The sequence below is a fragment of the Diadema setosum genome, chromosome 8 (genome assembly GCF_964275005.1).
Source record: "Diadema setosum chromosome 8, eeDiaSeto1, whole genome shotgun sequence".
Lineage (NCBI taxonomy): Eukaryota > Metazoa > Echinodermata > Echinoidea > Diadematoida > Diadematidae > Diadema > Diadema setosum.
This window is the reverse complement of record NC_092692.1, coordinates 20,933,229-21,221,586: the sequence shown is the minus strand read 5'-3', so window position 1 is coordinate 21,221,586 and position 288,358 is coordinate 20,933,229. Positions and strand designations below refer to the sequence as shown.

The 288,358-nt window shown below is 38.9% G+C and overlaps 7 protein-coding genes across 10 annotated transcripts; 3 read left to right on the top strand and 4 right to left on the bottom strand.

The window, feature by feature from the left end:
* Positions 1-7,749: 7,749 nt before the first annotated feature.
* On the bottom strand, positions 7,750-18,932 carry LOC140232148 (hexosaminidase D-like). Its single transcript, XM_072312294.1, has 14 exons — positions 18,862-18,932; positions 17,907-17,961; positions 17,093-17,205; positions 16,477-16,564; positions 15,796-15,874; positions 14,511-14,596; positions 13,914-14,100; positions 13,426-13,569; positions 12,573-12,708; positions 11,521-11,603; positions 10,859-10,955; positions 9,890-10,012; positions 8,768-8,866; positions 7,750-7,920 (listed from the first exon to the last, which is right to left on the bottom strand). The coding sequence occupies exons 1-14, from the start codon at positions 18,930-18,932 to the stop codon at positions 7,761-7,763; spliced, it is 1,521 nt and encodes a 506-aa protein (XP_072168395.1). The 3' UTR covers positions 7,750-7,760.
* Positions 18,933-21,071: 2,139 nt separating this feature from the next.
* LOC140232147 (zinc finger MYM-type protein 1-like) lies at positions 21,072-23,437 on the top strand. Its single transcript, XM_072312292.1, is given in 2 exon segments — positions 21,072-22,473; positions 22,476-23,437. Coding segments are annotated over 2 exon segments (2,364 nt in total).
* Positions 23,438-34,437: 11,000 nt separating this feature from the next.
* On the top strand, positions 34,438-49,408 carry LOC140231554 (target of rapamycin complex subunit LST8-like). Its single transcript, XM_072311692.1, has 8 exons — positions 34,438-34,646; positions 44,294-44,345; positions 45,002-45,164; positions 45,737-45,812; positions 46,284-46,358; positions 46,816-47,021; positions 47,824-47,966; positions 48,649-49,408. Exons 1-8 carry the CDS (start codon positions 34,533-34,535, stop codon positions 48,765-48,767), a joined length of 948 nt encoding a protein of 315 aa, XP_072167793.1. The 5' UTR covers positions 34,438-34,532; the 3' UTR covers positions 48,768-49,408.
* Positions 49,409-56,253: 6,845 nt separating this feature from the next.
* LOC140231444 (intraflagellar transport protein 27 homolog) lies at positions 56,254-65,598 on the bottom strand. The gene is made up of 7 exons (XM_072311569.1): positions 65,504-65,598; positions 63,844-63,923; positions 63,032-63,091; positions 62,584-62,643; positions 60,986-61,100; positions 58,941-59,050; positions 56,254-57,881 (listed from the first exon to the last, which is right to left on the bottom strand). The coding sequence occupies exons 1-7, from the start codon at positions 65,538-65,540 to the stop codon at positions 57,780-57,782; spliced, it is 564 nt and encodes a 187-aa protein (XP_072167670.1). The 5' UTR covers positions 65,541-65,598; the 3' UTR covers positions 56,254-57,779.
* Positions 65,599-84,285: 18,687 nt separating this feature from the next.
* On the bottom strand, positions 84,286-173,565 carry LOC140231435 (uncharacterized). 3 transcript variants are annotated; one of them, XM_072311558.1, is made up of 19 exons: positions 173,426-173,565; positions 159,701-159,762; positions 123,260-123,326; positions 121,918-121,949; positions 119,664-119,709; positions 112,126-112,268; positions 109,815-109,886; positions 106,279-106,340; positions 105,534-105,651; positions 103,063-103,090; positions 101,561-101,689; positions 100,655-100,753; positions 98,718-99,443; positions 95,655-97,328; positions 95,113-95,207; positions 94,168-94,294; positions 92,312-93,763; positions 88,589-88,659; positions 84,286-86,597 (listed from the first exon to the last, which is right to left on the bottom strand). In XM_072311558.1, the coding sequence occupies exons 1-19, from the start codon at positions 173,487-173,489 to the stop codon at positions 86,109-86,111; spliced, it is 5,556 nt and encodes a 1,851-aa protein (XP_072167659.1). In that variant the 5' UTR covers positions 173,490-173,565; the 3' UTR covers positions 84,286-86,108. The 3 variants fall into 3 exon arrangements, with proteins under 3 accessions (XP_072167659.1, XP_072167661.1, XP_072167662.1); XM_072311560.1 differs by lacking the exon at positions 109,815-109,886; XM_072311561.1 differs by lacking the exon at positions 109,815-109,886 and having other exon boundaries at positions 92,405-93,763.
* Positions 173,566-181,823: 8,258 nt separating this feature from the next.
* LOC140231376 (serine/threonine-protein kinase/endoribonuclease IRE1-like) lies at positions 181,824-225,660 on the bottom strand. The gene is made up of 19 exons (XM_072311501.1): positions 225,458-225,660; positions 224,611-224,743; positions 216,623-216,729; positions 211,898-211,970; positions 211,235-211,406; positions 208,874-208,932; positions 206,535-206,781; positions 204,709-204,790; positions 203,177-203,303; positions 201,557-201,843; positions 196,405-196,622; positions 195,764-195,893; positions 193,823-193,979; positions 192,099-192,292; positions 190,424-190,562; positions 189,788-189,915; positions 185,855-185,978; positions 183,925-183,992; positions 181,824-182,991 (listed from the first exon to the last, which is right to left on the bottom strand). Exons 1-19 carry the CDS (start codon positions 225,578-225,580, stop codon positions 182,743-182,745), a joined length of 2,817 nt encoding a protein of 938 aa, XP_072167602.1. The 5' UTR covers positions 225,581-225,660; the 3' UTR covers positions 181,824-182,742.
* Positions 225,661-237,943: 12,283 nt separating this feature from the next.
* Positions 237,944-287,997, top strand: LOC140231495 (testis-expressed protein 2-like). 2 transcript variants are annotated; one of them, XM_072311629.1, is made up of 7 exons: positions 237,944-239,404; positions 256,684-257,565; positions 267,636-267,892; positions 276,123-276,248; positions 283,203-283,403; positions 285,896-286,016; positions 287,339-287,997. In XM_072311629.1, the coding sequence occupies exons 1-7, from the start codon at positions 237,962-237,964 to the stop codon at positions 287,420-287,422; spliced, it is 3,114 nt and encodes a 1,037-aa protein (XP_072167730.1). In that variant the 5' UTR covers positions 237,944-237,961; the 3' UTR covers positions 287,423-287,997. The 2 variants fall into 2 exon arrangements, with proteins under 2 accessions (XP_072167730.1, XP_072167729.1); XM_072311628.1 differs by lacking the exon at positions 287,339-287,997 and having other exon boundaries at positions 285,896-286,462.
* The last annotated feature ends 361 nt before the right edge of the window (positions 287,998-288,358 follow it).

Below are 288,358 nucleotides of genomic sequence, written 5' to 3'. Positions count from 1 at the left end.
ACATGCTTTCCACATTTCTAAGATGCACACGATAACAACGCATCATTAAAAAATATATATATCTGTGTCATTTTGGTTACAATGAGAGAAAAAGTAATATTCTTGAAAATTCCCCTCACTTCAAGCCCATTTCTATTGTGGGCACAACTTACAATTAACAATTTGGTAGTACATCTGATTACCTCCTTTAAATTTCTTAGTCTAACTACAACACTTTTTGACACTCCAAATGTTCACTTAAACTCTTGAACGCAAATCTACCCAAAAATTGAGGGATAGATGTGCTGACATCATTTCTACATGCTCTGTCAAATATTTTTTACCCTCAAAATACTGCACAGCAAACCATAGTTCTGATTCAGTCTGAGCAGAATGAATTTCTCATTGTTATCATTATCAGTACTATCAGGTCTATATATATATTTCTTTTTTTCCTTTTTTTTTGGGGGGGGGGTTTGGGGTTGGGGTATTGTATGATTATCATCTTGTAGAGTTTTTTTTTTTCAGACTTTGCTGTATGGTGCTTGGTATGGGTATCTCAAAGATTATGCTTTTCTGGAGATAAATATCAGTGGTAATATCATTTTCTGCTAGAAAAATATCACTGCCAGTGATAGTGAGCCAGACAGGGCCTACTGTGAATTATAGATAAATACTTTAGCGCTGGAGGACAGTTATTGTTTGGCAGCAGGGGAGGCTGTGCACTACAAATAAAGAAAAAAAAATAGTTGTAGATGTTTGAGTTCATCACTATCAAATACTTACAACCCTGCAACTATGGACCAACAGTTTAATGCAACTTTAGGCTTTCTAAAGGCTTGCTTTCATCAGAAACAAGATGCAGAATTAAAATGGCTTCTTTTGACATTAATATACACTACCTACTGCAGTTTTTGTCAGCACAGCTTTCCCAATACACATATGTATACATAAGCCTCTTGAATCAATTGTCAAAGCTACTTCATACACTTTAACACACTGACATACATTTCTCCAAGATTACTTACAAATATACAAACTATTTTTGGTAACGCTAGGACTTTAGCTGTATAAAAATATGGGTCAGTTCCTTTTCTTTTGCTCCTGCTCTCCAAATACACACTTACACAAAAAGGTAATGCTGTCATTGTTTTTTTACCTTTCAAAATAATCATAAACATTGTGCAATATTTGATATTGCTTTGATCTCAAGCTCAGTATAAATGTGCTGTATTACAATCTGCTTGTAATCACTGCAAGACTTTTGCAGAACATTCAATTATGGAGTACATATTGGCATATCATCACAAAAAAAGAGAAAAAAGTATAACCACAGTATTTGGCTCCGCGATGCCCATAAAAAAATTTGGTCAGAACGCTTCCACATTGCTTCGATGTTCACATTTTATGCAGGCATTAGAAAAGTAACCCTTTTCACATCTGAAAATCATACTGCAAGTTCTGTGTGACTATAGCATCATTGATACTGTTTGGCCGACATCATTTTCATAGAGCTCTGGCATTCTTTGCTGGTCCATACAGCCAGTCACTCACACCAAATGCCATACTCCATTATTTACAACAAAGTCAGACCAGTTTCTCTGAAATTTTGCCTTTCTCAATTAGACTTCATCAAGCAATACAGGTGACTGTATTGAAATGTTCACTTCTCACTGCAATGCCTTGGATCAATTTGATCTCCACTTGAACCTTAACCTGAGAAACCTAAACTAGAAATGTTGCTTTGGCGACTGGTATGCCTCCGCCATAATGCATGATTTTCCCAATAGGTCTAGATAGTACATGTGGACAATGTGTGATTACATTTTCACAAAATTGGCAAAATATTGAAATGACAAGTTTGTCACAAATGTGTTGAATGTTCACCTTCCTTGACCTAGGATTTGGATGAATTAATTGGATGAATAGGAGAGCATGTATCTAGGGATTTAAGGACTTTAACTTGACTTTGACCCATTCATACAATTAGGCATTGAGTAATTTTCAAGGTACAGGTGTGGAGAAAAAGTGCAATTTCTGAATTGAATAGTAAATTGTTACCATTTTCATCTGGCCCTTGACCATAAAATTCATAAGATAATCACTTTCAGGTAGAACATGCATAATATGTACTAAGTTTCAAGATAACTTGAGCCACTTCGAGATATGGAGGAAAAAGTTAGTTCAGCACTTTCACTTGATCTTTGACCTTTTGACCTTTGAGGCAAAAAAAGAAGAAAAAAAAAAACTTTCCAGAGAATTTCTATTAGGTTACACATGCATACACCAAGTGTAAAAAAATAATAACCCTGCTGGCATTGCATAAATATGAGGAAAATAGTAAAATTTTGAAGTGTTGCACTTGACCTTTGACCCCTGACATTTGACCCCATGAACCCTACATTCTCTAGATAATCACTTCCAGTCAGTACATGTATATACTATGTTCCATGAAGATACCTTGAACAATTTTCCAAGGCACAGAGAAAAAAAAAAAGTTTTGATATTTTTACTTGATCTTTTGACCTTTGACCTTTGACCTCATGACCCAAACTTTCACCAGAGAATCTTAATTGGGTAATACATGTATACACTAAGTTTCAAGAAAATATCCTCAGGCATTCAATAGATATGGCAAAAATAGTGAAATTTCATGTATTTGACCCTGACCTTTTGACCTTTGACCTTTGACCTCATGACACAAACTTTCACCAGAGAATCTTAATTGGGTAATACATGTATACACTAAGTTTCAAGAAAATATCTTCAGGCATTCAATAGATATGGTGGAAATAGTGAAATATTATGTATTTGACCTTGACCTTTTGACCTTTGACCTTGAGCATGTGCACCCAAAAGTTGATAGGCACAACTTCACCCCCTAATACACATACATGCCAAGTTTCATTAGGATACCTCAACAGGTTTTGATAGTTACCTTGTCCACAAAATTCATTACGGACGGACGTACGGACGGACGGACGGACAACCCAAAAACATAATGCCTCCGGCACCACTTCGTGGCGGAGGCATAAAAATCCTTCCCAAGAATCAAGTGAAGAGGGCACACAAAGGAGAGCTACCACATTTACAGGTTCAACAAAATATTTAGACAAGGCATATATTATTGATAATGACATCATGATGATATAATAATAATGACATCATGGTGATATATAGAAACTTTCTCACTCAATATATGAGCTGTGACACCATTACATGGTTCAATCTGAAAGCACACAGCTGAATCCTATGCAACAAATCATATCTTAATGAACTTCCAAATCTGGCCATTGTCAAGAACTGAATATAATGACTGTTGGTTTGTTTGGTTTTCTTACTAATCAGGATGCCATTGTAAGAAGCAAAACAGTACATGCTCATGACTTGCCATGTGGTTGACGCAACCAATGATACATTTCCTTGGATCAGTCAACTAATTCTGATGAAGTGTTGAACTCTATAATATAATAAGGTTCCATGGAACATGAAATGATAGATGCCATTTTGTTTTACTGTGTGCCAACCTGCACTCCATTAATCTCCATCAGTTGATGATCAAAGTGTGATTCCTTGGATCAGTCAACTAATTCTGATGAAGTGTTGAACTCTATAATATAATAAGGTTCCATGGAACATGAAATGATAGATGCCATTTTGTTTTACTGTGTGCCAACCTGCACTCCATTAATCTCCATCAGATGATGATCAAAGTGTGATTCCTTGGATCAGTCAACTAATTCTGATGAAGTGTTGAACTCTATAATATAATAAGGTTCCATGGAACATGAAATGATAGATGCCATTTTGTTTTACTGTGTGCCAACCTGCACTCCATTAATCTCCATCAGTTGATGATCAAAGTGTGATTCCTTGGATCAGTCAACTAATTCTGATGAAGTGTTGAACTCTATAATATAATAAGGTTCCATGGAACATGAAATGATAGATGCCATTTTGTTTTACTGTGTGCCAACCTGCACTCCATTAATCTCCATCAATTGATAATCAAAGTGTGATTCCTTGGATCAGTCAACTAATTCTGATGAAGTGTTGAACTCTATAATATAATAAGGTTCCATGGAACATGAAATGATAGATGCCATTTTGTTTTACTGTGTGCCAACCTGCACTCCATTAATCTCCATCAATTGATAATCAAAGTGTGATTCCTTGGATCAGTCAACTAATTCTGATGAAGTGTTGAACTCTATATTATAATTAGGTTCCATGGAACATGAAATGATAGATGCCACTTTTTTTTTTACTGTGTGCCAACCTGCACTCCATTAATCCCCATCAATTGATGATCAAAGTGTGACACAAAATAGCCATGTGAACTCATTTAAAAACAATCAAGCAATCATGCCATGCTGACAAAGATTCATGCTATTGATCATGACACTGTCTCATATTTCACGGACATGCTTTGAAATGCCTATCTAATAATAACATATTAGAACTTGAATACTTCACTACAGTTTCACAAACATCTGTGGGAAACTTTGTATACCCTTTTGAATATGACACGACATAAAAGAAAGCTTGCCAAGATTGGGAAGCTTTCTTTTTAAAATTTTCTTTTTAACTTTTTTTTTTGGTATTCTTTTTAAAACAAACTACTGCCACCACGCAAATAGCATTCAACATTACAAAATAACTAAATAATTATTTCATGCACCATTACAATGTATTACAGACTCTCATAGGATAGGTTATCACCAACTTAACGGAATCTTTTGTTGTGATAATAAACACCTATTCTCATTTGGCACTACACCACACATCATACACAGTGTACAGTCCAAGATACAAAATGACCATGCAGTAGAATGAGTAAACTTGGTTTACTCGGGGGGGGGGGGGATGCATTCTTCACAATGACTCCAAAGAACATGATGTTTGTGACAGACTGAGAGAAAATGCAACATTATTCCTTGTCCGTTAAGGAACCTGCTCATTTTGCCTTTCCTGAGCAACAATTGTCTAATTCCAGTTCTATGCAGTTCCATTCTGAATTTAAGTCACAAGCTACATTTTTCTATTGTCACTCTAATATTTCAGATAACCTTCTGTGCAATCTGCAACACATTTTTCCTTTTACTTTTAATATATACCACAAGCCCAATAATCTAAAGACTTTGACCTGAACAATTGACCCCTGATTTCAGCACTAGAGTGTGCAAGGACCAAGTTTAATTGAATACTGTAATTTTATTGAGCATTTTTTAATTGCAATGCTTGCAAAATATAATTCTAGATGCCAACTTTTGTCTTTTCCCTCTACAAATTTATCCTAAAATCTACACCAGTGACTTGTATTATCAGACATTGGAAGAAGTGAAATCATTGTGGACTTCTGTCCGTACTGTAAAGGCTTTTCAAAATCTGACTTTCCAGATATTGACAAAGTGAGGTACCTTACTATGACTTTTTGTGATACACTTGATTTGACTTTTCATCCATTTTTCTCAACATTATTGCTTGAAATGAGAAAAATTGACCCTGTGATTGGAATGACCAAAATATCCACTCAGCTCATCTCTGCACGGTCACATACATATACCAACCTACTCAACATTTCACAATACTTTGGGTCCTTCTAAAGCTATAATTGTAACAAGGTATGAGGGCATAAATGGACGGACAAACAATGTGAAAACATTATGCCCCTGGCAACAACAAAGTCATCCTGATAGAAGGACAATATTCCTTTTGAGACAGACACATGACACACTTTGTTAGCTTGTACCACAATCTATTTCCATTGGCATTCAGATCAATGGGATTCTAGATCACAGCTTAGTTTTAACCCTAACTAGGCCGGGCTTTTATCAAATTAATATCCTATGTATTCTATCGTTTTATGAATTTCTTCTGTATTTCTTTGTTTTTTGATCTTTTGTTTTTTTCATTTTTTCCACAAAATTCATTACAGAAACTATTTTAAGCATAATTACGCTAAAATTAATTGATTTTAGCCATTGAAAGTGAAAATAATAATATCTTTTTGAATAAGGAGAGAAAACTCTATTTGCATAGACTTTGTACACAAAATCATGTTTCGGAGCCATTTTCAGTCTGACAAGCATGTATAAAAGGTCGTGCCGCGTCGTAACAGTATGGCTGATTTTTGCGAAAGTGGTGTCATAACATGTGCGAGACTTGGGAAGCAAAAAACTTCGCACGGCAAAATGGTCGTGGAAAATGTCGAGGGGGGTTGATTCAACCCCCCCCCCCCCCCACCCCCACCCCCGGCCTTTTTAGGGTTAAACTAAACATGAGATGAAACAAAATTCAAAGTACTCACTATCCTACCACAGTACAGTGTAGTCTTGTTATTTAAAGCGGTCTAGACTAGACTCAGACTAGACCGTCGGACCAGTGCCAGTGTGAAGTGTTGGTATAGTTTTTCTCACAAGTTTTCAGTCTAGAAATGCTTTCTATGTGAAGGTATGGAGTATACATTACATGGATGTGAATTATCAACAGATACATAAAGTGTAATCAAAGATGAATTAAACTGAGCAATAAATGAAATAATACTGTTTTTGTTTTTTGTTTTTTTGAAAAAATGGACACACAAACTGTTAACACATTTATCTTATTGAGAATGGAATTCATTGCTCAGTTGTACATCACATTTAATCACTACATTGTATAGATATGCCACACTGAAAGAAATTAAAAAGAATTGGCCACTAGGTGAGCTTGTTGCAGTTTTCTTGTTTTTCTTCAAATAAGAAAGTGATAAAGGTGCATACTTTCCCATAATCTACAGTCTTTCATTTCTCCATAATTCCTATGCTCTCTATCTCACATATGTTTTTCAAAGACAGACACAGACACAGACACACAAAAATATAAAAATGCCACAACTATACATAAATAAACAATGCAAACAATATCTGGATGCCTACAAGAAATATTTCTTACAATGACCAAAAAGAGAGGAGGAAACAATTTGAGTGTCTAGTCAAATATTTTTGATATCTTGAAAAAGAAAAAAGAACTACTGGATTAGGATACAAAATACACAAACACACACACACAAACACACACATACATACACACACTTAAACCGCACTGATACTTGCAGAACATGAGTGTGATTGTGGCGGCGTTGTCCCTGCTAAATGTGATGACTACTGGATTAGGATACAAATACACAAACACACACACATACATACACACACTTAAACCGCACTGATACTTGCAGAACATTAGCGTGATTGTGGCGTTGTCCCTGCTAAATATGATGAAAGGATCTTTTCAGCACAAGCTTGATTATCATTTCTTGAAATGACACAAGGTGATAGCATTAAAACGTGCAATAGTAAACCCCTACTCTCTCTCACCATCATCTACTATATGGACAATATATATTCAGAAACTTGATTTACATGCAACTGATGTTACCATGGCAACAAGCCCAAAGACTGTTTGGTGATAGGTAGAAAAATGCACAAATGGAGATGGCCTACTGCCCTACAGCCTACATGATGTGATTTTTTCCCAAAAAAAAGAGCACTCTTTATGGTCAAGTACACATGAGGGTCTCACATGTAGGCTCTACAAAGAATATCCCATTTCCTCTGCATCACTTGGAGTATGAAAATTACAGTCTTATATACAGAGAAAGAGACATGCTAATTTACATGACATAATTTTCTCTCACACCATGCACTATGGTTGACAGGAAGTAGGTGCTTCCCCTATCTCTCATGTTGTTGCTATCTGTGCGGCTGTGTATATTGATCATTCCTCCCTTGACAAGAGGCTCACTGGTTCTGCTCCTTTGTTTCTGCTAGTCTCCTCTCCAGGTGTTTGATGAGTGGCATGATGCAGAGTTCCAGCCACTCATTGATGGTGGGTGGGTGGTAGACCTCACTCAGGGCTTCCTGGGCTCTTGTCTTCAAGCGCGTCGCCCTGGCCAGGAGACTATGAAAAATTAAAACCAAAATGCAATCAAAAATTTTTTATAGATTTTTTTTCTTTAGAGGAATCAATTGCATCTTGCCTTAATGTAATTTCATACATTATCATTTTTTAAAATAATCATTTTGTCTAATGATGCTCCCAGAAGATAGCAGGTTCTGGGTTAGGATTAGGATTAGGATTATGGATCTAGATGTGGGTTTACAGGTTAACGGTCAGGGGAAATGTACACATCAGGAATGGTGCATTAATTGAGACAAGGTGTCAAATCACATGAATTACATCAATGGGCAATATACCTTGCAAAACTAGTTTTCTAAAAACACATACACTAATTCTATTATGAAAAGTACTATATTTGTCCCCATCTCAACAAAAAGTCAGTATATCTAGTGGGCCAAACCTGTTGAGTGCAATACAACTGAATGGATGCTCGAAGCATGTCTATGCATTGTCACAATGATTGATAACACACAATAGTCAAACTTGTAAGTCTTGAACGTATGACAGTATATAGTCGGTAATGTGATAATTACAGTGAAAAAAAAAAAGAAGATAAATCTGTGATTGCATTTAGACAAATGAATGTCATTATGATTTCTATTGATTAGAAATATCATTTCTAATATCACTAGCAGTAGTAACACAAATCATAATGTGTAATAGAAATATTAAGACTTCAAAATAAAGTTGATCAGATATGAACAGCATCATCAAATTAATGCTATACATGCAAGCTTCTATACAAGTCATATACTGTATTCCAGACGCCCAGAAACAATTTTTCACCACAAGGGCCATAAGCTTTGTCAGACCAAATTACCCCTGGACGAGATTCAACTTCCCCTACCTGAGCACTGGTCCCATCTCGCTGTCCGTTAAAGCCGGTAACATCAAACAGGCTTTCTCCGCAGACACAGATGCCTCCTCTGCCTCCGTCAGAAAGGCACTAATGTGTTCAGACACAAGAAAGAGAAACGACAGGTGTACTTTTAGATACATAATCCAAGAGAAAATGAAAATAGCAGTTTGGTTTCCATTGCCAATAGAACACTGAATCTATTTCTTTTCTGCTCTTTTGATTTGTTTCGATTAGAATTGATTTGTTTTATGTGACCGATAAGAAGCAATGAATGCCCATAATAAGCAAGCAACCACATGACTGATGGCTTTAAAGGGATGGTATATTTTTGGATGAGACGAGGTTTCAGGTTGCCAACCCTTTCTGGGAGAATTAATTTGAAACCACTTACGAAATATTAAAGAGCATACAATTCTTAGAGGAACTCAAAGATTATTTGATGAAAATCAACTTTGAAATGGCTGAGATATCAAGAAACAAAGACGTCCAAATAAAAGGTGGTACTCACCTTTAATTAGGACCACTTTGTTTAATGTCTCACTTTATTTGTGTCCACTAATGCGACTACCCTGGTCACTGGCCATTGCCATCTATTGTTCTAGATTGTGCACATACGATAGGTGGTAACAATCACCAATTTCAACTACAAAGAGATCAGCAGTTACAATCCATGCACGTGATCAGTGCACGGTGTGTCAATCATTCTCTGTCCCCAATCTTGCACATGTGTGTTGAGTGTATCGAAAGAATGTTACATGGTTGCGTTCTAAGAGAAGGCTTGTTGGGGTAATGTCGGGGTAATTACCCTAGTTGGCTAGGGTACCAGCTGGGGTAGAATTTGGCAAAGTTTCCATGACAATGTCTGCACAACATTTTGTGGGGAACATTTTAACTGGCAGGGTAAATAAAGATTACCCCGACGTTAACTGGACGTTGCTGCAGGAACTCTAGTTTCAAAGGCTCTGTCAAAATAGGGCTTTACTCTCTTATCCCTAACAAGCATCTTACATCTGCCATTTTTCTACATTATGCAAAATCTCTCTACAATAGTCTTTGTCTCCCACCCTGTGGTGTAACCTCCACATCCCTTCCACCATGGTCACTCCTCACCTTTGGTTTGGCAACTTGAAGAATTGTTGGCCCTCCTTAGAGGACTGTAGCATGGCCAGCTGACGGGCACACATGTACATCGCGCTGCCGGGGAAGGTTCCCATGGGAACGTCCACTGGCATTCTGGGAAGGGAAGTGAGCAAATGGTAGATGACAGATTGTGATGTGTGATGATGCCCGAGCTGGCAGAGGGGTGGGGGGATTGGAAGGTATTAGGGTAGCGCATGCTGGTCGTAATATTTGCTTGCATTTGCAATAGAATTTCTTTCCTTGGTAGGGTTATAAGGATTTATTAGTATGTGTTTGTTCAACATCCACATCATTTTCACTTGGTCTTCAATGGTGGTGTTGTGGATCTGTCCACACTGCATTCAATGTTAGCTGAAATGTTGATGAACATTCACTGATACATACATCAAATTGAAATAGCATCTGTCTCTATGCAGATATTCCAAAATCCCATGATATTTCATCTATAGAGGGCAATTGCCACTATACTATATGTTAGAAAAAATATTTGAGTTATTTTTCATTTTAAGGTTTTTGTTTCTAGAATGACCATGAATAAAACAATGATTTTTGCCTCTTTCACTTGCTTTCATTTACTACAGCAGAGCAGATATGGTGTCATATATTTGGGGCAAATATGACAGTAAGGGAAGGATTTCTGGCTCGTTTGCACGTTGATACTCATAAGCATACTCACACATGAGCATATCATGTATACGTAAAGAAGGTATAATTTGTGATTGACTTCTGAGAAACATCAATAAGAGACATAAATGGGAAGAGTGCACTTTGTTTTTAAAATGCAAAGTAGCCTACTGCAGAGACATGGCATGAAACCATGCACACCACAATAAAAAAAGAAAGAAAATGAGAGAAAGGGGGGGGGAATTAAGGATTAAATGGAAGGAATGATGTTAGGAAGAGAAAGAAAGAGAAAAAGAAAGAAAAAAGCCAACTGACTCTGAGATGGGCATGCTGGTCTGAATCTCCAGGTCAAGGAGTTCTGGAAAGCCAAGCTTCTGAGACACAGCTTGGTGGATCTCCTCCTTGAAGTAACCTGGTAATGGAAGGAAAAACAAGTGAGTAAATATCTAGACATGGTATCTTCATGGTCATCATCACTAGCATCATCAATTTCACCATCCTCCTTGTCCTCAACATCATCATCATTATTGTTATTATCAACAACATTAGTGTCATCATTATCAATATCATAATCATCTTCAACATCATCATTATTGTTATTCTTAGCAACAACATTATTGTCATCATTATTAACATCATAATCATATTCAACATCATCATCATCATCATTCATCATTGTCATCAATGTCATCATCATAATGAACACCAGCATCATATCATCACTCTCATCATCTTCATCAGTATCATTGACATTGCCGTCATGATCCTCATCACCACATCTCCTGCACATCCATCTTGATTCTGATTAACTGCAAATAGCTTGACCAAAGACTTAGTTTTTTTCTTAGTCCGCAATAACATGGACACGTCGTCTCATTGTCTTGCAAGACAAAGGTAAAACAGAGGGTATAGAGTACCTCTAGTAGTGAGGCAAAGTAAAGGTAATGGCAACAAGAATACAACCCTGTAATACTGACCTTGAATAAACGTCTCAAGACAGAAAGCCAGCGAGGGCAGTCCGACGGGTAAGAGCTCACAGAGCACAGTCTGGTGTGTGTACCTGTTGGATGTAGGCATTCCAATGGTTACTAGCTAACATTGAAGGAAAGTTGCCATAACAATGCATCTGGTACACTTTGGGGAAAAAAGGTATAAATTATTTTTTCATTCTGCTGGAATGCAGATATAAGACATTCTGATTTTTAATGTATTGATCACAGTCTCTTCATATATTACTAGTACCAAAGTCATATGAATTTAAACAACCATTCCCTCTCACCCCTCACCCCGTCCCCCTGTCCACTGCTTCTCATCTTGTGTCAAAGCTTCTCTTACAAGCCTTCTTTGATAGTTTTATTTCATCACCTCACACACTCCCCCTCACATTTCTCCAAAGCATATATGTTCACTGCCCTTTGGCCTTCACTCAATCCTCCTTCCCATAATATTCCTTGATAATGCTCTCACAGTCATTTTCTTGTAACCAGAGAAAGAATTAGAACAATTTGACTGGTGTCCAAATGACTGGGATGTCTCTGCTTCTCAGGCAGTCACTATATGTACCAAAATGTACATCACTCTATTATTTACATTTTGACAAAGTTTACTGATCTTGACCACAAACCAAGGTCTGACTTATTAAATATCTCTGCACAAAGGAAATTCCTTCAAATTATTTCAATCAATTCCACCAAATTACATAATCAAGGGACTTATGCATTTTTTATTTATTTTTTTTTTTTGCATCATGACAATGAACTGAAGGAGGGATGGACAAGCCATAAACATACTGCTAATGGGTGATTTCAAGTTCGGTGCTAGTGCTGGTGTTTGTGCTATCTCAACACATGGACCAGCGAATAATCCCTCCACCCTTCGGTAAAAAAGGCATGAAGAGAACTATAAAAAATGATGCCTCTGGCGACACTTCTTGGCGGAGGCATAAAAAGAGAAAACAACCACTATTGACTAAAAAAACAGTGAGTCATCATTAGCATTCTGCCTCTGGATCTCCTTTCACTGCTCATACCTCTGCCATCCAGTGAAAACGATGCCTTTGAAGTCAAGTTGCTTGGGGACTGCCCTCTGGAGTTCGTTGACCCACAGTTCCTGGTTGCGGATGTGCTCCAGCTCCGGTGTCAGGAAGAGGGTGGGGCCAAAGGCACCTGAATGGAGAGGTGCATGTGATATGATGTGCAGATGATGCAGACACCAGTTTACCATGAGGAACACTCCATATGTTTCATCAAGACAGGATATCAGTGGAATGATGGAAATTCATACATACAGGAGTATAAAGATAAATCCCTTTCCTATTTTCCCATCTGCTCTTTCTTCTGATCATTTGCTTTCCCCTTTTTCTCTCCCTTTTCTTCTTCTCTTATTCCTTCTTTCCCTTTCCTGGCTTCTTCTTTCCTTCTCTTTATCATCTTTACACTCCTCTTTCTTCTATTCTTTTATCATTACCAGTGAAGGGTACTAAGCCGTTCCATACTGAATTCTGAAATGCCCATAGATGTAATACCCAGGTCACCACGTTCCCGTAACGGAACGGCTTAAATCCTCCTTTCCTTCTTGTTGCAGTACACACATACACATAATTTTCAAACTTAAATTGGAAGCACAATAAAGAGATAGTATGATTAGCCTACAACATAATCCTACATACAACTAGAAATTCCCTTGCAACAAATATAGGCAAATTTCTGTATCAATCAATCTTTCCTAGGACAAGTAACCATCACAACTTTGATAATGTTACTATAATTCCACCTGTCTGAAAAAATTCAGGAAGTTCATTCAACTTTTCATATTTTCCTTTTGTGAAATTCTACACACACTTCCTCATTTAGGAAAGAAGAATGGAGTCACTCTTGTCTTACCTTTGAAAGCTGAAGCAATCCAGACATTCTTGAAGACACTGCCGTAGAGCTGCCAGACTTTCTGGGGTGTGGTCATGTTAAAGCTGGCCATGGTATCCAGGTAGTTCCATACCATCACATCCACCATGTCACCAAGATTCGAGTCTGCGGTAATTATCATTAAAGCTCTCAGACAATATGATTTCTATGAAATCATGTTGCACGTCTACGCCACTGACCACTTCATCCTAAAGCTATAAACACACCTTACGTAAAAACTGCACAAAACTCAAATGGACTAAGGCAAATATGAAAACCCCAAAGATGTATGTATATTTATACATGTGTATGCACATGTGTACATACAAGTGTACAGGTGCATAAAATCAAATAACATATAAGGCATTGAAACACAAGGTATTTCACACACAAAAAAAAGCCACTAGTTGAATATCCAACTGATAAAAAAGCCAAAAACAGGGATCAGAATTTTGTTTTTTTTTTCTGACCTTTGACCACACCACAGTCTGCCCCCCTCAGCATGTCATCCCACATAATGGGCCTGATGTTGGGGCATCGCTCCTGGAGGTAACCCAGGACTGCCTTCACGTGGCTGAGGAACAGGCCAGAGGGCTTGCCATGGAACGTCTCCTGTATCCGCTCGATGCATTTCTGGCATCTTCGCTTCATCCACACCTGTGGAGATGTTCACAAAGTTGCCACAACACTTCTTTAAAATTTTTCTTCATGTGTCATGCACATAGATCCCCAGGGAGCCTTCATTCATTGATTGCTAAAAGACAAAAAGCTAGAAAACCAATGTACAATCACGTACACCCATCTGCAGGTACATTCAAACCTCATGATTAACTTTGTTAAAGAAAGCAGGTTGTGTCTAACAACCAAAAAGCTTGCTGCATAGCAACTCCTACTGCCAAGGATTTAAATGCACTTGACAGGAACAGCTACATTACTTGATCAGCTCATACATATTGCTCTCAGGGGAGGGTTCAGGAAAATCCATACTAATGCGAATGCGCTGTAAGCTGATCCATTTGCTACAATGTGATTTCCCTGCAAATCAAATGCCGTGCAAAGTTTTTCACCTCGTCTGCTCCGATGTGGAAGTATTTAACTTCTGGGTGGTACTCCAGGACCTGATCCAGCATAGACTGCACCAGTTTGAGTGAGTCTACAGAGTGGAAGAACACGAAAAAATTAGACAGCTCAATTTTAGTGAGGGGTATTGGACCCACGATCTGAATAGTACTTGTGGTTCAATGGATAGGACCACAGACTCTCAAACTTGAGGTCCATGGTTCAAGTTCCCTGGCTGCAGTGGCTGTGCCCTTTGGCGAGAAACTTTATCCTCAATGCCTAGTCCTTCAGAGGGAACTGAAAACTGTCAGTTCTCCTCTAGTAGTTAAAAGCTCCACTGAAGACACACCTTTCAGGGTGTTGCTGTATTTACACAGTTTAAATGTAGAATATAATGCAGTGGGGAAAATTTCTTGAATTTCAGGCTTTACTAAACTGGCCTGAAGTCACTGATAGGGTGTATGAATATAAGCAGATAAAATTCCTTGAATTGGCTCCAGGAGCTAGTTTCTACTTCTTCAGTACGATCAATGTTGATGTTTGGTCATTGGCACTACAATGTTATTTTACTTTTTTTCCCTTGTAATGTAAGTATACCATGTCATGCCAAATGGGCTCTTATTCAAATGTATGGCAAACGCATTGCTGTTTGGATGATAATCCCCACACATTTCAATTCCCAACTATGCATCATAAGTGATAGCTACTACATTTGTATCATCTCAAGATCAGTTGCTTGACTGGGTTTACTTGATTGACAGATATATCAGCATTCAGTCACAGTCTTAACTACTGTAAATGTGGACATTTTTGCAGGGTTTGAAATATTGTGCATTTCATACAACATGAAGCTCGCGCTGATATAAAAAGAGGCCAATTTTTTTTTTGCTTGATATATTAAAGGTATTTAATATCATTCCATATCTTGATATCAAGGAAGGTGTATTGTTGGGGTACAACTGCTATGTTATTTGTGGTTTTCATCACATTGGCTAGTCCTGTAGTGCAAGTGTATTTGCTGTCATAATGCAGACTAGTTAACTTTTATTGTAGTGCTACCAAAACCCTTATCTGCCCTGGCAAAGGTGTGCTGCTTGAAGATGCTTCCTCAAACGTTGTGACCGTCCACAAAATTAAAAACACACAAAATATATCTTGAGTGGCCAAGCTGAAAAAATTACTCTCACAAAAATTGCCACTTTTATCGTAACATGAAAAGCACATTAGGTCGTTGCTCTCTTGTATTGCCTGTGAGTTAGTCTCTGTGCAAGTCACCTGTAGCTGGGTTCCTACCTGGATTGGACGGGCAGACACTTCTTGCATCCTCTGGATCCTCCCGTAATGAATGGAACTGAGCATGCTTCAACACAAACTGGAGATCAGAAAGAAAGGACATGATCATTTGTTCATGCAAATTTATGGAAAACATTCAATCATCTAAAACTTTCCTACCACACTTTGACACCATTGCAGAGGATTTGGGATTCAAAAGATGGCATTTATAAACATATTTGCAACATATGATGCATCATGCATTACCCTGGGGTACCGTAGTACCTCAGTTTACCGTGTTGTGTAGCACCACCGCACGTCAACTCGAGGACAGCCAGAGAAAAATGCATGCACTGTGTGTGCGTGTACATAGTCATTTCCATGCCACTGCATGTTGTACTATGCGTGCATGGCACGCTGTGCTACCACTAGCATGTGCTTCAGTGCAGTGCAGTGCAGTGGCTAGCGCGCGCTAGCTCCAGCACCAAAATAATTTCCTCTTTTTGGCACCCAGGTTACAACCTTTTTAAAAAAAAATATATAATAATTCAACAAAATGGCTGATTTTTATTTGGTACTCTGGGATACCATTTATGTCATCATATTTCAATTTCATTTCACTTCATTTATCAAGTTTCCACACATGTGTAATGACTGGAAAGTACAACACAAGAGTTCAAGGAGTTGGAAAGCACTACTCACCTCTAAGTGGCCAAAAGTCTGTATGAGAGGAATGTACTCCAGACTAAGCCCCTTGGCTGCTTGTTGGAGAGATGCAATATCTCCTAGACTGGAGAGGTCAGAGTCAGGATTGCCACAATGTTGAGAATTATCTTATCATGATGATATTGCAGAAATATTTGGATGTTTGTTTGCTTTTCCATACAAGTGAGCTACACAGACAACTTCTAAAATCTGATATCCTTAACTCCAGCAATTTATAACTTGTTCCACTTTCCAATCATACTCATAAAAAAATAGATAAAAACTAAAACTTTTGCACAATTTTATTGTTAAAAAAGAAATCTAGCAACCAGATCGTAAAAACATAGTTGGGAGATGATAAGCATGGGATTTTATGTGCAGTCAAGAATGATTCAGAAAACCATACAACATACAACATGCTACAAGTACATGGAAAATTTGAGGCTTTGATGTCTTCAAATCTAAAATTCAGGCAGGAGATAGGCAACATGTCTAATCTCACAAGTTTCCAGCCTTATCAGATTACTTTATAATTTTCTGAGTTTGAAAATCTGAAACCCTACAGGTGAGAAGCTGACAAGTAGTGCAGGGGATATAAAAACTACAGACATACCTATAGCATTCCTCTCGTTTGGAGATGATCTGAAGATCCCTGCTGAAAGGGAATGTGTCTTCATACTCCACCAGGAGCCCAGTAGCTCCCCACTCCTTGAAGAGAGGCAGGATCTTCAGGGGTGAAAGGTACGAAATTTCTCTATAAGAGACAGTAAAACTGAATGGTGAAAACACAATCTCTATTTGGTAGTTATGCCAAAGTGATTCTACATGTAAGTCATTCATTTCAGGTAAGACACTCCATTCACTCATGGTATAAAAATCTCAGAAATCATCACAAACTGACTCTCAATGTTTGATATCCAAATACACAATGGTATGTAAATTACCTCTCAAATGCATGCAAAACTTCATGAAATGGGAGGTCATTTAGTTCAAACACCCTTGTTATGGGCTACGTTACCACTTGAATCTAACTTCTAAAATGTCTCATGTTAATAACGTTGGTATTACTAGCTGATGTTTTACACATTATTGTTTGAAACATCTGCTGTAGGAATATTAATTCTTCAAGCTTTGTCTTCATTAGCAAACAGTTTAGGTCTTCACATGAATGCTTCCTTTCTTCATGGTACAAGTATGTAGTAAAAATGAAAGTGGAAGTCAAGATAATGAAAATGTAAGGCTTGATGACGAAGCAGAGACTGAATAAAACACTTCCACCAAGATTTGGCTTTGTCTTTTGTAATGATGTATGCATCTCTGATTGTGAGCCATCTCTAAACATCCTGATCTTCAAAAGAAACATTCATTAATTCATCTACACGCACAATTTTTGTTCAAGTACACCATAGTGGATGCCAAATCTTCACCTTGAGAAGGTAGTCTATCTTGGGTGGTGCACCCTTCAGGTCCACATGTACCAGCCTGAAATTGAAATGTTGAATATAGAGATTTTAAGTTATCAATCACTGAAATCATTTAGAAAGAATGCTACTGCTCTACTCAACAGAAAACACTTTTTTGAGAGTAAAGAATGGTTCGACAATGTATATCACTCAATACCCAATATCTGTCAATTTTCATTTGATACTGAAGGAAAGAAATTAAAAAATGCACATAAGAGGTTTTCATTTCATTTCACTGAATGAAATGAAATGAAAACCTCTTATGGGCAGCGCACGATGCTGAGGCTTCCTACAAAGCCAGGCTGAACAAACGGGTACTTGTAATGGGCACACAGTGCCACATCACTTGATAATTCTACCTGCTCATATATTTGTATTTATTAGATCAAATGCACTTAAAGGACAGGTTTGTCAAATTTCCATAAGCATCGAATGCTATGCACTGCATTCAGAGAGTGTAGATTTTTTTCTGAGGTTGCAGATACGAAGGGTTTACTTGAATAAAATAAAGCATGATTACACATGCTTGTATTAATCTACACAATATTAATCTTGAAGTAACAGATACAGGGGAGTTTTTTTTTTATTAAATTGCAAACTGTGGAGCCATCAAATATGCAAGATTAGCACATTTCTCACACAATATGACTACCAGATCAAATTAAAGATACTTTTTATTTTTGCAATAGCTGCCATGTATAAGGGATACCTAAAAAAGAAAATTTACTCTTTTTAATGCATTGATTTGGGCCAACATATATACACTGCACATTGTTTAGCAGGACACAAGCAATAAGAGATGAAATATTAAGTGAAGCTCAATAGGTGAACCATAGATTTGTGCCATGAATTTATAGATCTATAGGGCTATGTGAAATGATGGGTCTTTGGCAAAACAAGACACCCATGATATGCCTACCTTTGGTAGGAATCTGGTAAAGGTGGCTGGACCTGTGATGGTGTCCCATAGATGTCAATTTCTGCATCCATCCCAGGTTTTCGAGCTGTATCAAAGTGAGATGGAATGGAGGGAAACATTTGGTTTCAATGCATAAATGGATAGGTGCTGCAGTAGGCAATTTGAGACACCAACATCAGTTTGACCACAACTACCAGGGAAAAATGACATTAACACAAAAAGTGTCGCCACTTTTACCACATATAAAAGAATTAGAGTTACCCTCCTAATGAGAGCATGAACAGAGCTTCTAAATCACCCAGAATGTGATAGCTTTAATTGTCCAAAATTCCTCTTGTAATCACTGCATTCTTGAAACTCAAAAGTAACTGTCGAAAACCATTAGAAAGTTTGGGTACATTCTCACAAATTGATGCTGCAGGCATCATTCAAATGAGAAATATAAAGCTCTTGTATTGTTTATTATTATCATCATTAGTGTTAATTATTATTATCATTATTATTATTATTATTATTATTATTATTATTATTATTATTATTATTATTATTATTATTATTATTATTATTATTATTATTATTATTATTATTATTATTATTATTATTATTATCATCATTTCATTCATGACATACTCCACTACCTAATCTCATGACTGTTCTGCTAGGTACCAATGACATTTCTGATTAACTCCATTACGATATCTTGTAATGATATCTTCATAGTTTATGTGCATGTATAATGCATAAATAAGCTCTCACTTTATTGCTCATTCCCATAATTATAACATCTCATCACATATTTCTAAAGAAATCAAACATGTTTGGCTAAAGAAATCTTTGCTCACTACTTGCAAGCTGGGCTGGGATATTGAGCACAATAGGGCCTAGCTACCTATGTATGGTAGGTCAAAATTTAGGGTGATTTCAGCTAACGACAGCTCTAGCATGCTGGTGATGGCGAAGTATGATGGAATTTTGATAATAATTTTTACTCAGAAGATCACAAATTTTTCCAATGCATTGCTGGCATCATGAAGGAGATAATGACATATACAAGGCTGCAAAGAGAAATAGTAAAAAAAAAAAAAAAAGGGCCCACTCTGGCACTGTACCATGGTGGGGTGTATGGTAGAATGGTGTGCATGTGTAAGGAGGGGGGGGGGGGAGGAGACAACTGCAGCCAGCATATTTTGGACAATCTTCAGCTGCTCAAACTGCCAAATTTGGGGTGCATCACAAATATAAAGCATGGAATTCAAATGGAGCAATGTATTGCTCGGTTACAATTAAGACAGTGCCAGTGGCCGAAAACTCACAACCCTTGACCTTGGCAAACACGAATAGTAGTAAGGCTACTACTCATCGACCACCTATTTTTAGATCGACCACCCATGCGCAAGGGCGCCGGAAGTGGGGGGGCAGGGGGGGCACTTGCCCCCCCAAATAAAATTTTGGGGGGGCAAAACGAGTTTTTGCCCCCCCAATGTGCCCCCTGAAAGGTAACAAATGATACATCAGTTATCTAACGTCACGACCAAAATGAACAATAAAGGCACTTTTTGTCTAAAAATTGTCAATTCATAGATGAAAAATGAGAAATTTTCGCCCCTGACGGGGTACCTACACATAAGTAAATTTAGTGTAGTTATATAGATGGTAGCTTCGCGTTTTTCGATGAGTGTGCCCCTTGAAGCATACTTTTAGTAAACCCTTACATTTTTCCTTTTCTTCTAAGCTTTCTAGCAATGTAAGAATATTTCCATTACTAAAAAAAACCACTAAGTTTTATTCGTATATAACATAGTATCAATAAGAATCCATCAGTACCAATGATGCGAACAAAGATTTAAAGGTAGGCATAATGTAATTAACTTAGAACAATCCGCATTCGAACTGATGCCTCCAACACCTAATTGCATCGCTTAGATTTCATCTGTTACGTACGAAGGCCCAATGCACAGTAAACAGCTGTGAGATCTGGCTTGTGCATAATCGTGGTGCCCGTCTAGTGCGCGCAACGGTCCTTTTGGCGGGAAAGGATTCGATATGTGACACCAATCAAAATAACGTGATAAAAGGTTAATTATCAACAGAGAAGCAGGTTTGCCGGTTCATTCCAGTGTTGGTTCATGCCAGCATTTGTAATCTTCAAGAGGCTCACATCGTTTTTTGATTTTCAACAATCTCATTTGCTGTAACTGTGAATCCTGATCATGAAGAAGCACCAGTCTGGGTCAGAAGGGAGGAAACAGAAGGAGCAAAAAGAACTCCAAGACAACGCGAAAGGATCGCGATCCCTCCTAGCATATTTCCCCCGAGTAAACAAGAAAGAGCCAACAGACACTGCAGAATCAACCCGGGCAAGAGAAGATTTATCAGAATCACCCACAACCCATGAAAACCCTGCCATAGATGATAGCCAGCAGGGACAAAACAGCGAAGGTCCTTTCAGGGAAAAACCAAATCAACCGACTTCAGCTAACTTCAAGAAAGACAATCAAGGTAGGCGGTTTCGCCCTGAGTGGTATACCTCATACCCATGGTTAGAATGGGAACAAACTGCAAACAACGGTGACGGAGCGGCATTTTGCCACGTATGCCGACAAGGATGCCTGTGAAAAATTCCTGGTGGTGGAAGGGAGGAAGAAAGTTTCAGCAAAAACGGGTTTTCGAATTGGAAAAAGGCAACTCAGGCGTTCCAAAAGCATGAGCGAAGTGAAAGTCATCACCTACTCGTGTACAAAATGAACCAGATCTGGCATGGGAGAAACATTTCTGAGAGGCTTGACCATAGCGCAAAGGAAGAGATGAAAAAGAACACAAAGTATCTTCATGCGATCTTCTCCACTTTGCAGTATCTTGCCAAACAAGGATTACCAATTCGAGGACACACTGACCATAACAGCAACTTTCATACTTTGTTGACACTGCGATGTAGGGACATTGAGGGTTTCGATCGGTGGCTCGAAAGAAAGTCGTCATGGACCTCACACCAGATACAAGAGGAAATGATTGGCATGATGTCCAGATCTGTGATGCGCGAGTTGGCCGAAGAAATGCAAGGGAAGGTATATGCGATCATTGCTGATGAAACCACTGACGTGTCCAAGTTGGAGCAACTTTGTATTTGCGTTCGCGTTGCAACAGATGAATTGCTGGTAGAAGAGAACGTCCTTGGTATGTACGCAATTGATGAGTGTGACGCAGAGTCAGTTCACAAGACTATCAAAGATGCTCTGATAAGGTATAACCTCCCCATCTCTCTGTGCCGGGCTGCAAGCTTTGATGGAGCAACAACATTCCAAGGAAAAAGGAGTGGTATCGCCAGCCGTCTGCAAGAGGAGAATGAGAGAATCACCACCACACACTGCCACATGCACTGCATTAACTTAGCAGTCCAAGACATGGTCAAGAATGTGCCAAAGCTCCGTAACTTTCTTACCACCGTAACGGACTTGATCAACTTCTCCAGGGATTCCCCCAAGCGATGTGCTATAGTCAGAACAGTTGCAGAAGGACTGAGTTCGCCACAAACACATGTAAGGCCACTTTGCCCAACCCGATTCACAGTCAAATTCAAGGCCCTCAGCAGTCTCAAAGAGCAATTGCAGGTGGTGAAGAGTCCCTGACAGAAATCGAGAACAGATCAAGTGATCGAGACATGCAGTCACGAGCCAGTGGATTCCTTAACGCAGTTTCCACTTTCGACTTCACGATTTCCCTCATCATCAGTCTTGCTATCTTTGAACTGAGCGACCGACTCAGTACGGCAATCCAGGGATCTCGTGTGTCTGCCGGACAGGGGGTCAGGCTTACAAAGGTTGCTATCAACAACCTGAAGACACTGAGGACAGAGACGGCGTTTGATGAAACGTGGAGTAATGCAGTCATCTACGCAGAACGGGAAGGACAGGATGACCCGGAGCTACCCCGACAGCCTAAAGCACCACGACGATATCAGCAGAGTGATCCTCATATCTTCAAAACTCCTAAAGATCTGTACCGAAGTATGTGGTTCGATGCTTTAGACCAAGTAATCAGTGGGCTAGAAGATCGGATTGCATCAAAGTGCATCCCGGTCTTGTTGGCCACAGAAGACCTCTTGACGACAGCCTGGTCCAAAAACAAGGTATCATCCGAGTCCCTAGATTGTGTGGTGAAGCACTATAAAGATGATTTGGATGGCCCTCGTCTTGACGCACAGTTGCGAGTACTAGAGAATTTGGCGTCGGAAACCTCGACACTGTCCACAGTGTCAACACCTTCTGTTGACAAGATCATCGACACTCTTGGAGCGACGTCAATGAAGCCGATGATTCCAGAGGTCATGAAGCTAGTGAAGCTGTATCTTATACATCCCGCTACCTCTGCCTCAGCTGAACGCTCCTTCAGCAGACTCCGTCAACTCAAAACGTATCTCCGTTCGACAATGAGCCAGCGAAGGCTGAACTCTCTTCTGATCTTATCCTTGTATAAGGACAAGGCAGACAAAGCTGACATGTATGACCTTGTCAATGAGTTCATTTCTAATGGAGACAGCAAGAGAAGAAATACATTTGCTCATCTTAAAAAGGACTAAGGTGTGGGCAGTACGACATTCGAAGTTTGTCCGTTATTTGGTATTTGTTTGTCATTAGCCTTTTCACTGTGTGTTCTTGCTATCTCCATTAGAAATGAACTCATTATTATTTTGTTTTATGTTTCATCTAGATCATAGATGTAATCTGTGGGGATCCCGGGGACTGTTGGGGTGAAGTGACTTGAGACAAACAATATGCATTATACTTGTTAGAAGAGTGATTGTATTTTATTTTGTTTTATACAGGCACATCTGAATCATTTTCGTAGTGAGAGCTAGCCCATATATATTCTTATGTTCTTATAATTACGACAAGAAACAAGATACAAGTTTGATACGATATTGTTTTCAAAAAGTTTAAGTGGCGAAGTATAAGATCCTACATATTTATCTCAGTGGTGCACCAGCCGAAGAACATTGTCTATTACAACTAGATATTAGCCGTTGACAAACAGTGATCTTTTCATTCTTTTGTCGTTCCTGGTATTCATTCAAGTACAGTAGATGTGCCACACTGCTACTTCATAACATTTCCTTGAAAACACGGTAGAATGTATTTTGTTTTCTTATCACGTAATGTAGCATAATCTATAATGTTATGCTGTAGTAATATTTAGGTGATCCGAGTATCCTCTCGGATCACCTTCTGTATCTGTACGGATTCTTTCTTCTTCTTCTTCTTCTTCTTTCTCCTCAAAAGTTGTGGACAGGTTAGCTCAGAAAGTGCTCTTCCTATCAATATCAAAATTATACCATACATGTATCATCTCCCAAAGACGGCAATCGAACGAAAATCAAAGTGATCAGTCGACCGTGACGTCACTATGACGTCATTATATGAAAACACATTCTCAATCATATCTCTTTAATGGAATGAAAATTTTCAATGAAATTTACGTCACATATATTTCAAGTCAAGCGCATTCTACTCATATAATTAAAATTCATATTTTCTCTTAAAACGTGCGCGTACGCGCGCGTTGAAATATTTGTATGCTCAAATCGAGCTCAATTTTTTTTTGCACACGTTTTAGACCAATTGGAGCATTTTTTGAAAAATTGAAAAAATTGGACGGACGCGTACGCGCGCGCACATATACGCACGCACAGCTCATACGCAATAGAAATTTCCCGTTTTTTCATATTTATCGGATGCCTGAAATGTCAAGGAATATTTCTACCAAGTTTCAAGTTAATCCGACTCAATATGACGTCACACGGGCCCGTCAAAGTTGAAATTCCGCGCGCGCGTCAATGGCGATATACAGTGCAACAATGCAAAAAAACCGCCAATTTTGAATCCGATTTTACTCGTCAGGATGGACGGTGACCCCCCATTTTCTTTACATATTCTGAAAGCTGATGAGTTGTACATGTCATTTCATGGGTTGACAATGCTGGAAAAATGATGAAAAGATATCAAATTTCTTAATAAATAAAAAAAAATAAATTTTCAAAATGACGTCATCAAATTTTAAGTTCACTCAAGCGTATCTCACTTATACTTTTGTTGATTTTCGTCCAAATTTCACTATGTTGTAGCTTATTTAATGGTCTTTCAGTCACATAATAACAACATTTTGATTGGATGACGGCATCACCTCGTAAAAAGGGATTAAAAGTAACATTGTCAAATTTGACCAGTTTACGTGTTATCTCTATAGGAGTGCAGTTTTTCTGGAAATGAAAACTGACATGACTATCTTTATCGAGCACTAGCTCACCTATGCTTCGGTGAATTTCTCCCATATTTTAGTATGTTGTAGCTGAGACTTTGGGCTATCGTTAGTGTGCCCTTCGTTTTTTCATACGGAGTCGGCATCACGTCCAAAAACTTGGTTGAAACAAGGAAAAGTAGAAATTACGCGGTGCGTAACATATGTCCCCGCCGGAAGTAGCATTTTGTAACAAAATGTGCAATATAGGTAAAAAATCAAGGTCAAAGGTCAAAGAAGTCAAAGGTCAAAATTCTGTGTAGAAGTTTTGAAGCCCTCACCTAGTGCTATCACATAAAGCAAACGGAATCGAAATCGGGTTAGAAATGGCGAAGGAGTAGCATTTTGTAGCCAATGTACAAAATAGGTCAAAAATCAAGGTCAAAGGTCAAAGAAGACAAAGGTCAAAATTCTGTGTAGAAGTTTTGAAGCCCTCACCTAGTGCTATCACATAAAGCAAACGGAATCGAAATCGGGTTAGAAATGGCGAAGGAGTAGCATTCTGTAGCAAAATGCACAATATAGGTCAAAAATCAAGGTCAAAGGTCAAAGAAGTCAAAGGTCAAAATTCTGTGTAGAAGTTTTGAAGCCCTCAACTAGTGCCATCATATAAAGCAAACGGAATCGAAATCGGGTTAAAAATGGCGAAGGAGTAGCATTTCGTAGCAACATGTACAATATAGGTCAAAAATCAAGGTCAAAGGTCAAAGAAGTCAAAGGTCAAAATTCTGTGTAGAAGTTTTGAAGCCCTCACCTAGTGCCATCACATAAAGCAAACGGAATCGAAATCGGGTTAGAAATGGCGAAGGAGTAGCATTTTGTAGCAAAATGTACAATATAGGTCAAAAAATCAAGGTCAAAGGTCAAAGAAGTCAAAGGTCAAAATTCTGTGTAGAAGTTTTGAAGCCCTCACCTAGTGCCATCACATAAAGCAAACGGAATCGAAATCGGGTTAGAAATGGCGAAGGAGTAGCATTTTGTAGCAAAATGTACAATATAGGTCAAAGGTCAAGGTCAAAGGTCACGACTGAAATTCTGTGTACAAGTTTCAAAGCTCCCATGTAGTGCTATCATATAAAGCAAACAGAATCAAAATTGGCTCATAAATGACAGAGAAGTAGCAAATTGAAGATTTTGATCACACACGGACGCACACACGGACACACGGACGGACACACGGACGGACACACGGACGGACGGACACACGGACACACACACGTACGGAGCCCGTTTCATAGTCCCCTGCTCGAACTCGTTCGGCGGGGACAATTAAAGCTTATCTTCGATGTATTGAAATATTTCTTCCTTTCTGCAACTTTCTTTGCAATAACTCAAGAAAAAATACCCTATCACCACCATATTTTGCACATGTTTAGTTCATGTCACGTACATTATTTCACAAAATAACAACTACTTGATCAGACACCATCTTGGGTATGTAAGTTAGGGTCAAAGGTCATAAATGTTTTATCCTGTATCTTTGTGAAAACATGTCCTATCTTTCCCATATTTTGCACACGTAAAGACCATGTAACAAGGATCATTTCACAAAATAACCATTTTTGGCTCAGAGGCCATCTTGTCTGTGCAAAGTGGGGTCAAAGGTCATATGTACTTCTTCCTGTATCTTCGTTATGACGTGTTATCTCTATGGGAGGGAATTTTTCTAGATGTGAAAATTGACCTGATTGTCTTTATCGACGACTAGCTCACTTACCCTTCGGTGAATTTCTTCAAGATTTTAGTATGTTGTAGCCAATTTAATACTCTTTAAGTTTTGTTCATCAAAGTTTTAATTCTAATGATGTCTTCACCTCGTGAAAATGGATATAATGTAACCTTGTCAAATTTAACCAGTTTACGTGTTATCTCTATGGGAGGGAATTTTTCTGGAAATGAAAATTAACATGACGGTCTTTATCGAGCACTAGCTCACTTACTCTTCGATGAATTTCTCCCAGATTTTAATATGTTGTAGCTGAGACTTTGGGCTATCGTCGTTTTTCGCTCCATCTCTTCATACGACGCCGAGATCACGTCAAAAAACTTGGTTGAAATCAAACTTATCTTCGATGTATTGAGATATTTCTTTCTTTCTGCAACTTTCTTTGCAATAACTCAAGAAAAACAGCCCCTATCTCCCCCATATTTTGCACATATTTAGTTCATGTCACGTACATTATTTCATAAAATAACAACTACTTGATCAGACACCATCTTGGGTATGTAAATTAGGGTCAAAGGTCATAAATGTTTCAACCTGTATCTTGGTGAATACAATCCACCATGACCTATCTTTCCCATATTTTGCACACGCAAAGACCATGTTACAAGAATCATTTCACAAAATAACCACTTTTTGCTCAGATGCCATCTTGGCTGTGCAAAGTTGGGTCAATGGTCAAATATACTTCATTCTGTATCTTCGTTATAGTGTATACCGAATTTGGTACCAAAGATGGCAGACCTGACTCTCTTTTCGTAATGAGAATCCAAATATCACACGGCCAATGTCTCTAAATACAGATGAAACCTATATGGTCATGCCTATTGCGATCAGGACTCGAATCATTGATTAAAAAAAAATCGGATCACCTAATTTGTCAGTCTTGACAAATTCCGAGTCTAGTGCTTAACTTCCCGTTGTCACAAAAAAGTTCTTTCTCCTCAAATGTTGTGTAGAAGTTAGCTCAGAAAGTCCTCATCCTATCAATGTCAAAATTATACTATATATGTATCATGTGCCAAAGACGACAGATCTAATAAAATCATAGTGATCAGTCAACCGTGACGTTACTATGACGTCATTATATGAAAACACATTCTCATTCATATCTCATTAATGGAATGGAAATTTTCGATGAAATTCACGTCACATATATTTCAAGTCAAGCGCATTCTACTCATATTCTCAAAATTCATATTAACGCTGAAGACGCGCACGTACGCGCGCGTTGAAATATTTGTATGCTCAAATCGAGCTCAAAATTTTTTTGCATACGTTTCAGACCAATTGGGGCATTTTTTGAAAAATTGAAAAAATTGGACGGACGCGTACGCGCGCGCACATATACGCATGCACAGCTCATATGCAATAGAAATTTCCCGTTTTTTCACTTGGATCGGATGTCTGAAATGTCAAGGAATATTTCTACCAAATTTCAAGTCAATCCGACTCAATATGACGTCATAAGGGTCCGTCAAAGTTGAAATTCCGCGCGCGCGTCAATGGCGATATACAGTGCAACTATGCCAAAAAACCGCCAATTTTCAATCCGATTTTACTCGTCAGGATGGACGGTGACCCCCCATTTTCTTTACATATTCTGAAAGCTGATGAGTTGTACATGTCATTTCATGGGTTGGCGATGCTGAAAAAATGATTAGTAGATATCAAATTTCTTGATAAAATAAAGAGAGTTAATTTTCAAAATGACGTCATCAAATTTCAAGGTCACTCGAGCGTATTTCACTAATCCTTTGCCAATTTTGACTCAAATTTCAGTATGTTGTAGCTTATTAAATGCTCTTTCCAAATTACATTTACAAAATTTTGATTAGATGACGGCATCACATCGTAAAAATGAATTCAGTGTAACGTTGTCAAATCTGACCAGTTTACGTGTTATCTCTATGGGAGTGCAGTTTTTCTGGAAATGGAAATTGACATGACTATCTTTATCGAGCACTAGCTCACTTACCCTTTGGTGAATTTCTCCCAGATTTTAATATGTTGTAGCTGAGACTTTGCGCTATCGTGAATGTGCCCTTTGTTTCTTCATACGGTTTCGGGATCACGTCAAAAAACTTGGTTGAAATTAAAGCTTATCTTCGATGTATTGAGATATTTCTTTCTTTCTGCAACTTTCTTTGCAATAACTCAAGAAAAACAGCCCCAATCACCCCCATATTTTGCACATGTTTAGATCATGTCACATACATTATTTCATAAAATAACAACTACTTGATTAGACGCCATCTTGGGTATATAAATTAGGGTCAAAGCTCATAAATGTTTCATCCTGTATCTTGGTGAATACATGTCCTATCTTTCCCATATTTTGCACACGTAAAGACCATATTACAGGGATCATTTCACAAAATAACCACGTTTTGCTCAGATGCCATCTTGTCTGTGCAAAGTGGGGTCAAAGATCAAATATACTTCATTCTGTATCTTAGTGTATACGGAATTGTGTACCATAGATGGCAGGTCTGACTCCCTTTTCTAAATGAGAATCTAAACATCACACGGTCAATGTCCTTATTAATACAGATGAAACCTGTTTGGTCATACCTATTGGGATCGGGACTAAAATCATTGATTTCCGAAGAGATCGGATCACCTAATTTGTCAGTCTTTTTTTTGTTTTTTAGTCAGTCCATGATTTCATACAGGCATGTCCATGTTGTATTTAGGCACAACTGAATCATTTTCGTAGTGCGAGCTAGCCCATATATACTCTCATGTTCTGATAATTACAACACGAAACAAGATACAAGTGTGATATGATATTATTTATCAAAAAGTTCAAGTGACGAAGTATAAGAGCCTATATATTTATCTCAATGTTGCACAAGCCGAATAACATTGTCTATTACAACTAGATATTAGCCGTTGACAAACAGTGATCTTTTCATTCTTTTGTCGTTCCTGGTATTCATTCAAGTACAGTAGATGTGTCACACTGCCACTTCATAACATTTCCTTGAAAACACGGTGGAATGTATTTTGTTTTCTTCTCACGTAATGTAGCATAATCTATAATGTTATGCTGTAGTAATATTTTTTTTTTTGTTTTTTGGTCAGTCCATGATTTCATACAGGCATGTCCATGTTGTATTCAGGCACAACTGAATCATTTTCGTAGTGCGAGCTAGCCCATATATACTCTCATGTTCTGATAATTACAACACGATACAAGATACAAGTGTGATATGATATTATTTATCAAAAAGTTCAAGTGACGAAGTATAAGAGCCTATATATTTATCTCAATGTTGCACAAGCCGAATAACATTGTCTATTACAACTAGATATTAGCCGTTGACAAACAGTGATCTTTTCATTCTTTTGTCCTTCCTGGTATTCATTCAAGTACAGTAGATGTGCCACACTGCTACTTCATAACATTTCCTTGAAAACACGGTGGAATGTATTTTGTTTTCTTCTCACGTAACGTAACATAATCTACAATGTTATGCTGCGGTAATGTTTTGTTGTTTGTTTTTGTTTTTGGTCAGTCCATGATTATTTACTTATGGATATTTCTTGGCATTTGATATTCATCAATTACTAGTTATTTTCACTTTTTTCCCCTGAAAATATGTTAAAAAGATTTGAGAGGCATTGAAAAGTGCGTTCCAGAAAAAAGAAACTCATAAATCAACTTCGGGGTTGTTTTTTTTTTCAGAAAACTGTAATGATTTATCAGAAAAGGTTTATAAGTACAAAATTAAGTTTATCCTCTTTCTTTTGACACCTAGTTACAAGATGTGTAATGTATTGACCCTGGACAAGCACGGACCATTTGAAATAGTGATGTCAGAAATGATTTGCGCAGAAAAGCGGTTTAATGGCTTATCGGTGTCTGCCACGTCAGAACAAAATAACGTTTTGAATTTGAAAAGACATTCATTAGCATTTCTTTGGTCTCCTTTGTCACGTTTCTTCTGCTTAGACTTCTTAGTCTGACAAGCAAGGGTTTACCAGTCTGAACTTGGTTATATCAACTCAACATAATTTTTGACATGCATGAATTAAAGTAGTTGTTCTCATTCATGATTGGTTGGGATATTATTTGTTTGGTATCAAGTGCAAGAAGAGAAAATGTTCTTAATGATAAAGCATGGAGTCTGTTTTAATTTTGTGTGGCAATGAAGACATCTAAGACATCTCACCAGGCTGATAAAACAGATTTTCTTTTTATTGTGACGCACTGTATAATGAAGGAACATTTTCCTTTAGCTACACGTAAGCATGATATGACAAAATACATGTGTACAATATGGGGTTACTGAAATGACGTTACTTGAATAAGCTTGATATTGAGAATAGTACTTACAACGTACACTTGCTTGTTGAATCGTTGGATTAAACATTACCTTACATGCCTTACATGATTACATCTGTACAATCACTTGAAGAATAATGTGTACTGGCTGATTAAGATGATATTACTTTCTGAGAAATTAAAAAACGTGAGAGAAACGAAAAATTGCAATGATTCTGAGCTTTCGCTGTCGTCGTTAGTGTGTATGTTTCTGAAAGGAATTTGCATGACAAAAATGACTTCTGTTATTTTGAACCAATGATAGCGTAACACGCAAATATCGGACGTGAAAAGCTGTATAAGGTGCTCACTCGCCTTGCCCGCAGGGCACTCTGTATAATGAAAAGTTTTCATAAGTTACGATCATAGTCCTTCGCAGTGATTTTTTACTATGTTTAACTCCCTAGAAATTTGGGTTTTTTAAATGCTCTGTAAACGCATTCTTACTGTTTTTACAAAAAGTCCCTACCGTGGGAGGGGCCGGGTATCCCCCATCCCACACCCTCCCCCTCTCGGTCACTTCGGTCCCTCGCCGAGGATCTCACACTGTCACAGAAATGTGCCCCCGTCGAGATTTTGCCCCCCCCAAAACTAAAAGTGTTCCGGCGCGCTTGCCCATGCGCAATGGCTTTCTCGCAAATTAACTCAAAAGTACACATGGGACGGTGCGCAATATGCTGATACATTCGAACATGAATACAAATCAAGAGAAATTAGGGGGATTTGGGATACAGGTAAATAACAGGAGGAAACGGGAGGAAAAGGGAAATTGAAGAAAATCCTCATTAGTAATACACGTAATTATTGTTAATCATCTACATCTCTACATCTGTATTTGCCATTCACTGGATTTACATGCTTTTCAATAAGAGAATGGGCGGTCGATTGAAATGATGAGCTTGCGCCAGTGCACAGTAAAAAAAAATGTCACTTGCTTTTGTCGCCAAGAATTCCGCGCATACGGTGCAAGTTAACAATGACTGAGCCCGGGATATGAATCAGCAGTATTTTTAGTGAAATAAAATTAAGGTGAAACTGAGGGATATTTTCTAAATTACAAGGTATTTAATCAAAAAGTGGTTGATGAGTAGTAGGTCCAACTATATCACAAGACGAAACATTATGTTGAATGACTTAGATTTTATAGGTCATTGTTATAATCTTTGCCAGTAAAATGGCTGCTTGTATTCCATCATGAGCTACCCATGTGCTAAGAAAGTGGATTGGCAAAAAATTATTTAATGAATATGCTACCATCAGTAAAGTAGATCTCGTACAGACGAATTATAGATTGGGTAGCGAGAATCCTGCGATCTCATTGGTCGAGAGCTGTTTGTGGATGTTGGCCACACGCTGCCTCACAGTGGTAAACATGTTATCGCGCACTTGTAGCAAGAGTACGCGCACTTGTAACAAAGGTTCATGCACCAAGCAAGTGTTCGCACACTCAGTACGAGATGCCTATTGGCTAAAAAATCATGCATCTGCATCCAGTACTTTTGCCATGCATCCAGTAATTAGATGCATGGTTTTGAAGTACTGGATGCATGATTTGGGGGCTTTTGTCTATAGTAAACCAAAAGGAAATGCATCCAGTAGATTTGCCATCGGGTAACATTATCGAAAAACAGATTTTTGGCAAGTACCACAGGTAAATTGTCCCCATTCTATACATATGACGCACATGTCTTTTCATGCGTCAGTCGGAATAGTGTGCATGCGGTAACTGTGGAATTTAGCTTAAACCCACTTGGCTTCGCCTCGTGGGTTAAGCATTCCATAGTTACCTTAGGCTGCATTCACATAGAAGTATTCGGTATTCGGTATTCGCTATTCGCTATTCGTTATTTGGGCACCGAATACACCATCACCCGCACCGTCAAATCACCATCCCATGCAGTGAGGATTTCTTCCTCTTACATCCCAGCAAATCTTATTAACAATTTCTAAACTGCATCAGAATGTCAGTCAACATGCTTATTTTTGCTAAAGGGGAAATCCAGACCAAAAGTGTCATCATTTTATAAACGAGAGACGGTATACGCTGCAAGAAAATCGAACAAGCTCGATTCCCACTTTGCTATACTTTTCGCAGCTATTCGTACTTTCGAATAGTGCCCTCCTATGTGAACCGGCGTGAGGAAATCCTATCGTTCGATTCAAGCTATTCGCGTGCCCTCGAAAAACGAGCCCGAATACCCGAATAGTATACTTCTATGTGAACGCAGCCTTATGGCTATGCATTTTCCGACTGACGCACTCAGACCAGTGCATATTATATGTTGTATGTTGTCTGTCATCACAGTCGTATCACAGTCACATGTACTCTTTCCTGTACAAAGAACAAAAAACAAAAACAAAGCCATGTCGTTTGTGAGCAAGGGTCTAACAAGTTAGATGCATAATGCCACTCAAATTCAAAATTTAGTCAATTTAGTGCAAGCCTTCATCTTCTTCCGACGGGTTTCGTTTCTGCAGTCCTCAAAAAAGAGTTCGGTAATTTAGATTCTAACAGTTAAAATTTAGTTTTATACGTGAGCCATGATCTAGGCTACTCCTTTTTGAGTCATTAACCTCATTTACAAACGTGTCCACATGTAAAATATCTGCTGTTGCTGATTTACAACTGTAAAAAATATGCAAAAAAAAAAAAAAAAGCCTAACATTTATTAGGCCTACTACTGGCCCTGCCATACAGTATACTTATAATTCAATACCTCAAGGCTCAATATCACACGATCTCAACAGTACCAGATGATGATCAGGTGCAGTAGTAGTACCAAGGAAAGCAACCTGCCTGGCCTTGAGCTCTTGCTAAACATTCAGGTTCAGTCTTGCACCTCAGACTTGTCCTCTAATCCTCCCAAGTGTGAAATATCACCACCCCTTGGCCCCGCAGCCCTGTGGATTTCACACGAATCTCGCTCAACCTGTTTACAAACACCAGACTGGTATAAGGTTCAATTTTCTGTGCACACACTTCTGAATGACAAAATATCACCAAGAAAGGATACCATTCTTAACCTGCTCGGTAAATTCGGGTCGAGCGATCGATTGAGCTACAGTGCGAGTTTTGTACAGTCCTCTCTGCTTGCTCCGATCCCGAAGATCCCTTCCAATGCTGGAGCTAGCTGTGTTAGTATATTAGTAAACTGTGCAGTGAGTAGTGGCAAAAGAGTTTAGAAGCTAACGTTAAAATGCAGACACGCTTGTAGACGTCTCTACCGACACGCTACCTTTTACAGGCCTTTCCCACTGATTGCGTCGGCCGGAAAGAATCTGTGTTGTATAATTTCGACAGCCGAAAAGTGATTAGATATACTCAGCATGGGAAACCCGAGTGATCAAATCATTTTGGCCACAGCTGGTTACGATCAAACCATCCGATTCTGGCAAGCACACACGGGGATTTGCCATCGCACTGTGCAGCATCAGGATTCAGTAAGTTGTCCAGTGACGGTGACTGAGTGAGCTTTACCAACACACAAAGATTGCCTATTGGCTGTGAATGAAAGATGATGGTATTTTCCTGACATTGACGTTGAAAAGAGGATTCTAAACTTTGATTTTCATTTTTCTAGACTCTAAACTAGTATCTAGTAGACTCAAATTCAATGGTAAAATTAAATCTATGATCTAACAAGTTACTTTTGACTGTAAACTACTGGAAAATGAGCGAGAAAATACATGTAACGTTAGGGCAAATATGCAGAAAAAAGAAGGATGATCAGTGATGATCATTCAAATTTAAACCGGTAGAGAAACTTAAGCATTGATCTGAACTGAATTTGTAAAATCTGTTGTGCGGCGCGCTGCAACCAAAACACTGCTGAGTGCTGTGATGGTTCGTATAAATTTGGTCGCGACGCCTCGCACAACATGGTAAATTAGATAAATATATGCTTAACTCACTTCTAGAAAGTGAGGTAAGGGAACTTACCTTGCTTTGGTAATTCTGTGTTACAGCGCAGGGTCACCGGAGAGACAGGTAGTCGCGGATGCCAGGTCGTTCTAGTCCCTGGCTGGCATACGCTGGTATACGCTGTGTCGCTGGTCGCTGTGTCGCTGGTATACGCTGTGTCGCTAGTCGCTGGTCGCTGTGTCTGGTTTCTTGTTCCTTTTCCTTGTCTTGTTCCTTGTCTCTCCCTCTCTAATTACCGCATCCCCTTTTTATACCCTATTAGGAGGACGGGTTGCCCATGCTGGGCTAGAGAGGGGAGATACCTGTATGCCCATTGAGTTGCCCGTAAAACCCTATCCCTTGGGGTGTATGTATGTGTGTGTGTGTGTCACGGGTCATTGCCCGTGCAGCATAATTGCCGGTTTGGAGCCAGGCATATTATGCTGCACGGGCGAACATATAAACATATGCTTATATGTTGCCTTATGCAACACTCCCCCCGGCCCTATAGATTGGCAACTATACTTAAATTATCCAAACAAACATTTCAACCCAGTTGCCAATCTCAAAATAAACAATTTCTTTTATCAGTCCTGGAGATCTAAACGGGTTCACTAATGAAATTATCCATGGACTGTTTTTGTTTTTTCACAAACCCCCCAAAAAATAACCACATTATTTTACACAAAAACTTAAATTATTAACCCATTGAGGACGAGTCCCGAGTATATTCGGGCAGGTGTCTATGAGAAATGCGTGTTGTAGCAAAATCAAACCGTCCTCAATGGGTTAAAATATCGTGGTTTCCCTCAAAAATCATAAAAAATGTCTTTAGCCCTGAAATAATTATTACTTTGCCCTCGGAGTATCAATTGTGGCCTGGTACTTACGAAAGAGGTCTACTTCCGAGTAATATCCACTGGCCAACAATTAATCCTATCATCTTCATATCCCTGCCCACCGTATTATAAACGTCTTCTTTAATAATGGGTGGTCCGGGATGAAGAGATTAATAAATCAGATTCGACAAAATAATACTTCAGCGGCTGTATCAACAACTGCCTTTAATGGCTTACCTCTTACATCTGGATTTCAAGGTTTCAACTTACAATAACACCATCAGGGTAATTGCCCCCAATGGACGCTTCTCTAGCATCCCCATGGGAGCTCGTACTCACAGAGTCTGTGGAAGGCGGAGGCCATGGGGGGAGCAGCCATGGATGCGTGACAATGGCAGGCTGCTCACCTGTACCTACCTGGGACTGTGGGCTAGGAGAGTCAGCGCCACCAACACTCCTTGACTCTGCGTTTTCCTTTGACAAGGAGGCAAGGAGAGATGGAGTGAAAGTGGACCGAGAATCTAAAACAGCCTCACTGGCCCCTGCTCCCGGTTTTGATACTGTCTCAGCATTGCCCTCCACGTTATTGCAAGATGTCCCCACCGTCAGGGTTTGAGGGCTCTTATCCCCGACTGGAGGGGAGACAACAATTGTGCCCGGAGCTATGTGGATCGGGGTCGGGCTAGCTCCTCCGATCCCTGCCCATTTCCCTGGTCATCGCCACATACGAAGGAGACGGTTTTTCCCTGTCCACCTTCGGGGCAGTCCCGCTTAAAGTGGCCTGACTTGCCACACTTAAAGCAGTGGTTATCCTGGCCTGGTGACCGGAAACCGGCTCTGGCTGGGGATAACCTACCTGGGGATGACCTAGGCATTGGAGCATCTCGTCTGAATTGAAGGGTTGCAACCAGTCCCTGTACTGTTGAGTTAAGGGTACGTACTTGCGCCTCCAGCGAGTCTAATCTGTCATTAATGGAACACTGAAAGGAATCAAACCTTTTTTCAAGTTTAGTTATTCGAGTTTCCGGTTTGTCATCTGAATGGTTGGAAGGGATTGTAGATGAAATAGGCAGGTCTACCTTTCTCACATCCCTTTCCAGGAAACTATCTGCGACGACCAACTGCTTTATTTCCTTCCGCGGTTTTCCGTAGATGGCTTGCCTGGCATGTTGAAACATGCGTGTCACACGTAAGGCATCATCAAGGTTTAGTGGTTGATGATTTAGTGTGTGTTGCCCGGCTTCGCGATCGATAGATCCCTGGCAGAAACGCAACACCAGCTGTTTCTGCACAAAGTCATCTGGCAGATTGGGGAAAGCCTGAGAAGCTAGAATTTGAAGCCGCTCTGCCCATTCAATGCAAGACTCATCTGGGCCTTGTCTCGCATAGTTGAACTGGCCTTGAGCAACTTCAGGTAGCTCCTGAGGGGCAAACCGTTTCTCCAACTTGAGAATGATATTGAAATAATCTATGGCTGGCTCCCGCTGGATCAGGGAGGCATAGTATTCGCTTGCCTTCCCATCCAACGACCAGCACAATTGATTCTGCCGTTGTTGGGGACTCCAGTTACTCTCATTGGCAAATGAGGTGAACTTGGCAAAAAATGCCTGCCAGCTCCCTGTACCATTGAAAGTAATCGTTCTCGGTAAATGTGTCCTGGGAGCGGGCTGAGGAGGTATTACTGGAGTATCGGAAGGAGAGAAACGAGAGCTAGGCTTGGGCCTACTTGATCTAGTACCCGGCTCGGATAGGTTAGAACTAGCGGCCGGTGATGTCTGACCTGGCCGAGGCGCGTTGAACCTAGGAGCCGGCCTAGGAGCCGGCTTAGGAGCTACAGGCTGTGGCGGGGTCAGCCGTCGCACGGGTGGTGGGGAGGCCGGCAGAGGCTGCTCACCTCTCCTCCGTTCCCCATAACTCGGCTGAAGTACATCCTCGCGTAAACAATAGGAAGGAGATCGATAATACTCACGATCGCTGTCCCGATAGCCAATGAAGCGAACAGGATATCGATCACAAGTGTCAGTATATCGATCATCGCATTCATATTGATCATGTGCAAATTGATATCGATTGTGGTCATCCGGATATCGATCATGATGATATTGCCATCGATCCCGCTGAAATCGATCGTCATCATATCGGTATCGATCATAACCACAATCGATGCGATCGTATCGATATCGATCGCCACCCTGATGGAATCGATCATTATCATATCGGCCCCAATCGTTACCCCGATACCTTTCATCATCACGATATCGATTACGGTTGTCATAATGTTTAGGTGGACCCGTTGGCCTATATGGAGACGGATTGCGTTGGGGCTCACGAAATGTCTCGTAACGAGGTTCATAACTTTCCTCGTACCGAGAATCATACGTGGCCTCGTGATGTTTGTCATAATACGGGCGCCTGTCCCCTAACTGACCCAACGTCGGGTCCCCTTCAATTGTCTTTACTCGGGGTTGTATAGCGGTATAGCTTGTGCCACCCTGAGGTTCGTCATGAGCATGATCAGAACCCTGATCACGCTCACGGAGATCCTCTCCCGGCGGCCGCTGTGCGCACTGAGGCTCGCCAGTGTGACTAACACTAACAGGAGCAGTAACGCGCCCGTCATTCGGCTCCGGTTGGGCTTGCTCTAATTCCCCCTCCCCTTGCTGGGTCTCAGTAACACTCTGTGCATTTGTAGCGGGTTGGTCGGTAAGGTTAGCAGTCACTGTTGCCCGCGGCATCGCTATGGGCCTAGTTACTTGCCACCTACCGACGTCAGGAGGTAGGGATTGTCTCCCTTCTCCGTAAGGCACAGTAGAGTTTTCTGATCCCCTTGGCGGAAGGGATGCAGCCCTCGGATACCCTGGTGCCGGGAAACGATCATACGGGTACGGAGCAATCGGCGGAGAGCCAGATCTGCCCAGCGCACGAGGCCTAGGGGATGGGACTGGAGCTGGTGTAAAATCCAACATTTGAATTATATCCACTAAATTTCGAATATGCGGAATCGAACATATAGAATCGGGAGTTATATTTCCCGTTGCCTCGCGTAAGGCGAGGATCCGTGCTGCGGTTCATTGCCAATGCCTGGTACTTGTAACAGGTCATTTTTGTTGCACCAATTAATACGGATTCTCTCCATCGTCAATAACACACGCAGAGATAACTTTTACTATATACAAAATACTAATTCTATCAAATTAATAATTCCCGGATCGCTTTCGTGCAAACGCAACCCTGTACTTCCCGGGTCACTAATGCTAAAGCTATCCAGGCTCATGTAACGTAACGTATACACAAAATATTATCCTTGGTAATAATAATCCTTGGTAATAATAATTCCGGTTCGCTTTCGTTCAAACGCAACCCTATACTTCCCGGGTCACTAATGCTAAAGCTATCCAGGCTCATATAACTTAACGTATACACAAAATATCACCGATAGTGAAATATATAATTCTGGTACGATACGAATAACGTAGCGTACGGCTACCCAATATAAATACCACAATCTCTTCTATAAAATCAGTAATCACAGATTCTCATACAAACGCAACGACAACGCTATGCTTCCCGGCTCGCTAATGCTAATAAAGCTATCCAGGCTTATATAGCGTAGCTCATACTCAATAAAACCGATACTGAATCATGTAAGTATGCTATGAAGCGCATAAACGTAGCGTAGGCTACAAAATACAAATATGTCACAATCTCTTTCCTCTATACGATACGCTTCTCTGCTTACCGGTATATAACTCGGCGTAAATTAAGAAATACGTACCGCCGGTCACGCACAATCGGTAGCGTTATGTATCAGTATATGAGTATGGCATAAAATACGAGTTCACGAAACAATATACAAATTTCACTCATTCACCTTTCTAACTTACCCGGAGGCGTTCGAGTCATAAACAAGACAGAAAGAAACTCCGGACACAAACACTTCACGAAATACAAACTCATATACTCTTTTGGAAAATAACGCAGCAACAAAGTTTCTTAAGGAATTCGAGCGATTTTTCACTCGTCTCCCCCAATAACTTCTGCTTATTAATTTCCAAATCACAACAAATAAGCAATTTATTGCTTCTTCTCTGGCTTAAGCCAAAATTGAAGCAATTTATCGCTCTTTTCTCTCCTTTAAGCAGAGATTGAAATAATTATTTCGCCTTTTCCCTTGCTAAATATACAAAGGGTTAAAGCAATCCTTCGCTCTTTTCCCTTGCGTATATTTGCAAAAGTCTAAAGACTCCCGGCAATATAAGAAAACATGTATTTACGAATCCAATCCAAATAGTATAAGCATCCAAATTGTGTCATTGCGTCAATACTTGCCCAACATACAAGACATACACTGATGCACACAACTCGACATGAATATACTTTTCACATCAGTATTCACTGTTCAACATCAATATTCACTATTAACATCAAACTTCACTGCAAAGTAAATATAGCGTAAATATAATCACAAAATACATCATCACTAAAATAGCAATCTTATATCACATTTTATATAATCAATAAATGCAGCAAATATAAATGCGCGGCCAGTAAATGCATCAGACAGCGCGGCGTAACCGATGCAAATTTATTCAAACACGCCGGCTGAAAATTCTCCGCGAGCGAGGAAAGAACATGCAACAGGGACAAAAGAAGAGAACGTCCAATGTGCACCAGCCGGAGTAGCTTCCCGGAGACCACTCAATAATGCAACAATTTCCGCGGCAAAAGACGAAAAGAGCTATATAGAATTTGAAGCGCGCAAATTACTGCATACTCCGCTAAGGTTGCAGTGGTTCACTAATAATAAGAAACACCTGCGATGAACACTTCACGAGAAGCGAGAAAAAAATATCTAAAACACGTTGCACAAACTTATCCGCAAATTGAACGGCAATTGCTCAACACTCGCTTGCACAGAAAATGTTCAAACGAAGGTTGCCATACCTGCGAAAGAAAAAATAAGGTGCATAAACGCAGGTCCGTTCAACGAATGAATTCGGACCGCGGTAAAAACCATGAACTTCCGACTGCGTCACACATAATCTAAGATGGAACTACGGGCAGTCCAACATGGACAGTAATTCCCAATATACGGAAATCATTCGAGTTGCAATACCAAAATACAACTAACGAGCACGATAACGAACAATTTCCAAAAAGACAATTTACAGAAGTACTGGCGTCATCGAATATGTACGAGAAGACCTTGGCCGGAGTCCTCGAATCGTACAAAAACTTAATATAACGGATACGTTTCGTAATGCAATAACCTATGCAAACATAATTCAACTTGACGAAACGTCCACTAAATTGTAGACCAAAATCAAACTCATGTACTGTAAGGACACAAGTTTCCACAACGCTAACAATTTTATTACAAATACAAAAAATATTACGACTACCGCAAATACTAGGCCAAACTAAAGCTAAGCTGTAACATCCGGGTTATCCCAAGGACGTTACACATGCTTACTTAAAGTGATATGAAAAAAACCTAGAAAATAAAAATTGGGCAAGCGACTAAAAAATAGCTCGCCCGTATACAAATATTACTACTTTCCAAAATTACAGTTTGGCCACTACAAAAGTTAATTGAAACTGTGAAATCGGCACTGCCTTAATATGCCGTTTCACGAAAAAACGGCGCGAAATTTAATAATAGGATTCGCGCCACGGCATTGTTGGCATCCTTTGGAATGCCACACCCGACGAAATAGCGTCTGCTACGGTAAACTCCGCTCACCTCTAAAGGTGAAACAATACAAAATATACGTTAAAACAAAGCAAATAAACACATATTAACGAAAATTAAGTAACGTAGATCATTTACTTACTTATACTTGTGCCGTTTCCGAGCAGAATATTTGTTCAAAAACGGAGACCCTGCTCGCAGTGCCATTTGTTGTGCGCAGCGCTGCAACCAAAACGCTGCTGTGATGGTTCATATAAATTCGGTCGCGACGCCTCGCACAACATGGTAAATTAGATAAATATATGCTTAACTCACTTCTGGAAAGTGAGGTAAGGGAACTTACCTTGCTTTGGTAATCCTGCGTTACAGCGCAGGGTCACCGAAGAGACAGGTAGTCGCGGATGCCAGGTCGTTCTAGTCCCTGGCTGGCATACGCTGGTATACGCTGTGTCGCTGGTCGCTGTGTCGCTGGTAGACGCTGTGTCGCTAGTCGCTGTGTCGCTGGTCGCTGTGTCTGGTTTCTTGTTCCTTTTCCTTGTCTTGTTCCTTGTCTCTCCCTCTCTAATTACCGCATCCCCTTTTTATACCCTATTAGGAGGACGGGTTGCCCACGCTGGGCTAGAGAGGGGAGATACCCGTATGCCCATTGAGTTGCCCGTAAAACCCTATCCCTTGGGGGTGGATGTATGTGTGTGTGTGTGTCACGGGTCATTGCCCGTGCAGCATAATTGCCGGTTTGGAGCCAGGCATATTATGCTGCACGGGCGAACATATAAACATATGCTTATATGTTGCCTTATGCAACAGAATAAAGAGAAAATACATGTAACGTTAGGGCAAATTTGCAGAAAAAAGAAGGATGATCAGTGATGATCATTCAAATTTAAACCGGTAGAGAAACTTAAGCATTGATCTGAACTGAATTTGTAAAATCTAATGTCTGTTAAAAATGTTATTAAAAACCTGCACCAAGTTTCAAACTTTGGTGCCAAAATTCGACCTCGTGCAAAATCATAGGTTTGTAGCTGGCGGTCGAATTTTGGACAGCATTATGGTGGAATTACGGGTGGCTTGCTTTTCATCACACATGTTGCAAAAGGGAGGTCTGTGTTCATCTTTCTTAATCTTTAGGGCTAAATTTATATGCAGCCTATTCATGAGTATAAAAGATGATGATGAATTTGTGTGGATAGGTAAAAAACCTGCACCAACAAGGTTTGACCTCCCGTGCCAAAATTTGACCAAGCTCAAAGTCCAAAGAATCTACCCAGTAAGCAATCTACGTACACTGTAGGCCTATAGGTTTCTACAGTGTACATGTAGCTGGGGGGGGGGGGGGGGGTTGAATCTTGGACGGCATTTAATGGTCAAATTATATGGGCAGCTTGCTTTACTGGTTATATGTAAGTGGGTCTCTTCACCACACTGGGTTAGCAACCTGTTCTGTAACTATACACAGCCCAGTCGCTGTACTTAGCGCGACAGGGCTGTACCGATGTGACCCCCAGACATGAAGAGAGTTTAGCGATCGCATGCGATCGCATTTGAATTTTGATACTTTAGATCATTTTTTTGTCACCTCAAACTCATCTAATGCCAATCTTCAATAATGAGACTTTAATTCATATCTATGCTATCAATATTGAAATTCACATTTAACAACTTACCTAATATGATGATTATATGCAGCATTTGTGAACGGTACATCGTCTTTCACGCTAGGCCATTTTGAATATCGGGAGGTTACATGATCTGAATGCCCTTTCAAAAGGTCGCGCTGTCGACCGTGCTGCTACACTCAAGCAGCACACGCACGCAAAAGATATCTCTCCACAGCAGACGACGTTGGGCAGTACATTTGAAGAGTTTGTTTGCAAAAACCGATAAGTCCATATTTGCCAAATGGAGATATTTGCGATTAAAGGTCAAGAAAAATAAAGAGAATAATAAGAAAAATTTTGCTTCTTTTGACCATAACTTCAAAAATATACCTTTATATGTAGTGACCAATGTATCATTTAAAAGGTATTATTTTGTACATTATGACAGAAATTGTACTTCAAAATCTTCAAAAATGGACTTATCGGTTTTTGCAAACAAACCCTTCATTTGTACTCCATACGATATAGGTTCTGTAATACGTTTCCAAGCGCACACACCGTGCTCGCTTTGGAGCACTTCCGGTCATGCATGCACATAATTTGCAGAGGTCACGGCGCCATTTTGAATTCTGCAACGATGAACCCTGACGGTCAGGGATTCCGCCAGAAAGTGCCGTTTTTTTTTTTTGTTCCATGGACTTATCGCGAGGGCTCTCTATGGACTTACGAACCTTCTGTAATACAAGCATGCTTATAACGTGAGTAACATGTACATTTTTTAGAAGAAATGTATAAATTTTCATAAGTTTTGTAGTTGTGTTGTGGTTCCCCACTTTGAAGGTGCATGCCTGGTCTGTCAGACGCTGTATTCGCAGAGCGTACTAACAGTGTCTGGTCAGGCTACCTGTTCTGTACAATGAATGAGTGAAGTGGGATCTTTCACATGTGTCAAGTCTTGATGTTAGAATTGACACAAATTGTACACCTGTATGTCAGCTATTGATCTGTACACTGTAGCTCCTAACTATTTTATTATTTCTTGTTCCTTTTTGCAGCAAGTAAATTATCTGGAAATAACACCAGACAGAAGTCTTTTGGCTGCAGCAGGTAAGCAGAAACATGGGTTGATGCTTGTGGACTGTATATAGAGAAATGATTCTGAACAGCAGTATGCTAAATGTTTGTCATTGGAAATTAATGGGAAAAAAAGAAAAGAAAAGATAGCTGGCATTTTAATTACAGATGTTCAGCCTTATCTAACAAAGAGGGGTAGAGCCTAGCTAATAAGGACATACAACTTTGTAAGTTTGTTTCTTTTTTTAAATATTTTTGAAATACCAGTAAGTTTTGCAACATGATTGGGTTCATTTTACATTGTATAGTTTCCTTGAAAGTGTTGTGTTGCATTGTACAATTGTACATGTTATTTCACCAAAAGGCAAACCAATTATTTATCCCAACCATCAGTAGATCTGTACATTTCCTATGCAATTAGATGAGAATTAGAGAAGGCAGCATATGTAATGGGATGGATGGACAGTTTGGGTGTTGGATGAGTACGTGAAATCTGCCTAATTAATGCTGTCATTGATTTATGAAAGTGTTGTCTGCACAAATTAATGTGCATTCTAACATACATTTATGTGCATGATTGTACGCTCAAACATGCCTAATACCAATAGCTAGATAGCTCACAATAAGCTGTTGTGATTTTGTAGGCTGCTACATTAATTTTTTTGTTCTGTATCATTCCAATGTCATAGGCTACCAGCACATCCGCATGTATGACATCAACTCCAGCGAAACGACCCCCATCATAAACTACGAGGGCATCCCAAAGAATGTGACAGCGGTTGGCTTTCAGGAGGAAGGAAAGTGGATGTTTACTGGTGGAGAGGACTGCACTGCCAGGATATGGGACCTTAGGTAATTAACCTGTTGAGGACGGGCTGAATTTTGCTATAACACGCATTTCCCATAGACACCTGTCCGAGTATACTCAGGACTCGTCCTCAATGGGTTAAAAGTGGCAGCTTGTCGTTGTAGTGGTTCATGCTTACAGCTTCTCCCATCAGTCTATTTACACCAAATTATGTGGTGAAAATTTCTTCATATCCAGATTGACATAATGAACCCCAGGAAAATTGTGTCCCTCTTGAATCTCCACCTTCAAGAAACTACTTGCACTACCCAGAATATCAATCTTCCACAATGTCACACCCTGTGGGCAACAGTTCTCGTCATCTATTTTCCTTGTGTCTCAGGTATAAATCAATTGCAAATAAAGTATTTGTAGTTCACATCTCCTGTGAGTCATATGTTTGGCAAGTTATAACAAAATATACTTCTCATATGTTTAATCAAAATGTTAAAACCACTATGATAAAGTCAGAGTGCATGTGCTTGGTTGTCGATACATATCTCCCTGTACTTGATTTTTTCCCCCCCTATATTCATTTCTTATCAGTTTCCCTTTGTTTGCACTGGTTATATTCCAGGGCACATAATCTTCACTGTCAGAAGATCTTTCAGGTCAATGCTCCTGTCAACTGTGCTTGTCTACATCCCAACCAGGTATGTCTGTCTACTTGTGATTAACAAGTTAGCAAACACCTTGCCACTTCTGCTGAGCAAATTTGTGCAGATGATGAGAAACTGATTTTTTAAGCACAATTGCCATACTACTGTACAACACTTGTGCATTTAATTCCATTCAGTAGCAATATAACTATTTGTCATACTTCTTTCCTGTTGTCTTACTAACTTTCAAAGACTGAATATATTAAGTTCACCTGTAAGAATGTGTAATTTGTATCACATTTCTGCTGGTGGAAAAATTAATTTCATGTGGATTACCTCTATATGTCTCTGCAATTTGGCCATTCTCTTCAATGTCTAATTTAGTAGCTACCTGATTTCACTTAAGGCGGACCTATGTATCCATTTCAAACTTCCATTCTTTTAATTTCTTTTTTTTTTTGTATGTGTGTTCTTTTTGTTTGTGATTCACATGATTTATTTGATTTTGATATGTTGATTTGACAGGGTGAGCTCATCGTTGGTGACCAGAGTGGAACAGTACATATATGGGACCTGAGGAGTTGTCACAACGAACAGCTGGTGAGTCCCATCACCTGACCCCAGTCTACCTTAGCACCAAGTACTAGCCCATTCACAGGGTGACTGTTAAGCACTAAACGGCACTTTGCATGAATATTACAGTAAACAAAATCAGGGACAAAAGTTTTCAAGCCGAATTTGGCAGTTAAAACTTTTATTAGAGAGAGAGATCAGTGTAAGTAGTAAGTCATTTTTGTTTGCATCGTTTTATTAGGTAATTTTTAGGTGAAAATTAAGAAATTATCAAGCATGGAACAGAGGTCTGGCATAATGCTGCAGCTACCTAATCAAATATTTTCAGAGGAAATTTTTGTCTGCTGTGATCAAAACCTGTAGGTTGAACTCTACCTAATCAACATTATGGCGTGTATATCACACAGCTTGGATAAAGAGTCTTCACTTAATCTGTAACATGTAATGAACTGTTTTGTTGCTGCCTTTGTGTTTGTTTATTCAGGTACCAGAGCAGAATGCCTCAATTCAGTCGATAGCCATTGATCCCGAAGCAACGCACATGGCGGCTGTCAATAACAAAGGCAATTGTTATGTGTGGAGGATCACGAAGGGACAGGGTGATGGTGCCCTCTCTCAGCTACACCCAAAGACAAAAATTGCTGCTCACAAGAAGTACACCCTCAAGTGCAAATTCAGCCCGGATTGCACGTGAGTCCCACTAGATTGTTCTCTACTCTATTTTTCCACAGGTTTTGCTGTCATTTGAAAAGAAATATTTGGTTGGGGGAGGGGTGAAGAGTTGGTGCGGGGACAAAGTAGAGGTTAATGGTACAAATTTTAGCTTGAATTGCAGGGGACTTCAGTTTTTTCTTTGGTCACCACACGGTGTGAATCGGAGTGGTTTTGGGTATTCAAGATGATGTGATAGTATATCATGTCAGATTGCAAATCAAAGGTTACCTGGCAAAACTGATAGAATGTATCAAATAAATCATTATCAGCCTCAAGCACAGAGGAAGAGGAAAATAAAAACAAACAAACAACAAACTGTCAATCATCAAATCTGAGAGCAATCAGCACCATAAAGGAGAAGAATAGATAGATAGATAGATAGATAGATAGATAGATAGATAGATAGATAGATAGATAGATAGATAGATAGATAGATAGATAGATAGGTAGATAGATAGATAGGTAGATAGATAGATAGGTAGATAGATAGATAGACAGACGTTGGTTTATTTCATCATGAGGAAAGTACATAGCAGCCCAGAGGCTGAATTGCGTGTCAGTGATGTAAATGTTCAAATGAAACAAAACAATACAATAATTATAGGGAAAGAGAGAGATCAGAGAAGGTGAATATGGGAGACAATTAAATCTTTGTACAAACAAATATGACACCAATGTGATGCTAGTCTTTCTTCTTTTCTTCTTCTTCTTCGTCCTCCTCCTCATCATCATCATTGACATCATGTTTATATGTACATGTATGTATTGACACTCACAGTCTCCTGGCAACCACATCCGGGGACAAGACTGTGCGCATATGGAGGACGGCGGACTTCTCCCTCATGACGACGTTAAGCGTAGAGATGCAGCAGTGGGTGTGGGACTGTGCTTTCTCCTCGGACTCCCAGTACATTGTCACAGGTATGCTGGTGTTATAAGACTTCAAATGGAGTTCCTCTGCATAGGGTGACCACACCAAGCTGATGGCTGTCTAGTGTACATACTGCTTGTGCAGAGTTCACATATTGTGCAAAGAATTGCTTGAATTGCTTCTAAGAACTTTGATCACTGGTTTTTGATTCTCGTTTTCTGTGGTTGAGCATGTAGCATTTTCATTAAGGTAAAGTGAATAAATGGTAAATGGTATTTTTACTGCTCTGCTAGTGTGACTAGTCATGAGTGGTTCATCATAAACGGTGATTTTTGATAGTTAAACATAAAAATATGGAGATGCTGATGTTGATATTTTAATTGAAGGTGATGATGGTAATGATGATGATTATGAGGAAGAACATTTGACATATGCAATAGATGCAGTACTGTAGAGTGCAAGTAAGGTGTAATGACACAAAGCAATTTGTACATTTCATATATGGTCCAAATACGCACCTGTTCATATAAGGTCTAGTTTTGAATTGTGATTCTACCAATAATTTTTGAGATCCACACTTTGAATTAAACATTCATGGTTCATACTTGTTGACAGTTGGCACATGATGTTTTGCTAATTTCAGCCATTTTAGAAAACTCTGCAAACCAAACACATACACACAAACACCCTGCCAAGCAATCACATCTGTCTGTTTCTGTTGTATTTGTTCAGCCTCATCTGACAGGACTGCAAGACTGTGGAGTGTTGCTGAGGGAGAGGTCAAAAGGGAATTCACAGGACACCAGAAGGCCATCACGTCACTGGCTTTCTGTGATAACATTTCCACATAGACTTGGATGTGAGTGGAAGAAACACAGTAGCATATGGCTGGGACTACACGAGGTTACTCATTTCATCCCTCAAGACTCTTGCCTGGAAATGAATGAGAAGGGAATGTTCAGACTGGTTGCAAGATGACATCTGCGTACCCGTAAACTACCATGATGATGTAATGTCATTGTGAGAATATTCTGTACCTATAGCAATTCATCACAAGATGTAGATTGTCACCAGAAGTGGAGAACATTGTTTGAAACTCAGTTGTGTGGATGGGATGATGTTGGACAGCATGTGCCACTTGCTATTATCTAGTTATTGATGGTGATGATAATGATAATTCCACTTTTTCAAACTGCAGGCAGCTACTCAGATATGTAGAAATAACAGAATGAAGACATCTGTAACAAAAAACTAGTCTTAGAGGCACGCAATATTAGCATAATTATATGCCAGTACACAGCATCCATTACATAATAATATGAAGTAGCCAGTGAACTTATTCAGGCAACAGGTTTATGATGTGGAAGAAATACATATTTTGTCATCGGTTTAAACCCAGAAGCCAAAATCTAAGGAACAAATGCACAGGTTCCTACCCATTTTGGAGATAACAGTTATGGTCCATTATTTAAGCCAAGTTGTGATGCTACAACTATTTATGGTACAGTCTGTAGTGTGACTGACAAATTTGCTAGGATTCCTTGGGGTTAGTACTCCCTGCTAGACTTACACTTCTTCATAACAAAGCCACCATTGACTCCTTCATTTAGCCAAGCAACGCTGCTAGCTCACTAGTGCTGTTTTGCCAGTTGTGTTCAGTGTAAAGTTAGCACCAGCTAAAGCAAGCAGTATTTGTGATTATAAGAATACACTCCATGATATTCATGTTGACTTCAATTACAGTATTCATCGCATAATCGGGACAGGTTGGGAGTAGCAAACACAGCCCCTTTAAGCGGGTGCCCGATTTCGCGATGAGCACTCACCATACACTAACGGCATACGACATGTACATGTAGTGCGCACACACACACACACACACACACACACACATGCATACTGACGTACTGTACATGTACATGAATACACAACCACACTACCCCTCGGCGCGACCCTCTAGCTCTCCCTGCATTCTCGCAATGATGTAGAGTAATCGCAACCGGGTTCTTCTGTCACCTCTCTCCGAACACAAAATATGTTGATTAAAAGCTAGCACTTTCTTAAACATTCGTAGAATTCTTGGACACGTAGGGCGTTCCGTATAAATACATATCCACAACCATGGGAAATGATTACCCAGAACTGATGTGGGAACGTCAATGAAATGTCCTTCAATCATTCAATCATCACGGCTTGATTGTTTACTTGCCGCGATCACTGCACTGTACATGTGTTGTCAATATGTAGCGATCTAGCTCGCCATATATACACATGTACAGAAAAGCGAAGGCGGGCAGCGAGCTGAAATGTAGGTGCACTGGATGGACGGAGGTCAAAACACACCAGTCCGAAGCTTGCTTTGTAAGTTCGATGTAAACGACAACTGATAGGGAATCTTTGAAATATTGTTGTGGTATTTTGGTAGATTTTTTGTGTAAAATATCAACAAAATCAAATCAAAATCAAAAATTGTCCCGTTTATCAGAGGTCCCCGCCTGATTATCCAGTGAAAATATCGTGCATTGGAAATGTTTCTGGGAAGCGTATGTCATTTAAGCGAGGTTCCCGATTATCAGATGCCCGATTATGCGATGAATACTGTAATAGGATAAAATCAAATGAATAGAAAAGTGAAGTTTCTTCAAAGTCGGGAGAAACAAACGTAAAGTATTACCAGATTCCCATAATGTAAAAATAAGATCCCTAAAAACACTGGAGAATGATTGTTAAATGGCAAAGTTAGGTACAGTGGACTCCCGTTATAACGAAGTCCTCGGGACCGACAGTATTCTTTCGTTATATTGAAATTTAGTTATAACTGAACAAATCAACAATAAAAGACAAAAAACAGAGTGGATAATGTTGTGGTCTGAATTTTTACTTCATTGTAACCGGAATTTTGTTATAACCGTGTTCATTATAACGGGAGTGCACTGTACATGACCAGTCTCTGTGTTACAACAGTTAAGTCAGGCACACACCTACACCTTAGAAAATTCCACCCCCCCCCCCCCAAAAAAAAAAAAAAAAAGAAAAAGAAGAAGATATGGTTGATTAGTAAGAATTTGATATACTACTTTTCAAAATCAAGATTTGTATGTTTGCTGCCTCTCGTCCCAAAGTCCACAGGCTTAGAATCTCTTTATTTGTTTACTTTCACAAGTGTTTTCTGCTGACATACAGTCTGTACATTTGAAAAAGAGAAACATGAAATTCCAACTGCCAGTATTGGCCAAGTCCAAGTTTTTATGTCTACTTTCTGTCCTCTGCAGGTGCCGGTGGGTTCTAGTGCTATCACACATACACCCATAATTTCTCTTCCTGTGACAAGTAATTGCATATACACATGGACCCTCACGCTTGCTTCTGTGTTTTGTATGCATGTTTTGGCAAATCATGAAGTATGCTGTGTAACTGACATTCTTGTATATTGAACATTCTGAAATTTACTCCAGTTGGACACATGCTTTTGAGAAGCATGAAAACTTGGAAGTCCTTAATATGTGACCGTGCATCACAAAACGAACAAAAAGTTGCACCCCTTGATTTTACGCGAGGACTCAAAAAAAGTCAAATGGGTCAACCAAGTCAATCTTGAGTTTTTCATATTTTCTGAAAGAGCTATCCTTCTACACTATTCTTTAGTTTGGAATCATAACATGAATGGGAAAGTGTGTTTTCAGCAGTTTTTCTGCACCCCTTTTTGGGGGGAAGAGTAGAATGATCATGTATGTCTTAGAGGCCCCTTTTCATTTCTTAAAATCCTTTGCACACTCTTTACTTTCAAGTCTAATAACTTGTAAAAGGATAAAGCTACTGCTTTGAAAGTTGACATTTATTATAAACAGAATGTGTTAATCAAACATGCTTAATTTCAGCTTAATCTGATAATCCCTTCATTGTTATGCCTCCGCCACGAAGTGGTGCCGGAGGCATTATGTTTTCGGGTTGTCCGTCCGTCCGTCCGTCCGTCCGTCCGTCCTTCCGTCCGTCCGTAATGAATTTTATGGACAAGGTAACTATCAAAACCTGTTGAGGTATCCTAATGAAACTTGGCATGTATGTGTATTAGGGGGTGAAGTTGTGCCTATCAACTTTTGGGTGCACATGCTCAAGGTCAAAGGCCAAAAGGTCAAGGTCAAATACATAAAATTTCACTATTTCCACCATATCTATTTAATGCCTGAAGATATTTTCTTGAAACTTAGTGTATACATGTATTACCCAATTAAAATTCTCTGGTGAAAGTTTGGGTCATGAGGTCAAAGGTCAAAAGGTCAGGGTCAAATACATAAAATTTCACTATTTCCACCATATCTATTGAATGCCTGAAGATATTTTCTTGAAACTTAGTGTATACATGTATTACCCAATTAAGATTCTCAGATGAAAGTTTGGGTCATGAGGTCAAAGGTCAAAGGTCAAAAGGTCAAGTAAAAATATTAAAACTTCTTTTTTTTTTCTCCATACCTTGGAAAATTGTTCAAGGTATCTTCATGGAACATAGTATATACATATACTGTACTGGAAGTGATTATCTAGAGAATGTAGGGTTCATGGGGTCAAAGGTCAGGGGTCAAAGGTCAAGTGCAACACTTCAAAATTTTACTATTTCCCTCCTATCATGCAATGCCAGCAGGGTTATTTTTTTTTTTTTATACTTGGTGTATGCATACATGTGTAACCTAATAGAAATTCTCTGGAAAGTTTTTTTTTTCTTCTTTTTTTGCCTCAAAGGTCAAAGATCAAGTGAAAGTGCTGAACTAACTTTTTCCTCCATATCTCGAAAGTGGCTCAAGTTATCTTGAAACTTAGTACATATAATGCATGTTCTACCTGAAAGTGATTATCTTATGAATTTTAGGGTCAAGGGCCAGATGAAAATGGTAACAATTTACTATTCAATTCAGAAATTGCACTTTTTCTCCACACCTGTACCTTGAAAATTACTCAATGCCTAAATGTATGAATGGGTCAAAGTCGAGTTAAAGTCCTTAAATCCCTAGATACATGCTCTCCTATTCATCCAATTAAACCTAGGTCAAGGAAGGTGAACATTCAACACATTTGTGACAAACTTGTCATTTCAATATTTTGCCAATTTTGTGAAAATGTAATCACACATTGTCCACATGTACTATCTAGACCTATTGGGAAAATCATGCATTATGGCGGAGGCATACCTCGCCAAAGCGACATTTCTAGTTGTTACTACAATGGTTTACATCAAGTTTTTTGGTCCCATTCACGGCACAGGTAGCACAGCTTAGTAAAGATTAGGCACTTGAATAGACCCTGTACTTCATAGCCTCTTTTCTCAGTTCAAACTTTCCAGAGTGTGCGCTTTCTTTCCAATATCTATATAGGTTAGGAGAATCCTTTTGAATTGAGTTATATATGTACATCATTTTAAAGCTTAGAGTCTGCTCTTTCAGAATCTGTCCCTAACTAAAATCCATGTCTGGCAACTTTTTGTTGGTTTTGTGGTGCAGGGGTCACATATGATGTATTTGGCACATCACCACACCCTACTTCCTTCAAGAAGATAATGCACTGTGTGTCTGCAGGGTGCATTGTTGTAATGCAGCATGCAACCTCGTACCTAATTATTATTAATGTTTTATCACTGGTTTCATGCAAATCGGGGAGAATGGGGGATGGTAACAATTTATACCATGGTGGCAGATTTCACTTGGACATGAAGCATGTAAATGTAATGCATTTTAGAGTAGAACATGTAACAGCAACCATATTTGAGAGTATGAGCGAATTTGTATGTATGGATACAAATGAAGTGCAAACTTGTAAGATATACATTTTGATATTGGAAACTGTGTAAAGAATGACACTGTGTTGTGTTAGCACCTGTAAGAATTGTTTGGTTATGGTGAAATACAAGTTTATGAACTGTATGCAATATAATCGGCGCTATGTTGCCTGGAAGTGTTGGTTGACTGGACGTCAGAAAAAGGCTAGTTTACCAATGTATTCAAATTGTATGCATATAAGAGTCCCCCCCCCCCCCCCCCAACACACACACACAATCAGAAAGCATGCCCCATATAACACCAACTATTGAAATGCACAGTCCATTCCAAGCCTTCAAATGCATCAAATATGTACTAGTTGCTCAGGTCCATATTGAGAAATAACCATAAATTTGAATACATGTATCTACCGGTGAACTGGCCTATCGAAATGTGCAGCTCTGATTTTTCAAATTCTGATTAGTCAATAGCCATGTTGCATTTAATTTCTTGAGATTTACAGTTGGTCCAGTGTTTCTTGCAACAGAGCCATGGTGATGTAACATTATAGTGGGCCTTTGCCATCACATCTCTGTCCTATGTCCACAGTTGCATGTATATAGTATGTAACAGTGATGTCCACACACACATTTGTAAGTGTATTTAATTGTAATAATGCCAAAAGAAGCATTTATCATAGATGAACATTGTTTCTAAGAGCTGTTAATAAATGGTGGCATATACAAGATTACGGGATATGCCATAATAAAATGTCACATGCAACTTGTGTTGATAAAACTTTGGTCCTCTGAATAGCGTATTATGAGTCGAGAGGAGTATCATCTACCCATTTCCAAGTGAATAGCTCTTTTTGAGCACATGTTCTTTAAATGCTTTATGGTGTGGTTTGGTTTAGTTATGGCTAATTTAGTATCAGATCCATATTTTGGGAGCACTGATACCTGTAGGAAAAATGTCTTTACCAATATGTGTACAGGCAAACCCTATTGTAATGAGATGCTGGAGTTGGCAGGATTTTCTTGTTATAACAAAATCTTGTTCAAACAGACGTCCCTATGTTACTCCAGTCCGATCTCTCTTATCTGGACATGTTGGGACCGGCGCTCATCCGGATAAGGGATATTATTTATTTTATGTCATTTTAGATGAAAATTTGATATGAATATATGCCCTAATATATGTTAAACATGTTGAAAATAATGTGTAATTCATGTGAGTCTATGGAGGAATTTTGTTTCGAGTTTGAAATCCCCCCTTTCCCCGTAATCATTAATTAAAGGACAAGTTCACCTTAATTAACGTAAGAATTGAGAGAATGCAGCAATATTAGTAGAACACATCAGTGAAAGTTTGAGGAAAATTGGACAATCGATGCCAAAGTTATGAATTTTTAAAATTTTTGTGTTGGAACCGCTGGATGAGGAGACTACTAAGGCTCGTGATATCATATGAGTACAACAGTATAAAGAAAATGTAAAGAAAATTCAACATATTTTCACTTTTTTCGCATAATAAAAGAGCACTTGACTTGCCTCTTTCTAAAGGCAATGGGAATAATATTACCCATAACATATGTCAGTAACAAGTCAAGGGAATGTGTACTTTTTTCAAAAAGATGAAGTTTTGTTAAATTCTCTTTATATTTTCCTTAAATTGTTGTACGCATGTGACATCATACACTGCAGTAGTGTTCTCATCCAGCGGTGACTGCACAAAAACTTCAAAAATTCATAACTTTTGAACGGATTGTCCGATTTTCCTCAAACTTCCAATGATGTGTTCTACAAGTATTGCTACATTCTCTCAATCCTTATGTTAATGAAGGTGAATTTGTCCTTTAATAATAGAGAGATCCGGATAAAAGGAGGCCAGATAAGAGAGGTCGGACTGTACTGTACACACATGCTGGACCGTAGACTCTTGATACACATTATGCCCCACTTTTGTTAGCATCAAACAAAGAGCATATTGAAAAGTGATTTTGTAGGCATGTCATTCTAAACTCGCATTTTAACCACCTGAGCCCTGTTGCATAAAAGTTGAGATCAAACTTAAAGTCAAAAAATCAAACACAAGTCGCTGAATACACTGTTCTGGTAGGCTGATACCTGACTTATGTTTGTATCTTCTCATGCAGCAGGGTCCTGTTTTGGATATAGATATATAAATTCAGATTTCCTTGGGCCTACAATGATATCTCACACTGTTTCCAAAATAATCATGGCATACTGAGTGACTTTTGCCATAAAAATGCATGTTGAAATTCTTACTGGGGAAATCTTGCTGACACAATGACATTGATATATTGGTCTTATGCACACAATTTCATATTGTCAAGCAATCAGATGCCACTGTGTGAAATAAGGCTCCATGTTGAGTATTGCTCACGATGCCTTCATGTCGGGGCAGCTATGCCCGAGAGCCATGAATATTGTACAGTGTACTTGGAGGTTGAAATCTTCACATCATACCTTTATACCCACACTACTTATTGTGTTAACAATATCTTACTAAATGACTTCTACAATTTTTACTGACCTGAAAGAAAGATTAGTGCATATACAATGTATTTACTGGATTACAACACCTTTCATTGAATAGTTTATTACACATTTACACACTTTATACATTATATGTACATAGTACACACTTATTTACAATTCAAAGAATTTGCACAAAGAAATTTACAAAGTAGTAGTGACACACTCCTACTGAGTAAGGTCAAAGCATGTAGAAAAAGAGTATGAAACTAACGAAGGAAACCCTGGGAGTGATTTACGAGGTGTTATATTATGTGACAAAGGGGAAAATCAAGGATTGATACTACTAAACATTGGTGTGCTGACTGATGGTACATTTGATGCAATCAGTTTCTAACCTAATTAATACAGAAATACATTTCACCTCTCACAAGTTAAGTTTTAAATGTGCCTGCATAAGGCCTTGGCTTGAGTGAAGTCACAAGAAATCTCCCTTTTTTACTCTCAATCAACGCGTAACACTTGCAGATGTCCACTTCGTACAAGTTGTCACCTCTTCTATTGGTTTATTTCAAAGAATTGATGTCATGTGGGCAAGGGTTACTGCCAGCTACAATGAACTCCACATTCAGGTTTGTAACTTCATCACATGGGCACTCAAAATGTATACAGCACCAATTATCTTTATGAATAATGGCAGCTGTTTAAGGCCATGCTTTTTTTTTTTTTCTTTTCTCCTATCCAAGGATTTTGAATTGCCTTTAAAAGAGTACAAGTGGTCGCTGGATTGCAAATTGAATATTTGTGTTCTGTGGCTTCAGATATTAACTGAAGTGCTTGAGAAATATCTGCGTTATTTGTTATGCAATATGAGCTAAAACAATTAAAGGCAGAGCTTATTTTCACTTTTTTTGGCACAACTCAAACATGTAGTGGACCACCACTGTTTAACTATCATTTCTGATACCTGATAACACATAAAACAACATACTTAACCTTGGGACATTCTTGACTGAAAATTATACTCATCTCCATAGTTTTGTGCAAAACTTGTCATAATGATACATCAAAAGATGTCAGTTCATGTTTGCATGGCATTCAAGGTTTGGTGGTCCACACTACAGTCAATCAAGTTTATGTCAGTGGTACATGGCAATGGCTGGGAGACCTCCCAAGCCAGTTGCATGCATTTCTATGTTTGACATGTATCTGTATAATATAGCAATCCATAAAAAGATGAATGTATTTAAAATCACAATTGTAAACCTCAAAATGCTGGAAAGATACTTCACAGGTACTCACTTTCCCAGGACTACTAGAGTAAAACAGTTACACTGTTTTTCTGGTGTTTTTCAATATCCATACTGAAGCAAAGTATTTCAAGGTGAGATTGAATGTTAACTGAATTTTACATGGCCAACGGCTGTCCAGTCAGGAAACGCAGTAGCAGTAATTGACTACAAGGCTTGGACAGAAGAATGCTCTAACTACATCTGACACCCTCTGTAGGTCTTCGATCCATCAACAATACCCAAGCTGTATGCTATGACAAGGACCAACTTTTGTTCTTTCCGTGCTTGCAAGGTGTCAACAGTCATAGGAAAAAAAGCTCTCATCACGACGCAATTGTCTTCATGACCTCCAGCCGCTCATGGTAGAGTTTGTAGAAAGCATTGGCCAGATAGTAGAAGGGCGCCTCCACATTATCCTGCTCTCTCTGTTGGCCATGGCGGAACAATTTTGGAAAGGAAATGAAAGGAAACGGAATTAGTCTTCATTCCAGAGTGCCATGGGGGAAGGGGGGGGGGGGGGAGGAGACTATGCAGAAATGAGATCACTGCAGCTGAAAGTGTTGACCCTTAAACAGATAACATAACATTTGGCAAAAGGTCCAACACTGTCTTACTGAATTAGATCGTTTTATCCTCGGTTGACCCATAGAAACATGAAGCATGCCAAGACTATAGGACATTTGAAGTGCTTGTTGATTCTAACTTGTCATATTTTGGCAGGGAGGGTGATCTGAATAAAACTTTGACATGCACTGTTCTGACCCAAATTAGTATCTTTGGATATAATTCAAAGTAACTGGGAAGGAACATAAAAAAAAAGAGAACACAAGACAGAGTAAATTCATCGGGGGCCTTCTAAGACATCGACCTTCCACATGAATAATAACACTGATGATATTTGATACAGTACTCTTGCACTATGCAAGTTTCACAGTGCTCCATAAAGTTTCTAGGTCATTGGGTAGATAAATAAGTTGGGTATGTCACACAAAATGCTCTACAAAGCAGAGAAAAGGTGACATGAACTTCCCAAACATGAGGAATTCTAACACAGGCAAACCCAAACTTACCATGTCATTAGATGTACTGAAATTATGCTCCCTAAAAGGCCTAAGCCAAACCTTACACAGACAGTCATTATCTTTATTCAATTTACTGTAAATATCACATATTTCAGTTTTCACAAATTTCATGTTTGACTAACTATTACCAAAATTAAAACATGCCAATGTTTATAAGATATTAATTTTTGCACACAACACTCTCGTCAGAACATGAATTTGTGTAGTGTGCAAAAAATTACCAATCACAAGAAACCAAATGCACAGAAATTTCACTTTTACGGTGTTTTATACATGGCCGATACATGTTATATCATGAGCTGACAGTCTGAAAGCTCTATATATTGTGATTTGCCTTTAGGAGTGGCTAATATACAGGGTTAAAAGGCAGGAGTAAATCTGGGAGGGAAAATAGAGACTTACTGCTGAACATTCAAAGTACTCCAGTCCTTTGCTGTTGGCCATCTCCTGGGCTTTCTCCTTCATAATCACCCTTCTGTTGTCCAAGTCAATCTTGTTGGCCACAAACACACCTGCAATAACCAAGTGGTGATGAAATGCCTAGATTCAATTTTCTGACACAAAAGACAGATAGATTGTCTGACACTGTGTCAGACAAGTTGAATACAAGTACCAGTTAATGCGTATTTCTTGACTGATTTTTCAAAGAAAAAACACCTTCTTTCCTCCTTTTATTTTCTAAGCCTATGAGAACTGGGGGCAGACAGTACGAAAGACAATTTAAAAGGGTGACATACACGATTTTTCTTTAATAATGCCCATGGAGTAAAGACCTTTCATGGCGATAAACTAATAAATTGTAATTGTAGTGATTTAAAAGCTTTTGCTGATTTCAGTTGGCACTTTTCGCATACACAGAGTACATCATGAAAATGAAGACCATGAAATATATATACTCTTTATAATTACATGTACAAAGTAATGTGATCTTTACTCAAACTGGTATATGAGATCACTCTGTTTTTGGATATGAGTATTCTATTTGTGACCCGCGACAACGGTTTCAGGCAAAAGTCGCAAGAGCAAATTTCCTCCTAGGCAGGGTACAAAGATCTTTACCATTATTTTTGTCGATTTGGGTTTTTTGCAGAAATCAAATCTTTGATATGTTTTCTACATCTACACTAAATTTCATAGCATAAGACTACGTTTTTCCTATCGAAAATGGAATTTTAAACACCCTATGTTGGATCGCACTCGTCAGTTTCGAGCTTCTTTCGAACGCCACGCCAATATCCCCAGCGTTGCAACGGCGCAAGGTCTCGCATGCGATTTGCTGGTGCGTCGCACACATTTACATAATTCGGCTTTCGAAGACACCAGTTGCAGCGTTTGGGGAATGCTTTGTCCACGCATGCATGATTACATGCTCCATTGTTCTTGCTATAGTGGTTTATACGCTGTAGTGCATGCTCTTCTTTTGGCTTTCTATCCAAACTATTCTACTGCAATGTTCGACAACGGAAGTGAAACAAATATCATTTAGCACGACATAATCGTGTGAAAAGAAAAAAGAATAGTCTACTTGTACATGTAGTAAAAATTATGACAGCGGACTGACTCAAGGGAAGGTCGATGAGAGGAAAGGAGAGGTCACATGAAACCAGTTAGGCCTATATTCACATACTACACATCAAGATCGCACGAAACTAATGAGTCGTGTTTGTTTGTTTGTTTGTTTTAATATAATTAACACCACCGAACAAGGCAACATATGCACGGAATGTAAAAGCAAAACAAGCAGGAAGCGTGACCTTTGCCAGCACTGGCATTTTTCTGCCTACAAAAGGGTCGCCAATGATAAAGTCAAATCAACAACAATGAAAACGCGATTTGTAAATGTGTGGATTCGCCACCCGCTCCTGTTACATGCCCATGGTCATGGCGTGTGGATGCCATTGCGTAATGCGTGCGCCCATACACATGTACACCATACGTGCAATTATCGTATCCGCCATCTTGAAAGACGTAATGGTAAAACAAACCCGAGCGAACCGCATTGTTTTTTGGCTCTATACGCTGAGCTCCTAGGAAGGGTGCCCGGGAAATTTGACTCTCTCAGTGAGCCAATCAGAAGGCGATGTGGTTGCTAGAGGCGGAGCTTAACATCGATTGGCACCATCGTACGGATGGGTGATTCTCACCTCGCATCGCCGCTCGGACATTGTCTTTGAGAAAGAGGTGAATCTTCAAAGCCCGTTTTCTCGCAATTTTGTCAGGCTAACAACTTAAAAAGTGCATTTTATTTCGCTTTCCATGCCCACTTATGGTGCCAAAGAATGCGTTTTATATCAATGCAAAGCTTAGGAAATGGGCAATGTGATTCAGTGAAAAAATGATTTTTCAAAATACCCGACTTTTGCCTGAAACCGTTGTCGCTGGTCACATTTACATGTTTATTGCTTTGGGTTGGAGTTGGGGGATGGGGGTCAGGGAGGGGTACTTGCCTGGTATGTGCTGGCCAGCTTTGGCTTTAACTCTTTCAATCCACCGGTTGCAGCTACTGAAGCTTGTTTCATTGGTTACGTCCATCACCACCATCATCACAGATGGGTGATCCCACTGGTAATCAACAATGATCATAAAAATGATAATAATTGTGCTGAAATTGCTGCGAATTATGATGATAACATTAATCACAATGATGATATTACAACTACTGCCGATACAATATACTAACAATGATACAACATCATACTATAATTCGAGCAACGTTTGTCTGTCTGTCTGTCTGTTCCTCTACTCCTCCCAGGTCCTTGGTCCGATCTCCACCAAACTTAGTGGGTGGATGCAGGTTGACCGCGAAATTGCCCTTGAGGGGTTCATTTTTGGAAAGGTCAAGGTCACTGGGGTCAAAGGTCAAATAACTTCAGACACCCGATAGAGGGCGCTATGTAGGCCTACTTATATGGGGATTCCCAGGTGTACGCCAAAGAGATTTTTCTCCTCAAAATCTCTATGGTGTACGCCTACTTAAATATAATCAGACACCCGATAGAGGGCGCTATGTAGGCCTACTTATATGGGGATTCCCAGGTGTACGCCAAAGAGATTTTTCTCCTCAAAATCTCTTTGGAGTACGCCTACTTATGCTTCCAGCAAGTTTGGCCAAGATCGGACCAAGGAGTAGCGCAAAACAGATGTTTGACGTCTGTTGACCCAGTGACCTTGACCATTTCTGGGGGAATCCCCATGGAGGATTTCTGACACTCCACGGGTACATTGACTAGTACTAACAATAACAGTCAAATAATTATGATGATACAAGAACAATAGTAATCAAAGTTATGATGGTGATAATCATCCTCCTCCTCATCATCATCATCATCACCATCATCACAGCATCACATACCTAAATATAATAACAATAATACACATCTAACTGTCTTATCAAGTCACATATTCCCATCTCCACGTCTAAATTTTTATCTAACGGCTGAACTACTATATTGGCTCACAGCGTCCTCTTTGGTATCTCGTTACTTGGTGTCAGGTGTGTTATGAAAATTGTAGTTTTTCACTTCATTCAGGTGCCAATCAGATTAGTCTTTGACTTTCTTCTGTACTCCATGATAATGCATGAATGCCTTCCGGTATAGTACTTTGTGTAAACATACACTGAATACACTATTCAAACTAAAACAGTTTACAGCAAAATGTGAAATAATATAGGCATGGAGGAATGTATTCAGGAAACATTTTGCTCATTCATCTTTTGGTACCATGGTACTTCACTTGATTATTCTCATAGAACGATACAACTGTATACAAAAGGACAGATTTCTTAAACCACAGTTAATGTTAATCCACATGCACTTCACATGTTCAACAAATCAGAATGTCTTTCAGCCAGTCTTCTACTCCGTGTACTTTGAAAATTCTCTCTGGGCTTTGTATCATTAAAAACAAAAGTTGCAACACTCACTTTAAATGTACACGATACATATTTAGCCCTCGAGTCACCACCGACTTACAATACACCTGAGATTTTTTGTTTGGATTAATTCTTTCATTTTTCTTGGGTAATGAGGTATGCTAGACTTACAGTTTGCTGCACATAGTCTGAGAACATCTCCTTGCCTGCCACATCGTAGATGTACAATTCCTGGGAAACAGAAGTAGAAGTGGAATGAACCAACAGAAATGGCGAAAAAGGTATAACTTGTCTCTCACAAAGGACCGATTATAGGTGTTGTTTTGCATCCAGTAAAAATTACCAATAAACAATTCATTGCCGTTTTGTCCATTTTGTTAGACCTAAACAACATTTCTGCAAAATTTCAACCATTGCTACAAAAATGATTCACACTGCAAAGACAAGACTGAAAATAAAATATAATACCTGAACTTCCAAATAGCATTTTAGTGATCATGATCTATATGAAACACACAATTGATTGTTGCATAAGTCTTACAACCAATAATGCATAGATGACAGCTTAACGAGTGTCACTCCAAATATCGATTCCATCCAATAGCAGGTGCATTCTTACCACGCTGTCATTGGTCTCTGGAATGTTGATGTTCTTCACACACAGCTCGACTCCAACAGTCTGTAAACGAAATCAAGAAGCATGCAAGTAGTACACGACACAAGGAAAAAAACAGACTTGAAGGGAAATGAAACCCAAAATAATATGCATGTGGATTGAGTGAATGCAGCAATATTAGTAGAACATATCAGTTCAAGTTTGAGTTCAACCATTCCATTCAAAAGTTTCGAGTTATATTTTTTTTTTTTTTCTCCCAAGGGAAAAAAAAATCATCAGACCTGCCCTTGATATGAACTATGAGTGCATTTTTGCATGTTCTAACCAGCAGATAAGTTTTGTCCATGCCCAAATATTTGAGAAACATGAAAACTAGTGAAATTTTGTGTTAAAAAAATGGAAAGCTGCTCAACATCTACATCAGAGTTGCTAATTCATCTTACCCTCTAAATTTTTACAGTTCATAGCTTTTTTGAATGTATCTAATTGTTTTCTCCAATTTTCACTGATTTTGTTCTCTGATTTTTTTTTTCTGTTTTCATGCAAAATAACAAAATGTCAGGATGAATTTCCCTTGGAGGACTAGTTTGGAAGGAAGCTGCACTCTAAAAGATGAATGAACTCATTTCCTGCAAAACTGAACAATTCTTTTTCCTTTTTTGTTTTTGTTTTTGTTGTAAAACACTGGAATTCCACATCTGAATATATCCCAAGGTTAATGATAGACAGAGTAGCTAACTATGTAACTATGTATATCATGAAAGGTTGTGAAAGTGAGATTCTTATAAGGTAACACAACCTATCTCATCATTTACCATAGAGTATGCCTTGGGAAAGTGTGACCCATCGCTGTGAAAGACTTGGGTCAAAGCACTCTTGCCAACTGCAGAGTCCCCTGTGAGGAAAATCAGACAAACAAAAGTTCCATACGACATCAAACTGAAGGGATTGAGGAGTAACTAAGAAATCCTGCACAAACACATTTACACATGCAATGGAAGTTTATGTAAATGAATCTGGTGGGCTGACAGCCCAACCGGATGCTGTGTTGATAGCATAGCAATGGTGGATACAAGCATACTCTACAGACCTGTGTAGGTATGACTTTACTGTAGTACTATACTAGTCGTAGCTATTGTAAATGCTGTTATTTTCGTGTACAGATATTTTAGTGAATGAGGTCACAGATATTTTTGTAAGATGTCGCTTTTTGACACCAAGGCTATACTATAGATCTAGTATAACTATACACAGCCCTGTTGCCTCTCAGAAAGATGCGCTGTATGGCATCTGGGCCCCGTTGCTAGAAACTTTGCGTTTAAACGCAACTTGCAACTGATTGTCACTGGCCAATCAAAATCATTGTTGCATGCATGTCTTCTTGATAGGGCAGACCCTGAGCCAATCAGAATGGTCAGTGACAATCAGTTGCAAGTTGCGTTTAAACGCAAAGTTTCTAGCAACGGGGCCCTGGTCGGACTAGGTCTCGTGTTCATGTACCCTAGCGTGGCATGTGACAACATTTTTATTTCATGTGTTGTTAAATTCACAACCCAACAGTGCAGGGACTCACAAAATTTAAGAACGTTAAACCCTAACGAAAATATGGGCGTTTTACAGCAGCAGCACTTGCATTAACCCCGGGGTGCTCCTTGTAAACAGTTATATACTGTGGGAGCTGGTCGCAGTTTAACACTTGCATCATCTTAAAGTAGTAGTATTACGATGACGACAAGTCAAGTTTTAATCCAGTTACCAGCACGGCCGAGTAGTTTTTTTTTTTTTTTTTTTTTTTAATGAACAACTAGGTCTATTGACAATTGTCTAGCAGAGCTACCAAGTCTGGCATTATCGGGAAATAGGTCCCCACTCCATTCACCGCCATTCATTTCGTCATAGCCGGGGACTTCTTTCAAGTTTCAACCTCCATAGACTTTGCACATAATAGTGGTGATGCGCCGGAGATGCACACGCAGAACGAGAGGGGAATGATATCACGATTTGGACCCAAGTCTCATGCATTCTGTGCGAGACTCACACATTTTTAGGGTCCGTCTCACGATCTCACGCATTGTAAAGTAAACTTTATACAGTAAATTAAGGACTGCGAGGCAGCATTCACTTTTGGACTAATTTGGTATTCAAGTGCATGTAATTAACTGCTCCCACGACTCTCATCTCAATTAAATTTACTCAACGACTAACTATACACAGCCCAGTCGCCGCTGTACATTTATTCGCGTAGCGTATTAACAGCGTCTGGTCGGGCTACTCAACGACCAACGTGTAGACCTATAAGCACAAAACGGCAAATCAACGATAACAGAAAACTCAATAAATCGGACTAAGGCATTCACGTTCTGAGGATAGTCTAGTCGATAGGAGACATGTTTTGCAATATATGTCGATGGCAATGAGCAAAACCAGGTCAATTGAATCTTTCGGTTATACATTTCGTATTTTTACTGGTCTTACCAACTATGAGACATTTTGCTCGAAGAGTAACCGGCATTTTCGCAATAATATGCGGGCTAGTATCCCTGACAACACAACGCAAATGCCACAGTCGATTTTCGGGTGCTAAGAATGCACAGACTGGTAAAAAGCTTGTCGACAGACAGGCAGGCCAGTGCAAGGAGAGGGTTGAACAATGGACATCACGTAGGTTCTTTACATATAAAACGGATACCACTCTCTTCACCAACACGGCTGCCAAAGCCTTGGTAGCAGAGATACACTCAGCAAAAAACAGAAAGTAAACACTTTTTCGAGGTCATATTTTTCATAGAAGATTTTTATGAAAATCAATGTTTTATATACCATATTAAAGGTAATTTAATTGGCTATTAATTCAATGGGTTAATTAAAAAGAAAACTTGACGCATGAGTGAGCACATTCGTTTTTGTCCTCCAAGGCACAAAATTAAAAATTGCAAAAATTGACGTTTTCTTTCATTTGCAAATACCCTTGACGATAACATTGACAACAAAGGACCAGTTTAACACAATGAGAGACATGAATGAAATAGGGAAATAAGTTTTTGTTTTCTTTATCTCTTTATAACTTCTAAGAAAAACAAAGTGGGAAACTAAAGGGGAAAAATACGAATTTTCTGTGAAGTCAAACTTCAAATGACATAGGGAATAAAAAGCATAAAGATGATTAAATGAGCAGAATTTCTTTATTTAATGTAGTGATTTAAAATCCATGTGACAATTTCAAGAACCAAACATTATTTACAATTTCCTGATTTGAAAAAAAAAAACAATCAAATATGTACCATTTTGTTAATTATTACTGCTTCTCTTATTTCATTTGAATTTAGATTTGACATAAGATATATGCTTTATTTTCCTCCATTAGTTTTAGCCTTCATTGGTCTTTTGGGCTTTAAAGATATCATAGATATCAAAGGGTTTATTTTGCAACTTAATTCATGTTTCTTTTTGTGTGAAATTTGTTGTTTGTTCTTATTGTTCTATGGAAGAGCACATACGCATGAATGACAACTTGTTCAGTTTTGCAATTTTTTACTTTTGTGCCCTGGAAGAGAAAAACAATGGTGTTCACTCATGCGTAAAGTTTCTCTCTTTGTTGACCTACCAGGATGATAGCCAATTAAAGGGTGTGTACAGTTCTGGTCGAGGTGAGGATTTAGTATTTAACGTTCTGCGAGATATTCAGAAACCTCTCTATGAGATGTCAAAGAGCATGCAATTCTAAGGGGTATCAAAAGTTTATTTGATGAAAATCGGTTTTGAAATGGCCGAGATATCCAAAAACAAGGTGAAACAAAGAGGTCCTAATAAAGTTGTGGCCTGTCGCCTTTTATCATTATCACTTTTTTTTGGATATCTCAGCCATTTGAAAACCATTTTCATCAAATAAACGTTGAATCCTTCTTAAAATTACATGCTCTTTCATATTTTATAAGAGGTTTCTCATTATCTCACTTAAGAATGTTCAAAACATGAATCCCCACCTTAACCACTACTGTACAGTCCCTTTAAATTACCTTCAATATGGCATATAATACATTATCTTTCAGCCAAATATTCTATGACAAATCGAAACTTGAAAAAGCGTTTACTTAGTTTTTTTTGCTGAGTGTATGTAACAAAAATAAGCAAATTAACTTGATATATAAGATCTCCCTCTTAATGAGGCATGTCAACTCTAGAATACGATCATGAGCAGGGTGTTAATCTCTCAAAAACCAAACCTATGAAGATTTGTAGGTAATTGTCTGTAACTGCATGTTGTTGAAGGGAAATTTACCTGAAACGTACATGTCATACCGTACGGTACCCTGTAGGTATGTGGATTCATTTTCATATACCCTACAAAAATACTAGTAGGCCTACATGCAGTATACATGGGTAAAGTTAGAGGAATATTAGTTCATCTGTGAAAAAGTTATAGTTAGAGTTTTTTGACTAAATCCATGTGCTGTCATTGTTGGATAAGACGACAATAAGACGATACAGTAAGGCAACGATATAACCAAAATATATCGAGAATTCAACAAAATTCCATTTCCTATGAAAAGTACACATTCCTTTGATTTGTTACTGATGTACGTTAAGGGTAATATCCTGCCCCCTGCCTTCTGAAAGAGGGAAGTCTAGGTGCTCTTTCATTTTGCTAGAAATCCTGAAAATACATTGTATGTTTAATTCTCTTTGTATTATCACTATCTCTGTATACCACTGTGACATCACAAAATCAATTGTTGAACATAGTACACTGTACGTCTTCTTATCTAGCGACGATGGCACATGGATTTAACCAACACTTTACAGATTAATAACTATGTCTCATTTTTCTTGAAATTCATTCACGTGTACAATTATCATTTCTGCATTGAAGGAGTCCACATATGTATTTGGGGGCAAATTCTGTTGGTTGGGTATTTCATCACAGTCAAAATGAACTCTGAGAGAAATTTTCTATGCAACGCAAATGTACGTTGTTGACTTGTGTTGAACTGTAATACCCTGATAATCATTTTATGTGGCAAAAAGAACATACAAATATGTTCCATACATGCTATATTCTGCTATTTTTATTCAGATGACTTGGATACATCTGCAAAAAAAAAAAAATAATTTCCAAACCAAGATTTTGTCAATTACATCATCTGTCATTCACTGATGAATAACTAATATGAATAACAAAACACATTGGAATTCCATAGTTTAAAAGTATGCATGACACAGCTTTCTCAGAAATAATTTTGATAGCAGTCAAACAGTTATTGGAATATATTCGCAAATATATGTACAGTTTGTATGCGTGTGTATGTATGTGTGATTCCCAGCAGAGACCAATTTTTCAACTCGTGCACCTTTTCCAAAAAATATTTCAAAGCTACGCACTGCTTTCTCTTTCCTTATCTAACATGTATTATGTATGTATATATATATATATATATATATATATATATATACATATATATAACAAATAACAATAATAATGTATGTGTGTGTGTATAACACACACACATACATGTTAAACACTAGTGTTTCAGTGTGAATGCTCTCTTAAACTGCTTTGATCATTAATGATGGCAATATTCTCTCTCCACGCATCCATCTTTCCATGAATTCCCTCAGCCTAGCTATCTTGAAGGGAAAATCTGGTCCAAATATAAGTCTGATAAAAAAGAGTAAAATATAACGAGTTCAATGATAAAAATTTGACTGAAATCGGATGAAAAATAAGGAAGTTATAACATTTTGAATTTTTGCTAATTTCTGCAAAACAGTTCTTGTACAGTGAATAAGAATATGCAAATGAGTGAGCTAACCATGTCATACCCTCACAATTTTCTATTGATCATGTACAACAACAACAAAAAAGATGAAAATTCAATGGTTTTGTCATTTAAGTCTGAAACATGATGTTATTCCTGGTTGAACAACTTCAGAATACTGATCAGTTCGATATACCAGGATTTGAGCCTCAGGCTATATTGCGCTTGAATGAAAAACTGGAAATTTCAAAATCTTTTGAACAAACTATATGGCAAGTAGTGAGGGAATGACATGCTCACTTTTTCATTTGCATATTCATATTGACTGTTCAAGAACTGTTTCCTGAAAAATTAGTGAAAATTTGATATGTCATAACTTCCTTATTTTCACCCTATTTCGATCAAAATTGTACTGTTGAACTCTTTCTTATCAGACAAACTTATACTTGGACTGGATTTCCCCTTGAAGTCTAAGAAGTTCTTCCTCAAGACAATAACACACAAGCTGACACCACAAATAAAGCACATTTTATATGGAAACAGCAAATATTGGTCATTCAAACAAGGTCTATTTCGAGCACACACCAAAAAAAAAGAAAAAAAAATATGCGTATTAAGATTCATCTATACATACACTGTCTCATATTGGTTTGACATTGTGATATTCAATCCTAGATAACCAATCCGTTCTGCAAACCCTTCAACCTTCGTTAACTCACAAACATCGTCTTCTATCACTTGGCATTGTTAACACACACATTCCTACTGCAAAACATTCAGAGTTTCTTTACCTTTTCAACATGGCTATTAACATTGCAAAACACTACTTTTTTTTTTCTTCTTTTACTCAACAATGCCTTGTTTGTAAACTGACGACACATATATAATTTCTTTCTTTTTTTCGTCTGTTTTCATCTTACAATGGAAGCACATTACGGGTTCATGAGAAAATGTTTTGTCAGTTGGAAAAGTATTGGCCAGTACTTGGTTGAATATATAGCTTTGAATCTCAAGAGTGCCTGAATATAACATGAAAAAAGGCGCAAAGGGCAGTGCATTTCAATACTGATGCATTGAATGCACCCACGAACTAATTACACTCGTGTGAATGTCGAAGTCTCCTGCGGCTGCCGTCGCACGGCATTAGAACACGTGTGTACGCTAAAAAATATCACTCTCATCTTCAGCGAGTTATTACTCGTTTCACCATGAACACCAGTTACGAGGTGCTTGTAGCACACTATTACAAAGTACCTATCCTTTGAAGGGGAAATACAGCAAGTCAAGTCGATGAAACATTAATTATCTCAAACATTTAGTTTTCCTCCACTTTTCTTTGTGTTCCATAATAATTGCAGTTAGAAGCATGCAGCGATTATACATACATAATGTATATAGTTTTACCCACAGCAATGGCAAAAAAAAAAAAAGGTCAATTGCTGAACTTGTATTTCTAGAGTACATGAATAATTGCCTTTTAGGTGTAAAATACTGGGCACCAAATGGTACATGTCTATGCACTGCACAAAACTGTTTATCAGACATTTTCATATAAGCAAACCGATATCCTCAGAGGTATAACACTACTGAATTGCCTTTGTTTTTATTTTTCATAGAGTATTACAGTCAGTACTGACATTGCTATCCGAGCAGCCTTTCACGTTAAAACCTGTACCTGACAAAAAGTGAGATTTCCAATGAACACGGGGGAAAAAAATATTGGCATAAAACAAAACCAGCATTTCTCATAATCATTCCATACATGTCTCCCATTTAATTCTAAATCCCTGCAAAATAGGGAAAATCTATAAAGACAAGGTTAAGAGAAAAGTGAATCACAAAATGAGATTTACACATTGGACAATTTGTATTTATCATTACCATAAATAACCTACAGTTGTAGGGTTGCTCTTTGACACTAGGTTCTTCCAACACTGTAATTGCTAAAATTCACTTGGAACGGGGAGGGGAGTGTGGGATATGAACATGAAAGAGGGGAACAGTTAGGGACCCTTTTCAAATTATTAATTCCACTTTGGGGCATCAATGGCACTATAAATCATTTGTTTATGGCATCTACAGATGCACAGGTGATGGCACTATATATGTGTGACTAAGAGGCATTGGGCAGGATAGCATAGGACAAAATGAGGATCTTCTTAGAATCTTCTTAAACTTTCAAATTCAAAATAAGTTCAAAATAAGAAAACAATTATTACTTCACTTAGACAGGAAAAAAAAAATAGAAAGAAGAAGAAAAAACCAAACCCCAAGATAACAATTTTCCTCAAAAACCTGTATCTACAAGACTGGCCAAATTTCAGTTATTTTTACCTCTTTTTTATTCAAGCATTCAGACATCACTGGACATCAAATGCAGACATTGCTATATGTTTACTGAAAATGAAAAGGCAACCAGAAGAGGGAAGAAGAGATATTAATACTTGTTTGCATGTCCAGAGTATGCTTTATGCGTAGGCTACCAGGCGCAAACACAGGCTAGAGGCCTGATCTGGTTGGTATAAATGGGACAAAAGAAATAAAATGACAAAAATAAAAATCATGTTTGTTTGTTTTTTTCATTTTTCTTTTTTTTTTTTCTTAGAAAAAGGCTGGATGTACTTGTGGTCCACATTTTATGGATATCTTCACTTTGAAGTTTATATGTTGTCAGGCACACAGGGTATTTCAACCTTTCTTCAACAGCAATGAACTAAAAGTACCAGTACCACTTGACACTATTAAGTACTTGTGATGGAGATGAAGTTTGTGATAAATGCTGGATGGTGGGATCTGCACTTGCTTGGAAACTCTGATTAAGATTGGACGCAATTTTGTCTCCCCAGTATACTCTTTGTATCAATTCTCTACATCAATCCCTTTTAACAACAACAAAAAGAAAAAAAAAGTACAAAAAAAGTGATTTGGTGAGCAAGATGACACAGAAATTGTTATTTTTAAAGACAGACTGGAGGCGTAACACACAAGTATTTGGACTTCAGACTAGTAACAGGCACATTTACAGCAAATCGTTGTTACAACAACAGAAACATTTTCCCGTAAGTCATTCATTCTAAATGTACAATCAATGATCTGCCAGTTCTTGCGGCAATTGTACTATTTTCAGGTTTTGGTAGTTTTGTAGTTGCTTTGTGTTTACTTGTTTGTGTTTTGTACATAAGTTGTAAATCAGATTTCTAGTAGGTTTGGCAAGTTAACAGCACTCAACATTTTACACAGGTCTGTTTTTATTTTATTTTTTTCCTCACTTTGGCACCTGCCCATCTCTCTACATCTCTCCTCAGTTGGTAGCTAACCCTAATGCACATGAGCATGCTAATGATTACAGCAGCATTTTACAACAACCACAGCATTAAATCTTCGGGAGAAAGAAGAAACCCGTTGACACTCCTAACGGACGAATTCGCGACCATTCTGTGTTGTGCCTCGCACACCTGGTTCCTGTGTGTGACATTATCTTCTCTGACTTCTCTCTCTCTCTCAATCTCTCTACCAGTAAATCAAGTTTTACGGAGAGTGAGGTACAGAAATGAGAAGGTATCACTTTCCAATGTCAGGCCAGGCTTACGCATCCTTTCTATTTCAAATTTCACTGTCAAAGACACACACACAAAAAAACAACAACACCATATACCCTTCTTTAATGAGTCTTTGTGTTTGACCTCATCAGTTTGGGGTGGTAAGGATTACTTCAGTTTGGAAGCATAGGTTGTTATTCTTACTTTTATGCAGGCCTCTTCTTATCACATGTTTCGTACTTTTTTTGTCTTTTGCTTGTTTGATTATCACAAATACAACAACAATATAAGAGTTATAGTAGTACATACAGCATACTGTTGATAAACTATCAAAAAATGTCTTACTGATAAATGAGTGCATTGCACCACTGCTATACAGCTACCTCTATATGCATAGCCTGTGCTCTTCCAAGAAACACTTTGCACACTATGTTTTTCCTGTTATTTTTCACTTGTAAACTTTTTTTTTTTTTTGGTATTTTCCCTTTCTTTCTCAAACGTTCATCAAATCACATCATAAGCTGTACAAGTGTGTCACACATTGAATTTCAAAGACATATTTCATACTAGTATTGATGCTAATTAAATTGCTTTTAAACAAGGCAGGATTTTGTCTTTCAAAACATTCAATACATCTTCCAAACTTGCTCACAACCACACGGCATTAAGTGCATACATTTTTATAATGAAAATTGAAGTTCCACTTATACAAAACAACAGCAATAAGAGAAAAGACCAAAGTAATTCTTCTAAAATCTACACATACAAATACATTTAACAAGTTAGCAAATACAGTAAACTACAGTTAACTTTTGAAGTGTTCATGTTTATCATGGAGTAAATAAAATGCAAATCTTTGATGCAATTGACAAACTATAAAAAAAAAGAAAAAAATACGAGAGAATGTAGGCTGAATGCACATACCTTTGTCAACTTGCTCAATGTGCAAATGATGTTAAATTCAACTCGTTAACTTTCAGACACTTCACTGTCTTAGCTGCCAAGACTACTGAAGGGCTATTTGCCAAATCATTCACCTTAAGCTGCATCAAAGTTTGATTCACCATGAGAAAGACATACACTCGGCTAGTTCTGAATACAAGTAAACTCTCCTGGAAAACTACCCATCTACCATCTGATGCAGTCCATGGGTGCACAGAGGTGACTCGACAATCGAATATATTTTGCGAAATGCCGAGACAGCCACCTTTGTGAAGGTGCTAATGTTGCAGCGGACATTTTCTCATGTCTGCGCTTTTTTCTGTCTTTGGAATATCTTAAATATACTGAGCAAAATGTCTGCCACCTTTCATTCGCCCGTTTGTCACAATGCATCAAAGTCTTTGTACAGAACAGGAGACAACGATAGAAATAGGGATAAAAATAAAAGACACGATATAGTACCTGAATGAACATCACTGCTAGCTACTTGTGCTACAACAAAATCCACCTAATAAGCTGTGGCTGAGAACGACGCGCAGGATGGATAACATGTAAAGCTTACAACACACTGCACACTGGGGCAACTTCCGTCCTGCCTGCCAGTGACAACAAAAACCTACACACAGATATCATATACACACGATATTTGAACAAGAAACATGCATGTATTACTTTACTCAGTACATTCTCATTCTTTTTTTTTTTCTCTAAACCATGCTTGCAAAATATTTGTTTGTGATAAAGGAAAGACTTAGAAATCAATCATAACCTTTTTGTATTTTTTTTTCATGTTTTTTAACTTTTTTTATAGTTTTTTTTTGGTTTTGTTATTTTTTTTTTTGGTTTCTTTTTTTTTTCTTCCTTACAAGTTCTGACATCCTGTGTGTAATAGCACCGTCAGAATGGAATCCCCTGTACAAATGATTTATGGGGGTGGGCAAGTAGAAATGGTACACGATTATCAGCATCTTACTATTTAAGACAATGCAAATGCTTTGCTTTTTTTTTTCGTCATATTTAATCTTTTTTCCCTTCCCTCAACTTGAGTTTCATCCCACATTGGCAACTAGTGTTTCCCATGGGTTCTTCATGGAATGCATTGCAGAGAAACAAAAATATATATATGATTTTTTTTTTTCACAATCAACAGCATTCTTGTGTAATTCTGATCCTACAAAACTCTCTCACTCCTTCATGTGTTCAGTTTTCCTCATTTTTTATCTTTTTGGCAACAATTTTGATTAATGTGTCACATAACAGTAATCGCCTAGGGAATAGCAAAACATATTTCTTATCATTTCAATGTAATGAGCTGCAGTCAAGCGTGACCTTCATAAAATGCCACAGAAGCATAATACCAATAAAATGCACTTCTTTATAATCTCCTTTTTACTTTACACCATACATACATATCACTTGATAAACTTGGTGATTCTTAAATGGTTTGAAAAATATCATACAAAAAGGAGATACACATCACAATCAAATTCAGAAAATGCTTGAGAATGTCTTACACACTACATATTGCCAGCTATAAGTAGGTCATTGTGGGGATTACATAATACACATTTATTCAATTTGAATGAAAAACAAAAATGTACAATATAATCACTCCATGGAGAATGGGCAATGGCTTTGAAAACACACACAAGTTTATTGACAGCTCCTAGTTTAAAGGTTTCCTTGTTTTACAGGTACCCATACAATAATGTCATAAAACACATTCTCTACTACTCCATCCATTCACATGTCATTTTTCTACCCTTTGTTTTTTTTTTTTTTTCATCTTCTCTACATTGAAAGATTGAAAGAAGTAAAATGGTAAGATATTCTTCCGTAGTGACCCCATATTGATTTCAGTGAACTAAACCATCATAGGTGTCATCAAGTCCACAATGTTCACACACACAACTTCTCATGAAATAATACTTATACATTGGTTGTTGGCTTGCTTTGTTTTTTGTTTTTTTTCCTGTATTTTCAAATCATTTCAATTACTTTGTCATCATTTTCCATAATGGAAGATAATTTCTTCTGGTTTTTTTTTTTTTTCCTCATTGTGGACACAGAACAAGAACACCCGTAGCAAGTAAAGAAAACATAATAGTAGTTTAGTCTAGCTTCTCTCTTTTCACTTTGCTTTAAACTGCTAAACAGTATCCTCAAGACACCATGATTGCATCAAACCTGCTCTACTAGCAATTCACAGATGAACTTGAGACAAAGGTAAAAATAAAAATTACTGTGTCCATCAGATTGATTTCAATTCTCTACACTGACACTGATCAAATCTCATTTGTAACATTCATCGATAAACAAATGGTCATATAAAGTATATAATACAAGAACTTTTTTTTTTTGCTTTTTCTTTTTTTTCAGTGTTTACTTACCAGTACAAAATTAAAATCGCACAGGATTCAACAGCCATTGTTTTGTTATAATATAAGTATATATAGTTTTCTTACATAGATTGTTTGAGACTCAGTGAATAAGGCATATAACAAATATCAGGTAGATATTATTTCATTCATTATCATTGGCATAAAGGACAATTGCACCCGACATAAAAACAAAGTCGGTCCTTACTTACAGTTTTAAGTTTTTTTTTGTTTGTTTTTTTGTTTTTGTCTTTTTTTTTTTGTTTTTTTCTCATCTTGTACTTCACAAGTTACAAATTGCCTATTCCACAGTTTTTTTGTTTTTCTTTTTTTGTCTGTATAAGGGCACAGATACTAGTACTACGGAATGCCTGTTGAATACATCTTACACAATGTTTACATGGCTCAAAACATGAGTTTAGAAGACTGCCTTTTTATCTCTTTCCACAGAGGCACTGTTAGAGTTTGAATTACATATACAAAACACAAGCAATGGAAGTGTACAATTCGTTGTTTTTAACTCTCATTCTCTCTCTCCCTCACTCTCTCACTAGTTGTTTTGTTTGTGTTGTTTTTTTCACATCAACTTAACAATATTTTGGGATAAAATGGCCTTAATAGTGACATTCGCTGCAGTACCATTATTTTTTTAAGTTTTTTTTTTTTTTTTTTTTAATCAGTCATAGAATGCCATTTTGTTATCAAACAGCTTACATACTGCATCATTATTTGCACACAACTCTCCTATGGCATATTTTTGGTGGTAAGTAACAAACGTGTTGAATAGCAGTTGTATGATAAATACTGTACTCTGCTACAGTGCTACAGCAACAGCAAAGACAAGCAAGGAGATAGAAAAGGCATAATTTAGCCAAGATACTACAGATGCCTCCTGTACAGATATATCCTTTAAAAATGACATACAAACCTTAGAAATACAAACAATAGCACTGGTTTTATTCAAGTGAGAGAGAACAATCAACTTTGTGAAAGCATAGGTGACGGGCAACCACACTAAAACTCTTTGTTTTCAAAGAAAACGGGGGGAAAAAAACCCAAGAAAGTCTGGAAGATAAAAACAAAGGCCAAGTTGGCAGCACATCTTTGTTGGCAGGACATCGATGGACACACGGTGATCAGTCAGTTTGTAAACATACACGAAAACTATCGGACACAGAAAGCTCTTCCAGCCGCATAGGGCCAAGGAGAAACAACCTAGCCTCCCTGTAGATGTTGCAGGAGTAACCTCTCATCCTCAACAAACGAGAGTCCTTTGAGGCTATTTTTTTTTTTTTTTTTTAGTTTTCTTGTCTAACTTTTTTTTTTAACACTTGGTAACACTACAAGGAGAACTGGTTGATGAAACATGGCATAGAAGCAAGCAAAGACTCTGAAAAGGACAGCCCACAAAGGAAAAATAATTCAAAAAATGAGTTTTAGCAAGATAATATACCCTGAGATGAAGCTGGGGGGATTGAACTAAGCCTTCAGTGGACATTACGACTAAACCCCATCTCTCAACAACTGCAGATCAAGCAACAAGAAACAAATCCTAATGATATAGAGTATGGCCGTCAGCAGTCAGTATTCCCCCTTTACGAAAATAGAGGAAATCTTACAATTTCAATGAAAATACCTTTACATTTTGCATAATAATAATGACAAATACGTCATGCTGAGTTGCAAGTGACAAACAGTAGGAATGCGTGAACCAAATACGTATAGGAAAACATCTTCTTGCTAAATTTATGACAAAGTACTGCATTTAGTATGATGCTTATTTTTCATATTTGAGAAAAATTGATTTCAATGAACACAAAAATAATGTTATACATTTACCATCTCAAAATTTTACCACTGGTCCATAAAACATTGACATGAACAGCACAACAGTGAAAATAAAAAAAAATGAGCAAATACTCCTAAGAAAATCAAATCCTCACAAAAACAGTATTGTAATTGATGTTTGACATGAAGAAATAAACAAGCCCACAACAAGTCAGAAATTATTTCCTTGCACGATTGGGAGAATTTAGCATTATTGTCCCTGTTTTGCAGGCATAGCTCATGCAAATACATTTAATATATGTATATATATCTCAAAATATATCACATTATTTTCAAGATGTTTTCAAAACAAAAACTGACAACTGAATGTTGCTACAGATGTAATACTATCACATTGTATTTACAAATCTAGAAGGCAGAGGCAATTTCAGAGCTGTCATTTATTTTTTTTTCTTCATATTTCATAATTTTTCCCTTAAGTTAAATCTTTTAAAGAGATAGTCCATTTTAAAAGTTGCAATGTTTGGCGTAAACACCCTTTGGTATGTGTACTGGCTACTCTCTACATTTCTTTAACTCTTCTCACTGTAATGCAGATATTTTGTCTTCCATGCACAAAAAAGAGATAACAAAACAAAATTGGTACTGCATAAGATGCATTTCTTAAATACAAACTTTCAAAACCTGCAGAATCTTGGCAGCATCTAAACAAATGACAAAAATACAGGCCAGTGGCAATCTAATGACTTAGAGGAGATGAATCATTGTCTTTAAATTTTTCTTTTTCTTTTCTTCTCTTTAATATGACGAAGACATTTCATGAAGTTCTAATGAAAGAGAGGTTATTGTGCAAATGATATCACTGTAACACACACAAACACACATGTATATATATACATATTCACCAGACGAAAGGTGGGTTTAATACTACAACACTGGCAAAATAGGCATGTATAATTATGTCCATAAGAGCTGCACCTTAGTCAACTACTGATGTTCACATGGAAAAACATATGGCATCCAATACAACATACATAATTCATTTGTACTTTAAGGGGAGAGTGTGAGAGAAGAAAAAAAAAATCACCCTGTAGATACATTTGCGATGGACATTTCGTTGCGCTGCAGTACATATTTGGTTTCATACTATACTCTCCCTTACACTTTGCAGAAAACTTCCTATTGCAAGTTCTCTATTAATTGTGAATTGCTACAGATTGATGCACAAGAGAGAGTGGGGATGGCTTAAGAATGTGTGTGAGAGAGAGGCAAATCAGTGGATGTTGGTAAAGGACACGTCAAAGAAACTCCCGACCACTTTGACATTCATCTGTTATTGCATAATACAGCTTCGTTTCTCGATAAACTCGGTGTCCCCATCGTACTTGGCAACTTTTATCCAAAACAACAGAGTTTTACAGCACTACTAACAAGGCAAATGTACGGTTTATTATTTTCTTTTAATGAAAGATCACTGGTCTAAGAATGAGGAAAGTCAGGTAAGTCAGCATAATGGCTTGTGAGAATACCCTTGAGAAAAAAAAAGAAGCAAGAACACATAAATCAGCAATTTCTTATTATCGCCCATTGTGGGGCAAGTACAGAACAACACACATGAACACAAAGGATGCATTCAAACATGCATTTTGGTATGCAGCCTTCCATTAAAAAAAAAAAAGTTTCACAAAAAACACTTAAATGACATGCATTATGAACATATGGCATATAGAGTGAAACAGAATTTAAGATAAAACCACGCAGAAAACTGGATTTTCATGAGATCAGAAGTCCCACACGGCAGAACCCCTGTACAGAAAGTGGCATAACGGGTATTTCTCCCCCTATTTTTAATTGGTATATGTTCATGATGTTATCACTTCTAATTTTTAGCCAAAATGGGAGAGGGGTATTCATAAAGAAAACTGTCATCAATTGTCAAGTTCCAAAGAGATTGCACAAGGTTTACCAGACCAAAAAAAAAAAAAAAAAAAAAATGAGATGGAATACTTTGTAAGCTGAAGCAAGATATGCAAGAAGTCTTGACATAGTCGTGATGTATGAAATGAAGCCACATCAGCACGTCTACGACCTCCCTGACCCTCTCTATTCATTGGGCAGGGGGTCAAGCGGAGAAAGGAGAAAGAAATGGAAATCATGTGGGACAGCCACAAATGAATGACCGCACAAGGAAAAAGGGAGATGGGCAAGTCCAAGCAAGCAAGTCTTCCTGTGTGTAAGACTGCAAACAGTCCTACTATACATTCCAGCAGGAACATCTGCACATCCCAAAGAAATGTGCCGACTCTGTCCACACCCTCCAAAGCCTGCTTCCTTGGAGTTGGAAAAAACAACAACAAAAGAAGCCTTAGTTCTCAATGTACAATTTTGTGCAGACACATATGTATTCATCACATTCTTTATGATTCTTACTGTTTTCGATTGGTCTATTATTAATATTTTAATGATTTCAAGATTATAATTTGGCAGAAAGGGAATTGGACTGAGATGACAATTTTCATAATACATTCAAAAAGGACTTGGTTGCGGGCAGGGCCTGCTGACACCTATTTAAGCAGCAGATCACGAGACCAAATCACAATGATTTATTTCACCTTTTCCTGACAAGTCAAGACGATGGCCCAGCTAAATAAGTCATGTCACAACAGAGGCTCTTCCAAACGGCGAGAGAAAACAAAGGAATAACACAGAAAATCTGATCCCTAACAAGTACACGTGGCGATGTCTAATGTTTAATACTGTAGCGGATTCCTGACAGAACAGAATAAGATAATCATCACAGAAATTCACGAACGAATCTGAATGGGAGTGTTCCTTGTGCACACATCACATCTGTAAAGCCCCTCCCTTGAAGAACATACCAAGATGGCAAGTTTTTCAAAAAAGTATCACATAATAAGAGCCATGCATGAACACACACAGACACACATACATACATCCACAGGGAAGGGAAACCATACAGTGACTATGCCAAACACCAAGTTTTTTTCAGAGGTCTTAAACCAAGTGGTGACATGCATGAGAATCTTGTGAAAGACACACAGTGTCATGACATACTGAACGTGTTTCACCAAGAGCTACGAATGGCATCATGTACTTGGGATTGGGGGTCACATGTCAGAACTGTTTCAGTTGGAAAATAACCCCCTGTGCTACTACTTCATACAACATGTGTTGGCCAAGTAAAAAGCAGAAGAAAGGTATTATCACTTGCTGTTCATATCCTCTTGGAAAATGCCGTCTCGAGAAAATTCACTCAAGGTTTTCAGCACAATGTCATTAATGGCAAAGTTGTTCAAAACCAGCTGATTTGCATGAAGGGAAGTTGCACTTGAAAGAAAATGTTTAAATGCATTGTAATCACCATTCAAAATTGCACCTAGATATCACGTGTAGTACATCAATAGAGGTGCCGAGTGTATTTCAGAGCCATACAACTGCTTTTCAGTGATTTTTTTTTTTTTTTTTTTTGAGATGAAATCTGTAAGAATTGGCAACAAACAACACATGGTGTACTGTAGTTTGAACAACTACGCAAGACTGGTGCAAATGCAGTGCGGAAACAAAACCTAATGGTACATTGTAGTGGCCCTCGATAAGAAATGTGAGGTCCCTGACAAAATGAAGTCATTTCAATGGGTCATACATCACTTTACGACATCAGAAAAAGAATGATTCCTAGAGGCATCTGCATGATCCTTTCAAAAGGACAACATTTTGATACAATTTGAGCTATTATTTGGTGCATGTTATTCACAACCCACAGGCAACACATTTTTGATTAGCTGTGACAGGCAAGGTTCTGAACATTTCATTATTTTACTGGCACTCTACAAAACTACACGACAAAACACACATACCCATTTTCTGATGCAATGACCTAGTATTCCGTGAAGCCCTGCACTGTAACACAGCAAACACAGCAGAACATTTCTGTGAATTTCAATTGCCAATTTGATGAGCTATCTGTGGCTCAAGAATTCATTGTTTTTCTTTTTTTTTTCCCCGATGAGTTCTCATCCCTTGTATATTAGTAGTTACCCTGAGTGAGATCTTCAAATTACGCTTGCCTGATGCCCATTCCTAAAGTGTTCTCTCCATTCTACGCGGTGGCAGCATCAAAACCATTCTAGTGCGTGTGTGCCAGATTTCCATCAAACACTGCCTTCATGAAAACAGTTTATGGACTAACACTTGGAAGGAAGATGGTTCAAAGTCTCAATTTCAGATGGAAAGAATGATGGCTGATATACAGTGAATGCCCCTTTAAAGCTATTTCATTCTGTCTTCTTTTTTTTTCCAACAAAAATGTCACATATTTTGTGAATTTCGGCAAAGAAGTTTCCTACAGACAACCTCTTAAGTATAAGTGAAGTTAGAAATAACCCCTTGCAAGGAGAATATCTTGAGATGGGACACTTGTTTTATACACCTACTTTCAAGGGATGAAATACTGAATAGTTTGCCCGTTGGAGAGAGGGCATACCCAGAGCATTCTGTGATTGAAATGTGATCCAGCCAGGATGAGGCAGGGGGTTTATTTTGGCTTTGTTTGTCATTCTAACAATGACAAGCTGAGAATTTGCTTCGCTCCATCATCTGAAGTATCGGCTCACCCTGATTACATTGTGCACGGTACACTGCACGACGTTGATGGTAGATGGGAACTGCTCACTCTGGAGAGCAATGCAGGTTGAGGAGAAGACAACAAATGTAAAGCCCAAAGCTGCACTGCAGAATATCACCATAGCAGCTAAGTGGACAATTAATGATGAACGGAATTGTTTGGCTCCATCCACACCACAGACTGTACGAGCAGAATGAGTACTCCATACAGCCACTACCCATCTCCACAGAGTAAGACACTCAAATAATACTATTCTGGTTCAGTCAACCTTTGCTTCATTCATGATACAAAATATCTATTGGCAAGTAGAAATCACTTCAGTGTCTACATCAATGCACAGTCATCCCAAGATTTTCCCCCGTTTCCTGAAGGCCAAATAGCATCAATGCACATGCCCCTCCACATGAATTCACAGAAAGTGGTAACCATCACACACCACTAACTCCTCTTTTAGGTGTACAACGTCCCTTCATCTGAACATCAAGTCAAAAGATTGATTTCGTATTAGTTTGAGCTAGATGAGTGTTGTGTCTCAGATTTGACAGGGGGAGCATGGTCACCTATGCATTTTTAATACCTAGGTACACATCCATAATACATGTTGATATTTGTTTCTTTTTGCATTGGCATTTGCTCAGTACATCACAATTCAAAATAACTACCCCTTTCCCCCCTCATTATATCAACTCTCTTTTTTTTTTTTTTTCTTTTCCTTTAGAACCCTGAATCTACAGAGATACAAAAAGAAGCTCCTTTCAATGGTTGTTAACCATGACAATACACAGCTAGACATACATGCTCACACCAGAGGCAGCGATGTGAGAGACATCTACCATCCACTGCGGCGGCATTTGACCCTTTTAAGCAGTTAATCACGAGACTGGGCAAGAAGTTGAGCGACGCACCCTTTTCAGATCACAACACGGGGAGAACAGAACAGCATGAAGGCATTTGCTAGGATATGAGATAGATGTAAAAAGGGAGGGGTGCCAAGGGGGGGAGAAACAATGACAAAATTATACTGTAGACATAAACCTCAGCTGCAATGGATCGGAATATGTGTCTTTCCCTGACTTGGGGATCACTAACAAAAGAGACGAACATTGAAAAAAACTGAATACATTCCCTTCAATATCAACAATCTGCCTCCACTCTCCATTTCAGACATATGCTTTGTATTGTTCCTTTTTGTTTTCGTGCAAAGTATTATTTTTTTCCGCACAAGTTTGCAACATTATCATATCAGAAAAAAAAAAAAGCGATAGAAATACATGTATATGTGCTGACAACAAAAATGTGTTGATACTGTTCAAGATTCTCATAAACAATGAAATATATATATATATATATTTCTATATTTTTAGCCAAATACATATTTATACACGTACGTATCACAGTCTCTCTTCCACAAAAAATTTATAAAAGTAGAGTACAAACAACATCTACCATTTGATCATCAAAATAATGCAGTCATGTAGACTATAACAAATAGACAGCCAACAGAAAAAAAAAACAAGGGTATTAAACACAAAAATGATACACCCTATTTGCATAAGTCATCTAATCATGAGTTTTTGTACTTTTTTTTTTCTAAACATTTTGTCTTCAACATTATACCTCTTCTTTAAAATCTTAAACAATGGAGTGACTGGATTGGTAGGCACTGTGAAATACTGATCCCAAATATTCGCAGCTTTGCAGTTGGACATTGTAAAATGCTAATGATACACAGTCACCAACACTGACAACACCTACAGAATAATAATGCAATATTAAATGAGTACCATGATCTCTTATTACTTATCCACCAGTCATGTTAGTCATTTTGTTGTTGTTGTTGAAACACTACTCTTCACATTTTTCACTTCTGTTCATTTGGAAACAAGTCTCTTTACAGGATACTAGAAATAAAGTGCAATATTCAAAATAGACAAATGAGGCTTTACACTGTTAATCCGAGTGAAAGACAACTCAGTTTTTCACTTAACAGCTGGAGATAATCAATTTCAGTAAACAGTTCAGCCAAGACGTATTACACATCAAAAATGTACACCTTAATAGTCTTTGACATTGTCTTTGCAGTACTTGCTGGATGCATATATCCTCTGTGCGGCACACAAACAAACAAAAAAAAAAAAAAAAAAAAGAAAACCCAACAACAAAGCGTATAATCTCCTGGAATTTCTTGAGATGGAAAGAACCTCCCAGTTCTAGCAATATGTTTGGTGTGATGATGCACTGCCTTGCTGCTGCTGAGATGCCGTTGTCGTAACGCACGTTCCTTGCAACAACTGTCTACAGCCGCAAAGCACAAGGAAAACCAAATAAAAATTGCACTTAAGAATCGGTAGTGAAGACAAGACGACAATGTAGCTCTTTGACATAGCAGAGTTTGTTGAATTTTTATCCTTTCAATTTCTTTTTTTTTTTCTTCAGCTCAACGAAACATGCAGATTTTGACATACTTGTTTTTATTACTTCCTTGAAGAACAAAAACATGAAATGCATCAGTCGATGATACACAGAATATACATACATTCACACAAGCTTTGGAATACAAGTGTAGGTTGCACCGTCCGTCTCAATGATTTGTCAATAAAAGTTTACAGTTGTCCCGTGTTCTCAAGTGCGCTTCGAGCGTCCTCTCGCTAATCTCCGTATCTGCCCGTCTCAAATAGCAGTGGAATCAACCTGGAGTACTTTGGGATATTTCATGACCACGAGCCACGCTTGCTGCTTCATTGTCTCTGTATTTCAATTGACAGGAATGACAAGTCTCTTCAAGTCTGCACGTATCTCTATTGAGAGATTGGTTTGTGGAAAAAAAAAAAGAAGCCAATACAGACATGCACTATATCCATCCTGAATTCATGCAGGTGAGAATTCCATGAGGATTGTCTTACTCCTCTCACATCAAACTATGTTCTGTATTCAGAGCACACCAAAAGAAAAAAATGCGTAGCTGTATTCGAAGCAGTTGAATTCCTGTCAAGTAAGGGGTTGGCACGTGGCTTAATCTCATTTCCAGGATATTCCAGGATCCATCAAACAGTTGTCACTCACTGTAGAAGTTCTCTTTCTTTCTTTTTTGTTTTTCTCTTTCCAATCTCAAATTTCCATTGTTCCCAAATCCATTGGGCATTTGCCACATGCATGTGACAGACTGTAGCATATGTCCCGTTTAATTCATTGCACATGTACTTCAGAGACTTCAAGAGACTTGCGAACTCTTTTAAGAACACAAAAAAGAAGTCAACAATCACATGCTTGGTTTGTTTCGCACAGCGAAAACAACCTCCAGATACCAGTGAACAGGGAAAAATATATAAATATGTACATTATTGTCACATCTGTTTAATAATAATTTCTTTGGCAGCTTAAAGTTGCTGTTAAATCAGTATAAAGTTTTGATCCAAAACCCCACCACCGAATGCACACATCCGTCATGCTTGGAAGTCTGGTAAGCAGTTGTATGGAAAAGAAAGAAAGAAACAAATCCAACGACATAACAATACACACGGCCAGTTTGACTTTCCAAACCGAACTTTTACACAAGAACTGTCAGTCATTGCAGTGAGTACAAAGTCATCAATATGAAAAAACAAGGTATGTTACTGACTACAGTAGTGTCCCGAGCACAACTTACTTACAAGTACAATACGATAAAATTTGCATAAGTTACTTATGCATACAACGGATGGATGATGATGATGATAGCATTCACATGCTGAATAGTCTGCACACTGTGCAGATTAACACATACACATTTCTATATACACATCATGGCTGATTTTGTGTGTCTGTGTAAGTGTGTGTGTTTTGCGTTTGTGTGCACATGTTTCTTGGTAAGTTGGTTTTGAGTTACGTCATCGTTACTCAGTGGGGAGGTCACTCACACGTTATCAAGTGGCATGTTTTAGCACCATGAAGTGTACTGATGACAGCTAATTAATGGCTGCCTCTCTATGTTGTGCTGTGACTTTCAGACATCCCCAGATGTGACTTCTCTGCCTTCTTCTCTTCTATCTCTCTCTAGTTGCTGCTCTCCCTCAGGAGGTTTTCTGGCAGGAAGCTGCTGAATGAGGAGGCACTGTTGGAGTCTCCGGCCATGGGGCTCCAGCCCATGGACCCGCTGGGGCCAGGTGACCACAGCTGGCTCCCTGGCATGGCGGGGAGGCCCGCATTCCAGCTCTGCTTGCTGCTGTCCTCCTTCCCAATAGAGGCACTGGAGGTGGTCGTCGGCAGGACCCCGTTGAATTTGCCCCCACCCTGGGACCAGCCTGAGGAAGGGGTGGCAGAGGTGGCAGCAGGCTGCGGGAAGGTGGCAGCGTCGCCCCCTGTGGAGGCGAATTCGACGTCGATGCCGGGCAGGGTGGTAACGAGAGCACTCTGAGCCTTGGCAGCATCCTCGGCGAACCGGTAGGAAACCATGATAGAGCCCTGGTTGCGCTGCTCCTGGAAAAGCTCAACCTGTCCACTCTGGTTGCAGATGCTCTTCACAGTTTGCAGGGCTACCTGGAGCTGCATTAACACAAACACACACATATACACAAATCGTGGGATATAGTACTATACGTTGGGCTCAAGACATCTATGGCTAGCAATCAAAGAGTAATGGGGAGAATCAATTCCTTTAGCCAGGCCCATAAAGATTTGGCATATATTTCAAACCAAGACTAATATTACCTTAGCACAATAACATTTCACCTTCAAGGTGAGTAAATGACTTCACTCATTTCAGAGCAAATCAGTCAGACTATTTTCAGTGCATCACGCAATTCCAAAGGGTGCATAACAGAATGCAAACCTGCTGACTCACAGACAACCATCTAAAATCTAAGTAGAATTTGACTACCTGTAATCACAAACCTTAATCAATGAGTAAATGAATCAAAGTTCAGATGAAAAAAATCGACATCACTCTACTCCAATCAAGATGGAACTAGGCTAGATTTGCCAATAGAAATGCAAACAGCACATGTAAATAGCTGATAATCATAGTCATAATCCAATGCTAGGGATATACAATCCAGGACTACCATACTGGAAATAATGCAGTCTAGCTTTAATGTTGACAGTTTCCCACTCCATCTACAAGAAAATTGAGATCAACTCCTATGTAAAAACAAACCTGCCAAAAAACAACAGAAAACTACAACAACAACAACAAAAAAAAAAAAACTAGAAATGTCGCTATGGCGACTGATGCCTCCGCCATAATGCATGATTCTCCCAATAGGCGTATAGTACAATGTCTTCACAATGTGTGATCCATGACAGTTTCACATAACTGGCAAAATATTGAAATGACAGGTTTGTCAGAAATGTCTTGAACTGGGTTTGCTATAATTTTCTAAGAGTGCAGGTACACATATTTGGGGAATTTTGGGAAAGTTTATGCAATGAGTAATTTCCAAGGTACGAAGAAAGAGTGTGATGACGGTACAAAATAGATTTTTTTTTTTTTTTTTTTTTTTTGGGGGGGGGGCATTGAAACCTGGCCTTTGACCCTTAACCTTTGACCTTCTGGCTGGAAATTTCCCGGAGAATCTCCATTAGGTAATGCATGTATTAAGTTTTGAAACTAATAATGCAAGCATTGCATATACTAGTATATGAGGGAAATAGTAAAATTTTGAGGAGTTGACCTTGACATTTGACCCCTGACTATTGACCCATGACCCCTAAATTCCCTAGATAATCCCTGCCAGACAGTACATGCATATGTACCAAGTTCCACGAAGATACATTGAAGCATTTGAGAGAAAAGTAATAGTATTGCAACATTTTCACCTGACCGTTGACCTTTTGACCTTTGACCTTATGACATGAAACTCTCTCTGGAGAATCTTTACGCAGTAGTACATGTCCACACCAAGTTTCAAGAAAATACCTTCGGGCATTGCATAGATATGGGGGAAATTGCAACATTTGTAGCATTTGACCTTGACCTTTTGACCTTTGACCTCTTGCCAATGTCACTAAAATCTACTCAACTAATTGTCCCATCATACATCATCCTTGGACCAAGTTTGGTGAAAGCTGCTTCATCCAGTTTTGAGTTATCACGTAAACAGATAAATTTTAGGATTTGACCTTGATCTTTGACCTTTGACCTCTGTCCGATTTCACTGAAAAACTAATCAAGTAATTGTCCCATCATACATCATCCTCCAACAAAGTTTGGTGAAATTTGCTCCATCCAGTCTTGAGTTATCGCGTAAACGGATACCATTTCATGATTTGACCTTGACCTTTGACCTTTGACCTTTGGCCGATTTCACCCAAAATCTAATCAAATAATTGCCCCATCATACTTCATACTTGGACCAAGTTTGGTAAAATTCCAGTGAATATTACTCAAGTTATCGCGTAAACGAAAGCGGACGGACGGACGGACGGACGTACGTACGGACGGACGGACGGACAACCCGAAAACATAATGCCTCCGGCACCACTTCATGGCGGAGGCATAAAAAAACCCTTCATCTCATTTCAAGCATTTTACTTACATCTGGGCCAAGTCCAGAGATGACAATGGTGTTTGACCCAGACATGCCGTTACCAGATGACCATGAAGATCCTGCATGACAGCAAAAGAGATGAGAAATTACATGCTACATAAGGAGAAAAATACGTAGAAGGAATTCTACTTTGCTATCACAGGAAGTATCAACTTGAGAAATAATCAAAATGCTAGCATCTGCAACTGCAACTCAGGCTTGTTGTGACAGTGCCTGAAATCAAACAGGATATACAACTTTATATTCTAACAAACTGGAGTTGACATATTCTAAGTACAGATACAGTCAACCTTGCCCAAATGAAGCCAAACTTTTCTGTGACTAACTGTCACTTACATGGGCATTTCAACTTTTTGTGAGATTATTAACCCTAAAAAGACTGGGGGGGGGGGGGCCTAAAAGGCCCCCCCTTGACATTTCGCGCGATTACTCTGCAACACGCAATGCTCTCGCTGCGATGCTCTATGACTTTTTTCTTTCGAGTTTCCCGCACATTTTGACGCCAAATTTGTGACGCCCGGGGGTACGGTTCTGAAGTTACATAACTTTTTGTACATGCACGTGAGACCAAAAATGGCTCAAAAATGTGATTTTGTGTACAAAGTCAATGCAAATTGAGTTTTTTCACATGGTTCATATAAATATGCTTATTTTTACTCTCAATGGCTAAAATTAATTTGTTTTAGTAGTATTATGCTTCAAAAGGTGTCTGCCACAAATTTTGTTTAAAAAAACAGCAAAATCAAAAGGTCAAAAAAACAAAGAAATACATAAGAAATTCATAAAACAATAAAATAAATAAGAAATTGATTTTGATACCAAATTTTTTTTTCAAGTACATTTGCAAAGAATGCCACAAAGAATAATTAGACCAAAAATGAGCACTTTTGGAGCTTTATTTACTGATTTAGATCAAAGAGTCTGATTTCTCGCATAAATTAGCATAATTAATCAAAATAAAATAAAAGAAGACTATTTTGGAAAATTTAAATATACAATCTTGCAGATTACATCGCACACTACCATTGTGCAAATTTCCGCGGCGATCGCGCAATCCACGGCCGAGATCTTAAGGGGGGGGGCCCTCCCCCCTAGTCTTTCGAGCTAGCAAAATAGCCCAGTCTTTTTAGGGTTAAAAACCACTAATGAAACATGAAAGAGCATCTGAGAAGAATTCAACGTTCATTTGATGAAAATTGGTTTTGAAATGACTGAGATATAAAAAAAAACAAAGTAAAACAAAGTGGTCCTAATGAAACATGGGTCCTACCTTTTATTAGGACCTCTGTTTTTAGCCATTTCAAAATCAATTTTCATCAAATAAACTTTTAATTCCTCTTAGAATTGTATGCTCTTTTATATTCCATAAGAGGTTTCTCATTATCTCACAAAAAAGTTGGAAACCTGAAGCCCAATCTCAACCAAAACTCTACCATCCCTTTAAACCCAACCACTTTAAATGAAAGGCATATACATCAGATGGCCCCTGTACTAAAACAGCTGATTATAGATTGTCCCACTACATATCATAATGATATAATTCATAATAAGACATTTAATAGCCGACAATCTATCTCAAGAGTATCCACTTATCACTGCTATCAACATACATTATAAAGAGTAATGGGGCAATAAATAATGATGCAAGCAGAAACTGAAAATAAAGCTGTTCACTGCATGTAATGAAATTTCTTTATTGCAATGTTCAGTGATAAGTATCTGGAATTTTCGAAAAACTATGTATTGTGCTTATGACTACAAATGAATGAATTCTATCTATGTTGCATACCAGAAAGAGGACAGTGTTTCTAACACCCTTGGTGTGGATACATCAAAAGGATGCACAAAGCTAGAAAATGGGCTGAGCTAAATGCAGTGGTTATTTTACATTTTTGAGAAGGCAAACTGTTCAATACCCACTAAGAAATTGTGAACTCATAAGAATACATGGTAGGGATCTACGGAGAATGTGTGATTTAACAAACTCAATCATAGTCTGAACATGACTATAACGTATTACACATCTATTAAAAGGGAGAATTCTCTACTTTGATAATCTGAGCTCTCCTAGCCCATAATATGTGTCAGCATCACATACACCCTAGTCTATCATGAACCTAACATTACTGGGGATCAAACAATGACACCTGGTTCTGCTGATAGTTAAATCAATTAACTTTAGAGCAATGCCCTATTGTCTTGAATGCCTTAGCCTTCTCATATGACCAATATGTATTTCTCCACAAGTAAGGCCCTTCCACGACATTTAGGTAAATTCTAATCTTAACAGCTGATCTATGCCTCGTGTAGCCTACCTGGGCCAGGTACTTAAATGTATATAATATTATATAGGTTTGTCTTATATACTGTATGAGCTGAAATTTTCGCGTTCCGCTATTTTTTCAAATCGCTGCTAGTCAGACGTTTTCGTGCATGGTTCCTTTCTGGGTTGCAAAGGTATAATAATCGTCACTTCATCTTTCACAAAAGTAACAAGAATGGGTAACAAGTGACATTACAGGTTGGCCTATTGAATGTTTTTACTTGGTGATTCTATATAGTCTACATAGACAAATTGTGTGTTCTGGATTCAAAGTACTGCACCAGCGTGTTGTTATGTCCCAGACAGTGCTGCATCATGGCCCATACAGTGTGCTAGAACTACAATATAAATACTAATGGTGTGCCATGGAGCGCTGGCATAGCTCTTGTGTTTGTGTGTGTGTGTGTGTGTGTGTGTAAAATAATATTTTTGAGTGATGTTGCTTTCCCATGTTTTTTTATATTCACGCATTGTTATTTTCACGGTGCAAAGGCGATTTGCAAAATTCACGAAAATAAAACCAACGCGAAAATTTCAGCTCGTGCAGTAACACAGATGAGATCGGGAGCAGGCAGACACAATGATGAAAATGGACAGATGGACAGACAGAAAGACAACCAAAAACATAATGCCTCCAGCATCCTCTGGGTCAGAGGTGCTATAATTGGCACAACATTGGCACACTATAGGTCACATGTAGTCAACGATGAAAAGAATGCGAAGTTTGTCATGCCAAGAAATGCACAATGCTGAATAAATGAGCATCACATATGAGCACAGAGGGATGAGGATGTGTGTGCGATAATTCTCGTGGAGACTGGGTCTCTGCAATGACAGACGGTACAAAACTTGAGAGAAAAGAATATGTCCCTTGAGCCGGCAGAAAAACCCACATTATGGGGGCATGTTAGTTGCAATGGCTGGTTGAATTTAGAAAATAAATAAAGAAATAAATAAATCAAATACATAGCACAGCTTTGAGTACAAGATGATCAGATTTACTCAAGTTTGGCAGGTGTTTGGTGAAGACGAAACAAAAATGAAATGCGTTATAACTACCTTCCTCAGAGGAGTATTCGATGGATACATCAAACCGGGAGACACATCATACTCTCAATACTGGCCAGTGGCAATTTGAATGGAGTGATGGATGACTCATAATTTCAATCAATCCGTAATTAGATTCTGAATCATCGAATACACTTCTAGAAGAGGGTTTACAAATGCTTACAACAATAAATTGCAAATTAATAGACAAAATTTATAATGATTAAAGTGATTGGAAAGCAAATTGCAATCCCAACAAAAAGGCAATTTGAGGAATAAAGCAAGATATATTGGGTAGAGATGGTTTGTTTGGTTTTTGTTCCATAATTTCTTGTACTCACTGTGCAATACTGCATGCCCCTGCATTTGTGGGTTCTTACCCGAGGGAGCAACTTCAAAAATTCCCCTCCAGGAACTACTGTGAGGTTGCTCACCCAATCCTGGTGGTGGACGTGTGGAACGCTGCTGGTTGCCTGGGGCACTATTCCACAGCTGATTGGAACGCGATGCTCCCGGGAATCCAGAGTTGCCACCCTCTGGGTAGTTCCAGCTGGACTTGCGGCCACCTGCAGGAGGGTTGGACCAGGATGACTGCGGCTTCATGGGCCGAGTCAGAATGCCGGATATGTCATTATCCTTGTTGGGCTGATCACGTCCCGGTGCCTTGGCAGAGGCAAACATGCCTGGAGTGGCAGATGGATCATTGGAGACGTCGAGGTTTGACGGAATCCAGGGCACGCCTGGGATGAACTCTGGCACGTCGTCGCCAATTGCAGCACTGCTGATGTTGTTGTCACGCTGAGGAAAGTTCCAGCCAGAGTCGGAGAAGGTGGAGTCAGCACTGTTTGGCAGGCTGTCAGATGGTGTTGGCGAGTTGCTGCGTGACCATGTGGAGCGTCGTGAAGAGTCAGACAAGCCAGCAACGGATTCAGAACGATTCTGGCGTGGGAAGTTCTTGCTGCCTGGCTTGCCGAAAAACTGCTGCAGGCGGGACTGCTGGGGTGGCTCTCGCATGCCACCAATGTCAGGGTTCATGCCACCAATGTTGCCCAAGAGATCCGACGACTGGCTGGTGGTGTACATCTCAGAGTCGCTACACACTTTAGGGCGGCTGGGGAATGGCCTCGACACTGGAGGCCGCTGCCCCTGCAAGATCTGCTGCTGGACAAAGCGGGCCATCAGCTCCTGCTGCGAGCGATTTGGCACTCCACTACCAATGCCTTTCCCGGCAGTGTGAGTCCCACCAGGAGGCAGCCCCTGCTGGGCCTGGGCCTGGGCAAGGAGCTGTGGGTAACGCTGGGCAATGTTCATGATCTGCTGTGGGGTGACCTGCTGCTGCTGCAGCAGGTTCTGGTTGACGATGCCGCTCTGCACGGCCAGCTGCAGCAGAACCTGGAAGAGCTGCTGCTGCTGCTGCATCATCTGTTGCTGCTGGGAGTTGAATGGTCCCCGCACCGGCTGACCCAGATTGCCAGGCTGCTGGCCCATCAGCAGGTTCGGCTGTTGACTCACACTGTTGAACCTCTGGGAACTGCTGGCTGGCATGTAGCCTGGTGTGCTCATCATGCTGCTAGGCTTGTTAGCAAGGTTGCTGGTCAGGCTGTTATTCAGCAGCATGTTGGCGTTGGCCAAGTCGGTGCCGGACGACAGCATTTTGTTGGGGTCGCTGAAGGTATTGTCTCCGATGACCAAGTTGTTCATGGTACGACTCATCTGGCGCACAGGGTCATCCATGTCACCTTGAGGCATTTTGTTCTGGTCCATCATCATGTCAGATATCTGACGAAGTTCAGCTGGTGAGAATCAAGAATGAAAAGTACATGTTTAAAATCATCTGCTTAATGTTAAATTACCCTTCTTGTCAGATCCAATATTTAAATGTTACAATACCCTCTCTTCCCATTTTTCAGCACAGCATATTAAGTTATTCCTGTCAAATAATGTATCACACAATCATCATTACTGACTGGACTATGTGTACAAGAATACGCCATCACTACAGTCGACCATGCCTCAGTCGAATCTATTTGGACTGAAAAAATAGCTTTAACTTAGAGAAAAATTGACTTATGAGGGATTAAAATCAAAAGAATATAAAGAGAAGAGGACTTGAAAGACCTTCCACTTATGCAAGGTCGACTTAAGCAAGGTTGACTGTAGTAATTTTGGAAGAAACATTCTCCTCCCGCACACTTACCAAGGGCAGACTCGAAATGGAAGTTGTGCTTGCGCAGCCCCACCTCGGCCATCTCTTTCGGGAAGCCATAGTCCATCAGACGCTTCAGCTTGCTTATGTAGTGGTTGGATTCACGCTGACCAGGTGGCTTTATTGAAAAAGAGCAAGAAAAGAAATTAAGTTACACTGCTAAGAGAACACAAAAAATGAGGTTGTTTCACATAAACATTACACTAATTCAATATGAAATTTTCACTACTAAACAAAGTCCTTTCTATACTGTACTAGGACAAATTGTTGTCTCTACAGAGGAAAGCTAAATTTGATATTGCATCAAATTGTTTGATTTCTGTATGAAAAGTTGTTCAACTAGGGAGAGACACATGACACCTGAGGAAGTGAAGTTTGCAAGCTGTAGTTCATTTTTCTTTCAGAAATTAAAGAAAAGAAGTCCACTTTGGAACACAGAAGGCATAAAAAGATAAATTGCAACATCTTCCTGCCTAAAATATAATAGCATATGAAGGATAGATCATCTGATACAACAGCCACATTCTGCAGTGCCTTTCAGTGCATTTTCAATTTGTATCTTTACAATGTCACAATTGTTAATTACATGCAGTCTTCATGGAAGCACAGACAGGTGTATGAAAAGTATTCGCCACAAGGTAAACTATTTCTTGCCCAAATGGACAGAATTGTGTCATTTTGTGATGAGCAGGAGAGTTGTGAATACACACTGAACCTAAGTCCATGTACAGCTAAGCACTTTGTGCTGAAGCACACTCCTTTTTGTTTTAAACTATGACATGCAGTGAAAGAACTAAAAAGTTATCACTGACAATGTCCATGTCCTATTGCTGTCATGCTCTTCCACGAAAGATTTACTTTTGCTGAACTAAGATCATTCAAGGCAATCCTCAACAAGCCATCATGTAGTAAAGACCATGACCCTACTAAACTTACCCGTGATTTTTTGGGACCAGTTCTCCATCCAGAAGTGATGGAGGACTCGCTGTTTTGAGAACGAGTCTCCCATTCCTCATCACCCCAGTGACCGACTGTGGCAAAACACAGAGAGCATGCTCCACATAAATCAAACTGCTTACATTTCAGTACAACACTCGAGATTAAAGGCCTTACACTCTTGTGAGGTAAGTCACTATGGTGAAAAATGGGAAATTTTGTGGTGTTTCCCATGACACAAGCTCAGCATGGCTGATGAACAATACAAAATTTACATCAAACTTCACAAAAATAAGAGCAATTATACAAACAAAATAGGGATATATCATATAAATGGTTGATTTAAAACATTAAATTTATTTTGCAGTCATCAAATTCATGTTTGGACATTTGAAATGAAACTATACTGACAAACAATGGGGAGAAGAATAATTCCCTATCTATTGTTACAAAGATCTTCTTTTTCCACCCTTCACATTCATGGGTATGTGTATTTTCTAGTCACTTAAACTGCTTAGTCCAGGGAAAGTAAAGCAACTTACTTGTGCCAGTACTATTGTCATCCTGCCAGTTTTGTTGCATAGAGTCCTTATTCTGAGTACTGACATTAGTACTGCTGGACGGGCCCCAGGAAGGTGTGGAAGACTGATCCCACTTGTTCCCTCCACCATTGCCCCCTGGTGCCCCACTGTTCCACATGCTCCCACTGCCACTGCTGCTGGCACGATTGTTTGGGAAGTCGCCCCAGCTGGACGGCTTACTCTTGTCCTCCCACTGGTTGTCTGGCTTGAACTGGGATGGTGGGGCGTGTGGCATCATATTTGACATGGGCATGGATGTGTCACCTTGTGGGCCGGCCGATGGTGGTCCTTGCATAGTACTGTTCTGTGGGTTGCCGCCCATCTGTGGCAGGTGGCCGCCAGCTTGGCGGCGTGTCAGGCGGCGATTGTGCTCGTTAGGATCCCCCCAGTGGCCGGTGCCATTATCAACTTGCATGGGAGACCTCTCCATCACTGCAATGTCACCCCAGCCAGTTGCCACAATTTTCTTTGGCGGTGGCAGGGGCAGAGACTGGGAGCTCTCCTCTGTTGGTGGCTGTGGGGTGTTGCTCGATGTGCTGCTGCTGGATTCCATGGGGTCCTTCTGAGGAGGACTGGATCGCTCAGTGCTGAAGCCAGGGGTAGGTGGTGTTGCAGGTGGTGCACTCTGTGCTGGAGGAGGTGCTGGCTGCACTGGAGGGCCACGTGGGCCTGCAGAGCCAGGAGGAGCACTTGATGTAGGGGGTGGTTGTCCCCAACCAGAATCCTGGCCATCAGTGCGCTCTTTAGATGCACCCCATCCAGATGGGGTGCTACTAACTGGTGGTGTGACGGTTGTGGGAGGAGTGTTTCCCCATGATGTTTCAGTGGGTGTCGGAGGTGGGTTTGGTCGGCCCCATGCTGACTGCTTGGGCTGCTCAGCTTTTTCCCACTGCCTGTCCTGTGGGGGCTGATTGGACCAGCCAGAGGTCCCAGCCTGGGTTGTGTTGGTTGACTGAGCGGCGCGACTGTCCCACTTGAAGTCTTGGTTGACAGGTCTCTTGCCCCAAGGCGTCTTGACCAATGCTGCAATAGACGCCTGGTCCACGGCAGAAGGCTGTCCAGGGTTCATGTTGCGGGAATCATCAGATCGCTCTACTCCTTTGCTTGCTGTCTGGGCCCAGGAGGAGCCTCCAGAAGGTTTGCCCCAGCCAGATTGTCTGTTTTCGGGTTGCTCTTTCCGCGGACCCGGCTGGCCTTGCTGTGGAGGTTGGTTGCTCCAGCCTGATGGGCGGTTGCCCCATCCGGGTGTGGTTGGAGTTGGTGGGCCATTGTCTTTGCTTCCATTCCATCCAGAAGGTGGCCCTGAGGGTGCTCCAGAGGGTGGGCCACTGGTGGGTGTGGTTGGAGGTCTATCACCCCATCCTGGGCCTCCATCATTGCCAGCTGACTTGCCCCAGCTGCTTGTGCCAGTTAGTTCACCAGACATGTTTCCAGGGTTTCCCCAGCCACGAGCACCAGTTGGTGCGCCGCCGCTGCCGCCACCCCAAGGTTTGTTGCCAGGTGCTGCAGAAGAAGTGGTCTGATCAGAAGGTTCTGCACCCCATCCAGTGCTTGTCCCACTGTGTGGAGCTCCCCAAGCTCCCGTACCAGTTAGAGTGGGAGGGCCTGGTTGGTTGCTACCACCCCATGAAGAGCCTAGGTGCATTGAGACAAGTAAAACACAAACATTTGTTGCTGGATTATGTCAGCTGGTTTAGTTTGAAACTAGAAATGTCGCTACGGCGACTGGTGTATGCCTCCGCCATAATGCATGGTTCTCCTAATAGGTCTATAGTACAATGTCTTGACAATGTGTGATGACAGTTTCACACAATTGGCAAAATATTTCACACAATTGGCAAAATGACAGGTTTGCCACAAATGTGCTGAATGTTCACTTTCGTAGAACTAGGTTCAATTGGATGAATGATTAAAACGTCAGAGTGCAGGTATTTGGGGGAACTGATGATTTTTACGTGACTTTCGACCCTTTTATAAGTTTATGCATTGAGTAATTTTCAAGGTATTGAGAAAAAGTATAATTTCAGTATCAAATGGTAAAATAGTATTATCTAAACCTGGCCTTTGACCTTTGACCTCACAGTTCCAAAGAGAATTACTTTTAGGTAGAACATGCATAAATATGTAAGTTTCATGATAATACCTTGAGTTACTTTTGAGATATGGAGAAGTGCAATTTAGCACTTTCACTTGACCTTTGACCTTTGACCTTTTGGCAAGAAACTTCCCACAGAATATATATTGGGTTATATATGCATACATCAAGTTAAAAAAAATCCTTCAGGCATTGCATAAATATAAGGAAAGTAGTGATATTTTGAGGAGTTGACCTTGACCTTTAACCCCCTGACCTTTGACCCATGACCCCCAACTTCCCTAGTATATATACATGCATATATACTAAGTTCCATGAAGATACCTTGAACCATTTGCAAGATATGGAGAAAAACATGAAATTTCAACCTTTTTTTCACAAAATAACCTGTGACCTTTGACCCCATGACCCTAAAATCCAAACAAAGTATCATCCCCCCAGGATATACCCTCATACCAAGTTTGATGCAAAACCACCACACGGTTCTTGAGATATGGACAAAAACAAAACGGGACGGACGTACGGACGACCCGAAAACATAATGCCTCCGGCCACTTCGTTGGCGGAGGCATAAAAAAAAATGTGTACCAAACCCACTTGTTACTCAAAATGCCACTGCTGCAATATTAACTTCACAGGAAAGTGAATAAAACCTGCCTGGTTGTGGTGATATAAAGCTGCATGGTCATTCTGATGTGTTGAGGTTAAAATGTAAAGTTGAAGTTTCCTTAACATTAAAAGTCATTTTTTATTGCCACTGTACTTTCTAATGCATAAACAATACAACAAGCTCTAAGGCATTTTACACACGAAAGAAAGCTTACAAACTGATGAAAAAATACAAACCATCATACTCTCTAGAAAAGTGTTTTGGAACCTTAGCCAGCAATTGAAGGAAGGACATATTACTCAGATGTTTCCTAATTTACCTGGTTTTTGCCACCCAGTGCCTCCATTCTTGGGTGCTGGTGGGTTTCCCCAGGAAGATGTGCCAGTTGACGGGTTGAATCCATTGGGTGCTGCTGGCCCAGGCATTCCCCATCCCTGACCATTGGGCCTCTGGCCAGCTCCATTTCCTGCTGCTACTTTATCTTTCTCCAAGTCTCCCTGGGTGACAGGCGGCATTCCCTGGGCAGCAGTGGTGGCTGGCATGACCTGCTGCTGCGAGTCTTGTCCGTTACTCGTCATGGGGGTGCTGCTGCCATTGCTGCTGCTGCTCTGTGAGGTGGTGGGCACAGCAAGGTTGCTGGCCGCGCTGGTGGGCATGGGAGCCTGCTGGGTATTCATTCCGTTCTGGTTGGCACTGCTGCTGTCCCAGCCGGAGTTCTGGGACGTAGATGGGTTGCTGGATGAGGTAGTAGACGGCATCGAGACAGGATTGGCGCCCCCGTACGACAGGGACTCCTTGCTGCTGCCGCTGGGCTGTGGAGTGGGTGGGTTGCCCCATACGGAACCCCCACTGTGCCCATTGCTGTTCTGAAAGAGGCCGGGCTGGAACGAGGAGGAGGTTGAGGTGGAGGAAGCTGAGGGCAAGGAGCCCCAGCCACTGGTAGGAGTGGGCCCACTGCCTGACCCCCAGATAGAGCTCATCACACCAGCTGCTGGTGAGGCGTTGCCTTTGCTGCTCTCGTGACTCATAGAAGGCTGCCCATTACCTGTGTAAAATTACAAGAATAGAAATTAAAGTTTTATTCATAGTCTGGCAATTACATCACATCATATCAACATAACTGCAATTCACACTACAGCACACTCCAATTAAAACAAACACGTTTATATCAAAATTCTGGTTACAACAAAGTAAAAATTCAAGCCGCAAAAATATCAGCACTATGTTTAAAAATCATTTACTTGTTCGGTTATAACCAAATTTCAATAAAAAAAACAAAAAAAACAAAAAAAACAAAAAAAAAAACAAAACAAAAAAAAAAACTGCCAGTTCCAAAGACTTTGTTATATTGGGAGACCACTGCATTAGATATCTGATATCCACACTTTCAAGAAGTTTTTGACAGTGTTGGAAATCTTGTTACTTAAAACTGATGCACAAGAATTTTGTGTTGCTGCAGCTAACTTTCAATTGCTGCTGAACATCACTGGTTGCAACTGCACACACAGATCAAAAAAGAGATGGCATTACATCACTACTCTCTCAATTGCTTGAACACTAAAATTATTGGTTGATGATTGAGCACCTTCACACTTTTCTGCCCTTAAAAAAAAAAATAAATAATAATAATTGCTGCTTGATTACTGTAACGCCAAATATTTTGTGGAGGCTTTTATTTTAGCGAATTTCACGAGGCGGTGCTATTCGTGAAATTAAAGATACGCAAAAATATTGACTCTGATCCCGATGTGAATGTGACGTACGCATGTACACTTCTCCATTCAGTACAGGACTCCACAATCGCGAATTTAAACACTCGCGAAATTGTCAGGAATTCCCGATTGGTGAAAATTTAGACTCGCGAAATATATGGTGCATACAGTATCACAAGACAATAATTTCATGAGCAGGGTAAAACTTGTAAATGTTTCTTATTTCATGTCAACAACAACAACAAGGAAAAAAAGAGAAATTTAGTCCAGATTAACATTCAGGTGAAAGAGAGCCTCGTGAAGTGATAATTTCAACACCTCAAATTTTCACAGGTGGTTGACACTAATATCACCGATTCTAAAATAATGTGAATTTTTAACATTTGCTAATTCTTTTGAAACATATTTTGATGAATCCTCTGCCAGCATATTCATAAATATCGTGTGGAGTTGTACTTCAAAGAAGATTTCACCTGCAGCAAATTTTGACAGGAAGCTGTGTAAAATCACTTTTGTGTTTTTTTTTACCCATGATGAAACTTACTTGTATCCATAGATGTCCATCCACCAGAGGTGACTGCCGGCCCATTGGACCACGGCCCCTTCTGACCATCATCTCTTGGCCACTGACTCATGTTTATTGCTGGAAATAATGATGCAGACAATGCTAACAATAAATTTCAATGTAAGCTATCATGATTTCTGTTGTACGTTGAAAGGTAAAAATTGTGCACCCTGTCAGTAACTTCCATTGCACCATATTGCCTTTCTTGTTTTTCTGAGAGCAAGTAACTTGAAGTTACCCACCCCATGACCCTAGATCGCAGATTTAATGTTTTGTAGAATACAATGAAGATTAAAATGAATAAGTTCCACAGCATACATATCTCTTTATCTGTGTTTCCCTGCATTTCAGACATAAGCACACCACTGCTGTAATATAAATATTATTGAGCAAGGATTAGAATGAGCTCATGGCGCTGAATGACCTTTGCCATACCAGTCAATCAAGCTATATACAAAGTCTGACCTCCTTCAACTCTGGAAATTGTGCTCTGCTATGAAAAATATGCCAAGGATTTACAACTGCAGCTACATGACTACATGATATGCTGCAATCTGTTACAAGGTTTAGTCTTTGTGAAGAGCTTTGCCAACAGAATCAGCTGAAGGACTTTGCATCATGGAGCAAGGGAAAGAAGGACAAAGTTCAGAAAATGTTGAAAACTAGGTAACTGTTAGGTAAGTGTTTATTGAATCTTCCATTGTCTGTTTTTTTTTTTTCCTTCTTCTTCTTTTTTTTTTTGGGGGGGGGGGAGCTGGGGGTACAATCTTAGAGGCAGTGTTTTTAACTAAAGAAGGGGAAGAGAATGCAAGGACAAATTAGTGAAGTTAAAATGGCATAAGTAGCAGAGGGGGAGGGGTGGAATGGTGAAATTTGCAAACACACCTGTTGAATTGTTGACGCTACTGTCAGACTGCTGGTTGGTAGGCTTTACCTGCAAGCCCTCTAACCCCTGACTGTTATACTGAGTGAGGCTTCCTCTGTTCTCTCCTGAAACTTTGGCTTGGTCAATATCTGCTGGGGCGAAACAAGGACACACAAGAAACTCGACTTGTTGAGCAATGCAAGTCTTTTGAAGAAAAGAGGCTTAGGCAGGGCACACAGATTGAGCAAAGATGAAATTGTAACAAAGGAATGTCTCTTTATAAAACAAATTGTGTAACATCACAATTCAATTGTTAAACCTGAACACTGTCAACTGTGAAGCATAAGGGCTTTGCTCAGTGCTTACACCACTCTGATGCCAAAACCTATAATATGAACAATACCTACATTTAGGGTTTATGGAGAAATGATTGCAAATAATGCAAAATATGAACACCCCAGCACATATAACACTTTGCAAGGACAGCTACAGTCTGTACTTATTACATAATGCATTCTGGAACAGAATAACAGAGGTTACAGCAAGCAATAAAAGTGGTCAGAACACAACAGAAGCATAGCATTACATGACAGGTCTTGCCAACAACAGCTTATATATGATGCTACATGGCACAAAGAAAAAAAATAACGAACAAATCCTCACAGCCCAGCATTGCCAACCAATAAAACCCTGATGCTCCCCTGCCTATTCAAACAGGAAAGGGAAGTTAACAACATTCACAATTCAGGTACATCATTTCATGAACCAAGGATCCATTTCGCATGTGTCATACACTACAGCATGCTTACCTAGTACAGTCTTAAAAGGCAAAATGTCACAGACAATAAAATAAACACAGTCTACAATCCAACAATCCAACTCAGAATGAAAGACTGTGACGCTGTCCCTTCCCTTTTTTTTTTGGGGGGGGGTGGCAGAGGGTGGGGGTGGGAGGGGTTTGCTCCAGTTTTATCTAATTACGGCAATGCATGTTAGAATCTTTATTCTATGACTCACAAACTATTATGATTTTTAACTATTTTCATTTTTTTTTTCTGGTCTAAAATTAAAACTCTTCCTTGCTATTTTTCTCTACCTATAAAAAAAATAATAACACCCCATTATCAATCAGACATTAGGACATATTAAAGATACTGTCTGCTCTTCTGAACAAATATGTGCAAATTTCCTCAAATGTCATTCTGAAGATAGTGTTACTTCTGGTCAAAGGCACTACAGGGTCTCTTAGAGCATCAAATGACATTATAACAATGGCTAATACTTTCTCTCTTGGCCAAGGCAAGTGCCCTGGGCAATTACTTTCGCATATTTCATATCTATTCATATCCAGTCCCATCATTCACCCAATCGATCTGGGAAGGACAGGCAGTATAGGGTTTGACAAACCACACAAATCCTTTCTATTTCTAGGAAACACATTTGTGAGATTTTTGTGACAATTCATGCATGCTTGTGCTACACCTTCATTGTCACTTGTTCAATTAAATCTATGAGAGCTCACCTTTGGCTTTTTGCTCCTTGCAGGCAATCTGAATGGACATAGGAAGACAGCATAGAGATAGTAATGGCAATGTGAAGGAGAAAGAAATACATTGTCAGTGGCTGTGCTCTTCTATGAAAATGTCACAGGAAGTATGCACTCACATTTCATTTTATGTATTGCTGATATATATCTTTGTGTGTGTGTGCGTGTGTGTGCGTGTGTGTGCAGGGTGGGGTGGGGGAATAAATCAAAGGCTGATACAAACTGTAGGAAGGCTGCCTTGTTTAATATCATACATATCAGCATAACTCATCTTGAAAGGCAATCACTAGGAATAAATGGAACATAAATTCGTAAGAACAGTCCAAACACTTTAGATGTGTTGAATAGACTATTCTGGTTCAAGGTATAACAGTGAATTTACATCTACAAGGGACTCATAATGCAACCTGTGTACGAGAATACAAATATCCTCTTTTTCTATAGCCTTTTCACGCACAAAAAAAAAAAAAAAATGTACAGCATCTCTGATTCTCATCACATTAGCATTTAGCAAAAATACAGTGTACTTTCTTTTCATGTACATTATAAAGGACTAGAAAAAACAAAACCAAAAACATACGCACAGACACAGTCACGCACTACCACATAAACACACATACATGTATACCAGAAGTTTCTGCTGGACACGCGCACATACACATACACATAAACACACACAGTCAATTAATCTGTAGGCCTATGGGCATGAAAGATTCACATTGCACACAATCAGATAGCCCATTATGTCCTTGTCCACAAATAGAAGGGAATCCATTATCGGTGGCGTGCCTCTGCACCGCTTGTTGGTAGGGTTTCCATTGCAGGTGGATAAAACAGCGCCTCTGGCAGCCTTATAACCGAGATGAAAATACAATTGGCAACGGGCATAGATGTGTACTGACATCTTCTGTGCCACTTACCACAGTTCACTGGTGAGCTATAGCAACAAGGTTTCCTCTTCTTTTTCCTTTCATCTGTTTCAGTCTTTGTGTACATCTCCTGCTCTCTCTTTCTCTCTCACTCTCTTTCTAAAAATAAATCCAGTTCATGCACTGATGCAGACTCTAATGAATTCTAGCCCCCTTCCTCCACACTTTAAATGCCTACATGTACGTGTACTAGGGACAGGCATGTACGTGCATACGTCCCTGTGAGTGAACTTGATAAGGTCGAGGTGTAGCATTCCTGCTTGCCCTGTATAGTCGGCTATCTCGGATTACTGGGTGGTCTTGCAGACCAGGTCTCACTTCGCACAAAATTGGATCAGCCATCAAAGGAGGCCTTCCCTCCTCCTACATCCAACACTCTCCTGCTATTTCAATTTACAGACACATGCACACACAAACACAAACACATATTCTCTCTTTTCTTCTCTTGCTGTTGTCCCCCCCCCCCCCCCCCCCTTCTTCTAACAACACACTCAACTGCACGTATCAGTTTTATGGCAATCTCAAAGAACTTGACATGCATGTCATAAAGCACATCCCAATGCAGGGCAATTTGTCTATCAGTTGTAATAAAAAGCACACCCAGCTCTGAACACACACACACACCACTTATTACATATGTAGGTAAAATTATAAAAACAAAATACTTAAAGCCAAAACATAGTTCTGGTATGCCTGCAAAAGTTGTCAAAGTACGTTCCCAAATGTACACATATGCCTGAGAAATCTGTGGAATAACGCTGTAATAACAAGATATTTGTTGGGTAATGATGAAAATGCGAAATATTAACCAAAAATGTTTGCATCTCAGAACCTACCCGATCGGGGTCAGGCTAACTCAGGCTAACTCAGACAACTCGACCTCACTTTGATGGCGGGGTCGAGTTGTCTCTCTGAATTGTACAATGTTGTACTACTTGTATACAATGGGAGCGGTTTGCGTTCTGGTTTGTCGCAGTTATGGGCCGTGTTGATACAACACGCGCATCAAAAACCTCTTTGGCGCGCCTACAAAATGAACATGCGCCTATGTATAGAATATGGCGATCACAAACTGTGTATAAATTGCCTGAAATAGGGCCGCGTTGTCTCTGTGACCGAGTTAACCCGGATCCTTCTGGGATAAAAGTCGGCATACCGACTTTTAGTTTTTATCTCAAAATACTCCGAAACAACTCATCATCCCGGCAAATCGCGTCAGCCAGGTAAGTTTCTTGGTAGCCACAATTTCATAATGGGTTTCACTTTATCCAGACAAACACAATGATCAAACAGGCATCACACGACAATCATACACTGCAATTTCCTCCAAGGTGTTGGGCTTTGATTGCTGACAAAACTACCAGTAAAACAGAAGAAACATTTAACATCGACAATATGCTGCACACAATGGAAACTATGCACAAGGCAATCAACACTATGCAAATGTGTTGCATTTAGCCCTCACAAGTTTTGTTTTGTGGTTGTTTTTTTTTTTTTTTAATGTGTCTGTTCCTTTACCTCATTTATACAATCTGGACGCAGTGGTGAGATCCCGTTCTGAGGGGCTACTTTGTGCTGAATTCCTCCTTCAGTGGGACTCGAAGAGACACTTGTCCTTGAACTTTCAAACTCAGCCCTGGGGAGAGAAATACAGTGAAAGGGGAGAGGGGGTTAGACAAATAAAGGGTGGCCATTAAGGAAAATCCTCCTGAACCTATGTAAAGGCATTGAACAATCTATTCAACAACTGGACAAGTTCACTTGTCAAGCTAACTGTCCTATCATGTTACAACTAGGTTCCAGCTGATCTGATCACTGATAAATAGCAATGTCTCATTTGGACCATTTATAATAACATTGAACGATGGTGCATACATGGTCCCATGTAAGGGTTGAAAGTGATTTCACCTACACTTCATGTTGAAAAGCTTGTGTGTTGTTGGTTTGTTTGTTTTTTTTTTTTTTACAGAAAACCAATGATATGTTTGCCTGTTACAGGCAAAAATTTGTAGCATTTGATATTTAACTTTCGAGCTACAAATAGAAGACTCATCTGCCCAGACACATTACGGTAAGCCTGCATAGGACCCTATTCCAAGCGGTCACATCTGATTAAATGTTATTACATTTTACTGTTGTTGTTGTATTCAACAAAATAGTAATTAAACAATAATATGAATGCATAATACTCCAAAGGGAAATGTTGGGGAAAAAAAAAGAAACAATACAGGTTAAAGTAAAAGAAAATTATTGGAGGACTTACTGATCCTGATACTTTTCTTGCCCTGATCCACTTCCCTGAGTTTCCTCAGAACTTCCGTTTACCTGGAATCAGAACAGATAGCAAGATATATTTTGATCAATACTCACCCTGATCATACACTTACATGAACCAAAGGGCAACTGCTGAACTATAGAAAATACAATTGAGTTATAATGTATCACACCCTTTGATCTTCTCATTCTGTGCTCAGTTTCAAGCAAACAATATCATACTAATACCAGGAATCCTGCCTGAGATCTGACTTTAATCTCAGAGAAAAGGTTATATGATTTCTTATATAACCTACTTTGCTCATATTTTTCAATCTGAGTATTCAAAATGGTCTTCACATGGTATTTTCAGGTAAAAGATATATGCAATGGATTAATATTAGACTTTCCAGCTAATTTCGGTTCATTTCCATTGATTTCAAAAAGATGCTTGGTGTGAAAATATAACATTCCTTCTCTACCCACAACAAACAATCAGATTCATATTACCTAGCTTTTGAGTTATGTGTGCATGCCATGTACATACATTCAAGGGGAAGGGAACAAACATAGGTTGTGTGGAAGGAAAGAGTGAGAGATAGAGAAAAAGACATTGTGACAGACAGACACATGGAAGGGGAAAAAAACAGAGAAGCATGGAGTTGTGTAGGGAAGGGGACAGGGAAAAGGGACAGTTGACAGGGGGGGGGGGAGAAAAGAGAGCAACAGACAGACAGACAGGCAGACATACATGTATCTAGGGGGAGGGGTAGGGACACAAGAGATGGGGAGATGTAGTCTGGGGAGGGGGTGTCTGTGCTAGCATGACTCATCCATTAGTCCCTGTTTCCGCTGGGAGAGGGATGCAAGGAGATTACAGCACACAAGTAGAGACATGGGGAGGAATCAACAAAAATAAGGGAAGTTTTCCTCAGCATTTGTTGGGCCCTCGGAAATGGACCCGGACTCGGGAGGGGTGAGCTCTGAAAAGATGCCTGATGATGTGCACCAGATATGTTGTAGGATTAGACTTCACTTATTTACATTGTATGTAACCTTCCAAAAGATATAAAGATACACAGTTTTTAATGGCAGGAATTTAGTAGAGCATGTAGGATATAGCTGCACAACCTGCACACATCTGATTTACAAGATGACCTCTGTCCTCATGCATTTTCATGTTTAAATTTGGCCTGTGGGTATCTTAAATATCTTGGGTGATTTTAGCAGAAATGGTAGATAAATAAATTAGTATAGCCCACTGTCCACAGCAGTGTTAAAGGTAGGGGATACCTTTTACAGACCTCCCAAAATGCAGCAAAACATTAGATATGAACCTCAGGGGACTTGTTTAGGCCACTGCTGAGAAATTTGGAAGTCAACAGTTATCTACAATTTGAATAATGCACAAAACTCAACTACTCAGTAGTTCTGTGTGTCAGCCACACTTAAGCCTTTTTGTTGCAGTCTTCTGTATTTTTTATCTATAAACACAAATCTAAAAGTATAAGAGCTGATGTAATAACATATAGAGTGTGTGGCAAGAATGTATATAGAAATGTTTGTAAGTTTTGATGAACTTTCTTCACAAAATATACATGATGGACACACATGCAGTGCATGGGTCTGCAAAGGTAGCCTAGTAATGTACTGGAATTTACAGTGAGCCCCGGAAAAAAAAAAAAAAAAAAAAATTAAATTCAAAATCTAACGGTCAATAAAAATGTACTAAATGTTACCTTCCACTTTCAATACTTTATGGGAGTTTCTAAAATGATACTCTCTTCAACATACCACTGTATTTATACAACTCCTCATTTGAGGCATGCAAATGGGATTCCCTACCTTTAAGGAAATGTTACTTGTTTATAGTATGATATAGGCCTACATTCTATTTTTGAATTGATACACACATTTCTGAAGAAAATGCTTGGATATTCACAAATAATTCTTATATCTAAGAGCAAGAGCAAGAAATTGATTTGCCTTGACATCTGCTGTTAATCTTAGTGTCACGATTCTATTTCTTGTTTCGCTGTTTTCTTTAAGCACTGCACTTGTGCGATATGCTCATGGAGGAACAACTTATTCTCAGTTTGTAACATTTTAGTGTTTTTATGTAATTGCACAAAAATAACTGTATGTGAATGGATAGAAGTTGCTGGAGGCAAAATGTACTCCTGTTCACATAATGCACAAGTGAATATCTAAATATGAGCTATCTTCACTTTGGTCTGACAACTCAAGTTGATTCCATGGTGTCATCAGTCAAAAATGTGCATGGTACTACATTCAAGATTCTTTACTGCCCAAATTATAAGTAATACCTGCTTGCTTGGGTAGCATATTCACAGACTAGCTTCTTCCTTTGATTAACCATGGCTAGATTTCAACCGCCATGGGCTCTGCAGTGAGCAGTGAATGCATTTAGCAGACTGTGGCACATTAAATCATTCATATTGACAAAATTACCCCTTCTGATGAGGAAATAATTTGATGCCCACGCCAGCACTACAGTTACTTAAGGCAATTTTCCTTGTGTAATAACGAGTCGTGTAATAACTCCATGATTGGATCCTTGATATTTTTATGGATAAGACAGTCTGTGAGACAGATGCGGTCCCGCACTGAAGAATATCATTAATGTAGTAACTGCGTTTAGTATCCACATGAACATCATTGGCGTCAGAGCGACTGATGCTTCATATTCCTTAAGGATGGATAAGCATGAAGGCATGAACTAGAGACAGAGCTTGAATTTCATGGAGACAGGACAATATGTCTAGATTTATATACAGGAAAGTACAGAGGTACATACAACATAACAGCACTTTCAAATACAGTACCAGGTACATCACAATGAGACAAACACAATCATTAACACAGACATAAGAGAAAATGAATACGACGAAAGGATGTAAACACATTCTATATCCTTGAAGAAAGACAACAGAAAGTGAGGGGGAAACAAGATAAAAGAAATTGAAAATGTCTTGTTCACTAGACTCAAAATGATGCATCATGGACTATCTACTCAACATTACAAGTAAACCATGACTTGTTGCTGGGAATTCACTATTTTCAGCCGAAGTTTGGCAAGGGCTAATTCAGAAAGAGACAACCACATTTCATTGACTGAAAAAAGAAACGAAAAAAGAAATTAAATTGAGGCTTTTACATTGCATATTCACACAGACAGTGTACTGCCAAGACTGAATGCAATGGGGGTCATACCACGAAACCAACACCCGTAAGTCATATGGCCCACGAGATCTACATTGAAAATTTGACACTACGCAAATACAGCCCATCAGTTTGACACCAGGCAAAAAAGGCTCACAAGACCTACACCGACACTACGTAAAGAAGGCTCAAGAGACCTACACTAGGCATAAGAGGCCCACGAGACCGACAGGATGAACACCGCGATCTATAAACCCATGAAGAGTGCGCAATTGTACAGGGTGTCCCGATAGTGGCATTAGGAAGATGTTTGCTTGTTTTGTTTTCTTAGAAAAAAGGGCTACACAGGCAAGTTATTCTTACCCGACTCTCTGCTTTGTCTCCCACTTGATCGTGAATACAATCGCGCTTGCTTGCAATCGTCGCAGATTTATCCTGCAAAAACAGTTTAATTACGTGTCAGCATATAATGTCAGCGTACTGTTAAGATTTTACATTTATCATGACATCATGACAAAAATACATTAAAAAAAATAAAATGTGATAAATCTTGTTTTGGTGAGGCATTAATACCTACTACTAAACACAGAGTTATTGTGTCATTTTTTTGTTTTGTTTAATAATTTACATCTAAACAACATGATTGGTAAAGAGCAAGATCCCCCTCCACCCCCCCCCCCCCATAGGCACTATTATGGCGTAGCATTTATCAAGCAAGAATACTCTCAAAATACATAATTTCTATGTCAATAATGTCAGTCTTTTCTAGAGCACTGTGCACACATATCACTATATGAATTAAACAATTCCATTACAGATATTTTTGAAAATAATTTCACACAAGTGGCAAAACAAAACAAAATACTTATTTCATTTCCCAACAATATTTTCAAAAAGAAGTGGCATGTTGGGGCATGTCAAGGCATATTATCAACTGTCTCTGATCTGGTTTCAGAGCAAAACATTTGAGGGTAAATAAATACGGAGTAGAGTTGGAGTTATAAAATTGCAAAAAGGAAAAAAAAAAAAAACGATGAGCAAATGTATATTCAAATTAAGGGATCCTTCAATTAGGGAAGGAAAACGCTCATTGCTTTAGCACCTCGGTATTAGCTCATATGAACGTTTTCTGCATTTGCATATCATGTGTGCATGATGTGTCCCTTTAACCAAACAGCAATTATATATTTGTCAGTCCTCGACACTTCGCTTGTCTGCCCCACGAGCGCCCAAGGCACTGACATTATGACATGTCGTTGTCCATTATTGGAAAAGCCACTGCATATGCCAGACGTAGCATGAATTGATTTGTTGCGCGCCGATCTCACAGTATGACGGAGGGGGGAATGGGAGGAAGAGAGACACACAGGGACAGAGCATGCAAGAGAAACAAAACCAAGCATCGACAGTCATCGCACACCATATGCAGAATATAAGCCCTACGCAAGAAAAGTAGCATCAAACAAAGACCCCAACCCAACCCCTTTCTTCCCCCATGCCCCTCCCCCCCCAAAAAAAAAAAAAAAAAACAAAAAAAACAAAACAAAAAAACCCACCAACATTGAGTTGCAAATATTCATTCTTCTTTCTTTCTTTTTTTAGATGTAAATATATTTGATTTTGATAAACAAAGTAGGTCACTGGGTCTACTGTCTTTTTATGCCATGCAAATACACAAATAGATTGCTTCTGCGTAATTTTCATTTAACGCTACCTGTAAATAATAGAACACCACATCTTAAAAAAGCATATTTGTGATACAAATAAAGCTATCAACAAACAAAATGCATTTTCAGATGCTTCCTTTACATGAACAAATCTTTGCAGAAAGAAAATTTTCTCACTTACATGCTATTAGCGGCAGAGAGTTGAGAGCATGCCCAATTCTTGGCAACATTGGTCACCAAAAGTTACAATGGCATTAACCACATTTGTAAGGCCCCCTGGACATGCATTGTTTTGTTGGCACCAACCGTCATTTCATGGCATTTCATGCTTCTTCATCTTTTTAAAGCTTCAACTTTCATTCCCATATGCCTTTCTAATGTGTTCCCATGCCCACACATGCATTAACACAAATGAAATGCAGACATGAAGGAGAGATTATTCCCCTTCGTTATTTTTCTGTTCCCTTGCCATGCAACCCTGCACTTCGGAAATGGCCTGAGGGTAGAATTATCTTCTCCCAGGCACACATAGAATGCAACAATACCACTTTTTTCCCTCTGATTCTCCATTCCATTTAGTTGCTCAAGTCAGTTCACCTTCTCGCTTGCTTGCTCGCTCGCACTCTCCCTCTCTCTCTCTTTGATTCCCCCCCCCCCCCCCAATACTTATCCCCCTCTCTTCCTTTTGAGCATGCAGCCATCTCAGGCTCTGTAGAGTGTGCCATGGCTAGATTTGACAGGGCCGGCAGACAATAAAAACGGGAGAATTGCGATGGAGGGGTCCTTCGTCAATGAGATACGACCTGCTGAAAGCATCAAAGGGACGCACATCAGGGGGAGTAGAAATTCACTTTAATGTGATGGAATAGCTCTCAAATGTGTACGGTCAGGGATAAAAGATTTGAGATGACTCACTATCTGCTTCAGATTTGACTAAACTGAATGGAAATGACTCTTAAATTAGCAAGACCCGTCTCACTTCTTACTCGCTTCTCAGACTATTTTACCTTGAGGATGTCGAATATGTTAGGTAGGCCCTGACCGAGGCTTGAATCTGTGACCTCATTGGCGGGGGGCCCTCCGTTCACAGTTGCCCTTTCCTCACAACTCTGGCTTGAAGACGATTCAAGTACTCTGCTCTGGCAATTATCTGGAAAGGCACGCAAAATAGAAAGAGGGAATAGATGTAAGTTTAATACATATTAGTTTAAAAAATTAAATACACACTGACAGAATCAGATTGACAGTGCAATTTTCATACGTGTATAATATATGAAAGAGCTCATGCATGAATAGGAGAATTTCAAGTTGAACAGTCCTACACCCACTCTGCATTAAGACACTTAAATTGACCTCAGCCCCACCCCCTCCTGAAAAAAAAAAATATATATATATATATATGATTAAAGGGATGGTACGGTATTGGTGGAGATAAGAATTGGGTTTTTAACTTTTTGCGAGATACCAAGAAAACACTTGAAATAGTACAGAGTGTACCATTTTAAGAGGTATTCAAAGTTTATTTGATGAAAATCGGGTTTGGAATGACGGAAACATCCAAAAACAAAGCGATCGTAATGGAATGTGGGTCCCACACTTTATTATAATCACTCTGTTTTGGATATCTCAGCCATTTCAAAACCAATTTTCATCAAATAAACGTTGAATTCCTCATGGAATTACATGCTCTTTCATATTTCATAAGTGGTTTCTCATTATCTCACCAAAAAATGTTAGAAACCTGAAATTAGGTCTCAACCAAAACTATACGATCCCTTCAAACTGATATTATTTTCATTGACTGCCACTTCAAAATTCATGGGTAATATTTCAATGGTAAGTAGACTAATGTTAGTATAGAAAAGTTGCATCGACTCACACTTCTCAAGCATTGCTGGAATATCAATTCACATCAAAGTCTTATGGGAAACAGTTGGCATCCTGTGTTTTTCCTAACTACAAATCAAAGATGCCCAATATGAACACACGGTACATGCTCTTGTTCACTTACTGCAAGATATGGTCTTGCTTCTTATAATCACTATATAATTATGCATTTTGTAAATGAAGACTGAATTACGGGATGCCCTTGAGAGACCACTCCGTCTGTCTGTCTGTCTGGGTAAATCAATATTCGTGTTTAATCCACGCACACCAACACTCAATGTGAGCAAACACATTGTCGGGTTAATATTTCACCTCAAAGCCTTCAAGCTGGCTTTCCCATACTGCACCATCGTGATCAGAGCAAACCAGTACAGCTACAGCCAACCATCCTAGGAGCGACTAATCATCCCTGTTCCAAACTGGTGTAAACAGCACAAAATCCAGCTCAGACATGGGAAACATGTCTCTGTCCTATCTCTTTCTTTAATCAACTGAATGAATGCAGTGACCTGAGATAAGGAATTGAGGATTAATGGCATTACAGTGATGATGGTTCCCCTCCCCCCGTGAAAAATGTAGATTTCGAACAAGAGGTTACATCTATATCATATCCCTTCAGCATGAACAAGTACAATTGTACATACTTGGTCATCACTGCTTTTATCTATTGCCAAGTTTTCTTCTTTGCTATTTATCTGCAAGAGTACCAACCAGTTACAAAAATAATATTAACACAACAAGGCATATTTACGGTTGTTGAAATGTGTGTTTGTAGTCATTTTATCATCCCAGATGATTGGGGGGGGGGGGGAATTCTTCCATCTTTGCTTTTACAGTTAGCCATGCAGTGCTGGGTATCATTCATACATGAGCACTTTTGGTATAAACTCAACCTACATCTCCACAGCAAATTATTGATCAGCAGTGAATGTAACCAGGTGTCTCTTTTTATGGAAATCCATATACAGCTTTGTGAATGACATGTAGGGATCCCAAAATGATAGGATACTGTGTACTGTGAGTCAGAGGCACAATTAATACATTAGCGATTACCTCAAAGAATATACAGGATATCTCATCCTACTACATTAACAGCAGTCAATGTATTTTGCACATCTGTCACATATTTAGACATTTATGTCCTCACTTCTTCCGTGTAAGTTGTCAATTTCAAAGGGCACAACATTACTGATTCAAAGGCTATTGTGAAAAGTGATCCTTCACCCACTCTGAATTAAAAATGTTGGGACACAGATGGTGGCACGTGGGTTTGAAACCAGACTGGAAAAGTTCCCTTCTTCAAAACCCTCTAGCTTCCCTTTAAAAATGCATCTCAGGCAAGCTTGCCAGTTGACAAGGGGACATGTTAGCTGTAAACTCTGGCCTGGATGGGGCCAAGGTGGGGGCTGTATCCCTGCTGTAAGAGGATACAGGTTGATAATGACTCCCAGGTTTGGATTTCATGTATCTATGTTACGAGAATCTATACGAGAATGCTGCACTGCTCCTGAGCATCGTCTAACCACAGCTTGGCAGAGTTATAAGTGCAAATGGTTGTTGTAAATCCTGAGGATATCAGGGTTGTGCAAGTAAATATTGGATTAAAAGACAGTGCCAAAGACCCAAGTTTTACAGTGAACCCCAGAACTGTTATAGGTTTTGCTCATGTTGTTTTGATTTATTCAATCTTTCCAAAAAACAAAAACCTACTGGTCTAACATACCCATGTAACAGTCAACTCAGCATGATCTTCAGAAGTTTGTGCAACCTTTCTAAAGCATTGACAAATTACATTTTTCGAACAATTCAAGAAGAAATAAGATTAGTGTCTTTTGTCACCCAAACAGTTCTCAAGCCTTACAGACTGTATAGGCTACAACATTGAATCAACACTAGTTATAGTTTAACACTAGGTTACATATCAAGCATTTGCCCTATGGACATGATGGTAACAGCATATGCGAGGGTTAATGTTCATATTTGCATGTAAATGCTCGAATATCAATATAGTGATCTATCAGGCACTGCTGGTTCATTACATCTTCAGCTACAAAGCAAGGAGCCAGCATTTAAAAGGCTATCAAATTTCCAAAATATCATATCAAAGAAACACTCTTAATATCTGATTCAAATCCTTTTTGAGTGTGGCAGCAGTCAATAGTTAGATCACTTTTCTGCCATTTTCCTTTGAATGCCTCAGGTGCCACCCAGTTACCTCAGCTGACAGAGTCTTATCAAGTAGGACCTACATGATCCTCCGTTGTGGCCATGTAAATACTGTGATGCACGCCTATACCACAACTACAATGTACATTCATCATGGTACATTAAAATGAGCATTTGTACTTTTTTGATGCTCTGATGATTTTCAAAATAAAGGCTGGTATTTCAAATACTGGAAGCAGGCAACCCCCATTCAACTATCAATCCCAAATAAATACTGGCTTCATCTGCAGTATGGCATCATCATACCGTTAGTAGTTGAATCAATTAGCACAACTCAAGAAGCATTGAACACTAGCGAGTGAAATTTTGCATAATGCTTTTTTCCACTCTAAATAGTTTCTTCCATCATTGATTTTTTATATGTTTTTAATGTGGTTCAAAATAGAGAAACTGGTATCATTTAAGTGTATCAGTCCCTATAGCAACCTATCAGTATACTATGTCTATGACACTGTGAGACAATAGGCCTAAGAGGAATACATTCTTCTAGCTCCAATCTAGCTTGTTGTCAAGAGATTGTGAGAAACAAATGAGCTTCATTTCACTTTCATATCAATAAGAAAACTAAGTCATCAAGAATTAACAGCAAAGAAACCCACAATTGACTGAATTAAATAGCTGGATTGTGACATTGTTTTGAGCTACAAAAGAGTATATCATAGAGTGCAAGAGGCATGTTGTTGATGTACAGTTGAAGCTTGTTGTGGGTGCTGCATAACACTTTTGCCAATTTACTTATTCCCAACACACAAATACATCACCAGTGATGGTGAACTAAGTGTATTCAAAGCATCTCATCAAAACAACATATTGCATACACTGAGATCTAAGCATAATGCAGAAGTGATTCACTTTTCATCTTGTCCATCCATTTGTTTAGGTTTCATTTTCTGTGAACTTCCTAAATCCCCTTGCGAGACTCACTGCAGTTGGCCCTAGCTTCAATAACATAATACTACCTTGTCTCCCCTATGTTGAGGGTCTAGACCATCTTATTCTTGTTCTACCACCTTGTGTTTAATAAAATATGACATATACTCCATTGCCTTCTTTGGCTAAAATTGGAGGTTCTTTTTCTACACATGATCATATTTGGCAGATGACCAAATTCTGGAGTAGCGCCTCCACTCACATAAAACATGGACATACAGGTCTATGAATCAGCTCATAAATGCTTGATTGTATACTTAATGTCTTTTACTACAGTGTATTTTATGTAGGGTTTTTCAAAGCCACTAAGGACACTGCAACAGTATGACTTAGTGGAAAGATCTAAAAGATATCAGAGTATTCACCTTTTTTAAAACATATGTGCTTTAAAATAACATGAAACAATATCAATCAGACTCTTTCTGTAAAGCAACAGCCTCACATAAAATGATGTTGCATTAGTTGTATTTGATAATACATCTGCCATGTGTAAACCTACTTCAATGGGAATTATTAACTGAGGAATATGTCTTATGGTTCTTATTGTTGACATTGTCTTTTGGGGGGAGGTGCTGCTTTAGTATTTCAGGAAGTGTGGACACAAGAAGAGATTTACTGTCAATTCAAATGGTTTAAGATCCATCGTTTCCCCATTGACCTATGACTGATCCTAATCAAGAGGTTGTCTTGTCATACGTCAATACGCATGTCTAATGGCAACAGCTCTCATTGGGATAATCACTCCAAGACATGATATCATTAGAACTGGGTTTCGATCAGAGGAGATACTGGCATCATGCCAGCCGGGTGTTAAATGCATTATCACCAAACTTGTGCACACTTCCCCACAGACTTGACCTGGGGAAAAGGAAAGTTGCAGTGTTTATCCCTCAGGACACTGAAAACAACTGCCTCACCTTAGATATTAGAGACCCGAATAGCCTATGCCAGGAAGTGTGATATATGACAACACAACTGATGCACCCTGATAGTTAGCATGGTCTACTTTTATAGGTCATATTGCCTTGAATAGGGAGAGAAAATTGATATAATCAACTGTCAGAGAAAAGCAGGTTGCTATCAAAACTAGAAAAAAAAATCAATTTCAGCCAAATGTTCAATTACATCAGCAAAAATGTTGTACATTACACCCATTTCATGTCAAAGATTTTGACTGGAAGAGCTTAAGGAATCTAATAATATTAGCAGTCTTTGATACATGACTGTCATCCCCTATGCAGTACTGTATAATGGACAGCATGAACAAGAATAACAATTTACTATATGTATAGGAGTATGTTAACTATTTCGAAGAAGAGGATGCATATAAGAACAGCATCATTGTAATACATGTGATACAGCAACAAATGTGGAATTTCATATTCAGAGCTAGTAACTAATATGCCAGTTAACATGTGATGACAAAAAGACTTCTCAAGTACCTATTTCACATTATGAAAATCACTTTCTCATGAAAAAAAAAAATGTACAGTTCTCTTTGAATTTTCACAAACTGCTTTTGTTCACTGTTTTCATTTGAATAAAACTACCCCTGCCCCAAATTATCTTACAATGTCTGCTGCTGGAGTGTGCATCATCCTTTGAGTGATCCATAGTGTAACCTCTTCATACTAAATTAATGGGACTGTACAGTTCTGGTTGAGGTGAAGGTTTAGCTTTTAACGTTTTGCGAGATATTCAGAAACCACTCTATGAGATGTCAAAGAGCATGCAATTCTAAGGGAAATCAAAAGTTTATTTGATGAAAATCGATTTTCAAATATCTGAGATATCAAAAAACAAGGTGAAACAAAGAGATCCTAATAAAAGATGTGGCCTGTAGACCTTTATTATTATCACTTTTTTGGATATCTCAGCCATTTGAAAACCAATTTTCGTCAAATAAACGTTGAATCCTTGTTATTACGTGCTCTTTCATATTTCACAAGAGGTTTCCCATTATCTCACTTAGGAATGCTATAAACCTGAATCCTCACCTCAACCAGTACTGTACATTGGGAACTGCTCAAGTATGTGACAATTGTCCATCCTCTGTCTATGCAGAACATGCCAATTCCATTGCACATATTACATCTTTTACAGCAGGAAAGTCTATGAAAAATTATGAAGTCTTTTTGAAGATAGCTTGCACCTGTAATTTGCTACCACTGGCTCAATCATGTTGCCACATGCATATCATCTGTGACATGGTATACAACAAAGGCTTTCTGTACCCAGTACACACTTCCTCAAGATTCTGCGGAATACCAGACGTCTATGGTTCTCTAAGCTCTGCCACTGAACATTTTCACTAAGGGCATTATTTTTCCTCTTAAGAAAATATTCTTATGCAATAGATGCTCAACCACTGATGCACATACAAGCATATTTAATAAACATTTCTGAGTCAATTTGTCATTCAAGTCAAGAACTTCGGGGGGGGGGGGGGGGGGAACACATCTCATGTGACAGCATAAATACAAATCATAATTTACTCATGTTTTGTCTTGTTTTCTTCTAAGATGGGAACCATTAATAATAGAACTTCAGGACATTCTTACATGTTTAATACTGATTTTTCACTTACAGTTTCATTTCCTGTAGTGCTACATCAACCACAGACCCTTATGTGAACTAATCTCTTCAATGCCATCGATAGACTGGCAGAAGCAAACGGAAACACACACAGGATATTTGACATGACATTCGGAAACTGGGAATGGCAGACCCAAAATGGCAAATACGACTGAGCAAGAAGGGGGGGGGGGGTGGGGTAAGCATAGGTACTTGATAAAACAAAGCCACATGCAGCTACTGTAGCTAATGTATCTAACATCACATGCTTGGGCATCTCCCAATAACCCCAGTGATAACCTCATTATTTTTTTTTTAATCTTTTTCCGAGGGGGGGGGGGGGGGCGTGCAGCCGAGAGTCACATATTCCTTTTTTTTTAATATAAATTTCGAAAGTTTTATTGCCCAAGTCTAGCAACAAAAATGACAGCAGAAGGTCACAAAACACTGGCATTGCTAAGAATGATTGAATCCATCCAAACTTGTTCACAAAGACCATGAGCATACTGTGGGCAGGGTAATTTCTTATCTTGAATGTGACAGTCACTCTGCTGAAAGGTCGTGGATGCAGAATATTAATGAGGGTTAACACATTGCATCCCTTAGCGCATTTGTCCTTCATTTTCCTCTATTGCCCCTGGCCTATGGAACTCCCTCCCATCATTTCTCCATGTAATTGAAAATCTGAACACTTCAAAGCTTCACTCAAGACTCGCATTTTTCAGCAGACATTCAATTACAAACTCTCCTAGAGGAGTCTAAACCTTTGCATGTTTGTTTTGTTTTGTTTTGTTTTTTGTTTGCGGAGTGCCATACAAATGCTGTGAATCATCATCGTCATCTCACAAAATCATACTGGTTGCAATTCACTGGCACTTGGTAATACATTATCTCAGACTATTTAGTCACGGCAAACTCATTTTCTCACCTTTGAATGTAAATGAAAAGGCATCCTTGAACACATGAAAAAGTATCTGCACAGACAAGAAGAATGGAGAAAGAAGAAAATCATTCATATTAATTTTTCATTTTATGAGACCAGAGATCTAATGCATGGAAAGATGCGGTTGATCAGAAGTCAGAAAATCAAACATAACTCAGGTATCAGCCAATCAGAATGGAGTATTCAGAGACTTACATGCATGTCTGATTTTCTGACATACGTTTGATCTTAGCTTTAATGCCACAGGGCCCAGAATGCATATCATTTGGACATATTCAGACACATTCTACAGACTAAGAATTTTAGAGAGGATACTTTTTTTTAACTCTATTGTACAATCAGGCAAATTATCAAGGCATTTCAATATTGAACAGCATTGGCAGATAATGCAGGGATATAACACCTAAGATGATCTCAATATACCAATATCTGCATACTTTATCAAAATGTAAAGAATCTCAAATAAAACCATTAAGTTCACCTTCATTCTGCAAAGAATGCTTGGCTACTATTGTGTAACACTACAACAATGATATTTACAAATTAAGTTACATTCACACGATATTCCTAGACTTTAAGAATAGCTTGACATTATAATCTTTGATAATTAGCTTGTAGTTTAGCCCGGGGTAGATGCACTCAAAAAGTTGGCAACCTTGAAGGTACAGTTTATCTTTGGGAGCAGTGATTTAAAAAATGTTTGAGTTACCACATTTGATGCATACAGTGTACATGTGTAGGCCAGCTGTATTACGAAACATCCTGCCATATAAAAATCTTCCAATAAAGCCAAAAACATAAGGAGATACCACTATTTTTCTCACTAAACGATAACTGTAGATGGTTAAATCTAGAAACAATCTTATCATAACTATTGTTCACATTTTGTATAATCAACAATACTTAACATTTATTATAATGATTAACTTTTTAGACTGGTTGTTTCTATCCCTAACTCACATTTCAGAACTATTTTGAAGCACTATATATAAAAAGATGGGTTTTTGTTTCATAGGCAAACGGTAAACAATGCCTTTAAAGATTACTGTAATAGCGGAAATTTTCGCGCATGTCGCACAACCAGAACATTAGTGCGAAAATAAAAGCACATGAAAATTTTTGCTTGGCAGATGTTCAAGTAGTTGATGTCTTGATTCCACGGAATTAAAAACACACGAAACTCTTCTTAATGTAGCAAAAAAACCTTTCCTACCCAGCCGAGCACGAAAAATTAGTTGCACAAAAATATCTACATTTACAGTAGTTGATGACTAGAACCGCAAGATATCTCAGGGTTTATGTTTTGGCCGAGTTGCAGGAGGTCCCCACTTGAAATTTAGCATCATGGACACAATAATCGTTGAACTTTATACCCCTTTCATAAACTCATCCTCCTATTATCCGCATAAGAATAATGCGGACAATTCAATAAAAAATGCGTTCACAAACTCTGAAAATAATCCGCATTATTTTTACGAGCGCCCGTCCAGAAAAAGGCGGATAATCGTCATGGTGACTGCACACCCCCCTTCTGCGGGAAAGACAGGTGACGTTTGACCGCACCCCGGCAATTATCCACGTTATTTGGGTTTGCGTTCATAAACTCAAAATCTCGTCCCGACGCTGCTATTATGCGGATAATAGAAGGGTCGAAATAATGCGCATTATTCTTTCCCTTCTCCGATTTTACGACCAAATGTTGCGGATATTATCCGCATTATTGAGTTTATGAAAGGGGTATAAGTTAGCGTGACCCCTCTGTGAACCCTTCATGAACCTTATTCCCCCTCGACTTCTGGGTCAACCTCGAAGGCATGTTGTACACTACTGTATCATCACACATTATCTGGTTTATTGCTAGCACTGCTTGTATAATTACAGCTGTATGGTCTGTAATCATAGTGGGACTCGCTTGAAAATTCAATCTTAAACATTAGGTGTCGTGTGGACGCGTGTTGTCATTTAGAACTACAAGCTAATCATTGAAGTTTAAAATATGGAAGATTACAAACATCGGGTGAATATAACTAGTGATACATTTCACTTCAATGATTGTCATCAGCAATTTCAATATTTCAATTTGCACACACTTATCAGAAATTGCATATCGCTACTTTTAGATGTCATTCATACTTCTCTTGGACGAAATCTTACTAGGTCTGCACTAAATCATCACTTCTGCAAATATTGAACTGTATGAAGCTATACATTGTTAAATGCCAGACTAATAACAACTTACCTCTTCATCACTTTGACCTTTGTACTTCTCAGCTGTAGGAAGAAGACAAAATTAAAGGTGGTATGGTCACAACTTCATTCTATAGCTTTTCTCAATACTTTGTACATGTTTACTGTTCGACAATTAAAATAACGCTTCGATATCTTGTTTTTTTCTTAGTTGCAATATGTGAGATTTTATTTATTATTTTTTGTATTGTAAGATTTACACCGATTCCTCTAACACACTGTATTGGAAATAATAGGCTTGTCACAAAATCACAGAAAGCATGTAATATGTTGATGTTTTACACATCATATGCATTCATAATGCCATTCCATGGATGCATGTACAATTATTTCATGATTGATCTGTCAGCTTGTCCATTATTAGTGAAAAACAAATAAAAACCAAAAAAAAAAAAAAACTTGTATACAGAATCATTGAAAACTTTTAAAAATCTCTATGAGAGTGGTGCTATCTGGAAAAATTGAGTAGTTTGTAGCAAATTCAATTTGACAAGGAACAGCAAAAGATACAGGTACCAGCAGCTTGGAATTATAGCCTGAATACAGCTGTTTTTATCTGGACACGACCACTTCAGAGGATGTGTAAATATATGATATGTACAGTGTACGTATAGTATACACGCACAAAACACACACACACACACACACAAACAAACAATTGTTAAAAACCTCTTATAAAATATCTGTAATGATGCTGACCAAAACACTCCTGCATACCAATCTTTCTAATCCAGATTTTGCATTATACACTGTAAACCACACTCATCTCTTAAAATTAAATTCTAAGTGAGTGGTAATACAGTATCTTTAGTCAACTCTGCTATCATAAGTCATTTCTACCAGGGTTGGACAACTGGCTTTGACTGAGGGAACATTTAAGTGACATTATGCAAGAAGCAAATACCTTTTCATATTTGGGTACAGCATTTTACTTTGATTCTGAGAAGAATTTGATTTTCAGAAATAACTTATTGAAAGAAAATGCAACTAACAATAATCTAATGTTACTTTATTAAAAGCATACTTTTCCAGTTAAATGAAAGTTGGCCATATAAACTGTGATCTTTATATATATGGGTAATTAACCTGACATACTATTATTATACACTAAAAGCATGTGTACTCTTTGAAAATTTGGCCTATGTTTTCTACCTTTAGTTCTTAAACAGAATGTAAAATTTGATTTTAGTTCAAGACTGACAAATCCTAGATTTCCAGTTACTAGAACTGCACTAGAAAAATGCAAATACCACACCTTTAAAAAGGAGTGACATAATGTGAAGATAACAGACTCATAGAATATTCCCATGAAAATTTCATTTCAAGAAATGTACCTGGTACGCGCTTCAGAAATATGCTTGTGATATCCCGAAGTCGGGCTGCATGGCTTCTCTCATCGCTCTGTTGAAGAGGAAAGAAAAAAAAAAACACATAAAGAGGCAAATTTTAAAAAACATTCTTATGAAAAAAAAGTGAAATAGAATTAAAAGAAATTAAACAAGCACAAATCATACCTACTTATTCATGAACACTGCTCTCAATTCACTGAAATTCCTTTCAAAAACTCACTTTCCAAAAAAGTTTGCACACATGGTCAGATAATGGAAATGGTATCCATGCGTCCATTATTCACTGTGTGTATGTAATGCACCCACTGTATACCTGTATGTGTGCTCATGACAAATACTTTGTAAATACAGTTGATCTTCTTTTATTGTTACAGCTTGACATGCTATCATACATACAGTGTACATGTCTGCAAATCCCGTACTGGAAACAAGTCATAGTACAGAGTAAAAAAAAAAAAAAAAAAAAAAAAAAAAAAAAAAAAAAAAAAAAAAAAAAAATCCAACAAACTACTGTACATATGCCTACTTTGCTGCATAAAATCAAAATTGAAATTCAACCTCCCATTTAGAACTTCAACTGACAGGATGCATAAAGACAGATGGTCATAGGAAGAGGATGTACATAATATTATGATGAATAGGATAGTGTGTTAACATACAAACTCTACTGTAGAAAGTCTTTACATATCAGAAACATGGAAACTAGATTATAAACTAATCGATGAAACTACTCTCTTTACAACAAAATTGACATGGGCTAATGCCAGCAAGATAATCTCCTGAGATTGAATGAAGGAATGCATTTTCAAAACTGTGCACTAGTCATATTGTATAAGCTGTCATTTTCGCGGCGGTTTAATTTTTGCGAATTTCGCGAATCGCATTTGGATCGCGAATTTAACAACACGTGAAAATGCCTCCATGCGCTGTGTTAATAGAGCATTAACATAAAAATTGGCGTTGATTCGCAAAAATGTCTATGACCTCATCATTTGCAAAAATATCTGTATGCGAAAATAACAGCATATACAGTATTGTAATGCAAAATTTCAACACTACAAAAATCTCATGTCACCAAACCCAAGACATTGACAATATCAACAAACAAGTGACAACATGAAGTAATGAAGAATTTGCTTTAGTGAAATGAGGAAATGCTCTAACTGTGTTATATATAAGTTTGAAAGGCTTCAATAACCCTAATCCGAATCATAAATTTTGAATTCACTGACAGTAAATTTGTCTGCACGACAATGGCTTCTTTGAATAAATCAAAACGATAAAGATTTAAAGTCATGCCAAATACATGAACAATAAAAACGGACAAACTGTCACACAAAGGGAAGATGAATTCAGCTCTGTACCTAATTCACGCAGTACATGGACCTTATGTGAATGAGCAAAGATGTTTCGACAACGCATTGCAAAAATATGCCTGTTTGATGGCGAACGTTCATTCAGCTTTCAATAGACTTGGCTTGGCAAACAGGGGATTTCCAATGAGTGTTCTATGTCAAACAAGATGGTATGTCTCATTGGACTAAAAACACATAGAAATGGGGGAGGGGGAGAGGTGGCAGGGCAAGGCAACCAGACAGCAGCAGGCACTTAATCACCACACACACTAAAAAGAAAAGAAAAAGAGACTTATCCTGTCACACCCCCCCCCCCCCATAAAAAAGAAAAGAAGATAGCTTACCAAACTAAGATAGGCACAATGAATAATGTATTAATGTAATCCAGGTGAAAATGCAGGTTCACAAACATAAACACATCACTGGCATTCTTGTAGAAAACATCTACCAAGAGCCAATACAAGTTTCCTGTGGGGAGCGAACTGTCACCAAGTCCTACATAGCGGAGAAACGCTGTGCGCCGGCAAAACAATCAGCCATGTTTGTACATCTACACTACTACACACCAGCCTTGGGCCCTGTACTGCAGACATAAGTAGATCTTCCTGTCTCAGTTGTCGTCGTCGGTCGGGAGAATGCGCACGCACACTTGCATTGTATACATGCTATGCTCAACACTGGCTAACCACACCACGCACACTGCAACTCAGCCCCGTCTCTCTCTCTGCCATGTAAAAATGCACAATCTAACCTGTCCCTACACTGTGTACACTGTAGGCACGCTCTTGCTATTTAAATCCCATAGTCACTACCCCCTCGTGAGGCCCCGCATAAGTAAATATGCACCAAACCTGTTACACAGCACTGGCTTGGATCTCTCTCGTGCTCCCTCCCTCTCTCCCTATCTCTCACTGTCTCTCTGGCTCTCTCTCTCTCTCCCTCTCCCTCTGCTGCAGCATGAAAGCGGAATTGCGAGCTCTAGTGTTTCACTACAGAAGCAGACCAAAAAAGGCATTGGTCTGACAGAGGCAATTCAATAGCTGCACCAAGAGAAGTAACAGGACTGTACTAGTCTTGGACTCAGTTTAATGTTTTATCAGTATGCAAATGCGAGGGCAAGGTACTAGAGCCAGAAATGGGTAATTCCTCAATGCAATTACAACCTAACCACACAACAATAATTGATACACTTCGGACACTTCGAGGTTTCTAGTAAGACATTGTTTACTTTAGTATCTCTTTCATATAGATGACTCTATTGCAGGTTACAGCAACCACCTGGGGTAAAAGCCCCTTTCAAACTGTGTGATTATCATATTGTTGGGACTACATGTAAGTTTAAGGACAGCCTCTCTATAATCTGGCTGCTTGTTTGTGTTGCCTTCAGAATCTGTCTTCGCATAGATGGTCAGGTAGGCTGTGCAAGGTGTCCACATATTACCACATTACTGTAAAAATGGAAATTTTCTCACATTTCGCACAACCACAAACTGATGCAAAAAATGAAAGCATGTGAATATTCTTGTTTGTCATATGTACCACTGTGTAATGTCTTCATTCCGTGCAATTAAAAACAAGCAAAATTCATTTTGCTCGGTTGAGCAGGAAAAATTACTCGCACAAAAATTTCTACTCTTACAGTATCAGTCAAATGGGCACTGCAATTACAACAACAACAACAAAAAAAAAAAAAAGGTACTTCTCACCTCTCTATGTATTTGAACATTGGACCCATAACACAAGCAAGTGTCCATTCATACCACTAGTAATTACTGATCCAACTACCCTAATAGCAAGCAGGGAAAGTGGGTTGTTGCACCCTGCTGGTCATAACATAGTAATATTGAATTTCATGAACTGCCCTTTCCACAGTCTTGAACACAAACCAGTCTGCTTTCACTCTAGCTACCTTCAGCTCTTTCCACTTTATCAGTAGGGCCTACCCATTATCTTACTTTGAGGACAAACTTATACACTATAGGAGGAGAAATAACAATCCTCTGTTCCCGGCTAGATGTGGGTCAGGGTCATGTGCTATGGGGTTTGTTTATGCTTCACCAATTTCCTCTTGATTACCCCCCTTTTTTTTTTTTCATTTCTGTGCCTGTGTATGCCTGTGGTGTACTAATTGCCATGAAGAAATCTTTGCCTCAAATGAGGACCATTGTACACACATATGATTATAAAAGCTTACCATGGGCTTAAAGATACTGTTAAAGAAGGTTTAAATGCTCAACAGTCACACTAAATGTATCCAAATGATGTAACTAGTGGTGTTACTGTTCCTATAAACAGTTTTAGTAAATGTTTATTAGCGTGGTTATTTTGGTCGCAGCCAGACATCTCGATAGTGAAAACAATGTTTTAAACCTTTGCACTCTTCAGTGGTTTTCCACACAATATGCAATGTGTATACACTAGCTGAGCCAATATCATAAGTTTGACAGTTCATCAACTTACTCCATCACAAAGTGAATGAAGGGTGCTACACACCCATCATAACACATGCATTGCTTAGCACTTCAGTGCATAGTAGTAAAATACATACCCTGATAACTCTTGTATCCGTTGTCACTATTCTAACGAACAAGTCCTGTTCTACAAATATGCAACTGATTCTTGTAAAAATAAAACAAATGCTAAAAAAAAAAATAACCCCATTAAATTTCAGACACACAATAGGGCAGATTCTGTAAATGTCAATTTGATCCATTTTTTTTTTTTTTTTTCTCTAACAGCAGCAAGACTGCCGGATATTGCAGATTGTCCATCAGATAAAGTTGCATCCATGTAGGCCAATCAAAAAGGCAATAACTACCATGGTAACAAAAAGTCACCTTTCATCACTGAAACTGGTTTGACACTTGAACAATTGCAATTTTTTTTTTTTTTTTTTTTGGGGGGGGGGGGGGGGGGGGGAATATCAGACCCGGTAGCATGGGGGAACATGGATGGCCCAATTGAATCAACTAACACAGGCCTGCTTGAGTAGAATTGCCTGTCAGCAAATAAGTGCATCACAGCATTTACCGGTACTCATTGGTAACGTTTGATTAAAGTCAAGAATGTTTGGCTGTGTGTGTACGTTTAATAACATACAGATCAATGATAAAGCTGTACACAATCCATTACAGGGATTCTTGAATTATAATCTGAGTTGGGCAAACCTTCACACTGCTTAGTATCTTAATGCTACCAGGTCTTTAGTATGTTGCAAATGCTAAACATAAATGAGTTTGATATCAAGCATATTTTATCTTGAACAATCCCTACAAAAACAAGCTAGATATCTGCTGCAGTAGTAATATTTCTCGCAGTTTGGCTGTACCTACATACTGGATTACTGGTAGTTTGGTGAGATATGATCTTGCGAATGGCTCTGTCAGAAGGTTTTCCATTTGTTGCTCAGCATGATGGTAAGTTCTCAGTAGAGAATCTTTCAATGGTCCATGACTATAAGACGGAAGAAGCACAGCAGTCTCCTTCCCACTCCTAGATCAAGACATCGTCATTTGACAGCCTGCTCATTAGCATTTTCTACTGTTCAGATAGTTTTCCTCTGAAGGCCCAGTTAACAAGCTAATCACAATGTGTGTACATGTAGTTTTCCTCTGAAGGCCCAGTTAACAAGCTACTTACAATGTGTGTACATTCATCTGTGTATACTCGTATACTCATTCATCTGTGTATACTTGTATTGTGTATACAATACCTCAAATCCAGTTTGCATGCAATAGCTGGGAAAAGGCACTCAAAAACTGCAAGGGGTTCTTGGTCTCAAACATTCTTTGAGTTACATAACAGTGTTCTCTGCCATAATTGAGTAAATATGCATGCATTTACATAGGCCTTGTGACACTTAAGGGCTTTTTACACTTGTAAATTTTTGCTTAGCCCCGGACCAACGGTGGGGCTAAGGGGGGGCCTTAGCCCCACCGTTGGTACAGGACTATCCTTAGCCCACTTTCTGTTTACACTCGTTTTTGCCAAAGTGGGCTAGCCCCACCGATAGTACGGTACTATCTGGCCCTGCAAAATAGCAGGGGTTAGCACCGCAATTGCGGTGCCAAGCAAGTGAGTGTAAACAGAACGAAAAAATAATCCTGGGCTAAGCGACGGAGACGAAGTCCGACCATCACTGACCAATCAGAAACAAGGTAATCAAGTGCTGCCGGTGCGTGCGTGTACGTGTACAGTACACAGCGTAATTATGAATATTCATGTGGTTTGGAAAGTCCGGGGCTAAGAAATACGAGTGTAAAAAGGTCAGTTTTCTCCTTAGCCCCGGACAAGAGATAGTACGGGACTAATTGGCAAGTGTAAAAAGCTGAAAAAATTGGTACGGGACTAACGATAGTCCTGGGTCAGAGAAAGTCCGGGGTTAAGAAACACAAGTGTAAAAAGCCCTAAAGTATCTCTGAATTTCTGGTAGAGTTCGTGTGAAAAACAAGCGAATCCATTTGGGCAGTGAAGCAATATTCAACAGGTGAAGTACAACAAACAGGGCACAACCCTGGACAAGGCTATCATAACCTCTAGGTAAGTAGTTTCTTTATATTTTCGACACACAGGGTCAATCCATCAAGATTATGGTATCAAATGACCTTTCTGTCTGAGCAGAGAGTAGAACTGTTCTTTCCCCTACTCATACACGCATCCAATCCATCAAGTTTACGATATCATATGACCTTTTTGTCTGAGGAACTAGATTAGAAGCGCTCTTCTCCCACCCCCACCCCCAATCAGAATAGAGAATAAAACCATAATCTATACATTTCTTTGAAAACTGGACTGCATGTGACCTTGAGCAATTGTTAAACAAAATCTAATTGGATAAATGCATACTGGTACTTGCCTATAAATGTCCTTTACACTTAATAAATCATTTGCAAAATTTCAGCATATAGGAAGAAGAAAATACTGCATGGAAATGAAAAACTTTTGTACAAGCCAGAACTGACAAATCCAGGCATGTTTTGCAGGTCAACACAATTAGGCCTACATCAAAACAAATTGTCATTTGCATCTAGGCTATCCATGCAATACGTAACTTTTCACCAGGTGCATGAGATGGTATACTGCCCCTGAATTTGGTACTGACCTACTACCGTGTAGGTATGTTTGTGTTGGCAATCAACTCATTGTAGTGATTACTTACAATCATGTAGGGCCTAATTCTCACTGTAATTAGAACGGAAAAGGACTGGTTGGCTATGGCTCGCATAGCCATTCAATCAGTCCCTTCCTTTACATTACGATGCTTTTGGCAAGGTTCAACCACTACAGCACCTTCAGTTCTCTTGGAAAACATTAACTCATTACTATGGGCCAACTGCAGTACAGCAATTTTTAAAGCATATTTGTACTAAATTCAATGCATGAGGTGCGAACTCTTTTTGATAAAATATTTTCCCCACATAACATAATGATTTCCTTCTGTTGTTCAGACAGCTAAATTGGAATACTTCTTTAAAATTTTTTTTTTTTTTTAAATGGGAAGGCACAGTCCCCTGACAATGTACAGACTGCTTATTCATTAGACAGTGAATTACAGGGCATTGCAATACTACAGCGTAACTAGTATAAAGACATGGTGAGAGAAAGAGAATGAAGCATTAGAGAGCTTGGAGGACAGAAGCAGAGGAAGGATGAATATAAATTGGTGCAGTGATACGACCTGCTATCATTCACCGTGACTGGAAATTGAGGGCAGTGTGATCTGATTCTGTACGATTGGCACATCAACACTCCACCATGGCACAGAACAGACGGAGGAAACTTCTGCTATATATGTAACTGTACATAGCGTGAAATTCTGTATAATTTGCAAAACACAAATAATGGAAGGGGGAGGGACTTCCTGCATACTCTATATTTTCTTTGCATCACACCATCACAAATTCACCAAGCTTTTCAAGTGTCCTTCCCCATTATATGAAAGAGGGGAAGTTCTGTTCTCCCATAGCACAGTGCAAACTGTAGAGTGACTATGTGTAAGCCTTTTAGACTTATTTTCCTAAAAGACAATTTCTTTTTATGGCAAATAATTAACACAACCACTTCGAAGATGAAGTACCACTGGGTCCCATTCATGAAAATCCTGTCAAAAAGCAAATGACTATGAAATCCTATGAAACCTGCTCTATGAAAATAGGCCACATTTGCAGCTGACACCATGATGAGCTCTTTTTATTCAGATTGTGCTCTTTTGCAGCTACTGTAATAGTGGATATTTTGCTCAAGTAATTTTTGTGCTCCACCAGGTAAGATGAATGTCACAATTTTCAAATTCTGCGGAATCCAGACATTAATTAATAGGCCTAGTACATATGTCAAAGCAAAAATATTTGCATGCCTAAAGTTTCTGCGCTCGTTTCTGGTTGCACGAAATGCTTGAAAATTTCCACTTTCACAGTATATCAGCCTAATATCTGCGTATTTCAACACAGTCCTATCTAAATTGACATGATACATTCTGCTCTATCAAATCAGAGCAGGTGTACTTTCAGTATGAGAGCCAGCACTTGCAAGACACTATGGGAACTCTCATCAAAGCATAGCAGCTTCAGCTTAGGCAATAGCTCAATGGCAATATTTCATAACCCCCTGCAGTTCAAGGTCAAGCTATAACACTCACCACATAAGCCAGACCATTTAGGGTAAAGGTTCTAGTACACACCACTACCAAAAGAAACAGAAATTTATTGACACAGTCATTTGTCACTAGACAATATTAGCTGTCACAATATGGAATGTCGCTGCAAAAATTCAGTGTATGTTGTTGATACTGATGTATTTAAACTAAAGGGAGTATGATTCACATTTTACCACCTGGTTGTTTTGACTTATGTACAATTCACTGGGTATTTCCATTGCACTATTCACTGCTTATTTTATTTCACATGGAAAGGCAGAGTACACAGCATCATATAGACTACCACTACTACTTCCTAATGCTTCTACTGTAGCAGCTATTTATATGCTGAAGGAAAGCATGGAAAATGGGAATAACTAGGAGAGGAAATAGGCACAATTACAGTAGGGGTCAATGCCAGAAATCAGTCATGACAAGTGAGTGGGTTGTTTGGAATGATCTGGTATTGCAACTACAACTTCAATGAGGGAGATGCCCTGCTGTATGTATTATGTGAGGAACTGTTCACATCTGTATATGCAATTCAAATGTATGGGGTCATATAGCAATCTAATTCCTGTATAAGAGTACAATCCATGCAGCAGGAACCACAGAATGTATGCTTGCAAAACTTTGAACTATTGAACCTGGGCCTGACCATACTAAACAGAGTCAATGTACAACAATTGTAGATACAACACTGTACTTTGTGGGTAAACACCTAATTCTGTGAGGGTCCACCAGTAGTGTACAATGGAGGATTTGCACTGATCACAAGCAATGGTTGATCTTAGACAAAAACTTAGTAAAACTCCACTGGCACATCAGCATCTTCACCACTGCTTCAAGCGTCGCCACTGGACAAGGCATTTATCCTGAGACAAATTTGTATGATCTCTTCTGTCAGCATCACACACCAACAGTAGAGAAACCATAGACAATGGCTGTGAGCAGGAGAAACAAGCAGGTTGTGGCGAGTCCCAGGTTGTACTGAAATCAATAGTGTTATTGTGGAGAGCACTGTAATGGGTTCAATGATGGCATATTGATTAGTCGGCTTCCATTCATATTCAGCCAGCTATATCTTCTAAACAGCATACATGTATCTATGCATGTGCTGGAAAACAGCTTCAGCTAGGGAACATAATCTCTTGCACGGAATGATTCACTCTTGTTTCTATGCAGCTGTCTCAGTTCCGCTACTTTGTGGAAGATTTTAGTGCACATGCATACTGGATAATGAAAAATCAAGGCTTGGGAACAGCAAACAACAGATTAAAACCTTACAACTACACTTCCCACATATAAGCAAGGGAGTATGTGAACTATCATGATAAGAACTTAAACTTACAATATGACGAGACAGAACATTGTCAGTCAAGCACATTGTCCATCATACATATTTAGGGATATTGGTTCTGGATGAATGAATCCACTTCTCCAACTCTGCCAGGAGATATGAGCATGATGAAGTGAGAGTGTGACAACACTGGTTGATGGACAGTAGTTGATCTTACACCACAAGACTAACAAAAACAAACACACAAACAAACAAATAACACCACCAAACAACCACCGGACATGAAGTGGCCCAGGCAATTTAACCACAAATGTATTCTACAAATTTGACTTTGTAGTTGTGCATTTCCTTACTTTAAAAATTCATGAACTTTAATAGAATACTGAAACATAAGTTTGCATCGCTGAAATGCATGAATGTACAACAGAATCAAATTGAGCACCCATTATCACTTGCCTATCATCTTCCAAGTTTTGTTCCTGTGCAAGAACAACATAAGCGCAGCAAAGGCACATTGTTGTATACACAACTTGGCAGAATGCAACATACATGTAATACCACGTGCATGCATGTCATGGCTGCCAACTGTGAGGCTGAACACATGAACGAATGGGAGTAAAATTTGCCAAATTAGAAACTTTTACAAGTCTCATAATTTACAACTGACAGATATTCTTAAAAATAGAAACAAGGCCCACTGAAGCTTTTCCTTTCCTGAAAAAAAAAGCCAATATTCCGATTAAATGGCACAAAAAGTTGGCAAGGCTGGTAAACATACCTTTGCCTCAATTGCAAGTTGCTTTTCCAACAGAAAAGAAAATCTGTTATCATACATAATGCACGAAGTATGAGTCCAGCATTACTACTGTTTGACTGGACATCAGAAGTCATCAAGATAATATTTAAATGTGAGCAATTCTATGCCACTTTATATGCTCCTTATGGATCTTTGCAACCTTTTCCTATATTTGGTGCAATGACCAAGACATTTGAATTGGCTTAGACATTAATGCCAACAGTCATGGTGAAAAAATGCAAGGTTTAAAAAAAAGAAGAAAAAAAGATGCTTATTTTAGAGGAAGATTAACCACTGCCATAATTAGAGTGACAGTAATTCACAAGAAATGCTGCAACACCCGCATGAATATCACCATCCTGTGGTGATAGAAATTTTTCTCTGAATGGGGAATCCCAATTACACACTTCCACAGTGTCAACATCCAACATATTGCACAATAGAGTATTGTGATGCAAAATGCATTGTCAACCACACCAGCTTGTGAGGAAAACTGAGTTATTAAAGATCAATTTTTTCCACTGCAAAAAAAGAAAAAGAAAAAAAAAAAGAACTCTCATTCAGTTGAGCGCATTGGTGCACATATGTTCTATCAAATAATGGAGTATATGTATGCCATGATTCAGAATGCATACTGTAGTACATGCAACTGCAGTTGAAGTTGTATTATTGTCAGAGGGGTTGGCAGACCCATAAGCTATAAAAAGTGCTTTTTAATACCAACAGAGGGAGACGGTACTCTTCCCCTGAAAAACATTTTTTTTTTTTTTTTTTTGCCAATGAGATATACAAGCAATCATACACCCAAGGCTCTTATTGCAATTGATATTTATAGGAAAATGCACCAAAAAAATGTCTGTTCTCATCTTCAGGAAGTAGTAATATCATGAACATCCAGCTTAGGCATCTCATTTGAAAACCAAAATCATAAATCATTAGGCCTATAACAGTCACTGCAGAAATGTTTAATATGGTAAGCTTTTTTATGAAGTCGACTCTATAGTAGCAAGAGAGCCTCTGTCGCAGTCTATTTCTGACCAAAAGAAAACACAGGGCAATGACACCAATGTAAGTTCCAACATATCGACATGCATACACCATATCAATTATAGTGCTGGGATACAAAATGTGCGTGGGTGGAAAATCCTTGCATTACATTTTGCTTCTTGTAAGCTGCCTACAACATGAAGTATACACAATGACTACTGTGACATCTCTTTTGTCATAAAGGACAAGACAAACACAGCACTCATTTTTTTTTCCATAATTGGGGGGGGGGGGGAGGGGCAAATGACAGTATAAAGAGGAACTATGTCATGGCTGTTATGGAGAATGAGTTTTATAAGTTCCTGACAGCTCTGCTCTCACAAGGGTGAAGGCAGTTGCCGTAAAGATTGAGGCAAATTCCACTGAACTGTAAACATGAGGCGGGAGAACAAGTGGTGTGCACACATACTGTGATCGGTGGGTGTAAGAGGCTCTAGTTGGGGGAGCCGTGTCCCACAGTTCCATTAGTGCAGCACACATCAAACCTGCATATTTTTCCCATTGTAACCTGGTAGTCTTTTTCCTGTTGACAACTTCACTGTGACTGTTTTTTTTTTTTTTTTCCTTCAAAAAAGTACCAACAGCCTCACATCCCTATTTCTGGTCACTGCATTATTATGCATCATTCTGTGCTTATTGTATTAACAAGTGGCCAATGAGACTAGCTCCCACTACGACACCTAACTTGACTTTGAAGTAGAAAATTTCTATCTCCTGACATTTTTCTGTTAGCATGTGACAACAATTTCTGAAAGCACAATACGTCTGTCGGACAAACATTTCATTTCGATGTGAAATACAGAAGAAAAGTTAAATTGCAGTCAACATAATCATGAAGATATCATAAGCCTTGCAACATACTACTATAATTGTCTACTTGGAACCCCCTCCTTTTTTTTTTCTTCTTCTTCTTCTTTTCTCTCTCTCCCTTTGTTTGCCATTTTACCTTTGGGAGCAGTGATTTTCAAAAAAGTTCAAGATATCACATTTGATGCATATGTGTGGGTCTGTTGTATCACAAAACATCCTACCATATAAAATTTTCGCAATAAAGCCTGAAATATACAGAGATATCATTGTTTTTTCTCAATAAACCATAACTGTAGACGGTTTAGTCTGGAAACATTTTTTTATCATCATCTTTTTATCATAATTATTGTTCACATTTTGTGTATTTAACAACACTTAGCAACGATCATACGGATTCAAATTTTTTCAGTGGTTGTTTCTATCCCTAACTCACATTTTAGAACTATTTTAAAGCACTAATGCTGGGTTTTTGTTTCATCTGCAAATGGTAAACTATGCCTTTAAAGATCCAGGTTAAATCATTTTGTTATATTTTTCTTTTTACTTGTCTCAAAAAGAAGTGTGTTTGCACAAATACTTGCATTTTACAATTCCCAACATGACAAAAATAGAATGCCATTACAAAGCAATTCATGTGCTTTTTCAAAGCTGGCTCTTTCTTTCTAATGCAACACAATAGAAAACACTCACAATGGTTTTTCACACACTGATCACAAAATATGTTGATGCTATTGATTTTTGCTGGTGACACAATGGCACTAACAGGACTACTTTAACAATGTAGGCTCTGAAACGTGATGTCCGGCACATCCAAACTGGATCAGTAATGTTGGGAAAACAGTCACAATTTTCAGCCATGACATGTCATACAGCAATAGCCACATTTGGGAGAAAAAAAATAACACTGGTGGCTGACAGAGCAAGACTACAATTCATATACTAGTATGGTCTTCACTTCAGAAACAACATTTTACTATTTTTAGTTCACAGATTGGCATAACAAACACAGAGAAGCACAAACTAATGGATGGAATAACAAATACGATAGTGAAATGTACACCAAATGTACATGGTCCAGACTTTCTCCCTCTCTTGCTCTATATGCTGATGACAAATACAGGCATCCGTTTCTTAGCAGAGGTATGCTATGTCACAAATGGAACCACTTTGGTTTCAAAAGTAATTGAAACTTGCTCTGCTGAGCAATCTGTTCTTCTAATAGGCTGAAAAAGCTTGTACAGGATCAATGATGAGAAAAGAGGAAGATGTCTTCGTCTACTGGTCTGAGTTCATGTGTGACAGGCACTGCACAGCAAGAATGACAGATCTCTTTGCTAGCAGACAAACACAGCAATATACACTGACAAGACACAACACAGCATTTTACAAGGCCTTTTCTCAAACTTCTAAAAGAACATAAACCTTGACTTACCTCAGTCTTGCTGGATTTTCATCTGAGGTGGTAATCCATGATTAGAAAAGAAACACAAGTATAACCAGGTGAGATAACTGGTATGAATTGCACAGAGGAGTTCATTTATGGCGCAGAATACCACCGCAACAGCACAGCACAGCTCACTTGGATTTAAACTGCCTGTAAGGAATACAGTGATCAAGGGTCCCCTTCTATTCCCAACCCCAACTGCCCCAGCATTAGCATACACAGTCTGCGTCTATGGCTTCACATCAAGAGTGCGGTAGTGTTTCTGTGTGTGCCATGCACTATCAACCCTGTGTGTTTCTGTGTGTGTTGTGTGTCAGTGTGTGTGAGCTTGCATACTATATGCATACATGGTGTTGTGCAGTGCACACACAACTCCAATGCGTATTCTCACTAAGCGACAACAACGGGGTAACAGATCAGAATGTACGAGCATAGTATGTGTGCAAGCCAGACAGGAGCCCTGTCCTGCTTGCATTTGCACAGCAACTACGTCATGCTTTAACGAACCAATGAGGTTGGAGCACTTAATGCCAGAGCTCAAAGGCATGAGCAGACTGTCTGAGGTGCCCTTGAAGAGGGGGACCAGCAATATACCAGGTTCCAGAATGACAAAAGAGGACATTGGCACAAACCCACAGGACTTCAGCATGGGGGTCATGGGGAAAAGGGGAAGGGCAGAGGTTGCTAAACTAAAGGGGAAAAAAAGGGGGAAAAAAAAAAATAAAATCCCACGAGAGTGATCTCTTGGTTTACTTTTCAGTCCAGCCATCATTTACATACTCTGAAGGTGGAAATTTCCACACATTTTGCACAATTAGCATCTAGTGTGAAAATAAAAGCCTGTGAATATTTTTGCTTGCCATATGTTCCTGTAGCTGATGTCTTGATTCCGTGGAATTAAAAACAAACAAAACACATCTTACACGGACGAGTGCGAAAAATAACTTGCAAGAAAAATATCCACTTATACAGTAGGCCCTATATACTCATAAGTAGGCCTACTTGTAAACATACTACAATGTACGTTGTTAACTGCAAAAACAACTAGTTCAAAACAAAAAGCAAGCGTTATCATTATATAGTGGACTACTGTTCGTATGTGTGACGGAGAACCGTAATGTGCCTTGGTGAAACCAGGGTGGGGTGGAATAAAAGTGTCCATTCGGGACATGAGAGTTGGAGTTGGCAAACATGGCGTAAACAGCTGTAGTCATTCGGTGCTGATCCAAGAATGTTTTGTCGGTGTATGACAGATGTTATGTCGGTGCTGACGGGTGTTCTGTTGGTGCATGACATGTGGGGAACATGTCCGGGAAATGAACATACAAACAAGCCGTCTTTTGGTAGTATTTCGGTGTTTGTTACATCGTTGTAGTGATCGATGCCCGTTGGAGGTACATATATGTGTAGTGTTCGCACTCATGTGAAATGTGTACACAGGGTAGCGAACGTAACAGTGTCGTTCGTTCGTAGTAGCGGTATTGTATACTGCGTGACATTGCACGGTATGTGTAATGGGGCTGCGTTAGCAGTGGTTGTGAATGGAAGTGCGATTCGCGAAGCGATGCGATGAGTATGTTTTGCGCACTTGTACTGGTCTTCTCGCTAGCTGAATTCCAGGGTTGCAGCATTGATTGCTGGAAAGGAAGGGTACGTATTATCGTTTCCTTTATGTCATTTTATCAGATTAGTGTGTCACTTTCTGGTTATTTGGATTAGCATCGTTAGATGTGGCTTTACGAGGAAATTGGCCTCGAGATATACGAGTGTTTGTCAGGTCTGAATTGCTTAGACTATTCTCGTAGTTCGGTACGCAGTGGAGTGTACTGTAGGAAGTTGCGTTAGCAACGTAGTCTTGAAATCTAGTCGGAAAGCTAGATGTGAATAATGGCAGCCAAGTTCGATGCTGCAGAGTTTGTGAAAGACGTCACTCTTGGTAGATTGAGAGGGTTAGTGAAAGCCCAATTGATTGAGGTTGCAACTCATGTACATGCTGATATCAGAGAATGTTGTCGAAAGAAAGAAATTTTTGCAGTTCTGGTGGAGAAGCTTGAACTGGGTGGTGTAGAAAATGAAAACACAGACCAGAGTGAGAGTACAGATGAGATTGAGAGTGCAGGTAGAAAAACTGCTCAAAGTGCTACTACTATTACTAGACCTAGTGAGATGAGGGTAGATTCCACACAACTAGAACTGGCAAGATTGGAGTTAGAAAAAGAAAAAATGAAGGCAGAAAATCTGAGACTCGAACAAGAGTTAATGCAACGTCAAATTGAGTTGACCCAGGCCCAGGCCAGTATCGTCCCAGGGGATAGGCCTAATGTTACTATGTCGAGACCCAAGACGCCCGATATTGCAAAAATGGCAAACACGGTCCCCCGCTTTGATGAAGAGGATGTAGACTCTTTCTTTTTCTCCTTTGAGAGAATAGCCAGGAATTTGGAGTGGGAGAAGAAATATTGGTCTATGATAGTACAACAAAAGCTCACAGGCAAGGCACATTCAGTAGTGTCTGCTCTCTCGGATGAGGAGGCAAATAACTATGACACAGTTAAGGAAGCAGTCCTTCTTGCCTATCAGTTAGTCCCAGAAGCTTACAGGCAAAAGTTTCGAGGATATAGGAGAGGTTCGGGACAGACCTACGTAGAGTTTCAGAGAGAAAAAGAAATCATGTTTGATCGATGGGTTCGATCAATGAAAGTAGATCTCACTTATGATAATTTGAGAGAGATAGTGTTGATGGAGGAGTTCAAGAAATCGACACCTCCAGATTTGAGAACATATTTGGAAGATCGAAGAGTACATGATGTAAGGAGTGCAGCAGTCACCGCTGACCAGTATGAGTTGACACATAAAGTGAAAACAAAAAGTCCTGAGGGAAAGAGGAAATTTGATCAGTCGAGAAATCCTGACATTCAAAAGTGGCACAGTAGTCATAGTGAACGCAGGGATAAAGTAAAGACTGAATCACAGAAAGAGCTACCAAAATCGCCACGGCCTCAATACAAAGAAGTGAGATGCTTTTTCTGTGGGAAAACAGGTCACATCAAGTCTGAATGTAGGCGATTGCTGGAACAAAATGAAGCAAAAGAAAAACAAAAGCAAAGAGCAACACATGGTTTAGTCCATGCAGACACACGTACACAGAACAGTTCAGATGCTGAAACAAAAGAGAAACAGTACCAAGCAGCCACCAGTGGTTTTGTTAAGTCAAGTGTAAGTGATGAACAGCGTCATCCAGATGTTGTGAAAAGCAGTGTCTCAAAAATGACAGATACATGTTCAAGTGGTCGTGTGGATGAAAAGTACAAGGACTTCATTTCCAAGGGTACAGTTACCATTGCTGAATTTAGAGTACCGGTTGTCATCCTTCGTGATACTGGAGCTACACAGTCCCTCATGGTAGGAGATGTGAAGAGTATGCCCATAGAATGTAACACGGGTAGAAAAGTATTGATACATGATGTCAATGGAGGAACTCGGGCGGTCCCTCTTTTCCGAGTGAATTTGGATAGTGGACTGATTTCAGGAGAAGTGATTGTGGGAATTGTTCCATTTCTCCCTATGGATGGAGTTTCCTTTTTGCTTGGTAATGACCTTGCAGGAGGTCGAGTGAGTGTCCTTCCGGTTGTTTCCGAAGTCCCAGTGTACGAGCAGGAAACTGAAAAACTTGTCGATGAATTTCCAGAAGTATTTCCAACATGTGCTATCACGAGGTTTCGAGCAAGTGAAGCAGAGCGTGAGAGAAAGGAGTCTGAAAGTGAAATTTCTCTTGGTGACACATTCTTTGGAAAGGTGACTAGTGAAGGTGAAAGAGAACAAAGTTGGGAGGAAGGTGTGTTCAGTCAGCCAGCTTTAATCAAAGCACAGATGGAAGATGAGGAGTTGTTGAAGTTGAGAGAGGGTGCATTGACTGTAGATGAGGCGAAGGGAGTGCCAGAATGTTTCTATGTAAAGTCTGGTGTTTTGATGAGGAAATGGCGTCCTCCAGATCGTCCCGCAGGTGAGGACTGGACGATTATCGACCAGATAGTTGTTCCTCCGCCGTATCGAAAGGAAATTCTACGTCTTGCACATGAAATTCCAATGGCCGGACACATGGGTGTCAAGAAGACTTTGTGTAGAATCAGAACTCACTTCTTCTGGCCCAAGATGAGAAAGGATGTGTCTGAATTTTGTCGAACGTGTCATGAATGTCAAGTGGTAGGAAAACCACAACATGCCATTAGATCTGCGCCGTTGATTCCTATTCCGGCTTTTGAGGAGTTATTTAGCCGTGTGATGGTAGAAGACGTAGGTGCAGTTGTGAGTGAGAGTGTCGTACACAGTGCTGAGAAAAGTGCAGAAGAGTTTGAATCTGATGCTCCAGATTCTCAGAGTGTGAGTTTCAAGTCGGGAATGATTCCGCGAGTAGAGAACTCAAAGGCACTAGAAAATCCAGAGTTACTGCTCAATCATTTGTCTGATTCGGAGAGGCATGATGTTGTCGACATCTTCCAGGAATTTCCGGAGGTTTGCAGTGATAAATTGGGCTGTGCGAAAGACACTGTTCATACAGTAGATGTTGGTGAAAATGCACCCATTAAGCAGCATCCATATCGGATTCATCCTGCTAAGAGAGAACAGGTGGATAGGGAGGTAGATTTCATGCTTGCAAATGGAATCATAGAGCCTAGTAACTCAAACTGGAGTTCCCCAGTAGTGCTAGTCCCAAAGGCAGACGGAACGTCCAGGTTTTGTATAGATTACAGGAAGGTCAATACCATAACCAAGACTGATTCGTTTCCGCTTCCTTTGATTGAGGAATGTATTGATCGGGTAGGAAGTGCTGAGTATGTCAGCAAATTGGATTTGATGAAAGGGTATTGGCAGGTGCCATTAGACAAAGATGCAAGAGAGATCTCGGCGTTTGTCACGCCCTCCGGGTTATACCAGTGTCGTGTCATGCCCTTCGGGATGAAAAATTCCCCCGCAACTTTTCTACGGATGATGAATCGAGTTATTGCTGGTCATGATAACTGTGTTGTCTATATAGACGATGTGTTGGTTTTCAGCAATACGTGGGAGGAGCATGTTGCTCATCTTCGAGAGCTGTTCCAGAGGTTGTCACATGCAGGACTCGTGGTGAATCTGGCCAAATGCGAGTTCGGGAAAGCTTGTGTGACTTACCTAGGTCACAAGGTAGGCCGAGGTAGAGTCGCACCACGAGATGCTAAGGTCCGAGCCATCTTGGACTTCCCAGTGCCGTCATCGAAACGGGAGCTTCAGCGCTTTTTGGGAATGTGCGGATTCTACCGGAGATTCGTCCCCAACTTCAGTCACCTAGTGGTGCCCTTGACGGACTTGTTGAAAAAGGGTACAACGTTCTTGTGGTCGGCGAGCTGCCAGGATGCGTTCCAGAAGCTGAAGGCCGTCCTCATGAACGATCCCGTGCTCATCGCACCAAACTTCGAGAGGAGCTTCCAGCTAGCTACGGATGCTAGTGACCGAGGAGTAGGAGCCGTGCTACTTCAGGATGACGACAACGGACACAGCAAACCCGTGTGTTTCTTCTCCAAAAAACTGAATCGCCATCAGCAAAAGTATTCAACTGTGGAGAAGGAATGCCTCAGTGTCGTTTTAGCCGTGCAACATTTCGAAGCGTATTTGGACGGTGGAAGAGACATCGTGGTGTACACTGACCATAACCCATTGACATTCTTAGAACGCTTCAAGCACAAGAATCAGCGTCTCTTCCGTTGGAGTTTGATTCTCCAACCGTACCCACTGAGAATTGTGCACATAGCAGGAAAGGACAACAAATTAGCAGCCGCTTTGTCGCGAGTTTGAAACTGTGCGCGCGCTGATAATGTTGCCGAACGATAACAATCTCAAATCTACAGTGAAACCTACATCAAGCTGAACATTTCAAACAATGTGTTTATGTATTTTCGTTCAGTTTTCTTCCTTTCCCAAGGATCTGTGAAGGAAGAAATTGTATTTATGCTAATCATGTTTGTTTTAAGCGAAAACAGTACATGTGAGTGATGCTAGGAAGTATGAGAAAGTACTAGTACACGATATTTTGTCTTATAAGGAGACATCACTTGAAAATTTTTTTGATGTGTTACACGCCAAGCATTGTATGATATTTTGAAAACCCAACATTACAGGAAGCGCCAGGATACAATATTTGTGGTGTGTAAGATTACAGTGAAAGTTGTGCTTCAGTTGCACACTTCTATTTTGATTTTGTTCAATGTACCCCAAAGAGTCAAAGGATTCATATTGTATGTACATGTATACCGATACGTTGCAGAGTTAATGCTAGCAAATGCAAAAACAGTATAGCAAAAACACAACCGGCCAGTCACAGGAAAACTGTTGATCAAATTTTGAGTTTTATGTCAACCGATCTGTGTTAAAACAAAAGAATTTGTGTTGTTTTGTATAAATGAAAAAGTGTTGAGTGACAGTGAGGCATAAAGAAGCCAAGATGTTATAATGTCACTTTTGTAAATTAATAACCTGTATATGTATTTCGTTACAGAGTGACAGCGTCACATTTGTGTGTCGAGTATGATCTCGATATTTTCCAGAGTTTACACATATATTACATCTTATCGCGTGACAGTACATATGTGTGAAGGGACAAAAAGAAATGTCCTATGTTCAAAATTTTGTTGTTGTTTTGGCTAACGTATGACCCAGAGTTGACATAAGTATAAGATGTATTAGCAAGTACATGAGTAGATGTACACATGTGTTGACGAGTTTAAATACGATTTTGTTATAATCATGAAATGTGTGCTGTTACCACATTCAGTGAAACTCCAGTGAAAGTTTGTGTTGGAGAAACAAACATATCTTTGCAACAGTCAGCACAATTTCATGAAGAAAGTGTATTTTTGGATTTCACATTTAAAGATGAAGTGTATGTGTTACCAAAAACAAAATACTATTCATGCCTGAAGTTATGTAAGTTTATTGGTCAAGTATGTGAGGATATAATTACAGTCGAGACTACCAGAAAGCACAGTCTCAGTCAAAATATTGATACTACTGGAGAAATGATTGATTACATTTGGTGTAATCTTTCCAGATTATGTGCACTCGTATATGTGCACCCGTTGAAAACAGTTTCACATGTGTATTACTGTAGACTGTTGATTTGTGTATTTACATGTTTTGTAGGGGGCTTGTCAAGTTTTCATATATTGTTCTAAAAGTGGACAATTGATGTCGGAGTTAACTGATTCTGATGAGACTCAAAATCAGTGATTATAAGTGTAGTATGCCAGGTGAGGTTTTAAGAAAACAACACAAAAACTATTTGAGTTTGTAATCGTGTGAGCTGAATACGTGTAGTAAGCAAGAACAGTGAAGTAAGCCTTACAACGAAGGTGTTTATAGTCGAAAAGTTACATTCATAACTTTCCTCTTGTTGGGGGGAGGTGTGACGGAGAACCGTAATGTGCCTTGGTGAAACCAGGGTGGGGTGGAATAAAAGTGTCCATTCGGGACATGAGAGTTGGAGTTGGCAAACATGGCGTAAACAGCTGTAGTCATTCGGTGCTGATCCAAGAATGTTTTGTCGGTGTATGACAGATGTTATGTCGGTGCTGACGGGTGTTCTGTTGGTGCATGACAGTATGTAGCCATGCACTAGGGCAAATCTTACTTTCAAGCTGACAAGTATTATAACTTATGGCACTATCGTATCCAGTACATGACCTTCATACTTAGAAAACACAATGAAAGGACATAGGGCTCTGTGATTACATATTCATTTGCTTGCCACATGTTTAGTTTAAGGCAAACTAAAACGGAATCCCAATGCTCTACAAAAAGAACTAGAAACAAATACTCACTTGCCAAATGGAATAATATATGAGCAAACATGTATATTAGGAGTATAGGGGTTAAGTCTAAACTACTAGGAACTGTCGGATTGCAGCAATAAACAAGAAGTAGGGCTCCTACATGTACTGGTACATGTCTGGGATGGATCTAAAATGTCAGTAATTGATATATGTTCACTTCTTTCCCACTCTGGTTTCGCCAGTACCTTGATTCTAAAAACGAAACCAGTACCTAGGTTCTACAAACGAAACAAACAACAAAAACCCCACACTCTGTCAATATCAGTGCTTAAACGTATTGTTTACCATTGGGAGCAGTGATCTAAAAAATGTTAAGAGTTAACACATTCGATGCATATGTGTTTGTCAGTTGTATCACAAAACATCCTACTCCTACCATATAAAAATTTTGCAATAAAACCCCATATACAAGGAGATATCACTGTTTTTCTCTATAAAATAGAACTGTAAATGGTTTAGTCTAGAAACAATTCTATCATAACTATTGTTCACATTTTTTTTACATTTGATGCAATATTTGGTACCCTGGGGTACCAAATGAAAATTCGCCATTTTGTTGAATTAATAATTTTTTTTTTCCAGCTCTGTACCCTGGCTTACCAAAAAATGTGTCAAAATATTTTTTTAGTATTATTATGCACAAAAATGTTTTTTTTTATTTGTGATTATACAACAATTAATGCATGCAACTGATAATTATTTTCTGCTCTGTTATAATCTTAACTGTTTGATACTATTGTACATATTATTGTTAGTACTGGCATTCTCTAGTTTACCTCTTCTATTGAGTTTCTTGTGTTTTTTGCGAGATTTGAGTAGGTCCTTGTATCCGCTGCTAGCACGGCCATCACTGCACGCAGACGCCATGACTATGGCCGTTGCGCTGGCGTAATGCTAGCATTCGTGCTTATAATTACGTAGCGCAGTGTACGTGTAATAATCAATTGCAGACGAAGTTGCCAGTCTACTACCCCGTAAATTAATGAATACAAAATGAAATGAGAAAATCATTTAAATGAAATATTTTTAATGATAACATTAGAAATCCACGTAAATATTTTATTAATCTAAGAAATAAATTCCAATTATCTAAATTGAACCTTTTTCTTTCACATTTCATCTCTTATTATCGACCATTCGCGCACACATAGAAGATTATAAAGATGGCAGCCCCCATGATCAAATTTTGAAGAAATACAGTTGATTTTGGGGTGAATTTTCTGGGCTTTCGGTGATTATTTTTTTTTCTGAAAATAAAAGTTACGGAAGATGATGTTTACAAAACGGTGTGGTGCTAGGAATTACCTCGAAAAACACCTATGGTGCTAGTTCACATTGCGACGACTTTGCCGTATCCGAATTCGGAATCGGTGTATCTGAGTTCGGATACGCATTATGAATAATGGGCATGAGATGGCGCTATACAACGCGGTACTCTGGGTTACAACGGTACCCCGGTGTACGGCGTGCCAAATTGTTCTAGAACTACTAGAACAATTTTAAAGGATTAAAGCTGGGTTTTTGTTTCATGTGCAAATAGTAAATAATGGCTTTAATGTATAAAACCAAGACTCTTCTAAAGGGAACAAAACTGATGAAAGAGGCAACACTTCCAACAGGTATGTACCTGATGCTTGGCTTTCCTGCAATGGATAGATGCATGATATACAAATACATAGGCCTACCGGCTGATAAATTGTCAAATTTTTCAACAACAATAACAACAACAAAATTGTAGGGACCTACTTGTAATTGTAACCTTAGATTGTGAATTATAGCATAATTTGGGTATTTTTCCTACATGAGTCACCATTCTTAGCCACAGTAAGTTACAGGTTGCTGCTGATTTTAAGTTTTGTCTTTTTGACAAGAAATGTAGATTCCTGGCTATATCACTTGCTACGCTGCCTATGCCTTACATAAAACGTGTCGCCACTGATACTTCCTATTGCTCAATAAACTTGGTAGCTGTGAATGTCTTCTAGCTGCTAACTTCGTTAACAGTGGGTCAGCAGCAATGAGGCAGTGAGCCCTTCTACTCGTCAGCAAACCACACACAAGTGCTTTTCTTTTTCCTTCTCACAAGGAGGCATGCATGGCATGCTACCACTAGGTACTTGTAGTGTGCTAAGATCATTAATGGGGGGGGGGGTATAACAAAGAGCACAATGTTTATTAAAGTAGGTCAGTGTGGATTATGTAGGCTCACCTACATGTAGTAAGCAGTATAGACATTTTGTGTAATAAATATTGTTGATTTAGCACTGAAACATACTAATGTAATATGGACTGGCCTTGAGGGGGATACCACATTTATTGCCTGAACTAGAATTGTATTGCCCAAGTCGAAGACGAGGGCAATACAACTCTAGTGAGAGCAATTAATGACGTATTCCCCGGAAGTAGACAGTCCATATCATTATCATTACCCATTTCAGGCATCTTGAGAAACAAAATAAATCATTACAATGTAAATTTGAACAATTTTTCACTTGGCGCCAGCTCGAGCTCTACACCACACTGCATGCTGCATCCCTACACACAGCTCAGGTATGTGGCGCGCGTATAACAGCTAACTCACACAGGCGCAGGGATCGTCCCCTAATTTTACGTGTCAACCTATGGGAATTTGCCCTCTGTCGCGAAACTCGGGTATGCGGCGCGCGTAGAAATTGCAAGGCTCACAGTACAGTCACTGTAAACAGCGATCGTCATTTAGTTTTACGTCTTAACCTGTGGCAATTTGCCCTTTGTCACGAAACTACTCAGCGAGAAACTGTCATCAACAGCAAATTTTCCTCACTGGGAGCTCAAGTGCCCGGGAGCTCAAGTGCCCGGATGCTATATTCCCCTCGTTTTTAACACGCAAATCCCATAGGCGTTTGTTAAAGCGGGGAATATTTGCTCCTCTTCTCCCTGCTGGTGCGTAACCCCGCGCATAAGATGAAGGGAATACAATTTCGAAGAACCACAGCTCTGATGCCTGATACGGGTAATAATCCTTGATATCTTTTTTTATTAGAGTTCAAGGTGTATTAAAAGGAGTTCTCTTGAGTTAATTGCAATATAGGATTGATTGCATTACGACTGTCAGGTGACTTGTGCTGACCAAACCATACTTCTTATATACTGCGTTGTGCCTACTTCATCTCTATGCACCCCCCCCCCCAACACACACACAAATGCCCAATTTCCAAATTGAGACAACCAACTTTAGGAACTTACAGGTGTTTAACGAAAATCAAGCAGTGTTTGATAAGTTTGTTTCACTGTGACTGGCAACATAGCACGCAGTTCTACACAACTGTGAGCTATCCACATAAATTCCTAACATCTATACCATATGTGATTTTTTAATGTACAATCATTTGAGAAGCAAATCCACAATTTCCTGTTTATGTTTTTCTTGTCTTGATTGTGGTTTTAAGTTTACCTTAATGTGAGATCCATCTCTGCTCATGAAAAGTGTGAAGTACTCTACATCTTTATATCAAACCAGGGAGGTGAGACGTCACCTCCTTGATCAAACCCTGATAGCCCTCATAATAATGTGCTATCGCTTTAGACATCCTGAAATTCACACCACTATACTGTAGCCACCACTTGTCACCACTTCTCTACTGGTGTGGGTTTTTTTCTTTTTTGTTGTTGCTGTTGTTGTTGCTTTGTCAGACAGGCACATACAAGAGCAAAAAGTCTCCCCATGCCCAGTTGACTGTTCCGAGCAAATTTCACCTAAGGCAGGGTTCCTGGATAAAAATATCTCGTGAGGATATCAGCTTTTTGCAGGGCACTTTAAAAAGTTTCTTAAACCAGAGGAAGTTGGGCATGTGTCACATCCTCTGACCCAAGCCAAGGCGCAGCCAACGTTTGCTGCTTTTCCATTCCAAATTGCCTTTTCAGACCAAAGAATTTTGATGAGTGATAATTATGACAATGTAGCAAACATGTGTGCTTTAGGTTGTAATCATGAGTCCAAGAAGCACATACAAGGTACTGCCAATGCAATGTCATACAAATGGCAGTATGTTCATGTATCTTACCATCAAGAATATTGCAGCTATTGATATAAAGCAAAGGGACAAGAACAGACTAAAAATAATTTATGTCTTATCTAGACCAGTAAGCAATACTGTACATGCTGTTATTTTCGCGTACAGATATTTTCACGAATGACGAGGCCATAGACATTTTCGCGAGATGTTGTTTTCGCGAACTGACGCCGACGCTTACGTTAATGCACTATTAACAGGGCGCATGGAGACATTTTCGCGTGTTGTTAAAGTCGCGATCCAACTGTGATTCGCGAAAATTAAACCCTCGCGAAAATAACAGCTTATACAGTAAACACTCCAGACCAATGAACTTCTTTCTAGTATCTTCTTTCCAGTATCTGACATACATGTATTGTATATGATCTACAGACAGGTTTGGTTTGTGTACACACTCATGCTTTGCACAAACATTTTGCACGCTGCAGAACACTAGCTAAGTGGGTGTCAAGACCAATGATGTCAGAGCATCTTGTATTCTCCCCACATGAAAAGGGTAAATGTAATAACAGGCACAGAGGGAAAATTTGTAAATGGCACTTTTTATTTTCGGTAAACAAACACTGATGGTAGATACATGGAATTACACTGCCCACATAATGACAGTCAAAGAATACTAGGTATCATTGAGCTTCTTTGGAGTCATCTACAACACTGGTTGGAAATTATCCTACAGTATGTTTCATCCTCTTCCACAAGCCAAGCTATATTAAAGGGACTGTACAGTACTGGTTGAGGCAGGGATTCATGTTTTGAACATTCCTAAGTGAGATAATGAGAAACCTCTTATGAAATATGAAAGAGCATGTAATTTTAAGAAGGATTCAGCGTTTATTTGATGAAAATTGGTTTTCAAATGGCTGAGATATCCAAAAAAGTGATAATAATAATAAAAGGCGACAGGCCATGCCTTTTATTAGGATCTCTTTGTTTCACCTTGTTTTTGGATATCTCAGCCATTTCAAAACTGATTTTCATCAAATAAACTTTTGATACCCCTTAGAATTGCATGCTCTTTGACATCTCACAGAGTGGTTTCTGAATATCTCGCAAAACGTTAAATGCTAAATCCTCACCTCGACCAGAACTGTACACACCCTTTAAAGGACAAGTTCACCTTCATAGACATGTGGGTTGAGCAAATGCAGCAATATTCGTAGAGCACATCATTGAGAGTTTGAGGAAAGTCGGACAAATTGCTCAAAAGTTATGAATTTTTGAAGTTTCTGCTTAGTCATGGCTGGATGAGAAGACCACTATTGCTTGTGATGTCACATGTGTACCACGATATGAAGAAAGAATTAAGAAAAATCACAATATTTCCATTTTTCTCGCATAACAAGAGAACACTCAACTTCTCCCTTTAAGAAGGCAGGGGGAATAATATTACCCTGAACATACATCAGTAACACGAAGAAAAAAATGTGCACTTTATTAAAAAAGTAAAGTTTTGTGAAATTCTTTTTATTTTCCCTATATTGTTGTACGCACGTGACAAAATATACTCCCACTCTTCCACAACGCATTTTCCCTTAACAGGGATGTCCATGCTTACCCCACGCGCCATCGTAATGATTTCCATTTGAATAACCCTAAACTCCTATTAGCTCAAAAATCAATTCGGCATAACGGGCCTGATATTTGGAATTCACTCCCTCTCCACATAAAACAGTGCACATCTCTTTATTCCTTTAAGGCAAATACAAAGAAATATTTCTTGGCACAATATCATACTGTACAGTAATCATTAAACATGTACCTCTTATACTCAACAACAAGGCAATATTTTGGTCCACCCCCTTTTCCTTTTCTTTTACTTTGCTGCTTGACCCGTCGCCCATATTATAACATATTCAATCATTTTCTTAGAAGTGCTGACCATCAACACTTTCGCGCTTCATCACCTGCACACGCACTCACAGGCACCTCTCCTGTTTACCAAGTAATTGTATAAAACTGGATTTACACGCATTTTAACATGGCCCATCCGTATTAGTGTTCAAGTACTACAATAAAAAATGGTAATTTAACTCTGGCTGTCCGTCTGTTCAAGCACGGCTTATAACGGCGGCCCTCTGCATCATATGTATATATTATATATTGTACTGTGAATCAAGTCATTATTGGCCATATAAACATTTTGTATGTTATTTAACGTTTCATTTGTCTTTATATACAAAATATGACTTACTATGTAATATGTCAATAATTTTCAGAATTGAATTTGTGTAATTGAACCTGCCTTTGTTATTTTTGTATTCTGAAAGAAAATATGAAATGCAGAAAATAAAATCTTTTCAAACAAAACATCACACACTGTAGTAGTCTTCTCATCTAGAGTGACTGCGCAGATACTTTAAAAATTTGTATCTTTTGAACGGATTGTCTGATTTCCCCCAAACTTTCACTGATGTGTTCTACTAATATTTGTTGCCTTCACTCAATCCACATGTATATGAAGGTGGACTTGTCCTTTAAAGTCCGGACGATTTTGAACAAATTTCACCATAATCTACATAAATCAAGGACCATAATGACTAAGTTTCATTGAAAAATACCCTCCCAACTCGTCACAATCGAGTTTTTAGCATCACTAATTTTGAATCGTAACTGTTCAATTTCTGTACGCCGGCGAGAAAGATCACGTGACGGCGTGAGGTATTAGAATCACATTGCTTTTTGTTTGGAGCGTCAGCTGGCTCGGGGAGCCCTGCTTGAGCAACGGCGACATGGGCCGAGCAAGCGGTAGCGTTCCGCGTGGTTCCGGCCACGCAGCGGAAGCACGCGGCATGATCGAAAATGCCGATGTGTGAGCATTTGGGTGTTCTAATAAACCGGGCGATGGCCAGAAGAAGAGTTTTTTGCCATTCCGAACCCAGAAAATGAGCGGGGAAGGTATATATCCGCGATGCTACCCGATCATGATCCTGAATGCTACAGTACGCAGTCCCATTACGCTATGTGTATGGGGCTGCTGGTCGCAGTTACCAGCAGCGGTACTATGATGAAGCTGGCGCTGGCGTTTCTTCCGCGGTTCAAGTTATACTGTCGTAATTTACCACCGTCAGACATACTCAACAGTCTCGGACAACAAGAGAGGCAATAATTCTGAAATTGACAGACTGATTTCAGATTGTTTACACTCAGAAGTTGAAAAAAAAAAACGATCGCGGATTGTGATAGCATTTGGCAGCAGCAGACGTACATGTATGCCTGATCACTCTGATGACAACAATAGCCAATGAAAATGATGGGGTAGACACTAATAAGTACGGCAGTATTACAATACATATGATATTTCAATAAAATGAAAATGTTAGAACATTGCAATTATTTTACATTAATCTTTGACGGATGTAATATAGATATATACCGAAGATCATTTGAATAAAGGAATACAGCATTTGGCAACAGCACTCCTAAAACAGTGTACGGACTCCTGCGGTAGCGCCAACTAGGCAGACCTCAGCAGGCATGCAGATACCGCGCCGCAGTCAGCAGTGCAATGGGAGATTGATGCTAGCTGGGCTGCGCTCGCGGTGCTCCGCTGAGGAAAGTGAGTCTGTGACGTTATGCGCAATGCATACTGGGACAGATAGTACGAAGGGCTGCTCGCGACGGATTCGAACATGAAGAATTGCCTTATTTTTCAAAAAAATCATAGTAAATGTATCTGATGGTCTTTTCTCGTCGGGAAAAGGGTAATAGGTTCATGAAATATTGTTCTTTACATGGGAAACGGCTGATAATCGTCTGGACTTCCCCTTTAAGTACTTGAGAGCATTCACCATCTCGGTGGAAGATGTAAAGTGAATTGAGTTTGAGTTTTATATGGAGAAAAGGATTAAACAAAGACATGAGCATGTTGATAAAAAGGGACCCTGGGGAAACAAGACTTGAAAAAGCTTTCATGCTTGTTGAAATGCAACATTTGAGTTACAACTGATGGTCTTACCATTTTGTTACCATGTTAAAGTGCTGAGTTCTTGCTTGACTGTACATTGATATCAACTACAAGAAGGAAGGAAAGTCATGAAATAGTGCCAAACAAGAGGTTTGCAAGGATTAGTAAATAAAGGATAAGAGAGCTTCAATGAAGTAGGGCTCCTAAAACCTCACGCTTTAATGTCTTTGTATCATGTGGAATATTCATCATTGATATCAATGACTTTTGTCACTTTGTAGGGCAAAACCTTTTCATGTTTGTGTGGAAATTATTACGAATCTTTGTGATACCAATATATCCACCAGCATCAAGTGTTTTTCATGATTAAAATGAAAATCTATTCAGGCAGTTTTCTATCACGTAAGATAGAGAAGAGAAAATTTATTCAGTGGATGAACTTGATAGCATGTGATTTTTTTCTTTCTTTTGTGCATGACAAGCACTTCTGTAACAAATATGTAGGTGAAAAACCACACTACATGATATTGTATGCTGGCATTATAACATTCTTATGATTTGATTTTATCACTCTCTACTATTCCTGATAACTGCTGTTTGTAACTTGTAATTTTCTACTCAGCCCTTTTTATATCAAACTATAAAATACCTGTAACAAAACTGAACTCCGTTAAAAAAAAAAAAAAAAAAAAAGAAAGTTGGGTTTACAGGCTAAATACATGTAAATGTCAATGTTTGGAGAATATAAATACTCAGCTTGATCACAGATCAGATCACTTGTATCCTGATACCTAAAGGTCAGATACACGGGGACCATATCAAGATTTGATAGAGCAACTAAGCCCTCTGGTTCTGTTTTCAATCATTAAAGCACACACACACATACACACACACATGCACACAAACACAACAAACAAATAAAGCTCAGAGGGAGTGCTTTAAAATCATTTGGTCTATATGCCTAAAGCTTTATAATCCAAGTCCATCGTATCAAATGTATCAAGTTACCTGGCCCCTGTTAAGGATAAAACTTCTTTGATGGGACTACAAACTTGTGGCACTTAAATCATCATATTGATTCAAATTGTAATGCAATAGCCTTCCCAGTCAATGAACTAGCCAGGGAAATGACAGGTGACAAAAGCAAAAATGCTGGAACTCTTAGCATATAGAGTTAGGTTATGTGTGTGAAAAGGCTAAGGAATTTTAGAGGACAAGACACTGCTTCTAATAATCTAAAGATCCAGAAGCTAGAATTTGTTGCAACTAAAATGAGTTTTGCAAAGGTGTGGCAAGCATCCAGTGAGCTGTGTCAAACCCACATATTATATTACCTTGGGAAACTTAGCCTCTGACCTGACAATTCCCCCCCCCCCCCTTTTTTTTAAGGAAAAAAAAACAAAGCTTACCATGAACAGGGCAGAAATGTATGTTTCTCTTCTAAACATGGGAGAGAACACTATTACATGTACAGACTTACAGGGACACAAGCGCAGCTAGGGCAAAGGAGTGCAAGCACTTCCGCCCTGCAGCACATATCAACCTACGACCCTTGATGCTTAGGTAGTTCAGCCTCTTTGCATTAACTTCTGAGGCAGTCCCTTACACAGATCAGCAGCGGGCGCAATCAGACGGATATGGATGTCAGAGACAGGCAGCGTATTGGGTGAATAGAATATTGCTGTTGCTATGCAGGAAACGGGTTCAACTGATCCGAGCAGGGAATAAGTGAGGGTCTGGCTTCCAGGCTTAACAGCTAGAGGGCGCTATACATATTCTGCTTTATGCCTGTTTGGTATTGCAGCTAAAGTAATATTCATAAAAATTTGTTTTGAAGTGGTTATTCCATTCTACAACACCAACACACATGTAAACCTTCTTTTTTTCAAATAAAACAGGCTATTTACAGTATTGCATCATTTGTTCTTAAATCTACTAGTTGATACAGTTCATTCATGTAATTTCCTGGAGGACATTTTGCTTATGAGATAATCAAATGTTGCCTGTGGAACATGACAAATATAACTTTGGATTCAGTCTGCCTCTCTTGTGCCTTAATGTTTGTATTACTTGGTAAATTTCATCAGATGTCTTCAGGGTATCAACTGAGCTTCTTTCAAGCTTTACAAGCATTCAAAGATTCAAAGCAAAACTGGAGTATTCCTCAAATTTTCAATTACCACTACAAAAGCTTCCTCTAAAATAAATCTCGACTATCCTCCGCCCCCCCCCCATTACACTTTCATGCATGTATTAAAACAATAACAGATACAAATAGAGGTACATATGTTTTGTAACATCAACTAACAATAATACATTGCATGTGTTAATAACTCCAAGTGATTTCAGATACTGGTCTGTGTGACAGTTTGACTTTTTTTATTCTGCGGATCGTACTATTAAACTAAAATTTACATTGTTTGTTTTGCCTTACAGCAACATGCCCATCTCTTGCTACCAATTATAACCGAACTAACACACACACACACACACACATAACAAAAACAGCAACAACAACAACAACAACAAAGTACAATAAAACCTTACCCATCATAACTGACTGAATGACAAATTCCTCTCCTGTAAGGTCTGAGGGAGATTTTGGCTACAAAGCAAACCCTGGTTGGTTACCAGAGCAACTACAATCATACAACATTTGACTGCCTGGGGAACATGATGAGGTTTGACCCACTACTGATTGGGGTCACTATCATCCCACTTCTCAATAAGCTTCTGGAGTAGCATCTAACAAAAATCTCAGAGTTGTCATAACAGGTCTGGACTAAAGGAAGTAGCATCCCAAGATGTAAAACCCACTTGCCTGCTTGTTTGGGGCAACTCATACTTCCTGTTGGGCAATGCTGCACACTGGCACTGGTGCAATTGTCTCTGACCAGTAAAAATCACTGTTAGACTTGTAACTTTTCTAGGAATAGACCACTAAAATATGGAAAAACTGGGTACCTACTGGTCCGACAGGTCGGACCAGTAGAAGAAAAAATGGGTTAGTGTGCAGCCCTGTGTTGGGCAAGTGATAACAGGCATTTTCCTATCATAAGTATGGAGCCCTTGCCCAATTCCCATTCAAGCAAGCAAAAGAATTACTTTTTTAGATATCTTGCAAATATATTGCATGATGACGAAAAAATATATTACAAAAGGAAAGATAAAATTGGCTAAAGAGCAAGTTTAGCAGGCTGCAACAGTACATTGTAAATGAACATGTTCAGTAGCTCATGTTCATTCATAGTACACTAGTTCATAATATTTACAATGTTTTAAAATGATAAAATGTATCAAGTACCCGACAGCCTAAAGAAATATACAGCAATTTCTGTCAAATCCAGAACTTTCCAAATCCCTTCCTCTTCCAACTCTGGAAATAGTTCAAATCCTGACTGGGCAATGTGCCCTCAATACTCACTGAATTATCTATCAGCCCATATTGTGGTACTTCCTTTCAAAGACAGAGAACGTCTGATAGATCACTTTAGTTAGCAAATACAGTACAAGCCAACCCTTCTGGAATGATGTTGTGACTCAACCACATGAAGAAAAGTAGGCAATTGCAAAAGTATGAAAAAGAAAAAAAAATAAGTGGGGACCAAAAATTCTTTCCTGTCTGGTTGTTTTATTTCTCAGGATGCCAGTCAATAATGACAAGTGGTACTGCATGCAGCACCATTCACTGACATTATAAAAAGCTGATGTAATATGTTTGTAACAACACTATGTCCTACTCACAGTATCTCTACTCTAGAGAACAAAATAATAGTTCCAATAATATCATCCATAAGACAAGCACACACAAATGTATATATGGCAGTGATTTCATCAATGCTTCATTTTCCTTCACCTTTTCATAATTACCTCCGCCAAGGGAGGAGGTTGTGTTTTCATCGGCATTTGTTTGTTTGTCTGTGTGTAAAATAACTTAAAAGGTTGTAAACAGATACATTTGGATGAAACTTACATGAAAGGCTGAGAATGAAACAAGGAACAGATGATTAGATTTTTGTAGTGATCCAGACCATATCTCTCTCTCTCTCTCTCTCTTTCTCTTTTTTCGGGGGGGTTCAAATAAATTTGCTGGAAGTTTCCAGTTTTATTATTCACAGAAAGGTCCAAATTACCTACACTTGTACTTCTACTTCTACAATATACCAGCATATGAAAGGAATTTTATTTTTAGGGTTGCAAAAGGGACACAGTATGAACTTAATTGATGTATCACACACCTTTCCACAATATGATACATACAACTGTGTATATTGTAACTAAATTTATAGATACAGCACTTTTTTACACAGTATATGACTTTGACAGCTGTATATGATTCTATTTTTGACATGATACAATGATATTATACTTTACAAAATCAATAATGCTTGTAAGATTCAAATCACTGAAAAAGGAAGTAAATGTGATGAAAGATGCAAAAAAAAAACCACACCATTTTTTAATACATATGCTTGATAAAGGTAGAAAAAATTAAGAAACATCTACAGTGTATAAGCAATTTCAGATTTATTTTTTTCTGTTGCTAAAAAATGATATCTTTCTTTAACCCTCAGTCTCTGTCAGATAAATTTTGATATCACATATGACTTATATATCAAGTTTTTACAAGTATGATAAAATTCTGTTTTTTGTTGTTTCTTTAGTCAGAAAACTTACTGTTACATTAAGTTGTATAATCAAAGATGCATGTAAACCATTTCACAGATGGTAAAAAGATATCATCATCACGTGAAGGCAGACAAAAGCTACATGTGCTACAGTAGTTGGTGACATAGGCAGTGCAGTACAGTCACTTGCGGCAGGAAATAGTGCTAATTTACATCCACAGTATGAATCATAGACTATTTGATGGCTGCTCTGATCCAGAGCAAACACAGGGAAAGAGAACTGAAAATGAAAGAAAGGGGCAAAGAGACTGTGAAACAATAAACTCTTATGATAACGTAATATCATTGCATACTGCGCAAGGCATGCATGAAAATATGATTTACACTGAACAAAATCTATAGGAGGCCCCAATATTCGAAATGCAAAATCGCAGTATCATCTGATAGAATTATGCCATTTACTTCATAAGCACAAAATCTCTAAATTGGGACTCAAAAGACAATTTTGCAAATGGAGAATTTGTGATCATGAACCACTGGAAAAGCATGAAAAATAAGGTGGTGAATTCCTACCGTCGAGACAGTATGATTGCATTTGTGTTACGAAAGACAATTTCTTTGGTGTGTTGTTTACGGGTATAAGTTGACTAGTGAAAAATAAAACCACAACAAAAGTATTATGTAAATGTACATGTATATAGTGCCTCAACAATCACAAATTTCTCATGCAAATGGTGACATCATATCATGCTATTACTATCTCACACAATAGTAGTCACCACAGCAGCGACCATAGAAGACCTAGCTCTGCTGCTTTTGTAGATTGATATGCATTAACACATTAGCGTAGTTTGCAATGGTCAGAGTGCTCAGTAAAACAAAGCAAACTTGTGATAACATACTGTATTTAGCTTCATATAGAAAATGTTATATATCTCAATGGCATTTTGAATTTACAATTGTATTCCTGGAAAGGGTGACACAGCAATGTAGTCTGTCTCATGTATGGAAGGAAATATACTTGCTGGTAAATAACCCCCACAATAAGTGTGCTGTGTGCAAACCATTCAAAGCCGGAGGTAAACCTGCTGTACTCCACAGAAAGGCAAATCAGGAACATACACACAGAAGCCATTTACAAGAAGAAGACAAAAAATGTAAAGATGCAGGAGCTTGAAAGGTGGAAACAAGGGCTGGTATGCAATATAATGAATAGATTTCATTTCTTGCATATGCATCAATCCTATCTTATCCCAATGATAACCAATTGGATTCCAGTTATCAAATGTATGTTGCATGGCAATAAAAAGTAGAGACCTGAGCCAGTATCCACACCAGAATATGCAAACAAGGTGAAAAACATGCATAATCTTACACTGTAACCTCCCGTAAGAGAGATCTGTAATACCTCATTCACAGCTACTCAGATCTATACCTCCTCTCTTTGTGGATTCATTACAACCTGCCAATCAGTTAATGGTGGTGTAAGCATGTTTAAACTAGTATCATATGGCAGAATGAAAGTGTGGACATCATGTTTTCCCACAACCAAGTTTCACGATCAGCATTCTTCAAAAATCTCTCCTTGCCACTTTCTTTTTGTGTGTGTGTGTGTGTGTGTGTGTGTGTGTGTGTGTGTGTGTGTGTAATTACGAACCAAACAGAAGTAAAATACTGCTTTGAAGCAAATCCTAATGCATATAAGTCCTTTCATTTGAATGCTACTGTATAATGTCAAATCTAATTGTAATTGGGTACAGCATATCAAATCCCGGTATGGATACGGTATTCTGGAGTAACATCAGGCAAGAGAGCATACCAGTTTATGTACAGAAATTTGTTTCTAATAACTGGCCTTTCTCTTGGTATTCTCAGATCCAAATCACGCATGCCTATATTTTATTTGTTTGACTTGCAACTCAATATCTTCTTTCAATTCACATATCTACTTGAATTTTCTTCATGCCTATACATGTATGTGTACATAGGCTACACCAGGAGTTACAATGTAGTCCATGTACGGTACATGTATATCACTTCCCAGATAAAGAACATGCCATATTATGATTCCTTTGTACAATCTTGTTTTATTCATATTCATTCACAAACAAAGAATTCTACTCAATGTCACAGACACATGAACATGACAGCTCTTTCAAGGTCATTTGAACCTCGGTAAAGAAATCGAAAGTTATTAACCAGAGAGAAACTTGAGCCAGCAGTTATGAAATGATACTGAGAACTTTGTGTGGACCTCCATCCAGTGCAGAGTAAAATTCCATTTTCAAGTTTTATTTTCACTGTGTAGAGGAATCTACTTTGGTTTTGCTCAACCTCCCTCTTTTGTCTAAATTTCCTATCATATTCTTTTTCTTTTCATGGATATCCCTAATATGCATGTTTGACTAACCTCATCTGATCAATGTTGTATTGCCTAGTATGTCGGTGCTAAGGATAATGAAAACTTTTGAATTTATGTCATAATTTTTGTAAGTTTATCTGGGTTAAATTTAAGATAAGATTACATAACATTAGAAGCTATCAGAAGCTTACAGGGATTACTACTATTTTTTTTTTAAAACAGAAATACTTACCTTTGAGGATTTGTTTGAAGTGTACTGAAGAGCTAGCTGCAGATAGGCTTGCTTCACCTCCTCTGAAACATATCAACACAAAGAAGGCAAACAAAATAATCATCCCTGTGATTTATGCTACATATTATTATTATTATTATTTATTCGACTTTCAATCACAAATATCGATATTAATTTTTTCGAAATCAGAACATACACTGTGTGGCAAGATCTATAATTGAAAAATGCATTTATGGGTGCCAACTCTGGTGTTATGGGCATTCACACATTTCATGTTTAAATTGCCCTTTCAGCGAGCTGTCTCAGTTGAATACACTTGTAAACAAATTTATATTACAGTCCCTAAAATTGTGGCATTCAACAGGGTCAGGTTCTGTTAATGTTAATTCCAACTCTCTTGTCAGTAGCTGAAAGAATATTGTGGCTGAGCTACAATGGGCAAGAAAATCTGTTAAACACAATGGACCCCTAACAACCCTATCATCCTTGTTTCCTGCCATCTTGTGTTTTCTCTCAATATGATAAAGAAGCACACTCCATTCAAAACTGTCCCACTAAGCTTTCTTAAAACTATGACACACTAAATATATATATATATATATATATATATATATATATATATATACATATATATCAGGTCATCAACACAGGGCGCCTGGTATAAATGTGTTCAAATCGGACTGCAACGCTACATGTACAATTGTACTTCGCCAGATCCAATTGATCCAATTTCCGGCACTTGGTTTAGATCACATATGAATAGGTAGGTTGCTAAGGAAACTTACATGTACATGGAAGTTTTGCCGTGTGTATCTGTTAAGACCATACCCCTTGCTGTCTCCTGTGGTTTTAGTCCCTACTTTAGGATGCATTGCAAGCCATACAGAATGGTCATACACTGAAGAAAATGTATTCTGAAGTACATACCGGTATATCAGTGGAGTTTACTAGAGCATTTAAATGGCCAATCTGGAAAAAAAAAAATGGTATTCTGAAAAGTGCCTCAACTGAAAAGTCCCCAAAATGAAATCATTCTCAACAAACGAACTACATCTGTCAGGATTGTCAGGACATCTGCCCACAGAATATGACCTGTAAACGTCACAATTTACACAATATACATGCATGGGAGTCATTCATATTCTAGCAGCCACACAAAAAGTCAGGCTTTTGTTCAGTCTATAATGTAGATACAGATGTGCTGGAGTTACAATTCAGTGCTCTCCACCACTCAGGCAGCCGTTTTCATCGTCCGTCTGCTTCGGGTGCACTGCCTTTATATTCTGGGGGCCATGGGCTTTACATTATCATAAAATGGGCTTTCTTGAATCTCTGCAATCTGATTGGTCAATTTTCATGCACTGATTTTTACTGATCCACACTAAGCCATGCGTCCGGGAAAATCTAAACACATGGCCATACGTCTGGTAAAATCTGAATGCATGGCTCAAGTCTTGTGTAGTGTTGTAAGTGTACCGGACACATGACGGGAAAAAGGTATTTCATGAATTTATGGGTCCATTTTATAGTACGAATGATGCACAGACCTATTTCGTGCATCGATCAGAACTGGATGCTCTTGTTTAACTTTGACCCCGCTTACAGTAACGGGTCGGCCCGCTTTGCCGTCCTCGGACTTGCATTTTTGTGCGTTTACACTGCCTTGCGAGCAGCGGCCTCGGAGAGAAATCCCCTCCCGCGTGTTTACCATTCGTCGTTTGTGGCGCGCTAATGGACTGGGACTGTTGTAAACGAAAGGGTTACTGTATTCTGTTAATAGACAACATTACTCCGACGTTTGATTACAGAATTTTAATCAGAAAAATAAGGGTAAAGAAATCAGATGTACAGATCTATACCTGTCAAGAAGGATATAATCTTAAAAATTATTGAGACAGCAGCCGGTTTTCTACGCAGGATACTGGTCCCAGCTGAACAAAATGACACAACGGAAGTGAACACAAAATAAAACCAAAGATCGTACATAGTGTACGATCTTTGATGAAACCAAACCGGTGCGTGACATCAGCGCGATTTCTACAGCTAGCTGAGAGGGCAGGTCGCGCAATAGGGTCCGCTTGCGTTTACACCAATGAAAGGCCGGCCTCGAGGTAGTCTCTGGCCGCCATTTGGTACCGCAATTTGGTACCCCATTTGGTACCGCATTTCAACTTTTGTGCGTTTACATCAACCGGAAGGCCGGCCTTTCGGTTGGTGTAAAAGGGGTCTTTGGAACAGTCTAAAGCCCACTTGCTGCACTTGTGGGTTTAAACAGTTCCAAAGTTAACCTCGCATATCCGCTTCTCACCGATCCACTCTGTCCTGTGCATCACTTGTATAATGACATGCTTCGTTGGGAATCTTGCTAGCAGCCACTCTACTCACGCAACGGATGCACATTATGAGGTAACTCTTATCATTTCGCATTCAAAGTTACAACACAAAGTGTGCGTAGCCAGTGAATAAGGCTTGCTGGAATTAAAATAAAAAATATAATTTCTTATGTAAGCTGTTCATCAGGTATGGTAAGTGACAGCATCATAGATGCATGTCAGAGTAGGTCTTAAGCCTGCCGCACACTATACGACTCACGACTATACGACTGACAGACAGCGTCTGAACTAAACACACATGTTTATTCTGAGGCTATTGTGATTTATTTCGGATCCAAAGTCTGTCAGTCCTATAGTCGTGAGTCGTATAGTGTGCGGTGGGCTTTAGACTTGGTCTAGTCGTCTTAATTTCTGCATTATTGACTAAGATTTTGTTTCTTTATTCAAATTTATAAAATTCTTGTGTCAAGTTGTTTTTATTGCAACTGATTTACAAATTACCCTAGATCAACGTTTGTTTCATTGTGATCGATCCTATCATTGTATCAATCATTCTTCTTTCGTAGGAGACAGCTAGGCAGTGTCACAAATTCATTGCAGCCAGCTTACTGTGTCGGGGTTTGGACTATGTGGGGGAAGCGTGGGGCACTCTTGGATGATGTGACGAGCAGTCTATTCCACAACATCACAAGGGCAGACTGCACAAGGGCACACTGCAGAAGGGCAGACTGCAGAAGGGCACAGACGTGCAGACCCCAGTGGTACAAGTTGGTGTTGAACCGACCAATTCCAGTCAGAAGTCAATTTAGTGTAGTTTTCTCCTTGCAAGGCACAGCAGTGCTTACAATTGTCATTAAATCATTACCTCTGATATTTTTACCTCTGATATTTTTACATGTACCTCTGATGTTTTTAACACTCGGCATTATTACCTCTGACATTTTACCTCTTGACATTTTCACACCCATTTGTTATCAGTCCCTTCATAGACATAGGGAATGGGTTACATTGTATGTGCAAATATTGAAAAACACGGATCATGCGCCCCTCCGATTCACTGCCAACCACCTGTCGCTGCCTATGCCAATCTTTCTGGCCAAAAGTGCTAGGTTCTATGGCTCTTAGGAGTCGGAAAAGCAAGCACGCCATCGAGCGTTCATGATCATGATGATGGACTCTTCTAAAGAAAATTGAATGTGCTTAGTCTAGAGTAAGCTGACCAGAATTCCGTCACTTAATGAAGCTTTTCTGCAATATTTATTAAACTAAAATAATTTATACAAAATCATTAATGCACAACAGTGTACTGTGTTTGCTGGATAAGCGGTATCCCGACTTTGGTGATGACAAACAAAAATACAAAAAAATCTACTTAGGGCTTTTGTTGAGATCAAAACTTTTTTTTTCACTTTTCTACATTATTCTTGATAGAAACTTTAAAAAAAGAAAATATGTTTTCCCGTTTCCTATGATATTTCATGTTTACCATAAGTTTTTCTGGTTGATGCAAACTGCTCGTCAGGATTCTGAATGCTATTTCTGTGTGCAGGACCCTAATGTGAGGAATAAATGAGTGTGTGTGTGTGTACACTCTCACACACTAACCAATAGCCAAGTACCGGTGTGTCTCCATTCAAACACACTGTACAATTCAATGGCCAAGTACTGAATAATTGCATGAGATTGTGCTATTGTGTGATGTGTGCAGGATTGCAATTGCTGGTATGGCAATGCACACCAACTTGTGATCGCGCTGTGCTTTCGTTTTAAGACTTTTTTTTACAATGTCCTCAGTATGGGCATAGGCAACGGTGATAAGTAGGTAATAAAGTAAAACAAGGCAAGTGCCATAATGTGTCTCGCCCATTCGCGTACAAGAAATTGTACGCAAATGGGTTATAACAGATAAAAAAAAAGAGATATAACAGATAAAGAGATATAAAAGGGTAGCCCGACCAGACGCTGTTACGCTATGCGAAAACAGCGTCTGACGTGCGCGGCATGCAGCCTCGAAGTGAGGAACCTCAACACAACTACAAAACTTAGGAAAATGTATACTTTTCTCCTTTAAACAGAATACTTTACTCACGTTAAATGCATGTTTCTATTACAGAAGAATAGGCCGCCATACTGGGTCCATGGAGACCACTTGCGATAAGTCCGTGGAACAAATAAAATTACACTTTCTGGCGCAATTCCTGACCGTCGGGCTTCGTCGTTGCAGGATTCAAAATGGCGCCTTGACTTATGCGCATGCGTGACCGGATGTGCTCCAGAGCGAGCGCGTGTGCGTTGAAAGTGTCGAACAAACCTTGGCGTCTGCTACACAATAACCGTGGTATGGAGCTCAATGCTCGTCGCCCGACCAGACGCCAGCCGCCGCCAAGCCCAGTACATTTTATAGCTGTATACTAGTAACCGTGCGTACGCTGCTTGAGTGTAACAGCACGGTCGACAGCGCGACCTTTTGAAAGGGCATTCACATCACGTGACCACCCGATATCTAAACTTGGCCTGGCGTGAAAGATTGTGTACGGTGTGGACATGCTGGATATGATGATCAATTTCGGTAAGTTTCATTTTGTACATTTGAATACTGATAGCATCAGATGTAGAGTAAATATTGAAGAGTATACTCGATGGGTTTGAGGTGACAAAAATGAACGTAAGTATCAAAAGTCAAAGCTATCGTGATACGATTACGTCGCTCTCCTAGTGGTTGGTGGTCGCGCGCGTACAGCCCTGTCGCGACGTACCATGTACAGCGACTGGGCTGTGTATAGTTAATAAAAGGGTAAAAATTTATGGCAAAAAAGAAACGTGCCATAAAAACTTACCAATGGGCCCTTAAAGTTTGTTGACCCCTGCCTGTGACCTTTGACCTTGTGGTGACCATCCACTCCCTAAAGGGGCATCTACCATCCAAGTTTGGTCACAAACGGACCTATGGATCAAAAGTTATGACCCATAATAGAAACGCACCATAAAAACTTAACATTGGGCTCTAAAAGTTTGTTGACCCATGCTTGTGACCATTGACCTTGTGGTGACCATCCACTCCCCAAGGGACATCTACCATCCAAGTTTAGTCACAAATGGAGTTATGGATCAAAAGGTATGACCCATAATAGAAACGCACCATAAAAACTTAACATTGGGCTCTAAAAGTTCGTTGACCCATGCTTGTAATCTTTGACCTTGTGGTGATCATCCACTCCCCAAGGGACATCTACCATCCAAGTTTGGTCACAAACAGACCTATGGATCAAAAGTTATGACCCACAATAGAAACGCACCATAAAAACTTAACATTGGGCTCTTAAAGTTTGTTGACCCATGCTTGTGACCATTGACCTTGTGGTGACCATCCACTCCCCAAGGGACATCTACCATCCAAGTTTAGTCACAAATGGAGTTATGGATCAAAAGTTATGACCCATAATAGAAACGCACCATAAAAACTTAACATTGGGCTCTAAAAGTTCGTTGACCCATGCTTGTAATCTTTGACCTTGTGGTGATCATCCACTCCCCAAGGGACATCTACCATCCAAGTTTGGTCACAAACAGACCTATGGATCAAAAGTTATGACCCATAATAGAAACGCACCATAAAAACTTAACATTGGGCTCTAAAAGTTTGTTGACCCATGCTTGTGACCATTGACCTTGTGGTGACCATCCACTCCCCAAGGGACATCTACCATCCAAGTTTAGTCACAAATGGAGTTATGGATCAAAAGTTATGACCCATAATATAAACGTGCCATAGAAACTTAACATTGGGCTCTAAAAGTTCGTTGACCCATGCTTGTGACCATTGACCTTGTGGTGACCATCCACTCCCCAAAACTTAACATTGGGCCCTAAAGTTCATTGACCCCTGCCTGTGAGCTTTGACCTTGAGGTGACCTTCATATATGGTAAAATGTGAAACTTTGTATGACCCCTCTTCCCTTGAAGTTTGATTGCAATTGCACGGTTCGAAATTGGCAATGGTCTGCTGGCCATTGGTCACCCAAAATCACATCGGACTAGCTAAAAATCGTAAAATTCTGAAGTTACTAGACCGTCTGGCTAGCCAAAATATTGCTTCAGTGTCAAAATTGATTCTAAGTAGTCCGCCTGGCTAGTTAAAAAAAAAAAAGTTAAGTGCGACCCTTGAATTGAAGCCCAGAGTAAAGAGTTATTGAAGTTTTTGTAGCGTTACGGACAGACAACGGACAGATGGACGGATGGCGGACGGACAGACGCCGCAGGCAATCCCTTAGTCTCCCCTCACCTCCGTTGGGCTTGACAAAAATAGTGTCACTTGATTGCAGAACAGAACATTGTCTGCAAGACGGATTAATTCAGAGGTTGATATTGCACTGCTCAATGGCACATTGCATAGTCTCATACATGATTATATTAAATGGGTTAGTTAGTGATTGGCTAAACACAGTCACGTGATGGAGGTACATTTGTTATGTTTGCCCATGGGCAGAACATTTTTGTAATGTTCTCCCATGGGAAAACATTTTCACGTAACAAATGACAGAAGGCCTAGGACCGTATGCCCACAGTGAATTTGGCTTTGCGATCTGCACGAGTAATCGAATGCATTGTGCTGGTGGTTGACGTTAATGTATTTGACGTATTTGACTAACCCATATAATATAACAGATGATGACTTTTGTTGTCGCGAACATGTACCAAACGTTCCACCCTCAGGGTTTGAAATGCTATTTCGGGTGGCTATAAGTCCCTCGACTTCGTCTCGGGACTTGTAACCTCCCTCAATAGCATTCCAAACCCTTCGGGTGGAACATTCGGTATGTTCCCTCCCCCACCAGTCATCATCTATATAATGTGTGTTGGTTAGGCAAGTGATTCTCGGAGCTGGAAAAAGAATAATTTGCTTGTGCTGGCATATAGACCTCACTCCGATTTCACTGTTTTATTTTTGGTAAAAATTGTGCGGCCTTATTGCTGGCGATTATGGTATGGTGACTACAAAAATAATTAAAATAATTTTATCTCGATGTTGATTATGTTAAATACATCGAAGAATTTCAGAAAATCCAAAAATACGGGTTCGTTGAGGGCAGCAGACAATTTGTGGCACTGGGCGCAGCCATTAGCTCAAATTGCGGTGTCCCAGCCTACCCCCCCTCCTCTCCCCTACCCCACGGGCAACACGTTTATTGCGCACTTGTAGCAGGAGTACGCGCACTTGTTACAAAGGTTCGCGCATTAAGCAAGCGTTTGTGCACTCAGTACGAGACGCCTATTGGCTAAAACAACCGTGCATCAGTTTTTCATTCCATGCGCGTGCTAATGTAGGGAGGGGGTGGGGGAGGGGGTCGGCCGGGACACTGCAGTAATGGCGCTGCCCATGCCGATAATACACAAACCGCCTCACAGAATATGATAATCAACCAGAATCCAACCGGCCTGGCCAGAATTCAGACGGGTGCTATGCGCATTCAGTGCTCCTGAAAAATGCACCACAGCATACCTTGTTGGTGCAAGGTTGTATCGCGGATGCTGCAGTGCCTGTTTGTGGACAAATTCTGGCAAGTTGGCACTTGCATTCAACCCCTATACATTTAGTCATTGCATCGGCCCATATGGAGGTTTTGTTTTTCTTTTGCATTTCTGCTGTTACATTACCCCCACACTCTGAGCTTGCGATGGGTGAAAATCTCGTAAAAGAACAGTGTATTTCTCTATTTTTAGTGCTTTTTCAGCAACACTGATCCTTAACACTGGACTTAATTCCCACGTGCTTTGAAAATGACACATATTTTGCATTTTTGACAGCATAATTTGGGATTTTTTATGGATTTTTTTTAAAGTGACTACGGGACATTCCTGAATGTGAACGACAGTGCCAGTGTGTGAAATGTGATATGTATGTGCTGTGACAATAGAATTTGCTGGCTTGTGACTAATGGTAAGTAATAAGATGGTTTTGGAAAGGGTGTTGGTTTGGCCATACTGTTTGTCACAACATCCTTTCAAAAACCATCTTACAAGGTACTGCTGAAGGCGGATGCAGACAAGGACGGCAGAGGAAAAACTGGCTCAAAAATATAAAGGATTGGACCAGGATGACGATGCCAGATCTTCTCAGGAAAGCTGCCAACCAAACGGCCTGGGCTCCATTTCATTAAAAGTTGCTGTGATCGCAATTCTTACTGGATTGTAATGCCATGACGTGAACCCAGCTTCCTGATTGGCTGTTGCCACTAGAAGTTGCTATTCTAGCAAGAGTTGTTATCCCAACATCTTTTATGAAATGGGACCCTGGAGAATATCTCCTGCATCTTCCTCATGGCCCCCAAACAACCATAATGGCCATGGGACTGAGACCCCATTTACACATGGGCCGGCTTTATCGAGTCGGCCTCACGCTGGCGTCAAGCCGCCTCCAAAAAATTTCGAAAGTGTGTTTACACATAGCAGATTGGTCGGCTGGACGCCGCCTTGAAGTCGGCTTGACTACCCCCCTGTTTACATATACGGCGGCTTGGCCCGTCTGTTGGGTAAGACTTATGAGTCTGACTGGGTGGGACTATACGAAGTAAAACAATACAAACCTTACAAATACAGTTACACAAACGCAACAAAACAACAACAACAACAAAAAAAAAAGGATACAGAACGACTGAATAAGCAGAAAACTCATCGATGCAGTACGGCAGGACTCCAGTGAAGCAAAAAAAAAAAGAATCACAAAACAAAAGCACTCATCTGATTATTTCTACAAGTTGGTCATTCAAAGTTCAGATTTCTGACGCATGCGAGGTCAACAAAATCACGAATGATGACATGTCCGCCCTACAGTATTGCACAAACCCACATGACTCTCGACTCTCAAAAACCGGCGTCAGTCCACTTTGTGTTTACACATACGTGAAGGCGGCGTGAGGCCGCCTGAAGCCGACCTATAACCACCTCCAGAGGTGGACTGAAACTGGGGCGGCCTCAAGCCGCCGTCAGTCCACTTGTGTGTTTACACTTACGTTCGAGGCGGCGTGAGGCCGGCCTCACGTCGTCAGTCGTATGTGTAAATGGGGTCTGAGTGAGTAATAGGTGGACAGATTCTGGCAGGCGGACAAATATTGGTTGACTTACTCTAGTGACTTACAAGTTACAAGTAGTCCCACTTTCTACATAGAATAGAACAGGTCTGTCAACATTCCCACATTCAAATCAGGGAGATTCCATACAGCAATCAGGGAGATATCTGTGTGTTAAATGCATTTCAAAGGGGCGAAAATTATTCCTAAATCAGGGAGATTTTAGTATTCTCTTATTCAGACATGAACAGACTTTGACCTTTCCAGGGAAACTCCTGCAGAATTAGGGAGACTTGGCAGCTCTGATAGAAGTAGTAGTTGCTCACATGTATTATGGAAAACTGTAACAGTATTTTTGCACCTGATTCGGCAGTTTCAATGATGAATGAAACTGTCGCAAACCAGGATAAATAGTCTTGACCATCTGTTACATACATTTGTTTTTCATTATTAAGTACAGTGTTTTCCTAACTTTACCCTTCCTTCATATTAATCTATTTTCCCTTTTATTTTACTCTTATCTGATCTCAATTACCTGTTCAATCTTATTTTCTGCCATTACTCTGTTCTTTGTTTACTCCTGGTTATCTTTCCCTCCATCAACCCTTGATCCTTTCTTTCCTCTCCAAAATATCTTTTCTTCTGTTTCCTTCTTAGCAAATGTATCTTTTAATTTCCTTTTCAGCCTGTATAATTCTGATCCCTTCCTTTTCAGTCAGTTTTGATTCATTTTTCTTCTATTCTATATCATTCTATATTCTTTTTCCTTTTCAGTCTGTTTTTCCTCTTCTTTCAACATTTATATTCCCTTTCTTTCCTTTAAAATGTAGAAGAAAAATGAATTGAAACTGAATGAAAAGGAAGATGAAAAGTGATAGGCAGAAAATAAGATTGAACAGGAAATTGAGAAAATTTAAGATTAAAATAAAATGAAAAAAAAATAGAAAATATGAAAGAAGGGTAAAGTGAGGAATACTTGGCATGAAAAAAAAGAAGAAGACAGAAGTTAGAAAAAAAAAATAAAAAAAAGCACACTGAAGCAAACACACTCAACCACTGAGGGAAAGGGAAAAAATTATCTTCTTAAAGATACAATAGAAAAACTTGCTGTGATTGCCACATTCAGATGAGAACTAGTTTTCTACTCGACTAAGCGACCAACTGCACCACTGCGCACGTGAGCCGAGCCCTTGCTCAGTTGCTGCTATGATGTTTTAAATGAACATGTTTTGTACAGTGCTGCCGATTTGCTTCAAGTGTGCATCACAGCACAGCGCAACGCTGCAATTGAGTTAGGGTAAAATCCCCAGTATTCGGTCACTTAAGCTTTTTTGCAATATTTTTCAAACTAAAATAATACATACACACATCATATCTACAGCAATGTATGTGAAATATATCAAATTTCTTTAATCTCAACTTTCATTTCGTTAAATATCTCACAGAATTGCACAAAATCGCGAAATATTTCACCTTGAAAATTCCCCAGTATACGGTCATCGGCTCCAGTATTCGGTCACGCGATGTGCGCGTTCAAAGTCAATGCGTGTTCAAGGCAGCTGAAAAACGCGCGCGCGCGCTACCTTGTTGGCGCAAAATTGCATCGGGGAAGTTGCGGCGACCGTTGGTGACCGAATACTGGGGCCTCGGCACTTGCATTCAACCCTTGTACTAGGGTGTCGGATCGTGCACCAGCGTGTAGCATGTGAGTAGTTTAGGATATGCTGAATCCGATGGTGTGGTTAGTTTTTCGCTAGCTCCACGTCTTCGACTGTGGATTTTGCCTTGAAAGCACCCCTTGCAATAATTTTTCGGCTGCAGCGAACGTTCAAGGCGTGGCTTCGTATGCAAGGATCCATGGTAACTTTCGCGTATTTGGCGTCATGCATATTTAAATTCAACACGCAACGCAGCCACATGGCGTTCGCGGCGCGAAGCTGGATTGCGTGTGCATGATGTGTGTATGTAGAACGCCTGTGTGTGTGTGTGTGTGTGTGTGTGTGTGTGTGTACCATACGTATACATACGACCGCGTCTGTTGCAGTGCTACTCTTCGCTATCGCCGCATCCGCAGCGCAGCCAGGCTAGGCAGCGCAGCAGCAGGAACATGCGGATATGCCAGCTACGTAGCAGGCATGCTGTTAATGGCATAGCCGGGCACGCGCTGTCGACCTAGCTAGCTTGTGTTGCTACAGCGCTACACCCCGGTCGACAGCATGATTGTGCAACGCACGATGTTTGATACACACTGATTCCACACCACAGTTTACAAATGGACAATGCTAAATGCCACGTGCCTTCGTGTAGACTCAATACATACAACCACAGTCACAAACAAAACACTATTGACAACACTGACTCTCGCTTTTCTCAGACAGCCGATGTGGCAGTTATCGCAAACAAATAAGTTGTATGCATACGTAGGCGTAGAGCCACAGCTCGATCGTAAATGAGCAATTTCTTCCCAGGCCTACGCGTGGAAGACACGATTGAACGGGAAACTGTGAGTACGATCGAGTAGACCTATTACGAATACCGATATTTGTTACTGAACTTCAAATCGAGGTTTTTTTCAAAAGATTACTATAGCCTGTAGGCTCTTTAATGCTTTTATGGATGGTGGTAATTTGGCATCATTTTCACGCAAGAAGCTGCTGGACGACATGCTTCCTGTACAGCGCTGGCATCACTCACATGCATGGTCACGGTGCGTGCATGTGCGTGGCGATATCCGCGAGCTGCATGTACTGATACTGCAGCGCGATTGCGAGGCTAGCTGCCCGAGGTAGCACTGCGCGGCTAGCTGGCGCATAATTCTCGCACGCCGACAAGAGCATGCTTTCGCGCTAGCTTTATCGCGATGATTTGGGGGTTGTGTGGGTCTGTAGTGTAAACAACTGCGCTGTGTGGCACGGTAAGGGTAGCGAGCACATACAAATGTGTACACACACACACACACACACACACATACATACATACATACACAAACACCACATGCGGTGTGACGACATTGCGGGGGAGTGGCTTCAGCGCTTGTTACGCGTATTTTCTAACCGCTGTACGCTCATTATCCGATCGCTCGAGATCCACACGCGAATGAAACTTTCCGGTGTACTGATTTGGACACATTTTGGAGCGTTCTCGGAAAAAAGTGGGGTAATATTGCTGTGATTTGAAAGTTAAATTTCTCAAGATAGAAACATCGTTTCGCCATGAAATTTGAAATGTGTCTTAATGATGTAATCCTCTTTCATATAAAATAGTTCACAATTCGTTTTTCAGAGAATTTCAAAAGTTACAAAAATGCTCCAGACACCCTACTTGTACATTGGGACACTGTATCGGCACGTACGGACATTTTGTTTTTCTTTTGCGTTTTTGAGGATACCATTACACTCCAAGCTTGCGATATGCGAAAAATCCCGCGAGAGAACGGCGTATTCCTCGATTTTTAGCGCTTTTTCGGCGACCCGTACTCTTAAAACTGGGCCTTATCCGCGCGCGCTTTTGGAAAGTAGCGCCGACTCTGCACTTTTGACGGTAAAATTTGGGATTTTGGATGGGTTTTTGGAGGGGGCTAAGGGAGTTTCCTGTTGTGAATGAGTGTGCAAGTAGGGACCTATGTGAATTAGTGTGATTTGCGTGTGTTGTGACAGTTGAACTTACTGGCTGGTGACTAGTGATAAGTGACTGAATACCGGTGCCTGACCGAATACTGGTGCCCTTACCCTAGATCTACAATAACGTTACAAGCCAACATGAGCAAAATTATAAGCGTAAAAACAAACTTTGGTCTCACTCAGAATACAAATGGCAGAAGACATAGGTTCTCCTAACGTTACTATCCTAGTAATCCTAGAAATAGGATCCCACCCGATTATTTTTCTTGGTTGTGGAACATTTAGAGTGAGTGCACGTTTGGAAATCAATTGACAAGGACTAAAAATAAAGGTGGTGTAAACTCTCTAGCACCTACCGCTCCTTCCACTGTATATAGCCCGACTAGCCCTATTCAAATTGCTATGATCTGCTCTGAATTTTACATTTTGCCGCACTCTATTCCTACACACATGTATGCCCATCATCATCATTACGTAGCTAGGTTGCCTACATCCAATCTCTGTGCAGATTGCACATATCTCTGCTGCACTGTACGGTATGGGTAGCAGGCGGCACAGCACAGGCAGCAGCAGCACGCACTATCATTATAGCACAGCATACCACTTGCCATTGCCTATTGGCATCCAGCGCTGCAGCAGACATGCGAATCAATCATCTCGCTCCGACACACTCTAGCTTCACCAGTGTTCTTGGTTTTTACTTACGTTCTGAAGAATTGCTATTCACGAGAACAGATTTTAAAGGAGCAAGGTTCTCTTCTGAAGCCATACGGGGGAAGAAACTGTCTGGTAGAATCAATTCTCCGCCAAATTTCGCAACTGTTCATGCAAAATTGCGGCGAAGGATTTCGTCTGTCACGTCCAGGGAAGGTACAAAATGGAGTAATGGTGATACGCATGCGCAATTGAGTAGAACGCGCATTTTTTTTTTTTTTTTTGCTTTTTTTTTTTTTTTTCAATGATCGATCGCGGGAACTAGTGATCGTACTGCATGCTCGTCACGGCGATTGGCTGCATGCTCTAGTCATTCTAAGCTTACGCTAGATGAGTGGAATGTTCACAGTTTGAAAACATCGCAGTACAAGTGTTTTCCTATCCTTTGTTTGGTACTGTCTGTATGTTTTTCAATGGTGTATTTTGGTAATGTTGTTTTTGACTTTAGATTTGAAATTGTTTGGAATATATAGAGAAATTGAATAGATAAATTCCTTCAGAGTGTATTTGTAGTCACGCTCTGGACAATGTGATACAGTATATAAAAGTGCTGTGAAATAAATAGTTCATAAGAGTGCTAAACACGTACAAAAATGTGATTATTGTATTGTATTGTATCTTTATTTCACATCTACCCTCATATGAAAATGGTAGGGAAGGAAATTCTGTCATGAATGACTGGCATTCTATGTTTATGTTTTTATGTTTACATGTTTAGCACACTGTAACATTACCTTGAGGGCTGACATAGAATATTTTCATTGGTGTGAATGCCAAGTGGTGAGAAAAAATTTGAAAATTTTGATCCATTAATAAATTCTGTAATGCGATTTCATTGTTTTCTTCCTTTGTTCTTTTTTAACAAACAAATATCTCGAGGATACAGGTAATGGAGGTATCAAAATCATGACAATTAGCTGACATGCTGTGGATGGGGACATAGAGACACACTTAATTCACAAAATATTTCACGAACCAAGGAGCTAAGCCAGCCTAGTAACTCCTGGCTTGTATGTACAAGTGTGTTGGTACAATACTCCAAAGTCCACATTGACAGTCGCTAACTGAGCTCAAGTCAAACTGACATGGAGAGTTTCATTAGACCTGAAAACAAACCTGAAAATCAAGAAACAAAGTCTTATAATCTTAAAGGGATAGTTTACTTTTGGTTGAGATGACTATTCAGGTTTTAGCTTTCTGCAAGATAAATAGAAATGCCTTATACAAAATATTAGAGAGCATACAATTCTAAGGGGAACTACAAGTTTACTTGATGAAAATGATTTTGACACGGCTGAGATATCCAAAACCAAGTGGTCCTAGTCAAAGGTGGGACCCACCTTTTATTAGGAGCTCTTTGTTTCAGGATATCTCAGCCATTTCAAAACCAATTGTCAGCAAATAAACGTTGAATTCCTTTTAGAATTATATCCCCTTCATATTTCATACGAGTGGTTTCTAATTATCTTTCAAAAAGTTAAAACCTGCATCTCCATCTCAACCCAAACGATACCACCCCTTGAACTTGTTATTTCCATCACAATATGAGATAGAATATACAGAGTAATGTCATCAAATCATTATTTTTCTATTATCGGGTCTTAAAAAGTCTTTTTCCCAAATTGATTAGGAATTCCTTCAGGAAGAAATCCATTCCAAAATTTTATCAGTTTCAAAAAAAAAAAAGAGAGAAAAAAAAATCCCTGCAGAACAGTGCAAAATGATCAAAATTGGATCAGAAATAAGAAAGCTATGAAATTTTGAAATTTCAAATTTTTTTGGAAAACATTTCTTGACCAGTCATGAATATTCAAATCAGAAAGTTGATGATGTGATGCTGTCATATTTTCTCATTCTTATCATAGAAATGATAAAATCTCATATTTCAGTTGTTGATAGATATAAAACTTGCCTTAAAGCCACCACAAAAAAAAAAGAACAAAATTTGGGTTAACTCTGATATATTGTGGTATGGGAATGTGCTTTTACCTGTAGAGTATTACTTAAAAATAACAATTTTTTCCAAATTCATGTGTAACATGCATGAAAAATTAGAAGGGAATGACATCATCAACTAGCTCATTTGAATATTCATAAGGACTGGTCATGAAATGTTTTCTTAAGAACTGTGAAATTTCAAAATGTAATATCATCCTAATTTCTTGCCCGATTTTTGTCATTTTTGGAACATTCTGTCGGTATTTTTTCCTCTTTCTTTTAGACTTTATCTATTTTGGGGGTGGGTCTCCTCTTTTAAATTAAAAAAAAAAATCATGTCCTTTGCACCAAACTAATCTGAAGTTGGTACAATATATAACATTGCTCTAATGATCCCATGAAATATTAGGGGAAAAGATACACGCAAAAAAGAGTATCAGGGCAATTCTGCTATTATCTCCACTGATTTGCATATCTAATTGTGACCCAAACCTTAATGTAAAACTTCAAATTGGGGGGGGGGGGGGTCCAATTTTGAAAGTAGTATGAATTTCGCTGTTATTGTGTGAATGAAGTAGGATTCGTCGCTATGAATTTGAGAGGGGAATAGTGCGCTAAACTTCCTGCTATCTATGTGAAAAGCTCTGCAAGATCTTGACTGTATAAATTAACTGTTTGCAGGCTGAAAGGGACCTAAAAATTCAAAGATAATGAACATTTTAGACATTAATAAATCATGCTTTGTGTTCTTTTGTATGATGGCTGCCTCCCTTTTTTGTATGTTTTTGATAAATGATGGAAACAAATATATAATATGCATCCTTTACGTGGTACATGCGAAGTACCCTCTATCGTATTTGATCAGAGTGAACAAAGTGGGTTGACATCCTTTATACAAAGAGTCCCAGAAGTAGGAGTAAAAGTTTCATTTGCCTGGATGACTGCATAAATCGTCTATCGGATGTGCAGCTGAAGACTGCCGAGGGGTTTGCAAGGGGGAATCCCTGCCAAGACTCTGTACTTGTCACCATACGAGACGAAAGAAAACACAACTTTTACACCTCATCGCATGTCTTGTCAGATGACTGCTGTATTATAAGACTCATGACACATCCTCCAAGATGTACATAACTATGCAGACGTGCAATCTTCGTCAGCTAGCAGAGTTGAAAAAAGCCATCATGAAGGATGCAAAATACAATGTCTTCATACACCGTACAGTGTACAATTGTGAGCACTGAGAAATGCTTGGAAGTCTGTACCCATTATAGTCGACATACAATTCACAGTTCATGTCCAATGTTTCATCTCCAAATTGCTTTTAAAATATATCACTTGAAAATTGAAACAATAATACACCCCTTTTTTTAAAGTGACCTACATTTTTTTTTTTTTTTTTACAACTGTTTATATTAAATGGTCTACATAAATACTGATCAGTGATTGGACATTATGCCATCACATGACTAATGCAGCAAGGATTGGATTTGTTATGTTGCCTGCAGTGACATCACACCAGGTAATACAATTCCAGGATTTGACTGGCTGCTGAGGGGACTGGGACTAGAACGAAATAATGTGTATTAACATAGACCATATAATATGATATATATCGCCTTATCTATCGTTGTAAAGTAATACTTGACAGTCCCTTGGAAGTTACATCTTTCCCTCTAGACAACATTCTCTCTCAGCTGTGTACTCAGGGAATATAAAACTCTGTAGGGATGTCAGGGCCCTGTTTTATCAAAAGATATAATCGATTATACATTTCCTTACCACACAGGCTGCAATAGACTTATGATAGAAATCAACTATAATAATCAATTGTAACTCTTTATAAAACAGGGCCCAGGACTGTGTTATAACACCTCTATAAAAGCAACATCTGGACAATATCAATGCCTAGCCATCCCTGTCTATGGATACATCATAAAGTACACTACCAACCTGGTTCATTCGAGATCCTGGCACAGTGATGCTGATAACTTCACACTTATCAATTTTTTTTTTTTTTTTTTTTTTTTTTTTTAGGCCTGAATTTGCACATACTTAAAATTCTCAAATATTTATTATTATTATTATTATTATTATTATTATTATTATTATTATTATTATTATTATTATTATTATTATTATTATTATTATTATTATTATTATTATTATTATTATTATTATTATTATTATTATCATTATTTCTTTTGCAATAAGACCAAATGGTTGACATTTGGGGCATGATTGCCTTTGATCTTGTGCCCACAAAATCCATATTTATTCTATGCTTGACGTACAACATCACAGGCGCGGTGGAGCACCCCAATTATCTCGCAGAAATCCATCGGCAGCCGAGCCTCATTTGCATAAAGTAAACAACATGTACTCGCGTAGTTGAGAAAAAGTAAACAACTTCTCAAGCTAATAACAATTTCAGGAAACCTATTTTCGGATTAAAATTGAGTTAGTTTGAATTTGAAAACATGTCCGAATATGCACATATAACATATTAAAGGATTTGACAATGATAAAATGTGAAATTTTAGCGAAAACCTGGCGAGCAAAATTACCAAAAATATGCCTCGAAAATCATCCTAAAATTCACGAAGTGTGATTGCGGAACAAAAGCGCCATTCAAACAAAGTACACCGAAATTTATTAATCTGCTTGCATTTTAAATTTCATACCATAATATTCCCGGCCATGGTTGTGTCGGAAAAAAACAGAAGGTGATGTCAAAAATGACACGAACGCAAAGCGTACAGGTCGGTCCCATGTATAATTAATCGCGTCACTGTGGCGTTGCATGTCACAGCACACACAACGCATTGCTGCATGCAGCGTGCGCGGCAGCAGCTCAGCAATCACCGCCGTGCGACACTCAGCAAAATTGACTGCGTCACATGCAAACCAACAATGAGCACGAAATCCTGAATCTCACGTACCACGCATGCCCAATATTACGGGAAAAGAAATGACGTCATTTTCAATTGTTTCGCCGACTACAATTTTCTATTCCAAACCCTGTAGAAACAAGTTGATTTCTCAAGAAGTACAGGTGGTACAAAGCGAAAACTTTCACCATATATGGATTGAGGCCTGATGAACTTATGTTGCCAGTTTCGGACACATTGGAGCCCGGCCATAGTCCAGTCGGAAAAAAACAGAGAGCATGTTTTGCGAGAGGTGATTTTCAAAACGCTTTAATATCTCAAGTTCTAGTGCAGCAAATTTCATAATTTTTTCATCAAAAGGAAGGTTTTTAAAAACTTAGATAGTGTGGGAAGTTTGAGTTTACTAGCGGCACGCATAGCGGCACAAGGAATAGGTAAAGATTTGACTTTTTCATGCACACAGTTTCGGGCAGCCGTGGATGCCCGTTGGAAATTCAAATAGAACGGGGCGATAATGAGATGCAAATTGGGGTGCTCCACCGCGCCTGATCAAAGAAGGAGAAAATTCCAACGATTACTTCATAGTGGTGAAGGCATACAGTGGTATTCATTGATGATTTCATCTGACTGATAACATCCAGCAAATCACTTTATATACACATATTCTTCATAAATTTACTTATTCAGAATCAAATATAAAACTTTTGCACGCTTGAGTTCTATGTTTGTTGATCTCAGATTACAGATATGAGATCTTCTAGCTCCTACACTCAAGCTGATTGCACACAGATACCCTCTGAATTTATCATGTGCAGGGCAGCTGCCACAATTGCCAGCACCATTCAGACCTGAAATATATCTAAACTTCTGCAATCTTATGCCTTTAACTCCCACTTTTCACCAGCACACTTTAATACTTGCTATCATGACTCTTTAATTACGGAGCTTTTGCAGTGCAGTCAAATGTATATATAGTTTCTGCACTCAACAAATGATTTTTACTATTATCATTATTTCAAGTTACTAGCAGACAATTCATACATCTATTTCAGTAATACTGTAAAAAATACCTTTAGATTTTTCCCTTTGTTAATACGTACAATCACCCTGTCACAGTACAAACTGTCTTCGGAAAAATAAATCAACCATTTGAATATATAGAGCTATTCCTCTTTTGTACACTGTAAGAAATCTACACTGGAAAGAGGGAGCACCAGATATTGTACACCTGCAAGTCATCAGCAGGTCCACGGCTAAGATATTTCAATCACATACCGGTAGTTCAAGTCCTTCCATCGTATAAAACTGTTACCTTGAAGCGCAAGGCACTGCTAAACTATGTTTTCGACACGTCCTACCTGGCATATCATAAAGTTGAATAAATCAGTTGCCAAGACAGAACACTTCACTTTCCAATATGTAGCAAACACTCACAGATTTGTGTTCCAGCATACTAGTAATAAATTGTGACACAAGTAAGACCAACATAATCTTCATTGTTCTTTCTTCAACAGATTTATGACATTTTAAATAAACACAGGGTGTGTTTTACAACAAAGATAAGAACAATTCTTTTTGAAATGATATCAATATGTACAACAACGTGAATCTCTGTGCTTCAAACAAATTAGGTTTGAACATATCTGTGAAATCATGGAGTCACCAGCATCTAAAATAATGCACATCCATACACTTGGATACAAATTGTCTGTTTACATAGACAAAGGTTTGGACATTGTTTTATTTTCTATGTATTGTATACGCCGAATATTTCGCGAGGTTTTTATTTTCGTGAATTTTGCGAGTTGGGAACTATTCGCGAAATTAAAGACATGCGAAAATATTGACTCTGATCCCTATGTGAATGTGACATACGCGTGTACATTTCTCCATTCAGTGCAGGACTCCACAATCGCGAATTTAACCACTCGCGAAATTCCCGATTCGCGAAAATTTAGACTCGCGAAATATATGGCATATACAGTAGTTTATGCCTTCCTCCCTTTAGACACCAAAATTATTCCAGTGATTCAGCCTTACACAGATAGTGTTCCTATTTCAAAACCACATGATTCAAATTTGTTATAAAATACTTTGAAAAAAAAAACACATGTCAAAACTATGAAAATTGGATGCACTTTGCAGAATTGTGAAAAAAAAACAACATAAATTTAATCCAACCATAACGGTGAAATTTTCAAAGAAAACTAATCTTTCAATGGAAATTTTAATTGCATATTTCAATTAAAAATTGGAAAGTATGACAGAAAATATTGAAAGTCATAATCGTGCTTATCACTACAAGGGGCTTTATAATTATGCTCTGGACAAGTCTCCGCCCCCCCCCCCCCCAACTCTGATACATCAATGTTGGCAAGAGCGTGTGTATAATACAGTCTTCACCATCTTTCACCATTTCTGTTGCAATGCTCATTCTATATCGATGATTTGTAAGAGGCATGACGTTTGACCTACAACTTGTACATAGGGTTAAAATGAAGTCGACTTTACCTTGCGCCTGAATCAAAATAAAAATTTAAGTAGGCTAATCATACTTCTCTCATCTCAATTTCCAGATACACACACCACTGTGCCATTGACTTGGAATAAAAACAAGAATGACAAAATCCCCCCTTGCGCAAATGCACATCAAACATCAGACCCATTGTCAGTAAGCACAATTTATGGAAAGATCTGCCTTTGTACAAAAAGCTGCCTTAACTAATGCAAAACATGATGCAAAGTCATGGGGATGATAAAACCATGACACTTCATTATATGGTCTTCTGCGAAAACCTCAAAATGGCCGTAAGGGTCGTGTGACTGCAAAATCACAAAGGGTATTCTTTTATTTGGTTCTACTCCACGTATGAGTTCTTTTCAACAGAATGGTTAATATAAATATGTTGACAAAGGACATGGCATTAAGTGACTACACTAATTGATGTCTGTCTATAATTTTGCTCAAAGCTTTTACTAGCCTGCGGTTTTCTCTTTCTTCACTCCATGATGAGACATAATCCTATCCCTCTCCCTCCCCCCCCCCCCCACCCCCAGTTACTTGATATCTTCTGCATTGTACATGAATGAGACAACTAACTCACATCAAAGGAATGTCGGTGCTTGGTCTACTCCGTAAGGGCCTATGCAACATATGACAAGTGAGAGTAAAAATCAGTCTGTACCCCAACTACTACCTCAAGGTGTTACTACAAAGTCCAAATCAACTTCCGTCACAAGAACAACAGTGCATCTACAACAAGCCATAAAGGTATGTGCATGTGTGCATATATATATGTATTTTTGAATGTATGTATATATATAATTATATATATATATATATATATATATATATATATATATATATACACACATACATACATACATACCGTACAATAGGACAGTAAATATCAAGTCATTTTACATTATCCAGTGGCGGATCCAGAGGGGGCGGACTGGACGCACGCCCCCTCTTTTATTTTTTGTTAAAACAAAAGATATACAAAGAAAAAAATGGGGGGCACATGTGCCCCCCCCCCCCCTCTAATTTTGTAAAGGCACCTCCCCTTCAAGGAATTCCTGCATCCACCCCTGTTTTCAAATGATTCTTTTGACATGCAATTTCTTTTTCATAATTTATCAGGGTACAAAACACACAAAAAAGAAAAAAATCAGCGTAGAAAATTAAATCACATGTCAGCATGAGAATAAGGCTACAGCTCAATGACCATTTTTCATTTGATCTCCCTACCAAATCAAAGTTATCACTCAGAGTAACACATACAAGCAATGCGTGAATAATACTGCTGCTATATTCAGTATCTACCAAGGCATGGTGTACATACAATACACTGTTCACATTGATACCTTCTGGCAAGACAACTTTTGTACAGTGTAAAAAAAAAAAAAGAAAACGACATGGACATACAACAGGCTTCCTTCACAAAACTGATGAGCTGCACGATAAATACATGTACATCTAAAAAGTAAGTATAATGCTTCTTGGCAAAAAAGGCACTGAGACAAATATATTTCCATTTCGTTCTCCAGGAACGTTGGGGGGGGGGGGGGGGTAAATCATCAGCTCCTGTACCTCCATTGAATCTCACTCCTCATCAAGATGATGTAATCAACTAGTCTGTCATCCCTCGCAGCTGACACAAAGCGGAATCTTTCCATTAAGGAGATTGCTAAATCAGCAGTCAGTGTACTCCATCGTGAGTTTCTTTTCTTGTGTTTTGTTGTTGCTGTTTTTTTTTTTTTGTACACTTGAATCTCCTTTCTCTTCCTCCACTTTCCAACTTATCTCCTTCCAATCAGCCATGGGAGCAGCTTTTAACATTGCACTAATTTGGGATCCATCAAAGAGTGGCACAATGTGACATGACAGAATCACCTCCTTCTTCCATATCCATTTTTCTAAAAAACATTCTTTATCTAATTCTTTCTTTCTTTCTGGTTGTAAAAGTTTTTGTCGTTTCTTTATCTGTCCAGACTCGTGTCGGCTTGTTTCGATGGCCCCGGCCCAGGGTGGTGGGGTCCCCCTCTCCCAGCCTCCTCCGCTCGGTGGTAGTACTTTGACAGCACGGGCTCCCCGCTGCATGCTGACATGACGGCGTACACGTGGGGCAGTAGGAGCGGGAAGCGCGAGGTGAAGTACTGCACGAACTCGTCTGGCACCTTGCCCAGGGTAGCCTTCACCTCGGGAGGAAGCTCACGATAGTGATGTTTCTGTCACATGGATTAATGAGGAGGAATCAGACAGATCCATCAAATGGAGAATTTGTCTCGTACATTCAACTCCTTTATACAACATCTCGATAGATCCTTGTCATTTGATTGGTTGTTTGTTATTGATCATTCATCCCATTTTACCATTACGTCATCATTCGTGCCATTGTGGCTCCACTTACTGTGCAATGTAAAACGTGTGCATTTGCAGTGTGTATGTGACAGTGCACTAGCTTAAAACACTCAATGAGCACTCTCTCGATCTCAGATCCCCCACATTTTCTTTTGTTTCTAGATTCACAAAACATCAAATGAAAAGGATCTATTTTAGGTGTTATATAAAACAAATCATACATGTTTTTCATTCGTGCAATGGACAGAACAATTCCTTCAATGAAAAATGTAATTATTGATCCATTCAACCCGGCTCCACCTCGCTGAATGGATCATTTCATCTTTCACCTCATGAAATATTCTGTCCATTGCACTCATGAACATTCATTATTTGTATACTTTTCTGGCATGTACATATCATGAGCTGGTGTTTTTATAAACTTCTGCACAATAAAAACAGAAATAATAGTAATTATTAAAAAGTGATATGTCACTTCAGTTCACAGGAATGTTTTGGTTTCTTGCGCAAGGTATGTGATACTGTAAAAGTGAATATTTCTGTGCAACTAATTTTTCACGCTTGGCCGTGGAAGAAGAGTTTTGTGTGTTTTTAATTCCGCAGAATCAAGACTTCAAGTACTTGAACATATGGTACACAAAATATTTGCATGCTTTTACTTTTGCGCTAGCTTCTGGTTGCGCAAAATGTGCAAAAATTCCAACACTGCAAAACTTTCCACTTTTACAGTATATCGGTGAAAATATAATCTTATCTTATCTACATTTGAAAGAAATACTGAATAAAATCAAAACACTTACTTTATTTCTCATCGCTCTTAACAGATCTCGAACAGAATGTCCTTTGTACGATCTAAATTTTCTTAAATCTGTAAAGAGGAAGAGAAAAAACAGAAAGTTTTCTAGGATAGCATAATAGGAAATGACAAACATCACAATTAGCAATTCAAAAAAGCTGACATACACACTACACTATATGCACCACAATGATGTCCTGTCATTTAATGAGCACAATCCCTGGAGTATACCAACAAAACATTGGAATTATCCCATTGTTTTTTAACTGTACAAAGCAACATCTAGCTCCATCCAATTTTATGACCAGGCTGAGTCAAACCCAAACATCCTGCCCTTCCCCATTTGATTACTTAGAATTGTTGTTGAATCCAAATCCAAGAACACTACCTCCTTTCTAACATTAGTCCCGCCTTTGTTTCTATAACCAATGTTTTGCCCAAGTGAAAACCTTTCATAAACATCAAGACTCCACCCCATTCACCCATTCATAGTATGTTATAACCAATGTTATCATGGATGTAAGATGTATGAAGAGAATTGTGTGATTCGAAAAGACTTGGAATCTGAAGCTCGAAGAGAGAGGACATGCTATAACACACCTCTCGAATAAACTACACTTGGAAATACACTTACAGCGTGTCGCGATACATATACATTCATAACACGTACCTCAGAATTCAACCAATCCCAATACACAGCAGTATTTTCCCACACATGCGTGTGTGTGTGTACAAATGTGTCTACATGTCGTCAAGTACACAACTGAGAGCATTGTTCATGGTTACAGCACATGAATGCTTCTTTAATCGTATGAATTCATTTTTTGTCACATTTTGTGACCCTAGAAAGAGTTGCAAATCTCACAACATGTAATGATTAATGCAATCCCCAAAGAGGTGTCCTGAATTGCAAAGAGCTTGAATAATTGATTTTGATTTCTTGAAAGAAAAATTTGGCCATGTAGATACAGATAATCGAATGATTGATTCCACAGCAACAAGTTCGGACACCATGCCCTAACATTTAACACTTCAGAATATCCCAGCTAGCACACATGTCTGTACATTCTGTTGCAACATCCCAACACGTATGTACTACTACTATGTGGTGCTCCCTCTTTCCAGTGTAGATTTCTTACAATGTATTGAACAAGAGAGAAATAGCTCTATGTGCACTCTTTAATGGCTGGCTGTTTCCATGATATGAACAACTCAATTACATCATGAGCAACAGCCATACATCTAGCATTACATTACATTCTGGATTCATTCCGCTGCAATTAAATGTCTGATATTCAATAAATATCCTTCTCTGCAAATATGGTACTACGGATTAACTTCACATTGACTCTCAATACTTAAAAGTGGATATCTTCGCATGACTAATTTTTCACGCTCGGCCTGTTTGGACCATTTTCAATTGGGTGGAGTCAAGACATCACCTACTAGAACATACAGCAAGCAAAACTATTTGTGTGCTTTCATTTTTCGCACTAGCTTCTGGTTGGCGCGAAATGTGCGAAAATTTCCACTTTTACAGTATTCATCACAGAGGCATCAGACATTGCTGACATGGATTCAAACCAGTCACAATGGGGTTTATCACACTTGCACATGAAATCAACTATGGTTGCACTACACATAGATCACACTTAAATCATAAACATATCTAGAAATATGCATATACAGTCAACCTTGCTTAAGTCGACCTCGCATAAGTCGAACAATACCCTAAGTTGAAGGCCTTTTCAAGTTTTTAAACCCTCATCAGTCAAATTTTCTCTTAAGTCGAAGCTATTTCTTCAGTCCAAATAGATTTGACTTAGGCAAGGTAGACTGTATTATAATTTGTTTGGGTGAGAACGCAAAGTCTGAGATATGAGAAACAATTGGTGGAATATTTTGCTTTCTACGGATTGACACTCCCATCTCACCTGTCTGCAGTTCTATTGTGATGTTGTTTCTCCAGTCTCTCCTCACTACCTCTCCTGCATCCGTTTCCATGGCGATGAGTAGCGGACAGTCTAGAGGCTCTTTCTCTATCCTGTCACTGACGTCCTGACAGGATGAAAGAAGTTAAAGTTGAACAAATGAAGGGCCTAAGATGGCTGTGCTCGTGGTGTGTAATAGCAATATAATATGGACTGGCCTTGAGGGGATACAACATTTATTGCCTGAACTGGAATTGTACTCTCAAGTCAAAGACGAGGGCAATATGATTCTAGTGAGGGCAATTAATGTTGTATCCCCCGAAAGTAGCCAGTTCATATTATCAGTATTAACAAAAATCAGACGTCTACAGCACACTCTTGAAAATATTGACAATTAACATGCAATCACATCTTAAATTGCATTTTACAGAGGGAAAAACAGATAAATTACAAGGCAACTTGTTATTATTGGATGTTGTACAGCTAGCCATCTCTTGCAAAATGCATGAATGCTTGCTAAGTGTGCAAACTCTTGCGCTACAAGTGCACTTTAGCATGTTTACACTTTCGATCCAACTTATTGCCCACTATTTTACACACATTTTGCCACTGCCTTATCTGAGCAGGCAATAACAAAATCAATGACCGGTCGACAATGAAAACAGTCAAAACTTGGGGAATAAAAAAATCAAAGTTGTCCTGCTCAGATGTCTCAATTGGTTAATAGTTGAAATTATCAATCTGAAAGAAATACTTATCATCATGGGTGGATCCAGGAATTCCGTAGGGAAGGCGCCTTTACAAAATCAAAGGGGGCGCACGTGCCCTCATTTTTTTCTTTTTAGGTGATCCGAGAATCCTCTCGGATCACCTTCTGTATCTGTACTGATTCTTTGTTTTTCTTCTTCTTCTTTTTCTTCTTCTTTATTTCTCTACAAAAGTTGTGTAGAGATTAGCTCAGAGAGTGCATTGCCTATGAATGTCAAACTTATACCATATATGTATCGTGTCCCAAAGACGACGAATCTAATAAAATCAAAGTGATCAGTCGACCGTGACGTCACTATGACGTCATTATATGAAAACACAATCTCAATTATATCTCAATTATGGAATGGAATTTTTCAATGAAATTTACGTCACATATAGTTCAAGTCAACCTGATTCTACTCATGTTTTCAAAATTCATCTATATACTTCAAACGTGCGCGTACGCGCGCGTTGAAATATTTGTATGCTCAAATTGAGCTCAAAATTTTTTTGCACACGTTTCAGACCATTTGGAGCATTTTTTGAAAAATTGAAAAAATCGGACGGACGCGTACGCGCGCGCACATATACGCACGCACAGCTCATATGCAATGAAAATTTCCCGTTTTTTCACTTTGATCGGATGTCTGAAATGTCAAGGAATATTTCTACCAAGTTTCAAGTCAATCCCACTCAAAATGACGTCATACGGGTCCGTCAAAGTTGAAATTCCGCGCGCGCGTCAATGGCGATATACAGTGCAACTATGCCAAAAAACTGCCAATTTTAAATCCGATTTTACTCGTCAGGATGGACGGTGACCCCCCATTTTCTTTACATATTCTGAAAGCTGATGAGTTGTACATGTCATTTCATGGGTTGGCGATGCTGAAAAAATGATTAAAAGGTATCAAATTTCTTAATAAAGTAAAAAAAGTAAATTTTCAAAATGACGTCATCAAATTTCAAGTTCATTCAAGCATATCTCACTTATTCTTTAGTTGATTTTCGTCCAAATTTCAATATGTTGTAGCTTATTAAATGGTCTTTCAGATATATAATAACAACAATTTAATTGGATGACGGCATCACCTCGTAAAAAGGGATTAAAGGTAACATTGTTAAATTTGACCAGTTTACGTGTTATCTCTATGGGAGTGCAGTTTTTCTGGAAATGAAAACTGACATGACTATCTTTATCGAGCACTAGCTCACTTATGCTTTGATGAATTTCTCCCATATTTTAGTATGTTGTAGCTGAGACTTTGGGCTATCGTAAGTGTGCCCTTCGTATTTTCATACGGAGTCGGCATCATGCCCAAAAACTTGGTTGAAATTAAAGCTTATCTTCCATGTATTTTCATATTCCTTTCTTTCTGCAACTTTCTTTGCAATAACTCAAGAAAAACAAGCTCTATCAGCCCAATATTTTGCACATGTTTAGTTTATGTCACGTACATTATTTCATAAAATAACAACTACTTGATCGGGCACCTTCTTGGGTATGTAAATTAGGGTCAAAGGTCAAAAATGTCTCATCCTGTATCTTGGTGAATACATGTCTTATCTTTCCCATATTTTGCATACGTAAAGACCATGTTACAAGAATCATTTCACAAAATAACCACTTTTTGCTAAGACGCCATCTTGTCTGTGCAAAGTAGGGTCAAAGGTCATATGTACTTCTTTCTTTATCTTCATTATGACGTGTTATCTCTATGGGAGGGAATTTTTCTAGATGTGAAAATTGACATGATTGTCTTTATCGACGACTAGCTCAATTACCCTTCGGTGAATTTCTTCCAGATTTTAGTATGTTGTAGCCAATGTAATACTCTTTAAGTTTTCTTCAATCAAAGTTTTAATCGGATGATGTCTTCACCTCGTGAAAATAGATATAATGTAACCTTGTCAAATTTAACCAGTTTACGTGTTATCTCTATGGGAGGGAATTTTTCTGGAAATGAAAATTGACATGACGGTCTTTATCGAACACTAGCTCACTTACTCTTCTGTGAATTTCTCCCAGATTTTAATATGTTGTAGCTCAGACTTTGGGCTATCGTGACTATACCCTGCATTTTTTCATACGACGCCGAGATCACGTCAAAAAACTTGGTTGAAATCAAACTTATCTTCGATGTATTGAGATATTTCTTTCTTTCTACAACTTTCTTTGCAATAACTCAAGAAAAACAGCCCCTATCATGCCCATATTTTGCATATGTTTAGTTCATGTCACGTACATTATTTCATAAAATAACAACTACTTGATCACACACCATCTTGGGTATGTAAATTAGGGTCAAAGGTCATAAATGTTTCAACCTGTATCTTGGTGAATACATGTCCTATCTTTCCCATATTTTGCACACGTAAAGAGCATGTTACAAGGATCATTTCACAAAATAACAATTTTTTGCTCAGATGCCATCTTGTCTGTGCAAATTGGGGTCAAAGGTCAAATATACTTCATTCTGTATCTTCGTTAGTGTATACGGAATTGGGTACCATAGATGGCAGGTCTGACTCCCTTTTCTAAATGAGAATCCAAACATCACACGGCCAATGTCCACTAAACACAGATGAAACCGGTATGGTCATGCCTATTGGGATCAGGAGACTCAAATCGTTGATTTACGAACAGATCGGATCACCTAATTTGTCAGTGTTGACAAATTCCAAGTCTAGTTCTTTCTTTTGTTTTAACAAACAATTAAGAGGGGGCATGCCCGGTATGCCCCCCTCTGGATCCGCCTCTGAGCACAGATCAAAAGTAAGTACAAACAAAAAGGTAGCATGCAAAAAAAAGTATCTAAATCATATTATGACAACTTGAAAGAATGTGATTTTATTAGGTTTGATTTGAGAGTCTCCCTAGTCAAATAACTTTTTTACAAATGAAGGTATTCCATTTCAAAGACACGCATTGTATGGTCCAGCATGTGCGAAAGAATGGCCCCCAATTTTAATGTACTTTTGGACCACGTTGCAGAACAGCAATTGATGAAAGAAGGCTTTCAGGAAGATGACACTGTCTACTGAAATGGATGTTGTATTCAGGGACAAAACTGTGGACACAACCTATAACAATTTGACCGATGAAAATAAGTGTATGTTGTTGCTCAGTTGTGATTTCCAAACATATCACTGGTATTCAAACCGGGGATAATAATTGAGGCATACCTGAAAGAATGCAAGTTGTTTCTCTGGACACCAGAAGAAGGGATGCTTCAATATGGCACTGGCCACCAACCTCTCCACAGGGTTGGCATGCAACATTTTGGTTAGCAGCTGCCTGGTCACTTCATCGCCTGCAGGGGTGCAGGGGGTGCGAAAACAAAGTGGTAAAAGTATGTTACTTTACTTGATGGAAGAGCTTGTCTCTGTACAGTTTTAAGAGAGAGCATAGACAACATTGCATGACTTCAGTCAACAATCATTCACAGTGTAGTCCCACTAATGCATATCTGTGTATATACTTGTCTTTCAGCTACCAAGAATGGGAGCTTTGGCAAGCAAATTTTTGGAGGATAAGATCTACCATTTAATATATGACTACAAAAATGTATAATTATGTATGTTCCCATGCGTTCAGGGTATGTCCACTTACCTTTTATACCCTGGAACTTCATATGTTAGACTTTTAGATTATGTGAATAAACAAGTCAGCCACTATCATGTTGGTCACATGACAGTATTTTGCATCTCTAAATTAATTTTCCCACAATGCATTCTGGTCTGCTGCCGATCAATGCTGGCATGATGCTTCAGTGTAAAATCCTCACACTTGCAGTAAGACTGTCTGAAATTCATTGGTACCTGACGATAAGTCATCTAGGTTGTATTCCCCTGACAGGATGTTTGCCTGCCTGTGCAGCGAATCGCCAAATGGATGCTTGCCATTGGACACGACATAGTAGAAGACACAGCCCAGAGAAAAGATGTCAACTGCTGTTGTCTGTGCATGAAGAAAGAAAGAGGAAAAAGGTATGGTTGGTCATGTGATGATCTCATGAAAACAGAATAACATGATGAACACATAGGTTCAGTTCAAGCAAGTGTTATCTTTGACATTGGTTTTACATTGTTGTTGTTGTTGTTATTGTTTCTTGCTGCTGTTGATGTTGTTTCAGTAAATGCTGACAACCAATTTTCTAAAACTTACAAAAAATTGTGAAACTTGTCACTTTAAATCAGTTCACAATCAGCTTCACAAATCACTTTTCCTTCCATCTCCCGACACCTCTTCCTTTCCCATATCACTTTCTCTTCCCTCTTTCCACCCCTCTCCCTTCCCCCTTCCCCCTTCCTCCGTCCTCTCTCCCCTCTTAAATTCCTTCCCCATCCCCTATTTGCCTTCCTCTTTCTCTATCCCTCTCCCTTCCCTACTCTCTTCATTGGTGGATCCAGAGGGGGGCACACCGGCCACGCGCCACTTCTTTATATTTTGTTAAAACAAAATAGATAAAAAGAAAAAAATGGGGGCACGTGCGCCCTCCTTTAATTTTGCAAAGGTGCCTCCCCTTAACGGAATTCCTGGATCCGCCCCTGCTCTTACCTCTCTCTACCCCTCTCCCTCTCTCCACCCCTCTTCCTCCCCTACCCCATTTTCCCCTCCCCTCTCCTTTCCCTATCCCCTTTACCCTCCATCTCCCCATCTCTCTACATTCCCTGTACTTTTAAGCAAGATATTTTTGCAGCATGAAATTTATGTGAATTGTCACTGGCATTCAATGCATATATTGCAGACAAGAAGTTTTCCATGTATTTCATTTTGTGAATCTTGGCTCTCAATAAATTTGCAAAATTGAAATGCATGCAAACATTTCTGGTTTTAGAGTACCCTTCCCCATCTCCACTCATCTCCCTTTTCCCATCCCCTTCCCCCTTCCTCTCTCCACCCTCTTACCCGTCTCCAGAGATGCCAACTTCTTGACAAAGAAAAACAGATGGATTATCAAAAAAAAAAATCAGATTTTTGATAGGAAAATCAGATTTTCATGAAATCTTGATACCATCACTAGCCCGTTGGCTCTGGGCAAGTGAAATGTCAGAAAAAATGTTTCCCTGGTAAGACCAGACATGTCAAAATGTTGCTACTTCATCAACATTGATGGAAAAATTATAAAGCATCCGTGCATTTCCCGCCCATTTAGGCTCGGTTGCAGGTATTTAGTAGTATATCTTTCTATATGACAATGCTTGTTTTCTGCAGTTTTCTGTGGTTGATATTGGCTTTATTTTACATTTTACTTGAAAGATGAAAAGTCGTACTTTCAGGAGGCAATATCGTATTATCGTATTTCACAATGTTTATCGTACTAAATACTATAAAATCGTATCGGTTGGCACCTCTGTGTCTCCACCCCTCTTCCCTCCCCCTATCCCTTCCTCCTCCTTCTCTCCACTCCTCTCTTTCCCCCATAACTTCCCCTCCATCCCTCTCTCTTTCTCTCCCTACCGTCCCTCCATCCTCTTTTTTTTTTTTTCTTACCGTTCTCTCTTCCCCAGACAGCATCTCAGGTGCAATCCACCCATCCGTGCCTGCGACCCCCGATCTCCTAGAGAATGACATCCGGCCCATGGCAAGCTTCTTGCACAGGCCAAAGTCGGATATCATGGCCTTGACCTTGCCATGCTGGTTCGGCTGAGAGATGAGGACGTTGTGGGGTTTGATATCACGATGCACTGCGGACAGAATCAAAGGCACACAAGAATGAGTACAATCTTTATGAATGTGAATTTATGAATTTATATAAAGATTTTGAATTACAGGGGGGAAAATAAACACTTCCAGCTCCATTTTGCATTAACATGACTAGAATTAAATGAGGAAGAGAGGTTTGTAGTCACACCATGTGGATGTAGTCTTTGAAAGGATACACATGTTACTGCAAATTTCTCTTTCTCATGTAAATCACTATAATGCAAACTTTCAAACAAAAGCCCTCAGAGAATGAAGGGTTTAAAAAGATGTCACAGCCTCAGTGGGTTAGATCACAGACTTAATCACTCATGACAATCCTGGTAAGAGTCTCCTGGCTGCAGAACAGAAAAGAGAGTATCACTTTTGCCAATTGCCGAACACAGCACAGCAAAGTGAGAATGCACAGTACCCTTCCAAATACCGAGACAAACAAGGTCAGGCATTGTATATTAGATAACTTGTGCTGATTGCCACGATTGTTACATCGGAGAAACTAGCAGAAGCTTGAACGAGAGACTTAAAGGTAGGGAATCCCATTTGCACGCCTTAAATGAAGAGTTGTATAAATACAGTGGTATGTTGAAGAGAGTATCATTTTAGAAAAGTGGAAGGTAACATTTAGTACATTTTTTTGACCCTTAGATTTTGAACTGAATTATTTTCGGGGCTCACCGTAAATTCCAGTACATTACTAGGCTACCTTTGCAGACCCATGTACTGCATGTGTGTCCATCATGTATATTTTGTGAAGAAAGTTCATCAACACTTACAAACATTTCTATATACATTCTTGCCACACACTCTATATGTTATTACATCAGCTCTTGTACTTTTAGATTTGTGTTTATAGATCACAAATACAGAAGAATGCAACAAAAAGGCTTAAGTGTGGCTGACACACAGAACTACTGAGTAGTTGAGTTTTGTGCATTATTCAAATTTTAGATAACTGTTGACTTCCAAATTTCTAAGCAGTGGCCTAAGCAAGTCCCCTGAGGTTCATATTCAATGTTTTGCTGCATTTTGGGAGGTCTGTAAAAGGTATCCCCTACCTTTAAGGAACACAAAAGGGCACTGAGGCTCAACAACCCATCACACTTGGCGATAGCTGAACACGTCCTACAATACAGGGCATAACATTGAATGGGATGAGGCTGTTATCATTGACTTCGAAAGCAACTGGTTGAAAAGAAAAATAAAGGAATCAATTTGGATCAGAAGGATTAATCCAGCTCTCAATAGAGACTCTGGCTATACCCTCTCACCCATCTATGGTCCAGTGATCAACAAAGACAGGCAACGGCAGCAAGACAACACTTCACTGCACAAGGCTTGAGAAAGTCCTCAGGAGTAGGACGAAAGCTTGCCCACTACAATTAAAGGTTGGTAGAAGCTGAAACTTTTAAATTCACCATGAGTAGTGTTTTGATAAACCTCCCATATCTTCTTTGGGGTTTCAAAACTGTCAAGCTGCCCAGAGCAAAACTAGGTCCCTAATCATCAGTTCTCACCAATGTTCAAGGAGTGCAGGTGGGCCAAACCCGACGTAGACTGGTAGAGCAAATCCAGTGGGTTCAGATCCGGGAAGCGCCCTCTGTCGTGGACGTACTCCTGCAAGGTGGCTGCACACAGCTCCAAGGCGATGTAGCGAAACTGAAGATCTTCCTCCTACCAGGGGGTTGGAAATATTGGCAATTGCACTGAATTTCATACATACTTTTTGTCTGAATAATATAAACAGTCAACCTTGCTTAACCCTATTCTAACTGGGCTATTTGAGACCAAGTTTTTACTGGGGGGGGGGGGGTCAATTTGACCCCCCCTTCAGATCTCGGCCGCCGATCGCGCGATCACCGCAAAATTTTGCCTGAACATAGAGCCGGATGTCAACTACAAGATTACATGGTCATACAATAGAAATATGTTGATTTCATATTTTTTAATAAATTAATTACGCAAATTAACGCATGAAATCATATTTTCACCTATAACTCCATCAAAAAGACTGAAGGATTATTGAATTTTTGTGTCAGAGTTCCTCAAGACACATCAAACAATTTTCTTGTAAAAAAATAGCGCAATCAAAATCATTTTCTTTTGTTTTTTATTGTTTTGTTAATTTCTTATGTATTTTATTGTTTTTTCGATCTTTTGTTTTCTATTGTTTTTTTGCCAAAATTTGTTGGAGGCACTTTTTCAAGCTTATCTACATTAGAATTGATTTATTTCAATATTTAAAAGTTGAAATAATCTAATTTATATCAATTAAACAAGAAAACACAGTTTCCATTGGATTTGCACACGAAATCATGAATTTGAGCAGTTTTTGGGTTGACATGCATATGCAAAACATTGCATAACTTCAGAACGGTGTACCCGGACATCGCAAATTTGGTCTCAAAATATGCGGGAGACTTCAATGAAAAAAGTCATGAAACGACGCGGCAAAATCTTCGCGCATTGCGGAATCGTGGCGCGAAACGTCGAGGGGGGGGGTCAATTTGACCCCCCCTCCAGTTAGAATAGGGTTAAGGCTGACCTCACATAAGTCAAGTAATCGCCGAAGTCGAAGGTCTTTTCAAGTCTTTTTCTCTCTACACTCTATTGATTTTAATCCCCATTATGTCAAATTTTCTCTAAGTCGAAGCTATTTCTTCAGTCCAAATAGATTCGATTTAGGCAAAGTTGACTGTACATTTTGTGAGAGATATCATTTTACATAGATCTATTGTACAACAAGAGAAAATACTGGACCTGAATCTGCCTCCCATATACTGAACTCTATTTCTCCTATATGGACATAAAACCACTGTATACAAATGAACAACAACGGAAAGAAAAGGAGTACTGTGCAGTGCGTGGCAGAAACTTGATGCAAACTACAAGCAACATGTCTGCTTAGCTGAATGGTCTGAACAACTACATGAGATATAATCACTCCCTGCTTTGCTCAGTCTTAATCAGTTCCAAAAACTGATACTGTGAAAGTGGATATTTTTGGGGGAGTAATTTTTTTTTTGCACTCAGCGGGGCAAGATGAATTTAGCGTGTTTTTATTTCCACAGAAACAGGACACAAACTACAGGAACGTAGGACATGGAAAAATGTTTGCATCCTTTCATTTTCGCACTGGCTTCTGGTTGCGCAAAATGCGCAAAAATATCCACACCGCAAAAATTTGCACTTTTAGAGCAAGTGTTTTCAGTTGTACACCAAAAATCTATTTCAATCTATATAAAGCAATGTATGTTGATCCATTCTCATTTATGGGAAATTGACAAAGTTCTGTGGGTGAGAATCAATTACATTATACTCTCTCCCCGCGTTTCACTCGTCCTGGTTTCTTCACACAAATCAAAGTTTTGTTAATATCGATAAACATTAGACAGATTTGATCCCTCAGTGCTTGGTCTCAACAATCGAGCCAAAACAGGCTGGGACGGAAGACTCACCATGCAGAAATAGCGTATGACATTAGGATGCTCATCTGACTCTCGGAGCAGCACCACCTCCCGGTCGGCGAAGCTGAAGCACTCTGGCAGGATGCGCTTCACAGCAATGTCTCGATTATCAAAGCGACCCCTGAAATAGAATGTTAAGAGGGTATCTGTGTTACTGAGATTTCAGAGTTTGATCTATCAATGTTGCTTGGAGGGTTCATTCAGATAAGACCTTCAAACTCAAAATAAGGACACATAGTTATAAAATGGAATTAGAATTGAACTAAAATTTCTCATATCTTCAATGTTTATTCATCTATTTTTTTTTTTTTTTTTTTTTTTTTGGGGGGGGGAGGGTCTTCTGTGTGTAGTCATATATAAGAAATGAATGACATTTACCAAAATTTCTCTATGCAACAGAATGGTACATTTAACAAATCAGAAAAGGGCTCATGGAAACACTTGACATTAGCAATATCTTCATACCCAAAATGTGAAGAGACTCAGAATCTTTCATAAAATTTTCATGAAAAAAAAAATGTTACATCGACACCTAAGACTAAAACTGACAAGTAGGGATCAAAGCATGAGATGAAATTGCACTTGACATTGATCAGGGGAAAGGAAAGGACATTGGATGCCACGATGCTCACTTGAAGACGAAAGTGCCTTCACAGCCCTGCCCCAGGACATGCTTGGGGTCGAACTGGATCTTGCCGATGCACACGTAGCCCTGGGGGACGTCTTCACCGGTGGAGGAAGGCGGGGCACTCTTCAGCTCCTTCCTGCCTCCGATGCTGCTGGTGTTACTGTGCTGGCTGGACTGGGACGGGGGAGCTGAGTTGGGCGTCTGGGAGACCACAACCAGAGGCTTCAGAGGAGGAGATATTAAACAATCTTTGCGTTAAATCAGACACCCTAACTGGCTAAGAACCATAGCAGTAAAGATAAAAGAATGGAGTACATGCTGGCAAACATTCATCAACGATCAAGTACATACACCAGTTTCTTTAATAGTCCATCAAATACAAGAATTGCTATTATAACAAGAATGCTCAAGTCACTTACAGAAGAAAAACAAAACAAATGATACGTGATAATGCTTAAGAAGAAAAACAAAAAACAGGGAAACATATGTATAGTAAAATGGAGTTTACAGGGTAATTACATAACTTAGTGAAAGTTAGGGCCAATCATGCTTTTTTCATCCTCTCAATTTATGAAGAAGATGAAAATGTACAATTTAGGCACCCCTCCCACCCACTCCCGGGGGGGGGGGGGGGGGGGGGGGGGGGGGGGGGGCACACCTGATTCCGGCATGAATAAACTTGCAACTACAGTCATCAATGTATTTTGTAAGATTTGTAAGATTTTATTGACTCTATCGACCCCCTCTCGGGGTATGAGAGTACAAACATATTTACAATATATGAATACAAAAATATAAGTGATAATGTACATGTACGTGTGAAAATAACAGATATAAATAAATATGTTTACAAAACAAGGCGTAAAGGACGTTTAACTACTCTACCACTACGTGTACAAACATTCACATCTACTTTACTTTCTACAAAAATACTGTCTTTCTTCTTTGGTATTGAAGAGAACTGAAACATAATAATTCTGACAAATTTGGCTAGTTTTTTCAAATGGCAAGCATTAGTTGAATTGAATAATTTGGCCATATGTAATGCACTTGGTCTACTGGCCGTCAAGCTACTTGGTAAATACAATAATCTCTCTTTGTTGAAAAAGGGACAAACAAAAATATAATGAAATTCATCCCCTATATCATCGGATGAACAAATAGTACAATGCAATTCATCTGTCAGGCTTGCATCAAACCTGCCCTTATTAACGGGTAATCCATTAGATCTACATCTGAATTTACTTAATGTAATATAATCTTTCTTACACAAGACTTGTAAATACTTCTCTAACATCAAATTATCCTTAAACATTCTATAATTTGTACAGATTCTATTTGACCATGTTGCTGCTCTCCACTCTTGAATAAACATATCAAAAAGTCTAACTTTTGAGGTGTGTGAAATCCATGCAGCACTAAATCCACCCCCTTGTGCTAACCACACATTCCCTAGCCCTGCATAATAAAAAATATTTGCCATAGATAATAACCATTGTGATTTTGACGGGGAGTGTATGTCTCCTTGTAAATGCAGAAGAAATTTGAAAATGGTACATGAGTGTTTGGTTTCTTTTCCCTTGACTAATCTCAACCAGAATCCAATCATTCGACATTTAATATGGTTCAAAATTACTCCACGTCCAGTTTCACCATAAACCATACAATCAGGAGTACATTTGTTCACAAGCAAAATTTTTCTTAAAAATTTCCTATGGAAAATTTCAATTTGGTCTATGCACTCATAACCCCAGACTTCACAACCATAGAGTAAAACAGGTAAAACAAGATGATCAAATAGGTGGCACTGTGTGTCCACAGAGAGCTGTAACTTTTTAGCCTTGACCAACATGCTATAGAGTGCTTTTCTAGCTTGTGTGACTTGTTTAGAAATTGCCTTTTTAAAACTACCATTATAATTGAATTTAACTCCAAGGTACACAAAGTCATCTACAACCTCGAGTGGATCACCAGCATAAACGAATTCAGGAATTCTTCTAACCTTCCCACGGGAGAAAATAACAATTTTAGTCTTGCTTGTATTTACAGTCAAGCGCCATGTCTGACAATAACTATCTACAGCATCAAGAGCTTTTTGCAACTCCTCCGGAGTTTCTGCTAAAATTATTGTGTCATCTGCATAAAGTAAACAAGAAAGATTTAAAGCTTTTTTGACATTATCAGAATCCAGGTGGTAAGAAATCTCACTTTCCAAATATTTAAGTCCACCATATGAATTTCTTATGTATTCTTGAAAATCATTCAGATAAATGGCAAATAAAAGCGGGGAAAGGTTTTCACCCTGTCGTACACCAATGTTACAAGTAAAAAACTCTGACATCTCCCCCCTAACCGCCACACATGATTTAGCACTTTCATAAATATTCTTAATGACAGTAAACAATTTACCCCTAAGCCCCATCTTCAACATTTTGTACCATAAAGATGATCTATCAATTAGATCAAATGCTTTCTTGTAATCAATAAATGCACAGTATAAGCGTTTTTTATTTTGCAGATAAACATCAATTATAGTCTTCAAAACAAAAATATTATCAATTGTAGAATAATTAGAACGAAAGCCAGCCTGTTCTTCACCTAACATATTAGCTGCTTCGAAAAACTCTGAGATTCGATGATTCAAAATGGAAGTAAAAAGTTTTCCTAGACAACTGAGAAGAGTTATTCCTCTATAATTATCAGGATTTGTGTCTATACCCTTATTCTTAAAAATAGGAATGATAATCCCTATGCACCATTCAGTTGGAACAATACCACTGTCCAGTACCACATTAAAGAACTTTACCAACACATGAAGCATCTCTACGGGACAATTCTTAAGGAATTCATTTCTTATGAAATCTTTTCCACAAGCTTTTGAATTTTTAAATTTCTTAATCATTAATACCACTTCTTCCAAAGTGACTGGGGCATCCAAGGGACCATCTGCCTCAACAATTTCTGAAGTACCCATACTATCTTCCAGGCCTGTGGGCTGGTCCTCTTGGCTATTACCTAAACGACTAAAATGATTAACAAAATCCCCTAATGAAACATTTCCTGTTTTCTTTACTTTGCGTTCATTATTACTGTTGAGTAATTGCCAATATTCTTTCGGATTTGATGCCTGTAATGAACGGAGAGATTCATTCAAATCTCTATGAAATACCCTTCTTTTATGTCTTAATAAATTCTTATAAAGCTTTCCTGTAGACTCATAATGATTCAATAGACAAGTAACCCCTGACCTGCCCTGAAATTTAAGCTTCCTCTTTAATCGATTTTTAACATTCAAATACTCCTGACGGGCAGCTCTACATTCTGCATCAAACCAAGGCTGATGGTTGTTTTTATCCTTATTGACAGTCTCATTTTTGTTTATATTATGTCGAGATTGTCTCCACTTACAAATGCCAACATCTTGTGCAACACTGACGAACATATTGCATAATTGTGAGTAACAAAAATCAATACTATCTTGATTTGCATTCCCATCTAAACATTCCACATTTTCACACATTAGCTCAGCCGAGTCCTTGATTTTCTGTTTAAATATTGCAGCGCTGTCACTGCTCCACTGGAATAATAAATAACGTTGACTTTCATTAGGCTGTGAATCTAAAACTGCATTGTCTACTGCAGCGTTTTGAGAATTGTTAAAAACAGTGTCGACATTCACAGCAGATTTAGAATTTTCCGATTGCAAGGTCACACTGACAGGACAATGAACATCTGACAAACATTTATCAAATACATCAATACTGAAATGTGTAATGCTAGAAAATAACTGGCGAGATACAATAACATAATCAATGGTGCTACAACCACCATTTTTGTTGAAACATGTGTATTTTCCGACAGACTGATCTTCCCCTATTCTTCCATTAACAATCCTGAGATCAAAACTTTGGCACACATCAATAACAGACTTTCCATTATTATTTACATGGACATCAGTATTATAACGAGTAGTTGGAATATCTAGGCCATCAGTAGTTACATGCATATCAGAGGCATCATTACAAAAGCCTAATCCAGTCTGATCTGTCAACACATCCTCTACATCTAAAAAATCATCAAGCAAACCCGTCCTGGCATTGAAATCACCCAGCAAACAAAAGGGTGCATCATATCTACTTTTAATATCAATAATATCCTGCACCAGGTTGTCAAAAACTTCATTAGAATGGTGAATTGATCCCTCACATGGCAAGTACACTGCACCAACAATAAACTCAAAACCTAAAATTTTACTATTTACCTTGACTCATAGTATTTACTTAGCTCTATCACTTCTGGTTCTAGAGAAAAGGATTCTTAAAGATTCCTTAATGGGGGGCTCCCTGGGGAGGCTCCCTAGGGGCCCCCAAGTGGGGCATGGTGCCCATATGAACAAATTAAAATCCTAACCCTCTAGAGATGCTACCTACCAAATTTGGTGAAAATCGGTCATGGGGTTTTCAAGAAGAAGATGAAAATGTAAAAAAGTTTATGAGTGCCAGACGACGCACACCGCATGATGGACGCCGGACAAAGAACGATCAAAGAGCTAAAAATACACAAAACACCATGACAAGGAAAAACAGATGGCAGAGAGAAAAAAAAAAGTATGGTGTGTTAGGAAATCAGCAAAGGCAATAAGAGACTTATCCAAGCAAATTCCCCTATACTGTATGTCCCAAAAAAAATGACAACAGGACCCTCCGCAATGATAACTTTAAAAATAGTGAAACGATCCAAATACAATTTCAGGGTATGAAACTACAACTCAGTGCCCACATCTTGCAGAAAACCCCATTCAATTTGCTTCAGTGGTCAAAGAGAAATGAGGAATTTTGTAGAGCACGTCAGGAATCTCTTCCCTCCAAGTTCTGTCTATTGTGTTCACACAGTAATATGCAGTAACAAGAGCATCCAAGTGCTAAACTCGGAAGAATCAGACTTATGATATGCTTTACAATAGTCCATATTTCTCTGTGACCACTTAACCAAATTGAATGAGGTTTTCTGCAAAATAGAGCTAAGATGCTATGTTTTACGACCCTGAAGTAGCATTTGGACAATTAAATCATATTGGGTGTTATCAATGCGAAAATCCGATTACAATTTTTTGGGGGACATACTGTATATTAGATGAAAATTGTTAAGCTTAATACCTTGGGAAGAAAGTACAGGATGATGGCCAGTCCTGCCAAAAGGGTGAAAATACCACCCATGAAGACAGCCTCACTGCGGTGGATCCAGGAGAGAGCCTCCGGAGGACCGGTCCTCGAGTCTGGGGGAGGCAAAGGGGCTGGGGCTGGGGCTGGAGCTGGGTTGTGGGGTACAGGGCGATGGGCAGGCAGGGGCGTGGCGTGGATGACAGGGGTGTTCATATCGGGAGGTAGACCAGCGGGGGGAGATGGGCGGATGACGAGGGCATTGTCAGGCACCTCATGGTAGCCTGGTAGATGTTGAGAAACACAGGGTAGAGGGTAGTACAGTATGGATTAATTCTGAGAGACATCACTTCTTTAATTAGCATTATTCATTTATGTTCTCCTCTGGGTTTTGTGGGGAGGGGAGGAGCTCATTTCTTTTTGTATGTGTGTGTGCAATGCTATGAAAGTGAACCCTTGGCATAAACCACATCAAGGTTTGAGTCTTGATCAATCTTTTCCCCTCATAAAATATTTAAACACCTACAAACATGAGGCTAGATCTGCATTTGTGTTTCAAAGCCTCTGCACCTATATCACTGTAAATATTTAGTCCTGAATTCTTTACAAATCCACATCAATACCATCACATTCATGTATCCTTTTCAAAGATTGAAGGGATGGTACAGTATTGGTTGAGGTGAGGATTCAGCTTCTACCTTTTTGTGACATACTTACAAATCATTTTATTGAATGTTAAAAAGCATACAATTCTAAGAAGAATTCAAAGTTTTAGGGCAGATGTAGGGCAATTTGTCAATCAGTTGCAATGAAAACATCTCAACGGAAGAATTTCATGAATTTCAGGAGGTCGTAGGTTCGAATCCTGCTCGAGTATGTACGCCCATGATTTTCTATCATGGCTACTACTAAAACACTAATCAATTCAGTGCTTATTTACGTCGATGTAGGGCAATTTGTCAATCAGTTGCAATGAAAACATCTTGACGGAAGAATTTCATGAATTTGAATAACTACGCAGTACCCGCTGCATGCTATAAGGATTAGAACTAACACTTTCTGTCAGGCGAAAGCTCGGTGGTCTAGTGGAGACGACGCCTGTCCGGTGATCACGAGGTAGTAGGTTCGAATCCTGCTCAAGTAAGTACGCCCATGATTTTGTATCATGGCTACTACTAAAACATTGATCAATTCAGTGCTTATTTACGTCAATGTAGGGCAATTGTCAATCAGTTGCAATGAAAACATCTCGACGGAAGAATTTCAATGAATAATTCAAAGTTTATTTGATGAAAATTGGGTTTAAAATGGCTGAGCTTTCCAAAAACAAAGTAAACCAAAGCAATCCTAGCAAAAGGTGGATCTCACCTTTTATTAGGATCCCTTTGTTTTGAATATTTCAACCATTTCAAAACCAATTTTAATCAAATAAACTTTGAATTCCTCTTAGAAGTGTATGCTTTTTCGGAGTTCATAAGAGGTTTCTCGTTATCTCAGAAAAAAATAATCATAAAAAAATGTTGGAAACCTGAAAACCCATCTCAGCTGAAACAGTGGCATCCCCTTAAAGATAAACATCAGAAGTACTCAAAAGTTAGTGATTTCACTGTTTCTTACCGAGGAGGATCATGGCATGGCCATTGCTGTCCCCTAGTGGATTCACTGCTGGCCTGGTATGGTCCACTGGGGATACTGTGGTAGTGAACCCTGGACCTTCCAGTAGTGGGGGACTCCAGCCTCTTGCCTACATGTTTGAACACACAGCAATGCTACTTGTGTATTCATTACTGCCTTAATTAGCTAGCATTGTGGTTGGGTTTTCACTTTTAAGTGTCACTCTTGTTACCTTGTTTCACAAGGCGTACTTACACAACAAACTTTGTGTAGAAATTCTCTGTGCATTTCGACAGATGCAAACTTGTGCAAGTGAACAAAATGAGAAGCTTTGGAAAGAATGTGCCAGCTAAAGAGACATCGCTGCCCCCCCCCCCCAAAAAAAAAAAATTATACATATATATATATATATATATATATATATATATATATATATATCAGGGCTCGACACTAACGGTGGCCTGGTGACCCGGGGCCACCAAAAATGAAAGTCGGGCCACCAAATTTTAAAAACGGGCAAATTTGGTGGCCCGCTTCGGGCCACCAAAATTTTTTGAAAAGTATGTCAATAAATGTGTAACTTTTTGCGCCGAAAATTAGCAGTTAAATTTGTTCAAAGGATGGATGAAAAGGACTGAATGAATGCCTGAGAGTGAATGTTGCAAGTTTTATGAGTAGAAATGTCCAACTTCTAATTCTTACTATCATAAATCTTAAATATTTGACTCATTAAAAAAAAAAGGACTGTTAATGTTTTTATTGGGGTTTTTTTCGGGACACCAAATTTTTCTCTCGGGCCACCAAAAATAAGAAATTTATGATTTTGTGCATCGGGCCACCAAACAAAAAAGTTAGTGTTGAGCCATGTATATATATATATATCTATATCTATATATCTATATATATATATATATATATATATATATATATATATATATATATATATATATATATATATACATACATATATATATATATATATATATATATATATATATATATATATATATATATATCTATCTATCTATATATATATATATATATATATATATATATACATATATATATGTATATATATATATATATATATATATATATATATATGTATATATATATATATATATATATATATATACATGTATACATATATATATATAGATATATATATAGATATATATATATATATATATATATATATATATATATATATATATAATACATATGTACTTTATCTAAATTTATAAGCACATCTTGATAGAGCAGATAAAGTGATTTACCTATGGTTTCAGTAATATATTTAGAGTTGGATATGAACTGTGCTTTGCTCAGCAATGATACGAATTCCAGTCTCCATATTCTTAATCCGCCTCAGTGACAGTAAAAAAAAAAGTCTCTGTGAGACCACTATTGCATTCACTTCAAAGAAAAATGAACATAATGTGTTATTAACGGCAGCTAATGAAACAAATCAGGCTGAGGCTATTTCTGTACAGTTATTTACGAAAAGCTTGGTGATCTGGGGACGAAACACTCACGATGATTGGGACCGATTCTTCCTCCACCAGGGCAGGCACAGCCAGTACTCCAAGCGAGTACTCACCAATGTACAGCGTGGGTCTGTATACAAGAGCAGGAGACCAGAATGAAAGTGTCGCTATTGTGTGCACAAGTTATCACTGAAGGCATCGGGGTCAACAATGAAATGCTGCAACTAGTGTCAGCAGCAAATATGTTGCTAATTGCAAGTACCCTCCCACCTTCACACTTTAATGCAATAACATCAACATACAAGGTTTTGGAAACATGCTCTTCATAGCTTAGCGAATAATCATGTCAGAAATACATGCCACTGTATTTCACATGCCTGTCGTGGTCAGTGTGACTTCTGTAAGTAGAATAACTGTCGAGCACAGCAGCACACTGGCTAGGATGACAAGGTCAGTGGTTACACTGACAAACAAATAATTGCTAGCCAAGAGCCTGAAGGGGCTTAATTCTACAGATTTATATGCATCTTTGCCATACTCAAGTGATAGAGTGCCAAGTCTAGATACCTAGAGCAAATGCAAAATATACAAGGATTACTATCACTGCTAGTGGTCAGATCCAAATGTACTTGAGAAGTATCAAGCATGTCAAATACGATTCTGAGAATGAATGCTATCTCCTGATGAAAGTTTGAAGATACTCCAAATTAAATCCCTCGAAAGTTTTGCCATATTTGACCATCTTCCGATTAATGAGGATGACATGGACTTGTAAATGCTTTTCTTGGAGTGCATGTAGCATTGCCAAGTGACCTTCACAGATGACTGTATTGTCTTACATTAATTCACATAACAACCTTGGGTGAAACACTGTGATGTGATCTGACTTGTCTGAAAGTTTGCCTGGTGAAGTAAATGAGGAAATGAGGTTTGCGGTAAAACACCATGTGTACGCAGTCCTTGAAAGGACTGTTGGTTGAGGAAATAAGAGCCTAGAAAGAGGGGAGTGAAGGAGGGAAGTGACATAAGGAGAGTGGAAGGAAGGCAAATAGTGACAGTCAAGGGCACCGTTGAGTGAGAAGTTGAGGTTGCACTAATGGAAACGGGAGAATACTGTATACGCCATATATTTAGCGAGTCTAAATTTTCGCAAATCAGGACTTCCCAACAATTTCACGAGTGGTTAAATTCACAATCATGGAGTACAGCACTGAACAAAGAAACGTATTTGTGCATGTCACATTCATATCAGGCTCAGAGTCAATATTTTCTGGCTTCTTTCAATTTGCAAATAGTACCCGACTCATGAAATTAGTGAAAATTACAACCTCACAAAACATTTGGCATATATAGTAAAAGAGGGAGAATAGGACAGTTGCATTAAGGAAGAATAGAGTGAGAATCAGGGAAAGGATTTGGAAGTTGATGGGAGGAGAAGGGTGAACCAGAAAGGAGGGAGGAGAGGGAGAGGGAGAAGGTTGGAAACTCATGGAGATAACAGACAGGGTTGAAGAAGATGTGATATGTTAATCTGATAAGATTTCACTCAAGCTACAGAAAGGCAACTTCATAACCGATAATCCTTGCAATTCCTCAGAAACACAGGCTTCATCCATTTCACATCATCATACAGGGCTGCACACTAACTCATTTTTTCTACTGGTTTGACCTGTCTGTCTGACCAGTAGGTACCCAGTTTTCAATTTTTCACTGGTCCATCCCTGAAAAAGTTACAGGTCCGACAGTAATTTTCATTGGTCAGGGATCATCGGACCAGTGCCAGTGTGCAGCATTGTCATATACAAGATACACATAAGAGAGCTAAAGAGTACTAGAGCTCCCTGTTGAATGAAGGGAAGGCTGCAGAGACTTACACCAAGTTGGTGGGCTTGGAGTATCCCAAGAGCTGGTTGCGCCATGTCGGGTACTCGCCGCCGTCCAGCAGGTGGTCTAGGGTGTGGGGCGAGATGGCGGTGTGGGGCACCTTGTGCAGACCCTCCCCCAACAGCCGGTACATGGCCACCACAGGGGAGCTATGGCTACTGACCCAAAGCATCTCCCCCGTCCGCTTGTCCAGCGTCACCATCTGACCGTCCACCACGGAGGAGAAGTGTCGCAGATCTGGTGTAAAAAAAAAATAAATAAATAAAAAATGGTGAGGAAAAGACAGACAGGAAAGAGAGAGATACGAGAGGGAGAAACAGAGTTTTGTAAAATGAGGAATGTTCGCGTGCATTTTAATTTCGCGAATTTCACGAGAGCCAAGATTCGCAAAATTAAAATGCACGCAAAAGTTCTTGTCTACACTATATGTATTGAATGTTAGAAGCAACCTGCGCATATTTCAATCATGCCACGAAAAAGGCCGTCTGCTCCAATTCGCGAAAAATTTCATGCCGCGAAAATATCATTTTTTACAGTATCTCACATCACTTCAAACTTCAAATTTCCCTGAGTACAGGGGAGACAGTTTTGGAATGCATGTAGGAATCACATGTGACCGTGCATCACAAAACCAACAGGGAGTCGCACATCCTGATTTTACATGAGGACTCAAAATAAATGCAATGGGTCAACCTAGTTAATCTTGACTTTTTCATATTTTCTGCAAGAGTAATTCTTCATCTACATTATCAAATCGAATGGGATATTGCATTTTTTACAGTTTTTTTCTGTAACACTTTTTGTAGAATACTGTCTTGCAGGCCCCTTTTCATTTCTTAAAAACCTTTTTTAAACACTCTTCACTTTCAACTCTCACAACATTTGAAAGTATGTTACCTTTGCATCGAAAGTCTCTGCATAATCGGGTATCCCTCAATCGGGAACTCCGCTTCTAATTGATATACAAAGTGAACAGACAGTTCAAATGCATGGTACATTTACTGGATAATCAGGTAGGCATTTCGGTTAAATGGGTCGAGTTTTTCCAGACAAGCCTCAATCTACAATTTTGTGATCTCATTGTTTCCCACAGAAAGTCTTTGAAATGAGTGTATATAAATTCTTAAAAAGAAAAAAAAAATTGATTCTATGGAAAAATATACAGTGCAATGGTTATATGGTTTTAACATGTCAATTGTGCAGCCTATGATCAATTCGCCATATCACTTCATGCAGATGCATTTATACATGACGTCTACAAACCATTGCACCAGCACCACACACTCTAACTCCACACAGAGCATTAAACACACTAATGACTACACAAGTCTACACAGCTCTTGATTAAGACGAGGAATAAGCTAGCTCCGCTAAGACTCCAGCCTTTCTTAGAAATGTTCATAAAAAAGTGATAAATGCCATCAAATGAGGACAACAAAATTTACGGCAGCATGCAAACTTTACGACGTCAAGTTGCATTATCTACAATAAAATATGTTGATGACTTGTGCAATGTACATCATACTTTCATGAGTCTGCACTCACACCAGCAGTAGTGCATCAGCATGGATTACCAATTCTCGGTATCCTTTGCTACAGTTGGTCATCAACAAGGTAGAGTAAAACACAATAATTCCGTTGGGTTTGTATGTCGTTTTCCTTGAAACCACCAAGACAGAAATTGGTGTTTCTGCAAAGGCCATGAGACTTTAAAACGAGCTGTGGCTGTAGTGACATACTGTGCATATTGTGTATGAGGTACAGATAGGTGCATTATCAGGGTGTGGTTGCTGTGACATGTGAAAGAAACATGCTCTCCGGGTACTCCGCTTAATCGAGTATGAAATGCTCTCCCTAACACTACCTGATTAATTGGAGAGTACTGTATTAGTCATGAACAGAATGTGTAATTAGAGTGTGCACAATTTCAGCTTAATCTGATAATCCTTTCATTGTGGTTGTTCTGGAGTTTTACTTCCTGTGTTTTTTTTTTTTCTGTTCACTGCACAGACCCCACCCAGCCAGGTGCAAGATTAGGTACTTGAATAGACCCAAAACTTCATAGCCTCTTATTTACTCAGTACACTCTTCTCCAGAGTGGGTACTTTCTTTCCATTATTTAGATAGGTCAGGAAAGTCCATCTATACTAAATTATACATCATTTCAAATCTTAAAAGTCTGCCCTTTCAGAATCTACCCTTAACTTAAAATACATATCTGGTGACTTTTTGTTGGTTTTATGATGTAGGGTCACAAATGATGATTTTCACTAAACACAAACACACGTGCACACACACACACACAAATCAAACAGGATTAATTTCTTACCATAATTGGAGTCATCCGTGGCAACATGTGACGAATAATCAGCGTATGTCACATTCCACCTGTAGGGGACACAAAACACAAAATACAGTCACTGCAACAATCTAAAACAGAGCTGCCAACTTTTGTAAAAGCCTTTCAGTACTATGATGGCTGAAAATCAGTAATTTGCATCTTTTTTGAGTGAAAATCAGTAATCCTTAACAGTGTTATAGAATTTATCACAGACAATGATTTCTAAAATCAGTAATTTGCTTGTAACCTTCAGTATTCTTGTCCAATTTCAGTAGAAATTACTGAAAATCAGTACTAGTTGGCAGCTCTGCTAAAAGCATTCCGCCAAACCTTCTATCATTGTAAAGATGAAGTGACTATATCTTCAGGTTCCTACTGTCTGTATAGATCTAATTTAGACATTATTATGGGGACATTGTGCTGTTCACAAGATCACAGACTTGGTAATGAATGGCTTCAGTTCTCCAATTCCCACACAAAAATCTAAAACTTTTTACTTCACAACATATTTACTTTTATCAATGAATACACTGAAAAAACTTGCACATTTTCATTCCAATGTTTATATAATTCTTGTAATGTCATGTTTTGTCTTTTTTGTGTGTGTGCACACTATCTAAATATCCCTCCAAAAAATATCATGTAAATTAGTCCTCACCTATACAAGATATACGTTGTATACTCTCATATTACAATCGGGGGAAAAATGCTCAGAGGAATGCTACTGTAACAACACCTGAATAACGTGTGTCGAAGAAAAACACTAACCCACTCACAATTCATGGCCTATGTATACTGATACCCTCCTGCCGCTGCAAATGTACTGTAAACGTCAATATTTTCACGGGACTAATTTTTCGCACTGAGTGGCTCCAAAACATATGCACGGGTTCTTAAATTCATGGTGTCAACCCATTCACAATGTGCAGAGAAAATTGTGAAGATATTTTCGCGAGTTTTAGAATTCGCGATGGCCAGAAGTAGTGTAAAATATGCGAAAATTAATGTACCGCAAACATTTCTAAGTTTACAATAAATAGAAATAAAAAAGTTGGGTTTATGATGTTGCAGCAATCAAATATCAATAGGGTAATTCAAATTCAAAGCATCAAAGCATTTGTTTAAAATAACTCCAAGATATGCCACATTCTGACTAAGGACTTTTTACTTCATCAAATACAGGTTCCCGGTGGAAAGATCCTTTTGTATTCTCACATGTACAGTATCTGCATAGATATCATTCCTTCTCAAAAATCCCCAAAATAACAGAAACTGAATAAACTCAGTCATCTGGCATCTTTAAGGATAGTTCCCATAAACTGGCCCACTTCTCACTCTTATTTTACTGCACAGCATCTAAAATGCACTCACATCAGCTCTTATCTGATAAGTGTGTGCTATAAGTAACCATGTGGGTTGTTGGGATTCAAGTTTCACTGGGCATATATTCTGGCACTGAGTGCATTCTACCAACACACTTTGCAACAGACTGGCAGAGCTAAAAACTAGAATATTCCCATCTTCATACAGAAAGTCTTCTTAAGATTCATTTGAATCATCCACAAGAATTTAATATACCCACAATGCTATCTTACACAGGACATTGTGCATGAAAAAAAAAAAAAAAAAATCAGAAAGTGCTTATTCCCTACACTATGTCTTTCAAAAGTTTGCCTCCAAAATGCTTCTCAATTCAGTGAAGTTGACTTCAATCTATTTCTATATGATCTGTGTGAAGAAAACACAGGTAAAAATCACCACCAACAACAACACACACACACACATACACACACACAATGAATAAATCAAATTTGTTGTACAAACATAATGAAAATATTACAGTCAATGTGGGATAGAAAAACCCGGTGGCATATATCAATACAACAATAAATCAATACAGGGCAATGTGGCAGTTATTCAATTGCTTTGAAGTCTGTCAGAGCCTATCCTTGGTAATCTTAAGAGTACTAGTACAGTATCTAAAGGCCATCACACACTACACGACTTTGCCGCAATTTACTGGCCGTACGGACTTAAGACCAGAAGTGTGACGTCATCAGTCTTGCCAGTTTCCAGTTGTGCGATTGGATCTTAATGCCAATCGTAGAGATTTGACATGTCAAATTTTTGTGACCGGTTGTGGGCTTTCAGCCAATCATGATACAGTACAATGTACTAAAGCCAGAATGGTCATGAGCCTAGCTGTGAAGTCTGATCATATATTCTACGGTGTTGAGTTGTGCGACTGGTCGTATGACCTGGCTCATCTCACTAGTCGTGCAAACGATCTGATCATGCAGCACGCAATGGGCTTAAGAAAAGTTGGGGCCTTGTAGAAAAGCTACTCACACTTTGTTGCTGTTCCTGCTGTCAAACATGGTAACGGTGAACTCTGTGCGCCCCAGGAAGAGTGTGGAGCTACCCGCCAGTGGACATGAGCTCTGGCTAGACTCTGTGGACAGTGTCTGTTTCTTCTGACCAGTGTTTACATCCACGGCCATCCATGTATCAGTTTTTCTCCCTGCACACCACAGTAGCACGCAAAAACACACACACAAAAAAAAAAAAGAATACTCATGATGATAATAATGATAAGAACAAGAATGATGATAACAGCCATCATGATTTAAATGACAACAACAGATATAGTGCTTGGCCATCACACAATTGAATGCACTGAAAATTACAAGGTTTAGACAAAACAAAACATAATCAGAAATCTAAAGTAAAAAAGCTGCCAAAAAAGGAATTCAAAGTACTATATGATAATTGAAAATACCAAACATATCATTTACAAACACACAAATGTATCAAACAAAATGTGATCATAGTAGAAATTAAACTTGCTTCAGTGCCCCACTGAACTTTGGTATCAATCACAAATCAGCGAACAAACCTTACTCAAACCTTACTTCATCGGATAGTTTTATTACTTGAAGTTTCATTGTGAATTTTTGAATTCTACATCCTACAAACCATCACACACATGGACAAGAAACACTAAATGCTTACCTGTGTAGAGCATATTGTCCGACCCCCTGAAGGGTGATGAGGACACTATGGAAGGGATGGTCAGGGGAAGCTTCTGAAAGAAAAAAAGAACAAGAACAAGAACAAGAACAAGTGAAGAGAACTACTGGAAACGGTATGACACAAGCAAGCTACCAATGGCGGATCCAGGGGGGGGGGGGGGCAGGCGCGCTTCCCCTTTATTTTTAGTTACACAAAAGAAAGAAAAAAAGAAAATAGGGTCACATGCACCCCCTTTAATTTTGTAAAGGCGCTTCCCCTTTATTCTTTGTAAAACAAAAGAAAGACAAAAAGAAAATAGGGGCATGTGCACCCTCTTTAATTTTGTAAAGGTGCCCCCCCCCCCCCCCCCCCCTTAGGGAGTTCCTGGATTGGCCCCTGGGTACAAACTGTTAACCTTCGTGGCTCATATGCATTGCACTGCGAGTCCCCTCCCCCAAGAAAGGTCCATTTCACATCTGGTGTAGCTATGTGTGAACAGAGATTATGTGATATATTTGTATGGAAGTCAACTCCTATACAGTATTGAACAGGATATTTGAAAAAAAAAAAATCTTAAAAGGAAAAAGAGATTTGAATCTATATAATGTACTGGCTGGTATGTTTGTATTGAATATCACATGATAATTCTACAGAGAAAACTATTAAAGCCTTCTCCAATTCCAAACAATGTGTGAATACACAATGGGATGTGAGACTTATGAGCATCTTATTTTTCTATTTCTTTGTTGAGAGGTACGACCCTTATGGGCACTGGTGCTTACTTTTGTAATGATGAGCAGGCCTCGAAATAGGATTTTGGAGGGGCAAGGCCATTTAGAAAAGGGCACTTTTTCCAAGAGGCCAGGGCACTTAGTCAGTCAGAGGGGCACCAAGGCCACATTGGAAAGGGCATGTTTGGTGTTTATGAAAAAAAGAAAGAAGAAAAACAAACCGAGAAAAACAAACAAACACACACACACACACAAAGTGCAACACACAACAAAAACCTCTTCCCTACAGCTGTAACACATTTCCCGATCTCCGCGTTTCTATCAGGTGAAACGACATTTTTTAAAACAGGAATAAAACAACAGTAGGTATTGATTGAAACTCGACACCCTTTCAGGCCAGCCAGGCCAGGCTGCCATGAAACATCAAAGCACATTCCGACAGCTGGCTGGCAAAACCACAAGGCAAAGGAATTTGCGCGCGCGTGTAGATTGCTATGATTAGTCTGTGACAGACAGTTCATGACCACGTTCATGACCTCCAAGAATGTGCCAGTATACAAATGACGCACAGGTCTGAGTGCGTCAGTCGGAATTGTGTGCATAAGGTAACTATGGAATGCTTAACCCACGAGGCGAAGCCGAGTGGGTTTAGGCTAAATTCCATAGTTACCGCATGCACACTATATTCCGACTGACGCACGAAAAGACATGTGCGTCATTTGATTTATAGAATGGGTAATTTTCTTGTCAAAAAACCAGTTTTCTATCGTGTTACCCGATGACAAAATTACTGGATGCATTTCCTTTTGGCTTTCCATAAAGGGCATGCATACCCGTACTTACCGTTTTTACTGGATGCATGGCCAGCCGGCCATGCATAAGTTTTTACTGGATGCATGGCCAAGCTGAATGCGCGAACGCTTGCTTTAGTGCGCGAACCTTTGTTACAAGTACGCGTACTCTTGCTAAGTGCGCGATAACATGTTTACCACTGTGACTCAGCGTGCGGCCAGTAAAAATGAACACATAGCTCTCGACCAATCAGATCGCAGGATTCTCGCTACCCATTCTATAATACGCGCGGTTTCTTCTGTTGATTGGTCTCTCTCTCTGAGCTCTCTCCACCCCTCCCCACTCCCCAGTCTGGCACACCTTGGCATCGTGGGATTTTTCTTTTTTCTTGGTGAACTTGGAGTTCACTCTTTACTACTCTATCTGAATATGCGCTGCCTAGCTAGTACATACTCGCGGCCGCTGCGCTGCGGAGGCAGTCGGGACGGTAAAAGCCGGTCGGGCGTACATGTACGTACGTACACGTCGTCTCGTATCTCGGAAAGATACTCTGAGATTGAATCAGATATATCGGGACGCGAGTGAACTGAAGGTATGATATTTGAGATCAGGAAAGTTGTTCAAGCTTATTAAAGAGACTTTGAGAAAGGGCATATCATACATCATAAATAATAACTTTCATTCTAAAAGGGCACCACGGCCCCAAGAAAAAGGGCACATTTTTTTTTGCCGTAACTTTGATAAAAAAACAAAAGGCAGTGCGGCCAACGAGAGGGGCACCGACGGCCATGGCCGTCGGTGGCCGTCGGTTAATTCGAGGCCTGGATGAGCCACACAAGACAACAGTGTCAAGACAATAGCATCTGGATGCTGTTATATGATATTTCACAAAAGAGAATACAATGTCTTTCTGAAACATTGGGTCGTATAATATCCAACATGCCTTGAACCATAGAGCCATCTTCAAGACATTTCTCCTGACAAAACACTTGAATACAGAGCAAACATTAGTATTGGCAAAAGATCAAGGGACATCCATCGCTCAGTGTGAAGACAGCTAAAAAACTCCTTTTCAGGAAGACTGTACAACAGACTGTTTGGTTTAGGTGGGGGGGGGGGATCCTTAACATCTACTCTACTAAAAGGGAGGTGGAGTTTAATGTCTTCAAGCTGTTAACAATAACTAATTATTTTTTTAACAATGTTTTGTCATTTGAAAAGATCTCTCATTAACGACACTATGACAACGACCTGTAACTCAACAGTAAATAACCTCACATGAAGGGACCTGTAACTCAACAGTAAATAACCTCACATGAAGTAATATGCTTGTGCACAAATCAACTTTGTACACTTGTGGGTGTTTACATCTTAAGTTCTATATTTTATGAGTTTAGGTTTTATTCCTGCCTCTATATTCCATAGTAATAATGGGTAGATAAGACTGCTACATGTGTAAGTGTAAATACATAGAAATACAGACATCCAACAACAGAAATGCGGTACTGGTAGAAAAGAACTCGGTCCAAAGATCATCGATACATTGTTTTGCTCATTGTTATTAGGCCATTGCAAGGCACAGGTATCTAATTCAGCAACATCACCATATCACTACATAGCTACATAACTGGTACATCATAGCAACACCACAATTTTTAACATATGGAAACAGTAGATCTACCTACGTGTACTTTAAAAAAAAAAAAAAAAAGTACACCTGTTTAACGTCTAAACAAATTCCTAAGAGAGATCATCATCAAAGCATTTAAATGAGAAAGTCTGGTGACATGAAATCATTTGCTGGGGTTAAAAACTCTGGCAATTGTTCAAAACTTCTGAAGGTTTTGAAGCAGTAGTACTGAGATACGTGGGCCTATATCATTTAAAACATTCATGAATGCTAATTCTATATGAAGTGAAAAGCAAATATTGTCTAATCTATTTTCTAACAAATGAAGACAGAATAAACTGACCAGAAAAAATATAACTTATTCATGGAAAAATGAGCACAGCAAATGGGATTCCATCAGGATGGAATCCCTTTTTCCACTATTTATTTTCTCATACAACTCATAGAGAAGCGAGTTGTACGTGGAAAAGTAGACATTAAGTCTTTCTAACAATTAGAATTACTACCTGTCCAAGCATTAAACCCAAACATTAGTTAAATCAATGCAAAGAATAAAAGAACAATCATGTTGGGTGAACTGTTACATAAGCTGCACTTGCATATTAAAAAAAAAAACATGAATTTGACATACTCTGGCACCATTTTGAGTTAGGGAAAAATATTACCAAGCAACATGCATAAATGATGGTGTTTGACAACAAGCTTGAAAACATCACAGACAAAATGAAACAAACGGGAGAGATTGTCACTCACACACATTAAAAAAAAAAAAAATCCAGTTTCAAGTTCTTAAGGAGTTCTCCGATTCTACATCCAATTGCTAAACATCTCCATTGCCATAATCATTGCAAATCATAATTTTCTGGCTCACATATTTGTGCCTCTTTACTCCCTTATCAAGTCTGTTGAGCGACACATCAACATGCAATCAAAGTCCACTTTCAACACATTACAACTGTCACAAGTATCTCAAGTCATAATTTTGCATTGCTCAAACACAATTTACTCTTTGCTTTCATCCTTTGTCAATTCTGGTGAGTGAATTATTAAGGTGCGACTAAAATCCTGTCACCACATAATAATGACTGTCATCACCATGTCAAGCCATTATTTTCCAGGGTTTGACACGAGCTTTCCTCCCTTTTTTTTTTAATTCTTCCCTTGTCAATTCTGCTGATTGGTTTAATGTGAACAAGTTATGTGCACATCGTCAACACGCCCTGTCTCTCTGCTGTTAAACAGGGAAAAATATTGTGCACAGGACTGCTGCCTTCTCATAACAACTACGGTATACTCCATATATTTATGGAGTCCAAGTTTTTACTAATTTGGAATTCTAGACAATTTCACAAGTGGTTAAATCTGAAGTACAGCTTGTTGCATTCATGTGAAGGTCAGGGTTAATAATCTTGCATGTTGTTAAATTTTGCAATTAGCATCCAATGCAAATTTTCAGAAAAATAAAAACTTTGTGAAATATAAAAAGTATACAATAGGATATGTACATGCATGTACAAATTGTGTGTGCTTAACAAGCACTCCTTAAATTCAGTTTTCACACAAATGTCACACCTTAATGCCATCAGCTCCTGGTCCAAGCAGGTAGAGAGTTCCGTCTGTTGGGTCTGGGATGAATGTTATGCCATCTGGGCTATCCATTGCTAATTTGACCACCGGATCTGCATCAATAGAAAACAAATATGAAAGAATGATTAGGCATCAGTCAGCAAAGTGACCACATTCTAGTTTCATGACAAGAACAAGTAATTAAATACATGTGTGTATCATATATCTCGTTGAACACTTTCCAAAATAGATTTGCCACAGAAGGTGACAAAAGAGATAAACTTTTTGTTAAGTTGTACCATGCTGTCGAAAACTGATGTACATATACATACACGTACACAATGTAATTTGACATAATATATATGGCACATTAATGACATACAAGGGAGCTACTGTATACCCCAAATATTTTGTGAGGTTTTTATTTTCGCTAATTTTGCTAGTCAGGTGCTATTCGCGAATTTAAAAACACACAAAAATATCAACTCTCATCTCAACATAAATGTGACATACACGGATACATTTCTCTGTTCAGTGCTGTACTCCACAATTGTAAATTCAACCACTTGCAAAATCATTGGGAAGTCTCAATTCGTGAAAAATTAGACTCACTATTTCATATTTGGCATATTGTATTCATATCATAAAGAAGCCAAATTGCTGTGCAATCATACTTAAAGGACAAATTCACCTTCATAGACATGTGGGTTGAGTGAATGCAACAATATTAGTGGAACACATCAGTGAAAGTTTGGGGAAAATCCGACAATCCGTTCGAAAGTTATGAATTTTTGAAGTTTCTGCGCAGTCACTGCTGGATGAGAAGACTACTACAGTGTACAGTGTATGATGTCACATGCGTACAAAGATATAAGGAAAATAAAAGGAGAATTTCACAAAACTTTACTTTTTGAATAAAGCGCAAATTTCTTTGACTTGTTATTGACGTATGTTAAGGGTAACTCTTTTGCCCTGCCTTCTAAAAGAGAGAAGTCGAATGTTCTTTTGTTATGCAAGAAAAGTGAAAATATGTTGAATTTTCTTTATTCTTTCTTTATATTGTTGTACACATGTGACATCACAAGCAATAGTAGTCTTCTCATCCAGCCGTGACTGAGCAGAAACTTCAAAAATTCATAACTTTTGAACGGACTGTCCGATTTTCTCCAAACTTTCACTAATGTGTTCTAATAATATTGCTGCATTCACTCAACCCACATGTCTATGAATAGTCCATGGGCCAGGCCAGATATTGGTACCATCTGAGGTGGCAAAACCTTTTTGGTGTCATTTTGTTTGTCGGGCATAGATATGCTTATCAAGCTATGATAGCATTTCCAAATGAGTAGCTTAGTCCTAATAAATGAATCTTTAACCCGTTTGGTTTCGCTGTTATATCCCTTTACTTCTGAATCGAAACTAACCGCTATAGAAAGAAGAGCACTGTCTTCTGTATGTCCACAGGTGTTCTGTTTTAAACGCGATGCGCTTAGTCTTTATTCAAGGCAGCGAAGGGAATATCCAAGGGTTATGATGTCCACAGCGCTTAGTCTTTATTCAAGACGGCGAAGGGAATATCCAAAGCTAATGATACAGTGTATATCCCTTTACCTAAAAAGCAAAAAAAAAAAAAATTCCTAGTGGAAATTTTCAAAGGTCACACTCTGCCTGTCTTTGGTCAAAGAGCGTCAAAAATATTTGGCATTGGTCGGGTTGATGGCTGAAATCTATGACTAAGCTACTACTCTGGAAATGCTATTATACTTTTATAGCAAAATAATATTCCTTAGATATATGCCATTTCAAAATGCACAACTAGAACTTGCCACCTCAGGTGGTACCAGTAACCCATTTTTTGGGTCTTGGCCCATGGACTAATTGTGTGACAATTGTTTCCGTGTCTGTGTGTGTGTGTGTGTGTGTGTGTGTGTGTGTGTGTGTGTGTTTGTCTGATTAACAACAATATCAGTTCTGGTAAACACTGCAAAAAAAACACAACAAAACAAAACAATGTACGCACTACCGTTATCATATCTAAAGTTACTAATAAAAGGAATTATCTATACTGTTTTTATACTACCCTCTCAACAAATACATCAGTTTTAAACAAAAATCACTCTGCTCATTTACAATAGTATTTATTATTACGTATTGTAGTGTACCGGTTCATTGTTTGATGGAAATAAAGCTACATTGGCGTGGCATTGGTGTTTTCACCTCAGCGTTTTCACCGGAAAATGATGAATAATCAAAAATACGGCAAAATCCACGAGGAATTGTTTTTTTTGTTTGTTTTTTAGATAAAGGGATATACACTGTATCATAGGCTTTGGATATTCCCTTCGCCGTCTTGAATAAAGACTAAACGCACCGCGTTTAGCTCTGGACAGCATCACCCTTTGGATATTCCCTTCGCCGCCTTGAATAAATACTAAGCGCACCGCGTTTACAACAGAACACCTGTGGACATACCATGAGCTCCATGGACATACAGAAGACCGTGCTCTTGTTTCTATAGCGGTTAGCCTCGATTCAGAAGTATAGGGATATAAAAACAAGACCAAATTGGTTAAAAAATCATTTATTAGGACTAAGCTACTCATTTGGAAATGCTATCATAGCTTGATAAGCATATCTATGCCCAACAAACAAAATGACATCAAAAAGGTATTGCCACCCGAGATGGTACCAATAACCAATTTTTCGCCTCTTGGCCCATGGACTAGAAGGTGAACTTGTCCTTTAAGACACTCCTTAAGAGTTGTTGGTCATTTCAACACATGATCTCTACATGATCACAATTTTGTACACGGCTGGAGGCTGGTCACCACAGGTGTCAGGCCTGACCATTGACAGACAGTCAAGCCAGCGGTCAAATTGAAATGCACTGAAATGATTATTTTCTTTCTCTCTCCTTTTTCATGTGAGGTTGAGAGACGGGATCATAATCACTGCTTTCTGAGTAATTCTAGACTTCCTGCTCTGATATCCCACACAATTTACTGGGATATAAGTTTGTCGTTTGCACCTAACTCAGAAATAATCTCTGCACATCAAATTCCTGTAATACAAGTGGGTGATGCTGGTAAGGCCAACATATATAATCAGTCATTTAAAGTAATGCTTGGCAGAAAAATTGTACACCATGTACAAACATACGTTTCCTGTGCATATAAACAGCATGCATGCGGACACACACACACACACACACACACAGAGACACAGAGCATACAGTGAATCTCACTGAATATATTATATGATGCGTCACAGTCAATGCAATCAAGGCATGTACCAGTATGCTAACAAAACAGTCACAGGTGTTATGCTACAATCTGATCAAACAATGTATGAAATAAAATTTTCTATCACAAATTTTCATGTAAAAGCACCACTGAGTTTCTAGTCTATGATTACTGACATTGTCTGGAAATATATCTCCATGGGATAAGCTATTACAACGTGAGTTTAATGTCAATGCAACAACATGCACTTTTAATATTAATGCAGTTATAGACTTATTTTTCTAAATTCATCCTATCAGCAACAGCTGCCAAGCAATTAAATGGACCACAAAAAATGTCAAATTTTTGTATTACACGCTCAATATTGAATTCAATACTTATGGCCACATTATTATAGATCAAGACTGTTGGAAATTCATGGCTACGTGTGCAATGCCCTTACTAAAATATTGCAACCGGTGAGCAGAGTAATATTCCACTTCAATAGGGATGCATGCAGATAAGGTATACATACACCACCAACCCAGAAAGCACAAAATGCTGCGCACTGCAGACTATTAACCCATTGAGGATGGGCTAATTTTGCTACAACAAGCATTTCCCATAGACCCCTGCCCGAGTATACTCTGGACTTGTCCTCAACGGGTTAAAAACAATGCATGAGCTTTCCTCTTCATTAAACAGACTGACTGTGAGTGAATATTTGCACAAGTCTTCACCGTTGCAGCTAGCAGCCACCGATCAGCAGCTGTTTCACAGTCAAAGGGATTGATCATTGCCCCCTTCCATATTTCCATGTGCAATTCTACTTTTGGTCTATTCACTCACAAGAGTTATCGGTTTTAGGAGTGCACTGCAAAAATCAATTTATCAAAAGGAAAAAAGAAAAAATCACTCAGCTGCCAACTGTGCTTTAAATCTTGTAACTGTACATGGCTATTAAACAATGACAGCAGCATGAATCCAGGCACCCTATTATGCAGACCTAGTATACAGGAACTGCGCAATGGGTGCAAAATCTTGATTTGTATTTGTGTGTGTGAGTGTATGTGTGTGTGTGTGTGTGTGTGTGTGTGTGTGTGTGTGCCATTCACACACCGTGCATGAGGAAAATTATCACAAGGGTTTTAAAACACAAAAGTAATCTTAAAAAGTGGACCGATTTTGGCACAGCAATGCAGATCATGAGTGTAAACACTTATTTTGTGTCCACATACATGAATAAATGGTTTTTACAACGCATTGCAAAACTCAATGTTCAAAATCTGTTAAAGTGAAAACATAGTGTTGGTAAGGGTTTGAGAACCCGTCTGGCACCATTTCATATTTGCTTGCAATATATCGAAAGAATCTACAAAGAAACTTACCTGGCTGACCCTATTTCAGACAATTTACATGCAGTTCGTGATCCCCATATAATACTGTATATTAATTGAACACACAGGAAAGTGCATGCTAATCCTGTACAAAACAAATGGACAGTGCGCGGTCCTCAAGCGTATTAGGCACATCACCTGAGTTGCTGAGACGCGCTGTCTTTGAAGTTGTTGTTGTTTATCAAGCGTCTTTGATTGTTTTTAGAGGTGCTTGATAGGCGCACACTAATTTTGCATGCGTGCCAAAGAGGTTTTTTTGATGCGCGCGTTGTATCAACTCGGACCATTACTGCGAGTAGCCAGAACGCGAAGCATTATACAGGCCACTCCCAAAGTACAACACTGTACAATCCAGAGGGACAACCAAGACAACTCAGCCCGCCGTCAAAGCTAGGCCAAGTGGTCCCCTAGTCCAAGTTTAGCCTGACCCCGTTCTGGTAAGTTCTGAGACTGAACCTTTTTGGTTAATATTTCGCATTTTCATCGTTACCCATCGAATATCTTGTTATTACAGCATTATTCCGCACATTTCTTAGGCATACGTTCACATTTGGGAGCAAAATTTGACAACTTTTGCAGGCGTACCAGGGCCCCGTTTTATCAAAAGATGAAATCGATTTTAAATTTCCTTACCACACAGGCTACCATAGACTTACAGTTGAAATCAACTATATAATCAATTTTAACTCTTCATAAAACAGGGCCCAGAACTATGTTTTGGCTTTAATTTCGGGTACAGTATACATGTATGTGTTAACAGGACTCCCACGTTCAAAATTGAGTTCAATAAACTGAGTAAAATCATGCAGACAAAATGGTGAGAAGCTTATCAAATTCAAGCATGAAGTGTAAAAGATGGAATTCTGGAAGTCATGCATGTTTTCACTATTAAACACTGATACACATCACATCCCCATATGCAAATTACAAGTGATGATGTCATTAAGTCCCAGGTCCCCATTGACCTGCACAGGGGCGTATCCAGGAATTCCGTAAAGAGGTGGCGTGTTTACAAAATTAAAGGAGGGGGGGGGGGCGCACGCACCCCTTCCCAATTTTTTTCTTTTTCTTTTTCGTTTTTGTTTCAACAAAAAATAAAAGGGAGGGGCGTGCGCAGGTTGTGGTCCTCCCTGGATCCGCCCCTGCTGCACACTTATCTTCTCTAAATTTTTCTTACGGATCAAAAAGAGAAAACATTTATCTTTCAAATTAAGATTTGCTTTGGCTAAAATGATTGATCAAAAACATCAGATGCATAATATTTCTGTGCACAAACCTATAGAAGGATTGTGAGGTGCTACTAATCTTCTATTCATACTTTAATGGGCGTTATTGTTCTTGTTGATTTAGATTTATTTCCCAGTCAAGTATTCACAGTCAAGCTGTGCAACCTTCTATTGCCTATTTTGTAAAGCACTATGAAACTGTTTTTTTTTTCCTGGTATTCATTACTACATGGAAAAAAAAACACTCACATCATATCACTATTATCTTTACTATCATTATAATTATCATTACTATTATCATTACCACTATTATCATCATCTCATCTAATCATGTCATTGTTACTTATATCATTGCTTAGTGAAAATGTGTGAAACTTCAGGTTTCTATAACTTTCCAATATATTCTACGTACATGCATGTCCAATTTTGACAAAATTTCTACCAATCTCCATGGATGCTTAATTTAAGTCTAGTTAGCAATGTCAATGTGAAACAGAGTGGCACTGGACTTCATCAGCATCTGATTGGATCCTGAATTCCTTACATCACATGCCAAGATTTAGTTTTATCAACGTGAAATATCGCACATTTTCCACTGCCACAACTGAAGTGGCCACACAGCCTTAACCTGAAAGGGTAGCCATCCAGAGTTTGATGATTTTGCTGGTTGGTGTCTCCTTGGAAAGGATATCAAGTTTTTACTGCAGTTCAAGATTTCCACAGAATACACCAATTGATACAAAATATGAAAGCTTTCATTTCCTGGTTGCAAGTAAAAGAGTCATGTTTTCAGGTCGGGCATAGAATGAAATGCATAGATCTTCTTTACTGAATAGGCCAGTGTACCAATGTGATCAAAGTTACAAACATTTTTATCTCTTACAGATATAATGACATTTCATTTTTTCAGAACCCCACCACATCACAACACACCTTGGGTGTTCTGATGTTGGAGAAGTAGTAACAGTGACATTTCAAAAAGCAATGACCCATGGGGTGAAGGGCCGACCTGACAATAAGATGACCAACAGATCATTTCAACATGCCTTATGTTATTCAAATTCATGAAATTCTCTGTCGAGATGTTTTCATTGCAACTGATTGACAAATTGCCCTACATCGACGTACATGAGCACTGAATTGATCAGTGTTTTAGTAGCCATGATAAAAAAATCATGGGCATACATACTTGAGCAGGATTCGAACCTACGACCTCCTGATCACCGGACAGGTGTCATCTCCACTAGACCACCGAGCTTTCGCCCGGCAGCAAGTGTTGGTTCTAATCCTTATGTACGCCCATGATTTTTATCATGGCTACTACTAAAACACTGATCAGTTCAGTGCTCATTTGTGCTCATTGTCAATCAGTTGCAATGCCTTACATCAGTTTCACATGCAATGGTCAATGCTGAGTAATACAAGATTCAATGTATTAAAGACCCAGTAGTGCAGGGAAACTATGTAATGGGAAGGTTGGATTGCTCTAATTGATCTTCATTCACTGCCCACCAGGGTACATTTGAAAATCATGACAGGTACAGGTCTGCTAGAACAGAACTGCCTGTCAGCTAATAAATGTGTCAACCAAAGCATATGTTCTGTGGTAATGTTCAACACCAGGCAAGATTCTTCAGCCTCATGTGTGTTGTGTATAAAGATATATACGTACACAAATTGCCAAATATATCCCAGTCAGGCCATCCTTCACAATGCACATTCTCTCCATTCTATCAGGTCTTCAAAGAACAATTGTAACAGTGTTCTCTGCAGAACCTCATATTCTCAATCCTTCTAAAATAATGTCTCTCACTATATATGGTCACTGTCATATACAGGAGTCACATAGATGGATCTACAAAACATTTATGTTGTTGTTGTTGTTGCTTTTTAAGTGAGTGAGAAAGTACAACATATACAGTAAAACCAGAAAAATTTGCAACATGAAATTTTTATGAATTGGAGCCAACAGCCTTTTTCGCAGCACGAAATTTTCAAGAATTGCTCCTGGCATTCAATGCATTGTGAAGGCAAACAAAACAAAACAAACACACACACTTTTGTGTGCATTTCACTTTTGCAAATCTTGGCTCCACACAAAATTCACGACAGTTTCATGCATATGAAAATTTCTGGTTTAACAGCTGTACCTTCTTTGAGGGTCCACAGAGTCTGGCCAGTGCGCTGGTTTTGGGCGTGCATACTGCCGTCCAGAGTGGACACAAGGAGTAGACCATCGTGTCCCGTGTAGGGTATGGTCAGTCGCCCCTGTCCAGAGTCCCCCTGCAATCACCAATAAAACGAGAGAAATGGTCAGGCCCTAGCAATTTCTTATTTACACCACTGATCACTGCCTGGTTTCTGTGCAAATTGAGACATTATGTATGCGGAAGACAGATATGAACTATAAAAAGGGCAACTCCAAACCATGCTCATGTAGAATTTAATGAAAAGAGTAAAATCAGCCAAATTAAGGTTGTAGAAGTAACGGCAAATTCAGAACTTCAGAAAGTTTGCGTGTGTGTGTGTGTCTGGAATGCTAATCATGTTAACTGCATCCATGTATTAAACCCAATTCCTGATCAGACCAGCGGGAGGGGAAAAAAATGTGGTGTTCCAACACATTCAAAGGTTTCATTTCCTTCATAGTCAGACTTGGAAATATGTAATACCTGATGGAGAATGAAAAAAGAGAGAAAGAAAGATGGAGAATGAAAAAAAAAGAATTACATCATTTTCTGTCGTATTCAAAGAGCAACCACAAATTATGTGTCTGAAACAAAGGAAAAGAGGTAGTCTTCATCAGATTGTTCAAAATCATTATAATTAGGATTTCTGTAGTATTATATTAGGATTAAGGCAGTACACCCACAACCCTAAATTACAAATAGTTGATGACAAATTTACCTGTATGGTAGCACAGAGAATGTAAACTGTTCTCACAATTACGCTGTAAACTGATATCGAAGAATAGAATCTTCACAAGAGGTGACATACCTGGCCTTGACCATGATGCTTGCTACCGGACGATGCTTGGACAATGCAGACGGCTAGCCAGAGGACGAGGAGAACCATGACGACGGCAGTCACGAACTCATTCATGACGAGGGCGCTCCTCATCTCGTTCGCAGTGACAAGAGGCAAGCAAGAAGATCCCGACTACCATAGACTTGCTTCACAGCGACAGCATCTTTGCAAGAGCTCTGTTTTTAATGAGACAAGAAACAGATGAATGAATGGCATCAACAGAGATACTATCACAAACTGCTCAAAACATGTTAGGAAAAAAAAAAAAGAATAACACTTCAAATGTTCTAACCTCAACAAGAGGGTGTGCCTGAGGTGCCATTTTGGGGAGGTCATAAATAGATAGTGCATACATACTGACAGGTCATCGAAGTTGCCTGAAAAATTTGTGAGACTTGAACTTCAATTCTTTATTTAAAGTCGGATGATCGTCACCCCTAATGGTACGTTATTGCGTATCTCTTCCGAACGAACGAAATTTGTGCATGCAATTGCGCAATGCCAGACTGCAGTGCATATTGTATATCCATAAACGTGTGGGACAATGCTGCCACTGAGACATGTGTGTGTGTGTGTGTGTGTGTGTGTACGCATCATACATAAATATTGTGATTGCGAGCTGCGGTGATTGGAGGAGAGAGGCCAGAAGACGCGTGGCTCTTTTGGCTTCTCTCCATGCGCATGCGCACTGTGAGTGTGCGTCCATTCGGCACTGATCGGAAGCTCTCGTGGCTCGGACAGCCATTTCGGGTCAGGTGATTTTTTTATCCCAGCGTGTGTTCACTGACCCATTGAGCCAGCCCTATTCTCATTTGGTGTCACGACATTTGATACAGAATGGGGGGAGGCAGCGTGTTGCGTTCGCCTCCGTGCCGCACAAACCACTTGCCACGATTGTAAGGCTTTAAAGTTAAAAACCTCATATTGATCATTAGTATGTACAGGATATCCACGTTCCCTCCCACAACTGTCAGCATCTATGATTTATTCTATGTATCATTACTGAAATGCCATATTGTAGCAAAGTTATATTATATCCATGTCCTGGTCACAATATTTTGATATATATGGCATCAGGTTGGCATATACACGTATGTATAATGTCACAGTGAACTTTTGAGGTACCATGTGGGTGGGGAAACCCATTCCAAATTAGCTAGTTCAGGGTTCCACTTTGCAGATACATGAGCAGGAAAAGGTCATCTTTATCAACATTGTATGTTAGTTTTTAAATTCACTGGGATTGAGCATCCGCAGGGTGGTCCACAACTTGAAATTTGAGCATATTACAAGCTCTGAAGGTGAGAATATTGAGGAAATTGTATGTGCGCGGAGCATGCAATATTTCACGACTTATTATTCCCCGTTGTGCTGCTTATGTTCGATGTTCTGTCTCATGCTTTGCACACAGATTTTCTCAGTAGTTTGATGTTTCTCAAGTTTTGTACATTTTTTTATGTTTAATAACATTCTATTTTGAGAATGTTGCCAATTCCCATGGATGTTGCACAAGAATTTGAGCATTGCAGCGAGATGCTCAAACCCATCACGACTTGTGGACCACCCTGATCTGCATGTCAAGATTACTCAAAATTACTCAAGTCCTAATCTTTATAAATGGTGCTTGTCAGCACATCCATCTGACAGCAAAAATGGTAATGGTGTTTGGCAATATCAAGCGATACATAGAAATGAATTCAACACAAACCAATGATCATGGATGCTTTCCCATAAGGTGTTAATTGCTGGGCTATTCTTGTCACACCTTAGGGGCATTTAATAAAAAAAAAAAAACAATAATAATAATAATAATAATAATAATAATAATAATAATAATAATAATAACAATAATAATAATAATAATAATAATAACAATAACAATATTAATAATAATAATAATAATAATAATAATAATAATAATAATAATAATAATAATGACAATTAAATGGCCACTTGTATAGCACTAAGGTCCACCTTTCAGTGCTCATGGTCTTTCAAAAATTAAAAGATATATATACACAATATAATAATACATGTTCAAACATGACAACAGAGGAGAATATGGCAAACAACAAACACATACTACTAATTACTAGTACCAGATAAAGAATACAATTGTTCCAAACATTATAGACAGCAATTTAATAGTCATCAGTGTGAAAGGAACAGATACGTTTGAAGTTTGGATTTGAATGTTTCTGTAGATGACAGTTGCCTTAACTGAAAAGAAGTCTAGATAAAGCGTGGATGTTATGTCTGACAAATTTGTTGAACAAATAATAATGCTCTCAGCCAATCAGATGCAAGGATTTCAGTAGCTTATGTTTGTCAGAAAGAAAATATTTGACAAAGCGCTTCATGAAAAATTCATCCTTTGACTTGGTTTGTTTACACATGATTGATGATGAGAATTCCATAAATTGCTACATCGGGCAAGCTTAGTACATTAAAGTTTAGGCTAATCAATGTTGCTTTAAAAGTGAGTAAAGTGCCGAGGCAAGGCAGCCCCTTTATTTGACCGAAAGATCGGTCTGTATCTGGTCGTCAGGGATATGTTCCGCAGAGACTGCCTCTCTGGCTTCACAGATCCACCACTCCCCTCCTAGGAGATAAAAGACTCCTCCGGACAGACCGATCTTTCTGTCTAACGTTACCTACCCCTTTATCTACCGAACAACACTGACAATCACTGAGAAGAAAAGAATTTAACGTTAGAAAGAAAGGTCCCATTTGCACCTATTGGTGCCTATGTGCACATCTCTCTTTGGTCGTCAGAGAGGCCTTTAGCTTTGGCCCCTCATTCGTTAGTGAACATGAGGACAGAAATAGAGTAGATATCTAGGCCCTACTAGACTATACTGTACTATCGACTATCTGTAGTAAAATGAGGTGGCCGTACACAATCACAAACACGACGCACAATCCATTCGGCGTACATCTCACCCTAGGACACTAGGTACCTGCACTCGGCTCTAATTCTGCCAAATGTTGAAACGATTCTCGTACTCGTCACTCTCAGAGACGGACAACACTGACAGCCATAATTAGCGAAAATTCTACTTCGGCAACGATCGGTCATAGATGAATCAACTGGGGACCAACTTGGAATGTAATAGTACAGCAGACAGAACGCTTCCGAGAATCCTTTGTCTTCTTAGCAAAAACATTTGACTCGACCTCAGGCCTCACAACAGCTGGGTTACCAGTGCAGTCAAACACATTGACATTGCGTAAGACGTCTAGTCTCGAATCTTATTCCTGTACCTCACTCTGCCAATCCCCTTCCACGAAATGTTACACGTGTAATACCTCTATTGACTAGAGTGCTGATTGTGTGTTACAGCAGTTGTGTACCCTCTGCACAAATTCAAGCAGAGCACCACTCCGCCGCCGTGTACTATGCACTTGTTTTGTTTTTCATTCGTGCTGTGCATACACTCTGATCTGTCCTTTTCCTGTCGTAGAGGGAGCGCTGAATGATGACATCGAACCGTGCGTGTGGTGGTAGCCTCCCTGGTTGTACTGTAGACCACCAACTGCCCAAAGAAGGAGCGAATAAGCTAAGTGTAGTCTGTTCTTCGGAATTTGATCTCGGCGATGACTGAATAACGAAGTACAGTTTAGCCACTAACATGTGCATGATCGAGATGATGATGTACATACAGTAGTAGCCTACTGACTGTATACTTTGGCCTAAAAAGGGTTGCAGAATGTTGCTGTTGCTTGGGAATGGTGGGTTATATTCTCCGTTCCTTGCGGGGTCAACAGCAGCCCCTGCACTCAGGTCGGGGCGAAACCCCAGCAGAAATAAAGCCTGCAATATAAGCCTACTGTATATTTATGCACTGTATATGATTTATAAATGTATATGTAAAAGAAATTATTTTCAAGGACAAGTTAAGAAACCAGTGGACACCAAAAAGAATAAATACATTTCAAGGCAGTCGAATGTCCTTACTTAGCATAGGAATGCAGGGGCATTGGAACCAATGCAGTACTCTTTGGTTGGGGGAAAAAAAGTCGGGGAAAAGTCTCTTCCCACCTCCCTGGTCTGAGCAAGGGGGAAATATTGACCCTGCAGTAATTCCCCCTCCCGCAGTCCCTGGAATGAGCCCCTTCTTTGAAAGGTTCACCAACTTGTTTCATCCCAATTTGAGAAATTTGAACATTGGAGTAAAAAAAAAAATAAAAAAAAAAACCATGGAACTGTTCTAGCTCCATGTATGATAGCGTCAGCTGAGAACCAAAAGGGCGCTATCGTGTTCTGTGGTTTGAGCGGAAACAATAAATTTTAACGAAATAAAATGTTTATTTAATCAAAAGTGGGCAGATTTAGAGTATTGTCCAAATATAGGGCAACTATAACCCGTTGTGGTTTTAGTTTTTCCATTTTACTGAAAATTAAATTAATTTAGAATTGACGCCGTTGCAGAGGAGATCGAGCTCTCCAACATGATATCAATAACTCAATACCCCCAAAAGATTGTGATAAAGCCTTTCTGGTTCTCGGCCGACGATACAGAGGTGTGAAAAATCACTTGATTGAGATATTTTCTTTTTTTAATTAATCTCAGAATGATGGGCACAAACCTATATTTTATGAACTGATCGTCAAATGGCAATTATATAAAGACTTTTTTTTTGTATTCTATAGACGCTCGACGTTATTTTTCGCATCATTAGGGCCTATATTATGCAAAAGATGATGTCTGTACGAAAGGTAAAGCGACCTTATGCATTCTATTTTGATAACAATGATGCTCAACTTGAAACTCAGAATTTCACCCATTCACTAAATTTCATGTACAGAAGATAAAATTATCATGTAAATATTATTATATGTCAATGATTATTGTAGTTTTTGTGAAATCAAATTTACATAATTCCATATCAATAATTTGAGCATTTCCCCACACATAATGTTACTCACCAAAATGTATGTGTACTATACGTTTTTGAATTATCTGATATTCTTTCACTGAGAAATACTCGTTCCCAGTATAATAATATTGCTTGATATACGGCGTCTTAGATCATAAAGGATGTATAGGAATTATCTTTAATTAAAAAAAAACACAATCATGAATACTGATATAACATAACATTCTCAAGCTTACCTAAAGACTTGGGTCCATCAATCCTTTCATACCGTATCTCATAAGACAACATATATTCAAAAAGTAACAGTGAGTATAACAAGAAGTATGATTATATATTTTGGAGAATAATATACCAATGTTTATCTACCCTTGTATATGTTTGTTTGTTTGTTTTCAATGCGGTTAAAAAAAAAAAAAACTCACTATCAGCCTCAGGGTTGTTTTTCAGTGAGTCCGTATGTATCAATATACATGGTATAAAACAACAAAATATAATACAAAACAAAAGATAACATTCACAAACACGACAAGAAACATATTGACAAAATAAAAATACAATAACAAAGCCTGATTAGGGTACAAAAAAAAATCATATAGATACAAAAAAAATATATAGCGCTATAGACGATCAAGAATTTAATCTACGTCAGAGTCTTCTCACTATGATTCTTGCACAAGCATTATTAATGTTTTGTTTCTTATGGACTGGACCACGTTTTTGAGTCAATGGTTAATAGTGATAATCTATTATGCGCCAATAGTATTGATGTATTCAAGCGAAAAGACCCATATTATTCTTTTTTTTATCTTTCATTTTTTTTATATTAAAGAACATCAAACAAAATTACAGAGATCAAAAACATGATTATACAAATAGAAATAAACAAAAAAAGAAAAAAAATAAGAAAAAGCAGCATACAAAAACCAATCATATGTCAATTATGAATTACTAAACAGTGTACATTCTATCAAATAAAACAGTGTTATAACGAGGTTTTTAGGAACATATTTTTACCATTAATCCTTTGCTTCATCAGGTCCGTAGTCTATCAAGATACAAAAACAAACAATAAAAGGGGACCAACAAAATAAGTGACACATCCGTGCGGGACTCCGGGTTCAACTACATAAACAAAATAAAAATCCAGTCTCCATTTCCGAAAATGTAAAACAAGCGTACCCTTTTTCTTTGCCAAAAAATACTCTAAATCCTTGTTAGTCTTAAGACAAGCTTTAAATCCCATGAACTCTGGGGTAGTACCCTGAAATTTACAAATATAAATATAATATTTTACGAGAAGAAAAATATAAGTTAAAAATTTATCCTCATTTATACCAAACATTTTTTCAAAGTCTGAGACGATTCTATTTGTAACTTCTTTCTGATTAATAATACTGATAACCTCATTCCAAATTGGCTTTATTTTCTCACAGTGAAGGAATAAATTAACAATCGTCTCTGGCGTCTTGTTACATAAAGAGCAATTTGGCGAATCTTTTCTTTTAATCTTAAACAAAAAAAATCATTCAACGCAATTGCTTTATGAAAAACTTTGAAATAAAAAGAACGAAGCCGTGTATTAATAGTACACTTAAAGTTTCTCAAGTGGATTTTCTCCCAATTCAAATTTTCACGGTCCACACCTAATCCTTCCCAAAAAGTGATACAGTTTTCAGGAAAACACTCATCAATCATAATAGAATATGCGTATTTAGGTACTTTTAAGGTTTGTATACAAGCTTATCAACAATCTTTCCATGTATATCAAGATCATGTACATTAAGTCCATCCAACCAAAAAGAAGGAATGTTCTTCAACAAGAAATTATATTTTCTTCTATCATTAGGAGAAATTTGGAAAATTTGGAAATCGAGTACTAACTCTTCAAAAAGTTTATAACCTGGATGAGGGGGATTAAGAAGATCATGAATAAAAATAATGCCATTCCTGAACCATTCTTCATAATAAAAGAATTGCTTTGACCTAGATCTTATGTTTCTATTATACCAAATACATTGAAATGATCCCAAATATTATTATATTCTTTCTTTACAAACTTCTCTCTAAAAAAGTACCAAGTTCTCAATGAATCAGCTAGTTGAGTACAATCGAGTCTATTCAGAGCAGTTTCAGGAGCATGAGCTTTCCACAAAATATCTCTTCTCTTGTTGAATTTATCTAATGCATATAACTCATATTATTCTTGAATACCGATATGTTAATTGTGCTTTGTCTTTTATTAAGTCATGTTTATATGGCTTTCTTTGGTCAAAACTGCATGTTCCAGTGCCAGTGAATATAAAGTTCCTGTCAAGAGCTGTTTAACTATATCTACATAACCCTTCCAGATGTTTTCTTGGCGCTTTGTCGTATCTAATTGTCTTAACGTCGTTGTTTCCGCGATCGTTGTGTGTTTGTGAGTGTGTGTATGTGTGTGTGCGTGTGTGTGTGTGTGTGTGTGTGTGTGTGTGTGTGTGTGTGTGTGTGTGTGTGTGTGTGTGTGTGTGTGTGTTCTTTTGTGTGCTACTATTGTGTACCTTTTTTTTTTTTTCCAGTTAACTGTTTTTACCTGCCGGACTCTCTTTTCCAAAAACAATAAATTTGTTCAAACATTATACGGGGTCATCCCACAAGACCGACACCCACGAGTCATACAGCTCACGAGTCATACAGCCCATGAATTCGACACTGTAAGGCAAATAAAGCCCATGAGTTCGACACAAGGTAAAACAGCCCACGAGTTCGACAGATACAACACGGGGCTTAATGTATCGGTTTCCTGCACATTAGTGTCGAACTCATGGGCTGTATGACTCGTGAGCTTCCTCTTCTTGCGTATATGAGGCAGCGGCAGCTAAATAACGTCCCTCAGTTGTTATAGACAAGTTGCAGTCTCAGGAGTAGGGTGTGTATAGGTCCTATGTTGTCAGCAGGGCAGAAATACTCGTGAGCTGTATAACTAACTCATGGGCTGTATAACTCGTTAGCTCTAAATGACTCGTGGGCTGTAAGACTTGTATAGGTGTCGGTCTCGTGACGTGCACCCGTTTATACACGTTGTACACTTACTGTTTTTTTTTTTCTTCCGCTTTCAAAATTAATGTAAATGTATTCCGTAATTATGTTTGTATATTTTGTATTTACATTGATTTCTTGTCATGATTGTATATTATCAAAGAATTTATTAATGAATAAGATTTGAATTGAATTGACTCTTCAAGTGTTCAATTGTAAATGTAAATTTCTGTGCATGGCTTTTTCTGTTTCTTTGTTAATCTTTTGAACTCAAGTTTCACATATTTTCACGGAAGTTGATGGCAAACGAACAAAATCGGATGGCAAACTATTGTCTCCATTAGGTTTGTATTATATACAGACCACAGTATCAAATAAAACTCATATTTTTGTTCGATGCTTCACAACAGCAAACCTTTGCCCCTCGAAAAGTCATGATGTTGTTTTTATGAATGATAACAACAACAAAAAAGACCAATAATTTGATAAACGCATGGTTTATATAGGTTTTATGATATATATATATATATATATATATATATATATATATATATATATATATATATATATCTTTATTTATATATATATCTGGTAGGTCCTATACCCTGTGTTTCCAAATAAAAATCAGATTTTTTGTTGAATTATTTAAATGAAAAAAAAAATCGTTATTCCAAAGGTTTAACTCGAGAATGAAGTGAGGTTCATAATTCTAACACACTTTTTTTCTTTCTTTCTTTTTTTCATTTCTGATCAACGAAACTTTGGGTAAGGAACCGTCAGATGAACGAAAGGATTTCAATTTCGGAGTAACAAACATTCGGAATAACAAACTTCAGGGCCTACTCAACTTATGGAATTACGAACCTTCTGAATAACAAAACTTCGCCACAATAAAAAAGTATACTGTTTGCTGATTAACAACCCCCCCCCCCCTTTTTTTTCGGTTCAACGAACATCATACGGAATTATATTGTGCGTTTCATAAGAGCGAACCGCGAAGGTTACTAGTCTAGATCACAGAACTCTTAGTTCTGTGGTCTAGATTGTAGACTATTCCATTGCGTACCGAGAAGATTTTCCTCACTATTCCAGTTGGTGGCTTATAGCATTTTGCTGCCACCTCCCGCGGATTTCACGTCCAACACGGTTATGGGTGTGCGAAAAGGATTGTTGACATTTTTTAGATTGAAGTTGGAACATCAAATTTCAAAACCAAGGCCAATTTAAACGATATACATTTAATTTGAAATATGTACAGATATAAATATTAAACCACACAATTAAAACATATCTTAAATTGAAACATAAGAAAAATTAAGATGTAAATGAATAAATTAAGTTGTTAAAATAAACAAATGACTTTATATAACTTATTTCAACGATTATAATAAAGATTGGCAACTTTAATATTTACTAGCTTAATTCACACCTAGCGCGGAGCGAGACGACACATACGTACTCACACACACACGTACACACCTCATACCCTCATAGGCAACTGTATGGTACCCGATTCGGATTGCAACACTACGCAGGCCAGGCAGATGAGAAATATAATCAACACTTTCATTCTAGATCCTGTTCATAATGGTCGAGTTCGAGCAAGCCAGCGAATATGTTCCCGCGATCTGACTACACATAGATTCTACGACACACGTCGCCATATTCCAAAGGCATAAAATTTCTAACTGTCTGCATACGGCAACGCTGCCAGAGTACAGACGGACCTGTCTTCGTCTTTTGTAAACACGGACAACATCTGTATTTTCTGGACCCACACCACCACCCAGTCAGTTGGCTGAGCTGAGTTGCATCACAGTGCGGACGTGTGTGAGAATGAGACTGTCGTGAAGCAGTCCCACAACACTGGCACGACGATCGTACGAGCTGTTATGAGTCTCATCTCAAGCGTCGCTGACTACGGGGATAGACCTACTTGATACCTTTGACTTTGGCCTCGACTGTCGACAGACAGAGCTAACGTAAGTCGTGACGCCAGACGTAAGTCAAAAACGGTAAAGTGTACAATGGACACGATGAAGCTACTTGAAAAGGGTGCTAGTCTACATGAGGACTAGCCCCGGAGACCCGCCGTTCTGCGGCGGGTACGTTGTACGTTGGGGCTGCTGGTCGCAGTTACATGAGGACAAGCATGACAAGTGTTTGTTGTGGCCTACATGAGTAACGTTACAATCAATCAACGTAGACAAAATACCAGTAAATTTATGCAGTAATTTAAATTGTTAAATTGGTTGTGTTGTGTGATTTGACCGAAAACCCCAGGCTCCAGCCCAACTGCAGTTCCAGTCCAGTTTTGCATGGTCAAAGCCCAAAGGACAAAGAAAATGAATGATGACATCCTTTCATCATAGCTCCATGATTTATCATTTACTGATTGATTCTCCCCATGATCATTTGGTTTTAGAGCAGGGAGATAGAAAAAGACCCCCTCCCTGCCCGGCCCTAGCCTAGGACCCTGGCCTGGCCCTGGCTGGTAGAGTTTCATAGGTCATGATCTAGAATACTAGAGTAAAATATCCCGTTTGCGGCAGTTTAAGCATTGTTAAGGGTTTTTCCAACTTGTAAACAAATCAGGCAAATTATTTTCAACCATTTCATATATCATAGACAAGATTATTAATTAACGCAACTGTTTTCATAAAAGAAATTTACTATTGACCAACGCAGTTTTCATGATTTACCAGGGCAAAACCCGGCACAATTTTCGCCGATAAGGGCGATATGCGACGTAGTATTTCTGCTTGCGGCACGATGTACAATCCCTATGCAATACGCGCGTGCTCCGCGATCTGTAGCTGAACGCCTTCACATGTCTCGCGAACATTGCGTAAGCGCCAATTCCCATTGCGAAAGCACGTGAAAATAGCGGGCGCACATGCATTGGCCGCAAACAAGATCGCAAATCTGGCGGTGTTGTCGATGTCTTTCTCGTGTTTTTCTCATTTTTTTCGATGGTAACATCCACTTTCCGAAAAAAATGGCGGCCCACATCGGCTCGCGAAAGTTCTATTTTACGTGAGGATATGTTTTCAAAATCCATGAACATCGAGAAAACGACAAAAAATCCAGTTTCCTGGACCATTGTTTCTTGACTGTTATGTTAAGAAGTACCGAAAATTTCATTTTGGATGCGATATGTTGTCATTTAGGTGAGAAAATTTCACTTTCGTCAGAGATCGTGCCCATTTTAATGGTTGGTTTTTGTTGATTGCTAGTGTGTTAGTATATGTGTAGTGTGCATACTCAGTGCAGTGCTGTGTTTAGCGGTATATTACCGTGTAATGCTGTACTTGCCGCGAACGGCTGCAAGGCCGCATACTGCCGTAGTTACTCTATACCCTAAATTTATTAATGTCTGGACTGTCTTGTATAGTATGTTTGTACCACCAATATTAAAAGGAAAAAGAAGCAGGCACGAAGCGAAGGAGACTTCTATGCAGTGACAAAACTTGTTTGTGTACTAAAATTTTACCTGTAATTTAACTGATAATTTGTAGTAGAAGTGTATTGTTTTTCAGTGAAAATCATGTAAATGTGTTTAGGACAGATTCAGTAGTCAGCTTGCTGTAGGATCATTGTACACAGAGTCAAGGAACTGGCAGAGAGGAACTCTGTAACATTGATATGTCATGCAGCAAACCAACCACGAAAACAAGAAATCAAATTAAAGTCCTTGTACACATTCTCTCCTTTCTGACACCTGTTGCATAAAACTTTTTACAGTGCACTTTCGTTATAAACGAACACGGTTATAACAAAATTCCGGTCACAGAGAAATATAATTCTACAGTTTTGTAGGTTGCAAAATTATCACCACTATGGTTTTTATTGTTTATTTGTTCGTTTTTAACAGATTTTTTTTCCAACTTCATTAAATGCTTTTGATTTTTTTTTTCTGTCTTGAAGAGTGTGTAATGTCATGATTTCTCTGATTTATCTAGAATGGAGATGGTTTTCCTTCAATTATGAGAGAAAAAAAAGAAATTCTCAACACACTATGATACATGATATAGGATCATTTCAACAGTAACAGATTTATGTGCAAAATTTATGGCTCACAAGCTGTGTAAGCACTTATAATTGAATTTGCCTCTTTGAAAAGTCTGGGCTGAAATCCATGTATAGAAATGATAGATTAAAGTAATCTCTGTTTTGTAGACTATAAGTGCATTCTGTGTGACTGCAGGAGATGAATGATTGTACATTAACAATGTTTTCTCAGAAATTATCCAAAAACTTGTTCACACTTTACATGATGTCTGACTGTTTCTTTAGTTTCCACAGAGAAAAAAAAAGAAAAGAATGTACTCGTACATTACTTGCTTTCATGAACTAACAGTGCACTAATATTTGTAGCATATAATTATGGCATGCGTCTGTTGTTAAATGCATACCCTACATGCATATTTTTGCATGAGAGTTTGTAGCTATGCACCATGATGCTTCCCTCAAGAACTTCTTGCACTATAATTTTACATCAATCAAGGTAATCATTTATAATATCTGTGTCTGTTGTACAACAAATACATCTAGGTGTTGTGACAGGAACGGGGAAACATGAGCAGCGACAGGAAGCCCAAGCCACCGAGGCCAGCAGCTCCCCCTGCTCCGAAGAAGAGCGTCAAAAAGCAGGCATCCTCCGGTCTGTCTTTCAGCTTCAACGACCTTAAAGCAGTGGACAGTGATGATGAGGAGAAAAGCTTTGCACGCTCTACCAGGCCGGACACCCAAGAGTCCATGCACAATAGTCGACGGGACAAAGAACTGAAGCCATTGTCAAGTGCCAATCATGATACCAAGGTGAAGGAGCTGAAACCATTGTCTCACCCTAGTAGTGAGAGTGGGAAATCAGGAGAGCTTAAATCATTCGGTAGCCTTGACAGAAACTCAGTAGATTGTGGTTATGAAGTGCTTGACCATCCATTTGCATCAAGGTCAGTTGAGGCTCCGAGGCCAGTTGTCCAAGTGCAGAAGGTGCAGGAGGAGATTCAAAGGTCATCTCCCCCAAAAGCTGGTGTAGAGACAGATAGGAAGGAGGACCAGAATGCAGCCAAGGGTAAGCCAAAGCTGAAGAAAGGTGGCTCAGGTGTCCTCAAAGTGGCCACAGAAGTTCTGGAAGAGAATGAAAATGACATTTTGAGGCTGCCTGCTGATTCTCAGGAAGCACTGGCTGATCCCTTGAGTTTCTTGGACAAGGTGATGGAAGATCAGTTGGGCAGCAGTTTTGATGACGATGACGACAGTGGAAGCAAGAGTCATCTCCGCAGGAGGAGAGAGAGTGGAAATGCCCGAAAGAAGGATCTCCATCAACATCGGGCCAAGAGCTTAGATGCAGACTTTCGTCACAACTCTGAGAAAGTAGTCAATGGTGACAACTCCCTTGACATTAACCCTTGCTATTTCAATGTTCCAACCCCTTCAGAACTGAAAGATGATCCTGTGAGGAAATCTGAGTCTGGAGCAAATTCCAAAAAGTCTCAAGCTAAAGTGATATCGTTGTCAGGCCTCCTGTCCAACCCGGACAATTCAGAGGTCGATGGGGAGACGCAGAGTATTCGTACCAACTCTGACGGAGTCAGAACCCCCGATGTGCCACCTGACGAGACAGACTGGGTCAAGATAGAGCGGAAGCCCCAGCAGGATACCAGCAGTCCTCCCACCTCCTCCAGCCGGGCGCAGTCTCCCGAGGAGGAGAGGAATGCCGTTCTTGAGGAACCATCTGTGTCTCTCCCAGCCCTACCCATCTACACCCTCAGTACGCTGACATTGGCAATGTTCGGCTACTACCTCTTTCCGCTGCCAACTTACCTGAGTGGCTTCCTGACAGGCCTCCTCTGCGCCTTCTACCTGGTCCTGTTCCTCATCTGGCTCAATCTTCCAGCAAGAGACAAGTTCTATGAAGAGGAGGCTGGGACAGAGGTGGATACCCCTCTTGTCATCCCTGGACCCAGACAGACAGCAGCCAAGATCAGGAAAGAACAAGAGAAGGTTGTTTTGAAGGTAAGAATCTGACCCTACTCTTTGCTGTTACGATCATTTCTAAATGTAAGCATTCATATAAATTCAAATTTCTAATTGAGATGAAGGCATATATCCTAAATTTCACTCACAGCTCACAGCCATTTTCAATGTATACAGTGCTCTGTATTTATTCGTGGAAAATTGAGCAAAGAAAATGGGATTCCATCAGAATTCGAACCCAAGTCCTCCGGATTGCTAGCCCGGTGCTCTACCGACTGAGCTATAGAAAGCCCTAGTTCAGTGTTCGTCCCAGAAACCCTAAATTCTCAATGCGTAAATGGTCAGAAGCTATAGCAGGGTGTTTGTGTGCGACACACACGTTCGCACATCGAGCATTGAGATTTTTTTTTTTTTTTTTTTTTAATGGATTTCGTCTGGTCTTTTGTCATTTGTTGGTGTGCTATATTTTGTCTCGCACAGTTGTTAGGATGTAATACTCCTGTAAAATAAACTCCTCAAAAAAAGTTCTGCAAGTCCAATTTGACGTATCATATTTCTCTCAAAACTATGTCATTTCATTCAAATGTGACATCATAAGAAAGCCTGATTACTTATCTTTAAAATGACACCTCACTTGCTATGATTGGGTGTTCTTGGAATGTGCAAAACAGCTGAGTATCGGGACAGATCAAAAGTGAAAAGTGGCAACAATTCTGCTATTGATAATGTACAGTTTCGATGAAAAAAGGTCACTGGAATAAGCAATGCTGAAATGACTGCACTTTCAAAAACTCCCATTTCCTAGACATTAGATGACTGTTTGGTCAATCTTTATGTTTAATTTTAATCTGCAGATACTACCGCATTTTTTAATTCATGGATGAAGCCTGGAATCTAATGATAGTCTCACAATGCATTCTTTTCAAGCACATTCCTTCCCTGAAACAACAAAGCAAATGGGAATTACACTGTTTGACATAACATGTTTGCTCTATTTTGCAACATTTCACATTTGGCCTTTCCTCATACTCAGTCATGCTGCACATTCCAGGAATACCCAATCATAGCAAGTGAGGTGTCATTTTAAAGATAAGTAATCAGGCTTTTTATGATGTCACATTTGAATGAAATGATATAGTTTTGAGAGAAATATGATACGTCGCATTGGACTTGCAGAACTATTTTTTTAAGGAGTTTAGAGAAGGATTTAAAGGAAAGCCCTGGACTGGCACAACCACTTTTGCTTCCTAAACAGTTTTGTTTATGACAGTGCACAGGAATGCACTGAGGTCAACAGGAATATTGAGAGGATAAGTCACAACTTTTGCAGTCATCTATAATGTCAACATTGATTGACCTCCATAACCAATAAATGTCGGTATTAGTTAGTACAAAAGGCTTCAGTACATGTCAACTCTCAACTGTACACCAAGGTACAACCATATAATGCATAGACAGTAAAACAACTAAATATACCATTATACTGTAACCAAAAATATTCACAGCAGGAAGCACTTGCAAATAAGCCAGTTTGGAGTTACATTGTAGCTCGTGTGCACATGGGTACAAATAACCTTTCTTTTTTCTCAGTTGGTTAGGCACTACACTTGTTTTAAAAGAAATACAGCTACAAATGTGTACTTGTAGCTTTCGCAACATAACAACACATGGAATTCTTCAATCATGTTCGAACAAAGGCTGAACTTGCATAGACCAGGTGGCTAGAAATATCCATGATCAACATGGTCATGTGAAAGCATCCATAGCATTATTTGGCATTGAATCATTTTCTATTGATATTGCGAAATACCACTTTTGCTGTCAGGTGGATGTGATGGCAACCACCATTTAGAAGGATATTTGAATAATCATTACGTCACAGATCAATCTCAGTGAATTTCAACACCAGCTTGCCCTGTTGGTGCAAATGACCTTTTTCTGCTCATGCGCAAAGTGGAACTCCGAACTGGCTTATTGGAGCTGATGGTCTCTTTCGCGTCATAAAATTTTCGCGAATTGTCACTGGTTTTCAATGTATTATGTATACAAAACCTTTCACAAGCAGGAGGCAATTCCTTCAATCTGCATTTGGAAGATGGACTTGTTCCACAGGAGGCAATGACTATACACATATGTGTAGGTTCTGAAAAAAACACAAAGATGTGTCATGCACACTAGTTGGTGCTTGTTTAAAGGGTGTGTACAGTTCTGGGGGGCATTTCATGAAGGAACTTGTCGGATAAAATGTCCGACAAGTCAATTATATCCGACAAGTTTTGAGAAATTCTTTAGTCTGATTGGCTGATTTCTCTGAACTTGTCGGATATAATTGACTTGTCGGACATTTTATCCGACAAGTTCCTTCATGAAATGCCCCCCTGGTCGAGGTGAAGATTTAGCTTTTAACATTTTGTGAGATATTCAGATACCACTCTATGAGATGTCAAGGAGCATGCAGTTCTAAAGGGTATCAAAAGTTTATTCGATGAAAATCGGTTTTGAAATGTCCGAGATATCCAAAAACAAAGTGAAACAAAGAGATATTAATAAAGTTGGGGCATGTCGCCTTTTATTATTAGCACTTTTTTGGATATCTCAGCCATTTGAAAACCAATTTTCATCAAATAAACGTTGAATCCTTCTTAAAATTACATGCTCTTTCATATTTCATAAGAGGCTTTTCATTATCTCACTTAGGAATGTTCAAAACATGAAACCCTACCTCAACCAGTACTGTACAGTCCCTTTAAAGAAACTGTCAATTAAAAGCGTGTTGTATGTGACTAGCAAGATAAGGAAATTATACAGTAATATTGCATATTGTAGTTTAAAGGGAAGATAAACCCAAAGAGCAGTGTGGATTTAGTGAAAGCAGCAACATTAGTAGAACACATCAGTGAAAGTTTGAGAAAAATCGGACAATCGATGCAAAAGTTATGAATTTTTAAAGTTTTGGTGTTGGAACCGCTGGATGAGGAGACTACTAGAGGATATGACGTATGAGTGGACAACAATACAAAGAAAATATAAAGGATATTCAACAAAAATTCACTTTTCTAGAATTATGAAAGAGCAGTGGACCAACCGCTTTCAGAAAGCAGGGGGTTTAATTGCTACCCTCAACATATGTCAATATCAAGTTGATGGAATTTGTAATTTTCATGAAAAATGGATTTTTGTAGTATTTTCTTTATATTTTCTTGATATTGTAGTCCACTCATACGTCATTTACCTCTAGTAGTCTCCTCATCCAGCGGTTCCAACACCAAAACTTTAAAAATTCATAACTTTTGCATCGATTGTCCGATTTTCTTCAAACTTTCACTGATGTGTTCTACTAATGTTGCTGCTTTCACTCAATCCACATTGTTCTTGGGGTTTATCTTCCCTTTAAGTAGATCACTACCTTTGAAGGAAACATGCAAAAGCTTGGCTGCAGATTGTGTACATTGAAATTAAAGAAAAAGGATTAGCTCAAAACCAAAATACATTTGATCCATGCTAGACAATCATTACTGATTACTTTTTGTTTGTACTAAGATCTATTTTTATGCAGTATGTCAGTTTTGACAGGATTATCAAAACACTGCCTTTACACTAAGGGTTTCCTCTGTACAACTAGACAGGCATACGAGATGTGCTGCATAAAAGATGTATGCGGTACATGGTATGCTGATTTTGATGTTTTTGTATCTTACAGATCATTTGCTTGATTTCTTTCACATTTACAGTGATTCTTTCAGGGTGATGTACACGTGTATATATGTGCTACAAGTACAATATTAGTATAAGAAGAGAGTAGTAGAAAGCGGCAGTATAAAACTGTAGACAACTTAAAAATTTTAAGCTTGCCACAGCAATCAGAGGAAATGAAATATCACTTTAAAATCAGAGCAGATTACAGATTTTTCACTTTCTATGCTGTCCAGAGGTCTATTTAAACTTCAAATATTTTATATATTTTTTTTTACAATATGTACCATGAATTTCTTAAAGTGAGGTTCACATGTATTTTGTGAGACGTCTGGGGCACATGTAGCAGCATGGAACTCTGTCCTTTCAAAAATGGTTGAGAATGATGCATTCCTATCACTTCCCGCATGCTTATATAATACATTGATGATTGTACACAGGCTGCATTGAACTGTGATTCCTGCCTCCACCATCCCAATATACCATTTCATAGTGAATAAGTTGAAACAAATTACAAAGGAGCATTTAGATTGTCATGATAGTGCCACATTCTCCAGAGGTGTTGGTTAGGAGGAGCCTGGAGGAGGGCTAGCAATCCCAAAGAAGATGATTTAGTATCAGCAGTTCGATTTCAATCTGCGAGATTCCCCTCGAGGTTCGGAAGCAATTACTTCTTAAGCTCACTCAAGGGAGCTGGGGGGGGGGTCCAGTGGTATCATTGTGATGAGGGGAAGGGATGAAGTTTGGTACCATTGGGATGCAAGGTTAAAGGCCAATCATGAAGTGCAAAGATTGGGCAAAGGCAGGCACTTTGTGACTTTACGGCTACCATACATCCCTCATCTGTAGATAATTTCTCATATTACGTGTTTAGTGCATTATTCGAACAGTTTTGTAAACTTAATGATGGGTTCATTGTGTTTCTACTCAAACTTTGTTCAGGGGTCCTTAAAGGACAAGTTCACCTTCATAAACATAAGGATTGAGAGAATGTAGCAATATTAGTAGAACACATCATTGAAAGTTTGAGGAAAATCGGACAATCCGTTCAAAAGTTATGAATTTTTGAAGTTTTTGTGCAGTAACCGCTGGATGAGAAGACTACTGCAGTGTATGAATAACTTAGATGTCACATGCGTACAACAATATAAGGAAAATATAAAGAGAATTTCACAAAATTTCATCTTTTGAAAAAAGTACACATTCCCTTGACTCGTTACTGACGTATGTTAGGGGTAATATTATTCCCCCTGCCTTTAGAAAGAGGCAAGTCAAGTGCTCTTTTATTATGCGAAAAAAGTGAAAATATGTTGAATTTTCTTTACATTTTCTTTATACTGTTGTACGCATATATGACTCACAAGCTGTTGTAGTCTCCTCATCCAGCGGTTCCAACACAAAAATTTTTAAAATTCGTAACTTTTGCATCGATTGTCCAATTTTCCTCAAACTTTCACTGATGTGTTCTACTAATATTGCTGCATTCTCTCAATCCTTATGTTTATGAAGGTGAACTTGTCCTTTAACCTGTTGAGGACGGGCTGATTTTGCTACAACGCATTTCCCATAGACACTTGCCAAGTATACTCGGGACTTGTCTTCAAAGGGTTGAGAGTATTTTTAATGTCATTGTGTTTGTAGAGCAGAATATCAGAATAATTACGTCAGTGTATTCTCATACAGCTGTAACTGTCTTTGAAAATAATGACATGTGAAATTGAAAAAGAAAAGACATATAATGACTTTTAATAATTGCATTGATGATAAAGATGTAGACGGATATATATTGAAGAAGTTGAACAGACTTTAATGAGTTACTCGTATTATTCTTGTGCACTTCAATTACATCACCATACAACACAATATTGTATAAAGTAAACTACACAACATACACCGTATCATGTACAATTGTATTTGTACATTTAGGGGCCAAAGGGGAATGAGTGGAAGTGTACCTTAGGACATAAGGGTCCTTTCTGGTTGGATGGATTATACAATGAGGTACATGCTGCCTTTCCTTGACATCTTGGAAAGCTGGATTTTCTTATCCACACTTCAGTAGGAATGATATAAAGTGGTGTTGAAAGAAAAGGAGTGGATGAACTGTTGCAGACAGACTGGGGAACCGCATGGTAATTGTGTAGCATTGCATTGTAAAACAGGTACATACCGGTACAGTACAGTGTGTCACCAATGTACGAGATTACACTTGTGCGTGGTGTAGAGTACAATGTGTATACCTGTGGGCAAACACATGTACATATGTATGGAAGAGGTTTGAGGCTAACAGGTTGCCAGATGTCATGGCCATACAAGAGTTTGTTGACCCTTGGGAAATGCATTGTCATTCTCATGTGCTGCTGCTGTGTTCTAGGGCCTGCTCGTAGGGGGTAGAACTGAAGTTTCACAGTAAGCTCACAGCATTGAAAGTGGGGAGGGGTGGGGAGGTATAGGGATCCGTGCAATGTAAGACACCGAAAATGCTGGAAAGCCCATTACACAGATGATGGGCATGTGAGCTGCCTGTTTGTTTTGCCACCTGTGTACAATGCATGCATAGTGTCTTACCTCTCGGTACTGTAGGCATGTCATAACTTCTGGCAGTAAAGCTGCACAAGATGTGTAAGTAAATAATATGTGTACTGTAAAGTCATGGTTTTGGAGGGGAAATATTCATCAAATTGGCAGAATAGGCCCATTCTCACTGGGAAAGAAGACAACATTAAAAATTGTGGCATTTGAGCTTTTCCGTTCACACTGCAACAAAAATTGCAAAGTTAGAAATTGCAAGTTTTCACCACAGTGATATATTCATGCACAATTTGCTCTACAAATTGCTACTGTCGATACTAGCAAATCAAACAATAGCCCAGGGGACTGGCTGTGTGGTTTGATCAAGCTTGGCCATGGGGAAGAATGGAAACATTGATTTGAATTCATGTGTCAAATATCACATCCTTGTGTAGAGAGTGTTCTCCTAAAACATCAAAATGAGACTTCACTCAAAGTTAGAGAAATTTTTCTCCATCTGCTGATTTTCTTTGGCAATATTGTGAGTGGCCTATGGCACCCATTGCCTAGCAACTTTCTCCAAACTTTTTCTGATGTTGCAATTTTTTTACTAGTGGTGTGACTGGCCCAAATGATAACAAGATGTGACAGTGAACAAGAATTGGCTTCTTCAAGAAAGTCATTCACAGTATACAGGATAAATGAATTCTTGTGTCGAGTTGTTTTATTGCAACTGATTGACAAATTGCCCTTCATCGATGTACTAAAGCATTGACCAGTCGGTGCTAATATTTACATCGATGAAGGGCACTTTGTCAACCAGCTTCAGTAAAAACAACTTGATGAAGGAATTCATGAAATTGGTGTAGTACGTGCTGCTATGAGGGATCAGAGCTAGAGTTGGCTGTTGTATGGAAGCTCTGTAGTCTAGTGGACACATTCCCAGATCTAGTAATGAGGAGATTGTTGGTTCGATTCCAACCAGAGTATGTACATATATGCCCATGATTTTTTTTTATCATAGCTGCTACTTAATAATGAATAATCGATGCTTGTATTTATGTTGATGAAGGGCAATTTGTTAATCAGTTCCAACAATGAAGAGGAATTGTGAAAATATCAGTGAGGTAGGATTGATTATAGTACCAAAGAAACCCTGAGTTATCTTGTGAGCCTTCCTTGATTGTGCAACTAGGCAAACCTGTCTGCAATCCTACTTTTTTATGCTGAGGACCTTTTTTTTTTTTTTTTTTTTTTTCAGGTTACAGCACCCACCACTATGCGAAGTCGAGCATTCCAGTTTCCAACTTTCATCATACAATATTCATTCATTGTTTTGTTGTTGTTGTTGTTTTTTTTCTTTGAATTTTGTCCATGCTGACAAAGAATGGCGATGAAGTTCTCCAATATGATCTCAGCCCATGGATGGAAGAGGTGACTTACCGGTGGTTTGCTGTGTGTGTGTGCTATTTTCAAAACGTCTTTGATGTGATTTACAACCTTTCTGTCCTCCAGTTGTCATGGATCCAATTTATGTAATTAGACACAAATTAGTTGTCTTATGTGCCTTTTGATCACACGTGTAATGTTCTGATCACTAACCTCTTTTCTCAGCAGAACAATGCAGATCTCAGATATCAAAGATCTTGTTATCATTAGAAAACATATGGTGCATAGTTTTTAGATATTTCGTGCCCATGAGAGTGACCTGTAGTGCTTACGTCAATGTTTCTGGCCCCTTTGAATGTAATCTTGTTTGTGCTACTATAGTTTTCTGTCAGTAAGCTTACAATATGGTGCTTTATTGTCATACAGAGAAACATCTAGTGTACCTCCACTCAGAAAGCAAGAAGCTTTTGGATTATAAACTAGGGTAAAGAAAAGCTGTGCACAAGTGCAAACTTGTGGAAAATCTGACAGATGGCATGAAACTTGCAGCCAAATATTTGAGTAATGTTGAATCATATGATTTGGCATTCCATCAGTCACCCCTTGATAACCTTTGAACTCACTCGCATGATGCCCCTTTTTACCTGTCAAGATCAAAGCATAATTCACAGGAGATATCAGGTCTACAAGCTGCCAACTGCAGACAGGAAGAAATCCCAAAAATGTGCAGTAGCAGGGAGGAGAAAAAGTATGTTATTATGTGGGGAACAGTTGAAGGAGAGGAAAATAGAGGAAGTGCAAGGTTATGTTCACAGAGGCCACATTGAGTTAAAGTTACGGCATCTTGTTCACTCTCACGTTCAAACAATTCAAAGCCAGGGACTGATGAGCCTTTACTGTACCTTTAAAGGGGCTGTACGTTACTGGTTGAGGTGAGGATTCAGGTTTATAACTTTTTTTTTCTTTTTAATGAGAAAATGAGAAACCTCATGAAATATAAAAGAGCATGTAATTTCAAGGAGAATTCGACGTTTATTTGATGAAAATTGGCCTTGAAATGGCTGAGATAGGCAAAACAAAAAAAAAAAAAAAAACGATCCTAATAAATTGACAGGCCACAACTTTTATGAAGACCTCTTTGTTTTTCCTTGTTTTTAGATATCTCAGTCATTTCAAAACCGGTTTCGTCAAATAAGATTTTGATTCCCCTTGGAATTGTATGCTCTTGAACATTTCATAGAGTAGTTTCTACATATCTCGCAAGATGTTTCAAGCTGAATCCTCACCTCAACCAGCACTGTACAGTCCCTTTAAAGTTCAATTCCACACCATGTTAAAGTTGTCATTACTAACATGAATTAATACCACATGACAAGACATCAAAGTAGTTTGTTGACTGTTGTTTGTCATGAAAGCTTTCAATGTTCAGGACACAAGAACAAGGTTGGCATTCAGCCTGGCTCATGCTTTATTCCATCAGTTCTGAAAGGGGAAGAAAGAGAGCCACACCCCAGCACCAGTGTGTTAACGAATGGCACAAGGGTTTGTGAGATTTGGGTTGGCTTTGGGGTTGGGATGTAATAAATCTGCTCAGAGAGTTTGTTAAAGGGTGTGTACAGTTCTGGTTGAGGTGAGGATTTAGCTTTTAGCATTTGCGAGATATTCAGAAACCACTCTATCAGATGTCAAAGAGCATGCAATTCTAAGGGGTATCAAAAGTTTATTTAATGAAAATCGGTTTTGAAATGGCCGAGATATCCAAAAACAAGGTGAAACAAAGAGATCCTAATAAAAGTGTGGCCTGTCGCCTTTTATTATTATCACTTTTTTGGATATCTCAGCCATTTGAAAACCAATTTTCATCAAATAAACGTTGAATCCTTCTTAAAAATACATGCTCTTTCATATTTTATAAGAAGTTTCTCATTATCTCACTTAGGAATGTTCAAAATATGACTTCCCACCTCAACCAGTACTGTACAGTCCCTTTAATAATGAAGTTCTGTACATTTCTTTTTTCTTTTTTCTTTTTTTTTTTTTTTACCAATATCAATATCATCCATACAGACCTGTTCGGTGTGAGTGCTGTTTTTTTTTTAATGTTTAATATTTATTTCAGCCATAAATGGAGGGCTTCTGTATGCCTAACAATGTCAGTTGATTTATGCACTGACATAGCAATGCACCTGACTCGTTGCATTAGCCGTTGAATCATCTTTTCTTCCTATTTTAGAAGCCCCCCAGTTGTGGCCGAAATAAGTTCCAGAAAAAAGAAGAAAAAAACAGATCTAGGTCTATATGTCTTAGCACCATACTTACAATGTGAATAACACACTGTGGTTTGTTTGTGCACACTGGAGTCATTGGAGTCATGAGTGACCAACTAACAAGCTAATGTTCAAAGAAGGAATATGGATTCACATATTAAGTAACACCATTCGATACTAAGAATCTTTAAAGAGTTACAAACAAACTGCTAAAAACAAAATGTCTATAGTAGGCGGAATATTGCTTTGGGGATTTCTCCTGCACCACATTGTTTGCTTCTTGATTGAGTAATAAACTGGAAGTCTTGTTGGCAGGAATCTAATGACTTGGGCTCCATTTCAATTTCCTGCAATGAGTCCCTCAGGGTAATAATGAGCGAGGAGATAAACATGAATTACCCAAGATATATTCCACCACTTCTATTATTGTATATGTTTAGATGCCACACTGCAAAATGTGCAGTCATGTGGTATTAGTCGCTCACACTGAGCAATGCTTGTCTCCATATGATCAAAATTTATTTGTTTTTTATTGTGTGAACCTGGAGATGATGGGAAATTGCATCTTCACAAATAGTTTCTTCAAATTACAGGGAACTTGCTGTGAAAAACAGGTTCATGGCTGTAAACAATATGAAATGCAATGATTGCTCAGATGTTCACAGTAAGGATATTGATATTGTGAAGTTTCAAGTGAAGCTGCTTCACTATCAAAAATGATAAAACCTTCTTTTTTTCAGAGCTTTTTGTTGCCATAGGAGTGGTTTCATGATAGAAATAACTTTTGAGAAAACTGTCATGAGATTTTCTAAATGCAGGAAATTTATACAGTGGACTTCTGGAGAAAACAAACCCTGCAGTCAGACAGCTATTCCGCTGTAAAATAGTAGGCCAATGTAATTTCTTTCTATTCATGGAGAAAATGTGATTTATTAATGATATTTTTGTGATTGTTGAGTTGTTGCTGTGTTTGTGGGAACTTATTGTTACTGGATACTTTGCTTTGATCACACACGATGTATGAACTGTTGAACTGTGAGGGGATAGAACCGTAATTTGAATTTCTTGGTCTCCACAACTGTAAAGTATACAGTTTTGTACAATACAGGAAATCATCACAGTCACTAGAAAATAAACAATTTAATTTCCAAACTTGGGTAAGGATCTTCACCATTGTATCTAGCTATCACAGGAAAAGCAACATCATGAAGCACAGAATAGGGCTTTTTACACAAGTTTGCTTAGTCCCGGACCAACGGTGGGGCTAAGGGGGGGGGGGGGGCCTTAGCCCCACCGTTTGTACGGGACTATCCTCAGCCCACTTTCTCTTTACACTCGTTTTTGCCAAATTGGGCTAGCCCCACCAATAATCCCGTACTATCTGGCCCTGCAAAATAGCAGGGTTAGCGCCGCAATTGCGGTGCTAGTACCGTAATTGTGGTGCCAGGCAAGTGAGTGTAAACAGAACGAAAAAATAATCTGGGGCTAAGCGACGGAGACGAAGTCGGACCCCCACTGACCAATCAGAAACTAGGTAATCAAGTGCTGCCGGTGCGTGCGTGTACGTGTACAGTGCACAGCGTAATCATGAATATTCATGTGGTTTGGAAAGTCCAGGGCTAAGAAATACGAGTGTAAAAAGGTCAGTTTTCTCCTTAGTCCCGGACAAGAGATAGTACGGGACTAATTGGCCAGTGTAAAAAGCTGAAAAAATTGGTACGGGACTAACGATAGTCCTGGGTCAGAGAAAGTCCGGGGTTAAGAAACACAAGTGTAAAAAGGGCTTATGGTTTTGGTCACTTTTTTTTTTTTCAACAAAACTAGCTTGATATCATTCTTTGTTGTTGAAATGTTTGTCACTATGCTGAAGCCAGAAAAATGATGGAATTGTCATACAATGTGTAAAGAGGTTTTTCAAGACCCTAAACAATGCTGAATTTACAAACACAGAAATTGGTATGTGGGGCTAATGCAGTTCAAAAAAACAAACAAAAAAACGAGTGATACATCTGTGACTTATATTATGTAATTGAGAACCAGAGAGACAAAGTATGTACTCTATGTACAGCTGTAGCTATCACAAGCTTCTAAAGAAATCCCTTGTGTAAACTTGAAATGTAGTGCATTTCCCTCTATTGTTATATTGACAATTATTTCATTAGTTTACAGAATACCAACATAACCAGAAATGTTCAATGTATAATATAAACCTGTTGTACCAAAAGAGACCTTAGCCACAATGCGAGAAGTTTTAAGTAAAGACTGAAACAAAAGAGGCATATTGTGACATATGTAAAAGCATTTATAAATGGGAAGGTGCATTAAATGGTATACTAGTATTGTAAGTCAATATATCTTTATTCCACATCCAATTTTGATCAGGTAGCCACAGATGAGCTGCTTTAAAATGTTGGTTTCCATTCAAAACAACTCTTTCTATAGAGCAGATTTTCAATTCAGTGTCATACATCACACACTGTCAAGACATGAGACAAGTTACTTTCACTTCTGTGTTTACTTTTAAAAGCATTTTTATCATTAGTTCCTTGGGGGAAAACCCCCCTCCAGACACACATTTTTCCTTTAATATGTTTCACTGTGACGTATGGCAGAGTTTAGTCCGGACTTTAAAGGACAAGTCCACCTTCATATACATATGGATTGAGTGAGTGCAACAGTATTAGTAGAACACATCAGTGAAAGTATTGTTACGACCAAAATCACTCTGAGAATGATCGCACAAAAGAAACAATCAACTGATGTTCAGGCGGTTTATTAACAGTGATATTGTGGGTACAGACTTGTAATCGGTTTTCACATCAGTACAATAATGATCACTATAAACAAATATAAGTCAGTAATGGAATCACTTACTCACTAAATCACGAAATCCCTACAGTTTCCTGGTAGTGTCCAAATACGATGCTTGATGCACAAATGAATGATCCGTGATGCACCGATGAATGATTCCTTCGACGTAAATCCAGAGGCTTAGGTTACAATAGTCCGCGTTATAAATCCAGGGTATAGTCCACGATAGATGTTCACGGCGAAACGCGCAGAATCCAAACGTTGTGACGACCACGTCCAGTTGATGCGTTTAATGATGATTCACTTTATAATGTCCAGCAAGGAATCCAGCCCGTCACAGCTTTGCCATAACAATGTCCGTTGACACTAAAACATGGAGTCTATCTCCAATGTAGGCAAATTAATTCTCTGCAGGCAAAATGTCTCCCAGGCCTTATCTCCACAAACACAGTTTGTATAGCAGGTCAGCAGGTAACAAAGGACTGACTATAACAAGTCGCTTCAGAGCCAGAAGTGACGTAACTCTCAGAGCAGAGGTGTTGGGTACTCTCCCTACCTCAGAATTTCTCCTGCTTATATACTATCCATTCACCCCTTTCTAGTACATTCTGTAATTTTCTCCAACCTGGGGCCACATACCTGAACATACTAGCAAGTCCAAATTCCAGGAATCCTGGATGACTCACACTGCCTAATATGTGCATAACATCATTGCTAAAATTAACTACCAATCACATTGGGTTACAAGGGCAGTGCCTCACTCAGCCAGCACTTCCTAGAATTTTCTGGAATGGGTTAAATCATTCTAGATTGAGTGAGCTATAATATATTTCCTGTCACATGCATACATGTACTGTAGCTACATTGTATACCACATAGAAAATTCTCCACTGATCTGGTCAGCCTGTATGTACTATGTCTATATCATATAGAATGTTCTCCATTATTCTGGTCCACCTGTGTACATACACATTAAAACAACCATGCATACAGCCTTGATACATGTACATAACTACTTGTGTGTACATTTGTGACAGTATATACTTCAGTGTATAATGTCACATGCGTACAACGATATAAGGAAAATAAAAAGAGAATTTCACAAAACTTTACTTTTTGAATAAAGTGCACATTTCTTCGACTTGTTACTGATGTATGTTAAGGGTAATATTATTCCCCCTGCCTTCTGAAAGAGAGAAGTCGAGTGTTCTTTTGCTATGCGAGAAAAGTGAAAATATGTTGAATTTTCTTTGTTCTTTCTTCATATCGTTGTACACTTGTGACATCACAAGCTATAGTAGTCTTCTCATCCAGCCGTGACTGAGCAGAAACTTCAAGAATTCATAACTTTTGAACGGATTGTCCGATTTTCCTCAAACTCTCACTGATGTGTTCTTCTTATATTGCTGCATTCACTCAACCCTCATGTCTGTAAAGGTGAACTTGTCCTTTAAAAAGAAAATGAATAGTAGTCATTTGAGAGGATCTTGCATTCTGTTTCAAACTGGACTAGTACACTGTATGTGTATCCCAACTTTCTCCTTCATTGAACACACAAAATTGACTGGCAGTTGAGCTCAGAACCATTTTGACTTGGAAATGTGAACACATGGACTGTTTTCTGAGAATTACAATTTTATGGAAAAAAAAAAAGATGTTCTATAACTCTCATTGTTAGACTTAAGGACTTTAAGCAAATTTTTGCACAGTCTGAATGTACTACATCCCAGCATGCTGTACTTCTGCATTAATGTGGTAAGACAATGTAAGTATTAAAAGAAGTTGTGCTCTTATAACATTTTCCACTGATCTTAACAACTATACTTGTATGTTTCCAAAGTTTGCATGCACTTTTGTTTTCAGGAGTTTGAAATGGTTCATGATGTCGTTAGAACACAGATGATGCAAGTCGTACAATTTGTATACATGTACATCTATGAATATGCTTTTTTTGTGTGTGTGTCATTTGAAGGTACAAGCAGTTGTTAGGAAAAGAAAAGAGACGTATAACACAATTCAGAAATTTCCACACTCTGTGTACAAAGTTGGCTTTGCTCTAAAGTGTGAAGTCAAGCCAGCAGACCAAGTTCTTCTTTTAGAGCAAAATCCACTTCAACACACATGATTTACCAGATCAAAGTATTCCATCAACCTGTAAAACTGGTGATAGTTAAGACTTTGTGTTGTCTTTACACTTCGAGGTTGTTGTTTGTATATTACAGTTGTATGTGACTCATTTGTGACATGATCACCTGTATCTGATTGGGCTATTAATGTCCCTTAAAGGTCAAGTTTACCTTTGGGAGCAGTGATTTCAAAAATGTTCAAGATATCACATTTGATGCATATATGTAGGTCTGTTATATCACAAAACATTCTACCATATACAACTTTTGCAATAAAGCCTAAAATATAAGGAGATATCAGTGTTTTTCTCAATAAACCGTAACTGTTGACGGTTTAGTCCGAAAACATTTTTATTACAACTATTGTTCACATTTTGTGTATTTAACAACACTTAACATCCATTATACGGATTCAAATTTTTACAGTGGTTGTTTTTATCCCTAACTCACATTTTAGAACTATTTTAAAGCACTAATGCTGGGTTTTTGTTTCATTTGCAAATGGTAAATTATGCCTTTAATGTTTTTCCCTGTCTCATGCTGTTAAGTCAGTTTTAGTTGAACTGTCAGCAAAGTTTATTTCCCCCCATATCTTGAATCAACAGTTGCCTCTCCTTGAAATTTGGACCTTGACAACGCATATTATGGCTTGGACAAAAGTTGCTTTTCAATGTGAACACCTGGGAAAGCGTGGAAGCCAGAGAATTATTGGCCAAGAAACTTTGCGGAACAAAACAAACACTTTACACCTTTACACCACTATGTGTTTACTTTTAAATTTGAACTGTAAAAAGAAGAATGATACTGAGTTGACTTTTTCTCACAGAGAAAAGGGCTTCAGTTCAATTGGCTTGGCCTCAGTTCACATGGCTTGACCTCAGAACAAGAGACACTGAGCATGATTGATATGTGCACCTGTAGACTTCCGCAGTCCATCTCTTGAAAATAGATCTATTCATTGAATACTTGATACTCATAATGATGATATCTGAACTTTCATATTCTCATGGATGGTCATTGATATTAATAGCTGTGCGGCAGTTTCTGTCGTTTATACACATACACATGTACTTACCTTTTATGCTTGTATGGTGACTGTTCAGTGTAAGTAAATATCCGTGCATATCTACTGGCAGTATTCATACAAACGGACATCTTTTTTGCTGTACATTTAGTTTAACATGTATGGTATTAAGTTTTTTTTTACTATTCCTATACACATGATATTAATTTGTATGTGCTTGTGTATGTTTAACAAGATAGACCACCTTTGTTTTGATGAATGAGACATCCCTTCTTGATATGAGACCTGAATAGATTGATAAATAAACAAATGAAAATGTGGATCATTAAATACATGTAGATAGATGATTAAGAATAGATGAGATACTGTATACGCCATATATTGTGCGAGTCTAAATTTTCGCGAATCGGGAAATTCCCAACGATTTCGCGAGTGGTTAAATTCGCGATTGTGGAGTCCTGTACTGGATGCAGAAGTGTACACGCGTACGTCACATTCACATCGGGATAAGAGTCAATATTTTCATGTGTCTTTAATTTTGCGAATAGCAAACCTAACTCACGAAATTCACGAAAATAAAAACCTCGCGAAATATTCGGCGTATACAGTATTCACGGTGAAAGAGAAGCAGTTACGTAAGTCATAGAATGAAAACTGTATGTGATGACTTGTTTTGTATGATATGTTCTAACAAACATTTCTGCTGCCTACCTGTAATTTCCTGTCCCTTTTTATCATCTAATTTAAATTGCCTTTTGACCCAGTGGAATGGTTTCAGCAAGATGTCTTTTTTAATCTTGAACAATACTCACAAGAAGGTATTGCATTTTGTATCTTCATCATCAGAGCTACCGGTACTTGTTTTAACCATACTCTCTCAAAATTAAAAGTACTGCAAATATGGTACAGTATTTCCTTACATGCCCTATCAGATAATTTTATATCAAAAAATGCTTTAAGTGCAAAAAGTTTTGGAGACAGTTAGAGCTGGAACAGCTTAGTGTTTTGATCATTTGGTGCATTGATGATAAATCAAAATGTATAAGAGATGAAAATGTTAACGGAACACCTTTGTAATTAGCGGCAACTGTCGAGCTAATATGATTGATAATTCTTGATAATGAGATAGCCCATGAGTGTCTCAGGGTTAGAGCAACAGAGTGGGACTTTGCACTGATTGCTGAGAGAAGTAAGTGTTCATGTAGCCACCATGGAAGAGTGTGCATGGGCATTGTGAAGCATCTTGCTAGCTAATACTTGAACTTGGCCTTGACTCCAATGCTCAAAGGATGAAGGTCATCTCCAATCCTTACATGTACTTGCATGTTGGGAAAATTTTAGCGATTAAAAGCAATTAGTTTATCCATGATTTGATATCAGCTTATCTCAAGATGCCAAGGTTTTGCTGTCAAGAGCTAATCGATGCAGTGATACAGATTAGAAAGTTCCGATCAGAAGATAAATTACTTGTATTTTTTTCATTCTGTTTTGTTACAGGGTTGGATGAACGAGCTTACAGTAGCCTATGACCCTGAAACCTACAATGTCAATCAAACACATTCCATCTTTGTGCGCCTGGAGGGCCACACCCTAAGACTATCGAGACCAAAGCAGAACATTGCCAGAAGAGCCATGTTTGATGAGCCGACACCGAAACCAGAGTTTATACACCAAAGGATCTACGACATCCGAGGAAGCAATGTCTACCTGCAGCCGGATGGCTTAGTCAAGAAACGGCTCTGGAGTAAGAAGTATCCACTGTTTATTGAGCTCCCGAAAAAGGGACTTTCAGTAGAGAAAAAGGATATATCACCGCCAGATGATGGGGTTGCCCAGGGTCTTGGTTTCGATGTCATCAAAAACGAAGAGTGCGATGACAAAGTGCTTATTCTGTTTGCCAGGACCAGTCGTGAAAAAGAGGAATGGTTTTGGAAGTTTGAGGCAGCATCAACATCACAGAAGAATCGCATCCGTCCCATCCAAACTCTCCAAAAGAAAGTGTTCCTGATAGGCAACGATTTCATCGGTGAGGATGGAAACCCAATCTATAGGGACCCTGAGGACATCACGTCCAGGAAAGCCATGGTGGACTTCTTCAAGTTCCTAGCCAAGATAATGCCAAAGGAGAAGGATGTCAAAGACACTCTGGTCCAGGACATCAAGGCCAAGGCAGGTGGTGTGACCTACGCCAGTCCCGGGCGTCGGCCGGCAAAGGGAAACCTGGAGCGGGAAGGTAGCATCCAGGGTGGGGTTAGCAACGACACTCCTGTGGCTTGGCTGAATGCCTTTGTGGGACGCTTCTTCTGGGACTTCCTACGGGAGGAACAGTGGGCAGAGATTGTCCAGGCCAAGCTGCAGAAGAAACTCTCCAAGCTCAAGGTACGGTGTAACCAACAGAATAATCAATTGTTACGACCAAAATCACTCTGAGAATGATCGCACAAAAGAAACAATCAACAAATGTTCAGGCGGTTTATTAACAGTGATATTGTGGGTACAGACTCGTAATCAGTTTTCACATCAGTACAATAATGATCAATAAAACAATTACAAATCGGTTATGGAATCACTTACATGCATCCAAATCTTAAAGAACAAAGTCCCTACAGTTCCCTGGTAGTGTCCAGATACGAGGTTCGATGCACAGATGAATGATCCGTGACGCACCAATGAATGATTCCTCCGACGTAAATCCAGAGGCGCTGATTGCAATAATCCACGTTATAAATCCGGAGTAAAGTCCACGATATATGTCCACGGCGAAACGTGCAAAAATCCAAACGTTATGACGACCACGTCCAGTTGATGCGTTGAATGATGATTCACTTCATAATGTCCAGCAAAGAAACCAGCCCGTCACAGCTTTGCCGTAATAATGTCCGTTGACACTAAAATATGGAGTCTATCTCCAATGTAGGCAAATTAATTCTCTGCAGGCAAAATGTCTCCCAGGCCTTATCTCCACAAACTTAGACCCCGTTTACAGTGCGAGGCTCGGCCGCGGCTCGGCCGCGGCCGTGCCCAGCCCCGCTTCAGTGTAAACGCACAAAAGGCCAAATGCGAGGCCAAAATTGGCCTCGCATGTGGCCTCGCTCTGGAGGTGGTCTCGGCCGCGGCTCGGCCGCGGCCGAGCCCGGCCTTTTCTTGGTGTAAACGCAAACTGGGCCAAATGCGCGGCCAATTGCGCGGCCAATTTTAGTCTGGCTTCCAAACCCTCTGCATGTATATTTTGCTATTCAGAATATTTACCCCCTCAACGTCGAAAACTAGTATAGCGTAAGGTGGTTTTGTCCTGCAAAGGATTCTTTTCTTCGGCAAAGGCCTTTGCCCGAACGGCGACTTCGTCGCCACAGAATTCATTTGGCAAAGGGTCTGAAAACCAGACAATACCAAATTGCATTTGTTTACAAGCAGAGCGCCACTACGACAAAATATTGAAAGGTTTGAATCAAAAGCGCGGCCGAGCCCGGCAGTGTAAACGGACAAAATTGCGAGGCCCGGCCTCGCAATTGAGGCTGGGCTCGGCCGCGGCTCGGCCCAGCCCCGCACTGTAAACGGGGTCACAGTTTGTATAGCAGGTCAGCAGGTAACACAGGACGGACAATAACAAGTCGCTTCAGAGCCAGAAGTGACGTAACTCTCAGAGCAGAGGTGTTGGGTACTCTGCCTACCTCAGAATTTCTCCGGCTTATATACTATCCATTCACCCCTTTCTAGTACATTCTGTAATTTTCTCCAACCTGGGGACACATACCTGAACATACTAGCAAGTCCAAATTCCAGGAATCCTGGATAACTCACTGCCTAACAATGTGCATAACATAATTGCCAAAATTAACTACCAATCACATTGGGCTACAGGGACAGTGCCTCACCATCATCCAAATATGTAAGCACTTCCTAGAATTTTCTGGAATGGGTCAAATCATTCTAGATTGAGTGAGCTATAATGTATTTCCTGTCACATGCATGTACTGGAGCTATATTGTATACCACCTACATAGAAAATTCTCCACTGATCTGGTCAGCCTGTATGTACTATATCTATATCATATAGAATGTTCTCCATTAATCTGGTCACCCCGTGTACATACACATTAAAACAACCATGCATACAGCCTTGATACATGTACATAACTACTAGTGTGTACATTTGTGACACAATGATCATTTATAAGTAACTTAGTACATTATAGACAGCATTAAATGTTGGTAATGAGCAACCCCTATAAATTCTTCTAAAAATGAAAAAAAAAGAAGAGAGAATATGCTCTTCAAATAGCAGTGTTAGCAACAAAGTGCAGATATTCACACAATCTTAATTGAAAATGCTCCATATCTGGAATCAGAATCTGGATTGAGGTTTCAGTTGCTTGTGAATGCTTAGCCAATTTATGATGAGCCCAAAGGCATGATGTACATGTTTCCTGCCAGAGATGTATTTGTAAGGGATAATTCAAATATGATGAATTACAAACTGCAAAATCTATAATCTAGATTCAAAATGATTGCTGAAGCTTGCCAAGTTCCTGTGATACTCTGAAGGTCATAAATACAGATTTGTACATGTTTGTTTACAGGAGTAGTACTTCAGCCATGTGACAGCTTACTATTTGGTCTTGATAAGGTTTGTCTGAATATGACTTGCATATATTGTATATCATTTGTTGAATTCCATAAGACCATTGTGATAGTGAAAATGAAACACTGCCATATATTGGGGGATCAATCATCTAAATTAAGCTAGGGATTTCTGAAAGGATATGTTCCAATCTGGTTGGAACACCAAATTTCTGTACAGTGAAAGTTCACCGAAATGAAATTTGAGCGATTAAAGCAGTGTATTGGCACCAGACAAAACCCAACAGGAATTAAAAGGTTGAAGCAGTTGACGTATCAGTTTGTTGTTTCACCTGTAACCTTGGAAACCTAGAAAAATAGCTGTCTGGATCAAGTGGCCAATTATGTTGGAGTTTGATCATTTCTTTTTCAGACAAAAAGACCAGGATTTGACTTTTCTTGGAGTTTTCTCTTCCTTGAAATCATGATATATGCAGATCCTATGCAACCAACAATCTGTCCTTCTGTAATGTTGAGTCCTGAAGAAAAAAAAGAAAAGGGGGGGGGGGAGTTCTGTGCATCAAACAGAAAGGAATCTTACTATTGATAAGTGAACCCGCAGATATAAACAATTTCTCCTCATGAATACTATGTATGATGTATGATCTGTATTCAAATTTTAGTTTTACCAATAATTTGTGTATTCTGGCCATTTTCTCCAAATCTGTGGCTCTTGTCTGGCAGGATTTCACCTTGTGAAATTATATACTTTCCAAGAAGCCTGTGTTCTTCTTGAGACTGTTGTGTTGTGTTCTCAGTTCACAAGATTTTACAATGAAAGTCTTATATGGAGTATTCTCCTTAGAATAAATGATTAAAGAAAGTAAGAAACACACACACACACATACTCGCTCACATGCGCAATGCAATATTTGTGTATGAGTGTCTGTTTTTAAGACACCTCTGATGATTCAAACTTGGCTGACAAGAAGTGTTCTCGTGTAGGCTTCCTACATTCAGCTGATTTCAAGATTTATTGGAAGGATATGGCAGATTATGAAAAGCCAGGTAGGTACACTGTACTGTGGTAGGATCTATGGCAGTCGAGAGTGCTCCACCTCTCTCACATGCCTGGCTTTAAATAGCCTTAGTCCAAGACACTCTCATACAATAATGTATAAATGAGCCAGTTCATAATTAGCTCATGTGCACATTTGCACAAGTGACCCTTCTTTTTTTCTAAGTTGTTAGGTATTTCACTTGTATTCAAAGCGACATAATACATGGGTTTGTCCGATATCACAATTTACTGAAATTGTGTTCACACAAAGAATGAGCTTTCGTATACAAGGTGACCAGAATTAACAATTTGGGAAGCATCTAATTTATTGGTTAGCATGGAATGCATCAACAAACCTTTTAGGCTCTCCTGAAATCTTTGATGCTGTCGGGTGGATGCGATGCAAGCATCATTTGTAAGGATTACATGAGAAATCATTACATCACAGATCTATCTCAGTGAATTGAAAAGCTTTCATGCCTTGACCCTTTTCATGTACAAAGTGGAACTATGAAATGCCTTATTGCCAGAGAAATGAAAAGAGAATAACCACAGTATGAGATGTTGCCTCCAGCCTCCAGCAACAGGCAAGCACTGGTGACGACATGCTCAGTTTTGGCTCGTCCCTCTCATCATCATGATACTTGGCGCAAAAAATAAAAAATAAAAAAATAGAGTGGGAGCCTTTGAGAAGACTAGGCTTTGGATAGCTTGGGTGTTTTCCCGCTGTTTGCTCGTACAACTATGTGTATATACAATGTGTCCAGCATGGACGGTAAGAAATGTGTGCTCTTCCATCATCTATCTGCATGTTGGAAGTGTTGCCTTTTTTTTTTTTTTCTTTCTTTCTTTTTTTTTTTTCTTTTTTTTTTTTTGTTGTTGTTGTTGTAAGATTGCTGGCTATGCTTTGGTCGGGAAGATTATTAATTTCCGTTCGATGTTGGCCCATAGATACAAGTCCTGGAGGGCACAGGAGGGTGGGTGGATGTTTAATAACTGACTTATGACTGATGCATTTCAAGCTTTGTAGAAACATGCTTTGAAATTGTAGAGTCACACCAGAGGTAGGTTGCTTCAAAATGGATGAAGTGTTTCAGACTATATTTGCTGTGTGCAAATGTTGGTACAATCTATATGTGTATGTTTGTCTGTATTCTTCAGTTTCCTGGTCAGTTTTCACTTCAGTCAACATATGCTCATAGCCCAGAGTGCAGATAAGGTTTTTAATAGCATGTGGCGAATAAAAGAGTAATTCTGTTAGGTGATTTAAATGAAACATTTAGACATCCATTATTACCAGTTGTGCTACATCAGGCAAGGGGGGACAAATTGCTGGCGAGTACTGAGGTCGTCATGGAAATCCATTAGCATTGAGTGTGCTATGGGGAAACTGAATACAAACTAAACGAACACTGTACAATTTAAGGTGCGAAGCAGACATAGTCAGGTGTGGTTGTGAATTGTAAGGACTTCAGTATATTTGGTGCAGTCGGGTAAGGTACAGTTACTATACAGTAGTATTCACATTTTTATTTGAAGAAGGTTAAAGTAGAGACCCAATGAAATCAGGATAGTTGTACATGCATGTCAGTGTAGATTTCCAATGAGAACAACCAATTTCAATCCTGAGGTATAAAAAAAAAAAAAAAAAAAGACAAAATACATTACCTACATGTGCAATATCTGCATTTTCCAGCTGAGATTCAATTTTTTGGAGAGTTAACTGTGACTGTCTTGACATTTAAACCTTGACATTTAAACCTTGACTGTGTGGCAAATACTAGTGCATATAATGTGTAATTACATTGTATGGGTCTTGCTTGAACCTTTGGCCAGCACCCCCACTGATGATTCAACAACAACCACAAGTTGCATACTAAATGAAACAATTGGATAGCATGCTTGCTTCCTTGTAATTGATGCCATTTACCCCCTCCCCCCTTTTTTTTTTCTTTATTTGGCAGGGGGCAGGGGTGGGGAGGTGGAGGGTGTGAGTGGCCAATTCAAAAACACGGTTCTCAGATGCCCAACTACAAGTCTAGCTGAATGTAGAAAAGATTGATTCTGTACATTGTATACCAATGTGTTGCAATTTTGCCCCAGTGGGCGTGTGCACATTTCAGCAATATGTGGCTGGAATGGATGTAGGCTTCAATTAAGTAATGATAGCGGAGATGATTGCTGGGTGTGTGTGTGTGTGGGGGGGGGGGGGTGGGGGAGGGGAGGTTGAAGAGTTACTAATGAAGCTACGTGTTTTTGCGAGTGGTAATTAAGTCGGTGTGGATCACGCCATTGCATAATGTTTGGGCTGAGAGCGATGGCTAGCGTCTGCTGGATGCAGACTCACATGGCATAACTCTGGCAGGATGAGTCACGCCCCGTGCACATCACCGAGTCACCTAGGGAATGCAGGAGAACTAGATGCTGCTCCAGGAGAAAATTGCAGTAGGGAAATTAAAGGAAAATCCTGTTCCTTGTCCAGGGCGGCTTAAGAATGGGAGAGAATGTCATCACATTATAAATTATGTCTTTCATGAGAACGGACGTCAGAAAACAAACAAACAAACCACAAACTAACATTATGGAATTGTTTAAGTTTCTTTCATTCTCTCAAAAGGTTGGTATTGGTCACAAACTGATATTCAAATATTGTGCAATGGAGGCATTATCTCACAACTCTGTCATTCGTTTGGTATGAATACTAGATTTATACTGGAATTTGATATTTTTTTAATGATAGCAGACCCCCCCCCCCACCCCCCACAGAAGTCTTCATTACAAAGTCAGTACTCTGAAATTATTTCAATGAAAATTATATGATATCTTCTGTTACATTCATCATAAGAAAAGGGAAATTTATAGTCATTGATCTTCCCACATGCCAGAATATCACAATATGTGGTTTAATTAATAGTGCAATGCATTATGAATAGAGCATCATATTCTGTGGTTATTTAGGATGTGTTGTGCTAAATCTTGAGTAGAGTTGAAGTGAAAAAGGTCTTTCAGCCCAGTGACATTTCTTGCATCAAATTCCCTGTCAAATTGTCATTGAATTCAACACCTTTTTCATTAGGGCCTCACATTCTATTGCGTTACTCCTCCTTAAAGACAAAAACAAAACAAAACAAACAAAGAAAAGAAAGGATACTATATGCGCAACACTGCAAACAGCCACAGAGTTCCCAGGTGTGACCGAGATACGGTGTATTATGAAAAAGCACGCTGCCTTAGTGTCACTCATGGGTATCCACATGAAATGCAAGGACACTCGAGAGAAAATGTGGGTCAGAGGAGATTGCAAACTGGTGCAGAGAATCTCATCCCAATGTACCCCTTTCAGATCTTAAAAGTAGAAGATGGAATTAAAGCCTGCATCGCTCTGCTGTATTTCTCAGTGCCTTCTGACGTAAACTGCACAATGTCAATTGTGCCGTATTCTGACGATGCTTCAGAACATCTTGCTTCATTCCGTTTTGCTCAAAGGCGTCATATCATCTAAAAGCACTTCATGCATAAGTTCTTTTCTCAATGTGAAAGGGCCCTAAGTACAAGGTTTGAGGTGTGGTAATCCACCTCATATCACTAATACCCCTTTCATAAACTCAATAATGCGGATAATATCCGCAACATTTGGTCGTAAAATCGGAGAGGGGAAAGAATAATGCGCATTATTTCGACCCTTCTATTATCCGCATAATAGCAGCGTCGGGACGAGATTTTGAGTTTATGAACGCAAACCCAAATAATGCGGATAATTGCCGGGGTGCGGTCAAACGTCACCTGTCTTTCCCGTAGAAGGGGGGTGTGCAGTCACCATGACGATTATCCGCCTTTTTCAGGACGGGCGCTCGTAAAAATAATGCGGATTATTTTCAGAGTTTGTGAACGCATTTTTTATTGAATTGTCCGCATTATTCTTATGCGGATAATAGGAGGATGAGTTTATGAAAGGGGTATAAGTGATATGAATTGTTGTACAGGGAGTTGCACACTGGCATCTCTCACTTTCCCTTCTTTTTCACTTTCCGGTTTCCCTGTCTCCGTCTATTCTCTGTTGTGCATGTTCTGCCGACACTAAAGCACCAAGGATATATTGTCAAAGCTTGCCTTCGTTTTTCTTGTTTAGCCGGAGTGGAGTTTGCGTGGGAGATTTCAGAGATGTGATGGAGAAAGCAGGAGAAAGTGAAGGTTCTTGGCTGTAAAGCTTGTAGATTGTTTTTTGTTTTTTGTTGTTTTTTTTTTTGAGGGAGTGGGAGTGGGTAAAGAGAGAGAGATAAGGGAGATATGTTCACATGATATTACAAGTTGATTGTGGAAGAATTTATGAAAGAGAAAGAGGAAAAAAATTTTTGACTAGCTCTATACATTTATTCTTTTGTTCCCCTTTCAGGTCATATTTGACAAGATTTCTTGTGCTTGATCAGAGACTGTTTACAATATTAGTGTTCAGTTTCATACAGGTGCAGGTGTAGTTCAAAGTCAAGGATGATGTTAAGCAAAGGAATGGACATATTTTTTGTTATTTCGTTTTTGTTTCGATTTCAGAACAATGTTATTTGCATTCGCTTTCACCAGGAGTGGGTATGCGGCATATGTTTGGTTCTGAAAGCTGTGTGATTTATAGATAACTGAAACGAAGCATATGGCGAGAAATCAATCATCAAATCATGACAAAAATTAGCCGTATGTACAATCACATATTGGAATGGATCATCAGCAAACTATGCGAAGGCAGTAAACTAGGTGAAATCATGGACCTAACATAGGTCCATGGTGAAATATAGGAAGCAACAAGTGTTGAGTGGAGAAACATGGAGCCAAATCTACTTATGTACAGGTCTCCACCTGTAAATCATCTTTCATAAACTGAAAGAGATGTATGTTAAAGATTGAAAATGAAACATTTCTATAAAATACACAAAAGATTCAAGCCCTGTCCTGGTTGACCTCCAAGTACACGTAAATCAGCGTGTTTCCCTTCGGACATCAGATTGGTTAAGGAGAATTTTTTGTTCAAACCCTGCACCAGAGGTCCATAAAGCTAGACTATGTGCCATTTCATTAAGAAATTCCCAATATTGTGGTGCATGTACTCATAAACAAAGAAGTTCCTCTCAAATTTTATTTAACTTATAGACATCCATACTCATAGGGGCATCTTGTAGAGAAAGTCTCACTCATCAACCGCAACCACAAAGTTTGCACATCACTTGTACACTCAATTTTTCCTGAATGTTCCTCCTAGGTTGCTTGAGTGTTTTTGATACAAATGTGTGAAGGGGCCAGGGCAAGTTCATTTTATCTGAAGTGTGAGACTGAAATAAGCTCTGTGCTAATTATGGCAGTGCCTGAGGATTATAGACTTGTGCAGATGGAATGTGTGTACCAGGCCAAATATTGACCCAGCCGTGTGTCATTTCAGCAGTGTTACCATACAGCCATCCTACTCAATGCAAGAGATACGGATCAATATATGCTTGACAACTTGATTACAGAAAAGCTCGGGGTGTGCAGATATATAATATTATGTAGTAACAGTGGAAATATGGTTTCAATAGATAACTTTCCAAGTCCGTTTATGTCTGTTGAAGCTTTGCATGAATATATTTTCAGTGTATTTCTTTTGATTGTGCCTTTTTTTTTCCTTCTGTGAGCAAGTTGTGTTGCGTTCTCCATACATTTTTTTCTCTTGACCACTAAATGACTAGTATTTTCCCCTCTGTCTCTTGTCCACATGTAGCCTCCTTTTACAGCAGGTTCTAATAATTCTTGTGTGTCGTTCTCATGATTTTTGCATTGTCTTTGCTCTATTTGCTTGTTTTTCTCTCTTCCCGTATTGAAAGGTTATGTCACTTGTAGAATTTAGTAGGTATTAAGGAGAAGGGAAAATGGTAAAGTGTAGCCATATGTAGCATATCTGGTAGATTTTGATAGGCAAGCAAGGAGAATTAGGACATATAAAAGAACGCTGTAAGTGAAATTCAGTGACTCATGGAACAATGGGATTATGTTGGAACTCTTTAATAGTTTCTCACATGCGTGATATTGAGACCGTTTAATTTAGTGCCATGGTTTAGTTTTGGGTTCTGTTTTTGTTTTTGTGAGAATCAAAGATTTCAGGCTGTCGTAAAAAAATTGTTGATATCCTTGGGACTCTGCCAGGGATATTTTAAGATATCAGTGTTTCTTCTCCATTTCAGTCTATTGTCTGTATGAACTGAACACAAATAATGATATCATGGATATATAAAAGTGTGTTTAGATTATACTCACAAAAGCTTAGTGTGCCCACTGTGAAAACAAGTACCCATACATAGAGTCTCTGTGCAGCATTTAGATGAGGAAATTATGCAAAGGAAGAAATAAGTTCTATTCTGCCACCTGAGCAAATATATTCATTTAAATCACATGGAAGGCAAAATGACAAAGGCACACAAAATTTGCAGAACACCATAAGCATTCCCCCCCCCCCCCCCCCGAACACATAGATGCTATTAATAAACACATTTTATAGTTGGGAATTATTTTTGTTTCTTCTGTTGGGCATTTCCATCGAGCAGTTCGTCAGATATTTTTTTTCTGACCAATTTGCTCTCAGCCAATCAGATGCAAGGATTTCAGAAGCTTACAACAATTTGTTAATAAAATATCTGACAAAACGTTTGATGAAATGCCCCCCTGATTTCCCTCTATCATTCTTTGCGGCAAGAAGTTGTTTTTTGTGTTGTAAATACATGTACTGTATGACTAATGCTTTACAGAACACACACTATCTCTCTCTCTTTTTCTCACTCCCTCTCTCTTTCCCTCTCTCTCTCTCTCTCAGATTCCACACTTCATGGATGCACTGACGATCACCGAGACCGACCTGGGCCTGAATGCGCCCACGGTCCGGCGTGTCTCGCGGCCGACAGTGGACTCGCGGGGCATGTGGATGGACGTGGAGATCCACTACGGCGGCTCCTGCTGGATGACGCTGACCACCAAGTTCAACCTGTGGAAGCTGGGCAAGGACACCCGCATGGAGCGTGAGATGGAGGACATGATGGCCGGCAAGAAGGAGGGCATCGAGAAGCTGGAGAGGTGAGGTGGGGCAGGGCAGGGCAGGGTGGGGTAAGGTGGGGCGGGCAGGGCAGGACAGGGTGAGGCAAGGTGGGGACAGGGCGAGGCGGGGTGGGGCTTCCCGCAGGTGGGCCACTCTCGATACCTTGGTACATGTACCTCTTGGTCTCGAGTATGTAGTTTTCAGTTGATGGCATCTCGTTGCTGGGATGATAAGATCTTATACTGTAAAATGAGGAATGTTCGCGTGCATTTTAATTTTGCGAATTTCGCGAGTGCCGACATTCGCGAAATTAAAATGCATGCAAAATTTTTTGCCTACACAACATGCATTGCATGTCAGTTGCAATTTGTGAAAATTTCATGCTGCAAGAAAGACCATCGGCTCCAATTCGTGAAATTTTCATGCCGCGAATATAACGTGTTTTACAATATCTCAAATTGTGATAAAATCACTTTTAGGATTAATTGTCCATATAATCAGTTAAATAATGTCCTGTTCAAATCCTAGCTGTCTTACCCCAAAATAAAACCACCATGGCATGCCAAAGGAAAGGTTATCCCATTTGTCACAGTTCTTTGCCTCCCATGTTTTTGTTTTTTGTTTTTTGCTCTTATGAACATTTTACATTTTGGAGATACAAGGTTTTTGCCGCCCCAATAGTGATCTGCTTTTATTGCCCCTCAGGAGCATTTCAAATGATAGCTCAGCATGATCATAAATATTGAAATAACAGCAAACAAAAATGTCAAGTGGCTGTGTAATCACAATCATTGTCACTGATTTCAAGACGTTTTGCCATATCTTTATTGCCAATAAGATTTTTTTTTAGGAGATTTCACTTCTAAGATGACAAATTATTTTCACTCTAATCCATTGTGTTGTAGTTATTCTTGATTTCCAGCATGAACAGTAATATCGAGCAATTCATGGAAGTATTGTCATGATTTCTTTGTGTGTGTGTTGTTGTCGTTGCATGGTGTTGAAAATAAATGAATTATACTTTTTTCATTTTTTTTTTTTCAAATTTCTGTTACAGACCATCAGTTAACAAGACACTCTATTGGTCTTAAATTATATATTCTAAATGTAATAATGAAATGCAACAAGAAAACTTGTGCTCAGGAACACCCACTAACAACATCAAAGTGACATTGTCATTGTGCATTGCAAGGGGAAAAAAATGAAGCAACATAAAAGCAAAAGATGCATGAAAATTTGAGCAAAATTGCAGTGATATTTAAAAAGCAATTTCTGCTTTAACTAAAAAAAAAAAAATCATCCAATATAGCATTCCATCCAAGGTTTCACAATAATGTTGCACAGAAGTCCACCTTGTGTTCAAGTCCACTGCAATACCAAACCTGATTTTCCTTGAATTTTAGGCAGAGGAATTAGCTGTGCAGTGCATTATTTTCATGTGGTTTTTTTTTTTTCCTATTTTGTCTGGAGTTTAGTGATAAACACAAATCCTTATTTAAAGAAAAAGTAAAGTATATGGCATTTCCTGCATAGAAGTGTTGTTCAGCTCAAATGACAAAGATGCTTCCTTTGAGATAACCAAGTGTGCCTATTTTGGTGATTTTTGGCAGTAAAATGATATTGACTTTTTCACACATCCCATTTTCAGGTGATCAGTTACTTTTATTTTGCTGCTGCTGTGTGGATAGCTGCCATGTTGGATAAATGTGCATCTTGCAGTATATGATGATATTAGGTCCACATATCACAGAAATATTTTCTAAATGCATGCAGACATGTTTAACATTTTCTCCCACTCCATGTGATGCTGTTTTGTTGTTTTTAATACCCATAATTTCATGTGATGTTAAACTCACTTTTTATTTTGCAATTCTTTTCCTTTGCCCCCCTGCTGCGTTTGGTTTGCCTGTGTGATTTTTGCTTTTCGACCCTATCCCTGCCACTGAACAACACACACTCTTGTAACCTGCATGCTGTATATCCAGGAAGAATCGAGACAGCGGCACTAACAAAAAACCCTCTCCAGATAAAGTCAGCATGTATGAACCCGAGTCCTACCCCGAACGTGGTAAACCCAGGTAAAACATTAATGGAAAAAAAAAGAAGAAGATATAAGTGAGGCTTGTGTTGCTGACTTCCCTTTTTGACATTCATCTCATAATCTGTGCTTACCACCCTTTTGCATGTTCTCAAACATCTGCCTTCTTTTCATCTAGCCCTCATGCCAGCTCTTATTCAATGTTTCTGCCTTTTGTATTTTGGTCATTTGGTGTGCTGTCGTGCTCGATGCGTGTGAGATATGGGCATTTTTTGTGTCTGCGAAGTATCCCCCTCCTCTAATGTTTAACTTCGCCTTCATCGTATCTTTCACTTTGGTTAATTCTTTCGGCTCCACTCCAGCTACTTGCCAGCTTGAGACTCAGAGTTTGCTTTCAAACTTTAACCCATTAAAGACTTTGTCCCGAGTAAACTCGGGAAGGTGTTTATGGAAAATGTGTGTTATGGCAGAATCAGCTCTTCGTCAATGGATGTATATGCTGCTTTTAAAGGGAAGATAAACCCCAAGAGTAATGTGGATTGAGTGAAAGCAGCAACATTAGTAGAACACATCAGTGAAAGTTTGAGGAAAATTGGACAATCGATGCAAAAGTTATGAATTTTTAAAGTTTTGGTGTTGGAACCGCTGGATGAGGAGACTACTAGAGGATATGACGTACGAGTGGACAACAATACAAAGAAAATATAAAGGAAATTCAACAAAAATTCACTTTTCTAGATCATGAAAGAGCAATGGACCAACCTCTTTCAGAAAGCAGGGGGAATAATTGCTACCCTTAACATATGTCAATATCAAGTTGATGGAATTTGTAATTTTCATGAAAAATTTATTTTTGTAGAATTTTCTTTATATTTTCTTGGTATTGTTGTCCACTCATACGTCATAACCTCTAGTAGTCTCCTCATCCAGCGGTTCCAACACCAAAACTTTAAAAATTCATAACTTTTGCATCGATTGTCCGATTTTCTTCAAACTTTCACTGATGTGTTCTACTAATGTTGCTGCTTTCACTCAATCCACATTGCTCTGGGGTTTATCTTCCCTTTAAAGGGGAATTTCCCCAAGCTTATCTGCGGATTTTAGAGAATTGTAGAATTTCCACATGGTGAGGACAGTGCATACAGTTTGCAAAACTCCTAAGGCCCGAATTCACGAAGGTGGTACAAATGAAACTATGGTTTAGACCATGGACAAAAACCATGGAGCACCAAGTGTCGCATGGAATATTTCATTACGAAATTGGTCATTTCGTCGACAAAATGACTGTTTCGTTAACGAAATTATCATTTCGTGGACGAAATGTTCATTTAGTTACAAAATGTTGTCATTTCGTTACAAAATAATCATTTCATCGACGAAATGACTGATATTTCAAAATATTCCATGCAACACTTGGCGCTCCATGGTTTTTGTCCATGGTTTAAACCATGGTTTCATTTGTACCACCTTCGTGAATTTGGGCCTTTAGGTCCATAATTTTGGGCAGATTGTCAAATTTTCCACAATATTGCACCAAGTCTCCCACTAATCTTTCTCCACTCATGAATACAACATCTACAAGTGAAAGATTAATTCTGTGCACTGTGTGCAGCTCTATCAAACTGAATTTCAATATCTTGTATCTTATTATCACTAGTGTAAAAGTGGATATTTTCGCATGAGTGATTTTTTTTCTGCTCACCTGGGTAAGATGAATTTTACATGTTTTTTTAATTCTGAGAAATCAGGACATTTATTACTGGAATATAATACATTATGGCATGAAATTTCAAGGGCTTTCATTTTCACGCTAGCTTTTGCTTGCGCAAACTGCGAAAATTTCCACACTGTACAAATTTCCACTTTAACAGTATTGAATACTGTACAAGTGGTTATTTTTGCGAGGGTTTAATTTCGCGAATCACACTTGGATTGCAAATTTAAAAACACACGAAAATGTTGCTATACACTAGAGTAACAATACATGCAAGATAGCGTTGGTGTCAATTCGCGATATCAACATCTCGCGAAAATGTCTGTCACCTTCTAATTCGCGAAAATATCTGTACACGAAAATAACAGCTTAATACAGTAGGTTCATGAAAGCATGTGCGAGTTGTTCTTTTGACAGGTATCATCCATTGGCATTTCTCGCTCTTTCTGTTATTTTTGTTCCTCGCTCTATCTTTCTTTTATTTATTTTTTTTTCTTTTCCTTCTTTCGTGGTATTTGTATCCTGCACAAATAACATTTCAAAGTGCATTCCAAATTTAGTGAACTTCCAAGATGCTTTTCATTTCTGCTTATTACCTTCTGTTTGATTTGGTTCCTGTGTCTTTGAATCTTGATATTTCCATGTAAAGGTTACAGCTCTTTTCTCTCCAAAAATACTGTACAAATTTTGTGGCATTTATAAGCAGATTGTAGTAAAGTTGATAGGAGACATGATGCACAGACTTATAGAATTGTTACCTTGGGAGCGCGTTTATTTTCAAGCTGTCTGTGTCTGTGTGATTTAATTCAAAGTTAGCATCCGCTGGCCTTTGCTATTACAATCAGTTGCATTGTATTTCAGCTCAGACAGGCTGTGTGGCAAGAGTGAGAGAGATGGTGGGGGGGGGGGGGGGGAAGGAGAAGTAGGGAGACCAGCGCAGTCAGAAATAAAGATATTACTCTTCCATTTTTTTCAAATGCTCTATTCAAAAGACGAATATAACCTCAACCACTTTGCTCTGGTGTGGTTTCTTTGAGCTGTGTCATTGCCACCTCCGAATGCCACTCATCCACAATCGTGATGTCGTCCATGGGCAAGAAAACAACCACAATCCATTGATTGGTTGCTTTCAGAAGACCCATACACACTGTCGTTGCCATAGCAACCAGACGACCTGAAGAGGGATCACACTCCAATGGCCAATTTACATGCAGAAAGAGAAAAATGCTTCATCGTGTCCTTACATTCAAAAATGTATATATACTGTATGTATTAGCACATCTATTTTTGCTTATTTCTCTGCAGTCTTGGTATCCTTCATTCCAAGGCCAACGTATTAAAAGATACAGTATTCTCATGATCGTCTATCCACATGCTGACATGTATTGTTAATAAAGTGCAACACTTTTCCTATCACAGCTGTTTGTTTGTTTGTTTTGGGTGTTTGTTTGTTTGTTTTTTCAACTTCCGTCACATGTATAGTGTGCTCACTATTTACGGTTTAGATAGTGTTACAGTAATTACATACTTTTAATATCAGTTTAGTATTTTGTCATGTGAGTGAAACTACTTGGAAGGGAGGCTAAGAATTGTGTGAATGCATCAAAACAACAGATGCCAGTTGTAACAAATTCTTGTTCAAGGAAAAAGAAAAAGTGTGTCAAGTTTTGTTGTCTAGTGCAATGTTCATACTAAATCTGATTTAGCAAAAGAAGCGGAAGCAAAGGAAAAGCAGAGGGTAGAGTTTCATCCAAATTGAAAGTAGAATACTGAAGATTTATAAAGGAAATTTCCAAGTTTCCCAAACTGTCCACATCCAAAGCAGTGATACTGATGATACAGCCACACAATATGCAAATTAGATTAGTCAATGACATCATCTTCCTACAGACTAGTCAATGAGGATAGAGTGCCCTGCAGAAGGGCACAACTCCAACTGCCAAGCGACTCTCAAACCAGGGACAGTAGGATCAGAAAAATGTGTAGTCTTGTCTTCCAAGCCACATCAGCTCCCATTGTCTTCAGTCTGGAGAATAAGAAATTGAAAATGGTCTGACGGACAAGAATACCATCTCGGCACAAACGCTCGATCGCGATGGCAGCCTCGCAAGATGGAGGCTTTGTCAGCAATCAGCAAGTGACGTATGCTGTGGATTTAGTTGTCAGATGATGGAAATGCCAATAATGATAACAGTTATGATAGTGGCTACTTGTATGGCGCACAAGTCTACCTTTCAGCGCGTATGGCATTTGAAAAAAAAAAGGGGAAAAAATAAACATATACATACATATGTATATACATGTGTGACAACAGAGAAGAAAATGGCAAACACCAAACAAACACATGCCAGATAAAGAACACAGTTTTTTCAAACATTGTAGATTGCAGTTATAGCCCTCAGTGTGAGGGGAACAGATACGTTTTTCAAAGTTTTGATTTGAATGCAAATGCAGATGCAAATTTACCGTTTATACAAATTCAAGGATGGCTTTTTTAGCAACAGTAGTATATTAATGTAGAATATGATAGAGTGATTTTCATTTACTTAAAACCTGACTTTTATTCTTTTCTGTTTTTGAGTGGTGGTGGTGGGGAAGGGGGGTAATGTGGGAATGGTGCTATCTGGACAATCATGTACTAGATGCATGCCCAAAGCCTCAGAGGGACCAATACTTCCTGCCTTCATTTCATCAAAATATCCACTGCCCACCCATCTACAAAATGTACACTGTCTCATAGTTGCTTTCAATGTGAGTTGACATTTAAGTCCTGTGTGTGCTTTGAAGGATACACTTCGTATGTCAGTTGAACCATGTCGCAACCACAGAAAATGGCATATTCATCATCATCATTATCATTATCATCATTGTTAGCATCATCCTCATTAATTTCAATACTGCTAAATATAACATTAGATGTGCCAGCAGCATTGTTATATATATCCTTGCCTTCATTTTTATGCGGTATCAGTCTTAAAAAAAAAAAAAAGAAGATTTTTAGAACACATTCTCTTAGTACTACTAATTGAGCTCTGCTAGCTATAAAGGCCGCATTAAAGGAGACCTCCGGACGATTTTCAGATTTTTACATTTGAACAACTATAAATTAGTTATACTGAGGACAAAGTTTTAGAATATATGGTAATTGGGATGAAAAATAAGAATATTTTCAAAATTTAGAACAAATTGCAATGAACAAGGATGATGACATCGCAGAGTCACCATAAGAATGCATGAGTTGGGGCTCAAGGAAGCAGAACAAAAGAAGGCGGCATGCATAGATTATACACAAGTGAACTCGCAAGCAAGTGGTATTGTAATGGAATTACACTGCTACATTTCTGAAATATATGAACCTCCTATGTCATCATCCTTGTTCAGTGTAATTTGTTTAAGATTTTTCAGAGTATTGTTTCTCTGCTGAAGAACCACAATAAATTCCAGAAATCAATACGTGGAGTTGTCGATTTATGTACTACATGATGTGAAATTATGAAAATCGTCCGGAATGTCCCTTTAACTCAAGCTGGGAAGGGTTGTGAAAGTGAAAGATTATTATTAATTTTTCCTTTGTTCTGTACATCCTGCTGTTTTACCACATCCCATCAGCTTTGGATTTGATGAGTTTTGAAATGTACTAGCACTTGACTGAAGCATTGTAGAATGCCAGCAACATGTATGGACAGTTCATTTATGTCAGGATACAGGTGCTTAGTGATGGTTAGTGACCATCAAAAATAAAATGTGATGACAAGTCCTAAAACCCCTGTAGCATTGTCTACTTGACTTGTACTGTATAAGCTTTTACATTTGCAATGGTTTAATTTTTGCGAATTGCGAGAATCACTGTTGGACTGTGAATATAACAGCATGCAAAAATATCTTGAACTGACAGGCACTAGTGCACTTGCGACAACCTTGATGTCAAAATCACGAAAACAACATCTCTGTGAAAACAAAATGTCCATGACTTCCTCAGTTTACATGCGAAAATAACAGCTTACTGTATACACCGAATATTTTGCGAGGTTTTTATTTTCGCGAGTCGGGTGCTATTCGCGAAATCAAAGACACGCGAAAATATTGACTCTATTCTCGATGTTATGTGACGTATGCGTGTACATTAATCTCCGTTCAGTACAGGACTCCACAATCACGAATTTAACCACTCGCGAAATCGTCGGGAATTCCCGTTTTGCGAAAATTTAGACTCGCGAAATATATGGCGTATACAGTAACTTGAGTGACGTGCCATGCACCAGTTTGCATACATATGTATACCATTAATTAAGAACGGCTGGTTGGCTCTATGAGTTGCATGCCTTCTGTACAGTCAAACAGCTAGGATTCAAGTCCCAGCTAGCCTAGCAGAGAAATGCCGTATGTAATCATGTCGTTCCCTATGGTAAATGGCAGCCAATCTTGGATGTGGTGCAATACAAATGAATGATCATGTATCCTGATAGGCCCTGTGTAAGTGAAGTAACTTTAATTTCAAAATTGCTTATAATTTCAGGAGACAGATGTCTGCCGCCCTCTACAGTGACGAAGAGGACAGTGGCGAATCTTCGGATGATGAGGTGGCTGAGGAGAACATCAGTACTGCAGCCTCTGAAACTAGCATTATGGGTGGCGAGGAGGGGTAAGTTATTCCAGGATTGGAAGATAACAAGGCGAAGGATCATGAAAAAAAGAATACAGTTGTATTTGCCAACATATTTAACCCATATCGGGCCAACGCACCTGTGTACACAAACACCCAAGTGGCCCAGCACCGTTCGCGCACACACGCCGACAAACAGACAACTCTCCAAACAATCGCTCTTCATTAGCAAGCAATGAAAAAAACATAGACAAGTAAAGTTAAATATCATTTGAAAGAGGAAAAAAATCTCGTTAATATGGTATATAACATGTTGTTATTCAATGCATAGTACAGTCGTAGTACTCAGCGGAAGTGAATGACGTCATTCATATGTCAGTTTATCCACTACGGGATATTCCGTATGTGGCCCCTGCGGCATTTGGAGAAACTACGGAATATCCCGTAGATGGCACGATATGGGTTAAAAGAGCTGTTTTGTGGATCTTTGAGACTGCTTTTCTCAGCTGCAATTCACATTGTTTCCATATGCTCTGTGCAATGCCATTTGTAGTGGATATTGACACACCATGTCTGTTTTGATACCAGTGCACTTACAACTTGTGGTGTGATTGTCATACCAGCATGCTTTCTGAGATACACACACACATGTGAGTCTTACACATGTGTAAGTCATCCTTGTTTAAAGAGGGGTTTGCATTGTTGTTGCTTTCTCTTTCCATCTCTCTCTTTGTATCTGTTCTATCGAGTGCTTGGAAAAAAAAAAAACTAGAGGAAGAAAAAAGCTACTAATACTGTAAGTGATACAGCAGTCGGCATACAGTGAACGAGTTTTTCTCACTCCCAGCTGGACAAAAAGTTGAAACCAAACCTGGGACAGTGAAATGAGAGACTTGTGTGGTGTGAATTGAGACTAAGCAAGCAAACGTATTGCATTACACAGTTTATTGACCAGAAAAGAGCAGAGAAACTTTTGTGCATCCTACAAGTTGGTAATGCCAATACTTTTATTTATTATGTTGACTGCACATTCCCTGTATTGTTTTCATGTTGTACATTTTTTTTGTGTGTGTGTGTTCGTGTGCATTTCATGAGTTGACTAATATTCACAAAATTTGCATCCTGTGATTATATTTCCTCACAACAGAAATGCAACATACACACTGTATTTCCTGAAAGATGAGATGTTCATACATTTTATCGTGATCAAAGATAATATTTCCACAATACATGTATTCTACAATCAACCTCTGAGGAAATTGTCCTGCACATCCTGTTTCAAGAAATATTATGCTTTCAACATTCCATATCAGCATAATCTTATATATGCAGTATTGTAGTATTAAGGGAATTAAATATGATAATTTCATACATATCAGAATTTCTACCCTGGTATTATTTCCGCTGATAAAATTTTCAATATTATTAGTGTTATATGCAATGTTAGATTCTTAAACAAATACTTTCAGTCTTACACTCACACTTTTAAGAATTTAAAGTGCATTACCTGTGCGAGTACACCTTGAAATATATCCCCATGTTGAACATGAAATATGAAGTTAATTTTATGTGTCCTTTGAGCCTACATGTGCAGAATCTTAATTTCTTGTTCTGTTTTGATGATGTGAATAATTGTTAATCGTTCCATCTTGAAAATGTGAGATCAATGCTAAGACCATCTCAATTGAATTCATCTTTGATGTACTGCTGTGTGCAGTCACAGTTCTATAATATCATGGTTAATTCTTCACTTCTTCACTTTTTCCTCTGGTGAAATGCATAAAAATGGACTGTAGCAGATATGTGGCACAGAGATGTAGTATTACTTCTGCTTCCTGTGCAATAAAAACTATTGGAAGTTGACTTTAACCCTCAATCTTTGTCTTGATATATATCATTGGACTAAGGAGAGTTGTTGCCAGCAAAAAATGGGCGAATTGGCTGTAATGGTTGAGCTGGAATTATTTCTGGTTGACATTTTAGCATCCTGATGGGTAGTAATCTCTGATGAGATGATATTCATGACATGCAAGTATGTGTCTCTGACGGGGGCTGGTGATATCAGTTTCTGGGAGATGCTGTTTAGTACAAACCTGTGGCAAATTTCATCCTTTGCTTATGTCCCACACCCAAATCAGGTATATCTTCATGATACAGTGGTTACTGCTTAATCGGGAGAGTTCAGGAGGCAAGATTTTCTCCTGTTTAAGCAGCATTCCTGCTTAAGCGTTGGCTGGTATTGACCCGTGCAAACCATGCAACATGATGCCCAGTATGTGGGCATTACACTAAACCATGCACGGTTAAAGGACCAGTTCACCTTCACATACATGAGGATTAAGAGAATGCTGCAATATTAGTACAACAGTGAGAGTTTGGGGAAATTTTCGTAGACATTAAGAATGGACAGTGGAAGTGTTTCAGCCAGAATTTCTCCCAATAAAGCGGTTTTTGGTTTCGATACAGTAGTGGAAATAGTATGTGAAAAATTTGTTACATCAAGTTTTGTTACACTTAAAGTGAGGTTCCCTCTGAAGTGGTTCCCAATTAACGGGCAAGCACTGTATCATAATTATATGTATTCCTTGGCCAATGTGCTCTTTCTTTTATGTGGCACGAACATAATAATCACTGTGAATCTGTTCCGTGTCTCAGTTCGGGCTGTTTTCATATTCTGCTGAGATTCCTCGGGCTAACCACGAATTCATACAATTTCCCCCAGCCCCCTCCACTCCCTAACTTCCTCTGTTAAGGTCGCTATGTTCTAGTATTCAAGTTTTGGAGGCCTTGGCAGGGGTTATTCATTTTCTCTCTCTCTAATTGCAAATGAATACTCGACAGTTGTGTTGTCAAACAGTGTGGGACCTTAGCAATTCCGCAGCAATTAATGGTGCTGGAAGCATCGGAAGAAAGAATAACTGTTTGACTTCTGAGAGAGCTTTGATACTTTAATAAATACCAGGATGCCTCGGGGGAAAAATGTCAGCAAATGAAACGTTGGCATGGCACCAGTAAAGTAGACATTGCATAATGTGTCCCCGTCTGAGACCCTGTTCACATTTCACAAAATAAGGTTGATCTTAGAATGACTGCTTGTAATGATTTGTGAGTTTGAGTGGTCCTCTCAGCTGTTTCTGTGCAATCCGATCTCCACCACCATCTACCCAAGAGGATTGGCGTAGTTTGAATGTGAACACATCAGCATTCAAACTTAATAGAATTGGCTTTACATCGAGTGTGAACACATAAGCATCGAACTTCAATATGTGTCACACACCCGAAGTCATCTGCAGCTGTCTTTAAAAATCGACAAGCCTGCTACAATGTAGGTCTCATTGAGACAGAACAAAATGTGTAGAGTGTGAAGCTGAATCCTACTGCTTGATCAATCTTTTGCATTACTCCCTGCTAAATTCTATGTATGTGAATGGAATCTGAGTATCAAAAAAGAGTGCGTGTGTGGAATCCAGTGAAGCAGAAGGCAAAATACCGCCCATCTTTACCTTTCATCGGTCACATCAAATTTGATTGTGACTGACCTACAGAGCCAGATTAATCTTCCTGTGATGTGAGACACTCAAGTGTTCCCTTGGAGATGTGCCTGACATCGGAAGAATGGAGCCAGAAATATGCCATCACTTGATTATTGCCACATTATTAGATTTGACGTCTGTCTCCTAAAAGGTTGAGGTGTGATTGTGCATGCTGATGGTATAATGTTTTCACTATTAAGAGAGTGCTTGCACACTACATGTATATAGCCATTAGACGTTCAGATAATGAAATATTTGTTCACTTTAGCCTTAAAAGTGATAGATCACAGAATTTGAATCAAATCGTCATGAATTCATGTTGTTTTGCAGATGTCCTTCCCTCTTTGCACAGCCATACAATCAAGTTTTGCCATACTGTTTATGTGGGCAACGCCCCTGTTTGTCGTCATAGTGCCTGATTGAAAATTAACCTTTCTAATCAAATTTAAAACAACATGCATTGGCGTACACATTGTCAGTCCACAACAGTACAGAGGTTGCTGGCGAATTATGCAGGCAACATCCCTTGCCCTAGGAGGGCACAAAGTTGAAAGGTCAACAGCTGCTCCTCCTCAGGGAAGTAAATCTTTCCGTGAAAAGGGAGGGGTTGTATGGTGTATTCAAGGAAGTTGATATGTGATCAGAAGACATGGACTGGCAATGAAAACTGTCAGCATGATCAGTACAGTGTATTTTAGAAATCAGAATACAGTATGTGTTTTGTGTGTTTGATGGCTTCCGAGTGTCCGATTGCTTCCGAGTGTGTGCGTGGTAGTTGCGTAAAGCGCATTATGTGAGGATGGGAGATGTTTGTGTGCGTGTGTGTGTGTGTATGAAAAAGAACAGAGGGCAGGAAATACTGAAAAAACAACAGCGCAATTAAAAACTGCCATACTGATTAATCCTTTCATTGCAAAACAGCATATACCCTGTGATAAACAGTACTATAGCAGTTGTTGGCCAAGTATGGAGAACCTACATGTACTAGTGACATGGCCTGAATGTTGCTTGATGAGCATTTGATGCTCAAAATCCACTAATGAGAAAAATACTTGAACAGCGGTATTGGATTACTGTTTGAAATTCCCTGTTTGGCAAACTTCCTTGCATTAAATCAACAAGTGTACACAGTGCATATGAAAACATAGACAATTGTGTACATACACAGACCTGGAAAATCTCTGAAACATGCTTTTTCCTGAATAGGTAGTGTTACATTCTATTCTCTACCTGTGCTATTCCATTAAATCTCCATGTTGGCTTTTGATATATGACGAGAAAAAACAAATGGGAATGGTCATCAAGGATGATGTTTCCTGTTGTGAATGTCCTTCACACATTGACGAAAGCTGAGACAAAAGCCCTGTTCTCTCTTTTTTGGTTGTGTACCCTAATGGCTGGCCATAAAATGTGCTGTACCAGCCCTGCTTAAAAGATGGGACCAATTTAAACTTGAAATATGTGCTATGCTTTCCTGCTTGTGAAATATTCAAGTGTGAAACCAAAAGATAGTATAAAAGGAGTCTTTTATCTCCATTGAATACCAAGTTTTAAAACATTATCTCCTTTTGAAATGAATCAATGGCACATCAGTGGAAGCTATGCATCAGTCATGTTCAAAGGGCTGTGGCTCAACCCATTTAAAACTGCTTGAGTTTGTTTCTCCATAGACCCAAGGCCAAGCAGACATGAGACTTGTCCAGGATGGGGGTTAAGCATAATTAAAAACATCAAGCCATTCATTGCACTCAGGTGTATTTATTGTTTATGAACCACTTAATGTACAAAATGCACAGAATGCGGCCAGCATCTCGTGATGTACCTGCAAGAAACTGATACACTAGTTGCCTGAGATACCAAACCAAACACAATTTAGTTCTCATGCCAACAAGTAGCATTGGCAAGTCAGCTCTCATAGGTGCAAGACAGTTATATAATATTGGATGGCCTTCAGGTTAATACAAGGAAATATTGGACGAGCTATGCACAAATATTGGACGAGTTGAAGACGAGTCCAATGTTTTGTTAGCGAGTCCAGTATTTCCTTGTATTGACCGAAGATAGGACATCCAATATTATCATTATTATCCTACAGAGGATTTTAGCAAAGAATATTTTCACTTACCCTTTCGTGTAGCCGAGATCTGAGACACAATTCACGTCACATCTACCGTAGATTGTGAAATATCGAATTAAAGGGGCATAGTCCCGGTAGTGTAGAGGGCGCTGTTGATGATACTGCCGATCACCGTTAGCATTGATACGAAGATTACCGAAGTTTAGCTGTCATCAAGAGTAAAGCGCGTAGGTGTTGCTAAGTAACGTTGCCTTTGTTGTCTTCTCTGCACAACGCGCAGTCTGTAGTAATGCCAGGGTGCGTGCATATGTGCTTGTTATTATGACATCACAAAAGAAGTTTGCTATAGCTGTCATCCCCCTCAGCCGAATCATGAGCCGAACTGTGATCCGACCACTGACTCCAGTGAATCGGACTTCTTTGGACTCGGGGAAAGTGGGCCAAAGCGTAAGCGCTAAAGAGGAGTCAATAGCGTAGGTCTCTATAGGAAACTTGCGCCGTGCGCCCACGTACGCATTTGACTAAAACACCGGGACCATGCACCTTTAACACATAACGTAACATGCATGCAAATGCAAGCTGCGGCCGGCTATATGTATTCGTATATCGCGGGCTATCTAGCAGTAGCGCTGAGCTGATCGATCGTCGCCTGCACAAAAAATGCAACTTGTTTTCATCAAACCTAAATCTAATTTTCTGTTATGAAAGTGATATTTTGAAAAATTGTATGAAAAACAATTTTAACTAATTAATTTATGAAATTTGTTTGTATAAACACAGAATTTTAGAAAAACAATATTTTAGTTAATTCGTGATTGACCAATCACAGACGTTTTTACTTCATATTTCGGGTCATCTCGTATATCTCAACCAATCACGGTGCAGTTTATAAAAACTTTGGGGAATCCCCCTCTTGCCGTCCAATGTTTTAAATATTGGTCGCCTCGGCAAAAACTGTTGGTCGAGTTCAACAAACTTTCTAAGTGGGTCGGAGGTTATCAGGTGCGTCGACAAAATAACACTTGTATTTGGGCTCTGAAAATCCCCTGTATGGATAATAATTGATGATAATCTGGTCTCATTTATACAGGGGTAGACACCACTTAACTGTTATAAATGCTATCCCAGAGGGCCTAGCTGGCTTTGTTATTTGTCTCCCCCATTGTAAGGTACCCATTTATACTTCCAGGTTAAGAGGGACGTTGTCATAAACCATTTAGTCCAACGATGCATGTACCTGCCAGGATTCAAACCCAAAATTTTCTACCAACAAATCCAAGGCATTTACCAATGTAGTACAGTGCTGTTTTGAGGTTCAAGTACCTCTGATTAATTGTGTGCCTTTTTTTTTTACCTCATTTTTCCTTCTTTGTGTGACTATAGAGTGAAAAGCTCCAGTAAGATCATGCGCTTCGTGAACAAGGTGGCCAACTCCAACTACTTCCAGCGTGCCACGCAGAACAAGTACATCCGCAGGGCCTTTGATGAGGTCTCCAACACCTCAGTGGAGCTCACCGTGGAGGTGAAGGAGCTACGAGGCGTTCTGGCCGTCAACATCCCACCGCCACCCTCAGACCGACTCTGGTTTGTGCTCACTTTTTGGTTTGTTTGTTTGTTTGTCAAGAGAAGCTTTATTTATGGATTGTTGTTGTTGTTGTTTTTTTTTTAATCATCCAACACAGTGGAGCATTATAACGACCAGTTTGTGAGCTACTGTATACGCCAGATATTTCGTGAGGTTTTTATTTCGGGAATTTTGCGAGTCAGGTGCCATTCGCAAAATTAAAGACGTGCAAAAAATATTGACTGTGATCCCGATATGAATGTGACGTACGCGTATACATTTCTCCATTAATACAGGACTCCACAATTGCAAATTTAACCACTCCGGAAATCGTCATGAAGTCCTGATCCGCAAAAATGTAAACTTGCTAAATATATGGCGTATACAGTATATTTGGGTGACCACAGGGCACAGATGAACTGTTCAGCCAGCCTGCAATATCTGACTCTAGAGACAGTCTAAAATGATTGTCCTGAAAGGGGTATTATTGACAGGTAATATGGCATATCATAATTGAATTTGACAGTTCTTGAGTGTTTTTACCAATCTTCATTCCCTGGTTGATAAATTTTGTATACCCGATTTTGCTGAATTTACAAAGGAAACTATGTTGATGCTAGTGGAGTTTTGGGGTATTTCCACTAGTTATTTACTCAGAGATAGGAGTTTACAACAAATGTGAAACACTATCACTTCTATTTCTCCCACAGGGAGAAGATGTGGTCTTTGTTTCCTGGTAGTTTTATTATCCAGGAAATCTCTGTTGTTAAAGTAGGAAATGATGTGGTTTGTAATAAACCAGCAATAGGTTATCACTCTGATGCAAGAGTTGGTCATGTGGTAAATTGGTATCATATGAGGCCAGCTTTCTTCTGAAAAGTAGATTGAAAGTAGCCTTGAGATATGCCCAGTTTGTAAGTGGATAAGAGTCATTTGACTTGAAAGTGATACCTCATGTTGTAAACATACCCTTTCCATTTAGTCTGGGGCCATGCTGTGTAAAGTTCAGAGGAGAAATCTGGACTTCTTTTGCTTTCATATAGTAATGACAGTAATAGAGAGACTCTTATAAAGCGCTCATTCTACCTAAAAAGATACTCATGGCGCTGTAGAACAGAGTACATTATGTATAACGTTACAACAGAGTATCACAGAAGATATAAGAACAGCAAACAATATATGAACAATATATATTCAATATAAACAATATATATGCAAACAATATATATCCAATATGATTGAGTATATGTGATATATTCAATTCAGTTCAATTCAAATGATTTCATTTCCACTTAAAGTAATACAAAGCAATATATGCACAATGCTTACATGAGTACATCATATTTCAAGGGACTTTGAATTACATATATACGGGGACATAGACCAGACCAAAATATTGCATGCTATTCTGAATGCAGTTACTTAAGTAAATGAACTGGTATTGATGTTAATGCTGTTTTGTTCTGAAACAGGACCAGATAGGAATCATGGACATACCAGTGTCTAAAGAGCCATGTTCTTGGGCCCTTTAAAAAAAAAAAAAAAAAAAATCCATACGTGGTAGAGTTTGTTAACTTGAGTCGTTTCCATTCCTGTGTATGTTTTCTTTCGCTCTATCCTACTATCACCAATCTTCCTGTCACTACATCCTCTTATCACTAATCCTCCTTTCATCCCATCATCCTATCACTACTCCAAACATCCTATGTGTGAGACAGTATGCTGCCCATTTCTTCTCTTTTCATCAGATTTATTACCCCCTTCACAACCTTGTCCAGTGCAGTTTCATTGTTGATTTCCACCCTTCCATACATGATCTCCATCATCCGACACCACATCTCAGACCACTTTTAGACTCCTGATGTGGGTCCCCCTGTGGATAAAACCACAATGCACATATATCTTGATATAAGATAAGACAGACAAGGCTATATACATTAGGTGTTTGTTGCCTCATTTGAGAGCCCCACTCCCATCCCCCACCCACACATTTCCCTTAACTCTTTGAGTCATATCAACAATATGTTTATGAACAATGTCAAGTACATTTGAGGATGGTCATTGCAAAAGAGTTAATTAGATAACATTAACTATCAGTTGGCATGGTAACTTGCGTGAAATATGATATTAAAATCACAATTTGAGGATGATAATGTTTCCTGGAGTTATTTTGGTTTTGGTTTTTCTCCTTCTTCACCTATGTAAAGAATTTCTCAATGGCCATAATCATGAGCTAAATGTTACCATGTACCGGTATATACTGCACAAGGTTTCTATTTTTCGGCTACAAGAGCTGATTTTACACTTTTTGTTTTTGATATGATCTTCCCTTTTCCACAATGTTCCAATTAGTAATTCATCTCTTTTTAATTTAGCCAGAAATATATGTCAAAGAGTTCTTCAACTAAGATGAAACTGAGTAGAAGAATTGGTTGGTGGGCAGAGCTGTGCTAAAGGGAGTGGCATGTTTATCTCACTTTTGTTTTTCTTTGTTCTTTGTTTCTTGTCACAGGTACGGTTTCAGGGGGAAACCCCACCTGTGGCTCTCCGCCAAGCCCAAGCTGGGGACGCGGCAGGTCACCATCACACATATCTCAGAGTACATCGAGAGGAAGCTGGAGAAGGAATTCCAGGTAACCATGGGAACCAAATTAATTGACTATTTTTACCCCCCCCCCCCCCCAAAAAAAAAAAAAAAAAAAAAAAAAAAATCATTGCATATGCCATATATTATGGGAGGTTTTTATTTTCGAAAAATTTGTGAGTCCAGTGATATTCGTGAATGTAAAAACACATGAAAATATTGACTCTGATCCCGACATGAATGTGACATGCACACATACATTTCTCCAGTCAGTACGCAAATTTAACCACTCACAAAATTATCTAGAAGGCCTGATGACAAAAATTGAGACTGCTAAATGCATGCTGTACCTCCTCAACATCACTGTAGTCCTGAGCAGCGTCTCTTGAAAGATGGTTACTGTTATACCAGAATTCACCATGGGCGATTAGGCTGTGGGCATTATGGCCACTAGGCTTCTCATCTTTCCTGTAATGGAAATGAGATGCATCAACGGAGGCAGAGGTGTGCATTAATCCAGACATGCACCCATTATCGTTAGACAACTCTGATGGATGATGGCACGGGGCGCCTTCGTTCGAGATAAATGAGGGCTTGATTACGTGTCTCTGAAAAGAGTGTAGGTTGTTTGTAGTACTTGGAGAAAATTATTTCAAGGTACATTAGCAACATAAAAAAAAAGAAAATGTTGGAAATCAGATTTATGTGCGTCTTTTAGTTATTGAGCAATGAAGGTCGTAATTGATAAATAAAATCATTTTACGACAAAGACAGCACAAAATGATGTAGTTCTTGAAAAGAAAGCTGAGCCACGATGTGGCACCTGTTGTCTTTATCAAAATCGATGAAATTCTTCAATCAGTTGCAATGAAAGCAACTCGATGCAAGAATTTCATCAATTTGAATAACTATGCAGTACCCGCTGCATGCTTGCTATAAGGAATAGAACCGGCCCTATCTGTCGAGTGGAACCTTGGTGGTATAGTGAAGGATAAGACACTTGTCCAGTGATCAGGAAATTGTTGGTTTGAATCCTACTGTTATTTACCTCTTGTCTAGTACCGTACTGATTGATGTCTGAGTATCTGTCTGGTAAAAATTTGCTGGAAAAAAAGTTTGTTTTCTCATGTAAAGGGTTATGATAACATAATTCAAATGCTCCAACTATCTCTTTTTAAATCATGAATATAACCTGTGAGGAGCCATGTTCCAAGGTGTCAGTGAGAAGGGAGTGAATATAAAATGATGACAGTGATGAAAACATGTCTGTACTCTTTTAACATTTTAATGTTGTTGATCTGATGTAAGCCATCTATTGTTGTTGATCTGATGCAAGCCATCTAATGTTTTTGTGTGTCTCCCATGTCACAGAGAATATTTGTGCTGCCCAATATGGACGACATCCCTGTGCCAATCATGACCTTTGACATCGACGAGAACCGCTCCTCGAGGTGATACCGCCAGCTACGCAGGAAGAGGAACGACAGGAGCGTCCCCAGGCCATCAGAGCCCCACCTCCGAGAGACACATCGAGCAACACTCCATCCCAGCAGCAAAGACCTTGGCACGTGCTATAGGGATGCTGCACCAATGTCTTTGTTGTTGTAGTCTTCTTTTAATGCCTCCACCAGCCATTCACTTGTGTGATGGATTTGTTTTGAGTTTTTCTCCCTATATCTCTCCCCCCCCCCCCCCTTCTTTGTTTCAGTAATGCTGGGTCATCAAGGCAGCAGTGGAGCAAAAACAAATAATGCTGAAAAGTTATGTTATCTCAAAAGGAGGGAACGATATTGGACAAGCATTGTTAAATCTCATTGTTTCGTACTAAGATGTATGTTTATGGCCATGCAGCAGTTTGTATAGAGACTCGTGTAATGTTTGCCAGTCCAGAGGCTATTCATTGCGGTATTAGGCATTGCCATAGAGTTTAATTGGGCTTCATATTTTTTTTTTCATATTTCAAACCATATCTTTGTATTGATGTTAAAGATGATTTCAATGAATAAAACTTGGGGCATTATCATCCCTCAGTGTTCCATGCTATGGAATGACAGTATCTTTTTCTATTTCCTTGGCAACTTTCTGAGAGCTCTTGAAATTTTCTTCTCCATAGCCGACTGTCTCTCTCCCGTTCAGTGAAGTGGGTGTGTTTTGTTCTTGTTTTTACGTGCTCCTTATTTCTCTGTGTTTTCTTTCAGTTAGATCGTAACTGGTTTCTGGAGTTTGACCCACTTCATTGTGTTAATCTGAAGAGATGTGTTGAGGGGAAATATCAGTGTTGTTCTTTCCATCGATAATTCAGATGACAATCATAATCATGTTTAATGATGTGGTGAAAATAGTGACTTTTGTATTTGACATTAAAAAAAAAGGAAATCATGTTTGATGGTA

Excerpts from the sequence above, each read along its gene's own strand:
- LOC140232148 (XM_072312294.1), bottom strand. The coding sequence starts at position 18,932 with ATGGATGCAGAAATTGACATCTATGGGACACCATCACAGGTCCAGCCA. Across the intron at positions 11,604-12,572 it reads GTTTTCACTGGATGGCAGAG|GTACACACACCAGACTGTGC; the intron begins GTATGAGCAGTG and ends TACATCCAACAG. Across the intron at positions 10,013-10,858 it reads ACCAGCATGCCCATCTCAGA|AATGCCAGTGGACGTTCCCA; the intron begins GTCAGTTGGCTT and ends TTCCCTTCCCAG.
- LOC140231554 (XM_072311692.1), top strand. The coding sequence starts at position 34,533 with ATGGGAAACCCGAGTGATCAAATCATTTTGGCCACAGCTGGTTACGAT. Across the intron at positions 44,346-45,001 it reads AAGTCTTTTGGCTGCAGCAG|GCTACCAGCACATCCGCATG; the intron begins GTAAGCAGAAAC and ends CCAATGTCATAG. Across the intron at positions 47,967-48,648 it reads CTCCCAGTACATTGTCACAG|CCTCATCTGACAGGACTGCA; the intron begins GTATGCTGGTGT and ends GTATTTGTTCAG.
- LOC140231444 (XM_072311569.1), bottom strand. The coding sequence starts at position 65,540 with ATGCCGGTTACTCTTCGAGCAAAATGTCTCATAGTTG. Across the intron at positions 63,924-65,503 it reads AGCAAAATGTCTCATAGTTG|GGGACTCTGCAGTTGGCAAG; the intron begins GTAAGACCAGTA and ends TTTTCCTCACAG. Across the intron at positions 61,101-62,583 it reads CAGACTATGTGCAGCAAACT|TGGGATCACCCATCTGTGAT; the intron begins GTAAGTCTAGCA and ends GTTGATTACCAG.
- LOC140231435 (XM_072311558.1), bottom strand. The coding sequence starts at position 173,489 with ATGGCTTCAGAAGAGAACCTTGCTCCTTTAAAATCTGTTCTCGTGAAT. Across the intron at positions 101,690-103,062 it reads CAAGGAGCAAAAAGCCAAAG|ATATTGACCAAGCCAAAGTT; the intron begins GTGAGCTCTCAT and ends TCGCCCCAGCAG. Across the intron at positions 86,598-88,588 it reads TCTCTGGACTTGGCCCAGAT|CTCCAGGTAGCCCTGCAAAC; the intron begins GTAAGTAAAATG and ends GTGTTAATGCAG.
- LOC140231376 (XM_072311501.1), bottom strand. The coding sequence starts at position 225,580 with ATGAGGAGCGCCCTCGTCATGAATGAGTTCGTGACTGCCGTCGTCATG. Across the intron at positions 211,407-211,897 it reads GGACAATATGCTCTACACAG|GGAGAAAAACTGATACATGG; the intron begins GTAAGCATTTAG and ends TGTGGTGTGCAG. Across the intron at positions 204,791-206,534 it reads TCCAAGCCCACCAACTTGGT|ACCCACGCTGTACATTGGTG; the intron begins GTAAGTCTCTGC and ends TCTTGTATACAG.
- LOC140231495 (XM_072311628.1), top strand. The coding sequence starts at position 237,962 with ATGAGCAGCGACAGGAAGCCCAAGCCACCGAGGCCAGCAGCTCCCCCT. Across the intron at positions 239,405-256,683 it reads AAGAGAAGGTTGTTTTGAAG|GGTTGGATGAACGAGCTTAC; the intron begins GTAAGAATCTGA and ends GTTTTGTTACAG. Across the intron at positions 283,404-285,895 it reads CCACCCTCAGACCGACTCTG|GTACGGTTTCAGGGGGAAAC; the intron begins GTTTGTGCTCAC and ends TTCTTGTCACAG.